This window comes from Pecten maximus, chromosome 15 (genome assembly GCF_902652985.1).
Source record: "Pecten maximus chromosome 15, xPecMax1.1, whole genome shotgun sequence".
Classification (NCBI taxonomy): domain Eukaryota; kingdom Metazoa; phylum Mollusca; class Bivalvia; order Pectinida; family Pectinidae; genus Pecten; species Pecten maximus.
Window position 1 is genome coordinate 32,745,838 of NC_047029.1, and position 257,847 is coordinate 33,003,684.

The 257,847-nt window shown below is 37.2% G+C and overlaps 7 protein-coding genes and 1 long non-coding RNA gene across 15 annotated transcripts; 6 read left to right on the forward strand and 2 right to left on the reverse strand.

Moving 5' to 3' along the window:
• The first annotated feature begins 37,925 nt into the window (after positions 1 to 37,925).
• LOC117344211 (mucolipin-3-like) lies at positions 37,926 to 56,489 on the forward strand. Its single transcript, XM_033906875.1, has 13 exons — positions 37,926 to 38,323; positions 40,448 to 40,639; positions 42,387 to 42,543; positions 42,721 to 42,808; positions 44,581 to 44,677; positions 45,148 to 45,244; positions 45,751 to 45,854; positions 46,218 to 46,373; positions 52,949 to 53,059; positions 54,226 to 54,348; positions 55,065 to 55,271; positions 55,814 to 55,917; positions 56,406 to 56,489. Exons 1-13 carry the CDS (start codon positions 37,934 to 37,936, stop codon positions 56,434 to 56,436), a joined length of 1,857 nt encoding a protein of 618 aa, XP_033762766.1. The 5' UTR covers positions 37,926 to 37,933; the 3' UTR covers positions 56,437 to 56,489.
• Positions 56,490 to 68,887: 12,398 nt separating this feature from the next.
• On the reverse strand, positions 68,888 to 185,921 carry LOC117344213 (fibrous sheath CABYR-binding protein-like). Of its 8 annotated transcripts, none has more exons than XM_033906876.1 (10): positions 185,713 to 185,915; positions 118,206 to 118,409; positions 112,713 to 112,956; positions 96,197 to 96,419; positions 85,132 to 85,289; positions 83,428 to 84,226; positions 81,483 to 81,656; positions 78,973 to 79,272; positions 73,542 to 73,673; positions 68,888 to 70,525 (listed from the first exon to the last, which is right to left on the reverse strand). In XM_033906876.1, the coding sequence occupies exons 1-10, from the start codon at positions 185,733 to 185,735 to the stop codon at positions 69,042 to 69,044; spliced, it is 3,741 nt and encodes a 1,246-aa protein (XP_033762767.1). In that variant the 5' UTR covers positions 185,736 to 185,915; the 3' UTR covers positions 68,888 to 69,041. The 8 variants fall into 8 exon arrangements, with proteins under 8 accessions (XP_033762767.1, XP_033762769.1, XP_033762768.1 ...); XM_033906878.1 differs by lacking the exon at positions 185,713 to 185,915 and adding an exon at positions 164,305 to 164,704; XM_033906877.1 differs by lacking the exon at positions 185,713 to 185,915 and adding an exon at positions 154,891 to 155,213.
• Positions 185,922 to 195,503: 9,582 nt separating this feature from the next.
• LOC117343132 (probable E3 ubiquitin-protein ligase MID2) lies at positions 195,504 to 196,638 on the forward strand. Its single transcript, XM_033905446.1, has one exon. It carries the CDS (start codon positions 195,515 to 195,517, stop codon positions 196,544 to 196,546), a length of 1,032 nt encoding a protein of 343 aa, XP_033761337.1. The 5' UTR covers positions 195,504 to 195,514; the 3' UTR covers positions 196,547 to 196,638.
• Positions 196,639 to 200,709: 4,071 nt separating this feature from the next.
• On the forward strand, positions 200,710 to 201,558 carry LOC117343393 (probable E3 ubiquitin-protein ligase MID2). Its single transcript, XM_033905735.1, has one exon. It carries the CDS (start codon positions 200,710 to 200,712, stop codon positions 201,556 to 201,558), a length of 849 nt encoding a protein of 282 aa, XP_033761626.1.
• An 18,522-nt stretch (positions 201,559 to 220,080) lies between these two features.
• On the forward strand, positions 220,081 to 220,887 carry LOC117343395. The gene has a single exon (XM_033905736.1). The coding sequence runs from the start codon at positions 220,081 to 220,083 to the stop codon at positions 220,885 to 220,887; it is 807 nt and encodes a 268-aa protein (XP_033761627.1).
• Positions 220,888 to 224,785: 3,898 nt separating this feature from the next.
• Positions 224,786 to 227,209, forward strand: LOC117344403 (probable E3 ubiquitin-protein ligase MID2). Its single transcript, XM_033907147.1, has one exon. It carries the CDS (start codon positions 224,794 to 224,796, stop codon positions 226,855 to 226,857), a length of 2,064 nt encoding a protein of 687 aa, XP_033763038.1. The 5' UTR covers positions 224,786 to 224,793; the 3' UTR covers positions 226,858 to 227,209.
• Positions 227,210 to 233,693: 6,484 nt separating this feature from the next.
• On the reverse strand, positions 233,694 to 238,799 carry LOC117343649. The gene is made up of 3 exons (XR_004536050.1): positions 238,667 to 238,799; positions 236,626 to 236,741; positions 233,694 to 234,127 (listed from the first exon to the last, which is right to left on the reverse strand). It is a non-coding gene; the product is annotated as an uncharacterized LOC117343649 (long non-coding RNA).
• Positions 238,800 to 240,307: 1,508 nt separating this feature from the next.
• LOC117343648 lies at positions 240,308 to 254,166 on the forward strand. Its single transcript, XM_033906097.1, has 3 exons — positions 240,308 to 240,439; positions 251,820 to 251,980; positions 253,867 to 254,166. The coding sequence occupies exons 2-3, from the start codon at positions 251,824 to 251,826 to the stop codon at positions 254,097 to 254,099; spliced, it is 390 nt and encodes a 129-aa protein (XP_033761988.1). The 5' UTR covers positions 240,308 to 240,439; positions 251,820 to 251,823; the 3' UTR covers positions 254,100 to 254,166.
• Positions 254,167 to 257,847: the final 3,681 nt, after the last annotated feature.

Here is a 257,847-nt window from a genome sequence, read left to right on the forward strand (position 1 = left end):
ATTTATTCAAGTATGGTTACATAACGGCGTTATAAACTGGTGTTAATTGAAGAAATGCCGATTAATTGACTACTTTTTAAGTAATTTTGACGATGTTTGTCGTTTTCGTAAGAATGTACAGCACTTTTCGTTGCTCTCATACAATTACCTTCACGCTCGTACCTATTTCATAAGTATTGATTTAGGGTAGTCGGGTGCTCTAGGACGATTCATAGAGCAAGTGTTAATGTTCATTCTCCAATATTGGAACTCTTCAATGTTTTAAGTATCGAAATCGGCATATAGAAACGAACAAACGTTAATAAACGAATGCAATGGATCGTAATTAATTCAATTAATTATTTACAGATGATTTCCAAAGACATAAGGTATAGTTAGAAGTTTTCGGTTGTACACATGCAAGTTTGTAAATTCGTCACTGTGATGAAACCACCGTCCTCGTCGTTGCCATGACAGCCGATCGAAGCTGCGATCACGAATGCACTGACAAAGTGAAAGTTGAAGTATTTTTCGCAACATGCGGTTTAAACTTAAAATTACAATCACACCTCATATTGATTGGGGTTGTTTAATCATACCTGATCAATTGAATTATCAGAAAACTAACAAAAACATTAAAAAACACAGTGAAGCCTTCGTGTCAGGCAGTGCAGACACAACGCGGGATCTGTAAACAATGTGACGTCATTGGAATGTACAAGTTGCAACAATGTACAACAATGTATATTTTACATGAATACACTAATGAGCAACAAAACGGGACGCAACATTAACCCACATGCGTTTTCTTTTCCACTTTTTCACACTTCCTTCAAAACATTCACTAACTATTTCTACCACAATAGGTGGGTCTAAATGCGCTTTGATTGGTTGACACGGTGACCTTTGACCGGGATTATGTTTTAATCACGTGGTTCAGTGCAATTTGATTGGCTATCACTTCATGGCCGCTTCACGATGTCCTGGAAATGATAACGCATAAGAAGTTTTTTGAATAGTTTTGTTATATTCTTGAAAATATTGATTTTTATCGAAGCGTTGCTTTGAAAGAATAAACCTTATAATTTTGTGATTTGTAATAAATTGTAATATTTTCATACATTTCCGAATTTGTCAGTTTTGCATATTAATTAGCGGCATTCTGAATCAGGTCATATCCTTACACCCAATGTAATTAAAATCTAGATGGTCATTCTCACTACGTTATGGGATGTTGTTAGATGTTCATGTAACGTAGTGATAATGACCATCTTGATTTTAATAAGATTGCCTTACACCACACCTGATATTGTGAAAAGAACACACGTTGACATAAAACAGGTCACACAAATTCGTAATTGTTGTTGATGGTAATTCATTTTAAGTTAAAGCTCGTGTTTTTGTAACTTTTATAAATAACTAACGAGAATAAAAGAAATATCATATACAACAACCACTCGTTGTGTAACCTCTATATAACACAATATAACGGGTGAAATCTGCAATTTTCAAAAGTCAAGATGGCTGCCTGTCGGTCCCAAAGTGCAATATGCATAGAAGGTAATAAAATAATGCCGCATGTTGTCTAATGATCTTGTATAGTCAATAGTATAATTTGCTGCAAATGAGGCGTTCAAATAATCCTAAAGACAAAAAATATTCCAATTAATTTTAAGGCACACTATTTAGGTCACCTGAGACGAATTCTCAGTTGACCTATTGCGATCGCCTTTTGTCCGGCGTCGTCCGTCGTAAACAATTTACATTTTCCACTTCTCAATTACCAACAGAGACCTGATATTGAGTATGTTGCATGCTGGGATAAAGGGGTTTGTTAAAATGGATGACCTTGACCTTCAATCAAAGGTCACGGGGGTCAAATATAAAATATTTTCCTCTTGATAACCAAAAGGCCCAGAGACCCAATGTTAGGTATGTTGCATGCTTGGATGAAGGGCTACCAAGTTTGCAATCTAATTTAAATCATCCCATAATGGTTCACGTTCTGATGACCTTTGAGATATGTGTATTTCACTTCTAGGTCAATTTGTCGATGTTATCGAAGCAAGCCATTTCGTCACACCATGCATCTGAAGCAAACCATTTCAGCACAAAATGATATACAATTGTACCTATATGCTTTGTGGGACGAAATGACTTAAATCAAATTGACAGATTATGCAAGCTATGCACTCTAGTCATGCTAATTCGGACAAATAAAATTCACTTCCAAGATTCTGGAAGTAGTCATTTGATTGGCTTATCCAAAATATCACCCTGACGAGACCCCTTATGGGATGTTGTTTGATGTTCATGTAACGGAGTGAGAAGTGAGAGTGAGAATCTAGATTTAATTAGATTGTCAAGTGTTTTTTTAAATGGATGACCTTGACCTTCATTCAAGGTCTCCTGCTTAGCATATTAGGAATGGGTAGACTGCTTTGCCCTTTGTCAGTATAATGTGAACGGTTGGGGAGTGCTGCTGGTTGTCTTCACCAGTATGCTTCAGTGAGGTAGCACTACAGTTGAGTGTAGACTAAAGGTTACATCCAAGTGCATTCCATTTGGACTTGGAGTGCACTCTGTTTGGACTCCAGGTAAACTTGGAGTGGACTCCGAGTCTACCTGGAGTCCTATAAGACACCGTGGTTGCCAAGGGTCTATAATCAGACTATATCATATATACATGTATTAATACTTTGATGCTTTTGATATGATTTATATATAAATAAATAGATTTTTACAAATTACTTCTGTTCTGTTAATAATGCCTACATGTTAAATTTATATTTTATAAAGATCCATAAAAGACATTTATACAATTTATGCTATAATCAGGTTTCTATGAAAGTTTATTGCTTATTATTTTATATTTTATTAAAATGTAATTAAATTGTATTTCATTTTATTAAGGAATTGAAAATTATTATTTCAATATTTATTTCTGTACATATATCATGATTTTAAAGGAAGTTTAGATAATGTATCATTATGTTATTGATTATTAATATTGAAAATTTACAGTGTTTAATGAATTATGTGTTATTTAATAAGACATTCTCTACATGAAATTGATTGATTGATTGATTGATTGATGGGGCTTAACCGATTATAACCGAGCCTAGGACATCTCTACATGAAAGGAAAATATAACTACATATATGTACTCAGTTCAGGAAAGTTATTATAAAATAAACATAATGTATATATTTTATATAGGTTTATATATTTTAATGTATCGTTAAAAAATACGAGCAGTACCTGGTTAAATTAATGTTCTGACATCAGAACAGTAAGAGTATCTCCTGACTTGAAGGAAAGGATTATAGCTCTCCATCTGAGAGGCCTTAATCAGACCAAAATTTTTTACGAAATACCGATGTAATTAAGGTGAAAATGTCAAAATATGCCGTAAAACCATTTACAAATTGGTTAACAAGTTTAAGAAGACCAACTCTATTGAAATGAATTCATTAAATCCATTCAGTACTTTCTGAGAAATGGCGATAACAAAATTCAATTGTCAAAATCCAAGATGGCTGCATGTCGGCCATGTTGTTTTCCGACTGGTCCCAAAATAAAATATGCATAACTAGGGACCAAGAAAAATCTACATATGAAATTTCAGAAAAATCCTTTAGGTTCTTTTTGAGAAATAGCGATAACAAGAATTGTTTACGGACGGACCACGGACGCAGGGCGATTGGAATAGCCAACCATGATGATAGTGGGGTAAAAACACACTCATCGCACACACGGGAGGCCGTCCTTAAATGACCTTAGCTGTTAATAGGACGTTTAACAAATGAAACCAAACCAAACCAAATTTGTTCAAATGGATAACATTGACCTTCATTTAAGTTCACAGAGGCCAAATATGCTAAAATATGTAAAAACTCCGAAGACCGTTAAGGCTCATGGGTCTCCTGTTTAGCTGTGTGATACACGCGTGATGGTTAATTTTGCACTTACATTTGAACCGAACAAAACATATTATTTTTAAATGAATACATCAATAAACGATTTCCTCACGATTTCTGTGTTTTCACAACCGAATTTCAACGTTTGGGATCAAATATCATTATCCGGATGTTTTCTTTGGTCGTCGTGCATTCGCATGGTCAAGTGACCGGCACCGACGACTTCATTAACACTTGGTCGGTAAATATGGCCAGATCGCCCTTTAAATTTCTGTTCAAATAACCGTGATACACTTGTTCATCGGATTAAGAAACTGGAGAAAATGCTGCACATTCATCTATTTATTTGCGTAGTTATTCAGCGGTGATAGGAACTGGCACTAATTAACGAAGTGCCAATTTGTTAACTACTTTAATAATTTAGACGATGTTTGACATTTTCATAAGAAGGTAAAGCACTTTTCGTTGTTCGCGTTCGCGTATATTGCCCTGCGTGTGTGTGGTGAGTGCGCATGTGTGTTTTGGGAGGCTGCGGTATATTCGTGTTAAGTCTCCTTGTGATAGGCCGGAACATTTGCCGATTTATAGTGCTACCTCACTGAAGCATACTGCCGAAGACGCCCAGCAGGACACCCCATCCGGTCACATTATACTGACAACGGGCGAACCAGTCGTCTGACTCCGAATATGCTGAGCGCTAAGCAGGAGTAGAGGAACATATTCGTCCTCAGACTCATGCGTGAGGTGAGTGCGTGTGTGTGTTTTACGAGGCTGTGGTATGTTCGTGTTAAGTCCCATGGTGGTAATCTGGAACATTTGTCGATGTATCGTGCTACCTCTCTGAACCATACAGCCGAAGAAACCCAGCAGGATACTCCACTATGTATACATGTATATACATTGTGTATAATCAAAGTGTATGAATGTGAATGTGTATGTTTGGGTTACCTCCCTTAAATGTTAGTTATACATGTATTTTTTTTTGATTTCATATTAAATTTATATATCTTTTTATGTTTATACGATCCACTTGCAACTGTAGGAGAGAATTGTTAAAGGCTTGGGCCTGTTATTTTGTCCTTTTGACTAATACCATCAAATGTCAATAAAATTTGTTAAAATGAAAACAGCCAATGCTTAATAACCTAAACATGTAATTGGTTAAAAAACCGAGAACAGTATTTAAAATCAACAATATATATATTGTAAACCGACAATGAGGCAAACAATGTCACATAATCTAATAGAACAGCAAATACTTTAACAGATAACGGTCAAAATGCTACAGCTATTTAGTTGAAACACACAGTTGACACCTGTGTGTAGAAATGCATTCGAATTATAAACAATTGATTTAGAATCACTAGTCGAGTTTTTGTCAATTTCAACAAATTGTATTGACATGGATGGAAAGTCAATAGGATTAGACATCAGGCATAGCCTATCTAAGTCTTCTCCTTAGAAACAACAGGTGGTAAGAAATACAGACAAATATAGTGTATATGTACACATTGATATATTAAAAATTGAATTAAGGGGAAGTAACTCCTTGAGGTTGATAGACTTATTTAATGTTGTTTAGGAGAGTAACCATTTTACTAAGGGTGCTTAATTTTAAATACTGGTTTATTATATTATCAGTGAATAATAGAAGGCAATAAAATATTTATATTAATATAAGTATACTGTTAAGCATAAATATTTGGTGATTTTGAATTTATCCCCTCAACAGATACAGGCCACACAGTCCATATGCATAACACACTGGCCATCCACTGATGAGGATCAAGAGCCAATTTCAACAAATAGATATTTATTTTTGAAATAGGGTTACACCAACTCTTGCAAATAATTTGATAATTTCTTAATCCGATTGAAAGGACTTACTTCATTTTGATGGTTATATCATAAAAAAAGAAAAAAAGAAAAAAAAACACAAAAGAGATAGAGAAAAAATAAAAGCAAGAAAAGAAAACATATTAATAACAAGTGTCAAATCTGCCCAAAACCATATCCATCCAGTAGATATTCCATAAGTGCTGTAATTAAATTTAATTTATCCAACATTTAACAAAACTGGAATTATGTGATTAACAGGTGGATAATCCAAGTATACTGTGTACTGCTATATCATTTAAGTAAAGTGCAACATGGGGTTGCCTAAGTGGATAGCATAATTCAATCTAGGAATTGATGGTAATATATATATAGCTTAGCAATGTAAAAATATATATATTATTATTATTTAATAACATAATTGTTAATATTAATGAAATCTATTTGATTGCGATATATAGCTTGATATTATGTGATAATATATTACAATTATTACAACCATGTAAAAGGACATTTATACATAGATGATTATGAGAATAATGATTTAACTTTTGTTGGAGAATCTGGCGGATATTATCATATTTGTTACATTCTGAAAAATAATGTAATGCAGTTTCAAAAGATTGGTTGCATTCACACATTGGAGATTCAATTAAATGATCTTTGAAACGATCATAGTTTAAATTACTAGCATTATTTCTTAACTGGCATAGAATAATATTTATGTCTCGATTTCCACAAAATTTGAAAACAGTTGATTCAGACTTTATAAATTGACTTTTATTTAGTAGCCTTTTAAGCTGTGGCGTAGACTGAATGTTACTAAAATCTGGATCAAGTCTATTAATTTCATTAAACATGGATGGAAAAGAGTCGAGTTTCACCCAATTGCCATTAAGTCTCCTTGTGATAGGCCGGAACTTTTGCCGATTTATAGTACTGCCGAAGACAACCAGCAGGACACCCCACCCGCTCACATTATACTGACAACTGGCGAACCAGTCGTCCCATTCCAAATATGCTGAGCGCTAACCAGGAGTAGCAACTACCATTTTTAAAGACTCTGGTATGTCTCGGTTAGGGGACAGAACCCAAAGTCTTCCTCACAGCGGCGAACGGTCAACTAAAGGCCAAAAGTGGGGCATTTTAAAGGGAAACACTAGGATGAAGAAAGTTGTACAGAAAGAAGACAAGAGATAACATCCCAAATTTAGTCGCCTCCTACGATCATGCAATGGGGGCAGCAGGTACAATTCTTACGTCCAATCTAATTAAAATATAGATGGTCAGTCTCACTACGTTACATGAACATCTAACAACATCCCATAGGGGGTCACGTCAGGGTGACCTTTTGGATTAACAAATCAAATGACTACTTCCAGAATTTTGGAATTTTATTTGTCCGAATTACCATGACTAGAGTTCATAGCTTGCATAGTCTGTCAATTTGTTTCAAGTCATTTGTCCCAGAAATCATATAGCTACATGTACAAAATGTATATACATGCTGTACCGAAATGATTTGCTTCAGATGCATACAGTGACGAAATGGTTTGCTTCGATGACATCGACAAATTGACGATTCGCCCTGAAAGTGAAATACATATCTCAAAGGTCAGCAGAACGTGACCCCGTATGGGATGTTGTCAGATGTTCATTTAACGTAGTGAAAATAACCATCTAGATTATAATTAGATTGACATGAGTGATGTACTTGATGTATTCTCACGCTATCAATGATCACGGGCTTATTGCTAATATATTGAGAAAACGTTATACATGGAGTGTGCATAAAGATATGGAAACTTTGCTTGTAAATTCTTTTGTTATTTTTAGCCCACCATCATCAGATGGTGGGCTATTCAAATCGCCCTGCGTCCGTGGTCCGTGGTCCGTCCGTCCCTCCGTCCCTCCGTCCGTCCGTCCGTCCCTCCGTCCGTAAACAATTCTTGTTATCACTATTTCTCAGAAAGTACTGAAGGGATCTTTCTCAAATTTCATATGTAGGTTCCCCTTGGTCCCTAGTTATGCATATTGCGTTTTGAGACCAATCGAAAAACAACATGGCCGACAGGCAGCCATCTTGGATTTTGACTGTTGAAGTTTGTTATCGCTATTTCTGAGAAAGTACTGGAGGGATCTTTCTCAAATTTCATATGAAGGTTCCCCTTGGTGCCTAGTTATGCATATTGCATTTTGAGACCAATCGGATAACAACATGGCCGACAGGCAGCCATCTTGGATTTTGACAATTGAAGTTTGTTATCGCTATTTCTGAGAAAGTACTGAAGGGATCTTTCTCAAATTTCATATGTAGGTTTCCCTTGGTGCCTAGTTATGCATATTGCGATTTGAGACTAATCGGAAAACAATATGGCCGACAGGCAGCCATCTTGGATTTTGACAGTTGAATTTGTTATCGCTATTTCTGAGAAAGTACTGAAGGGATCTTTCTCAAATTTCATATGAAGGTTCCCCTTAGGTGCCTAGTTATGCATATAGCGTTTTGAGACCAATCGGAAAGCAACATGGCCGACAGTCAGCCATCTTGGATTTTGACAATTGAAGTTTGTTATCGCTATTTCTGAGAAAGTCCTGAAGGGATCATTCTCAAATTTCATATGTAGGTTCCCCTTGGTGCCTTGTTATGCATATTGCCTTTTGAGACCAATCGGAAAACAACATGACCGACAGGCAGCCATCTTGGATTTTGATAATTGAAGTTTGTTATCGCTATTTCTGAGAAAGTACTGAAGGGATCTTTCTCAAATTTCATATGTAGGTTTCCCTTGGTGCCTAGTTATGCATATTGTGTTTTGAGACCAATCGGAAAACAACATGGCCGACAGGCAGCCATCTTGGATTTTGACAATTGAAGTTTGTTATCGCTATTTCTGAGAAAGTACTGACGGGATCTTTCTCAAATTTCATATGTAGGCCCCCTTGGTGCCTAGTTATGCATATTGCGTTTTGAGATCAATCGGAAAACAACATGGCCGACAGGCAGCCATCTTGGATTTTGACAATTGAAGATTGTTATCGCTATTTCTGAGAAAGTGCTGAAGGGATCTTTCTTAAATTTCATATGAAGGTTTCCCTTGGTGCCTAGTTATGCATATTGCATTTTGAGACCAATCGGAAAACAACATGGCCGACAGACCGCCATCTTGGATTTTGACAATTGAAGTTTGTTATCTCTATTTCTCAAAGTACTGAATGGATCTTTCTCAAATTTCATAAGTAGGTTCCCCTTGGTTCCTTGTATTGCATTTTTGGACCAGTCTTTCCTGAAAACAATTTGGCAAACAAACAGCCATTATCGTTAAATCTCAACTTTCTTATATAGCTAGGATTCCCTTGTTTGAAAAGTACTGGAGGGATGTCTCGATTTGCACAGATTAGTAAAATGAAGGGAAAAGTAGAGAAAAGATCAATCTGACATGGAACCTATGAAGATCATTCAATGGTGGGCGCCAAGATCCCTCTGGGATCTCTTGTTTATATTTGCAATACATCATTAATTTCTGGTATGTAATGCAGGAAGCTGTAATCCTGTTCCGGGCTGTAGTGGTACTAGATATGGTAATCAAATGGAAATCAAACGGCGCAGATTTAGGAGATTCGTTGGTCAAAAGAGAAGACGGGAATGGTGTCTAGATGAGACATCTGGGACATAGAAATCGTCTACTGGCTGTATACTGAACTGTGTTAAGATAAAGTCCACAATTTGGAACTCCTAAACATTCGTCATTGTTTGAACTATACAGTGAAACCAGATTTTACGACACTGCCAGTGTACTGGATATGACATGTTGTCGGTGAAATCAGCGTCGGCAATGACAATATACAATTGTAGCATATTGAAGAGGTCAAAACATTGATCTATCGACCAAAGAAAACAAATTTAAACAGAGAACGAAATCAGTGCACAAACCATGTATCGACCTCAATCAAAAGACAATCATTTGTTCCGACTCTCTGTCTGTCTGTCAGAGCTTACAATTACGAGATCCTAAAAATACACTCGTACAACAACCCTGTCTTTCGAATATCTCATATCTTAAAAAATGCAAAATAACATTTGGATTCCTAACCATGTCGGAACTGAAGGCAATGAACTTGTTGACCGGCAAGCAAAACATGCTTTAAATCTGCAAGAGACATAATATCAAAATACCATATACTGCCATTCGAAGTAAATGGCAGCAAAGCTGGTCAAGCGAGACCAGCAACAAACTTTTAAAAGTACATCAGAAATTTAAAACATCAATTTCAAGTCGGACAGATCGTAGAGAGGAGTCCTCTCTCAGCTCCGTACGGGGCACACATATCCTACGCATTCGTTCCTTTTAAAACGAGAAGATCCACCAATATAGCATGCATGTGGCACACAATTCACAGTAGAGCATATTGTAATAGAATTTTCCGATCTCAAGTACATTCTACTTAATACTTTCCGAGTCCCGGATTTGGAAGCTCTTTTCAATTCCGTGGATTCGAAAGCACTATTTAGATATTTGATAGAAATCGTTCTATTCAATAGACTTTGATGTCATTTTACCTTACTCTCTTTGAAGTTATAGATACATCACAAAGTTCACATAATATATTCGTTATAGACGAATACGAACAATACGAACCTTTTTTAAAATGTTTTTATCTGTTTTTAAACTCAAATGAAATAAATTAATAGTATTTTGTTTTGGCCCTAAATGACCATTGCTGTCGATGGGCCGTAACATCTAAACAAATCGTCTTGTTATATTTATACTCGTGTTTTTTAGCCCACCATCTTCAGATGGTGGGCTATTCAAATCGCGCTGCGTCCGTGGTCCGTCGTCCGTCCGTCCGTCCCTCCGTCCGTAAACAATTCTTGTTATCGCTATTTCTCAGAAAGTACTGTAGGGATCTTTCTCAAATTTCATATGAAGGTTCCCCTTGGTGCCTAGTTATGCATATTGCGTTTTGAGACCAATCGGAAAACAACACTTGTTATCGCTATTTCTCAGAAAGTACTGTAGGGATCTTTCTCAAATTTCATATGAAGGTTCCCCTTGGTGCCTAGTTATGCATATTGCGTTTTGAGACCAATCGGAAAACAACATGGCCGACAGGCAGCCATCTTGGATTTTGACAATTGAAGTTTGTTATCACTATTTCTGAGAAAGTACTTAATGGATCTTTCTGAAATTACATATGTAGGTTTCCCTTGGTGCCTAGTTATGCATATTGCGTTTTGAGACCAATCTGAAAACAACATGGCCGACAGGCAGCCATCTTGGATTTTGACAATTGAAGTTTGTTATCACTATTTCTGAGAAAGTTTTTAAGGGATCTTTCTCAAATTTCATATGCAAGTTTCCCTTGGTGCCTCGTTATGCATATTGCATTTTGAGACCAATCTGAAAATAACATGGCCGACAGGCAGCCATCTTGGATTTTGACAATTGAAGTTTGTTATCTCTATTTGTCAAAGTACTGAATGGATCTTTCTCAAATTTCATAAGTAGGTTCCTCTTGGTCCCTTGTATTGCATTTTTGGACCAGTCTGTCCTGAAAGCAACCTGGAAAACAAACAGCCATTATCGTTAAATCTCAAATTTCTTATATAACTAGGATTCCCTTGTTTGAAAAGTACTGGAGGGATGTCTCAATTTGCACAGATTAGTAAAATGAAGGGAAAAGTAGAGAAAAGATCAATCTGACATGGAACCTATGAAGATCATTCAATGGTGGGCGCCAAGATCCCTCTGGGATCTCTTGTTATACTGTGTTTTCGCCATAACAAAGAACCGTACAGTATCTATCTATATGTGGGCGTGTATGTTGGGTATTTATACCATTGATCACGACATGCCACATCTAGCCGGGTTTTACCTAACGCCAGCAGATGGTGTCGCATATATATTTGTAACCTGAACTATACCTAATCTCATCAATCGAATATACAATACGATAATTCAGCTAATGTTTGATGCATGCTGCTTAGTTATCGTTGTGGACAATTCCAAAGTGAAATGTCTTCAAACTCGACGGAGCTCATTTCTGTGAATAACACCGATTTACAGGAAAGCTGCCAAAATATACCCAATTATTCTGCACTTGTGGAAAATAACAATCAAAATAATGCTAGGAACAGCCAGGGAAAAACAAGGGACGATGACACGTTGACGTAAGTATCAGGTATTTAATGACATCCGACATATAGATCAGTCAATAATAACCTATGCATAATATATTAATTAAATATTAAGTGCCCTGATAAGACGTTGGCCTTTTCTCTTATCGGTATTAATTCTTAACAGGTCATTAGGGCGACGAATATGAGTAAAACGGACAAATAACCCGAAACATATGCAAATGCAAAAACACATCGGTACACTTACGTTGTTTCAAATAAAAATATATCTTGTGATACGGATATAGATCAACAGCTTTTAGTTCAAAATTTTGTTTGCAGTTCTGAAAAAAAAGTATTTCCAAACTTGTTATACTGTTGTAAAGATTTTGTCTAGTAGATCAATACAATCGTGCTCGTACTTCAGTAAGTTGGAATGTGCTATATTTGTGTGGCCTAGCCTACGAGCAACATCAGTGAGTGACGGAGGGTTTCTTCACCGTAACCTTTTCATCAACTGAAACTCTCTTTTTTCCAATTTCCAAGAAGGTTATTCTAAAACAAATAATTCTTTCCAAAAACAATAAGTGCTGGAGCAACCTCCCTGAACTTATTCGAAACAAATCATAAGTTGAATCTTTTTTAGAAACCCTATCACAACTCTCTACTCCAGCTTCAAATTCTTTATATATTTATGGTCTTTGGAAAGGGAAAATCAATCATTGAAGACTAAGAATGAGCCTAAGCGCATGAATAAAGATAGATTTTCATACCCATTAACACCAAATAAATTCTGTGACTTCTGCAGTTTCCCCTCAAGACGAAAAGCATTTCTTTTGACTTGTCCAATATATCACAACTTGCGTACTAAATTGTTTAGAACATCGTGTTAAGAATTGGCTGCAAATGTCAATCCCGATCTCTTTGTAAATCTTCTGCCTGATCTTGTAAAAAAAATTACATGGCTCCGACAACAATACCGATCCATCTAACAAAAACATTTTTGACTCTGTATTTGAATATATTATTAACTCAAAAAGGTTATAATTTCATCTTTTTACCCCCACCCTTATCCCCTTTCTATGCTGTACCCTTTCCTTCCACTTCCTTTCTTTATGTTATGAACTGCATGAGAGTGAGAGAGCGTGCGATGTAATTACGTCTTGTGCATGCTGTGTTGCTTCTATTTGTAGAGATTTCCAAGGATTCATGCTTCTCCTGCCATCGTATATTGGCATCGGATTTCTTGGACTTCCGTATATGGTAAAGCTTCTTGGTCTATGGGTAAGACATGCTACATATTATCTACATGCAAGATTGCAGTTCCCCTTTTTGTTCCTCCCCATTCAAAATGTCCTTCGTCGGGGATTATTATAGTTATTACTGTCCTTTTTTCAAATTTTTAAATCGTTATTCAATTCTCTGACATGGGGCAAGCAAAATGGCCGACAAGTTCATATATTGAAAACTGACAGTTGACGTTTGTTATTGCTCTCAGATAGTACACCAATGATTATCATATGTTAGTGCATCTGTGTCTCTAAGTGTGAACGGCCGATGAGCAACTATCTTTGGTTTTAACAATCTATTTTTTATCATTATTTCTCAAAAATGTGATGTAATATAGGTTCCCTTGGTCCTTAGTTGATGAACAGAGTTTAGCAATAAGATTGTTCGGAAAACTATTTCTCGGGTTTTGACAGTTGAAGTTGATAACAGTTATTTATTTCTTAGAAAGAGTTTTTAAGGCTCCTATTTGTCAATCAGGCGATGCATGTCATAAGAAGAGACTCTTAAAGACAAAAAGGCAATAGTCATAATATATCAATATAACACCTCATAAAAAAGAACAGGCCAAAAGTACCTGTATCAATCACCTGGATATTGCAGTGAATAATGGGAAACATTCCAAATTTCTACAGATGCCGGATTTTAAAGTCCACTATTTGGCTCAGGCCCTTGGGGAAAGACACAACGTTTATACCAAATTGGTTCCTCTTTACCAAGGGCTGCTTCGGACCAAATTAATTAACTCCTATAGAAGGATTACAAAGAATTCTGATACATTTCCAGAATTGGACCCCGCCTCTTAGGCTTGAGGGTAAGACACACCGTTTATACTAAATTGGTTCCCCTTCAACAAGGGATGCTTCAGACCAAATCAATATAATGCTAGAGAAGAAAGGATAACTAAAATTGTGTCGTCGTCTTTCTAATCGGCCCCTCTCCTCACCCCCCTGGAGCGGGCAGGCCCACAGTTTCCCCCTATTAGGCCCCACTCCTCAGTGGCAAGACATATGCACCGTTCCTACCAGATTGGTTCCCTTTCATCCAAAGATGATTCAGACCTTCCTGACTAATAGCGATTTTTAGGCAAAGATGACGGACGGGCGAACGACGGTGTCGACATAATTTCACTGGCCTCTCAAACCAGGTGAGCTAAAATAAGTGAAAACATTTTTACTAGTGTATAATGAAAGATGAATGCTACGGCAGTCATATTGAATTCTAATCTATTTATTTACAGTCGTTTAGATCCCTCAATATAAGTATTGATATACCCTTTTGAAACATATGTTACCATTCTGTAATGCATACTTGGTAGTATACTTCATTACAGTAACGGATATATTGGTGATTAATATAACCCGGATAGCGTGATCTGTATATTAAAAAATGATTTTTTACTGGGTGAAACCGTTTGACTTCTTCAAAAGCTTACTTAGCAATATTTTATTAAGTTACATATCTATATTTCATAAATCAATATATAGTATCAAACAGGTGAGGAGCTAGTTATTAGTTCTTAACGGCGATCAATACTGTTAATATTAAGGTTATTAAGGACAAACATGGTAAATACAAATTAGTTAAGTGATATATTGGTAATTAATATAACTCAAGACTGCGTGATCTGTAAATTAAAAATGATTATTTAACAGATATATTTGTAACTGGGTGAAACCATTTGACTTGTTCAAAGGTTTACTTAGCAATATTTTGTTATGTTACATATCTTTATTTCTTAAATCAATATATACATGCAACATCAAACAGATGAAAAGTTAGTTATTAGTTCTTAACGGCGATCAATACTATCAATATTAAGGTTATTAAGGACAAACATGGCGAGTACAAATTAGTTGAGTTTAAAAATGTTTGTACTTTTTGGTTAAAATAGCATGCAGTATACTGAATGTAAAGGATTGGTTTGGCTTATTAGTTTGGCTATAGTCATCGTGCTTCGTCCGTCGTCGTCCGCCGTGCGCCGTCCGTAAACTTTTTCTTTCAAAACGCTACTCCTCCTTAACGCTTGGGTGGATTACTTCCAAATTTGGTTTGAAGCATCATTGGGGGAGGGCAATCATATTTTATATAAATGAGGCTGGTCTGACCCCTGGGGCCAGAAGGGCGGGGCCCCAAAAAGGGAACTTGGGTGATTATTGCTATAAAATCCTACTCCTCCTTTACCCTTGGGTGGATTACAACTAAATTTGGTGTGAAACATCAAGTGGGGAGGGTGGTCACATTTTATATAAATGAAGTTGGTGTGACCCCTGGGGCCTGAGGGGCGGGGCCCCAAAAGGGGAACTTTGGTGAATTTTTGCTATAAATCCTACTTCTCTCTAACCCTTGGGTGGATTAATACGAAATATGGCGTGAAACATCCTTTGGGAAGGGTGGTCATATTTTATATAAACGAGGCTAGTGTGACCCCTTGGGCCTGCGGGGCAGGGCCCCAAAAGGGGAACTTTGGTGAATATTTGCTGTTAAATCCTAATCCTCCCTAACCTTTTGGTGGATTACAACCTAATTTGATGTGAAACATAAGGTGACGGCAATCATATTTTTAATGAGACAGGCCTGACCCCTGGGGAAAAAAAGATGGGGCAAATAAGCGCTTAGGTTAATCATTTCTTAAAAATGTAATTCCTCCTTAATGCCTTAATTGATTACAACCATATTTAGTATGAAACATCATTGGAGAAAGGCAATCCTAATTGATATGAGTCTTGTCTGACCCATTGGGACAGAGGGGCATGCCCCAAAAATGGGAACTTGGTTAAAATTTTGCTTTATGATGCTGCTCTTCCTGGACAAGCTAAATGGATAAAAACCAAATTTGATCTAAAACATAACTGGCTGCGATAAATAATTTATGGTAATAATGCTGGATTGAGGGGTGTGTCCCTGCTGTAAGTGTTTGTCAGATGACCGTTAAGGCCCATGGGCCTCTTGTAATTGTTTAACATCCCAATAACATCTAAGGTCATTTAAGGAAAGATGGGGCCGCGGGCCGAGTGGTTAAGGTGTTCCGACACTTTATCACTAGCCCCTACCTCTTGGTTGCAAGTTCGAAACCCACGCGAGGCAGTGACCATGTACTAGCCGTAGGTCAGTGTTTTTTCTCGGGGAAATCCGGCTTTCCTCCACCTTCAAAACCTGACACAGCTAAAATGACCTTGACTGTTAATAGGCTGTATAAAAAAATGAAAAAAGTTCTCCTGTTTACGAGATACATGCGTGTGGTGACAGTGTGTTTTAGGAGGTTAGCGGTATGTTCATGGTTTGTGCTGCCAAACAAGACACCCCACCCGATTGCATTATACTGATAACATGTGTCGGTACTCGCTAAAGCTCGTGTCTTTTCAAAATTAGAAAATTAACTAACTTGAGTTGGATAAAAATGAAAAACAATCTGCACTCTTTGGGGAACCTCTATAAACATTATGATTATTATGTTATCATTCTACTCTCCGAATGTTTGTGTGATATAACCATTGTTGCTTACATTCATTAATCTATTTCTCTTTATATACATACTTCACCGACTGTGATATTTATTTGTTATACTTTTTTAGTCTGTATAAATATTGTTCTTTTGAAGAGGACTTTTATAGGCTTGCCTGGTGTCCAATCCATGTTTTATAACAATGAAATTTGCTGAAATAAAATAAAAACGGCCTTGTCGATGACAGTAAAAACTGCAATATATATGTGTGTTTTGTATCAAGTTTCCTCAAAGACACCCTTGTTTCGAACGAGCTGTCTGAATAATATATTTAGGATGGAGTAAGTAAAAAAACGATTATCTTTGTTTTAGGGTGGGAGTATTGGTCTTCTTTTCTATGGATTTTTGAACGAATTGGGATCTTTGGTTTTAGCCGGAAGTGCCTCCAGTCTAACAGAAAGGTATGCTATCAAAGTACATCCAGTCTAACACATAAGTATAATATCAATCGCTTTAAACGTTGATACACAGACGCTTCACCACCTGCAAAATTAGAAAAATAACAGAATTCATGAAATAGATACATATATATTGGTAGCTAAATATATCTAAAATGTTAGCTTGGTTAAGATTCGCTTAACCTCTTATTTGGAGAGGAACCCATTTCACAATGCATATAGCATTCAGGGCTAGAACTTTATTTTCAAAACCACTAGTCAGTCAGGCTAGCCATTCAAATTTTTACTAGTCCAAATGTAAATTTCACTAGCCCAGTCGGGCTAGTAAAATTGAAAGTTGCTAGCCCGAAAAATATTGGAAATATAACAATGAATATCTATGTTAAATTGTGACATATTTATTATCATGTTCCTCATGATATTGTACATGTATGTGTCCTCATGTGTAACAGATCAGCAGTAACTAATCTGTTGTGATAATAATCAGGATATAAACTGTATTGATAACATCATAACTTAAATTAATAAAATAAATAAATAAGTTGTGGAATTTGGAGAAACGGCAGAATATGGTCGACCATGCTTTGCAACAGAAAACACTCAAAATAATGCATCGACCCTCTTTTGTACAGTAGGATTTAATTTTTGACCACGTTTGTCAGACATTGAACTGTCAATGCATGAACAGTTAGTGTGTCTATTCTCATATTAAAACAACCCTTAACAAAGGCACCCTTACGATAATTTATCTCTGGATAGGCTTTGCAAACCATGGACTGTCCTGAGGTGTCTATTAATTTTGACCCACGGACATTCTTGTTGCAGCTGTTCTTTGAACTTCCGTTCACGTTTGTGATCTTTTTCTCTTTTTTATTGCTTTCATGCTCATTATCATCAGAATTACGATCACCCACTTTCCGTTTCCTAAGACGTTGAATGTAGCGGTCCATATTCAGTTACTACGAGCGCTTTTACCATGTGTCAAAAATCGAGTTGTCAAAAACGAACCTGAATGAGCCGTTAATAATTATTTCGATACAAACGCGAACATGACCAAGAATTACCATGTGCTCAACATCGGAATCCTCGGACTTCATTATGATCGTAATGCTTTCGGAACTCTCGGACGTTTACTATTGTATACACACGGCAAACATGTCGAGTGAAAATGGAAAGTGGAGGATCGTTTTTCAGCGAACATACGAATAAATAATACACAAAGGTATGTGAGTTGTTCATTGAAATATTGTCGGGCATGTGACACTGTGATTTTTACTAGCCCGACATTTTTATCAAATAAAGTTATACAAGATTTCCACTAGTCAGTCGGGCTACCAGAATTTCAAACCACTAGTCCGGGTAGAAAATCTACTAGTCTAGGACTATCGGGCTACCTTTAAGTTCGAGCCCTGCAGCATCCTTGTCAAAAAACAGTGTGCCAATCTCGTTATAGGGGCATCACTATTTATGTATTATTGTATATAGGGTAATGGTAGCGCGTACACTTCTTACACCCTCTCAGCAGAGACAAGATATGGCGTACCAAATCTAGCCGGTTCGTACGAATCATTCAAAGCGGATAACTCAACAGTTAATATTTTTACGTAAAGATAGGTTATTCCGGATCGGAATACTGTACCATTGACATTCATTTGTCTCTGAAATTAAAATCAGAATTAAATGGAACGAATCATACTGAGAAATGTTATCTGTCAATAATATTTTAAGAGAGGATACAAACGACAGGAAGTGAAATGGGTATTGTATTATACAGAATGGTTTTTGTGTACGGCCGCTAATTCCGGACAGTCGAGTCGGCATATTTCCACAAGCACTGATATTGTATACAGGAAGGTATCTGAAGTAACGGTTTTGTCGAGAACAAAATATATACTTTTGTTTTTACCTCTGCTGAAACAGCCTTAATGTCTGATGCGAGCAATGACGATGAAGGATAAACAGCTGTTGTCTACCAAAACTTTGGCAAGAGACTCCACGAAAGCCTTCTTCCCTAAGTTACTCCGTCATCCCTGCTTTTCATTATTTACCAAACGGTCTTCGGATGGGGCATCAGCGGTGTTATGACAATACAACGTGCCCATTATCAGTGGATAGTTTACTGGTTTCAATATTAATTATGAATAATGTAGGCATCATCATCGTCATTCTCATTTTTCAAGCAAAAAATAAATATTCCTTTGAATCAAAGGTGTGCAAATTTACTTCGATTTTAGAACAGGTGAGAGGTTTAGCGACATCGGGAGAGTAGCGGAGATGAGTATGAAGTTTGGGCCTCCTTGTTTACAACCTCATGCTGGGAAGTTCAGGTAAGTGATAACTTCTACTTGATGGGCACAATGCCAAGAACTGGATCATTATCAGTTTCTGACATACCTTGCACAAACCCCTTTTTGAAAAAAAAATCATATTCAATGTATATATTATAAATATTTGTTTGATCTCTGCAAACAGTCGACGCGGCCAGTGGTGGGACACGAGGTGTCGTTCAATGAAATAAAAGGAAGGAAACACCGTATGTAAATACTTGTGAAATGATCGGTTATTAGTGATGATCGATGTATGTTGCTAATGTTTAAGTGACGGTTTTGTCCAACAAATTATTTTTGATAAAATGTCTGCCCCATGTTCTAATATCGATGAATATACATAAATCTACATAAGCTCACATTCTTTCCGAGTTGGTTAGCTAACGACAACTATTCATATATTGAAACTCTGGTCAATACATTGTTTATACAATACAATATGATTTTGTTTCAGATTAACTGTTGACTTATGCATATTTATGAGTTATGGCCTACTTTTACCAGATCTGATTTCAGCTATGAATCTGTTTGTAAAAGACGTAAGTACTTTCCTGTTTTTATTGATTACGAATTCAATTGAAACTATTAACCTTCTGATGTGTTTTAATTCACGTTCCGAAATGGATTTAAGATATCATATCCCATTGGCGTTTTCTTTTGGTATTTGAACGTCTAAATACCACAATAGTGTCCACTGTGTAGGAATGAATCCGGATATAGGTACCGGGCGAAGCGGAGATTGATAAAGCCGGACGAGGACAGGAGGGTAGTTTATGTAATATGTGTCATATTTAGATTTGTCGAATATATTGATGAGGAATCAATCTACCGGTAATGATTGAAGAGTATGTCATTATTGGCGCATTTTCCACACACTTTTTGGTGCTTTTAAAACACAATTAATCAGTAAGGTCATTTAAGTACGATGCCTCAAAACTAACTTTTTTCAGAAATGTTCCAATTGGTTTATGTGGGGAAAAAATCGAGGAAAGTTGATTCTCGAGTTCGTGTACAGCATACGATCCTTTAGGAAACTTGTTAAAATATTTGTTTTAACCATTATATTGGCGTATTTAGAGAATGCATGGTCAGTGTCTTAAAATATAAGCTGTATTTTGGCGAGGGTTAAGAAAGTTGCGAGCTTTTCGGATACTATTTAACCATCAATAACCATTTTTAAGTGAAAACATATCAACAATGCTTCAAATATGTTCGCCTTTTTTAAAGTTGTTTGTCAGCACTTGGTAAAAATGAAAAATACAGCTGGTTTTTTTTTGTTACTGCCGAATACAGCAGTAAGATATGGGACGGTGTATTTCGACAATGCAGATGCAGGAAGCAGTATAAAATCGTATAGCACATGCGAACTTCGCACTCACCACACGCATGCATGTCACACGCACGGGAGGCCGTCCTTAAATGACCTTAGCTGTTAAGCAAAACATACCAAACCAAACATGCGAATTGGAAGCAAGTCCATGGCGATCAACGGTATACGCAGCATAAGATGAGTTTCACTGGCTTTATAGTATATGTGTTTGGACTAACACACAACTTATATGTTTTGGAGGATTTAACATCCGCTTCCTGGTGAATTTAGCAATATCAATATATTTGAGTTGTTTATTCTGACAAGCGCAAGAAGGCAATATAACAAAAAGGAATTATCAATCGGTGAAAGGACAAAAAGGGTAACTACCTCCTAAACTGCTCATCCGCGAAGTCATTACTAGGACAAGTGACGGTATCATCACTTGTGCCCGTGTGTTGCGATGAGATGAGTGATTAAAGGGGAATGACGAAGTTATTTCACCTCCTTGATTACAACTGTATCCACCATTCTGAAATTGAAGGGGATAACAATCAAGCAATATGCGTAGCTTAAGTTTCGACTTGAATGACCTGACTTATTTTTAGGTCACCTGAGACGATGTCTCAAATGACCTATTCCAATCGCCTTTTGTCCGTCGTCCGTCGTGCGTCCGTAAAGAGTTAACATTTTCAATTTCTTTTCCAAAACCACTGAACCAAATTCTATGAAATTTGGCAGGGAGCCTCTATGGCTAAAGGTCAACTTAAATTATGAATTATATGGTCCCCACCCCAAGGGGCCTGACGGGCGAGGCCAAAAATGGTCAAATTAACTAAATCTTTACTCTCATATAAGGTGGAATCGAACAGTCTTCGTAGATGGAAGGATTTTATGACGCTTTACCAAAATTGTGAATTTCATGATCCTTGGGAGGGGATATAGTTTAAACTACATTTTGACTATTATTTGTTGGATTTCTATTGGACTTCATTTAAACTTGGTTAATATTATCAGCATAGGAGGACAGTTTGATGGTATGCACATGTTGGCCCTGACTGACCCCCAGGGGCTGATAGGTAGGGCTAAAAAGGGTCAATGAGACTGAAATTTCAAAAATCTTCTCTCAGATATGGTTAAATCATACACTCTTCATAAATGGAATGGTCTGAAGATGGTTTACCAAAATTGTGAATTTAATGAAATTTACTATAGTTTATATAGGGAAATCATTTTGACTACCATTTGTTTGTTTTCTATTGGAATTCATTCTAACATTGTTCATTTTATCAGCATGGGATGACAGCTTAAAAGTATACACATGTTGGCCCTGACTGACCCCTTAGACTGATGGGTCGGGCCAAAAAGGGTTAATTCAATTTTCTGAAATATTTCAAATCTCCGGTGACCGTTAAGGTCCATGTGTTTTAAAAGCACCAGTAAACTGCGTTTGGGTGTGTTGAACATAAAAGTGCCGAAAATTGTCGGTACAAGGTATCATGTTCACATGTGTCGATAACTAAATACCCCAATGATAACATATTGACTCATTGCCGGTAGATGGGTTCCTTATCAATATGATACATATTGCATAAACTAACCGACTATCATCGTCCGCTCTGTACAACTCCGTTTTGCGTACCTATATTCAGGGGGGCCGCGATGGCCGAGTGGTTAAGGTGTCCCGACACTTTATCGAGTTCGAAACCTACGTGGGGCAGTTGCCAGGTACTGACTGTGGGCCGGTGTTTTTTTTTCCAGGTTCTCCAGCTTTCCTCCACCTTCAAAACCTGGCACAATCTAATTAAAATCTAGATGGTCATTTTCACTACGTTTGTTCATGTGACGTAGTGAGAATGACCATCTAGATTTTAATTAGATTGTTGTAACGTAGTGAGAATGACCATCTAGATTTTAATTAGATTGAAACTGGCACGTCTTGAAATAACCCTGGCTCTATATTCAGATTCAGTATTTGTGAGGACGTAAAATTCTTAACTAAGAGCGTTTCTGCTGACATTTTAAAGTCCTCGTTTATTGTTACTGGGCGGGTGCCCTACTAGAGACATTGTCCAATGCTCCTTATAAATTTTCTCCGTATGTACAACACCAGAATTTGCCAGCGTTCTAGTGATTTCGTTGCGGTCCTTGAAAGGTTTTGATCAAGCTTCTTACAATTAAAAAAGAACAATGAGATATGCTTTACTTTTTATAATTACTCTTGTCATTATACTAAGATTACATGAAATGTGACATTTAGTATTTTTGTAATTTGTCTTAAATATATTTTTTTTCTCACTGCTGTTTCTTTATTGTTTTCTTTTGTAGGTGTTTCCTTGGTATCCGTCCTCGTATTGCTCTGGCCGTTGTGAGAATGTTTAACCGATAAAAATAATAAAAGTATAGAATTATGTTATGATAATTTGATTATAACGGAGTCCCATGAATGGGTGTTCCTGAAGGACTTTTTTATTGTGATATAAACCATAATCTCTAACACGATCTAACTCCCATTTTCACAGTTTCTTCAACAATACATCGATATCAACGATGCGCTGTCTATTGTTGGAATTTCGGTGTTGCTGTTGCCTGCCTACCTGACACGAAGAATGAAAATACTGTCATATTTAGCGACAGTTGGGAACATCATTCTCTTGGGGATAATTGTAATAGCCTTCAAGTATATCTGCCAAGATCTTCCGGATATTAAAACCAGACCATCATTCAAATTCAGCGATTACTTAGCAATAACATCTTTTGCCAATGATGTAATGTTTACATTCGACGGAATAGTTCTGGTAAGTTGTATGTGTGGTGAATGTGTATGGTTTGCTTGAAAGGCTGCTTTACATAACAGATATTTGGAAAAAGTGTAGCACGATTTTCATCAAATATACACAAAAAAAAGAATGCAAATAAAGCGGGTGATATTTCAAAATGTTCATGCTCATTTCGATTTTCATAACTTGCAATCTGTCCCCATTGCATGATCGACTAATTTTTATCTTTTGTCTTCTTGACAACTTTCTTCTTCCTAATGGCTCCCTTGACAGTGCCTCATTTTAGCCTTTACTTGAGCTGTTGCCTTTGTGAAGAAGACTTTGTGTTCTGTCTTCTGGCCGAGACACACCAGGGTCTTTGAAAATAGCATTTGGCATCCATGCGTGGTGCAAGTAATCAGTTTTGGATGTTTTTCTTGACGTATACGTGACACGCGCAGAGATGGGTATAATTATAATGCATATTTTGAAAACAAGGGATATTTTCTAAAACAGTGTAACATTTCCATTCGAAATTTAACACAAAAGATCATATCGGCCAATAAATGAATTCAATAAAGGTACTTAAACAACATCAAACTAGCGAAATATGTAAAACAAATTCTGTAAAAGTGGAAATATTCGTGGTGTGGAACTTTTCGCTTATTTCGCGAACATATAAACACGTGAAAATATTGACACGCGAATATTTCCAACAAATTTGCAAGTTCCGTGTCGGCTTTCAAGTGCCATGTCGTCCATGCTGTGATACGTTGTCATGGTCAGTTAAGTGTTTGAGAGACGACTATACTAATCTGAAAAGTGATAAGTGATGAGATTCCCCACTATAGATCTACAGAAAAGGAAACACGTATATATAAAAATGTGCAATATTTTAAAACAAATAAACTTTTCGTTAATTTATACAAAATTTCATATTGATGAATCAACTGTATAGTATTGCCCTGCAGGAGGCGACTAAATTTGGGACCTCCTCTTTTCTCTTTGTTCTACGCTGTCGTCTTCCTAATGTCTCCATTGACAATGCCTCACTTTTGGCCTTAAGTTGAGCGCTCGACCCTGCGAGGAAGGCTTTGGGTCATGTTCCCTGGCCGAGAAATATCAGAGTCTTTAAAAATGGTAGTTGCTACTCCTGTTTAGCGCTCAGCATATTCGGAGTGGGACGACTGGTTCGCCCGTTGTCAGTATAATGTGACCGGATGGGGTGTGCTGCTTGGTGTCTTCGGCAGTATGCTTCATTGAGGTAGCACTATAAATCGGCAAGGTTACAGCCTATCACAAGGAGACATAATACGAACATACCGCAGCCTCCCAGAACACAAATGCGCATTCACCACACACATGCATGTCGCACGCACGGCAGGCCGTCCTTGGATGACCTTGGCTGTTAATAGGACGTTAAACAAAATAAACCAAACTACGTACAGTAAAGAGCACAGAATAGGAAGATCTACTACAGAACACCACATTGTCCATGGGTACAGCGCATGCCAATGCAGGTAAAGGATTTTGCCATGAATTCCTTTTTTCAAATTTTCGATGCAGCGAATCAGCCAGTTTGCATGAAGGGGTTGCATGACGGACAATTTAAGACAAATGCCCGATACAGTTTCGTTTTTAGCAACACGCTTGGCTACTTGCTCCGAGTACCAAATCTGAAACTCCTTTTTCATGTCGTCCTTCAGTTTTTTGTCACCTCATTGTCAAGTTCCTCACCTAGCGTTTTAGGACGTCCCCCCTTTTTTTGATTACACTGCAGAAAGTCTGAGGTCTTTAATATAATTCCGAACCTCATTGTCAAGTTCCTCATCCAGCGTTTTAGGACATCCCCCCCCCCCCCCCCCCCCCCCCCCCCCCCCCAAGGGAAAAATATGCTGCTGCTCTAACTTGTCCATTGTCTTAGCGTATCTAGCCATTTTTATCCCCGCGAAACGTGTTTGCGGGGGATATTAAATTGGGCTCCGTCCGTGCGTCCGTCCGTCCGTTTTCGGTATTTTTTCTGTCACCATGGAAACTTAGTCAAAAATACCAAATTACTGTTTCCTTTTGTTTCCGGGCTATAACGCCATAAATGTTCAACGCAGCTCCTTGAAACTTTCTGTATATATCGGACTAGTGCCCTAGTTGTGCCTTTTGCTATTGCGGACCTTCCATTTTCAGTATTATTTCTGTCACCAACGAAACTTAAAAAAAAAATTACCAAATTACTGTTTCCTTAATAATTCTTACTTAGAGCTTGATATATACATGTATTTATGTATACATAAATATACGGGGCGCGGGGGATAAAGCCAAGCTTTGCGGCTCCTTGTTGCTTTCTGTTCTGGTGTATAATGAAAATAATCGCCACGCTTTCTTTTTCTGCCCGAGGAGTCGGGGGTTTTGGTGATCCGGGTACTGGAGATTTCCTCAACTCTACGTCACTTATTTCATTCAAATGTTCACATAATTTACCTTTTTTTCTGGAATTCTCGGATTACTAGGGTCCGGTAATCCTGGTTTAACCGGTGGGCCAGATTTCAACCAACGCTGTAGCATCCTTTAGTAGAACTATCTGTCTCCTTGAAGTTCAAACCTCTAACTGCTCGAATACTGTCCGAGTTTACGCACTAACACTATAACAATATGTAAGTACTACTTACGTTTTATACTAAGTACTTACCTTGACACCTGTCCAACTATTAGGACAAGGGAGATCACTCGTACTGAAATGTACCTACCCCATGATATCGCAGCGCGAAAATGTATTTTCAACATGTCTGACAGCGCGAAAATATCCACACCACGAACAGTTTGACGCTGACTAAGCGAAAATTTCAACGCGCAAATATATTCACTTTTGCAGTACTTGAAATATAAATGTTGTTATGGTAAGTCGTGTCATGTAGTAAAGACTGATGGGTTTCAGATAGTAAATAATTTTCCATTTGGAAATCATTACACAACTTAACAAGGAAGATATGTATACGAAACGGCAATCTCAGGTTCCCATCATTTATGTCTACAGAAGAATGTGAATTGAAATACTAAGTAATGGTGGCCGATGTCGTGGCAGTATCGCCAAATGAATTTTGAAATGTTTTCCTCATTCAGGTGTTACCAGTACGGCACAGGATGAGAAGTACGAAACACTTTGACGGCTGGAATGGTGTGCTTGGACTTGCTGTGGTGTTTGCGATTAGTTTTTATGTTGGCTGTGGTTTTTTTGGATACCTGAGATTTGGGGAAATGACCAAAGTCAATTTTATATTGAATTTGCCAGATCAATGGTAAGAGCTCAAGTAAAATAATGTTTTGAACGTTTTAAAATTATGTAAAAAGGCTTTCAGTGTAAAGAACATTTGTTTTCAAAATTAAGCAGGGTGGAAGCAGATTGTTTTTTATAACAAATTATGTAATTCAATTTTATTGAAGAAACCCGTTGTCAGTATAACGTGACCGGAGGGTGTGTTCTGATGGGCGTCTTCGGCAGTATGCTTCAGTGAGGTAGCACTATAAATCGGCAAAAGTTCCAGACTATCACAAGGAAACTACACGAACATACCGCAGCCTCCCAAAACAGGCATACGCACTCACAACATGCATCTATGCCGCACGCACGAGAGGCCGTTCTGAAATGGTCTGAGCTGTTAATAAGACGTTAAACAATTAAAACTAAAAATATCAAAATGTTTGCATAAAACTGACCGCATTACTACAAATCATATACTAGTTCACAGGTTTCAAGGTAGTGTACATTGGTGAAATTGATATAAAATGGGATCCCAGCGGAGAATATGCAATTTAGCAGAATTGTTTTAAGACTATCTAAGTTTTATCGAAAGTCTCTGTTAAAGAATTACGAGAATGATGACTATGCTTGCCAATTGCAACTAATGATTTTTTTTTCAGGATATACAAGTCTTTGAAGATACTTACCTTTTTCACCGTCTACCTTAAAATCGGGCCGACTGTTTTTGTCGTAGCAGAAATCATGTGGGCCTATCTTACGGACAAATTCAGCATGGAACTCGTTCAGAACTATGGAGAATACATGTGTCGGGTCATTCTGCTGATTCTTTCTTGTAGGTATACCAGTAAGAGTGGCAGACACTTTGATAGAGAAGAATGAGTTATGGACATTGCTGTTGATATATAATTGAAATATTAGATATATATATAGTTTTAATGTTTCAGTTTTGTCAGATCAGAATTTTTAGCCCACCATCATCAGATGGTGGGCTATTCAAATCGCCCTGCGTCCGTGGTCCGTCGTCCGTCCGTCCGTCCGTAAACAATTCTTGTTATCGCTATTTCTCAGAAAGTACTGAAGGGATCTTTCTGAAATTTCATATATAGGTTCCCCTTGGTGCCTAGTTATGCATATCGCATTTTGAGACCTATCGGAAAACAACATGGCCGATAGGCAGCCATCTTGGATTTTGACAATTGAAGTTTGTTATCGCTATTTCTGAGAAAGTACTGAAGGGATCTTTCTAAAATTTCATATGTAGGTTCCCCTCGAGGCCTAGTTATGCATATCGCATTTTGAGACCTATTGGAAAACAACATGGCCGACTGGCAGCCATCTTGGATTTTGACAATTGAAGTTTGTTATCGCTATTTCACAGAAAGTACTGAAGGGATCTTTCTCAAATGTCATATGTAGGCTCCCCTTGGTGCCTTGTTATGCATATCGCATTTTGAGACCAATAGCAAAACAACATGGCCGACAGGCAGCCATCTTGAATTTTGACAATTGTAGTTTGTTATCGCTATTTCTGAGAAAACAATGAAGGGATCTTTCTCAAATTTCATATGTAGGTTTCCCTCGATGCCAAGTTATGCATATTACATATTGAGACCAATCGGAAAACAACATGGCCGACAGGCAGCCATCTTGGATTTTGACAATTGAAGTTTGTTATCGCTATTTCTGAGAAAGTACTGAAGGGATCTTTCTGAAATTTCATATGTAGGTTCCCCTTGGTGCCTTGTTATGCATATCGCATTTTGAGACCAATCTGAAAACAACATGGCCGACAGGCAACCATCTTGGATTTTGACAATTGAAGTTTGTTATCGCTATTTCACAGAAAGTACTGAAGGGATCTTTCTCAAATGTCATATGTAGGCTCCCCTTGGTGCCTAGTTATGCATATCGCATTTTGAGACCAATAGCAAAACAATATGGACGACAGGCAGCCATCTTGAATTTTGACAATTGTAGTTTGTTATCGCTATTTCTGAGAAAACAATGCAGGGATCTTTCTCAAATTTCATATGTAGGTTCCCCTCGATGCCTAGTTATGCATATTACATATTGAGACCAATCGGAAAACAAACATGGCCGACAGGCAGCCATCTTGGATTTTGACAATTGAAGTTTGTTATCGCTATTTCTGAGGAAGTGCTGAAGGGATCTTTCTCAAATTTCATATGTAGGCTCCCCTTGGTGCCTAGTTATGCATATCGCATTTTGAGACCAATAGCAAAACAACATGGCCGACAGGCAGCCATCTTGAATTTTGACAATTGTAGTTTGTTATCGCTATTTCTGAGAAAACAATGAAGGGATCTTTCTCAAATTTCATATGTAGGTTTCCCTCGATGCCAAGTTATGCATATTACATATTGAGACCAATCGGAAAACAACATGGCCGACAGGCAGCCATCTTGGATTTTGACAATTGAAGTTTGTTATCGCTATTTCTGAGAAAGTACTGAAGGGATCTTTCTGAAATTTCATATGTAGGTTCCCCTTGGTGCCTTGTTATGCATATCGCATTTTGAGACCAATCTGAAAACAACATGGCCGACAGGCAACCATCTTGGATTTTGACAATTGAAGTTTGTTATCGCTATTTCACAGAAAGTACTGAAGGGATCTTTCTCAAATGTCATATGTAGGCTCCCCTTGGTGCCTAGTTATGCATATCGCATTTTGAGACCAATAGCAAAACAATATGGACGACAGGCAGCCATCTTGAATTTTGACAATTGTAGTTTGTTATCGCTATTTCTGAGAAAACAATGCAGGGATCTTTCTCAAATTTCATATGTAGGTTCCCCTCGATGCCTAGTTATGCATATTACATATTGAGACCAATCGGAAAACAAACATGGCCGACAGGCAGCCATCTTGGATTTTGACAATTGAAGTTTGTTATCGCTATTTCTGAGGAAGTGCTGAAGGGATCTTTCTCAAATTTCATATGTAGGCTCCCCTTGGTGCCTAGTTATGCATATCGCATTTTGAGACCAATAGCAAAACAACATGGCCGACAGGCAGCCATCTTGGATTTTGACAATTGAAGTTTGTTATCGCTATTTCTGAGAAAGCAATGAAGGGATCTTTCTCAAATTTCTTATGTAGGTTCCCCTCGATGCCTTGTTATGCATATTAAATATTGAGACCAATCGGAAAACAACATGGCCGACAGGCAGCCATCTTGGATTTTGACAATTTAAGTTTGTTATCGCTATTTCTCAGAAAGTACTGAAGGGATCTTTCTCAAACTTTTTTGTAAGTTCCCCTTGGTCTGTTGTTCTGCATGTTGCATCTTGGGACCAATAGGAAAACAACATGGCCGACTGGCAGCCATCTTGGATTTTGACAATTGAAGTGTGTTATAGCTATTTATCAGAAATTGCTGAAGGGATCTTTCTGAAATTTCATTTGTAGGTTGCCCTCTGTGCCTAGTTATGCATATTGGATTTTGAGACCAGTCAGAAAACAACCTGGCTGACAGGCAGCCATCTTGGATTTTGACAATTGAAGTTTGTTATCGCTATTTTACAGAAAGTACTGAAGGGATCTTTCTCAAATTTCATATGTAGGTTCCCCTTGGTCCCTGGTGTTGCATTTTGGGACCAATCCGAAAACAACATGGCCGACAGACAGCCATTATCGCTAAATCTTAAATTTTTATATATAGGTTCCCCTTGTTTGAAAAGTACTAGAGGGCTGTTTCTGAATTTACACAGATTAGTAAGACTTAGAGGAAGGGAAAAGTAGAGAAAAGATCAATCTGACATGGAACCTATAAAGATCATTCAATGGTGGGCGCCAAGATCCCTCTGGGATCTCTTGTTTCTTTTCGTCGTTTATATTTTATATGTTTATCAAATGTTTTGTCATCGACAAATCTACGTTGAAAACACAACTTCGTGTACAGTATGTATCGCCACTCTTAATGTCAGATTCGTCTCAAGGATGCCGATATAATAGAGAATATAAAAGTTTTTGAATAACGAGTGAGCATGAAATTAACAGTAACCATTTTCATTTGTGCAGCCTAATTGATATATTTTTTCTAAACATATCTATATTACGTAAAATTATGTGCACGGATTGAGGGAATGTTTCAGTGACTTAACTTTCTAAGATATTCAGAACAATCCCTTGCTGAATGTGCATACACTCGTGAACTGCGACAATACCTATTCTGAATTTGCTTTGCACGGTTTGGAACCGAGCCGTTGTCCCAATACCAACATCGATTTTTCGCCCTAAAACATATTACTGCTTAAAAGCGACATTATCGTGCGATTTTGAGTTGCGGTAATCATAATCTACAGATATGTAATACAGATACATTTGAAAAAAATGCTAGCATGCATAGCGAATTCAGTATATATGTATATATGACGCTGTGTATCAGGGAATTGCACTGAACGTTCTCTCCAACCGTGCATATCATTTTAAGTAAAATAGGTATGTTGGTCACCTTGCCGTTTTGGTGCCGATTTCCCATATCTCACAATACTGCATGCATGGCTTATTGTGAGGCTGCACGCGGTGATTTTAATATTTAAGATTAAGTGTTTTTAGAGGATATGAATGACAAATCTTATGGCAAAAATGTTGCTTCCCTACCTAATCATCACTCTTTTATACCATAACAGCGATATCCGGATACAATGTACGTAACTTATATGTTCTTTTAATTTTCATATATTGAAATAGAATTTTTACATATCTTTCTTTTTCCTTTCAAGGTACACTCACAATAATTATCCCAGAATTTGAACTATTGATTTCGTTGTCGGGATGCTTCGGAGCAGTTTTTGTAACACTTCTGATACCTTTTGTCATCAAACTGTTGACGCTATATGCCGAGGAGGAACCAACATCACTCATTGACAAATTGCAAAGAAAATCGACACAGATATGTTATGTAATAATAGTAATATTTGGGATATACTCCGTGGTTGCAGGGATCGGCGTCGCTGTGTACATGACAATGTTTCATATTGTACTGTAAGTTTAGCTTGATGCAGTTTAAATTCTGATTTTTTAATTATAGTTTTTATGTAAATGAAATATAAATGCCATTCAGATATGTTTTAAGCTCACCTGACCCGAGGAGTCCTAGTCCTTAACACTTGAATGTTTTTTTGATAAAATTTGGTCTGCAGCATCACTGAACAAAGGAGATGATATCATTTGTATAAACGGAGTATGTTGCTTTCTTGGGGCCGTAAGGGTGGGGCCCAATAAGGAAAATTTAGGTAAATCTTTTAAATCGCTTTTAGTCCTTAACGACTAAATGTATTTTGATGATATTTGTTCCTGAACATTATTGAGTAATGGTGTTCCAATGTTGTATACATAGAGGGAGTAGGGGCTCATGATGCTAGAGGGGTAGGGCACGATAGGTGAAAAATCTGTACTTCTGAACAGGTTTATCAATACGAAACGCAAAATAATGTAAGATGAGAAAGGACAAGTGATAATATCTTTTTAATTAAACTTTGTATTTAATGAAAAATGCAATTTATTTTAGGAAAATAATCATCTATTTTGAACCCTACTTGGCACGAAAACTTCCTTGAGTACCTTTTTTGGTAGCAATGACGGTTCCCTGCAATTAAGGAATTTTTGCATGTCTAAGTCATCTCCTAATGCGTTTGAAACGGAAGGGAAGTTCCAAAACATTTCAGAGAGCTCCTGAGATAGCAAAGGTGATAGAGGTAGCCATTTTGTGTTACAAAATGCATACAGTTGTGCCAACAATATGCAATATGACTCATATATTACGTTTGAAATAATGTATTATTTGATGTGATACATTGTTATTTCTTCTGAAATCCTACCCTTTACTCAAAACATGTCGCACAGACTAAGCGGGTACCACGGTTTTTCAGATTGTCTTTCAGCTTTGAATAGATAAAACAGGGATCGTTAGTATAGCCAGCGAGTATGCTGCCAGATGCTGCCAGGCTAGCATAAATTATGTAAAGTTTGTGGAATACATCCATATCGACTTCATCGTTGGCGTTTTCCCATGTCATGTTTACTATAGTTGTTTTTCCCGACGTGGTGGTGAATACCTTGTACCTTTGATTGCACACTTGTCAAATGTATCACATGATTGGAACTAATCCACAAAAGGGTTAAGGAGGAGTAGGATTGTAAAGCACAATTTCATCAAAGTTCCCCTTTTTGGACCCCGCCCCTCTGGCCCTAGGGGTTGGACAGCCTCATTTATATAAAATATGATCGCCCTCCCCAATGATGTTTCACATCAAATTTGGTTGTAATCTAACAAAGGGATAAGATGGAGTAGGGTTTTAAAGCAAAAGTTCCCCTTTTGGGGCCCCGCCGAACTGGCCCCAGGGCTCACACCAGCCTCATTTATGTAATATACGATTGCCCTCCCCAATGATGTTTCATACCAAATTTAGTTGTAATCCACCAAAGGGTCAATGAAGAGTAGGATTTTCTAGCAAATATTCACCAAAGTTCCCCTTTTGGGGACCCGCCCCTCGGGCTTCAGGGGTCACACAAGCCTCATTTATATAACATACGATTGCCCTCCCCCGACGATGTTTCACGCCAAATTTGGAAGTAATCCACCAAAGGGTAAAGGTGAAGTAGGGTTTTATAGCAAAAATTTACCAAAGTTCCCTATTTGAGGTCCTGCCCCTCTGGCCCCAGCGCTCACACCAGCCTCATTTATATAAAATACGATTACCCTCCCCCAATGATGTTTCGCACCAAATTTAGCTGTAATCCACTAAAGGGTAAAAGAGGAGTAGGATTTTATAGCAAAATTTCACCAAAGTTCCCTATTTGGGGCCCCGCCCCTCTGGCCCCAGGGCTCACACCAGCCTCATTTATATAACATACGATTGCCCTCCCCCGACGATGTTTCACGCCAAATTTGGAAGTAATCCACCCAAGGGTAAAGGAGGAGTAGGATTTTATAGCAAATATTCACCAAATTTCCCCTTTTGGGGCCCCGCCCTTCGGGCCTCAGGGGTCAGACCAGCCTCATTTATATAAAATATTATTTCCCTCTCCCAATGATGCTTCAAACCAGATTTAGTTGTAATCCACCCAAGGGTAAAGGAGGAGTAGGATTTTATAGCAAATATTCACTAAAGTTCCCCTTTTGGGGCCTCCCCAATGATGCTTCAAACCAATCTTGGAAGTAATCCACCTAAGGGTTAAGGAGTAGAGTTTTGAAAGATAAAGTCTTAGGCACGGCGAACGGACGGAACACGATGGCAATAGGTCATCCTGACCCTTTGGGTCAGATGACCAAAAAATGCAATCTTTAATAACAGCAAGGTACTCGGTTATTTCATACAGACAGTATTTTGACAGTGTTCTGCTTTCCCGATTTTGTTTTTAAATTTGTGCATCTAGAGTTATATTTTATCACAGTACGGTATAGGCGTACACGTTTCAGCTATAACAGTATCGTTGAGACTACCAGGAAGCAGAACGCCATGCATGACGTTCGGGGAAATGTGTTCGCATACCGTGAAATTTACTATATAACCTCGCATACAACTAGACCCAGTGTTAGTAACGCTGCAAGACCTACAGAGATTACCCAATTCAGTCAATCCAGATCGACAACAACAAACAATATACAGCTCCAGGTAAGCGTATAACGTAGGTTTATGTTCAGGTAGCACCGTCCTCTAATCACAATACCGGATCTTGAGATTTATATTTTGACACTGGTTTACGTTAGTCAACATTCATGTTAAAAGTGAAAAGAATTAGTGCGACAGGTCAAGCCGACCTTGACCTAAAACCAGTATGTACCATAATTCAGCTACATGTAGCACAAATACACTAATTTAACTTAGCATTGTGCAGTATTCAGGTAATGCACTGTTAATATACCTGGTGCTCTGTTGTGTAAATCGATAAACAAATGTTGACGCTGTTTCTATCACACATAACTCAGTGTTTCCTTTACACATCAATATGTACATAACAAGGCGTTTGTCTAGAGGGGGCCGTGCGGAATATAACCCTTTCCATTCCCAAGAGTCGCTGAATTTTACATACAACAGCGTTTCGTGTTTTTTTGGTATTTACTAAAATGTGTTGCCTTGTACGACATTTTCCGGTTTGAACTTAAAATGTATAGTATATCAAACATTCATTATGTCTGTGTGCAATGAACCATTTACCGTTCAACACATTTTATTGGATTGTGTTAATTTTCATCGTAAAATATATACATTCAATCACAGCATAACACGAAAACAGTTTCTGTTCGAAACGTCGTTAAGCATATACAAGACCTTGAACTAAATAAAAGCTGTTGAGACTATCACCAGATAAGACTAACCGGATCAAAATTTATCTTTTTGACGCGGTATGCCAATACTTTTTACATACGTTTTAAATATTCCATTTGTTTGATCTTTATTCGTTTTATACCTTTGTTTTGTCCCTAAACACCTTCACAGTGTTGGGTATGGGGAGATTGCGATTTTTTATAGACAGAAGTATCCGTTTTATTTCATTATTTTATAATATACTGTTTTATTTAACCTTCAATTATCTGCAAAGGTCGTGTAAAAACATCTTCCCCTTTGTACTAGATGCATGTTTGTAGTGAGAGTCTGTGTTTTTGGAAACCACTGAAAATTCGTGTTGGTGATAGCGTGGGACTGGTGCAGAATTTAGAGTGCTACTTCACAGAAATTGTCATTTTTACATTAAACCAAGAATCAATCATCATTTTCCGTCGAAAATTGGTCTCCGCAAAGTATGCAGCAGAGAGAACATTGTGTTTGTATTCACGTCAAGCCGATGTTTATGGAACTTTATTTTTAGACTCTTGAATTCCATGTATATCTGTTTACCTGCCGATTTCTCTGACAAGGGTGTTTGATGTGACCGAGGGGTTTTCAGGGTATATGAACATTTTGAGAAGTTAAGTTTGTTTTTTTGCATTGTTTAATGACAGTTGTAGTTATTGAAGGACAGCTTCCCCATTGTGTAAACGTACAGGTTTGGTGACTGTGTGTGTATGTTTGAGAAGTAATATAGTCAACCTGGAGCGCATGTGGGAGTCAGTCAGGCGTACATGTACAATATGTATATGACTTGCATTGGTATGCGTTGTATTTCCTTTGCTACTTAATTCCTTTTTGTGGAATAATATCTCAAACAATGCAATAAAGGCTAATTAAATGTCACGTGCCTAATGACATAACAATGCAAAATATTGTATGTGACAATAATTGCCAGAAATACGTACAACCGTTAACATGCGTAATCGTTATAGTCCAATGTTCATGCAATACTTTGAACTTAACATAACGCTTAATCGTCGAGAATGATTTGTCCTCTCTTGTTTCCACGTTGGCCATCCATATAACACCCAGTTATGTTTTGCGATTCCTGTGACCAACCTTTTGTAAAGCATTTTATGACCGAGAACATTGAATTCAAACAGACTCGTGACATGTTTTAACGGAACGTTAATGAAATGTTTATTTGATACTAGGTATGCCTCGCTTATAATTGGTTATTGATGTATAACAGAAATATACAATAAAATATGTTATAACCATTTGATATTGGTGATTTTTATATTAGTTTTACCTTTGAACATTTTAGTAAGTGTTTTCTTTCTGTGTCCTTTTCATCCGGTGTTTTTGTTTTGTTGTCCTAAATGACTCAAATTGCTCATTGGCCGTAAAACAATACAATACGCTAAATCGCATTATTAGTTCTCTTCGAGCAAGTGAGCCAACAATGTATATATCCATTTCACTTTCAATTGCTTCTCGTCAACAGTTGTTCGTTTTAAGCTTGCGGCCGATAGGAGTGGACGTTTGACCACCATATGTCTTTGTAGAGTATTTATATTATAATTGGTATTGTATTTACATACTACAGCGGATGGTAATTCACCGTTAACTTCCATTGTCTGTGTAGAGTATTTATATTATAATGGGTACTGTATTTACATACTACAGCGGAAGGTAATTCACCGTTAACTTCCATTGTCTGTGTAGAGTATTTATATTATAATGGGTACTGTATTTACATACTATAGCGGAAGGTAATTCACCGTTTACATGCGTTGAGGTGATGTACTCTGCTAGTGGATGCAAGTCCCCATCGTTTACCGTCACCTGCTTATCGCATTTAAATTAATAAATAATACATGGATTTTCTTCCGTGTCTTCTCCCCATGGGACATTAAAGAGTCCAAAATAGATCTGCCCTTGAGATCCTACATCTGTCCTTGTATGAGTCTGGTTATTGCGGATGTTAAAACCCTAACCACAAACAAAACAAACACAATGCATATAATTTAAGTTTCTTAAAGTATTGCGAATTATGACGTTATTGAATCATGGAGCTTTTGCACGTACCCATCCAGATTTTGATATTTCTTTGGCCTTGTTTGAGCTTTTTGTCTCCTCCCTTAGCATTAATGACGAATCCTAAAAGGACGGTACGTTAAACTCGGTGCGGCTTTAGAGTGTCTCACTCCGGACTCCTTTTGTCTTTGTTTTCTTACTGTAGGTGTATTCTTGACACTAGTCGTCATATATCCCATGCCCTTTTCATAGGCATTATGCCCCTTAAAATAAAATGAGCAACATATCTACGTTCATATCCTTCAATAGCCTATGTCATATTGTAACGTTTTTGATTTTGAAGCAGCATTTTGAATATGCTGTTATATAATTTTAAATTTGAAGACTCCCCATATGTGATATGTAAATAAACAACACATGATATCAATAAAAATAGAATTACATACATACGGTGAGTAGAAAAAAATATCGGAGTTGGATGGAATAGCCGATCATTATTTCTTAATATTTTCAGGGTCATACTTTCTGATAGGTGGTGTTGTAGACGCGCAGAGCAGGTGTTGAATTTGACTGTCGTGTCATTCAACTTTAGTCGGCCTTTATTATTAGCTATTTAATTTTTTTATAATTGTTATTAATTGGAAATATTAGATAAATTGTGAATATCTGACGGGTTCGATAGTAATGTATTTGGAAAAGTAGAGTTTGTAAGTGTATTACAATGTATTATATTGTAATGCATTGTGTAACTATCGGCGATAATACGCTCCATACAATGAATATATAATATTTTGTTATCCTGGTGTTGTGCTTACCGTCACAAATTGTGGTATCAAAGAAAAATATGCTTTGCTTTATTAGGAGTATTTTCACATGCGTCCAAGCCAGGCCAAGAAAAAACTATGAATGAAGAACAGGAACAGCAGGAGGATACACCAGTCAGACCTACAAGACAGAAATACAGTAGTGCTGCTGGTGTAAATGATGTTTCTGTTGACCTTAAAGAGACCGCTGGTGTAACAGAAGATTCCAGTCTCCGCCAACAGGGCGTGAACGTCCATGAAGCAAGTTCTGGTATCAAAGAGAGACATGCTAGCGTAGAGCGAACAACCAACGAAGAAAACGCTTCCCCTTGTGTTGATTACGACAAAACAGAAGAGAAATTGAGAGGCCAACTTAGACAACACTTCAGTCATACCATAGCACGTTGTTGGAGGAACAAAAATGTTGTTAAGAAAATCCCGTTCAAGATGCTACTACTCCTGTTTAATTTGATATTTGTCACTCTTCAGGTAAAGTAACAATACTTTTTCTATATTTCATTTCCCCTACATTGATAATAGATAGATGATAGTGATCAGTGTATTTAGCAATCAACATATTTCACAAGCGTGGCTTATGTTCTCCAGTATCTTCCATGAGTGTGCAGCACAGTCATTTCTATCCATCTGCCCTGCAGGTAGGGCGTAAGAATTGTACCTGCTGCCCCCATTGCATGATCGTAAGAGGCGACTAAATTTGGGATCTTATCTTTTCTCTTCTTTCTTAACTTTTTTCTTACTAATGTCTCCCTTGACAATTCCTCACTTTTGGCCTTTATTTGAGCGTTCGCCCCTGTGAGGAAGGCTTTGGGTTCTGTCCCCTGGCCGAGATATACCAGAGTCTTTAAAAATGGTAGTTGCTACTCCTGCTTAGCGCTCAGCATATTTGGAGTGGAACGACTGGTTCGCCCGTTGTCAGTATAATGTGACCGGGTGGGGTATGCTGCTGGGTGTCTTCGGCAGTATGCTTCAGTGAGATAGCACTTTAAATCGGCAAAAGTTCCGGCCTATCACAAGGAGACATAACACCAACATACTGCAGACTCCCAAAACACACATACGCACTCGCCACACGCATACATGTCGCACGCACGGGAGGCCGTCCTTAAATGACCTTAGATGTTAATAGGACGTTAAACAAAATAAACCAAACCAAATTTATATCCATAAATAGACAACATTTAACGAATGCTTTGAAAATGTAACTTTGCATCGTGGTTCCTGAATATTCAGGCTGTAGTCCTTGCGTTTATTGGGTTAGGATTAGGGTTCTTTATGTTGTTACTCAGTGCAGTCGCAAACAACATTAATCATTATAACCCAACAATGGTACTGGAACTTGGTACTTGGGAACCAAATTCAATGAAACTATACATTAATATTAATGTCTAAATGACCATATACATATTTACGTTGGTAATCTGCTCAGGGGTCACCATATAATCTTGTGTAGAGAACGAAACCTCATCATGTAGATAATTTTTATTCGAAACCATGTCAAATAGTGTTATTTATCGAAGTCAGTTGACACATAATGTGTTTCAAAATCAGTTACTTAAATGACCAAAACTTACACAATTCATTGTAGAAGAATCTGATAAGTACAACTAGAGATATGTCCCGGTTAATCGCAACATCGGTATAAGAGGGTTTTGAGAGAAGATAGACACAATGGTACCAATTTTCCTATAACTGGAAAAGTCTTGTCGTCCTGACTACGTCTCCTTTCATTGGGGAACCGATTTCAATGAAGTTATTAAGGAATTTTAATGACCTGATTCAGATGTGGTGTGTACTTGGCAAAAGTTTGGTTGAAATGGTAAATTTGTCACCATACAGGTTTTTGTGCAAAGATCCACATCTCATAAGCCCTTAGATAAATGACAACAATACTAAACATTATATGGGGATCAAAATCATAACTTGTCAAGTTGCTGACCCCTTAAAATGTTATCTACTTTTGCTAACAACAACAAAACGTAGTCGTCAACATTGATAACTTGTTATCGTAGGGTTGATAAATGGAAGTTTTCAGTAGTTGATTTAAAGCAAAATAGACATGATTCTAAACTAAGTCACAGTGACCAACATTTCCCCCCCCCCCCATTCTTTTTGACATTTTCCCAACTGCATACACTTTTCACTTTGATATCGAATTTGTATGAACTTTAAAAAGTTCACTTTTTAACCACTGGCCCTCCAATTTGTACAGCTCCACAAAAATTCTGATGCTTTGAATACCATACCATATGCCGTGATGAGGTATCATACTGCAAAAATAAAATGCTCGTCACGGAGAGGCAGCAAAATTGCTGAAAATGGCAGCCCTCATTTGGCCTGAAGGTTTTATTAATGTACACCATTCAATCGTAAAATACCACTCTGGATCACAGGCATTAGTGGATTGTCCAGGCTTGTATCACTTATATAAAAGTCCTTATATATGAATTCAGCTTCACAGTTGGTGTCATTACGTTGGACTGTGCTATATCGAAGTGGCGTTTAGGCCAGGTTAGACTGTATAACTAAACATATGGCATTATCGTCCTGCTTGTCGAATAATGCATGATGTATTCTTCGTTATTTTTATACCAGCTCGTGATATTCGCCAACGAACGCTCCCAATTCGCTACTTTCCTTAACCGAAACGAAATTGCCTTGAGACATCTACTCCTGAAGGACTGGTCCAAGGATTACGAGACCATGCCATACCCGCCTACAACTGGCACATATGCAGTCTACACCATTGATGAACTTAAGGAACATGTTCACCATGTTGTGCAGGGGGTAAGTAATTGCTCAGAGAGCAAACTCAACAAGTGATTGGTCATACTTTGACGACAGGTAGCATGTCAAACAAAGGTAGTGTTCGAGTATGTATCAAGTACGAGCACACAGTCGAAAAGTCATTAAGCCAAAATTGCTGTCGACAAAGACATCACCAAATAAACAAAAAATAAGAAAAGTTACTTTAGTACTACCACATGAAGACAGATAGGAAATCTTGATAAGACTAACGTACTTCAAATAGTCAAGAATTTCTTTGTTTTCAACAGTTTTACTTTTAAATATAAATTTGTTATTTATATAATAATTTCATGATGGTAGAAGGTCAATGTAGTACGCTAAAAGGTAACGTAAATGGCACATCACATCATATATACCGAGGCTGGTATTTCGTGCTTAAATTAAAATTTCATGATGTTTGAATGGCCCATCCAGAGATGATAGCGTGTAGTTTGTTTTCCCAATCTAATCAAAATCTAGATGGTCATTCTCACTACGTTACATGAACATCTAACAACATCCCATAAGGGGTCACGTCATGGTGACCTCTGAGATGTGTGTATTTTCCTTTTCAGGACGAATTGGCAATTTATCGATGTCATCGAAGCAAAACATTTCGTCACAGCATGCATTTGAAGCAAACCATTTAGGCACAGTATATAGCTATATGCTTTCTGGGACGAAATGACTTGAAACAAATTGACAGATTATACAAGCTTTGCACTCTAGTCATGCTTATTCGGACATATAAAATGCACTTCAAAGATTCTGGAAGTAGTCATTTCATTGGCTAATCCAAAAAGTCACCCTGACGTGACCCCTTATGGAATGTTGTTAGATGTTCATGTAACGTAGTGAGAAAGGCCATCTAGATTTTAATTAGATTGTTTGTATTCTTTGCCAATCTATGTTTTTCTTCTATTTCAATTGGGCTTTTTTTTTTTATATAAAATGTAAACCCATGTAGGCGCGGGGAAAGAATATGGCTACACGGCCAGGTGGCTTTTCCTTTGTCTTATGTTCAGGGGCCATTTGAGACCCGTAAATAAGGCCCGCAGTTGGTATTTTTTACCTTCATCACTGTTTTCCCCTACTTTTTCTCTTACTTTAGGTGTTTCTTGACACCCGCCCTCAAATGCTCCCTGCTGAGAGACACCACCCCCGATCCTGCAGAAAGACCAACAGTTATTTGCCTTTTATGACATCCAGTGAGATACATTCGGAATATTATTTCCCCTTTACTTCACGGGTTGATATTTCCATGATAAAGCATCTCTTACTAGATCCCATTCACGATGGCAAAGTCTTTTAGTGACTTTATTGCGTTCACATAACGTTGAACATCACTAACCAAGCACAACAACAAACAATCCATTCGTGTTTTGGGTTTTAGTACCTATTTCATATTGGATGATGTTTGATGTCGGTTGGTGCTGTGGTAACACATTCGCCTTTGATTTGGGAAGCCGCTGTTCGATTTCCCGATCGGACATAGAACGACGGATCACCTGACCAACCACGTGTTTTTCTAGAGTGTTTTCTCTAGTTAATCCAGTTGATTCTCTCGACATTTAAACCCCACGCTCTGTTCCATCCAAGGTAACAAGGATGATAGTATAAGTTGTTAGAACATATTTCGCAATTATTGTGAAATAACTAAAATCTACATATTATTTACTTTACATTTTTTTTTTATTTCCATATGGGGTCATATTGGTTAATTTTCTCATATTTGTTTTATATTCAGATACACTCTTTACCTGTTACGGCAGTTGGATCGTTTTTTCTAAATAATAACAACGTTACCAGTCCGCTAGTTATGTGTGTAACCTATTTCAAATATGGCATCTTCAACAGAACAACTCGACCTTCGGTCATATCAATCGATCGTACTCGGGAAACACGTGAGTATACCCTCCTGTTGGTGATGGTGTTAACATAAAAGATATTATGATTTCGAAATTATAAAAAAGTCAAATAAGGAAAGATAACACTGAAATTGACTGAATCCAGTAAACATAGCCTTTTAGATTTTATAAAATCTATGGCATAATAACAAAGAAATCATTGTTTTTATTCAGAGTGTAAAGATATCGACAATACCACAGACTATGGCCTTGACCCCAGCCTCGACGACCTGATAAAGAGTGAAAATGGTGTTCTGGTAAGGTAGGTGGTGACTGATGGAGGCTAATTTGCCGAACTTAATATTGGTATTCCTACTTTTAAATCTACTCGATGATATCTAGTGTGAGAATAAGTATGTTAAAATCAATGTGAACAGGTATGAGTCACGCTACCGTAACCGGGTGTGGTGTCCTGATGGATGGCTTGTGCAGTATGCTTTCGTCTTGTACAAAGTACTTCAGCCTCATACAAGAAGGCAAATACGAACATAAGCACCCATCCAAAACACGCATACACTCACCACACGTAAGTAGCTTGCATACAGGGATACCATAGCTGTCGACGGACATTAAACTGTACGAAACCAAGCATTAGGTCAGTGGCTCACAGACCAAACCCATATTGTTACCTATTTTGTCTACTCGGTTATATTGCTCATAGGTCGACCGACGGCGAGTTCTCCGTCTCCCTTTGTCCCTACCGAGGGGTTGGTACATGTAGTTCTAGCTGCACATGAAAGTTAATGTTGCGACCCTTCAGTTGCTCATGTATTCAATTAAAATATACATTGTTGTACTTGGTGGAAACTTCAATATTCCGATGACGACACATCGGTTACAGGTTATGCGTTGTGTCTGCACTGCATGACAGAAGGCTGCATTTGGTATTTTTCCGTGTTTTTGTTGAAGAGATATAGTACAATATCAAATAATGTCAGCTTTGAATAAAGTTTTCCGAAAAACGGCAAGTTACACATAAGTCATCTACTTTCACTTTTCACCGCATTCCTGATCGCAGCCGGGAACGGAAACCATGAAGGCCGTGGTTTAACCAAAGTGTTTAATCTATCTATTGTACGTACTTAGCTGTTAATATGACGTTAAACTTGATAAACCAAACCAAACCAATTGTACGTACTACTACGTATAACTGGAAAAATGCTACACTATACTTTATATCTTTGGAACTTATCTGCAAACGTTTGTTTTAAGAAATTACGATTTGTGTATCGATATTTGTTGGTTTCTATGCCGCCGTTCGATACTAAAACACCGTGTTCCAGTGTCGGGATATGAACATTAACAGCAATCGATTTTTTTTTTTTTTGTCAAAAGTGCAACCTTGTATCCAGCATTAAAATGATGACTTTCTGAATTGGGAATTCTTAAATATAGATTTAGCTGTGCACAGGAATGATTTCCGTGACAAAAAGGGAAAGTTCTTTCACTTCAAGGGTGTATTGAGTACATACAGCTTTTTTAACTTGGAAACAAAAACAAGAAACTACCAGTGTTGTATTTAGGCTGCTTAAAGGATGTGGGACAACATTAACAGTGATTGGCGTCGTCTGCTTTATAACTTGGTCACCGAAGTAGTTGAACGTGGCTCACGAGGGAGGATTTCAGCGATTCAAAAAACAGTTCGCTGTGACCGGGGAACCTTTTTTGACTGTTTCATCTTCATCTCTACAGCCGAAATTAGACAAAAAGCCAGAGAGCCAAAATGTCTATCATTTATTTAGAATTTTCGGTAATAACTAAGGATGTATGCACGGAAGCAAACCATTGGACGGACAAACCGACAATTTTAATTCTGCATATTCCATCGTTTTCAAATGAAGGTGTACATACCTTACATGAAGAGTAAAATGGTTTTATCATGAATATAAAAGTAAAGGCTTCATACCAACAAGCAATCTCCATTTTAACATGTTTCAAGTGTAGAATATTAAAAAAACCCAAATGTAACTGTTATGATAATATGGGGAAATTACTTCAAATCAGCTTAATAATTAAGGTTTTGCTTTTATGTAGACTTCTTGAGCTGACGTTGGACTTCAGCGTATCATCAGTTCACGTAGACATGAGACGGGAGGAAAAGCTTCCGGAGTGTTTTGAAATCATCGGCAGGGTAAGTTTACTACAATTAACAGCAGCGATTCGAAAAGTCATTTTCCCCATAGCCATTTTTATCAACCACGTTCCTGTAACGCGGGAAGTATATAGCATTAAATGATATATTATGTTGGACGACGTCAACATTATCTGCCCCCTTACCCTATGCAGCGTGGTAGAAAGTTACTAGTTTGAAATAGACAAGGAAAAGTTAAGGGGAGACATAACGAGACTCTGTATTAAAGTTTGCCACGGCTTCGACATCAAGTTTAAAAACAAAATTTAAGAAATTTTAAGTAAGTAGAAATGTCTAGTTTTAATAATTTGCAGAAGCGAGTGCCAAAATATACAAAACACATTTGATGAATAACAAAACTTTTTTACGGGTTTTAACTACCTACATACTACCTTATATTGAGCACTATTATACATTTTCTTAGTTATATAGTTTGAATACAAATGTTTTGATAAGAATGTTATACTCAGGTGTCATTCGATAACTACGACATCCATGGGCAGATTCCAGTTACCTTGACGACGTCCATCAAAGGTTTTGAGTGTGAAGGAGATTTTATGAGCGAAAGTAAGCATTTTATCGATTTTAAGTGAGAATTACAATTTCGTTATATTGTCAATCTTGAATATTTACAACAGATCAGAACGAACTCCCTATAATAAAGGGGTCGGACAGGTGTGGGCAGCGCATTTGTGTTACCAGTCCCGGCAATGCTAACTTCCGGTTCCAACCCTTTTAGTGTAAAAATGTTTGAAATATGGGCTTATATATCATCATAAGCAATAACAGGCGATAGAGAAAAGTCCAAACGGACCCAAACCGACGAACAGAGAATGCCAAAGCGGGTGTAGACAATTTTTACTCTGATCGATCGCTTCGTTTCCTTAGCCATACAGAGGGTCAGTTCCCATTTTTAGAAATTATTAAAGTTACATGACTATTTGATCCAGTTTTATTTAGAATCATTGTTTCGTTAACGTCATTTGTAACTCTTGATGTGTCTATCATACCTCTATTCCCTGTTGCCCTGCAAAGAGAATCAGAGTTTTTATCTTTCTTTACCAAAACAACAGCAGGCGCCGTGGATATCCCATTGCTCATTGTGGTATTCGCACTGAATATTTGCAGCATCATAGGGAGTGTCCGTTCCTTTGTAACATCTGTAATACTGTGGCTAGTGAGTATGACGTATGATTCATAATTACTTAGTAACTATTATATCAGTCTATGTATATACATTCGTTATATATTAATTATATTAATGATGAATGAACTCCTCTTCACGCCATATTAGAAAGGATATTAGAATAGAATGTGGACTGAATTTTCAAATTTGGAGACTCTTATTTTGTAAGGAAAAAAAGGCAATCTAATTAAATGTAATGTTCATGTAACGTATTGAGAATGACCATCTAGATTTTAATTAGATTGATAAAAAGGTGAATATTTTGAATAAGAAATCAAGCTTACAAATGGACCGAAATTTACTGGTATATACATCGATGACAGCTAAAAGCGAACTAAACATGTACATTTTCAGGAGGTGAAACACTTTTTTCTGCACAAATATAAAGACCATAAGCCATTGTCGAGAAGAGGAAGTTGGGAAATCCTACGATTCCGTGACGTCATGATTACTGTCAGTGGTCTTTTGACCATCATTGGTTCGTGCATCAAAATACGTTTTGACGTCGGGGTAAGTACATTGTAGCTGTGCTTTCTGTTTAGTTCAAACGGTCATTGTGACATTATTATATTTAGTCGGAATCAGTTCCGCGTTATCACAATGACACAAAAACTAACATACCGCAGTCTCCCAATTCACACGCATATTCACCGCACGCATGTATCTCACACACAAGGAAGGTGGTTCTTAAACGACTGGGAGTTAAACAATGCAAAACCAACACTATTAAATATATGCTTCCGTATGTATGTAGTTTTTTTTTTATTATTCATTTACATAAGTATAATTACTATTTATGCATAAGTCCTAGATAAGCTTAAGGAATTACGATATAAGTAAATCTTAAGCATAGCTCTCAGAAAGGGTTTTGGCACTAAGCATCATTGGTGAGCCCTAGAAGTCCCATAATGAAGAAACAGCTGCACGGTACAGTTCAATATTCGTTATTCGGCTTACGATGTATATTATTCCGTATTACAAAGTATTTTTCACTTGTGTTCTTTGTAAACTAAGTGAGGTGCTCAGACATTCGTTTTGTGATATTCCTAGCTCGAAGTTGCATACCAATATCTGTTATAGAAAATAATATTATTATTTCTCCCTCATTACATTCATCCCAACAAAAAATAATTAAATTAAAATTAATAACAAACTCATAAATGTGATAACAGCTCGTTGCTCATTTATTCACATAAAACAACAATGCCAACACCCTCTTGCTCAGAACAAAAACAAACCTATAACCCTGCTAACCGGCATATTTCCTACGGCTATAATTACTTAATTTTCGAGCAAAAATGACGGAATATCTTTAAAGAAGAAAATATCTACGTAACAATAAATCAATGTACGTGGTTATGTGGTGAGCATCGAACTCGTAAGAGCGCACTATCGTGTCTTATATAACCTTACACCACGTGACACCCACCCCGATGTCCACACAGGTGCTCTATGCACACGAATACTTTCGGAAACAACCGAATTTAATTTCATTTATGTTCTCCCTCATTACATTCATTCGAACATAAAATAATTGAATTCAAATGAATAACAAAAACATAAATGGGATAACAGCTCGTTGCTCATTCAAAAAAACAAAGGTGTGTGTAACTATACATTGACCTAGTGTATGTTCAAACTCAAAGATACCGCCAACTGGGTATTTAATGGATCCTTTATGTATCCATCCTTACTTATATCAGACCTCCATCGGCCATGGGCCTTTAAAAGACGACCTGTTGATTTTTGGTGACCTCAATCGCACCACCGCTCCTCAAACTATGTAAACCAAATTTCTTTCTGTCTAAACCTTTGGCCGAAAAGCGTCAGTAATATCAAATTCGCCGGAAAGCTCCAAATGTATACCTATTCACAATACTGGACAAGTTACCTCCCCTGTCCTAGCAATAACAAATTTATTCCCTCTCCTATATATGTCCGTTTTGCTACGTTCAATGGAAATACTCATATAATCCTTGAAAAATATGTATATGTTTAACCTTCAACTGCGCGAGTTCACTAAACCTTAGAAAACCTGCGAATCCTATCAAAAACATATTACAGTCTTAAATTGACAAGATTAGTAAGGTCCGATCCATATTTGTCAATTATCTTCTTGATAATGTCTGAAGAAATGGGTTCCTTCTTTCGAATTTCCCTACACACTATACGCCTCGCTCCTTCCATTAACATTAGAAGTAATTTATCCTCACACGGATTAAATGATTAAATAACAAATTCACATCGTGATATGTCTTGCTACAACAATAATACGCAATATTTCAATTTCTACTCAAGTTGGACTCAATGAAACTACCAAACTTGATCTGTTTCATTTGCTCATGAATTTGACCAGATTAACACTGATCAGTGCGTATGAATACATGGTTAAAATCCTTCCGCGGGACGATTTCACTTTTTCTACATTGTTGTTATAAACATGGAATAATTATTATAATTATCAAATTTTATAATGTATTCTTGTATTTTATGAAAGACCAGATATGCTAAATTCTTCTATTTTGACAAAATAATGCTTTTTTAATCCTAATATTGCGGACTATTTTACTCGATTGACTAGACATGCACAATCCGGAACTCCTCGGGCTTTTCCGCATTTGGACTTACACAAGCTTCGAGACATTGATATCTAGACCGACTTTTTTATTCGAAAAAAAAATCAATTGAAATATAAACTCAATTCATGACCCCATGTATCGACCAAATCAAGATTCAATCCTTAATTGATGACGGACTCCGATACGTTCATTTGAACCTGCGCGCTGATAAAGACTGCTACTGTAGAAACTGCAGCAGGTAAATAACTCAAACCTTTAGATACACACCAGTTCCTGAAAATCCTGAAATAAGTGTCATACTGGAATTTGGTCCGCGGCTGATTTGAATGATGAATCGTCCGACGTCCGAATCGACCGTATTACGCTCCCCATATCCTGACCGTCCGTAACCGTAGACTATCCATATAATATATGATCTCATTATACTGGAAACGGGCGAACCAGTCGTCCCACTCCTAATATGCTGAGCGCTAAGCTACCATTTTTAAAGACTCTGGTATGTCTCGGCTAGGGGACAGAACCCAAAGCCTTCCTCACAGGGGCGAACGCTCAACTAAAGGCCAAAAGTGAGGCATTGTTAAGGGAGACATTAGGAAGAAGAAAGATGGTGCTGCTGGGTGTCTTCGGCAGTATGCTTCAGTGAGGTAGCACTATAAATCGGCAAAAGTTCCGGTCTATCACAAGGAGGCTTTACACGAACATACCGCAGCCTCCAAAAACACACCTACGCACTCGCCACACGCATGCATGTCGCACACACGGGAGGCCGTCCTTGAATGACCTTAGCTGTTAGTAGAAACTGGCCTCCTCATGGAGAAATTCAATCTTAAAGTTAAACCATTACTCTCAATTCTTTTCTTTTGTGAAAATACTATTCACGTCAGAGCCGGGGACAAAGAAATTTGACGGCTTGACAAATTCTATATGATCTTTTATGAACATGTGAAAACGAGAACCCACTTCGGAACTATCAAAATACCCCTGGCTTCACAAATGTGACAATGTGCCAGAACTCTGGGGATTAAATACGGAGGTGGAACAAGCCAATTTGTGTCAACAGACCAATCATAAGGAAACGCATCAACACCTGCTGTACATTGTACCCAAAATTTTGAATAGAATGTGTCAAGTTTCTTATTATTACAATCAGCAAACCTGTCGCAAGTGCAGGGCCCCCATTTGTTGTTTAATAAAGTAAAAACACTGTCGGACACCGACCAGTCATCAAAATCGAACATTTTACTGTACATATCTGCCTCAACATTGAGTTCTCTAGGTACCAATTTCACCTCGATCTTGATACTAAATTTTATGCACAACTTAAAAATATTCAAAGCTAATTTTTGCAACACTTTACTTACTATTACTATTTCCACGACAAAATACTGTCCAATGAAAGAAGAACGATCTCTACAGTTCTTAACTCTCTACACGTAGAACTTCATAACTTCTCCTCACTCCACATGAGATGAACCACATTCTTGTCTGACCCTACCATAAAACCGGCCCCAGCGAAACCACTCGCATCTGTAAACACTATACGTTCCTGTATATTTTGCACTTTTGCCCGGAATATCCTCCAAACTATCTAACTATCAGACCGAACTATTAGTTCCTTAATAGCATCGGTTGATACGAAAATTGATCTATCCCAAGAATCCCTTTGACATACAAGCATAGACAAATGTCTGGTCATTAACTGACATATACTGCCCAATGCCGGTTTAAAGGATACTACTTTTCCTACAACCAAAGCTAAGTCCCTTGCCGTTAAACGAATTTTTTATTTTTGAAACTTTCAATCATTTTTAGAATAGAAACTATGTATTTATAGGTTCCCAGTTTCCAAATTCCAGAAGAAACCCAACCAAATAATCTGCTGAGTTGGGTTGAACTTTGATTTTTCAAAGTTTGGCAAAAATCCTAATCCTAATAAAGAATCTTTAACAAACTTAGACATAGATGTACACTCGACTTTTTCCGCGCACCACCAGCCATCGTCTAAATAGACCACAATAGGAACTCCATGCATACGCCAATATTTAACGAGTACGCGCACAACTTTTGTAAAAATGTGACCAGCAGAACTAAGCCGGAAAGGAAGAACGGTAAACTCAAAAAAACTTTATTAGTTCTCACTTTTGGAGATCAAAACACATACATTGTATAGTCACCTTGCTTTGCATAATGTAAAGCCTCATTTACATCCTCAAATTTGACCTTCACTTTTTCAACGTACTGATTTATGTGTCTCGAATCAAGAACTGGTCTCTTTTTTCCCGGACGCACGGGTGGCCGTCCTTAAATGATCTTAGCTGTTAATAGGGCGTTAAACAAAATAAACCAAACCAAACCAAAAAGTTAATAGGAACCGCCAACGGATTGCAGACAAAGGAATGCTTTACTTGTTTTATACACCCAGCCTTTAACAATTCAGATATAACTTCAACTAAAAATTCAACGTTATTGACGGCTGATCGGTTATTCTTTAAATTTTTTGGACATGGATCACTTACAAAGGAATTCACTGTGTTCAATATAAAACTTGGATCTTTTAAGACATCTTGCCAATAAAAAACATGGTCTTTTAAACATTACTTTTTCGTACCGAGACTTTAATTTAACTCATAATCTCTACCTTCATTATACTCAGTTATCAGTGCCTACAGTAATAGCAGAGCATGTTTTTTGCCCTGTAACCATTCTGTCTATGTTGTTGTCCATATGCTTTGTTAAAGTCACGAAAACAGTCATTTGGCACAAAAGCTCCAGCTTGACCCAACTGTTGACCCCTGCCTGCTTGTTTCCTGTCTTAAGGTTTTCCGCGACCGACATTAGCTCGCTTCCTAACTGTCCTGTTAACGACAGCACGTAACTTGATCGCGTAGTCATTACCGTCAGTGAGAGGGTGATCCAAGTACTCATGAACAGTGTCCCACCCATGACGATCCGCAATTGTTTACAACTTATTAAAAGTGCTTTCCAAACTTGAAAGTCCCGCTAGCCTCTCTGTGTTGAAATTAAACTCTAGTTTATGACCTTCATGTTTGAACTCATAAGCATTTATTTCTGGCTTATTCACGGACTCGGTGGCGCACGTGCCCCGCACACTGTTAAGAATCTCCTGAGTTTGTTTTTGTACTACTTTTGTAAAGTTGTATTAAACAAGGATACGGCGTCCTCGTTACTTGCAATGTTCTCGTTAATCCCAGACTCGTCAACCACATGTACTTAGTTAGTGTCCTCATGGAGGGACAGCAACTCGTCGTCTTTTTTTGTCTCGATATCCGCCATACCAAGCTGTTGAAATCAATGTACAAATGTACGTGGTAATGTGTTGAGCAACGAACTCGAAAGAGCGCACTATCCACGTACGTGCCTTATATAGCCTTACACCGCGTGACATCCATCCTGATGTCCGCCCAGGTGCGCTATGCACACGAATACTTCCGGAAACAACCGAATTTCATTTCATAGAAAAGTAAACTGAAACCCTTCCAAGGTCAGATTACTGTTTTACTAGTACCGTATTAGTGGTATGATTGTTTCTTATTTCATGTTTTTCAATGCAACATTATAATGCATGTATGCGTGACCTTTATTACTAACTAAAATGTATTCACAGGTTTCTTATCTAAATCATTGATATTCTAATCATTTATCATATTTCTGATGTCTTCGGCAGTATGCTTCAGTGAGGTAGCACTATAAAGTCGACATCAGTTCTGCTCTATCCCAATTCAGTATAATGTGACCTGTTGGGGTGTCGTGCTGGGTATCTTCGGCAGTATGCTTCAGTGAGGAAGCACTACATACGCACACACCACACGCATGCATATCGCACAAACGGGAGGCCGTCCTTAAATGACCTTATCTGTTTATAGGACATTACACATATAAAACCAAACCAAACCAAACAAGTTCACAAACACAATTATACTGCAGCCTTCCAAGAACGACACGAATGAGTCTCGCACACGGTGACCAAAGGTTAAATAAGTGCGATTTTTACATTGATTTCTTGTCCGGGCCTTAATGTCAAATGCCAATTGAGTACTTATTTAGTGAAGATATTAAAACAAAGAATATTGATTGTCGCAATTAACAAGGAGCCAACTGAATGAATGACTTTCGTTTTACATGTGTATCTTATAATTTCACCCACCGGTTAAGGCACATTCAGTGACCCCACCTTACCTGTTGATACACATGTATCTATGTTGGGTTGTGGATTTTCATTTTCCGTGTATACTTTATATTGATTTAAATGTAAAACTGAATTAAAATAACTACATTTAAATGTTAATCTCCATTTGTGGTAAAACTAAAAAAAAGATGATGCACATATTTTAGTGCTAGTGAATTATTTAATTTACTTCAACATTTAAATAGTAAATGTTTTATACATATAGATCTATTACAAAAATATTCTCAATACTACAGCATATTTCCACGTCGGATGTAATGTTTTTTAAATGTAGATCTATTATATTCTCAATACTACAGCATATTTCCACGTCGGATGGATTGGATGCCTGTGGAATAATGCTGGGTCTGGGATGTATGCTGCTGTGGATGTTATCGCTCCACTACCTGGCCTTCAACAAGGTGTTCAGTGTAAGTTTTACAATCAGTTGTAGGGGTTTGGTCGTTTGTTTTAACATCACCAAACGTGATACGGAGAGAGAAGACTGTCGTACGGTACAAACGTGATACGGAGAGGACTGTCGTACGGTACAAACGTACAATAATGTTATATATGTAACCAGGAGTCACTTTAACGAATTTTGCTGAGGCAGTTATGATGCAGTTCTTTATACGTGTAGAGTTGGAGTTAGCAATAGCTGTTGATAGGACCTTAACAACAACATTAAAACAACTGTATTGCCCTAAATGACTTCACTAACAACAACATTAAAAACAAATATATTGCCCTAAATTACTTTAACTGTTGATGGGTCGTAAAACCTGGTCGACAAAGTGATTAAAGTGTTCTATCAGATGACACGATACAATCCGATAGATGTGTTAGTATATACATGTATCGATAGTCTCGTTTGTATATCGTGGTGTCTTATATCGTGTTACATCACATAAGATAGAAAAGGCCAATGGGCTTTTTAAGCTCACCTATTCTACAGCGAAATGAATTCAATATAACTTCTGTCTTTCACAGTACACATCTTTAATGTCATTTACTGTAAAAGTGGATATTTTCGCGTGTGGAAATTTTTGCTTAGCCAGCTTCCAAAGTGTTCGCGGTGTGGATATTTTCGCGCCGTCAAGATATTTTTGGGCTAACTTGTATCTTTTATATTTAGTATTTTTATGTGTTAATATATTCGCGTTTGAAAATTTTCGCGGAGAGTTACTGATAGCGAAATAAGCCACTTTTACAGTAACTGACGTTATTTCAGATATTGGTAATTTAATCTACGTAAACTTTGATATGGGTCAATATTTTTTTTTTTTTTTTTTTTTTTTTCAAACCGTTGTGCTTCATGCCGGGAATTATTCACCTAACCAAATGCTCAGTGGCTCAAGACATCTTGGTTATTGGCAATAAACAATAGATATATTAAGGAATACGTTCGGTCATGAGATATAACAAATACTCCATATCAATTAGAATTTGCTGGAAACTCCTAAAACCTTTATAACGGTCAAATCAAAATGTAAATTTCGAAACGATGTTAATTTGAGTAAAGAAAATAGACACTGTATTATTGAATACGTTTTTGCACCTTTGGCTTGAAAGGTAACTTTTATTTTATATTTTTCAGTTGTTGTTCCTGGTGTTGGACAGATCCGCTTCTTCTGTAGGGAGATTCCTGGTCTGTATTTTCGTAATGTACATAGGATTTGCCTTGTGTGGATGGGCAGTGCTTGGTCCTCACCATATCAAGGTAATATTGTTCCATAAGTCAAAATACCTTTAAATATCTTTCATCAAAATTGAATATATAATTTTGCACCAATAAGAAGCACACAAAATGGCTATGGCGGCCAGAACTCAAAATCTTTATAATCTAGATTTTGACAAATCAGAGGCCTCCATTTTACTACCATGGCAAGTTTGCATCCGACCTATTTGAAAATGTTGCCTAATACACCTACTTACTATATTTCATCAAAATCAGACAATTCAGCACTTTGATTGTTAAATCTTCCCACTGGATTACGCCAAGGCACTCGTAATGTGATAAAAGTATCGGAAACATTTACGGCGTAAAGCTGAGGAAGAAGAGAGAATGATCATATGATTCAGGGTAAAATCATTGTCTCGGAAAGACTTAATACGAAATATCTTTACACGGTTCAAATAAAAAGAATTTAGTACATTTAAAGTAAAGACAGTATTTATGGATGGCGCAATGGTAACAGTCGTGGGTATTTCTTGCTAGGCGATTTGATGCCTTATATCGAAGCAGGGTCGGAGTCAAACATAGTTTGTTTCTTATTATTCCCTTGATGAACAATTTTAACAAATCTATTACAAGTATAACGATATTTCTCTTTAATTAACCCACGTTGTACAAGATTCATGTCAGTCCCCGTGATACGACATGTACTTTATCTATTTTATTTGGATATTTACCTCAAACCATTTTCTTTCCTCCAGTTTTTATCCTTCACAGCAACATTCCAGAATCTCCTCGCGCTGATGAACGGTGACGAAGTGTATGTGACCATGACTGCGGTTAACGAAGCTAGCCAAATCGCCTACTGGTTCAATTTAGTGTTCATCACTCTCTTCATTTTTCTTTTCACCATTATTACACTGAATGTATTCATCGCAATATATAACACGGCGTACGAGGATATAAAGGTATGTATTCAAGCGAAGATTAATTGTGTGCAATCCTGTTTCGTATTATAGCACTATAACACAGAAAAGAATGTTGTTTAATGCTTATATTTATATTTTGTCATGTGTTTTAACACTGGTATTATCGTTTGGCAGTAACTTTTAAATTCAAAAGTAGAACAGCCGACGAAACTGCCCATGGAATTTTGTCATTTTGATATTGATGTCATTTCTAAAATAAAATCAGTCAATATTTGCAATTAACATTTCATGTTATTTTCTGTCATATGATGCGAAATGTTTGACCGCGCTTACTTAAAAAAACGTCAAAAAGTTTGTCTTATTACAAAAATATATTTTGCATCTTACTACGCCCGTGTTATGGCCTCATAACAAGGAACTTATTGTTGGTGGGACGTTAAACAAAATAAACCAAACCAAACCAAATTGTCGTGGTAGTGTTATATAGTGACACGGCAGAGCAAGCGTAAATATATGTATTAAATTTGATTTGTGTAACTAACGTGTTCTATATATATTTGATACAAATATGTATTTCGCAGGAGAACAAACACAAGAGTGATCTGATGGAATTTATCGGAGGCAGCTCTGAAGCACAAATTTACTCTCTCGACTGTGACGGGTGTGTCCAAGGAAAATGTAATGGGTGAGGGATCCACAATTAATTCTTCTTTTACCGATAGAAAAGTTTTGCATTAAAACAGATGTTTGTCTTATAGGCAATACAAGTGTCAGTTATTTTCTAGTAAGCATATATAGGAAATACTGTCGAGTGAGACAAAGTTCAATTCATGATAAACTTTCTACTTTCAGCGTATCCGTGAAAGATATTACTACTTTAATAAGTGGATATATCCACCATATTGACGTATCCTAAAGAATATGATTTATAAGATGAAATCTAGATTGCCATTCCTTTCAATCTCTTTGTAAAGTGTATAGTTAAGGACTCAACATTCTTATTTGATATAATTTTACATTGTTATGTCCTATATGTCCAAAGATGTTGATGGACCCTTAAACCTCTTATCTATCAATCAATCAATGCATGACGTAAAACTCTGTTTAAATATGTCCTATTATCAAACGATGTTGCTACGATCTATTTTTGAGGTTTTTTTTTCTATATTGCAGTTGCCATACCAACGTTTTGTGTTGCAAGTAATACGTATGACTTTCTGTCAGAAATACTCGAAAGGCGGCCTGGTGGCGGCGGCTAACTATACTATCGAATTTATAACAAACAATGAGGTTACGTTAAATTGATACCCCTTCCTGTTGTAGTTTACAGCTCTGGTTTTCGATAGTTTGTATATGTTCTTGTTCAGCTTATCCTTATAGATGATCTTGTTGACTATCACAAACATACTGTAGCCTCCCAAAACATCCACCACATACATGCATCTCACACAGGGGAGGTTGTCCTTAATTGGCCATAGCTGTGGACGTTCATTAATACTAAAACCAAATCATAGTGGCTGGTTTGTGTCATTTCTTACCTTTGCTATCTAAATATCAGAAACGAAGAAAAGAATAGAACCGATATCGGCAAGAAAATCAGGCCACATTGAAGTTTCCATTATTTGTCCAATATGTTTCAATTCTAATTTATACCTGGAAGTATTTCATGATTTCATTCAAAATCAATGTCGCAATGATAATTTGTGACCATGAAATCACAGAGCCAGGTTTGAGCAGACATTAATGGATTGAAGCATTGCCAGATATTTGCTGTTTCGTTCTACGCAAGATTAGTAGAAACTGGAAATGAAAACCAAATAGCATATCACATGCGGATAAATAAGATTTTTAATTTCATCAATTCGTGTTTGAGGTTTCAGGAAACATGGTATATTCAATGTTTTTGAATGCATCGAATGTTTATTGCTTTAAGTATCATTGATTTTCGTTTATGCCATTGTATAAAAATATGAAGTTTATCAGTGATTGGAGATGGCATGATTTTAAAAATGATATAGTCCTCCACCTCCCCACTATATGTTTGGAAAATCAAACTGGTACATGTAGATGCTGAAGTGTCTTTCTAGAATGATTTGTATTTCATGATAACAAGAATAGACTCATTTGTATTTGACTACAATGCCAAAAGCTAGATGTTCCACTCGCGAAAAAATGTGCTTCTCCTTTTTGTTTTAAGTTAAAAAGAAATAATTGCATTCCGAAAAAATGTACAGCAGGCCGCAAGGCATATTGCTTAAAATGTGTAAAACGCATAAACTACAATCTGAATAGATCTCCTGGGCTAGATGGAATAACATCAGAATTTTATAGAAAAAATTCTGGGATGAACTCAAAGACATTGTTACCCAATCACTCAACACAGGCTACACAAAAACAGAACTATCCATTTCCCAGAGACAAGGGGCTCTTACACTAATATACAAAAAAGGTGACCCAGAACTTTTAGAAAATTGGAGACCCATCACCCTACTAAATGCAGACTACAAAATTGCAGCACACGTATTAGCTAAACGTCTACAAAAGGTTCTCCCGTCTATAATTAGTATGGACCAACAAGGCTATCTAAAAAACAGATACATTGGTTACAACATTCGACAAATACAGGATATCATCGATTAAACAGAAAAACTTGATATTGAAGGAGCAATACTTTTCCTTGACTTTAAAAAAGCCTTTGACATCTGTGAATGGGAGTTCATGTTCGAAACACTACATACTTTTGGCTTTAACAAATCTTTTATTTCCTGGATAAAAACTTTATACACAAAATGTACTAGCTGTATGATGAACAATGGGTGGAAATCAAAAATTTTCAAATTAGAAAGAGGAATAAGGCAGGGATGTCCCGTATCAGCTTTGATTTTTGTCATAATTGTAGAAATCTTAGCCCTTAACATCAGAAATGATAATAACTTAAGTGGAATAAAAGTAAAAGGGTCTATGAAAGAACAAAAAATAAGTCAGCTAGCTGATGACACTACTTTATTTATAAGTTCACCAGAACACATACCTATAGCTCTGCAGATAATTTTAAAATTTGGGGAGGTATCAGGGTTGATACTAAACAAGAATAAAACTGACGGTCTTTGGATAGAGAAATTAAAAAATAGTAAACAAAAGATAGGTGGTATGAACTGGCCAGAAGATCCGATCAAAGCACTAGGTGTATACTTTGGTCACATGATCGTAAGAGGCGACTAAATTTGGGATCTTATCTTTTCTCTTCTTTCTTAACAACTTTCTTCTTCCTAACGTCTCCTTTGACACTGCCTCACTTTTGGCCTTTAGTTGAGCGTTCGCCCCCTGTGAGGAAGGCTTTGGGTTCTGTCCCCTGGCCGAGACATACCAGAGTTTTTAAAAATGGTAGTTGCTGCTTCTGCTTAGCGCTCAGCATACAAGGAGTGGGACGACTGGTTCGCCCGTTGTCAGTATAATGTGACCGGGTGGGGTGTCCTGCTGGGTGTCTTCGGCAGTATGCTTCAGTGAGGTAGCACTATAAATCGGCAAAAGTTCCGGCCTATCACAAGGAGACTTAACACGAACATACCGCAGCCTCCCAAAACACACATACGCACTCACCACACGCATGCATGCATGTCGCACGCACGGGAGGCCGTCCTTACATGACCTTAGATGTTAATAGGACGTTAAACAAAATAAACCAAACCAAACCAAACTTTGGTCACAACAAAAATCAATGTGAACAGTTAAATTGGAATGAAAAAATAGCTAAATGCACAAATTGCTTGTATTTGTGGAAAAGGAGAGACCTAACATTTATAGGTAAAACTATAATTATAAAAAGTATCATAATTCCAAAATTCACATATCTTGCACAAACTCTAATAATACCCAAACACATAATAAAGCAACTAGAAAAGATCATTTATGATTTCCTGTGGTCTGGGAAAAAGGAAAAAATTAAACGAAAAACTCTAATTGGTGATATCACAGCTGGGGGAATTAACTTCCCTGATCTAGAATCATACTTCACCAGTTTAAGGGTAAAATGGGTTAAAGCGTTGAAAGAAAACACCCCTGCTAACTGGAAAATTACACCAAACTTCTTTCTCAGAAAATATGGGAATGACTTTTGTATATTCAAAATGAATTTGGACAGCATTAAATCCTTACCCAAGCTCAAACAAATACCTACTTTTTATCACTAAGTTATAAAAGCATGGATCACTACAGGTGGGGAGCAAACTCTAAAACCAAGAAACCAACTTGAAATAAGAAAACAATTAATATGGGGAAACAAACACATCAAATTAAACAATAAAGTTATAATTTTCACTAATTGGATTGATTCGGGTATACTTTTAATTGATGATTTATTTGAAAATGGCCTATTCTCTCAAAGAAAGATTCTAGCACATTTGACGAACAAACGAGACTGGATGTCTGAAGAAACCCAATTAAAAAAGGCTATACCAAGAGAATGGGTGAATAAACTCAGACGTACACCATACCCAACTCTGCACTATGTAATTCAATTTGGAATTTTAAATAACACAACCGGTTCAATAATTCCCTTAAACATGTTGAATAATAAAATTGTATATGAAACATTAAAAATACAAAAATTTGTGAAACCTTTTGTGTATGACTCATGGAATAAAATACTAAACAAAACGATAAAGGAATCAACATGGACTGGAATCTCAGAATTTGTTTTTAAAAAAAATAAAGGATAATAGGATTGTTCAATTCAAATATAAGCTTATCAATCAAATAATCCCTACTCAGTTACAACTCGAGCAATGGAAAATTACAGACAACCATGCCTGCAAACATTGTGGAAAGTGTGAAGACTTGAAACACTACTTCATAGAATGTGCTTACTTAAAATCCTTCTGGAAAAATGTTCATTCAGCACTCTCTACATGTAAGATAAACACAAGTAGAATGTTTGAATTTATTGTGACAGGAAATAACATAAACAATCCTGTATATCACACACCTAATATTATTTATACACTAATTGGATACTCAATCTATAGGACCTACCATATTAGTGACTGTAAAACATCAGCAGTCAGTGTCTTAAAAATGTTCAAACAGGACCTTAATAACTACATATGGAAAACAAAATCAACTCACGAAAGGAAACAACTGAAACAGTTAAGTCACCATCTTAAGTCAGACGAGTGAAAAGAATGTACTGAATCAGTGAATGAATGAGGCATGCATGATGGTAATAATATATTCTATATTATATTGATAATTATTAATTAATTAACTCACCTTGTACATATTGTATCTATTACTATTTTTCCGTTGAACTCATATGCAATTTGTAATACTTACCATACTTTTTCATTGACCAGCTGTTCTGGGTTGACATTCACGCGTAGGTCTAAATATATAGCTGTGATCCCTGATCTAGCCCACTGACATGGAGTATGTGTGTTTTCGGACTCGATGAGATTAAATTGCTCGAATTAATATATATATATATAAAAAAAAACCAATCTGAACACAAATAATTAATGACAGATCAAGATAAGTTGCGAGGAGGGCCACCATTGCTCAGATCTCCAGTAAGGGAGACAAGGAAATTAGATTATGAGCAATCTAATTAAAATCTAGGTCCTCATTCTCGGTCCGTTACACGAACATGTTCATATAACGGAGTGAGAATGCGGATCTATATTTCAATTAGATTATATTATGAGAAGGAACGCAGAAAAGGTAGAATAAAAGATGGAGAAAGTAATATATGTGATCCTCCTTTTCGCATTCTCCATCTAATGGGGTGGTTTAATGCTTTACTGATTGCGTGAACATTTCATGAACATTTTATCTAGATTTTAATAACCTACCCATATCGTTACCGTAATATTGTCATTGTTTATTTTCATGTTTCTATGTCAGAAGAAAACCTTCAAGTATGCCAACATAGTTAATATTCATCAGAGTTTGATTTCTGATGACATTCATAAACTGCAATTTCAATTCGTGTGTCATTAATAAACTACAATTTCAATTTTTGTGTCATTAATAAACTACAATTTCAAGTTTTGTGTCATAAATAAACTACAATTTCAAGTTTCGTGTCATTAATAAACTACAATTTCAAGTTTTGTGCCATAAATAAACTACAATTTCAATTTTTGTGTCATTAATAAACTACAATTTCAAGTTTTGTGCCATAAATAAACTACAATTTCAATTCTTGTGTCATTAATAAACTACAATTTCAATTCTTGTGTCATTAATAAACTACAATTTCAAGTTTTGTGTCATTAATAAACTATCATTTCAACAACAGTTCTATGTTATGTCAATCTATTTAAAATCTAGATGGTCATTTTCACTACCTTACATGAACTACATCCCATATGGGGTCACGTTCTGGTGACCTTTGAGATATGTATTTCACTGTCAATTTGTCGATGTCATCGAAGCAAACCATTTCGTCACAGAATGCATCAGAAGCAAACCATTTCGGCACAGCAGGTATAAATATGTAGCTATATGCTTTCTGGGACGAAATGACTTGAAAGCAAATTGACAGATTATGCAACCTATGCACTCTAAGTCATTCTAATTCGGACAAATAAAATTCACTTCCAAGATTCTGGAAGTAGTCATTTGATTGGCTAATCCAAAAGGTCACCCCGACGTGACCCCGTAATGGATGTTGTTAGATGTTCATATATATAACGTAGTAAGAATGACCATCTATATTTTAAGTAGATTCGACACAAGATAGCCATCCTTGATTCCTGATAAATGGCCTTTCACTGCCATTGCTAGGTCTCAGAAAAGGATATGCAAGTTTATCTCAAATTGTGTTCCTGTATCTTACTGTTGTGCCGTCCATGTATATGAAAAATATCACTATAACCGTTAGTGGTCGTCTTTTACTTCATTGTCAAAACTTGACTAAGGTTGCTATGGTCGTAGTTTTTGTTAGTACAAAATTTCCAGCACTTTTTGTCAGTTTTCCAAGTGAATTTTTTGTCCAAACTTGTAGGCAACATGATCAAAATATCAAAATAGCATTACCATTAACATTGCTGTACTCATTATCTTTACCAGGATCAGATATAGACATCTGTTTGATTAGCTTTAATTGAAATATAATGACGTGATCACATTCCTTTACTCTACATCACCTTACCACCATACTATAACCAGTGCGGCAAAAATATATTAGGACGTACGAAGAAAACGTCGCCTATATAGCTACTAGCCACAATAAGCATCATGACAATGCGGTTGTGTCAAACGGCTGAAGTACATGTGATGTCAATACCCCGTAAATATGAAATGTTCGATACATTTAAATATCTAATTTACATTCCTTATCATCGATGTCCTAACCGTACAATAGACTAGAACAACAGGCAGTCCCTACCGTTGAATTATAGCAGATATGTTGTCATTCCCAACCGTTCACAGTAAATCATTTCCCATCTGGACAAATTCAGGTCATGTTATGAAATCAAATATTTTAGCTTATTTTACATCATATATTAAAGTCAGTATTGATTGAATTAATATTTAGTAGCTAAGCAACTTACACGTGAACTATCCACAGTCACAAGGACTTGAGAATTTGTTACAGGCTACGTGTATATGGACAGGGGTTCGTTATTTTTCAATCTTGCCCCCAAAACGTCTGAACATTAGTTATGCACACTAGGGAAGGTCCCTGTGACCACAATACCATTTTCAGCCTGTTTTACGGTAATATTCGTTTCTATTTCAGATCACGGTTTTCTTGTCAGTTTTAAGACCCAGATTTGTAAAAACATCAAATATTGATGGTCTAATTTCGGCATTCTGCACTACTCCAATATCTTACAAATTGACTCCGACTTTCAAGGGTTAAATAGCGATGAAAATAAAATAGTCCAACATATTTGAGGTCACCTTCCGAGCCATTTGATCATGATATTATGAAGAATTGTCCGCAAGAACCAAAGAGTGTTGTAATTGGCTATTAAGTCAAGTTAATTTCTTCATCTAAGGGGACAGAACCGAAAAGCCTTCCTCACTGGCTAACCCTCAACAGAAGGTCAAAGGTGAGGAGTGTCAAGAGAGACATGACAAAGAAGAAAGTCTTTTTTAGAATGAGGAGAAAAGATAAGGATCAGTCCCCTACCGGTGAAAATAAAGGGACTACATGTATATATATATATAGGTTTCCTCCCTGTTCATCCACTCACACTTTTCTCGGTCATGCTTCAAGCGGATGAAAGTTGGTTTGTAACTTCAGTACCAGTGGCTACAGGTCACATTCAAGCTTCCAGAATTTTGGGTCAAGGTCAAGGTCACTTACTATTTCAAGCAGGGGCTGGTATGGGACATGTTTTGTTTTAGCAATACCGAGCATGCTTATTATCATTTAAGATTTTGTTTGTTAAATTAACATCTGCATAAGTAATGGAAGAAAAGCAATGAAAATCCAGGTTTTATGATGAAAGACAACAAGACTAAGTGTTATAGTTTATCTGGGGGTCTGTAACAAACCCACATATTTTAATAATAACCATAGGTGGATAGAATAATAGTTTTGTTACAATAACTGTATAAGTGTAAACATCTGTGTATATGTCTGGTACTTCAGGCACAGGATCAGGTCTGTAGGCTACACAGGCTGGGCAAGGACGTTACAGGCAAAACTAAACGATAACAGAACTATTACAGGTGACAACTGTTACAGGCAAAACTAAACGATAACTGAACTATTACAGGTGACAAGGACGTTACAGGCAAAACTAAACGATAACTGAACTATTACAGGTGACAAGGACATTACAGGCAAAACTAAGCGATAACTAAACTATTACAGGTGACAAGAACTGTCACATGCATAAACTACATTTTTGTTGGTTTTTGAGATTTCTTTTTACCTGCATTACCCAAATTTTATGGATCTAATGACCTTTTCTGTGTTGATGGGCTGTTAAGAGCAGTGTAATAATAAAAAAATGCATTAAAAAATAGAATGTAGGTAATCATAAGCTGAAGACACTTGTGTTTTTGCTCCATGCATTGCATATGTAACAAATCTCCAGTTAAGTTTAAGTGAAATTGCAAATTTTCAACAGATTTATTAATCCAAAAAAGATGCAGGATGACTATAAAACCCTAATTAAGAAAATAATCTTGAGAAATGTTTTATCAGAAATGACCAGAATTGTAACAGTTCACTCCAAAGCCTGTGATACTAAATCTGATCCTGTGCCTTCCTTAGTGATACCATGATTTCATTCCCTGCTATATATATTACTGCTCAATGAACTAGTCACAAAACATGTAAACTTTGAAATACATGTTGGAATGTATTATAATTATATACATATACTTTATACAATTTGGTAGACATAGACTACAGAATCTTTGTAAATTTCCTGTCAATTCCAACAATCCCTTCAGTCTTTTATAAAGGCATAAAAAGCTTGACAAATATATGTTACACAACAGGTTTGAGAATTTGTTCTGTTAACATTGGTAAAAGTTGATTGTATTCTATGTATGCATAGTGCTTAACAATGGCTGTCAAAATTCATTGTTGATAAATCAAATTAGTTGCATTGAACTTCCTTGCATAGCTTCAAGATAAGCCCCTGCTGCTTCCTGGCAAAATTTAATAAAACATAAAATTTGTAAAACATTATGAGATGCTTTGAATGTTCTAAACAAAGTACCAAACAATGTCTAATTTAAAAGACAATGCATGATGGAATCCTAAAAATTGTCTTTCAACAAAGCAGAATAATTCCGAAACATCCTAATGAAATTTCAAAATTGAACTATTTTACTTTTTAGTCGATAACATGAAGGAGAGTATGATATTATTGTGTAAAAATACCAAAAAATAGCAGGAATTTATCTGCAACAAAATTTACTGTGGGTAGAAAAGCTGCAACATTTATTACAATGTAATTATCCGTCTGGCAAATTATGTGCTAATTAAGAAAAATTATTTTTCATAAACATGTAATCACCAGATATATCTAGCAACAATCCTGGAAAAACAACACAAAATTTCCTGTTCTTCTATTTATATCTATTTCTAGTCTTACAGCCTATATTAAATTTTGTTAATTAGCATTTGCCTGGTAATAAGCCCATCCCTATCTAATTTTGGTATCCTGTTATCACCACACTCCCAGCTAATTAATTGTTAATTAATAAATCAATTACATTTACTACAGAGACACTTGTATAATTTCTGCCAAATTAAAAAAAAAAAAAATCCACGTCTTGAGAACAATTTACAGGGAATAAGTTAGTGAGTGAAAAAGACTGTAAACGGTGTAAATATATATCTTAAATGTCAAATTAGCATATCATATGGATATGAATGTATATAAACTTGATATTATCATGTATGGGAAGACAATGACTTCTATGTACAGAATAAAATAACTCGTAACTTACATTACAACAAAACTCTTCATGTTTAAATGTTGGGGCATAAACATTGTATGTACAAAACAATATATAAACATTTGTATGAAATAAACATTGCACTTGCTAAGTAATAACATGTGATAGGTTGCATGATATGTGTGTAATGGTATCCATGGCAACAACACCAAACACCTCCAAATTTGCCGTCTGCCAACTCTGGAAAAAGCTGTTTGATTTTCAATGACAAATTTTGAAAATATTGACAATTGTTTTCCTAGAGATTATATATTTAAATCAATCTAGTTTTAACTTGGATGCTTGATTTCTGCACAGAATTCATAGAAATATTCATTCAACATTCCAATTGTTACTGACATCTCTCTCAAGACAATCCTTAGATTTAAAGATTAATCTAAGAGAAGCATGCAAGTCTGATTTGGTAAAAAAAAAGTTGAATATATTTTTACTCATTCTGTAGACTTAAAAGCATCAATCAACTTAACTATTTTATACAAATATTAATTTTCTTAGAAAAATAGCACTTTACCATATACAAAATCTACATGTATATCTATGACTTATAATTCAATATAGCTATATCACAAAATACTGGCTCTTCACGTCGGGATCTGACCTTTTCTGATCCAAACAGGAAAATATCATTTTATCTTCACACCCATCCATAACTCAAATTGGAATGGTCAACATTTCAAAGAAAATGATCCATTGACCACTGAAGGGTGGTAATTTGTTTACACTACCTACAGAAAAAAAATATATATAGTAACAAATAAATCTGTTGTAAGTCGCTGTGGCAATTAGTTCATCATGCATGCATTCGAAACGGAAATTAATCATATTTGTGACAGATTTTTTTCCCATTTTTATGCTATCTTTTAATCTTTAAAGAAATACAATAGGTCCAGCCTATATTATCTAAAAATATTGTGGAAAAGATATGCTTAGATTAAGAAATAAATTTAATAAAGGGACATAACTCACAGTCTTTGATTCCTTGAACAGGGTATTTTAAATACATGTATATATGGACATAATTGTCTCATTTATTTGAAAATAAATTCTGTACATTCTCATATTTATGAAGCAAAAACTGCTACTAAAAATAAACTTCATGCAGGTACCTGAAAATTATCCTGATAATCAAGAACCCCAAAATTAATTAATTTTAATCAATTTCAAGTTGGTTCTTTCAGTTGCTAAAAATGTGAAAACTTCAGTGAGTTATCTCCCCTGCATCCACTTTTCAACATGAGAACTTTTCCCCAACATTAAGATATGATATACAAATATCATTGTGTATTTGGCACTTGTCATGACAAACAAAAACTTATCAAATTTGTATGATTCTGTGAAATATTTGTCAAAAAACCCTTGATTATTCATTTGATATGGTAAATTTAAAATCAGCCACAATTACTGGGAAAAAATATAGAGTAATGATTTAACTGCTGACTGTAACCTATAGTTTAAATATTAATTTCTTGTGAGGAAATTACAGACATTTAAATTCTGTTACTGTAATCTTCTCTAATATCTAAGATATTCGTTTTGCATCGATATAAAAATTCATGATCAATTATTTTTCACAAGGTAATTACTCACAAAGGAGAAATCACCAGGAGGTCAACAAACTCACAATGGGGAAATCACATTGCTAAGTACACTTGTAATATTGCATCTTATTATCAACATTTATATAAAAATTATCAAAGTACTAGAATTCACAACATTTCTCAAACTATAACATCATTGATTTAAATCTCTGTCAGCTAAGAATCCTACGATGTATCCTCAGATCTCAATATTTGTATGATTTAAGCTCTGGAAATCTGAAGACTGAGGTGAATGTATTGTTATAAACAACTATTGGAAAAGTACCCCAGACTTGAACACATTGGCCTGAAAATGTGTTATTCTGAACACAATACAATGTACTACTATGACAGCTTGCTTAGAAGCAGGCCATATAGGCCTTTAAGATAAGCAAGATTTAAATAACAGGTCTAAATCAAATCAAACCCATATTGAAATTAAATACGAAAGTTGTGCATAAAAGCATGCTTTCACTGTCCAAATTAATTTACCTTAACTCTAACGAAAAAATATCTTGCATGAACATTTCTATGTCATACTAAGTAGACAATTTTAATAGCTATGGCGTTATTTTCAATCTTCCTCAGTCTATTAAAATATATCTTGTTTCTAATATGCTATCACCATCACATCCAAGTCATGTGATATAGATATAATGGTCACTGTGGGTCATGTGACACATGTGTCCATATCATGTGATACCATCATCTTGATCAAGTGATATCCATATCCAGGTCCCATGACATTTTTATCCAGGTCATGTGACATCCATTTCTCGGTCATGTGACATCCACATCCAATGATCATAGCCACATGAAGACCATATCCAGTTCACTTGAACTGAACAACCTCAGGTGTAGTTGCCAACCTCTTCACATTAACTGGATATTCTTGTACCCAAGGGAATGATATGCCCTTATAAAGGCATATGCTCAGATATATAGATCTGGCCAATCAAAACCTTTATAACATACAGTCCTGTTCAATGTAGTGCTTTGTGCCACTTTGTCTTCTTAACTGGAACCTGTTACAAGAGAAATAAAAGTAAGGTCTTTCATTTATATAACAAGAAAAATTTGTTTTTTTTTCCTATCGCTGAATTCAATCTCTTCATATTAAACCTTTTAAATTGCTGTTGACATACAAAATCTCAAGTTCAAATTTCAATGTCACTATACTGCAAAATGTCAAGGTCACTAAATTTAGCCAATGATAAGGCCAAACCAAATGTCAAGGTCACTTTATATATATCTAATGGCAATATCATCATTTCAAGGTAGCCATAGCAAAACTCCCAATATGTTCAAATCTCAGGTCATTATACAAAATGTCATTATGCAAAATCTGAAGGTTATTTATCAAATGTCAAGGTCACTATATATATACCAATGGCTTTGTCATTATACCAAATGTTCATGTCACCATACCAAATATGAGTTCATCACACCAAATTTTTAAGTTGTTGCACTATTGATGTTCATGTGTTGTGGATCAGTAATCTATTTTCACAAAAATAAAAGGATTTTTTTCTTCAAGAAACAGGAATAATTCTATAAATTACAGTTGCTATCTCAGAATGAATCATAAATTTATATTGGACATAGAAGATTCTAGACTACGCAATGTAAATACCCCTGGATACTTGCCTGTTTCAGTGAATGCATGCCATTAGAATTACGGATAGCGATCATGAGTTCTTCTCTAGGGTCAAGCTTGGGAGGTTCAATAATCCTTCGTCCCTTGCCCTTAGGTTTCACAGCCACCGAGGATGCTGGTTTTGTATCATTAGATGGTAGTGCCTTACCACCAGTCTTTACACTGCCATTTTGGGGCAGAGACGGGGCGGGGAGGAGGAGCAGGGGGCGCTGCTGGGATAGAAGCTGGAGCCGCTGATTGCTTGTAGGGTTCCGGTTCAACTTTGACAGCCGGAACTGGTGATTCTTGTTCACCCTTTTGCTGTAATGCAAGGAGTTGCATACTTTGTTGCATTTGCATCATCATCTCCTGCTGGGCCTGGAGTTGAGCCTGGAGTTGGGCTTGAAGTTGAGCAGCATTATCATCCGTACTTAGATTATCAGTTGAGGACAACAAAGCCTGATTCTGACGGAGCTGTTGCTGCCATTGCGTTAACTGGTTCTCAAGTTGTTGTTGATTATTAACATCCTCAATTTCCTCCTCATTCACTTCAGATCCATTCATATCCATATCAAGACCGGAATCATTCACACTCACTTTATGTTGGGGCCGGTCATTTGATGGTTCCTTAAATAAAGCACGCGCCGAAAAGGATTTCTGATCCTTGGAGGTTTTAATAACTTCCTCCTCTTGTACAGCAGTTGGCTGCCGTTTAGCTGGGAGGTTGATCATGGATATAGATTTCTCCTCAAGGACGTGTTCTTGTTCGCCCTCAGAACTAGGAGAGAAGGACAGTTCAGTGCATCGGTCTTTGACACTTATCTCCCCCCGATCCTCCATCTGCAGACTTTCAATGTCTATGACAGGGTTACTAAAGCCCTCATTGTCCTCCGTATACACACGACGTACCACAACCTCTTCTTCCCCTTCATCTAACCGGATCACCTCTTTACTGACCAACCCAGAAGTCTGCTTTACCTTCTCCTCCCGGGGTGGGGGCACCGATCTGACCTCTCTCCTTCGAGCACCAGAGAAATTGACATTTTGCAAGTCATCCAGAGTGAACACAAGAGCCTCTGGCTGTTTGTCTTTTGGAGGAGATGGAGGTCGTTTGATCAAAACCTCGTTTGTAGGTGGAGGAGGTTCAGCCACTGAAATAACCTCACTAGTCCTTGGAGATTCTGGACTTTTACGGTCCTCCATGTTGAACACTAAAACTTCCTTTTGTTCTACCTCCTCCTCCTCCTGGGAATGTCCATCATGAGGACTTGTAGACCTCATATATTCAAAAGGTGAAATTACTTCAATTGATTCTGTTACCTCCTCTTCATCATCATTATCATCGAAATTGACCACAACCTCATTAACAGGTTCACTGGTCTGGAATTCTGGAGGCACACTATCAATTGTAACATCGTAAGTGATCTCCGACACCTCATAGTCCTCTGACTTACTGCGCCTTTTCTCTTCTTTTGACATACCATCTGCTTCATCTGAAGGCTTGGTCTCTGTATGAGGTGGAGTACTTTCCTCGGCAACAACCATCTCCTTAGAGATAACGTCCTCCTTGGGGATGGTATCCTCCTCCTGACTCATTTTTTTCATACCCTTGACAAATTTGGATACTTCTTCCTTGTATTTCTTTCCATCTAAAAAGAAAATATCAAGTTCTGAGAGACATGTTGAAAAAGGTTGTTTTTTATTTTTCAAAAAAGGTAAGAAAATTTAGAAAGTACAGGATTGATAGCTATGCAGAATATGGTAAAGTGCCAACATTTTTTCTTGTGACAAGACATTTGTTTTTCATGCACATAATATCTCAAGATCAGTAACATTATTGCAAGATAGAAAAGGTAATTTGTTTTCCATCAGCTTGTATAGTGATAATATAGATGGAATAAAATCTCTACCTTCGAGACATAGACATGCAAAACTATATGCTATTCTAGATGTACATGATGATACCTTACTGTGACATGAAGACTTAAGGATGTATGCTACCTTACTGTGACATGGAGACTTAAGGGTGTATGTTACTTACTCAGTGACATGGAGACTTAAGGATGTATGTTAGCTAACTGTAACATGGAGACTTAGGGATGTGTATTACCTTACCATGAAATGGAGACTTAAGGGAGCATGTTACCTTACTGTGACATGGAGACTTAAGGGAGTATGTTACCTTACTGTGTAACATGGAGACTTAAGGGTGAATGTTACCTTACTGTGTGACATGGAGACTTAAGGGAGTATGTTACCTTACTGTGACATGGAGACTTAAGGGTGTATGTTACCTTACTGTGACATGGAGACTTAAGGGTGTATGTTACCTTACCGTGACATGGAGTCTTAAGGATGTATGTAACCTTACGGTGTGACATGGAGACTTAAGGGTTATGTTACCTTACTGTGACATGGTGACTTAGGGTGTATGTTACCTTACTGTGTGATATTGAGACTTAAGGGAGTATGTTACCTTACTGTGACATGGAGACTTAAGTGTGTATGTTACCTTACTGTAACATGGAGACTTAAGGGTGTATGTTACCTTACTGTGTGACATGGAGACTTAAGGGAGTATGTTACCTTACTGTGACATGGAGACTTAAGGCTGTATATTACCTTACTGTAACATGGAGACTTAAGGGTGTATGTTACCTTACTGTGTGACATGGAGACTTAAGGGTGTATGTTACCTTACTGTATGACATGGAGACTTAAAGGTGTATGTTACCTTACTGTATGACATTGAGACTTAAGGGTGTATGTTACCTTACTGTGACATGGAGACTTAAGGGTGTATGTAACCTTACTGTGTGACATGGAGACTTAAGGTTGTATGTTACTTAACTGTGACATGGAGACTTAAGGGTGTATATATGTTACCTTACTGTAACATGGAGACTTAAGGGTGTATGTTACCTTACTGTGTGACATGGAGACTTAAGGGAGTATGTTACCTTACTGTGACATGGAGACTTAAGGGTGTATGTTACCTTACTGTGACATGGAGTCTTAAGGATGTATGTAACCTTACGGTGTGACATGGAGACTTAAGGGTGTATGTTACCTTACTGTGACATGGAGACTTAAGGGTGTATGTTACCTTACTGTGACATGGTGACTTAAGGGTGTATGTTACCTTACTGTGACATTGAAACTTAAGGGTGTATATTACCTTACTATGTGACATGGAGACTTAAGGGTGTATGTTACCTTACTGTGACATGGAGACTTAAGGGAGTATGTTACCTTACTGTGACATTGAAACTTAAGGGTGTATGTTACCTTACTGTGTGACATGGAGACTTAAAGGTGTATGTTACCTTACTGTGACATGGAGACTTAAGGATGTATGTTACCTTACTGTGTGACATGGAGACTTAAGGGTGTATGTTACCTTACTGTGTAACATGGAAACTTAAGGATGTATGTTACCTTACTGTGACATGGAGTCTTAAGGATGAATGTTACGTACCGTACGGTGACATGGAGACTTAAGGATGTATGTTACCTTACTGTGACATGGAGACTTAAGGATGTATGTTACCTTACTGTGTGACATGGAGACTTAAGGATGTATGTTACCTTACTGTGACATGGAGACTTAAGGATGAATGTTACCTTACTGTGACATGGAGACTTAAGGATGTATACTACATTACTGTGACATGGAGACTTAAGGCTGTATACTACCTTACTGTGATCTGGAGACTTAAGGATGTATACTACCTTACTGTGACATGGAGACTTAAGGATGTATACTACCTTACTGTGACATGGAGACTTAAGGATGTATACTACATTACTGTGACATGGAGACTTAAGGATGTATACTACCTTACTGTGACATGGATACTTAAGGATATATACTACCTTACTGTGAAGCATACAAACTTGATAATAAGATACAAACTTGATGATGGTAGTAGATTAATTAAAACAGTGCATACGCACATTTTCCTGTTCTTATTACCCTTAATTACTTAGCTTCTCAATTAAAATGGCTCGGAGGTATCATTCTGGAGTTTTATAAGTCAATGAGGACAACAAATGTATACCATGATATACTGATAAGGATTATAATCATTTTTAATTGTAGGATGGGGTAAAAATTGTTTCTTAACTGTGTATAACAAATAAAATTTAATTCCATAGCATCCACTGATTGGGTAAGCTTTGAAGTACTACTGGTGAGAAGGGATCATCATTTTGTGATAGCATTGTTTTTTCAGGCGATTTTGATGGATATTTTTCCTTTTATTTGCATTCTTTTTTTGTTGTTGTTGTTGTTTCTGAAAAGATCATTAGACATTTAATTGCTCTTTTTCAAGACATTTATTTAAGAAGCTTCGCTAAATTAGGAGATTTTAATGAATTCAAATTTTAATATCAGACATTGTAGTGATACAAGTAAGTTTGGTGATGAAATACATTTTGGTATTTTTAGAGTACTTGATCCCCATTATTTTCTGTCAGATATTAATTCTATAAGTTAGGCAATTTTGATGAATAAATTAGAATTACAATTTTGGTTATGAGATATCACTGATGTAAAGCATTTCAACAAATTTTCTGGTACTTTGATGAATACGGTATGATATTTTTTATATACGATATGACAATTTTAGCGACTAGTTGATGAAACAGGTTTCCTAGCTGTACCTTGATCCTCGTTATCGGTTTCATCCATCATGGCCTGCTCTGCCGCTGCGATCGTGAGCTCAAAGGCCATATTTATGTCGTCAATAGTATTTACAGAGCTTAAGCTGTTGCGACTCTCAGGTCGACTGTGGACTGCAGACAAACAAGGGGAGGTAAGCGTGGTCACAAGCATAGCTATACCAACCATAAAAGGTCAAGGTTACGGGAATGTATATATATACATAGATATTTTCTACAACACAGGCACAGAAAAGTTGATAAAACAGAAATAATTCTGTCTGTTTAACACTTCTCTCTAAAAAATCACATGAATATTATTAATGACAGCGGATCACATGGTAACCCACACCCACACTGAGCACTGAAGGCTAGTTAAGATAAATTAATGCCCAATGTATATTTCTGAGCATATGCTGCTTTAAATTTTGTACAAAACTATTCATCAATGAGTTTCTAATTCATCATGAGAAACTTGATTACTTTGACAAACTTTTAAGCAGGTCCAAGGAATGTATTTATTGAACTCAGTGCCTGCTGAAAATGCTGTCAAATTAATCTCAGCTTGTATGTTGAATTGAAGAACCACCAATCACTGTCATGGTTGTATGCAGAATGTCTTAACAGCACATGCTCTGTACTAATATATGGGCACTATACCCTGAATGTAGCCTGTTTTTAGTGCTCGGGTGTCACCATTTTATAATTAATTATTTTCATCATCTATACTGACCATGTGATCCTTAAATGTTTTTTCACATGCATATCAAACAAAATTTCCTCCACTAATGATTTCATACTTTTACAACTTTTGCAGCTGTACTTTATTTTCTGCCAAAAAATAATTTTGAAATAAAGTTATGTAGATCATCCAAGAATTGTGATTATTATATTTTTAATTGTGCCATCTGATTTCCTGTGTTGTAGAAAGGATTGAACATGCATGCAAACCAATATGCAAAATATATATAGCATATTGGGTAAATAAACTTCAATATATATATATATATGTATTGTTATCCATAGGATGCAGTGCTGAGATTAACATCAATCTTCATCAAATTAATTGATAATCATAAATAAAATGAAAAAAAAAAATTGTCTCCCGGGAAAATAATTTTTTTTTCATTTTTCATTTTTTTTCTTCATTTTTTTTTCCAAATTTATTTATGGTTTTCAATTTTAAAATATTGTGTGAATCTCAGCAACAAGCCATCAATGATCATTTGGACAATCCTCATAGCCAGTAACATGTCACCCATTACCTGGTAACATGTTGTCCCATACTACAACATGCCAGAGTAGAGGTGACTGGCTATTTGGATATATTTTGCTTTTAGCATTGTCAGCTTAATTTACATTTTGCCTTCATCAAAATTTAACATAAAATCTTTGATCCATATATTAAAAACAATTCCCTTAAGACCTGTATCGTTTTTTTGTTTAAAGAACAATTTTGAATGCAAACACTTCAGTTTAACGTCTTTAACATTTTGTTATCATTTTCTACCAAAAGTACTTTTCAAGCCAACAATGCATTGCCACATCACAGTAGAACTGTTCAATACCTGAAACTTACCAACACACTGGATGGAAGTTTTTTTTTCAAATGAGCTATTAACATTATGGAAAAATTCTGAGAAAATACTTTTATTTTAAATTTTGTTTTATTTTTTTTGTTTTTTTGCTCTCTCTTTTTTTTTTTTTAATTTAAAACTTTTTTTGAAAAATGGGGTTAATTTTTTTCCAAAGGAGTAATAGATTTTCTGTAACCAGTTTGTTTTACAGAAATTGTCAGGAGTACCTAATGCTATTCCAGTGGGGAACAGAGTATTTCACAAGTTACTACTGTGTGTACCAACAGAAAATATATTTTTGCCAATGTATGTATTGAATAACAAAAGATAATACCAAGTTTTCTAAATATAAATTTCAGGTTCTAAAACTGACCATTAAAACAAAACTCATATAACTTAAGTGATGTTTTCTGGCCAGCTTTGACATGGAAGGTAAATGCTCAATTTTAACAAATTATGAAAACAGAAGGGAGGTAACTCCTTCAGTCTTCAACACTTTAAAATTGACATCTGGCACATATTTTTCATCATGCAGTTACAAATTGAATATGTCACATGCAGTTAAAATGTTAAAGGTGGATAATCAAATACAACGGATTCATGTTAGTCCAGACAATAAATTCCAAATTCCAAAATGTCCAAATTGAAATATTTCACTACAGTCGCACCTGTCTATAGAAGCCACTCAAGGGATCTGATAAAACATACTTTTTTAGGTCTGTATACAGTCACACATGTTATAAATGTCACCCAAAGGAACAGACAAAACATGTTTTTTATAGGTCTGTATACAATCACACCTGTATATAGAGGTCACCCAAGGGATCAGATAATAGGTCTGTATACAATCACACCTGTATATAGAGGTCACCCAAGGGATCAGATAAGAGGTCTGTATACAGTCACATCTGTCTATAAAGGTTAATCAAGGGATATAGGTCTATATATACAGTCATACCTGTCTATAAAGGTAAATCAAGGGATCAGATAAAAATATCCTTTTTATAAAGGTCTATATACAGTCACACCTGTCTATAGAGGTCACTAAAAGGATTAAAATAAGTGGCTCTTACATGCAGGTGGCCTTCATATAAAGAGGTTCATATCATTAATTACGTATTAAAATGACCTTTATAGACAGGTTGTTGTTACCTAAACATATCGGTTAGGAAATCGTAATTTTGGACAGTCTGGATAACTGTTCCATTGTATTTTCAAATCCAGCAAATAGAATCATTTTTAAGTAAAACTTAAACAAATTTCATAATCAACAAATATCACAGAATTTGAAGGATGTTACAAAGGATTAATGTATCATGTCCAAAATGCAGATAGAATATTTAAAGTTCTAAAAAAGTTCAATTAAAAAAAAAAAAATTAATTCATTATTAATACACAGAGAACAGATAAAGAAAAACTAAAAAAGTTTCAGTTCTTTTGTCCATTTGTTAAAAAAATGAAATAATTAAAACTAATAATCTATACAGCATTAAACTCTTTAAATGAGAACTAAAAATTTTAAGTGAAAAAGATTCAAAATAAAATGAATGCTTCAGAAGACATTACCTGACTAGAGATGATAAAATGTTAATACACATTAAATATTGGTGTTAACGTGTTGTATTGTGTTAACAGTATTAATCAATGTTAATAATGGTTAAATTAATTGTGATCAGCTTTCTCTGCATCACTGTATGCCAAAATTTTGGAAATTTTCTCAAAATATTTCAAATTTTACTTTTTCTCAGAATTGGCATTTTGTCAAAATACTTTAGGTTTCATCAAATCTTTTTGGATTTTTATTACAAATATTAACTAAATTTTATTTCAAAGGTATTTCTGTGTTCACACATAAAGTATTAATCACCTGCTTCAGAGAAAATGTCTCAGTCAAATTCATGAAGACTTTTAAAATCTAACTTTTGGTATGACATAGTTGTAAAATAAAAAACAAGGTGTTAAATGCATTATTACCTAGCTCTGGCAATTTGTGATAGAGGTGTCAGTGATTCTGACTATAAATCTAGGTTAGTACCAATGATGCAGAGAATTGGTGATGAATGTCCTCACTGAGATAATATGACAGATCTTTGAGGTCATGCAGTGCGTTTGTTAATGTTGTTCAGTACAAAAGCCAGGCAAGGTGGAAGGGCTAAAAGTGAATGAGAGGCAGCATTCTGAAGGGGCTGAAGGAGCTGTATTCAGGGGCTGAAGGAGTCACATTCCAAAGGACCGATAGGACCACATTCTTAGGGGCTGATAGGGCCACATTTGTATGGGCCGATAGGGCCACATTCCAAGGGGATGAAAGGACCACATTATAAGGGGCTGATAGGACCACATTCTAAGGGGATGATAGGACCACATTCTAAGGGGCCTTGAATGTGGGCATGGAAAACTGTTTCGTAGCTATGAAGTGACTTTTATCAAAATATTCAGTTTTCTCAGACAAATCAAATCTATGAAGTTTTTACAAAACTGAGAGGACGGGCAAAAGGGATTGGGGTGGGGAGTCGATCACATGTTGAGAGAGCAGGAAATGGAAATACCTTTGAAAAGTAATAACCTTGTAATAATCGCCACATGATTTAGTGAAATCCGGGTTAAAACCTCTTAAATTTCGTAATAACTTAGTTCAGTTTATAAGATTGATTAATCTAATTTTTATAAGCAAATGTATTTAATTTCTTTTTTCTCTTCAAAAATCCTCAAATTTTGTCAAAAGTATTTTGATGATTATAATCATTTCAAGCTTTGAAATCCATATAACCCAGATCTAACAGTTCCAATGAATTTTAACAAAATAAAGATACTGCGTGGTTATAATTTCTGGGTTAAAAATAAAGATTTTGTGAAAACTCTCTTTTGATATAGGGGCACTAACGGAAAAAAAATCTGATGTACAGAATTTATCAAACGTGCTAGACATGCTAATTTATGCAGGATTAAACGGTCCGATGACTCAATAGTTGCAAGTCTATACGGTCCACTGAATTTCACACATCGGTCCTGCGACCTCGCTTTGCACACATGGTTCAGCATATCCCACGGCAAAGAGACAGTTTTGAAAACTTCAAACATCACACAAGTCAAAAAGAAGTGTTTATATTGAGAAACACACAATTTAGTTGTTAAAGTCACACCAATTTAACATGAAAATGTGGAAATAAAAATGAAACGAAGATTGAGCGAGAAATTCTGTGCTGTCAATCTGAACAAAAAGAAAGCAGATCTATCAAGAAAAAACTTCAGCACGTTCTCCACGCGTGAACGACATTTAATCGCTCCTGAAATACCTGACAGGCAGATGTATGTCACAAGTTATTGTATCCAGGTTTATTCGTTCAAGCAAGGAACTAGTGTTTGTTAATATTGTGTGGTTTTCACTAAACTATGAAGTGTATAGTAGAATGAACTCTAATGGAACAAAATCTACAGCATATTTTAAGAAAAACTCTATATTTATACTATGATAGTTAATATCTACTGGGAATATTTTTTTTTATTGATTCTCAGATAATAAAATTATGTGATAAAAATTTTGGATATTTTCAGCTCAGATTCTTTCTAAATGAAAAAGATTCAAAATGGATTCAAGTAAAATGGAACGCCAAATTATTAAAAATTTGAAAGGCGGTAAAAAAAAAAATCTTATATATGTCTCTACATTTGACGTCATTGAAACTAAATCCTTTGGTTGCTTTGATGTCGTAACCCTTAAGGAAATCCCATAAAACACACCAATTATATTGTGTAATGTATCAAATTCCTAATGCGACTTGAAAATATTTGTTTTTTTTCATAAAAAATAGAATGTTTGTAGTTTTAGAAATCAAAGAGGAAGTAACGATACTCACTGCTAACAGGAGAGCTCTCTGGGCCTTCGGAACCACTGTCGTCACTCGTCTCGACACCAACGTCAACCATGTCAACCCGCGAAAGTACACTGTAGTCTACCCTTTCGGAGTCCTCAGGTGGGGGTTCCATCGGAGGGGGAGGAGCTACAAATGAACATGGACGCTGGTTTTTGATTGGCTGCTCTAATTCAATGTCCTCTGTTTTAATGGAATCGTTTTCCACCATCATCATTCTCGGACTTTCAAGGCCGCGGTCAAACTCTGCCATCACTTCTGCAACGGCCAGAGCATCCTCATCATCTGTAAATAAAAACGAAATAAATAGATAAAAATAACATTACATGACCTATTGAAATTTATATAAAAAAACATGATTATGTTCATTAAGAAGTCATTGATATACTAATTTTCATTGTTGTAGTCCATTTATATACCAAAATGCCCTGTCACGTCAGTCAATGTGGGCAGTTGGATTACATTGATTTTCAGGTATGAGCAGATGTTTAACGATCAGGTGTATTGAGTGACATCAACCTGCCTGAGGATGAGGTAACTGTTTCACCTGTAATTTGACCTAGGTGATCATTCTGTTAGAGCGACTATTCTACAGTTGTACCTACGGCATGTACAGCCATATGAATATCAAGTCACCTGAAATAAATATGGCAATACATAAATGTAGTACAATATTAGGTGTTCTGCTGCATTGCATATTTAAAACATTTTTCATTATGATTGAACTGAACATTTGTTTTTTAGAATTGCAAAAGATCTGCTGTAACCATGGTTATTTTCGCAGGGCATTAATTTCACGATTTCGATATGTAAACTATACGGATGGGGTATAATTTTTGCGATCAATGCACCTATTTGTATTTCTAGATTAGGTAAAATTGATATAGAAAATAACTTGTATTGTGGAAATTTTCGCGATCAAAAGGACTCCACATAATTAGCGTAAATTTCCCCCTCGGGTAAATGTCCACGTTTACAGTATTAGAAACAGATGAAAGACTTCTTGCTAACTCTACAGCTCCGCAGACCAGAACAGAGTACCTAGCATTTATTATAATTGACACAACACAAAACTGAAATTTAAAAGTCAAGCTCAGATATCGCTCCACGCAGTTAAGTTTTGCGCATATAAGTCATATATAATGGTGCATAAAGCTAATCACAACAAATACGAGTTGGCATATAGGTCAGCTAGGCTAGATCAGGCTATGTCTCAATCTCCCGTGGAATGTAACAGACAGGCCAGGTAAGCTTACAGCAACCTAAAGCAGCCTACAAGTGCTGCAGAATATCAATAAATATCAATCACGCAACCGTCAGGTGGTGGGTCTTAACTGAATCACATTGTTATGTCAAAGAGACTTGTGAAAGTCCAGTTTACCGTATTCAACTAAATAAACAAACATCATGAAAACTACATCCAACCAACAATATTTAAAGGTTTTTCTAATTTTACAAATATGGGGCTTGTGCAAGTCTGAACTTTTAATGTCTTCTACCTGGAAATTTCATTGATATAAACTCTTTAAAACTTGTTTTATTGACAGGATGTTTTTGATCAAATTGCAAAAATTTAACATATTTAACTTTCCATTAAAACATCACGATTATAGTTTTAAGCAATAAATCCATCGAACATCATTTTATAGATCCATCCATCAAAACATCATTAATAGTTTTGTCGATTAAAACGTCATTTAATAGTTTTATCCATTAAAACATCATTAATAGTTTTACCCATTAAAACATCATTAAAAGTTTTATCCATTAAAACATCCTTAAGTTTTATCCATCAAACCACCATTAAGTTTTGTTCATTCAAGAATCACAATGAATAGTTTTATCAATTGAAACTTCACTTAATAGTTTTATCCATTCAAGAATCATATCTAATAGTTTTATCCATCAAAACATCATTAATAGTTTTATCCATCAAAACATCATTAAAAGTTTTACCCATTAAAACACCATTAAAAGTTTTATCCATTAAAACATCCTTAATAGTTTTACCCATTAAAACGTCATTAAAAGTTTTATCCATTAAAACATCCTTAAGTTTTATCCATCGAAATTTCATTAATAGTTTTACCCATTAAAACATCCTTAATAGTTTTACCCATTAAAACATCATTAATAGTTTTACCCATTAAAACATCATTAAAAGTTTTATCCATTAAAACACCCTTAAGTTTTATCCATCAAAACATCATTAAAAGTTTTATCCATCAAAACATCATTAAAAGTTTTATCCATTAAAACATTATTAAAAGCTTTATCCATCAAAACTTCATTAATAGTTTTATCCATCAAAACATCATTTAATATTTTAATCCATCAAAAATATCATTAAAAGTTTTATCCATCAAAACATCATTAAAAGTTTTATCCATTAAAACTTCGCTTAATATTTTTTTCCATCAAAGCATAATTTATAGTTTAGACGTGATTCACATTCCACACTTTTTAAAAAGTTTATTGACCCCGGAATTGCTTACCTGCGGTGAGTTCTTGATCATTGCTGCGTGGTGACCCAGAGGTCGGTTCTGTTGGAGGAGGACTGGGATGGGAAGGGTCAGAGGTCACGGTGATGGCCACCGCTGGCTGAGGATGTGCTGTTTGGGAGTTTACTGCGGGTGAGAGGTGATCAGAGGAAGATGGAGGGATGGCAGCTGTTATGTTGTAAGCAAAGAAAAAGGTGCAGTCAAATCCTGCTAGCAAATTCACACAATCAAGCATAATATCTGGTTAATATAGACTACAACTATTTATCTTACTATAATAGAAAATCATTAACATTTCAGTGGATGTGTTTTATTACATGTTCATGTTGGTTAAATATTCATGGATTTACCAAATAATCACAGCATCTTCAGGTAATTCAAAAGGATACATTTTTCACAAAAATTGCATAAAGGACCAGACTTTCTCTTTTTCTATATTTTATTTAAGGTTATAATTTTTTGAGATAAAAATGAGGACATATCAACTTGTATGATGAAACACATGGAAGTTTAATTAGAGATTATAATGGTCATATCACACACTAGAATCTTCTGTTAATCTACATACATTACAGATTGTTTTCCTCAATTATCCATTTACAAATATATAAGGGATAAATACATGTTTTTGTGGAAGAGAAATTTTCTCAATATTTACTCCAATGATTTAGAACAATGACCAAATGTTTCATCAATGATCGCTTTTTATCTTTTTACTATAGAAATGAATTGACCCAGTATGAACTCAAATTGCATTAGGGACGAATTTAAAATAATTAATTACTGAAAATTCCACCTGCATTGTTTCCATATACATCCTATGTCTATCACTACGAACCTAGCCTGTAGCTACAAGTATTCAGCAAAAATACCCTGAAACTCTCACCTCATAAAACATCAATTTTACTCTGAAACCCATCTACTATAGTCACACTTACAGCCTCGTAAAATGTACAGCCACTTTACGTTGGTAGCCTGTGGCCAATTGTTAAAGCTTGTTAAAGGTGACATTTTACAACAAAAGTACACACACAACAGTCGGAATTCTAACCCGAGGAATTTATAATCAGTCAATATGTCCTACAGGCCATGATAACATTTTAAACTTTAAAAAAAAAAAAAAATTTTTAACTTTACGAGAAAAACTATTTTGAGCAATTCAGAGTCTTCAATTAGAATAAACAAAGGGCAATAACATTGTTTATCTTCGGGAATAACAACCTATTTCAGATTTTCAAATGTCTTGTTACAAGGAACATGTGTCGAATATGAAAGCTCTATCTCATACGGTCAACATACTGTGGCCAAGGTTAAAGGTCAAAGGACATAGTCAAGCTAAACAGGTTTTAATATGTATTACCAAAGAAAAGATCTTGTCACAAGGAAGACACATGTGAAATCCCTCAGCTAAAACCCCATTAGTATTGACACAACACTGTTTTATAAAAACTTTAATCTAGCAGTTTACAGATGCTAACAACTCTTGTTCCAGCAAGCTAAAAACATGACGATGGTTTGGCCTAGTCATAATTAATATTAACAATAATTATTTTACAGAAAACTTAATATGAACATCCAAGTCATTAAGCTAGCAATAATCAGTGTTCAAGAAGCTTTCTATTATACTTGATACTGTACAACTATAAAGGCAAGCAAGTATATAAGTATGCGAAAAGGATCACATGGTTTCTGTATATATAGGGCATGGAGTTAAGAAATGTTGTGCATCATATTTCTAAGTTAAGGTAGTACTATGTTATCTGTGCAAATACATAAAATTGGACATGATGAAATTGTTGTACACAAGGGGAGATAACTCTTGTAAGCAAGGGATATAACTCTTCTATGCATGGTGAATAACTCTTGTAAGCAAGGGGGCTAACTCTGGGAACAGAGTAACCTTTATTTTACTACTATATGATACACGTACACTTCATACCTGTTTGAGGTGGCGGAGGAGCAGCTTTTCGTTTCTTCCCGGCAGCTTTTTTCTTTGGTTCATCACGTTCAAGAGACCTAGTGCGAGGGGGCCCCTTTTTATTTTCCTTTTGTAATGGCAGTGTCTGGCTTGCCCCAATGTCCATGGCCTGAGCTGGATGTGGTTTTCTCCGAGGTGGTGATATATCTCGTATTCCACTATCCCCATTCATTTGTTCCCCACTATCTATTGATGCAGTGTCTATAATTATTTGTAAGTTTTCGTCTATACGTCCCGCGTCAGGCGATTCGGCCCCACTTAATGTTAATTCATGATAGCCACTTGAATCTGAACTATTCCGTGAATGTAATTTTTGTGCTAATTGTTCTGTGCGATTTTTGTCAGATGTTGCTGACACTGATGTTGTTGCCATATTTTCACTGACGCTAGGCAACCTCTCCGACACCACAGCCTCTTTCTCAATATTTTGTTTCTCAACACTGATTTCTACCTGAACAGTTTTTGGGGGAGGCTGAGCCTGAGGAGGTGGAGGTGGTGCTGGTGCTTTCCGTTTTTTCGTTCGTGGTGGTGGAATTACATTTTCTTTTATTGTCTGATTTTTTGTCTTTGGTTCTGGTAAAACCTCAGTCTGAGAAACCATCACAGACTTCGGACGTATCTCCTTGTCAATGGCAGTGGTTGAGGTATACATGGTGCGTGGCCGAGCCACCTGTTGGTCAGACTTTCTGCGTAGAGGAGGGCTGCCCCCTGATATCTGAGTTGGGGGTGGGCCCCGATCTACCTCCATTTGCGCAGACTGCTGCAAAAGGGAACATCACAGGATGATGATTCGTTCTTTATTGTCAAGATAAATATTTAGTCACAGTGGTAATAAAAAAAAACATGAAATATGGAAAAACAATTCACTACAGATAGATTTCTGTAGAATCCTTTAGAAAAGTTCAAACAGAGCAAGACAATTTGCTCCAGGGTAAGTACCTTCTACTTCACTGAACCGATATGTTTAAACTACAAATGTATCTTCAATTAGATTCATCAGTTTGGGAATATGTGTTATCAAAATGAGTTTTGCTTTCTACACAAACATAATGTACATTGTATGTTAAACATTTCAAGGAGGACTTCCATTATAAAGGTGAGTGATTTGTATTGTTTACCTGGACAAAAATTAATATGTTCATGTCACATTACCAAGGACAGTTTGCCTATCCATAGAGAGTGTATACAACACTGAATCCTACAGCAATCAAAACCAGGAAAACCAGGAACAGAAATGTCACATTGTTGTACACTTAAACATTCATACATGTCGCTCACTCAGTCATAGCTTGACAAAAGAACCAGTCCATCTTGAAATGTTACGTTTAACGGCAACATTGTTTATGTAGAATGTAATATTCATTTTGATAGGATAATTGTAATCAAACAACACCTATGATTTAATTGATAAGATATCACTAAAGTTTTGTAAACGTTGGAAACATTTTTATGGAAACATTGTGAAGATCCCTTCTGTAGCCACCATATAGTAATACAGTCCGAGTCAAACCATAGACTGTATGAAGGGCTCAGGAGTAAGGTTCTACTGATCAAAACTTAATTGTCATATCGATTCAACTTCAGCTCTGATATATCTTAATGATGTACACAGTGCCATTTCAAGGATACGTTATGAATTTTAACATGGAAAAACAAAACATTTACCAAATTAAACTTTTTGTCTTTCTTGAGGAATGAGAAGAACCCTTTCTTTTTCTTGCCCTCGCCAGCCATTGGCATATACGCTGCGGAAGGGTCAACTCTGACTGATTGGCTTCGATTGACAGACAAATCCGGCATCGACTTGGCACTGTCCATTGTCACTGTAAAACAAAAGGTTTCAGTTTAATATACAATAGCCTATTCAGTTATAAATAGTTCTTGATACAGTTTACCATATGTAGATACGCAGGATTTAGATATTTTACCTGAGGTTGTCAAAAGAATCTATAGCAGAATTAACTCTGGGTTTGTCATTGACACGAACCAAAATTTTACCCAAGGTTATTGACATTGATATGAACGTGAGGGTATTATTTATCCAGACTAGACATACATTGTGTATAACGTACGATCAACTCTTCCTCCCAGTCCCTCACCCCAAAACTGTGTTAAACTGACACTGATATCTACACATACCAACAACAATTTAAGATCATATATTATAGATCATATTTGGAAAGGGCAGAAAATTTATAGTATGCAATATGGTATACTTCAAATTTTCAGAAACATGAAAGACATAAAAAGATGTTGATGTTCAAGTTCATGAGAATGCTTGGAGATCGAGCCTCATTAACACAACCATGTATGTGGCACAGGGATTTGTAGACAGAAAGCTTGGGGCTGGACGTTATGACCAGGGTTGTTGAGTTTGTTGCCAGGGACAAGAGGACAACTCGGTGACACAGAGATCTCTTGTTTGTCCGTACAGCCAACACACGGTGGCGAGTTATCTCTGACAATGACGTCACCGACATAGACAAATTAGGGATACCTATCTTCAGGTCATTGGTGGAAGCACCAACAGCTGAAAAAGCAGTGATATGCCCTACTTTCTCGGCAGGGACATCAAAGTATCAAAGTTACATGGAGGATCCAAAATTATATCAAGTGATTGACAAGATTTAAAATTTGATAACATGTCTTGAAATTGTATCTTGAGGGACTTCAAAGCTTTATCTCACTGTCAAAAACATTGTACAAACTCGGATTACTGATACATCCTTATGCAAACACCTAAAATGGGCTTTATCAAAAAATTAATTCCATATGTCTCTGGTCTAAGGCATGAGCATGCCGATAATGCCTCTTGTGTGACTAAAAAAAGAGCTAGAAACAAATAAGTGATTAGAAATTATAATGATACATATATACAGTGTATACCCCATCTAAAACCATAGCAGGTACTGTTCAAACTGATACAGGGCTTCTCTTGGCCTTTTATTTTGTTTCATTTCGTTTCAGAGAACAAGTCACTTCCTGCATGTATGTATTGCAGACCTATACCAAATATCTTAACGCTAATTATTTCAAACAAACCTGATACCAAAGAAATGCTTTTTAATCTGCAGACTACTGAAATATTCTTCTTAACTCAATGTGTTTTATGCTAAAAATGATGTAATAAAAACAGAGAAATTCTCCCCGAACAACATCAAATCGCTTGGAACATTCAAGCTGCCGAACACATGTTTTGTTTGTACAAGGTAATATTACTAGGTAAAGAGAGGAACATTAGTGAAAGCCTTTGGTCGACTCATCAAACCGAACATCAAACACAATATTCCTGTATAACAATCAATCTGCCTCACCGAGATCCATACACAACAAAACAGCAGATTACTTTAACGAGCTCTCAAGCACACGAGTTCCTGGAGATTGCACTAAATACAACCAGGTCCTGTAGAAAACATTGCACTACACTCGACTGGAGAAGATTTTTAGACGTTACATGTTTATCAGAGAGGAAATACCTGTAACTGGGATACCTCCAAACCTGTTAATACTTTTTTGTTCCTGTCCCTTCATCCTCAAAAATATTTTCTACAAATTTGTAGGCAAGCAAGAATTTCTTAAATGTTATATCTAAGTGAAAGGATTTTTTTTCCATGTGAAGATTTTCATAGATGTTTTGATATAATTACAGAGGTGTTCAACAATTTTTTTTTTATCTACATCTTAAACACTTTGAGTGCATGCAGGATTTGGAAGTGTCCAAATACATCTGTAAATAACTATGTATATAAATCAATGTGTACTCATCTAATATAAATTATATATATAGAAATATCTACATGTACAACCTATAACTATCATCTAATATAAATTATATATATAGAAATATCTACATGTACAACCTATAACTATCATTTCAAAACTTCAATCTCTTGAATATGTCCGATTAATTTCAAAATTCAGGGGGAGATAACCTCGAAGAATACTGCTAAGAAATCTTGACCAGTCTATAATATACCAGAACACCTGTGATTAAAGCCCCTGATCAGAATGAAGTCGCCCCAACACTGGGACAATCATCATAGATTTCATTGTTTGTGTTATTGAAATGTTACATAAAATTTGACGCAATGAAGGGCTTAATAGAGGGATACATCTGAGCCGTTCCTAACAAAGCCTAAAGGATTAGCAATTTGGAGATTTTCACAAGTAATAAGACATTATTTAATATACTGTAGGAGTATATAAACAATCCGTAAAAAGTGACATATTGCATGACTCAACATACTTTCTAGTTTTCCAAGTGTCACATTTTTATTCATTGTCCAACAGGAAAACAATTCATTATACCAGAAAAGAGATGCTTATTTTGTAAGTAATCTATTTTCTACCTGTATTTCATGTGTAATAAGTATCTTAATACCTTTGTCTAGAGTATAGGTCTCTCTTGAGTCTTCACTGCAGTATACATGTCTATACTTACATTATAAGGTCCCTGAGGGTCAAGGTCACTCAGGAATCTTCAGGGCAATTTACATGTATACCAGTATTGTAAAGTCCCTGAGGGTAAAGGTCATTTCAGAATCTTCAGGGGAAATATATAAAGGTTTATCAGTATTTCGAAGTCCATGAACGTCAAGGTCAATTCAGAATCTTCAGGGATATATACATGTATATATCTGTATTGTAAAAGCCCCTGAAGGTCAAGGTCATTTCAGAATCTTCAAGTCAATTACTGTATATGCACCTCAAGTTCACCTCGGAGTATACTGTATATATACACAACAAGGTTACTTAGGAATTTTCGAGTTTGCAACTTTTATATGCACTTCAAGGTCAAGGTCAAAGTCACTTCAGAATCTCCAGGTTTATGCATCTAAAGTATCATCAATCCATTTTGCTGTGTATATCATACCTGTTAATTTATAATGAAAGTATAAGGTCAGATTGACATATGTTTCATAGAAAATATAATCAATACTTTCTCTAAAGACATTAAGTCTTATTTTTTTCCTGCTTAATTAAGATAATATAATGTCATGACTGATCATCAAGGTGTTCATTTCATTAAAAGACAGAAGATTTTTCTTTATGACTCATTTGATTTGGAACCTTTTCTCTAACATTGTAGACATCTATTAGAATGACCATTACCTTATAGGCCGGGGGACAGTGGATTACTACCTTATAGGGGCACAGTGGACCACTACCTTATAGGGGGACAGTGGACCACTACCTTATAGGGACACAGTGGACCACTACCTTATAGGGACACAGTGGACCACTACCTTATAGGGACACAGTGGACCACTACCTTATAGGGGGACAGTGGACTACTACCTTATAGGGACACAGTGGACCATTACCTTATAGGGGGACTGTGGACCACTACCTTATAAGGGGACAGTGGACCACTACCTTATAGGGACACGGTGGACCACTACCTTATAGGGGGACAGTGGACCACTACCTTATAGGGGGACAGTGGACCACTACCTTATAGGGGGACAGTGGACCACTACCTTATAGAGAGACAGTGGACCACTACCTTATAGAGAGACAGTGGACCACTACCTTATAGGGACACAGTGGACCACTACCTTATAGGGGGACAGTGGACCACTACCTTATAGGGACACAGTGGACCACTACCTTATAGGGACACAGTGGACCACTACCTTATAGGGAGACAGTGGACTACTACCTTATAGGGACACAGTGGACCATTACCTTATAGGGGGACTGTGGACCACTACCTTATAGGGGGACAGTGGACCACTACCTTATAAGGGGACAGTGGACCACTACCTTATAGGGACACGGTGGACCACTACCTTATAGGGGGACAGTGGACCACTACCTTATAGGGGGACAGTGGACCACTACCTTATAGGGGGACAGTGGACCACTACCTTATAGAGAGACAGTGGACCACTACCTTATAGAGAGACAGTGGACCACTACCTTATAGGGACACAGTGGACCACTACCTTATAGGGGGACAGTGGACCACTACCTTATAGGGACACAGTGGACCACTACCTTATAGGGACACAGTGGACCACTACCTTATAGGGAGACAGTGGACCACTTCCTTATAGGGACACAGTGGACCACTACCTTATAGGGACACAGTGGACCACTACCTTATAGGGACACAGTGGACCACTACCTTATAGGGACACAGTGGACCACTACCTTATAGGGACACAGTGGACCACTACCTTATAGGGACACAGTGGACCACTACCTTATAGGGAGACAGTGGACCACTACCTTATAGGGGGACAGTGGACCACTACCTTATAGGGACACAGTGGACCACTACCTTATAGGGAGACAGTGGACCACTACCTTATAGGGGGACAGTGGACCACTACCTTATAGGGAGACAGTGGACCACTACCTTATAGGGACACAGTGGACCACTACCTTATAGGGGGACAGTGGACCACTACCTTATAGGGACACAGTGGACCACTACCTTATAGGGACACAGTGGACCACTACCTTATAGGGACACAGTGGACCACTACCTTATAGGGACACAGTGGACCACTACCTTATAGTGACACAGTGGACCACTACCTTATAGGGGGACAGTGGACCACTACCTTATAGTGACACAGTGGACCACTACCTTATAGGGGGACAATGGACCACTACCTTATAGTGACACAGTGGACCACTACCTTATAGGGGGACAGTGGACCACTACCTTATAGGGACACAGTGGACCACTACCTTATAGAGAGACAGTGGACCACTACCTTATAGGGACACAGTGGACCACTACCTTATAGGGGGACAGTGGACCACTACCTTATAGGGGGACAGTGGACCACTACCTTATAGGGACACAGTGGACCACTACCTTATAGAGAGACAGTGGACCACTACCTTATAGGGACACAGTGGACCACTACCTTATAGGGGGACAGTGGACCACTACCTTATAGAGAGACAGTGGACCACTACCTTATAGGGACACAGTGGACCACTACCTTATAGGGAGACAGTGGACCACTACCTTATAGGGGGACATTGGACCACTACCTTATAAGGAGACAGTGGACCACTACCTTATAGGGACACAGTGGACCACTACCTTATAGGGAGACAGTGGACCACTACCTTATAGGGACACAGTGGACCACTACCTTATAGAGACAGTGGATCACTACCTTATAGGGGGACAGTGGACCACTACCTTATAGGGGGACAGTGGACCACTACCTTATAGGGGGACAGTGGACCACTACCTTATAGGGAGATATTGGACCACTACCTTATAGGGACACAGTGGACCACTACCTTATAGGGGCACAGTGGACCACTACCTTATAGGGACACAGTGGACCACTACCTTATAGGGGGACAGTGGACCACTACCTTATAGGGACACAGTGGACCACTACCTTATAGGGACACAGTGGACCACTACCTTATAGGGGGACAGTGGACCACTACCTTATAGGGACACAGTGGACCACTACCTTATAGGGACACAGTGGACCACTACCTTATAGGGGGATAGTGGACCATTACCTTATAGGGGGACAGTGGACCACTACCTTATAGGGGCACAGTGGACCACTACCTTATAGGGACACAGTGGACCATTACCTTATAGGGAGACAGTGGACCACTACCTTATAGGGAGACAGTGGACCACTACCTTATAGGGGGACAGTGGACCACTACCTTATAGGGACACAGTGGACCACTACATTATAAGGAGACAGTTGACCACTACCTTATAGGGACACAGTGGACCACTACCTTATAGGGACACAGTGGACCACTACCTTATAGGGACACAGTGGACCACTACCTTATAGGGACACAGTGGACCGCTACCTTATAGAGAGACAGTGGACCACTACCTTATAGGGGGACAGTGGACCACTACCTTATAGGGACACAGTGGACCACTACCTTATAGGGACACAGTGGACCGCTACCTTATAGAGAGACAGTGGACCACTACCTTATAGGGGGACAGTGGACCACTACCTTATAGGGACACAGTGGACCACTACCTTATAGGGACACTGTGGATCACTACCTTATAGGGACACAGTGGACCACTACCTTATAGGGGGACAGTGGACCACTACCTTATAGGGAGATATTGGACCACTACCTTATAGGGACACAGTGGACCACTACCTTATAGGGGGACAGTGGACCACTACCTTATAGGGGGACAGTGGACCACTACCTTATAGGGACACAGTGGACCACTACCTTATAGGGACACAGTGGACCACTACCTTATAGGGGGACAGTGGACCACTACCTTATAGGGACACAGTGGACCACTACCTTATAGGGGGACAGTGGACCACTACCTTATAGGGGCACAGTGGACCACTACCTTATAGGGGCACAGTGGACCACTACCTTATAGGGACACAGTGGACCACTACCTTATAGGGACACAGTGGATCACTACCTTATAGGGACACAGTGGACCACTACCTTATAGGGGGACAGTGGACCACTACCTTATAGGGAGACAGTGGACCACTACCTTATAGGGACACAGTGGACCACTACCTTATAGGGACACAGTGGACCACTACCTTATAGGGACATAGTGGACCACTACCTTATAGGGACACAGTGGACCACTACCTTATAGGGACACAGTGGACCACTACCTTATAGGGACACAGTGGACCACTACCTTATAGGGACACAGTGGACCACTACCTTATAGGGACACAGTGGACCACTACCTTATAGGGGGACAGTGAACCACTACCTTATAGGGGGACAGTGGACCACTACCTTATAGGGACACAGTGGACCACTACCTTATAGGGACACAGTGGACCACTACCTTATAGGGAGACTGTGGACCACTACCTTATAGGGACACAGTGGACCACTACCTTATAGGGACACAGTGACCACTACCTTATAGAGACAGTGGACCACTACCTTATAGGGACACAGTGGACCGCTACCTTATAGGGACACAGTGGACCACTACCTTATAGGGACACAGTGGACCACTACCTTATAGGGGGACAGTGGACTGCTACCTTATAGGGACACAGTGACCACTACCTTATAGGGACACAGTGGACCACTACCTTATAGGGGGACAGTGGACCACTACCTTATAGGGACACAGTGGACCACTACCTTATAGGGGGACAGTGGACCACTACCTTATAGGGGGACAGTGGACCACTACCTTATAGGGGGACAGTGGACCACTACCTTATAGGGGGACAGTGGACCACTACCTTATAGGGACACAGTGGACCACTACCTTATAGGGACACAGTGGACCACTACCTTATAGAGAGACAGTGGACCACTACCTTATAGGGGGACAGTGGACCACTACCTTATAGGGAGACAGTGGACCACTACCTTATAGGGACACAGTGGACCACTACCTTATAGGGAGACATTGGACTGCTACCTGATAGGGAGATGGAGTGATGACTATACTGACAGGTTATCACTATACTAACACCTGTTAATTAAGATATCAATAGAGTCAACAATCTTGGTAATTCAAGCTGATAAAAGCTTTATGATGGACTAATATCTTTCTAATGTCGCCCCCCTCGGGACAAAAGTCTTGACCATCCTTCAGATAAGGTATAGGTACAAATTGTTAACAATGGCTGGCGACAGTGATAGTGACAAGAGCTGTAGGCAACTTGTACATAAAATCTTATCTCTATACAGATACATGGTATATATATTCAATAACTTCTGGAGCCCAAAATTACAACAACAAAATTAGTTCATTTTCAATCTTTAAAATTACATTTATTTCACTTTTAAAAAAATATTTTAATACTTTAATTCAATTATCTTTAAATATTAAAAGAGTATACATTCATATCTTGTTGTGCTGCATGTTGAACAAGACAATTTTCCTCAACTGTATATATATATATATATAGTCTATCCAAGATTTAAAACAGCTAGGTACCAGATTTCAGACGACACCTGTTATAGTCAATATTAGTCAATATAAATGTTATGCTGTACAATTTCCCTACACTGTGCCATCTAGTCTACCCAGTTGTAAAAATTGGTTACAGATTTTTGGGAAGTAAGTGCTAGATGAATTACAGATTGATGCCCGAGTTCATTCATGCAAATACTTTATATGAAGGGAGGTGATGGAGAGTTCTGACATGCATATAATTTATTTAGAATTATATGTACTGGACACTGAAGGAAACTCCCGGACTGACCACTGACCATCTGTTACCAGACTCAGCAGACTGGTCATGATCAAAGTATTGAAAAATGCATACTCATGATACGCCTGTAAACCTTGGACATAGTTCAGAGTCCGTGATCCTGTATGGTCAAAGTGTGTCCTCAAAGTGACTGATGGACTAGGTTCAGTCACATCAAAGGTGTCTGTATGAATTAATTATCATACAAATAAAAACAGAATCTTTGTAATGTCGGGTTAAAGGTTACAAATTATGGTAATTCACTATCTTTTGTGGCAGATTAGCTTTGGCATTATCTTGTAACAATAGTATACAATATTAAATTATCTGAAAATAAATAAATTCCATGAAAAATTGCTATTATAATGTCAAAATAGTGCCCTGATCAAATTATTTTATCGTTCCTGAATGAAATCTATATCGGGAATTATAGCTTATGAAATATTCAGAGATTATTCATAGGCTGTAATGCACTGATGACATCACCTTTCATTTGATTTTATGAAAATATCACCATTATCAATAGATACATGTGTGTATGTATAGCAAGGTGTTATCAATGTCTGGTAGCAGTTATTTCCATTTGGTAATATTTCCTACATGAAATCTTCGACAATATTCCTACAATACCTAACAGTTGTTTGTACACCAACTTCTAATACCAAAGTAATGGAAATGAAAATCTTGAAATGATACAACAATTATTTGCCAAACATTTAACTACCTAAAAACTCTTTAGAACAAGTTACGATTTTATAATCCTTGATGAAAAAATAGTATTATTAATATGTATGAAGATCTTGACATAACTGAAATTCAACAGTCACCATAAATTTTCTTTTTCAATATAATCAAGAAAAAACAAATGACATCTGAATATTTATAAAGTAAGGAATGTTTTTAAAAGCTTGTGTCAACATATATGTCTATAGGGTAAATGTTAGCCGTCGAAATCAATGCCTTCAGCTGTTTACAAACAACAGAACCATAACAACCCTTTCATTATAAATAAATGGTCTGGTATATTTAAGTAAGTACTGATATAGGCTAATTTTTCGTTAAAAACATTTTGAGAGCACCTAAAAACTCTAGTTAGATAGAAGGGACCGTATATCATATATAGTAAGTAATTGTTACAAACACCTCAAGGTCAAGACAGCTATCATGACATGTAGACAGAAGATCCTTACCTTTCGTTACACATACCCTTTTGGTGAACACATACACCCGCGTGTATAGATGTACATAAGTAAGTATTTAAGTTTATCTCTATATCTAAAACCTGACCTAGATTTGTCTGTTGTATATAGTGAAAAGGTATATATATACTGTACACCTAAGATTTTTAATGACGATTGAATTCTGTTCATGACAGATCACATACAATCATACTCATCTTCATATGTAATAATGTTCAAACGCATCAAATATACTTTTTCCAAGGTATCATATACAATTGTTTGCATAAGAGTATAATTACATAGATGTAAAATTCGAGGCCTTCTGTCTAAACTAAACAAACTTATATCAGTTTTATAAAAAGTACTTGCATACCTTGGAAATCTCGTTAATCCACCTGAAATTCCGTACTAAAGTTGGATTTCCTTAATGCGCGTTTAATCCATGTTAGTAAACGGTCAGTTTTGTATAAAAGGGAGACCTCGTCTGAGCATAAGGAGGGGTGTGTCCCACAAGATGTAACTGAGCCACACCTACCAACATCAGGTAAGTACTGTCAGTCGGAGATAAGGAATGTGTACAGGTATCAAAATCAGACACCAGTCAGGCGTGACAAATCACCCAGGTGTAGCTATAGATATATATATATAGGTAAAATACTCCTTCACCTGCAGGAGGTCAGTGCTATTTAAGTCCCTCTGGGCACCCCGGGGACAAATCTCGCACTCCATTACACTTGTACCTGACACAGGTAAACACTTTTCTTAACGGTGGACATGTTAGACCAAAAATGTTACATAACGATACCAGGTAAACATGGCCGAGGACACTTGTCACCTAATCGTCATGGTGAGGTAATGAATTAATAACATTACACCTGTACAGGTAGATTGGGTCATAACGATGTTACATAAGGAGCCAGTCACATGCTTGTTATGTCTAGAAGTCAGTAAAATGAAATTCCCTTGCTTGAGGAATAATATGAAGTGTGAAAGAAATAGAGCCGATCAAGCTTCATGCCAAGAATAGTTCTATCGTGAGTCAAATACACTAGAAGTATGTATACCCATAACAATGCAACTGAATGGATGACCATGCAGTGCTACACATAAAATATTTTGAAAAATATATATTTTTTCATTGGGGGTGTTTTTTTTACATAAAAGTACACATGTAAATTAAAAAGGTGGGAGGGATAGAATAGCCATTTCCAATTGAAGAAATTTACTTTTAGACAACAGGGAAAACTAATATGTATACAGCACTATATATACGGCATAGCTTGTTTTTTTTAATTTGGTCAATTCCTATATGTTACGATTTTTAGGAATTAAAAGAAAGATGAAGCCGACTCTACATGATTAAGAACTTACTCCTGGCGATAAGGTTGATTTCATTGCTTCCCAGCTCCCCGACCGTCCTAGACATGTCCACCATGCCCTGTGGGTCCCCAGGGAGCTGAAATATGTAGCGCATGGGGTCTAGTCGTTTCTCCACGCAGATTTGACGATGGACAGTATCTAGGGGTGTCGTCTGACTGATCCGTAGGACCTTTTTCTGGCTTTGGGGAAGATTCACTGTAAACCGGTACGTCATCTGTAAAGACAGGGGGAAATAGAAATTAATAAAACTCATACATCTACTGACTATGTCTTTAGCCTTTGGCAATGCTTGAATTTTTGTTGATGCAAAACACCATGCATGCCTATAAGGAAACAGAACTTTCTTTTTTAAAAGTTTTATCATTTCTTTTAAGAAATGAAATAATAAAATCATATTTTTACAGACCCAAATTCAAATGTTGGTCTATATATTTCCTGTAAAGTAAAACATTCTTTGAATTTCAATGACATGAAGTTGCAATTGACCAAAGCAAAATGAAAACTTCCTACAGCATGCTATCATGATTTATGGCCACAGTGGACTGAATGAGCCTCTAAAAGTTAATTCTTACCAAATTATTTCTCTACTGGATTTAAAAAGCAATTAATGAACTGATTTTTAAACATTGTTTATAGTACAATTATATCATAATTATATTCAAATGAGGTTGGCATCATTTCAAGATCGTAATGAAATAGGTAAATGAACTCTTAGCACTGCAACATCGTACTAGGCGTCCTTGGCATGGCTGTATTGATAATCATCTTGATGAACTATAAAGAGAAAATCCAATTTCCGTTCCAAGATGTGAAGGATCCCCTGCAGTGACAGGATTCCATACAATGACAGGTTCCCCCCCTCCCCCCCACCCCCAACCCAACCCAACCCAACCCAAGGTGGGCTTATGGGCAAGGACTTATATTTACAATTATCTGATTATCAAGTTAGTGCAAGTTCATAACAATACAGGCTATAATCACTTAACACTACTAGATTAAATAAAATGATCTAAAATTTCAGTACAACAGCTATTCAATAGTATTATAGCCAAATTATGTATTCATATTATTGAGTCTGCAATTTCTTAAAATATGAAAAAAATATCAACAATATATTAAATTTGAATGATTAAAGACAAAAATAAAAGAATCAATACACAGTATATCTGACAGTGTCAATCTAGGTACCTAGCAAATAACAAGACTACAGATGAGTTGGCTTTAAGGCTTTAATCCTTCATTGTAATCAAAGAATCCAACCGAGGGTCCTCTAATGGAGAGCCAGGTGCACCAGAAGTGCAGTAGACATGGATAAAGAGGAACATTATCAGTCTAACATAACACACATGTAGACACATACCACAGACCAGAACTGATAATGTCGGATATAGAATAGATATAGACTGTTTAGATAACATCCTCCCACACACAACATTACCTTCTATAGGTGTCCCTGACACATAATATCTCCCCTCCCCCACCCTCAGTGTCAATATCTACCCTACCCATCCGCCTACACACAGCCTCCCCCACCCTCAGTGTCAATGTCTACCCTACCCATCCCCCTACACACAGCCTCCCCCACCCTCAGTGTCAATATCTACCCCCTCCAGCCTCCCCCACCCTCAATGTCAATATCTACCCTCCCCATCCCCCTACACACAGCCTCCCCCACCCTCAATGTCAATATCTACCCTCCCCATCCCCTACACACAGCCTCCCCCACCCTCAGTGTCAATATCTACCCTCCCCATCCCCCTACACACAGCCTCCCCCACCCTCAATGTCAATATCTACCCTCCCCATCCCCTACACACAGCCTCCCCCACCCTCAGTGTCAATATCTACCCTCCCAATCCTCCCACACACAACCTCCCCCACCTTCAATGTCAATATCTACCCTCCCAATCCTCCCACACACAACCTCCCCCACCCTCAATGTCAATATCTACCCTCCCCATCCCCCTACACACAACCTCCCCCACCCTCAGTGTCAATATCTACCCTCCCAATCCTCCTACACACAGCCTCCCCCACCCTCAATGTCAATATCTACCCTCCCCATCCCCCTACACACAGCCTCCCCCACCCTCAATGTCAATATCTACCCTCCCAATCCTCCTACACACAGCCTCCCCCACCCTCAATGTCAATATCTACCCTCCCCATCCCCCTACACACAGCCTCCCCCACCCTCAATGTCAATATCTACCCTCCCAATCCCCCACACACAGCCTCCCCCACCCTCAATGTCAATATCTACCCTCCCCATCCCCCTACACACAGCCTCCCCCACCCTCAATGTCAATATCTACCCTCCCCATCCCCTACACACAGCCTCCCCCACCCTCAATGTCAATATCTACCCTCCCCATCCCCCTACACACAGCCTCCCCCACCCTCAATGTCAATATCTACCCTCCCCACCCCCTACACACAGCCTCCCCCACCCTCAGTGTCAATTATATCTACCCTCCCCATCCCCCTACACACAGCCTCCCCCACCCTCCAATGTCAATATCTACCCTCCCCATCCCCCTACACACAGCCTCCCCCACCCTCAGTGTCAATATCTACCCTCCCCATCCCCCTACACACAGCCTCCCCCACCCTCAATGTCAATATCTACCCTCCCCATCCCCCTACACACAGCCTCCCCCACCCTCAATGTCAATATCTACCCTCCCCATCCCCCTACACACAGCCTCCCCCACCCTCAATGTCAATATCTACCCTCCCCATCCCCCTACACACAGCCTCCCCCACCCTCAATGTCAATATCTACCCTCCCCATCCCCCCACACACAGCCTCCCCCACCCTCAATGTCAATATCTACCCTCCCCATCCCCCTACACACAGCCTCCCCCACCCTCAATGTCAATATCTACCCTCCCCATCCCCCTACACACAGCCTCCCCCACCCTCAATGTCAATATCTACCCTCCCAATCCCCCCACACACAGCCTCCCCCACCCTCAATGTCAATATCTACCCTCCCCATCCCCCTACACACAGCCTCCCCCACCCTCAATGTTAATATCTACCCTCCCCATCCCCCCACACACAGCCTCCCCCACCCTCAATGTCAATATCTACCCTCCCCATCCCCTACACACAGCCTCCCCCACCCTCAATGTCAATATCTACCCTCCCAATCCTCCCACACACATCATCCTCTTTCACATTGAGGGCTTTTTCTACCCTCTCTCTATCCTCCTTCCCCACCTTGAGGACTATATATACCCTCTCCAACGCTATCCTCCTTCCCCACCTTGAGGACTATTTCTACCCTCCTCAAACAGTATCCCCCTTCCCCACCTTGAGGACTATTTCTACCCTCTCTCTATCCTCCTTCCCCACCTTGAGGACTATATATACCCTCTCCAACGCTATCCTCCTTCCCCACCTTGAGGACTATTTCTACCCTCCTGAACAGCATCCCCCTTCCCCACCTTGAGGGCTATTTATACCCTCCCAAACAGCATTCCCCCTCCCCACCTTGAGGGCTATTTATACCCTCCCCCACACTATCCCCCTTGCCCACCTTGAGGGCTATTTATACCCTCCCAAACAGCATTCCCCCTCCCCACCTTGAAGACTATTTCTATCCTCCCCACAACACCCCCTCCCCAGGGCCCATTTTTTCCCTCTCCCATCATCTTTCTGATACATTCCCTCCTTCACCCCCAGGGCCACCTCTGTCCTTAATAGCTGTTACCATTGTGGACCTGACACCAATCTTCCCACACCTCTGCCCCTGTTAACACCCCCTCAGTCTCTCTAATAATACCATCAGATCTGGATCTATCCAAGCTTCCCCCACTTTCACTATCTACTGACTTTCCTCTAACTGTTTCTATCACAAAAACCTATCCACACTTTGCAGTATTAGTGAGACCACATATCTTAAAATACCATTTTCTCTAATTCCTATCTCATACTGGGTACCAGTATTTATACTATATAAAAAGATGCAAGATATCGAAAATATAAATCATAAACTCTGTGCACAAACACCCCTTGTGGTTAGGGTCTCTCATAATACACCGTAACTATACGGAAAAATGCCAAAAAATATTGTAAAAAAATGTTCTAAAATCATCAATCCATGGGTCCCTATATTCATGTAGGCTTTGTATTTTTCTGCTTGTAAAGAGAGAATAATTTTGTTTAAACTTTGAAATTACCAATGGTGTTCAGAATTGCCCATTCATCTAAAACATAGTAGATTTTTAAAATGGTTTAGTAAACATTCAGCTCACTCAATTTGAAATCTTTAGGTCAGCATAATATTTGACGATTCAGAGCTGGGGAATACACAACCGCTCTAGAGTGTTTTCAAAACACCATACAAAGGAACCTTACAATAGAAACGAAGAAACTAGACCTGTTAAACTTTTATCAATGGACAATGTAAGTATGTTAAATGTTGGGAGGACCTCTATAGGCTTCTCAGGTAGTTCTATATATAGACTAACTGTACAATATATATATAAAATATGGTATAATACATAAGCTACTGAATAGGTTGTGAAAATACGACCAGGGCATAACTGAGTTCTAATATCACACACACAAAGGCTTAAAGACCATACGTATTGGGGATTTTAACCCAATGACTGATAATGACTGATTGTCTTGTTGATAGTGAGAATATACTCCTGGCAATTTAGACATTTCACAGTTAATTAATAAATAATTTAATTAGTTTAATCAATCTGAAAAAAAATCAAAAGAAGGAAAATGACTCTGAAAGATCTGATGCAATTTTCGAAATACATTGTATTAATATATATACATATGTATAACATATATAGATCCCTATTCTAGGTCAATGCGATGTATTTAAATTTCAAAGGGACATGTTATTTTAAATAATGGAGACAGTTTTTGACAATTCTCGGTCAATATAAACATTTAAATCAACATAGTTCAGGAACATATTTAAATAATTTTAAGAAGTAAGAAAGTCTACAATATTCTGAGACTGTTGTGACTTCACCGAATGTCATGTTTGTCTCACCTGCTGACCTATATATCAAGCAGGTGGCACATATGAAACTTCAACCGAGAAATTTTCCGAAGATTGAATTATTTTTAATCTACTGATGTTAACCACAAAGAAGATTACCGTACAAATACCTGTGACATATGACCTAGATGTAACATCACTAGATCAGTACACAGGTGATTATAGGCTGTCTTACCCCGATCAATCTTCACACCTGCCCGACAATGATACCTACTAGCTATTACACTTTCTCTGACCTCATCCTACCTGAGTTTACTCCAGCCTGCCCAGGTATGCTGTTTCATACCCGTAATCAGAAGAATATCTGTCAAGTTCAGTTTCAACAAATTTTTCAAAATGGATAAAAACTAATTAAATGGTGAAACCTTCCCTACTTACCAACATTAATTGGCTAAACAAAAGGCATCCTACAATAAACCATAGGACTTCTTAAGTAAAATGAAACCTGTCTTCACCACCATCTATATATTGACCCCTGTCTAAATCTAGTAAATCCAATGATCTATTAGGAAAAAGAATAGTATATACTCCCAAAAAGAAATAGGAGATCTGATTGAAAAGTTACCTTGGGTATTCAAATTCTTTTTAGCACAGTGAAATAGTCTTAGACACTGTCCCTAAAGGAAGGTGTCTCTACAGGAAGGTGTCTCTAAGATAAGGCTGTCCCTAAAGGAAGGTGTCTCTACAGGAAGGTGTCTCTAAGATAAGGCTGTCCCTAAAGGAAGGTTTCTCTACAGGAAGGTGTCTCTATGTCAATAAGAAAAGGTGTCTGAAGAAAAGCTGTCTCTAAATGAAGACGTCTCGACTAGATTAAGAAACATTGTCCCTTAAGGAAGGCGTCTCAAAAGGAAAGTGTCTCTCTAATTGAAGGTGTCTGTAGATTAAGAAAGGTTGTCTCTAAAGGAAAGTGTCTCTAAAGGAAAGTGTCTCTAAAGGAAAGTGTCTCTAAAGGAAAGTATCTCTAAAGGAAAGTGTCTCTAAAGAAAAGCTATCTAATGGAAGGTACCTCTAAAAATAGAAAAGATGTCTCTATATAAAGATGGTTTCTGAAAAAGGTGGCCTCTAATATAAAGGTGATATCTTAAAAGAAGGGTGTATTTCCTTTAAGATAACAAAGCCAAACACACCCATTCAAACTGCAGGTTTAAGATTGGTGTCACAAGGATTTCTCATTCATTTTGTCATCATTGTCCCCATTTCCCCCTCCCAAAGCAGCTAGTATCCTCTTGGCAGATTCCTTTAATACTGTTCAATAGCTACCATAAACTTCTTAAACTACAACATATTTCTGAGCTTCGATCTAATACACATTGAGTTCAGATATCTATTATCATACCTAGTATATACTGTCATACTCAGGCGTTACAATATATGTCCATATACACATTTGGTTTCCTGTTCTTATTCAAACAAGTTATATACATATATAGTCGATTAGACACAAAACTAGAGATGGTCCAAGGTTATTGTAGGACTATATTACACCATATACATGAAACCTGATTCCCCCACAGGTACTCGTGATCTACATTACCTGGACGTCCGAAGCTAAACCATCTAGACAACATATACTGCACATGTTGGTAGGCTACCGTCCTCCCGATACAGGTGAAATAAACACAGGTAGCTAAAACCACCAAACACTAGAGGTATGTCAACCTTTCGCCAAACAGGTCAACATTTTAAACTCTTCATGTTTATCTGACGTAATGAAATCCGCTAGAATTCAGTCCAAGGGAAAACCTGTGAACGTTACACGGTCGCTGGCCAAGATCGTTGATCAGGGCCGTGGTATATAGAATTACTGGTTTGGAACATTGACTATAGCCTATACTAGGAATGCATATATATTGTCTTGTACAACTAAATATTTCTCAACAATCCTGATATACCTGAACGAAAGATCAAAGAGTCTCATATCAAGGTCAGAATTAAGGCATAATAAAAAAAAAATACTTAAATAAGTATGTAATACATATCAGGTAAACAATGTTTATAGCCATATCTATATATAGCACTTCTACCCTTCCACTAGCAATGCTATAAATAACATTTATCATAATCCCACCACTCAATTTAATTTAATGCCTCATTCATTTCACAAATGTTAAAATGATCAATGAAACAGGTCATAAAATTGTCGAATTGGTATGGCAAGAGGTCCAACAGGTCCATGCTAACTTATGTTTAATGAAAAGAGGTATATTGGGCCTGCAGTTTAAGCTTGAATAAATATGGGTGGGTTAATTGGGGTGGACATTATCTAATTGGACTTTACAGTGTATCCAGGAATATCTTAAGTTTTATGAATATAATTTCTTCTTTTTAGGGCTTATAAAGGTACTCGATAGTCATATGATATACAAATGTATAAAAAGACCCCAAAAAAGCTGTATTATCTCTATAAGAGCTAGCTGCAGTGTTTCAATGGGTTAAGTCTTGTGTCTGTTGTGCACCCATGCATGTAACCATGTCCATGATGAGCCAACTATTAAGCGCTGCCTTTATTTATTTCAGATGCCTTGAAAATGTTACAAATTATTTTAATTTTTAATGGAGCTGGATAAAGCATGTAATAAAATGACATCTGCACCTCAAGATTAGAAATCAATTACAAAACATGCCAACTGGTTAATATTGTATGACCAGAATCCTAGAAATGTTGATCTATCAAATCTCTCAGGAGCTTTTAACATCCTATACACAACGTGTTAAGATGTTATAATGGGGTATGTACGTGCACTAAACCATAGAGAGTATGCAGCATAGACAGACAACAGTGCAGATACAAACGTCATATACTGTACTACATGTATAGCTACATTCTATATATCTCTCATAGCCACAACATTTTAGTGAGTTTCAACAAAAAATAAACCTTAAACAGAATCAATTTCCTATGTATAAACAGTGTATATATTTTGAGATATGAAAGAATTTTCAAATCTTTATGTAACTTTAAAAACTGCATAAAAAATCAAAAGTTCATTCCAATTCAGGTTAACAAATCTCTAATCGCACAAATTTTGCGAAATTGTGGAAGATTTTTTTGAAAAGATATGATATTTTCGAAATTGTAATAAATCAATCAAAATCCAATGAGAAATCTACCCTTACTTCATAGCAGTCATAACAAAAGTGAGGTGTTTGTAAATATATACACATACTATGTATGTAATACTAGATTGACAGTTCGACGCTTTATAAAATTAAAAGAAAGATGCCAAGTTGATCGTTGAGGAAACATTTTACAAAGAGTTTTAAACATCAGACTAATAAAGACAGTCAGTTTTTTACCTGGCAGAGTTGACCAAGAAACGACATCCTGGTGTAAATCGGATTTACAGGGAGTAAACAAATCTGACATCACACTTAAAATGACCAGGAAATACAGTAATCCTTCCCAGCTTCAACTTCCCATAATAAAGCCCTTGTATGTATGTACATGTCCTTGTGTATGTGTGTTACACATGTATCCCCTGTATGTGTATTGAATGTCTGAACATGCATTTATTACCACAAAGGAAGATGGTAATTAACATTGTAAATGTCAATGAGCTTCGAAGGCTTTAATTTTAAAAGTCAACTTGCAGTTTTATAAAATCAACTAAAAATGTATCATCTCTTCAATAATTAGTTATCAACTGGAATTTTTCTAAAAACTTTATAATTTTAATTCAATCTTAAGTATTAAAATTGGATAGAAAAATATCTAGCAACAAATCACCATCAACTTATCAAAATAACAAGAAATTAAGAATAAAATAAAACAACAGAAATCTGAAATATTTCTAATAAATTGATAATATCATAAAAATATATTAGATAAGATACTTTCAAATTTTAATTTTAGCCTTCATAATTTCAGAATATTTACTTAGCAGAAATAAGAAGCATTTATATGTAATATGTAATCTAGTCCTGCCTGTGAGATGGGATAAACACAGCTCACAGACAGATGGTGAGACAGGGCTTACCACTATACATATGTTGGGAGTCAAAATCTTCTTCAAGTGAAAACATTTGTTTTTCATTTACGATCTCATAAAACACTGTTACATATGTTCCAGACAAGACTCAGGTAAGCAGTGCTTTTTAGTGACTGCGATATAATAGACCAGTAATGCACACAGGCTCCTAAAAAAAATCTTTAAAAAAATCCTTTCGTAATATACTATAACGAGTACAACAGTATATGGGACGTCCTATCCATGTTAACTTTATCTGCGTATGAAAATGCGACGTTTCACGTTTTTCACTCCCTACTGAGATTTTGTGTTAATTATTAAGAGTCTGTATATCAAATAATTGTTCCCAAATGCTAACCCAATCTCATAATTAAAAACGTATTAGAAAATTACAAGCATGAGTTTACTTATGTAGGTTAATTGTTTTATTTATCATTACCATCAGACTTGGATTAATTCTACGACTCGTAGTTACGGCCCTGTCAACTGTCAGGAAATGCACGTGGAAAACATTTCATCATTTATATGCATCATATTATATACCTTCACCGTAGAGTTCTGTGTTTGCACTAATTGATCCGATGGAGGCATAGCTGTGAGCTTGAATGTCTGGAATTGTTTATTACTTGTAATCAGGTCTCAGTTCTGAGTCTGATGAACAAGCTATCTAATAATACCTAACCAGAAAAAAAGACTAATGTACATAATTGTTGCATTATTAGATTGGCCACCAGTTTTTTTTTATAAAGAATTACTAAGCTGATTTCTAACACTAGATTATCTCCCCCTTGTTTGAATTTGACATTTCATAAAGCCCAAAATTATCCAGCTCAGTGTTATTAATATTTTTAATAGTTTAGACAGGGCCAGTCTAATACATTAAAGGGGGTTTTAACTATAATTTTCCCTCATATCTGATGACACTAGTTTTCTTTAATTTCTAATACTAGTAAACCTTTCAGGAAATTTTCCATTTTCTATTTAGATATACAGAAAACTATGTAATGGGTTATAAATTTACTGTATTTATCCAGCAGCAAGTCCAGCCTGGTAAAAAGAGCACAAATTGTCTATTGTTGTTCTGTAAAAATACTAATAAATATTGTTTCATTGTCCTAATATATATATTAGCCATTTATATTTGAGTTATTTCAGATATTTTTAAAAGAAATACAGTCATTAAAATGAAAATGATTTGGGGAATTATGAAAATACTTGGATCAACTTCGATTAATCATCATGAAGTTCAAAGGATGGTACAAAGACAAGATATTAGGTAACCTTTAGATACATGTGCAATTCAGTTAAGAATAGGATAAGTTAAATAATGAATTACTAACTGGATCATACAGTAATTTCTGACTTCTAGGACTTAATTGTTACAGTGACACCATGGGCCATCCCAGGCATGTATTTTCCGAGGATTCTGAGGATTCTGAACTTTCTCCGAGCTTTCTCAGTGGATTCCGAGCTTTCTCCCAGGATTCCGAGCTTTCTCCGAGGATAATCCTCGGAATCCTCGGAAAATACATGCTTGGGTTTGTTTTGATACCTATGAGGTACCAAGGACCTACGTTTTGATACCTATGAGGTATCAAGGGCCTACATTTAGATATAAAATCACACATTCAGCTAAGCCAGTGAAACGACACAAGCTGCTATAACCAGAGAAACAACACATACCGCTATGGGCCAGATAAACAATACACACTGCTATAGGCCAGTGAAACGTCACATTCTGCTATAACCAGAGAAACAACACCTGCTGCTATGGGCCAGTGAAACGACACATGCTGCTATGGGCCAGTGAAACGACACATGCTGCTATGGGCCAGTGAAAGGTCACATGCTGCTATGGGCCAGTGGAACAACACCTGCTGCTATGGGCCAGTGAAACGACACATGCTGCTATGGGCCAGTGAAACAACACATGCTGCTATGGGCCAGATAAACAATACACACTGCTATAGGCCAGTGAAACGTCACATTCTGCTATAACCAGAGAAACAACACCTGCTGCTATGGGCCAGTGAAACGACACATGCTGCTATGGGCCAGTGAAACGACACATGCTGCTATGGGCCAGTGAAAGGTCACATGCTGCTATGGGCCAGTGGAACAACACCTGCTGCTATGGGCCAGTGAAACGACACATGCTGCTATGGGCCAGTGAAACAACACATGCTGCTATGGGCCAGATAAACAATACACACTGCTATAGGCCAGTGAAACGTCACATTCTGCTATAACCAGAGAAACAACACCTGCTGCTATGGGCCAGTGAAACGACACATGCTGCTATGGGCCAGTGAAACGACACAAGCTGCTATGGGCCAGTGAAACGACACATGCTGCTATGGGCCAGTGAACCGTCACATGCTGCTATGGGCCAGTGAAACGTCACAAGCTGCTATGGGCCAGTGAAACGACACATGCTGCTATAGGCCAGTGGAACAACACCTGCTGCTATGGGCCAGTGAAACGACACCTGCTGCTATGGGCCAGTGAAACGACACATTCTGCTATGGGCCAGTGAAACGACACATGCTGCTATGGGCCAGATAAACAATACACACTGCTATGGGCCAGTGAAACGACACATACTGCTATGGGCCAGTGGAACAACACCTGCTGCTATGGGCCAGTGAAACGACACATGCTGCTATGGGCCAGTGAAACGACACATACTGCTATGGGCCAGTGAACCGTCACATGCTGCTATGCGCCAGTGAAACGACACATGCTGCTATGCGCCAGTTAAAAACGACACCTGCTGCTATGGGCCAGTGAAAGGTCACATGCTGCTATGCGCCAGTGAAACGACACATGCTGCTATGCGCCAGTTAAAAACGACACATGCTGCTATGGGCCAGTGAAACGACACATGCTGCTATGGGCCAGTTAAAAACGACACATGCTGCTATGGGCCAGTGAAATGACACATGCTGCTATGGGCCAGTGAAACGACACATACAGCTGAGACAGCTATTAGACAATGATGGGAGTACAAGAGTCTTTGATAACCTGGCTGGTGGAAAACATAAATATTTAACACCAATTTCCTGTCCACATTCATTGCCCAGGGTACATCAGTGCTCCAAATTATATCTTATAAATATTCACAAGACTGTCTTTTCCAGATTCGTCCCTATGAATATTCATGGAGTGGATTTTTTTAATTGTTCATTATCATTGTTCATGAGGTGGCATTCTTTGTTTCATCAATTGTCTTACACTCATACAGTAAAGTTCATATAGAATTGTACAATGTAGTTTTAAAATTTCATTTTGAATGTATTTTTCATCACACAACTTTGAAATAAAAAATCAAGATTTCCTTCTGGTAGTACATTCATCTCAATCTGATAATCATTTCACATCCATATTAATAGTTTTAAAATATCCAATTCAGTTTTTTTTTAAGAAGCAAAAAATATATACAAATTGATTTAAATTATCATCAAGGTGTTCTGAAATAATCTGATAAAAATCACCATGTAAGGTTGAAAATTTTGACACAATCGTTAATAAGGAAAGCTATATAGGATAGGTATTGTGTTTCTAAGGAAATGCGTAAGAATTTAACCGTCTTAAATCAAATAGCTGAAATGTTGACAGGGCAATGAGGTGTACTTCCAGGTAGTGACAAATAGGCTGACTAGTGTATAGAGTTAAAACTATGACTTCTAGGCATGCTAATGTCAACACAATATAATAATGTATATCTGTGTATAGGTGGTGATACAGGGGTAATGGGAGAGGGACAATGGGGAGGGGGTAATTAGTGGGGAGGGGGAATAATTAGTGGGAGGGAAATAATTAGTGGGGAGGGGGAGTAATTAGTGGGGAGGGGGTATAATTAGTGGGGAGGGGGTAATTAGTGGGGAGGGGGGATAATTAGTGGGGAGGGGGAATAATTAGTGGGGAGGGGGAATAATTAGTGGGGAGGGGGGATAATTAGTGGGGAGGGGGAATAATTAGTGGGGAGGGGGTATAATTAGTGGGGAGGGGTAATTAGTGGGGAGGGGGATATTATTGGGGAGGGGGAATTATTAGTGGGGAGGGAAATAATTAGTGGGGAGGGGGAATAATTAGTGGGGAGGGGAGTAATTAGTGGGGGGGGGGGGGGTATAATTAGTGGGGAGGGGGAAATAATGAGTTGGGCGGGGAGGGAATACTTAGTTGTGGAGGGGGGGGATAATTAGTGGGGAGGGTATAATTAGTGGGGAGGGGGAGTAAGTAGGAGTAATTAGTGGGGGGACTGGGGGTATAATTAGTGGGGAGGGGGTGTAATTAGTGGGGAGGGGAATAATTAGTGGGGAGGTGGTATAATTAGTGGGGAGGGGGAGTAATTAGTGGGGAGGGGGAGTAATTAGTGGGGGGGAGGGGGAGTAATTAGTGGGGAGGGGTATAATTAGTGGGGAGGGGGATTAATTAATGGGGAGGGGGTATAATTAGTGGGGAGGGGGAGTAATTAATGGGGAGGGGGAATAATTAGTGGGGAGAGGGAATAATTAGTGGGGAGGGAGATGGTTGGTTGGGGACATCATTTATAGGGAGGGATAGATAGTCCAGGTCCACACCATTAGAGGGGAGGGGGATAATTGAGGGAGATATACAGTTGCTTGATAGGGTAGATAGATGGGGTAAGCAGATACAGTTGGAGGAGGGGAGATAGATGGGGGGGAGGGGAGATACAGCTGTTGGGGAGTGAGGGATAGTTGATGGAGAGGTTACAGTTGCTAGGGAGGGGGAAAGTTTGGGGTGGTGGCTATTGATGAGGGAGATACAGAGTTGTTGGGGAGGGAGATAGGGTTGTTGAGGAGGAAAGAGTTCATGGAGAGGGATATGCAGTTGTTGGGGAGGGGGAAGGGAGATATAGTTATGGGTGAGGGAAACATATTTGTGGGAGGGAGATACAGTTGATGGGGAGAGAGATACAGTTGTTGGGGAGGGAGATACAGTTGTTGGGGAGGGAGATAAAGTTGTTGGGGAGGGAGATACAGTTGTTGTGGAGAGAGATACAGTTGTTGGGGAGGGGGATTGTTGATGGAGAGGGAGATACAGTTGTTGGGGAGGGAGATACAGTTGTTGGGGAGGGAGATACAGTTGTTGGGGAAGGAGATACAGTTGTTGGGGAGGGAGATACAGTTGTTGGGGAGGGGGATTGTTGATGGAGAGGGAGATACAGTTGTTGGGGAGGGGGATAGTTCATGGAGAGGGAGATACAGTTGTTGGAGAGGGAGATACAGTTGTTGGGGAGGGAGATACAGGTATTGGGGAGGGAGATACAGTTGTTGGGGAGGGAGATACAGTTGTTGGAGAGGGAGATACAGTTATTGGGGAGGGAGATACAGTTGTTGTGGAGGGAGATACAGTTGTTGGGGAGGGAGATACAGTTGTTGGGGAATGAGATACAGTTGTTGGGGAGGGAGATACAGTTGTTGGGGAGGGAGATACAGTTGTTGGGGAGGGAGATACAGTTGTTGTGGAGAGAGATACAGTTGTTGGGGAGGGAGATACAGTTGTTGGGGAGGGAGATACAGTTGTTGGGGAGGGAGATACAGGTGTTGGGGAGGGAGATACAGTTGTTGGAGAGGGAGATACAGTTGTTGGGGAGGGAGATACAGTTGTTGGAGAGGGAGATACAGTTGTTGGGGAGGGAGATACAGTTGTTGGGGAGGGAGATACAGGTGTTGGAGAGGGAGATACAGTTGTTGGCGAGGGAGATACAGTTGTTGGGGAGGGAGATACAGTTGTTGGAGAGGGAGATACAGTTGTTGGAGAGGGAGATACAGTTGTTGGGGAGGGAGATACAGTTGCTGGGGAGGGAGATACAGTTGTTGAGGAGGGAGATACAGGTGTTGGGGAGGGAGATACAGTTGTTGGGGAGGGGGATAGTTCATGGAGAGGGAGATACAGTTGTTGGGGAGGGGGATTGTTCATGGAGAGGGAGATACAGTTGTTGGGGAGGGGGATTGTTCATGGAGAGGGAGATACAGTTGTTGGAGAGGGAGATAGTTGTTGGGGAGGGAGATACAGTTGTTGGAGAGGGAGATACAGTTGTTGGGGAGGGAGATACAGTTGCTGGGGAGGGAGATACAGTTGTTGAGGAGGGAGATACAGGTGTTGGGGAGGGAGATACAGTTGTTGGAGAGGGAGATACAGTTGTTGGGGAGGGAGATACAGTTGCTGGGGAGGGAGATACAGTTGTTGAGGAGGGAGATACAGTTGCTGGGGAGGGAGATACAGTTGTTGGGGTGGGAGATACAGTTGTTGGGGAGGGAGATACAGTTGTTGGGGAAGGGGATACAGTTGTTGGAGAGGGAGATACAGTTGTTGGGGAGGGAGATACAGTTGTTGGGGAGGGGGATACAGTTGTTGGAGAGGGAGATACAGGTGTTGGGGAGGGAGATACAGTTGTTGGGGAGGGGGATACAGTTGTTGGTGAGGGAGATAAGGTTGTTGGGGAGGGAGATACAGTTGTTGGGGAGGGAGATACAGTTGTTGGGGAGGGAGATACAGTTGTTGGGGAGGGGGATACAGTTGTTGGTGAGGGAGATAAGGTTGTTGGGGAAGGAGATACAGTTGTTGGGGAGGGGGATAGTTCATGGAGAGGGAGATACAGTTGTTGGGGAGGGAGATACAGTTGTTGGAGAGGGGGATACAGTTGTTGGGGAGGGGGATTGTTGATGGAGAGGGGGATACAGTTGTTTGGGAGGGGGATTGTTGATGGAGAGGGGGATACAGTTGTTTGGGAGGGGGAGCTGGGATAGATTAGTGGACTCCACTGATTAGAGGAGGAGATACTTTTTCTGGGAAGGAGAGATTTCAGGGAGGGAGATAGTTGATGAGGGGTTGGAAATTGGTTGATGCAGGGAGAGAATTAAGGAAAGGGTATTCAGGTGTTATGTTATGTTGCATTGTCAATAGATAGGGGAAGAGATTCAAAGGACGGAAGGGAAATCATAGGCTCTTGATGGACTCCAGGTCAATTAGTTATATGTAAGCCTAACACAATATCAGACTTCAAATTTGATACATCCTTCCTAGTTCACTATGAGATATCTGTGTATTGTAAGTACTATAGTGTTAGTCTATAGCCAAACATTACAGGCCTTCAGTTCAATATACACAGAGAAAATTTCTGTCCACACAAATGACCCATCCCACACACAAGAATCCGTTTGTTAACCTAATTCATTTATGCATCAATTTTAAGATACATTATTTATATTATACTGGTTGGACAGTGGATTGATGTGACTTGTATTTCGTCAGATTTTATAGTGTTTTTATAATATTATAATATATTGTTATACATATTGTTAGTGAACGTTTACCTGTAAAATACCTGCATACATTTCTAATACACCATGTACAGGTATTATACTAGTTTCACCTGTCGCCAGTCATTCTTCATTAAATCTGACCTCGTGAAATTAAACTCTGTCCAGAACAGGTAGATGTTTAACAATAACACAGATGTGAGAAAAAACACCTTACCTCGAAAGGTTGGGACTGTTTACTCGACGATTTCTTGTCCGACTTTTTGGACTTTAACTCTAGAGTAGCATGTTTTCCACGATTAGAACTTTCACTGCTTTTAACACATAAAGATCCAATGGTTTGATTTGGTTTGTAATCACGGGCTTTTCCTGTCTCCTCTGACAGAAGTATGATGGTATATCCTGTTGGATTCAGTCGACTGGACGCTGCTAAATTGACCAGGAGGTCTAACATAGGTATGCTGAAATGTGAGAGATAAATAAAAGAAATTTAATAAGAGTGACTTATAACAATGACATACCTGGCCTACTGTATCGTTAGTCCCATTCCCTACACCTGTCATATGCACCTGCTTCTTTTTCCGCCTGAACATGATTTCTGTTTTCAGAATTCACCACACAGATTTCACATTAAGACTTGTGTGGCCTAAAATGGGACCCTAGGGGTCAGAGAGGGTCCCTGGTGGGTCCGTTTCAGCCCCTAAATGTTGATCATGCACCTTTGACAGCCCTACAGGTAATGTGAGGGAGTGAGGCAGAGTAACATTACTGTTGTACAGTATACACACACTAAGTCACATGACCAGCTTGTGTGTAGTATAGATTACCACTGTCTGGGAGACTATACGTCTTTGTTTATACTGTAGGGGATCCTTGACATTTCTAGGAGGGCTCCGTAAATCATCCACTCTCCACACAATAATCGTATTCATAAAGAATAAGCCTCACAATGTCTATAGCTGTTAGAAAAAAATTATCACCAAATGCAAAATTTCACTGTTCAGAAATGAGTCAACCCTTTTCTACTGCATTTCAATAAAATATTACTACCTAAGTAATTTCATTGTCCTATGCCAGAGGTTAAGTGTCTGTCCATTGCAAAGCAGGAAAGATATCTAGCTAAGTCAAACAAAAGAAAATTAATTATATCGGTTCTGACTTCATCCCTGTACATCTGCAAAATCCAAGGGTTCCCAAAAAATGTTTCTAGTGGGTTAAGAACATGTAGCTTTTTAATCTCTAAAACTTAGGATGCCATTGGATGAACTTTAATTTAATGTAGGATTGGGTTTACTGCAGACTAATGAAATACTATTTGTTTGCTTTTTACTGTAGAACACCATGTATTGTGTATTACCAGGCATGGACAGATTCAAACGAAGTTTAATAAGTACAAACAGGGAACTTTTAGCCCAATATGTTGGGTGTTACATAACATAATAAATTCATCTGAGTGCACTGACGAATAATTTCTAAAAATATTTCCAGCAATTGAATTGCACATGACCTTGACCCAACAATTCTTAAAGTCAAATACATGTAGTCATATATATTATGGTCATTCATAAGTATGTGTAGTTTGATCAAAATCCCTAAAACAATTAGGCCATTAGAGTGCTGTGAAATAATTTCTTAAAAAAGCAACCATGACCTTGACCTTTGACCCTAAAAACTATCCGAGATATAAGGTCATTCTCAATCATATGCATGTGTAGCTTGATGAAAATCCTTAAAAGAATGAGGCCAATTAAAGTGCTTAGAAATAATTTCTTAAAATATTTATCATCACCTTGACCCTACAAAATTGTCATTCTCAACTATAAGTGTTTGCAGTTTAATCAATTTCCCTTCAAGAAAGTCACCATAGTACACAAGAACCCCCTCCGACTTAAATGAAATAGATGAAATACCTGTATCAAAACAAGTAGAAACCTATAAAGGAAATATTTCTGTTTCTATATACATACACTTTTATCTATATTTGAAAAAAATAGTTATAGTCTGTTTCAGAGAAGCCAAAAATGCACCTGTCATTGAATTAATAGACACATGAATTTTTAACAGCCTTCTGTGTGAGTAAGCGTATACGGTACAATTGTTTGGTGAATAGTTGAAGCCCACACAGGTTTATTGTCAACTATGCTTGTGACAATCCTAATCAATACCTGTGAACAGGTCTCATTGGTATGGCTAGTTGTCAACAAACAAAAAAGATGTCAATCTTAAATCTTTAGTCAAAAGAGTTGAGAATTAAATCTCAATTTAACTTTTTTTTAATTGACAAATGTTTATTTTTATTTATTTATTTTTTTTTTTTCTGTAAAAATTGAAAAATTATATTAATGTTGGGAGAAAAAAATCAAGATTTGGAATCATTATTTTCATTTCAATTTAATCCTTTTTTTGAAACATTGATATTATTAATTGATATTGATATTTTGGAAAAGAAATATGCTCACTTAATACTTCATCTTCCTTCCATCACAGAATTTCTGTCTAATTCCTTTCCAAAGATAATTTTATAATGGAGTTTTAGACTGATTTTTGTGTACAATACAGCACACAAATGTTGACAAGTGATACAATATAAGGCTGACATTCCTGTGGTGAATGGGTGTGTGTGAAATTGGGCAGTGTAGAACTTGTGGACTGGACTACAAAGGAAAACTTAAACTGATCCCTTATATAACTCATTAAAACATGGATCATTGAACCAGGCACAGATATGTGACCTAAGTTGATGTGAGTTTTTACTGAAACAGACATTAAAAACAGTCAAACATCTACAGGATGAGAGGATACAGTTTGTTATATCCTCTCACTGGACTAGAGGGAACACTCTGTAATATGCAGAATACATTTTTGGTTTAGAAATAGCTACTTCTAAATTCATAACACGCCTATTTGTCTTAAGAAATTTTACTGTATTGTCTTGACTTTATGAATAGCTGACTTAAACCCAGGCAACAATACAATTATTTGTCAAGTTAGTCAGAAATGCTAGTTATATTTCAACATTTTGGTACTAATAACTTTTAATTTCATATAACAGCAAGTCTACAATGACAAACATTTCAAGAGCTGGATTAACACATATACAATTTCATTTTTACATTAAAATGCTTTACACAACAGATTAATAACACCATTTGAAATTCACAAAAATGAATCTGTAAAAAAACTTCAAAAGAATTTGATGTTAATCTGATTTAAATCATATCATGATTTGTACTCCCATTCAGTAAACTGATAAATTGATTTAGTTTATGAATACAAGATTTTAATTAGATTTATTTGGATTTGACAGGGAGACACATCTTTAATTGGCCAGTCCAGATTTTCTATATATCCACCAGATGTATAAAACACCACAATGAAGTAAGTAATACTCTCTTGTCCCTGTAGACACGCCCCAGTCTCAGTAACACCTAACCTATGTCACGAACACTGATTATCTTTCCTTCTAATAGGCCACATCTGGGTAGCATCATAGGACCGTAAATGACACGTGAGAAAAAAAACCTTTACTTATCCAGAAGATAGAAAATTACTCCAGAAACAAATGTTTTTTAAGAATTGTATTTAAGATCAAATTACTTCATCAGACCTATTTTAAATGAACAAAGCTTTTATGACTTTCAAATTTCAGCAAGGTAATATCATTTGGAAATTATATTATTAAATTCCTGAATATATTGATAAAGCAAAATATGAATGAATTAATGAACAGATACTTTTTGGTTTAATATTTTTTTTTTTTTTTTTGAGGTTTTAATTTTGGCTACTAAACCAACCAGAATACAAAACAAAACATTTAAAATGTTAAAATTAAAGTTGATTTGTTCTGCTTATTATACCTAATAGGTAAGCTAGTTTATATTGAGTTTTTTATTATTATTATTGTTGTTAAAATATGTCTATAACAACCATTTTCATGTGTCAGAATTAAATGGTCAATAAAAACCATTTGGAATTGATTTTCTTTGATAAGAGAACTACTCAGCTGAAGGCTGGAGGAGTTATCTCCCTTTAGAGATGTAATGCGATATTCTCCTGGAAAACAGCTTGAAAATGTTTCCCATTTCAAATGATTATGAATATATCAAAGTTTAAGCTAAAAATAGATCTTAAAAAAAAATTGTTTCATGGGAGTTTTGAATTTAATAATAATTTAAGTTTAAACAGGATTTATTTCTATCATCATCTGTAGTAAGTGACCACATGTTTGTGTGTTACAATCTCATCCATTCTTACGTATATATACACTTCTTGTTAGAGTCTGTGACCAATTTCAATTCAATGCATAATTAAAACATTTAATTTTTACAATAATTTGCATAAAGTAATTTATATTCATAGTATAGTAAAGAAAAATTCAGTGTTCCAGTTAGCAGAAGATTCCTGATTTATAAGGTTTGTAAACACATACAATCTTCAAATCTATTGACGTCAGTGGTACTATATTTATGCTGAAAATCTTTTCTTTAAAAGAATCAAAAAAATATTTTAATATTCATAAATACAAAAACATAATCACTTCACGTTGTAGACATTAAATAATTTTTTTGCTTGGGTTTATAACATGTTAAACAACATTTGTTTGCCTATCCTGGGTAAATATCAAACCTAAACTAGAACTTGAAATTTCAGCATCACACCTGATCATGCATGTACAACACAGTTTTATTCAGCTTGGCCTTATACTGAAATGAAAGCAACAAAAAATCACACCCAGTCGGTTGTGATAGCAACAGTAACATATTGTTATACAAAACAGAAAGCTTTCATTTCCACTGGAAAAACTCCCACTCAACATATGGCCAAATGTTACATACACTGCCTGATTGATGAGCAAAACAGATTCCAGCTAGAAAGTTTAGTCAGTTTTCTTACTCACAAATTTGCATGTGTAAGCTGTCAATGCTTTGCACTTGATGTACTTGACCACATGGATAGCAGCTGTAGAGTGTGTAGCAGGTATGTTTACTCAGCTTAACCTAGCTATACATACTATTTTGTAAGTATTTATGTTGTAAATGAAGGATCCGCATTTCACTAGATATACATGTTTAATAAAGGTTATGTATACTATGTAGTTATGAGGGTGAATGTTTATGTAGCTTTATTTTTAACAGCTGTGTATAAGACTTGCCCCTGTCCTATACCTGTATATCCCTCCACTAAGAGATTCGGAGGCTGGTCTGTGGTATAAATCACCTGTAGTGGTCTAATACACTCTGTATTACCCTCTAATTTAGGTCCCGGATCACCAGGGGGTGGAATCTGTTCTAGTGGTTATAGGTGATGAAAGGAACATGATAACAATGACCAGGCTTTAAGTGGGCGGCTAATTAGTTATCAAGTTTCCCAATTAGGAGTATAGTGATTTAACATGAGATCTACACATAGTTAACACCAGTATATAGTATACATCAGTTATAGAAATATAGCTCCTAAAAACTATACAAACTTATATATTTCACAAACATAATTAATACATACAAACATATCAGTTACAGATAAATAGTTCCTATAAACTTTTATCATAGAGATACAAAATGAATATATTGCATGTACAAAATTATATACAGATCCTTATTTTTCTTAATCATAGCCTTAAACTACCCTTACACTGGACTAATACATACTTTTCTATCATTTTAGATAATTCAGCTGATAAAAATAATGTAAATGGTCTGTATAGACTTACTTTGAGTTAACTGTAACATGCTTGACACGTCCGTCTGGCATAATGACAGCCAGGTCAACGTCATCGCTGACGATCTCGTTCATGTTCTCGTCATCCGGTGGTTCAGAAGGATATGTGATAGACACATTGCCGTTGTTCTGAGGCTGTTTCATGAACTGCTTTGGACTGAACTCCTTCCTGTTAGTCTTGGCACTCATGGCCCTGCTGTAATATAAAACAACCTGTCAGTGTAAAGAGTAACCTCCCTTAGTCTACAATGTGTACAAGTACAGAATGAATGAATTGAGTCACTGGGAAAATATCTTTATGTAATATGTATGGAACTATTTTTTTATAAAGTGATTCCAGAAATGGTATATATTTGTAACTCTCAATTCACAATTTCAAAGTTAAAGATTTAAAAGTTGTAACATTTTGTAATATTTAAAAAAAAAAAAAAAAAAAAATCAACATTATTAAAATTCCATGTAAAAAATTCTGACATACAATATCAGAAATATATAACTACTGGTAGTCCATTTCTGAATATAACGTGAACTACTGAAAAGTTATTCCCCTTGATTTTCCCAGGTAACTTAACAGATTAAGATATTTCTAAAACAAAGGTAAACAAGATACTTCAGGAAGCATTACTGAAGCACACACTTCCTAGATAAGAGGAAATAGTGTTAATTTAAACACCCTAACGATAAAACACCAGCATTTAACTATAACACTCAACTTCAACTATAAAACAACGTACCGGACATCTGACTTAATGCCCAACTTCAAACAAAAAAACCATGCTTGGAACATAATCCTCAATATTTTCAAATGTGTGACAATTCTATGCTTTTATCATAGTACCATATTTATCTGAAAATAAGGATCATCTACAAATGTAAGCCGAAGGGCTTTTAAAATTTTTCAGAATTTTCAATTTTAAAATAGAATGCCTTCTCTAACTTAACTTCACAGCTGAAATGTTGCCCCTCTGGAGGGGGCTGATTTGATAATAAATATTCTAACTATAATTACTTATGAACTGGTCACCATGTACCCAGGTATCCATTATATCTATAAAATCTATAGCAAGCTGATCATCCCTTCAGATAAAGTACACACAAGCACTTCCACTTCAATGGGAGGATGTCAAACGTAAGCCTTAAGAAGTTTGTATACAAAACTCCACGCAATAGTTTACATATTAAATCCTAGGTCCTTCAAGATTTGCTCCTTACCATAGTCATCCTGTACGATGACCAGGGGGTCAAAGCTTCGCCTCATAGTAAGGGTACGGAATTATTGCTTAAAGTTCACTGAACTGCAGCTAGTAGACATGGTGGGTGGGTGGGTTTATTACCAGGTATGGGCTTTAATTTAATTGGTAGATAACAATGGTATTGGTATCATATAAGTATGTAGATACATTTATTTTTAGTGCTAAATATCAAATTTTTGTCCTCTTACACATCAAATTTATCTCTTCCCCCTCCAAGTTAAAATTCAAATGTGCAAATTCAAATTCAAATGTGCAATGAATTTACATAAAGTTACCTAATCTTAATTTTATGGTTCAGATTTTTGAATGGATACCAGACATCTGAATTATTTTGAACATTACTTTCTCTTTCATTTAAATTCCCATGATATTGTGTGAACGAAACGCCACAATTACCACAAACATTTGGAAGTAACACAAAAATTTAAAAAGACTTTAACTGAAATGTTTAACGACAATTTTCATATTATCTAATGATGCTGTGAAATTGACGGGCATCAAATACATTAAAACAAGGTAATTAAACACTATATTGCCACCATTACCTTTTAGCAATGATCATAATATTGGTTTCATTATAATTAATAAATATCAAATTTGAATACCTGAGAGATATTTCAATTATCATAACTAGAAACAAATCAAATTTGTTCCTGGATTCAAATGAAATAACACTGCCCCTAATTTTTAATGTACTTATATTTGAGTTGCCCTCACTTTGTTGTCAACATTTCTGCAGGTGTGCATTTTTATTTATAAAATGTATACATAGAGGTAAGTTCTGTCCTAATGTACAGCTTCAACAGAAAACATTTATTTACTTAACTAATCTTGTATAACAGTGCTGACATTTATCAGCTGATAGGTACGTTTGATAAAATACCATCCAGTTTTACCTACCGAGCCATGTGGAAGGATCGCGAGGCCACAAAACAGTCTCTAATGGAGTGATAAACGCTATTACAATGGCAATGATCTCCGGTGCTGGTGATAAGTTTTCCTAGCCGTTTCAGAGTCAATAACACTGTGTCACCTATCTGTTATACAGAAAACCTTATACCTTGCATTAGGCTAGAGTACCACACCCAGCTGTAACAGGGATGAGAATTAAGACCATTCGGTCACACATACATATATATATTGAGGGGTACAATTTAATCACCTGACTATTTGACAGAAGACTTCACATCTGGATGACATTGAGTGACCTTCAGAGATCACTGTTAATTACAGGTAGATAGTAGGACTCCTTAGTAAAGACAATAAAAACATCAGGATTGACATTGTATTTAAAACAACATCTCAACAGATGTTTCCCCACTTGTCATCACACAATGTTAAACAAACAGATGGCCTATTACATAGTGAATAATTTTCAATTCCTGAATATAAATACAGTAAGCAAATTTTACTATGATGATTTTTTTATAATTCAAATTTCTCCTAGTTAACACTTTAAATAATTATATAAGTATTTAGCTCTCAACAGGTAAATCTAAAAAAAAAAAAAAGAAAAAAAGCACTGTGTAATTATTTTCAGAAAAGGAATACCATAATTATCCTGGATAAAATCCCCAACGTTTTTCAGTACAAATGTTCATAGATATATGCACACATTTTCACTCCCCTGCAATATTGCACCCTCTACTTCCAGTACTCCACCAGGCTTTTATTATTATCATTATAGGAGATATATTTTTGGATTACTTCATAGATGCAAGACCATTTTAATTAACTTGAGTTATTTATAAAAGGACTCGCTGAGATATTTTGTAACTCTAAAAAAAAAAAAAAAATCAGAGTGGAATGAATTAAACTGCATGTAATCTCAAAATGGATATGTGATCAGGACATTTCTATTTCTCTACACTTTTTCTGTTTAAGTACCAATTAAAATGATTAAAGCTGACAAAATGAATTAAGTATTGATACAAAGCTTTAAAAGCAATTCATTACATAGCGTACAGGTACATATAGGTTTAACCTGTATGATGTAACAAGTGTACATGCAGGTACATTTTTTTTTTCTGTATGATTTATCAGATGATTGATCAAACTGCATCTCCATGTAACATAAACTTCACAACATCACAAATAGTGCTCATTGGTATTTAAGTCTGAATCCACACAAAGGTAGATTATATATACAGATATAACACTAGTACTCCATATCAAACTTCACCCCAATATCACATAACATCCGTATCAAACTTACATCACTTTATATGAAAAAACCAAAATGCATCCCCAAAGGCCTGAACTGACATTCGTTGCAATGCCATTTCAGTAATTCAGAAATCCATCAATATCCAAAAAATATTCCTAATTCATTCCGAATATTTATCTTATAGAATATGTCAGAAAAAATCAATAATCTAAATGTTGTTACATAGATCATTCTACAGTAATTCACAACTATTTTCTTACATATCCTGAGAAACGGGCTAGTCTGTGTTGTCGTGTTTGAGTCCATGGGCAAGACACTTTCCCTAACTGCTCTGGATGGGATGTGACGGGCTTCCTGTATATTGGTATAGTCACAAACTACTACAAGCAAATCGCCACCTCAAAATGACCATAGCTGTTCACTGAGCTGAGTGACAAACCAGCTAAAAAGTCCTAGATATCATATCAGGTTTAAAGAAACTCAGAATTTGGTATGTTTTCCTGTTAAAGAATTTCCTTATTGTTCATGTAAATCTATATTCATATTTCCAGACATAAAACTCTTGGCTGAGTCAATCAGGACTTCCTCGTAGTAAATTCTTTCTTTTGAAGATGTGATGTAGAATGTATTCCTAGCTTTACTGTGTGAGGGGTATACTGACAGACAGTCCTGTTATATTACCCCCCTAACTTTACTGTGTGAGGGGTATACTGACAGACAGTCCTGTTATATTACCCCCCTAACTTTACTGTGTGAGGGGTATACTGACAGACAGTCCTGTTATATTACCCCCTACTGTGTGAGGGGTATACTGACAGACAGTCCTGTTATATTACCCCCTACCTTTACTGTGTGGGGGGTATACTGACAGACAGTCCTGTTATATTACCCCCTACTGTGTGAGGGGTATACTGACAGACAGTCCTGTTATATTACCCCCCAACTTTACTGTGGGGGGGGTATACTGACAGACAGTCCTGTTATATTACCCCCTACTGTGTGGGGGGTATACTGACAGACAGTCCTGTTATATTACCCCCTAACTTTACTGTGAGGGGTATACTGACAGACAGTCCTGTTATATTACCCCCTAACTTTACTGTGTGAGGGGTAAACTGACAGACAGTCCTGTTATATTACCCCCTAACTTTACTGTGTGTGAGGGGTAAACTGACAGACAGTCCTGTTATATTACCCCCTAACTTTACTGTGTGGGGGGTATACTGACAGACAGTCCTGTTATATTACCCCCTAACTTTACTGTGTGGGGGGTATACTGACAGACAGTCCTGTTATATTACCCCCTAACTTTACTGTGTGAGGGGTATAGTGACAGACAGTCCTGTTATATTACCCCCTAACTTTACTGTGTGAGGGGTAAACTGACAGACAGTCCTGTTATATTACCCCCTAACTTTACTGTGTGTGGGGTATACTGACAGACATTCCTGTTATATTACCCCCTAACTTTACTGTGTGGGGGTATACTGACAGACAGTCCTGTTATATTACCCCCTAACTTTACTGTGTGAGGGGTATACTGACAGACAGTCCTGTTATATTACCCCCTAACTTTACTGTGTGGGGGGTATACTGACAGACAGTCCTGTTATATTACCCCCTAACTTTACTGTGTGTGGGGGGTATACTGACAGACAGTCCTGTTATATTACCCCCTAACTTTACTGTGTGAGGGGTAGACTGACAGCCAGTCCTGTTATATTACCCCCTAACTTTACTGTGTGAGGGGTATACTGACAGACAGGCCTGTTATATTATCCCCTAACTTTACTGTGTGAGGGGTATACTGACAGTCCTGTTATATTACCCCCTAACTTTACTGTGTGGGGGGTATACTGACAGACAGGCCTGTTATATTATCCCCTAACTTTATTGTGTGAGGGGTATACTGACAGACAGGCCTGTTATATTATCCCCTAACTTTACTGTGTGAGGGGTATACTGACAGACAGTCCTGTTATATTACCCCCTAACTTTACTGTGTGAGGGGTATACTGACACACAGTCCTGTTATATTACCCCCTAACTTTACTGTGTTAGGGGTATACTGAGAGACAGTCCTGTTATATTACCCCCTACTGTGTGAGGGGTATACTGACAGACAGTCCTGTTATATTACCCCCTAACTTTACTGTGTGAGGGGTATAACTGACAGACAGTCCTGTTATATTACCCCCTAACTTTACTGTGTGAGGGGTATACTGACAGACAGTCCTGTTATATTACCCCCTAATTTTATTGTGTGAGGGGTATAACTGACAGACAGTCCTGTTATATTACCCCCTAACTTTACTGTGTAAGGGGTATACTGACAGACAGGCCTGTTATATTACCCCCTAACTTTACTGTGTGAGGGGTATACTGACAGACAGTCCTGTTATATTACCCCCTAACTTTATTGTGTGAGGGGTATAACTGACAGACAGTCCTGTTATATTACCCCCTAACTTTACTGTGCGAGGGGTATACTGACAGACAGTCCAGTTATATTACCCCCTAACTTTACTGTGTGGGGGGTATACTGACACACAGTCCTGTTATATTACCCCCGAACTTTACTGTGTGTGGGGTATACTGACAGACAGTCCTGTTATATTACCCCCTAACTTTACTGTGTGAGGGGTATACTGACAGACAGTCCTGTTATATTACCCCCTAACTTTACTGTGTGAGGGGTATACTGACAGACAGTCCAGTTATATTACCCCCTAACTTTACTGTGTGGGGGGTATACTGACACACAGTCCTGTTATATTACCCCCGAACTTTACTGTGTGTGGGGTATACTGACAGACAGTCCTGTTATATTACCCCCTACTGTGTGAGGGGTATACTGACAGACAGTCCTGTTATATTACCCCCTAACTTTACTGTGTGAGGGGTATACTGACAGACAGTCCTGTTATATTACCCCCTAACTTTATTGTGTGAGGGGTATAACTGACAGACAGTCCTGTTATATTACCCCCTAACTTTACTGTGAGGGGTATACTGACAGACAGTCCTGTTATATTACCCCCGAACTTTACTGTGTGTGGGGTATACTGACAGACAGTCCTGTTATATTACCCCCTACTGTGTGAGGGGTATACTGACAGACAGTCCTGTTATATTACCCCCTAACTTTACTGTGTGAGGGGTATACTGACAGACAGTCCTGTTATATTACCCCCTAACTTTATTGTGTGAGGGGTATAACTGACAGACAGTCCTGTTATATTACCCCCTAACTTTACTGTGTGAGGGGTATACTGACAGACAGTCCTGTTATATTACCCCCTAACTTTACTGTGTGAGGGGTATACTGACAGACAGTCCTGTTATATTACCCCCGAACTTTACTATGTGAGGGGTATACTGACAGACAGTCCTGTTATATTACCCCCTAACTTTACTGTGTGAGGGGTATACTGACAGACAGTCCTGTTATATTACCCCCTAACTTTACTGTGTGTGTGGGGTATACTGACAGACAGTCCTGTTATATTACCCCCTAACTTTACTGTGTGAGGGGTAGACTGACAGACAGTCCTGTTATATTACCCCCTAACTTTACTGTGTGAGGGGTAGACTGACAGCCAGTCCTGTTATATTACCCCCTAACTTTACTGTGTGAGGGGTATACTGACAGACAGGCCTGTTATATTATCCCCTAACTTTACTGTGTGAGGGGTATACTGACAGTCCTGTTATATTACCCCCTAACTTTACTGTGTGGGGGGTATACTGACAGACAGGCCTGTTATATTATCCCCTAACTTTATTGTGTGAGGGGTATACTGACAGACAGGCCTGTTATATTATCCCCTAACTTTACTGTGTGAGGGGTATACTGACAGACAGTCCTGTTATATTACCCCCTAACTTTACTGTGTGAGGGGTATACTGACACACAGTCCTGTTATATTACCCCCTAACTTTACTGTGTTAGGGGTATACTGAGAGACAGTCCTGTTATATTACCCCCTACTGTGTGAGGGGTATACTGACAGACAGTCCTGTTATATTACCCCCTAACTTTACTGTGTGAGGGGTATACTGACAGACAGTCCTGTTATATTACCCCCTAACTTTACTGTGTGGGGGGTATACTGACAGACAGTCCTGTTATATTACCCCCTAACTTTACTGTGTGTGTGGGGTATACTGACAGACAGTCCTGTTATATTACCCCCTAACTTTACTGTGTGAGGGGTAGACTGACAGCCAGTCCTGTTATATTACCCCCTAACTTTACTGTGTGAGGGGTATACTGACAGACAGGCCTGTTATATTATCCCCTAACTTTACTGTGTGAGGGGTATACTGACAGTCCTGTTATATTACCCCCTAACTTTACTGTGTGGGGGGTATACTGACAGACAGGCCTGTTATATTATCCCCTAACTTTATTGTGTGAGGGGTATACTGACAGACAGGCCTGTTATATTATCCCCTAACTTTACTGTGTGAGGGGTATACTGACAGACAGTCCTGTTATATTACCCCCTAACTTTACTGTGTGAGGGGTATAACTGACAGACAGTCCTGTTATATTACCCCCTAACTTTACTGTGTGAGGGGTATACTGACAGACAGTCCTGTTATATTACCCCCTAATTTTATTGTGTGAGGGGTATAACTGACAGACAGTCCTGTTATATTACCCCCTAACTTTACTGTGTGAGGGGTATACTGACAGACAGTCCTGTTATATTACCCCCTAACTTTATTGTGTGAGGGGTATAACTGACAGACAGTCCTGTTATATTACCCCCTAACTTTACTGTGCGAGGGGTATACTGACAGACAGTCCAGTTATATTACCCCCTAACTTTACTGTGTGGGGGGTATACTGACACACAGTCCTGTTATATTACCCCCGAACTTTACTGTGTGTGGGGTATACTGACAGACAGTCCTGTTATATTACCCCCTAACTTTACTGTGTGAGGGGTATACTGACAGACAGTCCTGTTATATTACCCCCTAACTTTACTGTGTGAGGGGTATACTGACAGACAGTCCTGTTATATTGCCCCCTACTGTGTAAGGGGTATACTGACAGACAGTCCTGTTATATTACCCGCTAACTTTACTGTGTGTGAGGGGTATACTGACAGACAGTCCTGTTATATTACCCCCTAACTTTACTGTGTTAGGGGTATACTGAGAGACAGTCCTGTTATATTACCCCCTAACTTTACTGTGTGAGGGGTATACTGACAGACAGTCCTGTTATATTACCCCCTAACTTTACTGTGTTAGGGGTATACTGACAGACAGTCCTGTTATATTACCCCCTAACTTTACTGTGTGAGGGGTATACTGACAGACAGTCCTGTTATATTGCCCCCTACTGTGTAAGGGGTATACTGACAGACAGTCCTGTTATATTACCCCCTAACTTTACTGTGTGTGAGGGGTATACTGACAGACAGTCCTGTTATATTACCCCCTAACTTTACTGTGTGAGGGGTATACTGACAGACAGTCCTGTTATATTACCCCCTAACTTTACTGTGTGAGGGGTATACTGAGAGACAGTCCTGTTATATTACCCCCTAACTTTACTGTGTGAGGGGTATACTGACAGCCAGTCCTGTTATATTACCCCCTAACTTTACTGTGTTAGGGGTATACTGAGATACAGTCCTGTTATATTACCCCCTAACTTTACTGTGTGAGGGGTATACTGACAGACAGTCCTGTTATATTACCCCCTAACTTTACTGTGTTAGGGGTATACTGACAGACAGTCCTGTTATATTACCCCCTAACTTTACTGTGTGAGGGGTATACTGACAGACAGTCCTGTTATATTGCCCCCTACTGTGTAAGGGGTATACTGACAGACAGTCCTGTTATATTACCCCCTAACTTTACTGTGTGTGAGGGGTATACTGACAGACAGTCCTGTTATATTACCCCCTAACTTTACTGTGTGAGGGGTATACTGACAGACAGTCCTGTTATATTACCCCCTAACTTTACTGTGTGAGGGGTATACTGAGAGACAGTCCTGTTATATTACCCCCTAACTTTACTGTGTGAGGGGTATACTGACAGCCAGTCCTGTTATATTACCCCCTAACTTTACTGTGTGAGGGGTATACTGAGAGACAGTCCTGTTATATTACCCCCTAACTTTACTGTGTGAGGGGTATACTGACAGACAGTCCTGTTATATTACCCCCTAACTTTACTGTGTGAGGGGTATACTGACAGACAGTCCTGTTATATTACCCCCTAACTTTACTGTGTGAGGGGTATACTGACAGCCAGTCCTGTTATAATACCCCCTAACTTTACTGTGTGAGGGGTAGACTGACAGACAGTCCTGTTATATTGCCCCCTACTGTGTAAGGGGTATACTGACAGACAGTCCTGTTATATTGCCCCCTACTGTGTAAGGGGTAAACTGACAGACAGTCCTGTTATATTACCCCCTAACTTTACTGTGTGTGGTATACTGACAGACAGTCCTGTTATATTGCCCCCTACTGTGTAAGGGGTAAACTGACAGACAGTCCTGTTATATTACCCCCTAACTTTACTGTGTGAGGGGTATACTGACAGACAGTCCTATTATATTACCCCCTAACTTTACTGTGTAAGGGGTATACTGACAGACAGTCCTGTTATATTACCCCCTAACTTTACTGTGTGAGGGGTATACTGACAGACAGTCCTGTTATATTACCCTCTAACTTTACTGTGTGAGGGGTATACTGACAGACAGTCCTGTTATATTACCCCCTAACTTTACTGTGTAAGGGGTATACTGACAGACAGTCCTGTTATATTACCCCCTAACTTTACTGTGTGAGGGGTATACTGACAGACAGTCCTGTTATATTACCCCCTAACTTTACTGTGTAAGGGGTATACTGACAGACAGTCCTGTTATATTACCCTCTAACTTTACTGTGTGAGGGGTATACTGACAGACAGTCCTGTTATATTACCCCCTAACTTTACTGTGTGAGGGGTATACTGACAGACAGTCCTGTTATATTACCCTCTAACTTTACTGTGTGAGGGGTATACTGACAGACAGTCCTGTTATATTACCCCCTAACTTTACTGTGTAAGGGGTATACTGACAGACAGTCCTGTTATATTACCCCCTAACTTTACTGTGTGAGGGGTATACTGACAGACAGTCCTGTTATATTACCCCCTAACTTTACTGTGTAAGGGGTATACTGACAGACAGTCCTGTTATATTACCCCCTAACTTTACTGTGTGGGGGGTATACTGACAGACAGTCCTGTTATATTACCCCCTAACTTTACTGTGTAAGGGGTATACTGACAGACAGTCCTGTTATATTACCCCCTAACTTTACTGTGTGAGGGGTATACTGACAGACAGTCCTGTTATATTACCCCCTAACTTTACTGTGTAAGGGGTATACTGACAGACAGTCCTGTTATATTACCCCCTAACTTTACTGTGTGAGGGGTATACTGACAGACAGTCCTGTTATATTACCCCCTAACTTTACTGTGAGGGGTATACTGACAGACAGTCCTGTTATATTACCCCCTAACTTTACTGTGTGAGGGGTAAACTGACAGACAGTCCTGTTATATTACCCCCTAACATTACTGTGTGAGGGGTATACTGACAGACAGTCCTGTTAACGTTATATTACCCCCTAACTTTACTGTGTGAGGGGTAGACTGCCCACTACATGAGTACAGTATTAGAATATATCTGGTACAGCCTAAAGGCACAAAGTCTAATACATTGTTTATACATTATAGATGGAGATTGATTTTGTATGTAGTTAGCTATAGGTCACCCCATACCTGGTTTATGGAGTGAACTAGTTAGACCAGACAAGGTCCATAAACTCATAATCATCCCAACTGATTTCATTACCACACAAATCAGCTTCCATACTTTTAGCATTCATAATCAGATCAACTTCAAAAGTAGGCCAGAGTTTTCAAGGATAGCTATCACATACAACCATACAACCAGGGTATAATAATAATATTTACACACGACTAAATACGGTACTTTATTACATTAATATATGTTATAATCAATACATTGTCCTTTACATCTAGGTACAGTATGTAATTTTGATATAGTAGACAATTTCCTGTAGCAGTTAAATAACTGTGAAATAGATACAAATTCTCCGAAATCAACAAAAGTTGAAACTAACCCTCCTTAAACAACAGTAAAATAAAAATTCTCCTAAAGTAATCATAATCAAAACATAATTTGTTATCAACTGAAAACAATGATAATTTCACACATACCTTCCTTCCCTCGCAGTAAGACTTGACTGTAATACTGAGATGCAGGTATTGTTTGGTTATAACAATTATCTACCTTGGTAGTAGTGTATATATATTGTCACTTTGTACAGATACACATTATCCGTCTACCTGTAACATACTACAGCACTTACCTGTGCCAGTAATGCCTTAATTACATGTTCTTAATTAGTACGGTAGCACATTCCACTCTAGGTCAATCACTTATATAGCTCCTTAACGAGTTATTCACAGGTATGGTCAATTTACCTGTTCAAATAATTTCCCTACTGACGGCGAAGCGGATTGGTAAACTAGATTATGACTTCAGTGAAGATGATATATATATATACCTACAAGTGTTATCACAGTCTCACTTAGATTGTCTGTAAATAGCCAGAAGGACTAACAGACTGCGGCAAATTCACACATATCCAAACGGAAATTGAAATTTCAGCAACATTCCATAAATAACAACCAATCTTCCAATGTGTGCAGGAAGAATTGTACAATCCATAGAGACCCTCTAAAAACCTCCGCATGAACTTTTACATACATACATGTACATGCATAAAGGATGTTAGTTCTTGGAGATTTTTCTCTATTCAGCTTAAATCCAAGGTAAATTCACAAAGGTATGCAAACCAACATCTAACTTCAGCAGCATCAACATACCTCATATGTGTGTGTGCAGAACACAATCAGGAAGACAGAAATCCATATAATGTATCTCAGTTGATTATTATATATATAGGTATAGGAGGAACAGTGATTTCTCTCCTGACGACCCATATACACCTCGACGGAATGATCACGTTTATTTATCTGCTGTATAAACAGAAAATAAGACTGATCAAACAAGTCCCTGTTGGCTCTGTGTGATTACATAGTAGAAACCAGTACTGTAGGTATATAATGAGTGATAGGACCAGGACTCCAGCCATGGGTAGGACCAGTCTGGAGTTAAGATACAGGGAATAGCAGGTCCCCTATATTGGTGTCAGGGATGATTGGTCTGTCATAAAGCCAGGGGATGACAGCTCCCTGATTAAGATACAGGCACAAATAATTTTGGTAGTCAGAGGGACAAAAGTGGCAAAGCCAGAGGGATAAAAGGTCTTTAGCAGAGAAGGACAAATGGTCTTTAGCAAAATCAGAGGGACAGATTGTCCTTGGCAAAGCCAGAGGGACAAATGGTCTATGGCAAAGCCAGAGGGACAAAAGGTTCATGGCAAAAACCAGGACAAATGGTTCATGGCAACGCCAGGACAAATGGTCCTTAGCAAAGCCAAAGGGACAAATGGTCTATGGCAAAGCCAGAGGGACAAATGGTCCTTAGCAAAGCCAAAGGGACAAATGGTCTATGGCAAAGACAGAGGGACAAAAGGTCTGTGGCAAAGCCAGCAGGACAAATGGTTCATGGCAAAGCCAGTAGGACAAAAGGTCTGTGGCAAAGCCAGCAGGACAAATGGTTCATGGCAAAGCCAGAAGGACAAAAGGTCTTTGGCAAAGCCAGCAGGACAAATGGTTCATGGCTTGAGCCAGAAGGACAAAAGGTCTTTGGCAAAGCCAGCAGGACAAATGGTTCATGGCAAAGACAGAGGGACAAAAGATCGGTGGCAATGCCAGAGAGACAACAGGTCCTTGGCAAAGGGACAATTGATTGCCCTAATCGGTAAAGCCAGATGGTCAAAAGGTCCCTACCACACAGAAAAAAGGGCTTCTGTAAACATTCTAGGAACATCTGCATGTGACTATTATACATGATAAAACTAATTCCATTGTATTGTAATTATTACTGTAGTTCTGTGATATATATTGATCTCCTCCAACAGTTAAAATTTGTATTCTTACTAAAGGAGATTTCCTCTTTATAATTGACTTTTTCATTTACATGTGCAGCTTTTAATCTTTGTGATTCAAAATATTAGTTAATGTGACCAAAATAACATCATATAAAGTCACTTTAACTTCCCCATGAAAAAACATATGTAAAAATACCATGGCATTACTTAAGCCTATAAAGATGTTTTGCTCATTTACCACAAAAACAAAACAATAACAATTTAAAATCACATCCATCTGAGAATCTCACAGTTTATAAAGCCAACAGTATGTCACATCAGATGTATAGAACTCATCAAATCTGCAGAATTTGATTTGACTAAGTTTGCCACTTCTAATTTAAAATTTAAAAAGCACAAAAAGTTCACAAGTGCATCACAACAAGCATGTCTGGACTGTGTGTTATCAATCACATAAAAGTGGCACCTAGATTTCACACTTTACATACCGGAGACACACAATGTCTTGTGATAAATTTGTCTAGGAATCAAACTTCGATATCTGATCGGTCCCCATCAGTTCTGACTGAATGCGTCTGTCGATGGAAGGTCACCTAGTACAGACTAATACACACCTGTCCTACAGATAGTTTGTATACGGCCTTAAACGTCCGCTGAGAATCTTATTTTGATAAATTTGACAGATCTGGAGAGTCCTCATTGTGTAAAGAATTGACATAAACTACTTATATGTAAAATATGTAAAAAAAAATTATGAAACTGCATCTCAAAATACCACATCTTGGTAGTAATTTAGTGTAATATTTCCAAATAATGTTTGTGTTTATAATGGATTTAATGGAATGTCAATATCAAAATTAAGTAATAATTGAACAGGTGTCCATGCAGCCATTACTTTACAATTCATCAAGACAGGTATAACTCATGCAGCTGTCACCTGAATCCCATGCACCATTAGCAATCAAATGTTGCATTTGTTTACAAACATTTTTAAATACATACATATTGTTTTCCTGTAATAAATCCTTGATAAGTCAATAATACATACATAGATAAGCTTAGCCTTCACAGAAAAGGGTTGGATTTCTGTCAATACAACATTCGGTACAGCATTTAAACTGGTCCACAATAACCATGAGTGGGTTGAATTATTACCAAACATGGGCTTTTTGCAGATATATTTAGAGACAAAAATGTGTGTACAAACCACAGATAATATCAAATGATGCAATATATTCTGAATGAGGCTGTCAAATATTCAACAAATTTGTAAACAAAATATAATGACATAAAACTTTGAGAATGTGTAAACTCATATTTACCTGTCAGACAAAAAATATGTTACTTCCGAAAGCACACCTGTAAGATGTTAGTCACAGAGAAAATGCATTCGCCATAGCTATCCTACGCAAATTTTCATATAAACACCACGAGATGGTAGCCTATTCATTTTGTTAGTCGCGATCTATCCGGGCGACGCCCACCTGAGACTAATCAATACAACGCCTCATATCTCCCCAACCAGAAATATTTCCATTCATGGAAATCTTCAATCAACCCTTTATACAAGCCCAACCACTAAGGGGGAGATTGACGATACACACAGAATTTGGCCAGCACAGCCGTCACTCATCGGACACTTCAATTCAATTTCACCAAGTGTCAATTGCATACGTATTACCAGTACGTTTGTATCGTACACATTACCAGTATGTTTGTATCATACATATTACCAGTATGTTTGTATCATACGCATTACCAGTACGTTTTTATCATACGCATTACCAGTACGTTTGTATCATATGCATTACCAGTACGTTTGTATCATACACATTACCAGTACGTTTGTATCATATACATTACCAGTACGTTTGTATCGTACGCATTACCAGTATGTTTGTATCGTACGTATTACCAGTACATTTTTATCATATGCTTCACTTTATCTGAGATTTTCCCTGTTCTGTTAATATGTATACCATATCATAATAACCTATAAATCACACAAGATGGATGCACCGTGTCAGTCCACTTGGGGGATGTTTCAATCAATCTTTAATATTCCCTTATAAAAAATACAGTTAAGAAAATAGCTAATCAAACTAACATATTCTAAGTAATTTTTCAAAATATCCTTATGAAAAAGAAAACCATTCCCACTGAATGAAGACAATTTTCTTGACTAACAGCTTTACTGATCTATGTTTGTATATAAATACATGATGTTTATACAGTTGTATAAGTTCATCAATGCATGGCCACAGAGATTCATACCCCAAAGTGGTGCAAAGATGTTTAACATTTAAATTTTAAACTGATACTCATATTACTGAATTCTATGGCATGATAATCAATTAATGCACACTCAATATTCTGTACAAATACTGGGTGTTTAGGACCGACCCCAAAGGTCAAGGTCAGCTTTATGTAGGTCAAAGGCTCCAAGGCTTTGCCATTTCTTCCAATTAATGAAAACAGTTTTCAGTTTGTTTGTTGGAAATGATTGACAGCTGTTATCGTGGGCCTGTAGAGCTGTGTAATGTAGCTCAGTTAGATCAACAAGCTTGCGTGGAGGAACCAATCTGAGTGAAGAGTCAATATCATCCCATTCTGGCTTTCCTTGTTCGATTGACCTCCATATTATAAGTTTCCGCTTAAACAAGACTTAGGTATAATTGCAGACAAATCTTGTCGGAACAACTCCTGCTCAGTTGCAACTTCATCTAAACGACAATAACCTAGAAGGGCCTTCATCTAAACGACAATAACCTAGAAGGGCCTTCATCTAAACGACAATAACCTAGAAGAGCCTTCATCTAAACGACAATAACCTAGAAGGGCCTTCATCTAAACGACAATAACCTAGAAGGGCCTTCATCTAAACGACAATAACCTAGAAGGGCCTTCATCTAAACGACAATAACCTAGAAGAGCCTTCATCTAAACGACAATAACCTAGAAGGGCCTTCATCTAAACGACAATAACCTAGAAGAGCCTTCATCTAAACGACAATAACCTAGAAGGGCCTTCATCTAAACGACAATAACCTAGAAGAGCCTTCAGATAAAAGTTAAAGCCATGAAGTCTATCTAAACGACAATAACCTAGAAGGGCCTTCAGATAAAAGTTAAAGCCATGAAGTCTATCTAAACGACAATAACCTAGAAGAGCCTTCAGATTAAAGTTAAAGCCATGAAGTCTTCTTGAGATTCTAGAATTAAAAAATGGTCAAAAGTCTTTTTGAGACTGATCAATAGACATACTTAGCTATAGTCATGAATTAAAAGGTTCTTCATGGCCAACATATACAGTAAAACACGGTTATAACGAATCCCAGGGGACCAACTGAATCAGTTCGTTATATCGATAGTTCGTATTACGTGTATTACGAATTTTATAGTGTTTTTCTTAAAAACTTCGCTGTATGAAAATATTAAAATAAAATTACAAGCAAGTACAAATTAAAAAGCGATTCAATTATTTTATGTCAGTTATAATTTTCTGCCGAAACTTTTCGTGTGAGGCAAGTGTGTACAAACAGACACATATATATGTCTCTGGTACAAAGTACTAAAAACATCTGACATATCATTTTGGGAATCCAGAAAATGGCTTATCTCGTGTAAATAATCACTCGCCGTAACACCACTGATTACGGAATGTTCCTCCTCTGTCTCTATTTTCTCCTCGTCTTCACTGTCCAAAACGTTCTCAATACTGACGAAATCGGTCGCGGTGACCTTTACCCCGGAAGTCTCGTTTTCACTAGCTCTCAATCGCTTGACGATAAAGCCATTGTGAAACATACCTGTACTGTGTACAAACTAATTAGACATCTAAGAATGGATTAACAACTTGACATAAACATCGACAAACAACTCACTTTATTCAGAGGTCATCGAAAACATAACTCACCGATTCAATAGCCGTACAAATATATACCCTGAAACGTGCCCTCGGGTGCCTATCGAAAACACCGTCGTGATCACCAGGGCATGACTCCGACTTCGGAGATGGGTTCGTACTATAGTGTTAAAACAACATGGAATTTCAGCCGACGGGACCGCTAAATTGGTTCGTTATAGACAATATTTCGCTATGTGAAATTCGTAATATAATTACAGAATTACATAGAAGTAAGAGGGAGAATAGCTGGGGAATCGGGATCAGTTCGCAATATACATAAAATCGCTATAAGCGTGTTCGTACTAAACGTGTTTTACTGTACCGGGTAACTGCTTATCATATCATTGGCTCCAAACTTTGATGAAAGCTCTATTTGACGCTGATCAATTTTGCCTGATAGTTGTAATGCTTGAAATCATTTTTAGGCACGATTCCTATTCAAATAATGCCAACCCTCACGCAGATTAAGGCTAAATGTTGTAGGTGTGGGGATATGTGCACTAAAAATGTTTTACAGTTAATTCATGTATGAATTAATTTATGGCCCTCAAATTCCCTTTCAATTACATTTGACAATAGCAGCCACCAAATCACTAAGATGTAAATTGGGGAATTTGATTTAGACGGCTGACCATGCAGGTACATAGCTATAGCTGATCGCATGTATACAGTGAATTTGAGGCCAAGACAGCTAGTTTACCACGAAACACTTTTGTATCGGCTAAACTTTTGATTTACATTGAATTATTGTAATTAAATAAATTTCAATGAAATAATATTTCTTGATGAAAACTGATAGAGGATTTTTCTAAATAATGACAATTTGAAGATCTTTATGACTGAATACAGTGATTGATTATCAAGCAGAAGAGACGAGGTCACCTTAAGCTGGACAGAAAATGGATTGAGGGCCAGTTCTGTCATAAATTCTATAACGTTGCCATCAAAAACAGATAAATGTGGATTTTAAATTAAAGATATACATAAATACTAATGTTTTACATCTAAGATATAGACTTATCTCCCCTTGATCTGGGCTGTAATGACCAACCCACACAACACTGACCTCGAAGCCTAGGGCAGCTTGACCAGTGCTTGACCAGAGCTTGACCACATTGGGATTTAATCAATATCGTAATTGTCATTTTCACTATCTATCATCGTGCCATCAACTACTGCCTCAATGACTTCAACACTAAAAGAAATCACTCAAACGGAAATAATTAGTCGGTAAGCTTTTGAGAACTATATCAGCAGTGCCCGTAATATATAGGTATTTAATTCCTCGTGACAGGAGGGATAGAAAAGGTCCTGACAGTAGTACCAGCAATTTAGGTCGGCAATAGAAGACTGTCATTTACAACATCAGGGACATTTATTTTGTGATAAGGAACAATGGTTTTGTGTTTGTTTATGATACATCGTTCTTGCTTCAGTGGCCGATCTAGGTAGAAATGAACGTCATTCCTCCGTTTAAAACTGTATAACAGTAAGCTAAAACAGATAGTCACACATTGACCAACATCTGAGGGCTCATTTCAAGTAATTTTGTGATATTTTAGTTACTGCTTCTACAATATATCACATTAATATAAGCATAGTGAGCCATTAATATATAGGAACTTCTAGTCCACAAATATCAGATTTAGTTGATTCAGGTATGATCTAAGTTTCACCCGAAATATCTTCAATGGTTTAGAATATATGACCCTGACAAGAAATTGTTGGATAACTTGCACCTATTTGACCTTTGATTTTGAGGTCAAGGTCAGTGTGACCTAACGGCAGAGCACTGCACATCAGCTTTAGATGCAAGCTACATTAGCATATCCTCAATGGTTCAGAAGTCTCCCATTCATTCGAGATGGAGACATAAATATGATACAGGTGGTTCCAGCATTAATCAACTTGCCCGCAGTTTCCACAAAGAATTATTCCAAACAATTATATAAAATATATGTTAACAAAATATCATCATTTTTCACAATAATATGAACAGGTTACATATATGGTGATGTCCAGTTGACCTGATAAAATCATGTGAGATTGCGATAATGGATCTATAATTATTTGGCCTGTAGATAATGATATACTGTCTCTGTTCCCTTTTGTCCTGACAAGACATATGTACATCACTATGACATTGGTATACGATTCAAACATTTGAAGAGGTCAATGTATTCTTATTCCCCGACCTCCTGGTCACCGACACTGAATCTCGCCACACGTGTCACAGTAAAAGGACTGGTTATAATGGTTGCTCACAAAGAAATTTAAGTTACCTTATTTACCCTGTAATAAGCCCAGGGCCTTTCCAGCATGTCAATTACAATTAAAGGAGAATATCAGCTTATATTACAGGACACTGATTTTGTTAGTGTTTTTACTGAACTGTATTAGCTGTGGGTGGGCTTATTACTTAGCATGGGCTTAATGCCTGAAACAATATACACTGTACAGTAAATCATGAAAGCTCATAAAGAGATACCAAAGAATTCAGGACTTATAATTATAAACCTTCACAAAAAATGAGAAATCAACAAGTCTGACAAATCCCTATAACCTCACCAATATTTCAAATCCACTTGGTCAGCTATATGTGTTTTCTATTTTTTTTTTTTATTGGGATGGGGTAGTCAGCGAATCAGCCAAAATAATACAAAAATTTCAAAACCGGGAACCAGTGGTGTCACGGCTGATGTTAAGTATTTTGTTAATTAAAGTATGCAGCATATTTAATTAGAAGTTTGGGCTGCAGATCCCTGATGAAGATTGAGAATGTACATGTCTAGAATATCAAATATTTCTCAAGCGAACTGCTGAAATGAACACATATGTAAGAGGATGAGACATGAAAAGAACGGATTAAGGTCAGACTGAGGTTGTCTACTTAATCCTACCATCACTGACACAGCTGGAGAATCTAGACCTGCTTAGATACGTCACTAGAAATCATCATATTTTAATGTCTTCTTACTAGAATACATATTTATATACTGTACAATCTAGTTATATATATATACAGCTGTATATATATGGTATCCAGATTCTACATCAGTTTATTTGTTCATCGTTAACCTGTATGACTACAATTATTACATGTATATACCTTTTCATTATCCAGATTGAAGACCAAACCTCGCCACAAATAGCAGAGTCACTGGAGCCCATTGATGTAGGCTTAGTCAAAAGAACATTGACTATAGTTGGTGAGACAAATCCTAGCAAACAGCAGAGCCATTAAAAGATTGACACCTTCGATGCCATATATCTTTTCATTTCTAAGTATGCCACCTGTGACCTGCAACATATACCTGTATGGCTCCAAGATTGGCAAATATGACATAACTTTTCCCAGAAAGCCAACATAACTTTATATTTCCCAGAAAGCCAACATATCTTTATAAATCCCAGTTTCCCAGATTGACACCAAGCTGACCAACACACTGTATAACTCCTAGATTGACAGTTGTAACAATTTCCTGTTTTTTTCCCAGATTGACAGTTGTGACAATTTACTGTATATTTCCCAGATTGACACCTGTGTATACCTGTACTTTACCCAGATTGACACTTGCTATAACATACCTGTACATTTCCCAGTTTGACACTTCTGTGACATACCTGTACATTTCCCAGATTGACACTTGCTATAACATACCTGTACATGTCCCAGATTGACACTTGCTATGACATACCTGTACATTTCCCAGACTGACACTAGTTATGACATACCTGTACATTTCCCAGATTGACACTAGCTATGACATACCTGTACATTAACCAGATTGACACTAGCTATGACATACCTGTACATTTCCCAGTTTGACACTAGCTGTGACATACCTGTACATGTCCCAGATTGACACTAGCTGTGACATACCTGTACATTAACCAGATTGACACTAGCTATGACATACCTGTACATTTCCTAGATTGACACTAGCTATGACATACCTGTACATTTCCCAGGTTGAAACTAGCTATGACATACCTGTACATTTCCCAGACTGACACTAGCTGTGACATACCTGTACATTAACCAGATTGACACTCGCTGTGACATACCTGTACATTTCCCAGATTGACACTAGCTGTGACATACCTGTACATTAACCAGATTGACACTTCTGTGACATACATGTACATTTCCCAGATTGACACTCGCTATGACATTACCTGTACATTTCCCAGTTTGACACTTGCTATGACATACCTGTACATTAACCAGATTGACACTCGCTGTGACATACCTGTACATTTCCCAGATTGACACTAGCTGTGACATACCTGTACATTTCCTAGATTGACACTTCTGTGACATACCTGTACATTTCCCAGATTGACACTAGCTATGACATACCTGTACATTTCCCAGTTTGACACTTGCTATGACATACCTATACATTTCCCAGATTGACACTTGCTGTGACATACCTGTACATTTCCCAGATTGACACTAGCTATGACATACCTGTATATTTCCCAGTTTGACACTAGCTATGACATACCTGTACATTTCCCAGATTGATACTTGCTATGACATACCTGTACATTTCCTAGATTGACACTTGCTGTGACATACCTGTACATTAACCAGATTGACACTAGCTGTGACATACCTGTATATTTCCCAGTTTGACACTAGCTGTGACATACCTGTACATTTCCCAGACTGACACTAGCTGTGACATACCTGTACATTTCCCAGATTGACACTAGCTGTGACATACCTGTACATTTCCCAGATTGACACTAGCTGTGACATACCTGTACATTTCCCTGGTTGACACTAGCTGTGACATACCTGTACATTTCCCAGATTGACAATAACTGTGACATACCTGTACATTTCCCAGATTGACAATAACTGTGACATACCTGTAAATTTCCCTGATTGACAATAGCTATGACATACCTGTACATTTCCCTGGTTGACACCTGCAACATTATTACCGTGACATGCGATGTACACCTGTATTGCTCAATTGATACCTTCAATACACTTTTTACCTGAGATATGTACTTGTAATAGATTGTACCTAATTGTACCTGTCTATTTCCCGAACATATACCTGTAATTAAGGTGTGAAGGAGTCAGCGTGATGAGGTAACCAGGAGTCAGCGTGATGAGGTAACCAGGTATACAATTTGTCATACTCTATAAACACCACATCCCATCTGATTGGATTTTCACCTCAATTAAACCACAATTACTTGACTATGTATATTGTATACATATTTCTGTGTTCTATTTCCACATCATCTGAGGAAACCACAACCTTAAATCAGCAATGAAAACAAAATAACTCAATATAATTGTATCTAAATGACCATCTTCCTTCAAACATAAGAAAATGTTCTCTATACAATGAAGTCAGGAACAATCCGGAGAATCCAGCTGTCGTAACATATATTTCACACTATCATGTTTCATAAGATACTAATGAAAAATTATGCAGATTATCTATGACAAAGTATGTCTACATTTTATAAATGATATTGGTGGGAAAATTGATATTGGTGGTAAAATTTGTTTCACAAATTATGATATGTGATATTTAAGTGAAGAATATTTCAGGTAGTGGGGAAAAGCCTCTGGTAAACTTCTGCTACTCATGAGACCTTTGTAATGGCATAAACATTAATCAAATGTGTTGTAGATCCTGTGGTTTCTATATATAAAGCTTTAAAGAAAACTAATGCATGGTCACTGCAGTTGTCCTACTATCGTAATCCATTTGTCCCTCAATCCGATCACCATCCGATACAATTGTCCTATTATCATAGTGTGACAAAACTAATCCAATTGTCCTGTTATTGCAATTAAGGCACCACAATAGTGTCCAGTTTTCCTTTCAACACAGGGAACCACTAATCCAGTTTTCCTTTCAATACAGGGAACCACTAATCCAGTTTTCCTTTCAATACAGGGAACCACTAATCCAGTTTTCCTTTCAATACAGGGAACCACTAATCCAGTTGTCCTTTTAACACAGGGCACTACTAATCCAGATTTCCTATAAACAAGGTTCTGAGTCTTAAGTAGGAAGTATGCTTAATTACTGCAGGACAATGAAAGAGCATTAGATCTTTAGCATTCTTAAGAACATCCAATAAAAATGGGTTGGCTTATTACCAGGCATGGGGTTTATTACCCTAATATCTGACATTTCTCACTATCTTATAGCAATCATTAGGGATGCATGAATAGATGACGATGAATATTTTAAACACTAACAAATGTTTTTCTATCATTCTCAATGATTTATAGTATACCAGGGTATATCATTTTAAACAACAGGAAAGTAATCTTTAGATATCAGAAAAATAAAATATCTTTTAAAGATATCACAAATTAAGTTTTGAAACTGAATACCTGTATTCAGACTCGATATATATGACTTGATATACAAAACATCTATTCTGACATATGATGAAGAGGGTGTGAATCAGTTGACCAATTGTTATTCTTTTTTATTATTGTCATAATTCCAAGATCAAGCAATGATACCGTATTGAATATAGCTCCCAGGAGACAGGTCATTATTAGGAGAATGATAAGTATATATATATATAGTATTGATCACAAGAAGCTTGACTCGGTACCTAACCCAATATTAGGAGTATGATAAGTACATATAGTATAATTGATCACAAGAAGCTTGACTCGGTACCTAACCCAATACCTGTAAGTCTATAATAGGATTCAGAGGCTGGCCATAATTCCTCATATCACACACCTGCCAGATGCAGATAGGAAACAGATTGTACCTACCTGTAACGATCAGATAGGAAAGCTTACTGATGAAAAATTTGAAAAGGATTTTTTTTTGTCTTGGACAACCATGAAGTCTAGGCAACCATTCAGCAGCAAGCAATATTTAACATTTTCGTTTCTGAAAAATCTGTTACAAACAAACAGAAAACTTAAGATTTTTTGTACCCTCAAAACAACACCATACATTTCAAGTACAGTTATTACACATTGTATTCTACAGTGAAGATGAAAATATAATTTCATCCCTTATTGTTAAACTTCAAACTTCCATAAAATCTGTTTTGTTTTGAACCTCTAAACTTGTATGAATATGTAGTATATGTCAGAGCTACGAACTAAAGATTCATCATATTTAGAAATCCTAAGGCATACCCGACATTTGTGACCTACATAACTTAGGATTTTCAACAAAAGGGATCTGACCTTCCTTTGTAGATTTTTCACCTGATATACATCTAAGATTTGCTGTAAATCCCAAAAATTCCAGGTATTTTATGTGAGTACAATATAAATTTCAGTTGGTAATATGCAATACATCCCTCCAAATTCCAAAAATCCCTGTACCCACCCTCCATTAAATTTGCAGTTCAGTAAATTTCTAACATATGCTAACCCAATTTGTCCTGCTAAATATCAAGCCAATTAATGCATCTTGCTTTGAATCAAAAGTTTTGTTGTTGGCCCCCTAAGCTGTAAACATGAATTCAAAATTTTGGAGTTTTTTTTTTGTGTGTGTTGCTGGATGCAAGTATTTAAATCAAATCATTTCAGTTTATCAGACCAATGTTGAAATGTTAATTTACAACATGTTCAAAAGGCAATCCATGAAAAGAATAGCAAGGTCAAAAGGTCAAGGTCACCACTAATGATACCGACTGAATTAAAACTTCCTGTCAAGAAATTACAATACCTTAATTAACCACGTACTAACACATGATGTTTCCCTGAATTCTCAAATTCTTCTGTGATCTGTAAAATCAACATAGTCACAACTAATGACCTCTGGTCCACAATGAGTATAATATGTGGGTCTTGTACTCATGGTACTGACTGACCACACAAACTATATACACAGCAAACTGACCAATGGTCACTCTGAAGCTTTACAAACCTACAGATCCTTGATTTAAATGTAAGTAAGGGAGATATGGCCATCTTTGTATTGTGTATTAAATCTGACCTTTATGTTACTAATTCACAGTGCAAGATTAAGATCCTCAAACCAAACTTATAGTGTTGTCTTATAGCATACCCCAGATTCATGCTAATAATTAACCTATATACCTGTATGTACCTGACCATGAGATCACTACAGATACAAAAATCTGCCAGGTTTATCCGACTGTAAGTCCATGTCTGGTAATAAGCCCATCCATGTCGATATGTTGCATTTCATTACAAATACACACAAATAAGAATGTCAATGTCATATAAGCCTGCATGCCCCTAAGAGTCAAAGGTTGGCTTTCTCAAGGCTTATTAGAGGATAAATACGGCACTGGTATATTTCTTGAATTGATATACATGGACTGTGTATCTACCCAAGATTGTACCTATTAAAGATCTATCAATCATAAACACAAGTCACTTCTCCTTTTTTTAAATACCTTTATTATGTTCTATAGATTTATTTACCTTATAAGTGAGTAACCTTGGCCGTTTAAAGTCGCTCTTATATTTCATGGTCTGACTGGAAAATATTCAGCCGCAAGGCATATGTGTAGTTTTTTTTTCATTCATACCTACCAGTTTTAGCAAGGTGCGGTTGTCGATATCAAATTCCAAGTCTAGATAATGAAATCACATACGTATACCTTTCAGCAGAAACAACATGGACAATACCCTAGTATATTCTGATAAGATTCAATAGTGAATTATGAATCTACATTTCTGGAAAACCGGGTAACCACAAGTTATTTACTTAATATCAATGTGGTTTTATCTTCAACAACAACAGAGGCCGCGAACATGTGGCCACAATATATTACATTTGTGCTACTACATGTCTATTATTTTTAAATGATTCTAGACTGTTTGAAACACGGTGCATCAGGTATTCCAGCTTGACAGATGTCAAATACTCTATAAACTTTTGTCAAAGTGAGACTGCAAGATTTCTTACAAAACCTTAATTGATATAAACTTTTGTCGAAAACTCTGAAGCTTAAGGTTCAATTAATACAAAGTTCTTTAAAAGCTCATTGAACTTTTTATAAAACAATATGATATTATTAATATTTTAGCGCTTAAATTTTTATTGACAATAATATCTGATACTTCATTACCAAAAGCTCAAAAATTTGTTGAAAGCTCACCAAGATAGTGTTTTGTATGAAATGTCTTTACATTAAATACAGAGTAAAGCTCTTTATAACTATGAGCCTAATATGAAACTTTAAAAGCTTTTTGAACTTGTTACTTGACTATATCTTAAATTTTTAATGACGGTTGACTATAAAAACCTGCTGAAAATGAATCACTAAAATCAATTTACACCTAAACTATATATATAAGCCTTTATCAATTAACACTTCAGTATATCAAAGTTCTAAAGAACATGTAATGTAATACATGTTTGTGATAGTGCCAACATGTATCGATAAACCTGCAGGAAAACACCTGTCTGAATACCTAAGTTTAATAATACTGCAAAATTCAATATGTCTGACCAAAACACAGACAACTTTGTTAAAAGTCTAAAGCTCTTTCAGATGTGAAATTTTACCAGGACAGCCATTGATTTTCAATATACTGCCAGCTTTTGCCAATAGCCCCAAGGATACTAACCAGTAACAGAGGAAAGGAATCAATCGAAAATTGTCAAACAAAATAAATACTATTTGTTAAAACAATTTTCAAATATTGAGCCCCACTAGATATAATACAACTGTTGTAGGTGTATTTGTGTTCTAATTCAGTGTCAAGTTTTATTATCATGTAGCTATATATAGACGTTTAATTATTCTCGTCTTTCAAGGACATTTAACAAATTTTAACACAGAATCAACAGGGAATTCTTGGCAAGACTAAGAGTGGATCTTTCAATTATAGACTTTCTATAAAAGACACATATATAACCTGTCTATAGAGAATGCTTGGCAATTGAAGAGACCTCTATATAGATATTTCCTATCTATTGTAGGTGATCCAACTAGATGTCTTGCTGATGTAAGATTCATGATTCAAGATTTTTATTAGCACTCAGGCACACTTTTATGTGCGACAAGAGGTCAACAAAAACTACAACAGCATAATATACAATATATAATTTTGTAAGACTGTCAAGCTGTCCAATTACTGGAGTGCATGGTCATAATGGACATATATAACACCTTTACAAAAAGATTAATTACCATCTTTATCTCATAATTAGCCCAGGTAGAAGGATAAAACATTAACTTAAAGTAGGAGGTGGCTTATTGAAAACTACAAACTTTTAAAGGAACTGTTGACGAAGCTGTTGCCACCAGAAAAGTAATACTATAGTCGCACTTTGCAACTTTTTCGCAGGCGAGACAAAAATTATATCAATATTGAACTTAACCTAGTATAGATTGTATACAGGTGTATAAAGTACCTACCAGAACAATATTACTGTCTTCTTTTGTAACAATACAAAAACAGTCCCTTTAAGGGTCACAAATCAATACATTTCATTTCAAATATGACTGCAAATAGCAAGTACTTACCTCAATTATTGAAAATTACCACAAAAGCTCGGCTCAAATTTGCCTGTAACTAATCCAATTTTCTGATCACCTCTCAGACAGTACACAATATTGATTGTTATAAATTGTACACCTATTATATCGGGAGTGTAAAACCTTTTACAATAGTTCCAACAGGACAATTGCCACTCGACACATATGCAGTTTCCATTATCGTAGTAACTCGTGTACATACATAAAGGTACGACATTCCAGTCCAATAGGTAATTTGAAGTTAAATTACGGCCATATTTAGATAGTGACTGCTATCAACATAAGTATATACAGCCTCTGGCTAGCTGTACATGTAGGTATCTAGTCCGACCATATCACAAACTGTTTATTATAAACACACTGGCCGAATGAAGTTATGTATATATACCTGTCACCATCCTCGTGTGTAAATATTCTCATCTACCTGAGCGAAACAATTATAATCCAAATGAAAACCAGGAAATTCCTTTTTCAATCTACCTGGTGTCATGTTTAAGTTGATGAGTTCATTTGAAATTCATCCCTATACACCTGACGCTGGGTAACGCCTGTGGTGTCACTCAATACATACATCTACCTGGTCCAGGAGACTGAATGAGGTCGTTGTGGAGACCGACGGAAAATGTTTCACGCCTGTTTGATTCCTCATTTCAATACATTAGAATTCTCCTCTGAATGGAGGTGAAAACACTATACAAAGATCATACATTCACTTTCTTCAGTTATATCCCACCACAAACACCAAAAAAAACCTCTCCATATATGGACGGACTATTGGTATTACTGTATATTTGTATCTGTGATTTTATTTGTATAATCACATTTGGATAAGAAAATCTCATAGCAGTAAATTAGTGCCGTAGATAATTGTTTTTTTCTACAATCTGACGGAACTTCACACCTTAGATGATCTATTGATTGAAATGAGCAGACATAGAAATTCCCCACTAAAATATACCACATCTAGTCAACTTCTTATTGGGCACCTAACCCCTAAAGCTCAGGTCTCCAATATCAGCAACTGAACATCTTTATAATGTCATGTGTGCATGAATATAGATAAATAAGAAATGTGATATATATTTTAATAGATAAATAAGAAATGTGATATATATTTTAGAGTTTGGGAACCATTTCCACAACATGCACCGTTTTAAATATTCTATCTGCTATATGTAAATGTGTTATAAAGACACCCCTCCCCACCTCCTCCTCACCGACAACCTCCAACAAATAGATACAAGTTTTTTTATTATAATGGAATTCTGATGGCCATAACTGATATTTGATACTGACCAACCAATAATAATAGGGTTTCACCATACAATAATAATCTTGACTGACCAAAGGCGGTCACTTGACACATTCCTTCCTAAAGAAATCTGGTCGGATTAACACCATTTGTGGATTATACACCCTTTCATCCATTGTCCACAGGATACCTCCTTCCTGGCCAGGCAGAGCATTCAATGGAATTCAATGTTTTCGTTCTATTTTATATAGTTATATCTCATGTAAAATTAGAGTTGTAGTATGTCCCCGATTCCTTGACAGAATGGAGCTATTAACATAAAATTTAACCAAATAAATTAATTCAAGATTTTATTGCCAAAAGTTGAAAAAAAAAAATCACATTTCCTAGTTTTACGGCAAACTGTACTGATGTTTGATACTAAAATAACTCATGATAAAAATATCAGCATCTTTATTTGTGGAATGATAAACTCAGCAAAACTCTCGTAAGAAAATTTGTGGCGCAGACACAATTGGCTGCATGATGATCGGAAACACTCACTGGTACATTTCTGAGCGGGTCTGACCACGTCATGGCTCATATAAATGTTATTTAAACCAGGGAACTTTGAAATATGTCAACAGTAAGCAAATTAGCATTATGATAAACCTCCTCTCAGAGTTCAAACAAACTTAAACAAATAGTTTGTTTGTCAAGGGTTTTTACATCAATCCTTATACCACAATTAACGTCATATAACGAGAGTGTCCAGTGATGGAGGATTAACGCGAGGGCTACCAGGTACTTTTAGAAGTGTACGGTCACTGGAAATGTAATAACTTGGACACAGTAGCACGATACTCCACTCAGGCTCACTGTACCTTGAGCTATCCAAAGGTGACTGGTGGGACTACATCACAAGTAACTAACAGAACAGGAAAGTGTTACAAATGCAATTAAACAGCAGATTACAGCCACTTAATTCACCTTCTACACAAGAATCGGTCATAAAGATTTGTAGCTAGTTCTACATTAGTCGCCTCAGGAATACAATCATGTTGTGGGTAAATAGCAGGCAATCTAATAGTGGTGAGTGTCTCATACAAAGTCAACTGCTATACTGGCATTGAAATATCTAAATTACTCAAAAGTCCTGAATCGTATCTCTCCTTCTAACTCTCTATCCACATTGTATATATATTAAAGTATATTAATTGTACCACATACTATTTGAGATGCTAATTGCCTTTTTATAAGATAAGACATAACATGCACTGTAACATTATTGCGGAATCGTAATTACTCTATCAGCTTTGATAGTGAAAAATGTGTCCTTCCGTCAATCATCGCTATTTCATGGAGTTAATAAAATTTAAATTATAGGAACAGATTTTTTCGGTATTTATTAGAAAGCACAAGGTTGACCTTGAAAATGAAGTACAATTATGAAGAGGCCAAATAAATTAACCACCGACATTTAAGCTAGATACATCTGTAGGTAGAATTATGTCTATATATGCATGTTTACCTGTATCATAAGTAAATTATACCAGATTATCTGCCCTTAGAGTAATGAGATCAGACACTGCGGAAAAGTATTGTTAACTTATCCGTTACAAAAATTAAAAGTTCAGAATCATTTTTCTGTACTTTCTATTAAACCTTGTATCTAAAATTTTTAAATTTATCAGAATTCAATTATAATCCAAACAAAAAGTTTCAATTTAGAAATATAAACCTATTCGAAAATGTTGGTTAAAAATCCAGAGGAAGCTAGTTATCAAGTCTTAAATGGACACAGGTGTACTGAACGACCTTGATGGTGATGCACTTAAGCTGCAGAGGTCACATGTACATGGAAGTTGATAAGGTCAGACAGCCACACCCTCTACCAGTAGCCAATGTATGTGGCATGTCCCTATATAATATTTCTACGAACTGTCTAAAAATTATAAATAACATCACTTAATACGGTCAAGTTTAATTAGTTGGTTGAAAGCATATCTTAGAATAAGTTTATTCAATATTTTATGTTATTTTGCAATATGAATATGTAATACAGAACATCATCTTTCAATATTTTATACGAAAATAGTTAAGCTCATAATTATCTGTACAAATTTGTCACAAAACCAAATATAAATCTGTTAATGCTCCAAGCAGTTTCAAGCTATAAAAATAGTCATACATATGATAATTACTTTTTTATGATTCAACATACCATACAGTTAATTCTAAGAATATAAATCATCCACATGTGTATACATATATATACTAAATCTATTATACACACAAGCTACAAATAGTAAGTGTAGACCAACATAAAAAAGACAAATGACAGGTCTTAATTTTTACAATGATTAATAACATTTTTGTGTGGTATCTTTGTTTCAATTGTATGTACATTTACATACCTTATTTAAACTAATAAACACACATCTAAAATGATAAGCACTGCTATCCTTATATAACGTATTCCAGTAATTAGCCTGTGTCTTTACGAATGTCAATAGTCTGATAATGTTGGTGAAAAGAGATTCCAGAGAGTATATATATATATATATATAGACAATCTATTTCAGTTCCAAACCCTCATTTCACAGAGGGTGCATGTATATGGTGAGGATGTTGAATAATCTTCAGAGTGAACGACTATATCATTCTGCTACAGTGATAAGGACATTGTTTATCACATTAATTTCTTATTGACTTTCATATCATTTTGGTAATAAGCCCATATCTTGTAATAAGCCCACCTCCTATCTATTAAGTCGAAGTATATACGTTGGCTATATTATAGTACATCTTATTACAGGATAGATACGGTAGTTAATGTTCGTCATAGTAGGCCACAAACAAAAGCTTATTTCATCTCCCTTTTCAAAGAACTTTTTAAGAATAAAGGCAGTTTTGCAGAAGACATCTATCAGACTGTTATTTATTTCACATTAAAATACTAGTTTGATGTGGAAAATCAATACGTTTAATAGATAAAAGGCAGATATGAAATAAACAAGTTACATTTATTTTCAGATCTCGTTTCAACATCACCACGCAAGTTGCCCTGGCCTCTTGTTGTCAAGATTCAATACCATCACAGCAGACATAATGCTTGGAGAGTAATGATGTTTATGGAAAGATTATAGATGAAAAATATTCATGATGCATCAAGAATAGATATAGATAACTTTTTCGTAATTTCAATTAACACCCAGACTATGTCAGTATAGTACAGTGTCAGGTGTACCATAGGGACAGTGTCAGTTGTACCATGAAGACAGTATTAGGTGTACCATGGAGACAGTGTCAGTTGTACCATGGAGACAGTGTCATGTGTACCATGAAGACAGTATTAGGTGTACCATGGAGACAGTGTCAGGTGTACCATGGAGACAGTGTCAGGTGTACCATGGAGACAGTATTAGGTGTACCATGGAGACACTGTCAGGTGTACCATGGAGACAGTGTCAGTTGTACCATGGAGACACTGTCAGGTGTATCATGGAGACAGTGTCAGGTGTACCATGGAGACAGTGTCAGGTGTACCATGGAGACAGTGTCATGTGTACCATGGAGACAGTGTCAGGTGTACCATGGAGACAGTGTCATGTGTACCATGGAGACAGTGTCAGGTGTACCATGGAGACAGTATAAGGTGTACCATGGAGACGGTATTAGGTGTACCATGGAGACAGAGTCAGGTGTACCATGGAGACAGTATCAGGTGTACCATGGAGACAGTGTCAGGTATACGATGGAGACAGTATTAGGTGTACCATGGAGACAGTGTCAGGTGTACCATGGAGACAGTATTAGGTGTACCATGGAGACAGTATTAGGTGTACCATGGAGACAGTGTCAGGTGTACCATGGAGAGAGTATAAGGTGTACCATGGAGACAGTATTAGGTGTACCATGGAGACAGTGTCAGTTGTACCATGGAGACAGTGTCAGGTGTACCATGGAGACAGTATCAGGTGTACCATGGAGACAGTGTCAGGTGTACCATGGAGACAGTATTAGGTGTACCATGGTGACATGGTGACAGTGGCAGGTGTACCATGGAGACAGTGTCAGTTGTACCATGGAGACAGTATCAGGTGTACCATGGTGACAGTGTCAGGTGTACCATGGAGACATTATTAGGTGTACCATGGAGACAGTATCAGGTGTACCATGGAGACAGTGTCAGTTGTACCACGGAGACAGTGTCAGTTGTACCATGGAGACAGTGTCAGGTGTACCATGGAGACAGTGTCAGGTGTACCATGGTGACAGTGTCATGTGTACCATGGAGACAGTGTCATGTGTACCATGGAGACACTGTCAGGTGTACCATGGAGACAGTATAAGGTGCATCATGGAGACAGTGTCAGTTGTACCATGGAGACAGTATTAGGTGTACCATGGAGACAGTGTCAGGTGTACCATGGAGACAGTGTCAGGTGTACCATGGTGACAGTATCAGGTGTACTATGGTGACAGTATCAGGTGTACCATGGACACAGTATTAGGTGTACCATGGAGACAGTGTCAGGTGTACCATGGTGACAGTGTCAGGTGTACCATGGAGACAGTGTCATGTGTACCATGGAGACAGTGTCAGTTGTACCATGGAAACAGTGTCAGGTGTACCATGGAGACAACGTCAGGTGTACCATGGAGACAGTGTCATGTGTACCATGGAGACAGCATCATGTGTACCATGGAGACAGTGTCATGTGCACCATGGAGACAGTGTCAGGTGTACCATGGTGACAGTGTCAGGTGTACCATGTTGACAGTGCCAGTTTTGGGCACAGAGCCTGTGTAAATTGTATCATAAGGACAGTGTCACTTGTATGAAGGATACAGTGTCAGTTGTACCATTATACTTAGACACTGTCAGTCAATTTACCATCACATGGAGACAATGTTAGTTGTACCATCACATGGAGACACTGTCAGTAGTACCGTCACATGGAGACACTGTCAGTTGTACCATCACATGGAGACACTGTCAGTTGTACCATCACATGGAGACACTGTCAGTTGTACCATCACATAGAGACACTGTCAGTTGTACCATCACACAGAGACACTGTCAGTTGTACCATCACATGGAGATACTGTCAGTTGTACCATCACACAGACACTGTCAGTTGTACCACCACACAGAGACACTGTCAGTTGTACCATCACATGGAGACACTGTCAGGTGTACCATCACACAGACACTGTCAGTTGTACCATCACATGGAGACACTGTCAGTTGTACCATCACATGGAGACACTGTCAGTTGTACCATCACATGGAGACACTGTCAGTTGTACCATCACATGGAGACACAGTCAGTTGTACCATCACATGGAGACACTGTCAGTTGTACCGTCACATGGAGACACTGTCAGTTGTACCATCACATGGAGACACTGTCAGTTGTACCGTCACATGGAGACACAGTCAGTTGTACCATCACATGGAGACATTGTCAGTTGTACCATCACATGGAGACATTGTCAGTTGTACCATCACATGGAGACACTGTCAGTTGTACCATCACATGGAGACACTGTCAGTTGTACCATCACATGGAGACACAGTCAGTTGTACCATCACATGGAGACATTGTCAGTTGTACTATCACATGGAGACATTGTCAGTTGTACCATCACATGGAGACACTGTCAGTTGTACCATCACATGGAGACACTGTCAGTTGTACCATCACATGGAGACATTGTCAGTTGTACCATCACATGGAGACATTGTCAGTTGTACCATCACATGGAGACAATGTTAGTTGTACCTTCACATGGAGACACTGTCAGTTGTACCATCACATGGAGACAATATTAGTTGTACCATCACATGGAGACATTGTCAGTTGTACCATCACATGGAGACAGTCAGTTGTACCATCACATGGAGACACTGTCAGTTGTACCATCACAGGGAGACACTGTCAGTTGTACCATCACATGGAGACAGTCAGTTGTACCATCACATGGAGACAGTCAGTTGTACCATCACATGGAGACATTGTCAGTTGTACCGTCACAGAGACATTGTCAGTTGTACCATCACATGGAGACATTGTCAGTTGTACCATCACATGGAGACACTGTCAGTTGTACCATCACATGGAGACACAGTCAGTTGTACCATCACATGGAGACATTGTCAGTTGTACCATCACATGGAGACACTGTCAGTTGTACCGTCACATGGAGACACTGTCAGTTGTACCGTCACATGGAGACATTGTCAGTTGTACAATCACATGGAGACACTGTCAGTTGTACCGTCACACAGAGACACTGTCAGGTGTACCACCACATAGACACTGTCAATTGTACAACCATATGGAGACATTGTCAGTTGTACCGTCACATGGAGACACTGTCAGTTATACCATCACATGGAGACACTGTCAGTTGTACCGTCACATGGAGACATTGTCAGGTGTACCATCACATGGAGACAATGTCAGTTGTACCATCACACCGAGACACTGTCAGTTGTACCATCACATGGAGACATTGTCAGTTGTACCATCACATGGAGACATTGTCAGTTGTACCATCACATGGAGACACTGTCAGTTGTACCATCACATGGAGACACTGTCAGTTGTACCATCTCATGGAGACATTGTCAGTTGTACCATCACATAGAGACACTGACAGTTGTACCATCACATGGAGACACTGTCAGGTGTACCATCACATGGAGACACTGTCAGTTGTACCGTCACATAGAGACACTGACAGTTGTACCGTCACATGGAGACACTGTCAGTTGTACCAACACATGGAGATACTTGTCAGTTGTACCATCCATCGATACACTGTCATTTGTACCATCCATGGAGATAGTTATACAATCAACATTAAAACTAGATAAAAGTACATCCAAATCTGTCTTTGTAGGAGGTCTGAACTCAATCAACAAATGAATCCACTTTCTGTCAGCGTCTTTGATCATAAAACTGTGCCTCTCGTGGATGTCGAAGTATCAACTTACATTTGATAGTTACTCAGGTGAAAACGACATCGGATAAAAACAGGTATGATGTTACACCGTGGAGAGGTGACAGACGACCTTTGACAGTTTGCTTATTTGAGTAATTTTTGTACATTTCACATAAAAACATAAATTGTAGGTATTTGTACATAGGCCTATAATTTTAAAACTCTCACTCAAAAAATACAATTCTGAAAAGATTAAGTGTTTAATGTTACTGAGGTAAAAATAACAGGTAGACAACAAATGCAGCTACACATAAACAACATTGTACATGGTGTCCTTTGTGTCTGATAAACAAGTGTGTATATCGGGTTAACATCTCCAGATATATTGTCATGACTCAATGGATTGTCATATTCATTTGATACTTATATAACGAGTTTTTTTTTTTTTATTTGATTCAATAAAATACCACTTGAATTTACCCTTAACACAGTTTACTGGAGATAATTAGTCCAGAAACGTGTTAATATTGGTTTTTTTTTTCTTCATTCGTAGATATTTGCTTACCTATATACCTGTGTGTTATAAGTATAATCTTACCTTTTGATTGTATTCTCGTATCTCCGAAGTACTACACACAGGTGTATACCATCCTGATAACTGAAGGCGTTTTCCCCTTCAAAATGCTGGCCGGGTCTAGAAACTCTGTTCAGGTTTCACACCCATTAATAATCCTCAGATTCGAAATTCTACCTGAACAGGTATGCACTCCAATCCAACTCTCTGATCTAACTAGCTACTTCACCCACACACCTATATATATACTGCTATCTGTCTGATTATTCTAACACCTTGCTGTGTGAATCACAGGTAAAATGGTCCAAAGTCGGGTAGCAATGATCAGTAACAAGCTAGGGCAACAAAAGCATGAAGTACATAAACAGTCTGCTTTATGTGTGCGAACTAGTCCTTGTTTGTTGGTCATGGATGAACGACTCTATTATTCAAACTCACTTCCATTCACTTTGACAAAGTCCTCCTGGTTTGGTTTGTTTGAAAATCCCTGCTATCAGCACAGACTAGTAGAGATTATATACAGGTACCTCAAGATAAGTGTGTCTACCTGTATATAGTCACACTGATTGGTTTTACTTTATCAGGAAATACACAGATAATACAGCATATATATCTGTACTTCTCTACAATTACCTACACCAACTAAAATTAAATTATCATTCATAGGGTAAAACATTTATGGAACTGGAAAATACCTATGATACACATATCTATATATATATACATCAATGATATATATGTGAAGTTCTGGGTTCAGGTTCTCACCTGAATTATTTAATCACAAACTGTTCTCAACTATTCACTTGACAAGTACATTGTACCTATGTATACACAGGTAAATATCTTAATGGTGTTATTTATGTAACTATAATCATATTACCGTGGAGATTAATTAGAAATATTTGTATTACCTGTACGTTCAGCTAATCTGTCCTATTGTCATTATACAGTGTAATTTCCATTGTTCACAGCAAAAATACTTATAACAATGCAGTACCTTCTTACTTCATACCTAAAAAACATCCTGGGAAATCCTACCCAATCAAACCATCTACCTGTATACAGGTAAACATTTAATCTTTCTACATTGTCATTTAGATATAAAAATATATATCAAATATAAAGCTGTAGACTATAATGATCGACATTGATCATCTCTACTTATAATACCTTTGTCTAAAGGTCGTAATGGTTTTTTTTAGTAAATACCATCAGGAAATAATCAATTCCATAGCTAGTAGTCTCCACGGAAATATGAAAATAACTGGAATGTACTACCGTATGTTGTGTACTTTTGAATACTACCACACCAGGTATATATGCCAGCCCATGCATAAACCTACATAATAAAATACAGTAAGGACTTTACGTCACCTATACATTGGCTTTTACGTGTGAAGTATACACAGACATTTATAAATAATTACAGAATGTGAGTCAGTTTAATCAATATACCTAAATAATCGATGAAAATGTCATTCAAGCATTAAAACACTGTCCAATAGCAATATGTATATTATTTTTTTAGTGAAGGATAAATTATTGAAAGGGTGGTTCATATAAAATTATCATATCAATTAAAGACCGTTTAAACATTCTTAAGAATCAATGACTATAGTACTTATAACTAGTTTAGGTAAACAGATACTTTTATGGATATGGTTAAAAGTTTTTAGCTAAATCTTAAAATCTAGTGTTAAATGGCATAACACAGCAGCTGATTTAGTGTTGTTAATGATCATCAATAATTAGATTTTTTTTAAATTTTATCAAAACATAAATAATTGTTGGGAATCTATAGAATATATAAACACACACACATCAACAGATGTACACCTTCCAATCACATTGATATGGGTAAAAATAGCTTAATATCCCATTATATGGCCATTGATAAGATTGTTTGCCGAGAGTCATTACATAGATATAGTACGAATGAATGTAATTACATGTAGGATTCTCAACAACACAGGTATGCTGCTCAAAGTTCAAAGGTCACCAATCACTAAGCTATTGGAATAGATGATATCTTAAATTCTTTTTAATAACCTAGAATTTATTATTTTTTTATTGAATAGTTTGACCTTGATTTAAACTTTTATATACCTACATATGTATAAATTGACACATAACATATATGCATTTGCACCTTGATTCTGTCTGATTTCATTTTTTTCTACTCTATTACTGTACATATAATTTACAAACGTTGACATGACCCAGAGAAGAACCAGTTTGATACTGATATACCTAGATTTGAAGCTGTTCATTACCCAAAATACTCCATACATCTCAATTTCAGGTATAGGCACCTTCCACAAGAGGCAAAAAGTGCCTGTATCACTCACTTGGTATTCATTGCTTTGTCAATCTTACAGGCCTTAAGTGTTAATAAAGTTGAATCCTGTAACCTTGAGTATAGGTCAAGGTCATTTCCTTTTGTAAACAACAATTAAGCCCAATATCATGACACTGTGGCGTTTCAATTAATCAGAACAGCTGGTTGAGTGCTTTAATTAATTTAACTCTTGTCACCTTGAATATGGACCCTGCATTAATGTACTGATCATTAAAATATCATGAGCTTAATCATAATTCATTTGACAAATTGTTTTGACAAAGCCGATCCATAGCTGTGACCTTGAAAATAGTTAGGTCAAGGTAATAACTTTTCACTAGCTGTCTCAGGGCATCACCCCAGGAACCTTATAGCCACTCAAATATCATAGTTCTAGTCCTAGTTAATCAGCAGGAGTTATTTTAACCTTGAATATGGGTCAAGGTCATTTTGTGGCAAACTTTGTTGGACTTCATCCCCGATAGCTTTTTAACTGAAAATGTTGGTGCTGGACATGCAGACAAATAACATGCTGTACCATGGTAAAAGCTCACTGATCTAAGATGCCTTGTTTGCGTGGAAACTTGAGAGTGAGTGTCAAGGGGTGCGAGGTTGCATGGGTGCTTCCGATAGAAATATTCTCTGAAGAGAAAAAAAAATCAAATTACTGGAATTGTGCAGTTAATGACCGCAACCATCCCACTCTATCTGCTCTCTACACTGATTAGGTTTGGACAGTCAAATCTCACATGTATGTAGAATTGTACTTGTATATCACCTCAGGTATTAGCGATAAAACACTTCATGGTTTTAAATTCTCTGGTTGTTGTTAGCAGTGAAGGCAGGTCAAAAGAGGATGTATTTGAGGTAATCATCTAGTGCTTATTTCTACTTCTCTCGATGAACATCTTAGTAACCAGACTTGTCAGGGTCAATCTAAAGGTCAAATGTAGACCATATATGGCATACTGATGGTGCTGGGGTACTCTGGTGTATGAGGTCATTAGGTAAGTTAAACTACAGTCCATGGTAGAGGGGTGACAAAGTGGACCTTGGAAGTGTTTATGGTAGAGGGGTCAGTGTGTCTTAAAGGTGTTTATGGTAGAGAGGTCAGTGGACCTTGAAAGTGTTTATGGTAGAGGGGTCAGTGTGTCTTAAGAGTGTTTATGGTAGAGGGGTCAGTGTGCCTTGAAAGTGTTTATGGTAGAGGGGTCAGTGTGTCTTGAAATTGTTTATGGTAGAGGGGTCAGTGGACCTTGAAAGTGTTTATGGTAGAGGGGTCAGTGTGCCTTGAAAGTATTTATGGTAGAGAGGTCAGTGGACCTTGAAAGTGTTTATGGTAGAGGGGTCAGTGTGTCTTGAAAGTGTTTATGGTAGAGGGGTCAGTGGACCTTGAAAGTGTTTATGGTAGAGGGGTCAGTGTGCCTTGAAAGTATTTATGGTAGAGAGGTCAGTGGACCTTGAAAGTGTTTATGGTAGAGGGGTCAGTGTGTCTTGAAAGTGTTTATGGTAGAGGGGTCAGTGTGTCTTGAAAGTGTTTATGGTAGAGGGGTCAGTGGACCTTGAAAGTGGTTATGGTAGAGGGGTCAGTGTGTCTTGAAAGTGTTTATGGTAGAGGGGTCAGTGTGTCTTGAAAGTGTTTATGGTAGAGGGGTCAGTGGGCCTTGAAAGTGGTTATGGTAGAGGGGTCAGTGTGTCTTGAAAGTGTTTATGGTAGAGGGGTCAGTGTGTCTTGAAAGTGTTTATGGTAGAGGGGTCAGTGTGTCTTGAAAGTGTTTATGGTAGAGGGGTCAGTGAGCCTTGAAAGTGTTTATGGTAGAGGGGTCAGTGGACCTTGAAAGTGTTTATGGTAGAGGGGTCAGTGGACCTTGAAAGTGTTTATGGTAGAGGGGTCAGTGTGTCTTGAAAGTGGTTATGGTAGAGGGGTCAGTGTGTCTTAAAAGTGTTTATGGTAGAGGGGTCAGTGTGTCTTGAAAGTGTTTATGGTAGAGGGGTCAGTGTGTCTTGAAAGTGTTTATGGTAGAGGGGTCAGTGTGTCTTGAAAGTGTTTATGGTAGAGGGGTCAGTGTGTCTTGAAAGTGTTTATGGTAGAGGGGTCAGTGTGTCTTGAAAGTGGTTATTGTAGAGGGGTCAGTGGACCTTGAAAGTGTTTATGGTAGAGGGGTCAGTGTGTCTTGAAAGTGTTTATGGTAGAGGGGTCAGTGTGTCTTAAAAGTGTTTATGGTAGAGGGGTCAGTGTGTCTTGAAAGTGGTTATTGTAGAGGGGTCAGTGTGTCTTGAAAGTGTTTATGGTAGAGGGGTCAGTGTGTCTTGAAAGTGTTTATGGTAGAGGGGTCAGTGTGTCTTGAAAGTGGTTATTGTAGAGGGGTCAGAGGACCTTGAAAGTGGTTATTGTAGAGGGGTCAGTGTGTCTTGAAAGTGGTTATTGTAGAGGGGTCAGTGGACCTTGAAAGTGTTTATGGTAGAGGGGTGACAAAGTGGACCTTGAAAGTGTTTATGGTAGAGGGGTCAGTGTGTCTTGAAAGTGTTTATGGTAGAGGGGTCAGTGGACCTTGAAAGTGTTCATGGTAGAGGGGTCAGTGTGTCTTGAAAGTGTTTATGGTAGAGGGGTCAGTGTGTCTTGAAAGTGTTTATGGTAGAGGGGTCAGTGGACCTTGAAAGTGTTGATGGTAGAGGGGTCAGTGTGTCTTGAAAGTGTTTATGGTAGAGGGGTCAGTGTGTCTTGAAAGTGTTTATGGTAGAGGGGTCAGTGGGCATTGAAAGTGTTTATGGTAGAAGGGTCAGTGTGTCTTGAAAGTGTTTATGGTAGAGGGGTCAGTGTGTCTTGAAAGTGTTTATGGTAGAGGGGTCAGTGGGCGTTGAAAGTGTTTATGGTAGAGGGGTCAGTGGACCTAGAAAGTGTTTATGGTAGAGGGGTCAGTGGGCATTGAAAGTGTTTATGGTAGAGGGGTCAGTGTGTCTTGAAAGTGTTTATGGTAGAGGGGTCAGTGGACCTAGAAAGTGTTTATGGTAGAGGGGTCAGTGGGCATTGAAAGTGTTTATGGTAGAGGGGTCAGTGTGTCTTGAAAGTGTTTATGGTAGAGGGGTCAGTGGGCCTAGAAAGTGTTTATGGTAGAAGGGTCAGTGGACCTTGAAAGTGTTTATGGTAGAGGGGTCAGTGGGCATTGAAAGTGTTTATGGTAGAGGGGTCAGTGTGTCTTGAAAGTGTTTATGGTAGAGGGGTCAGTGGGCATTGAAAGTGTTTATGGTAGAGGGGTCAGTGGACCTTGAAAGTGTTTATGGTAGAGGGGTCAGTGGGCATTGAAAGTGTTTATGGTAGAGGGGTCAGTGGACCTTGAAAGTGTTTATGGTAGAGGGGTCAGTGTGTCTTGAAAGTGTTTATGGTAGAGGGGTCAGTGGGCATTGAAAGTGTTTATGGTAGAGGGGTCAGTGTGTCTTGAAAGTGTTTATGGTAGAGGGGTCAGTGTGTCTTGAAAGTGTTTATGGTAGAGGGGTCAGTGGACCTTGAAAGTGTTGATGGTAGAGGGGTCAGTGTGTCTTGAAAGTGTTTATGGTAGAGGGGTCAGTGGGCATTGAAAGTGTTTATGGTAGAGGGGTCAGTGTGTCTTGAAAGTGTTTATGGTAGAGGGGTCAGTGTGTCTTGAAAGTGTTTATGGTAGAGGGGTCAGTGGACCTTGAAAGTGTTTATGGTAGAGGGGTCAGTGTGTCTTGAAAGTGTTTATGGTAGAGGGGTCAGTGGACCTTGAAAAGTGCTTATTGTAGAGGGGTCAGTGGACCTTGAAAGTGTTTATGGTAGAGGGGTCAGTGTGTCTTGAAAGTGTTTATGGTAGAGGGGTCAGTTTATCTTGAAAGTGTTTATGGTAGAGGGGTCAGTGTGTCTTGAAAGTGTTTATGGTAGAGGGGTCAGTGGGCCTTAAAAAGTGTTTATGGTAGAGGGGTCAGTGGGCCTTGAAAAGTGTTTATGGTAGAGGGGTCAGTGGACCTTGAAAGTGTTTATGGTAGAGGGGTCAGTGTGTCTTAAAAGTGTTTCAAGTTTCAAGTTTTTTATTTACCAAATGTCATATAACATATAGGTATATATCAATACATAATACAAGAATCATAATAATAGAATGTCCCAAGATGGCGGAGGATAATTCCTTATACATGTACAAAATTAATATTAATACTCATTACCATTAATATCATTAAAATAATGAAGTACAATATAGCACTATAGACGATACCGCATAGGTTCATAAATTCATCAGATTGTTTCTTAGATCTGTTGCATGCACCAAATATTTACCCAAATTACGTAATGTTTTAATATTTTTATATGAAAATAATTCTATTAGCTTGAATACACTAGGATGTTTGTAATAGTACTTCTTTAAAAATTTAATTCTTAATTCTACATACGCAGGACATAATAAAATAAAATGCATTTCGTCTTCAATATCATTGTTGTTACACACAGTGCAAATTCGCTCACCTCTCGGAACTGCATTATAGCGTCCGGACTCAATATGAAGAGAGTGTGCCTGCATACGATATTTACTTAAAATCTGTTTAGTTTTAGAATTAAGAGATTTCGTCAGGTAATATTGAAGTTCAAAGTCATTCGCAAGATATTTATAAATTTGACACTTAGAAGAATTATTAAAGGAACTATGTAAATCTTGTATAAATATGTCATGCAAGCGTTGCGTATACAATTCTAAAAAGTGTTTTTCATTGTTAACATTTTGAGCAATCCAAACGTAATTAAAGCCATGTCTACATAAATCATCTTTTATCTCATAGACCCAGTTTAATTTACAATTAGGCTTTTTAATATTGAGCTCTAGCAGTGCCACATAGCATGACTTCAATATACAATTATTTGTCTTTAACAACTTTAACCAATACTTCATGATCATTATTTTTCGTTGTACATGTAAACTATATCTACCAGTCTCAAAATACACCATGGAGCTATTGACTGTTTTCTTCACGTTTAGTAATCCTTTAAGGAATAAAAGATGTACAGCTTCAATCTTAGGTGCTGGGTGATGTCCCCATACGTACTTCACAACAATAATTAAGTATACATGACACATATGTATCGAATAGTGATAATTTAGTTTCGGCATTAAGCATATAATTTTTAATTCTACTTTTAAGAAGATAATAAGCTTTCCTTCCCTGCGATGCTAATGTATTGTGTGCGACAGTAAATCTTCCATTATAATTAAAAACTAATCCCAAATAACAAAAAGTATCAACTACATCTATATCCTTCCTTAGTGTTTATGGTAGAGGGGTCAGTGGACCTTGAAAAGTGTTTATGGTAGAGGGGTCAGTGGACCTTGAAAGTGTTTATGGTAGAGGGGTCAGTGTGTCTTAAAAGTGTTTATGGTAGAGAGGTCAGTGGGCCTTGAAAGTGTTTATGGTAGAGAGGTCAGTGGACCTTGAAAAGTGTTTATGGTAGAGGGGTCAGTGGACCTTGAAAGTGTTTATGGTAGAGGGGTCAGTGTGTCTTGAAAATGTTTATGGTAGAGGGGTCAGTGGACCTTGACAAGTGTTTATGGTAGAGGGGTCAGTGGGCCTCCAAAGGGTCCATGTAGAGCGGTCAGCATGCCTTGGATGTGTACCTGGTAGAGGGGTCAGTGTGTCTCTCATCACTTTTTAAGTGACAGTTATTGTGACACTAGACTGACCAACAGCCCACTCTGGTCATCATTAAGACCAGTTTTTATGGCTACAAACAAGATGACCACACTATATATACCTGGTCATCATTATATGGTGATAATTATAAAGGCATTAGGCCTAAATTGACCGGAGTAAGGACCATAGATACATATGTGGATTTACTTCTGACATGATGAGGTCAATGCTTCTCTGCCACAATTTACCATTCAAAGCAAGCACAACAATCATTTCAATCTGAAATTAAATGCTCTCAAACATCATTCAAGTTTGCGAAGAACCAAAAAATCTAGAGTCATGGTCAGGATCTTAACTGACTGGACGTCTGAATGACCCATAGTCAGTCACTATCAGCTCCAAAGTGACCCATACCTATCATCACAGCATGGACACACTCATCATACATTATAAATTAGCAGGTACACCTAGCGTTGAAGCTATGTTTGTTGATAAACAGTCACGGGGCCAAACAAAAGACACGCACCATGAACCAGTATTAAAATTTAGCCCCTGTTATACTGGTATCCCTTAACTTGCTAAAATGTCTCCCGAAAGGACCCAATAACGAGACTTAGATTTACTATCAATCTCCTTGTACAGACTTCCTACATCAATATTACCATATTTACCGTAGGTATCCCCATATACCCTATCTTCTAGTGTAAAAGTTTAGAGTTACATTTTGGGGAGGGTTTAATTTCTGAACCACTTTTTGTATCATTTTCAAAATTGATGATTAAGCAAAAAATGATGAATGGGGCTTTAATATTTGCCATAAATATTTTTCCTGTTACAGACCAGGGCACCAACATGCACATACCCTCTGTCTCAAAATTAAGATAGTGCTTGGGCATTAATTACAGGACAGTGAAATAGCAGTTGTAACCAGTAATTTTACTCATCAGCAATATAGTACAATTAAGGTACAACTACTTTGCCTTAAGCAGGTATAATGGCTTAAAATGGATATTCATGGTTTGATTATGTTGACTTTAAAAGGCATAGGCTTACAATGGAATGATGTGGTACAATTATATAACTATACCAGGCCTGGACTTAAAATGGAAAGGTGGTGTACAATATTTACGCTTATCAAACGCTTATTATCAGGTATGGACCTAAAACTGGATAAATTATATGGTACAATATATATATATGTAAGGCTTAGAAATGTGATGGTAAAATATCCATGATTACTACCAGTAACCGGAATCTGCTGTAGTAAATCAATTCTTGAATCCATCAATCTGCTTATTGCATTTTACATTTATTGCCATGCATATCAGAATTCCAACAATACTGATATATATGATAAAACATTGATATCAATTCTTATCGACATTATGATTGGTAGGTGTATTGATGATGTACCTGTCCTATTTACACCTGTATACTCGTTAAAACTAACCGAACATAAGTCCACCTACCTTTGCTGATAATCCTCACAGTATAAATCCAAACAAAAACATATGTAATCCCCTTTTTCTTCTAAATCTTGAATGAAGAAAATGTCTTTAGTGTTGTCTAAACGTCCTTAAGTGAAATCTTCCAAAACACAATCAGAGTTTAACACAGACTTGTCCGCAGATAACGTTATTCTGGACCATGGACTATAAACTCACAAATCAGATAGATAGGAATTATACACACGATGAAGGAGTGTTACGAAGCCTGTATCTGTGTGAATTGTAATGTATACTCATAGTCATATCTCTGTTACACAAGACTGCAGGGTATAAAGACGAAATATCCTGATACAATATTATACTGCACTGTAACGCACAGGAATCCATTTTATAACTATCATGAATGTTTCTCCTGTGATTTCGTTCATGAAGATAAATTATAATTACTAACTCTATTTCCGGTGTACATCAAAAGAAAAAAATATGACCAGTATGAACTATATACCTGGACAGGTAGAAGCGAGATTACCTGTTGGACAGGTAAAATTGACCAAGAGGAAGTGTCTAAAATATGAGTCTATGTGCTTGATTAGGCTGTTAGGTGTATTACAGGGAGCCCTCTGGTCATCTTAGATCACAACACATCCGTCAATGTAAACATTAAGTGGGCGGTGGTCATTTAGCTAGTATACAAGCATAGTTTCCCTGTTGGTCACTAACTGACCACAAGCCTGACTACATGTTCTTCCTGTATCTACTGGTCAGAGAACTACAATTCATACAAAAACCCTGATAACTAATACATTTCAACAAATAAGCCATCGATCTTCTTCAATATTTCAAAATTATCAATTTTAAGATAATATGTTATAAGTGATTCATAATTAAGGAGGCCATTGCCAAACTTTATACCACTAAACTTTTACACTGTAGGAGACTGAGTTGCTTATTTGAGGATAAATACGGTACTTAACTCGTTTAAACTAGGGGAAGGGACTTACCCCACTTGAGGATATTGAGGATATATATATGTTTTATATACATCATCCATTTATTAAAAATCAATTATTCACAGAAGAATGTTTACACTTTACCACTAGCCCTCTACCTCTGGGTTGCGAGTTTGAAACCTTATACGTGGGGCAGTTGCCAGGTACTGACTGTAGGACGGTGGTTTTTCTCCGGGTACTCCGGCTTTCCTCCACCTCCAAAAACCTGGCATGTCCTTAAATGACCCTGGCTGTTAATAGGACGTTAAACAAAAACAAACCAAACCAAAGGTAGGTGGTTCCCACTCCCTTACCCATAGTGGTGTGGTTCTCTGAGGAAGCTGAAAAATAGACCATCTGTGTTCCACAGTTGTGGCTATGTCCTATCAGGGCTAAAATTTGCTCACTGGTTTGGGAAAGGGCTTTTTGGTATCATTTTGGGAAGAAAATTGGCGAATTGGGAAAGATTTTTTCAGGAGTAAATTGTAAATTTCGGGAATTTGGCTTAAATATGAAATAATTTCAATGGGGAAAGGGGCCCATTAACGGCCCCAAAAAGCCCCCAGAAAAAGGCCTGCCTATAGACAATATCACTAACAATATCACCTTAACTGCTTGGGACAGAATGCCGATGGGCCTACGTTATTTAATGAGAAAGCCACCAACTACTACACGGAGACCCTGTTTCAAAATGTACCTGTCTGTTCATGGGTAGATACACCCAGAAATCAAACAAATTATTTCAGTAGACAGATGGCCCATTTTAACGGATGTAGAATTATTTTACAGTGTTTAAGGATGAAGGAAGTGTATTACGCACCCTTAAGGCATTCACGTAATGTTATCTCTAATCTGTACGATTAAGCCTTTGAAATTTGCAATTCAAAACAATATCCGATAGAGGAAATTAAAGGACAAGTTTAAGTCTTAACCACCAGGGTTTTCATCTGTATACATGAGTGAACTTCACCGTGTATCTGTCATAGCAAAATTATTTAACCGAGAGCTATTAAACAGAAATATGAAAACCTCTTTCTACGATGATGACTTCACTGAAAGGGCTAACTCCTTTGATTGAAGGTAGATAAGCTATACTGTATGGCTATAGACATAAGAAACGATGAAAACCCTTTTTTATACTGTTCGGATTGGCGGATCCTGTTCTGCATTTCTTCTTGCTAAGTCATTTGATATTAAGCAAGTATTTGAATCAAGTCTGAATTACCTTAAAACAGAATGCCTGATATATATTCTCACTCCAGGTATTTATCCTGTTATAAGCCAAGTACGTGGGTCCAACACCTGAATTTAGCTTTAAACAATAATTTGAAGAGGGTAGGTATACAAAGAGGGCGAGTATTATGACAAAGAGGGTGGGTATACAAAGAGGGTGGGTATACAAAGAGGGTGGGTATACAAAGAGGGTGGGTATACAAAGAGGGTGGGTATACAAAGAGGGTGGGTTTACAAAGAGGGTGGGTTTACAAAGAGGTTGGGTATACAAAGAGGGTAGGTATATAAAGAGGTTGGGTATACAAAGAGGGTAGGTATATAAAGAGGGTAGGTATACAAAGAGGGTGGGTTTACAAAGAGGGTGGGTTTACAAAGAGGGTGGGTATACAAGGAGGGTAGCTATACAAAGAGGGTGGGTATACAAAGAGGGTAGGGATACAAAGAGGGTGGGTTTACAAAGAGGTTGGGTATACAAAGAGGGTGGGTATACAAAGAGGGTGGGTATACAAAGAGGTTGGGTATATAAAGAGGGTGGGTATACAAAGAGGGTGGGTATATAAAGAGGGTGGGTATACAAAGAGGGTGGGGATACAAAGAGGGTGGGTATACAAAGAGGGTGGGTATACAAAGAGGTTGGGTATACAAAGAGGGTGGGTATACAAAGAGGGTGGGTATACAAAGAGGTTTGGTATACAATGAGGTTGGGTATACAAAGAGGGTGGGTTTACAAAGAGGTTGGGTATACAAAGAGGGTGGGGATACAAAGAGGGTAGGTATACAAAGAGGGTGGGTATACAAAGAGGGTGGGTATACAAAGAGGGTGGGTTTACAAAGAGGGTGGGTATACAAAGAGGGTGGGTATACAAAGAGAGTGGGTTTACAAAGAGGGTGGGTATACAAAGAGGGTGGGGATACAAAGAGGGTAGGTATACAAAGAGGGTGGGTATACAAAGAGGGTGGGTATACAAAGAGGGTAGGTTTACAAAGAGAGGAGGTACATGTATACAAAGAGGATGGATTTACAAAGAGGGTGGGTATATTAAGAGGGTTTATCAACAAAAAGATGGGTATGAAAAAAGAGGGCAGGTGTATAAAAAAGGTGGGTTTCCAAGTAGATTGGGTATACAAATTAAAGAGGGCAGATTTACAAAGAGGGCGGGTTTACAAGGAGGGCGAGTATACAAAGAGGGCAGGTTTATGAGGAGGGCAGTTTAACAAAGATGACAGGTATACAAAGGGCAGGTGGACAAGGAGGGCGAGTATACAAAGAGGGCAGGAGGGCAGGTATACAAAGAGGGTGGGTATACAAAGAGGGTGGGTATACAAAGAGGGTGGGTATACAAAGAGGGTGGGTATACAAAGAGGGTAGGTATACAAAGAGGGTGGGTATACAAAGAGGGTGGGTATACAAAGAGGGTGGGTTTACAAAGAGGGTGGGTTTACAAAGAGGTTGGGTATACAAAGAGGGTAGGTATATAAAGAGGTTGGGTATACAAAGAGGGTAGGTATATAAAGAGGGTAGGTATACAAAGAGGGTGGGTTTACAAAGAGGGTGGGTTTACAAAGAGGGTGGGTATACAAGGAGGGTAGCTATACAAAGAGGGTGGGTATACAAAGAGGGTAGGGATACAAAGAGGGTGGGTTTACAAAGAGGTTGGGTATACAAAGAGGGTGGGTATACAAAGAGGTTGGGTATATAAAGAGGGTGGGTATACAAAGAGGGTGGGTATATAAAGAGGGTGGGTATACAAAGAGGGTGGGGATACAAAGAGGGTGGGTATACAAAGAGGGTGGGTATACAAAGAGGTTGGGTATACAAAGAGGGTGGGTATACAAAGAGGGTGGGTATACAAAGAGGTTTGGTATACAATGAGGTTGGGTATACAAAGAGGGTGGGTTTACAAAGAGGTTGGGTATACAAAGAGGGTGGGGATACAAAGAGGGTAGGTATACAAAGAGGGTGGGTATACAAAGAGGGTGGGTATACAAAGAGGGTGGGTTTACAAAGAGGGTGGGTATACAAAGAGGGTGGGGATACAAAGAGGGTAGGTATACAAAGAGGGTGGGTATACAAAGAGGGTGGGTATACAAAGAGGGTGGGTTTACAAAGAGGGTGGGTATACAAAGAGGGTGGGGATACAAAGAGGGTAGGTATACAAAGAGGGTGGGTATACAAAGAGGGGAGGGTGGGTATACAAAGAGGGTGGGTATACAAAGAGGGTAGGTTTACAAAGAGAGGAGGTACATGTATACAAAGAGGATGGATTTACAAAGAGGGTGGGTATATTAAGAGGGTTTATCAACAAAAAGATGGGTATGAAAAAAGAGGGCAGGTGTATAAAAAAAGGTGGGTTTCCAAGTAGATTGGGTATACAAATTAAAGAGGGCAGATTTACAAAGAGGGCGGGTTTACAAGGAGGGCGAGTATACAAAGAGGGCAGGTTTATGAGGAGGGCAGTTTAACAAAGATGACAGGTATACAAAGGGCAGGTGGATAAGGAGGGCGAGTATACAAAGAGGGCAGGAGGGCAGGTATACAAAGAGGGCAGGTGGACAAGGAGGGCGAGTATACAAAGAGGGTGGTTGTACAAAGAGGGTGGGTTTACTGCAGTTAAAGATCACGAGCCTGACAGCATATTCATTTTCTAATTAAAGTTTGCTGTGATGAGTATTGTCAATTAGTATTTGTTGTAATTCTGAAAGTACAAAACAAGTGAAATAAATTTAACACATGCTAAAACCTCATAGCCCAGTTTGTGAATGGAGTTAATTGCTTCAAGAAAGTAAGCATTCATTAGCGGTCCATCATTTTGTTTCCTTATACAGACATTTTCTGTCACTACATGGAGGTATATCCGTTTGACCAGAGAGTGTTGTGGTTAACATAGGACCATAAATGTCGTTCTGATATTACCCTAGTTATGACAAGTCTGATTTCTCATACAATAAATCACAATGACATCGTATATGATGATAGTTTTAGTCTAGACTCGATCCATAGGTTAATCAAGTTAATACATTGGTCAGACATATAGTAAGTTCATGGCTAGGCAAAAAAATCAGATTGATATTTCATAATGAAGGCCATCAATAAACTGTAGATTCAATAATTAAGCTAACAATTCGTATAACATATCAATTATCAATCATTTTCCAAAACAATTAGGTATTTTACTGGTATACGTAGCTAGTAACGATTGATATTATAAAATATTTGAGAAACTAAGACCACAAAATTATCCAGCTACTGGCCATGGTGTGTTAATAAAAGAACCACAAATTTAGAGTACCCGGTAGATTTATAATTAGACAGAATAGATTTAATTCACAGGCCTCTAATGTTTAATGTCTCTAAGGCATTGTAAACACCTGCAAAACATTAGGTACCAAATCCATCAACACTTGTCCCAAGTTTTTTGTACAACATTGAAAATGATTGTCCACAGGGCAAATTAGTCTGGTAACAACATGCATCCATTATATACTGTCACAATTGCATATTTTACCCCCATGGTTTAGGTCTTTACAATAGTATAACTTGAGGGTTTTACCCTCATGGTTTAGGTCTTTACAATGGTATAACTTGAGGGTTTTACCCTCATGGTTTAGGTCTTTACAATCGTATAACTTGAGGGTTTTACCCTCATGGTTTAGGTCTTTACAATCGTATAACTTGAGGGTTTTACCCTCATGGTTTAGGTCTTTACAATGGTATAACTTGAGGGTTTTACCCCCATGGTTTAGGTCTTTACAATAGTATAACTTGATGGTTTTACCCCCATGGTTTAGGTCTTTACAATGGTATAACTTGAGGGTTTTACCCTCATGGTTTAGGTCTTTACAAAACTTATGTAAATCTTTACACCAAATATTCTTAAAATACAAAATATTTTACTGAAATTCCTTCAATGACCACAAAACCGTACTTCGGCAAAATAACTAGAATTCTTACGTGTGAAAGACGAACGAACAGCTTAAGAGCCTTAATGGTCCGACCAGACCCACCTGATCAATCAGAAACAGATCTACAAGGACATTTTGTACCTTATTATGGATGTAATGTCCTACTGAAGATGTTTAAGCACTTGTAAATGTTACCATGACAACAGCTTTCATCCATATCCGTGGACAATTACACCTGGAGTAGGCGAGTCGTAAGTTTAAACTACCTGGAGGCAAAAACAAAATATTTATTGTACTTCAGAATTCAGCTATTTACGTGTAATACGAAAACATATCAGATGGTGACTGTGAAAGTTTCAGTGACAGAATTTAAAAATTGTCCGAGTTTGAGACTGTACCACCCAACCCCACCCACCCTCCCCACATGTGAACCTCATTTTAACCATTCCAATTACCCCCCCCTCCCCACCCAATACCTGAAACCTAATTATATCACTCCCATTCAATTTTCCAATAATTTATTGTTCTGTAATATTTTCACCTAAATTTTAATTTTAGATTTAATTTCATTATAAGAAGTTAAACAAGTTAACTGAAATTAATGATTATATTATCTGTGTTCGGGAAGCAATTTCCCCAAATTAACTTGTTAGTCTTTAGTTTCGCCCTCAGCTACTTTAGACTTAATTGAAGAGTTCTGGAGGCCCTATAATCATTAAGATGAATGCTTCAGAGAATGTTAGCCTGTCTAATCTAATCAATCCTGTTCTAAATACAGGAAAATAATTGACAGTTATGTCATTGAAAACTAATTAACCAATTAACATCAACAGTTAATTACCAATCCCTCTAACATCACCTACAGCTACAAGTTTCAAGTTAAATTCAAACCTTAGGCCATTGGCCCATCAGTACAACTGCACTCATTTCAGGTATTCCTGGTAATTGACCAATATGTGAAGTTATAAGTATCAAACCTGCTGTGGAAAGAAGTCATTAGAGAGATGACAAAGAGATTTTCTACAATCAATACCTGTATCTGCGACCTTGACAATGACCTAATTATATATAATGGCATCCTGAAACATAATCACCTCATTTGTGGTTTTCCCAGGATCATAAAGGTTTCATCAAATTCTAAAGCAATGACAAGATTTTCTATGGATCAGATTTGACCTTGACATTGACCTTAACATTGATAAAGGTGAACTTGGTCAGCTGGTATTTCCATTGATTGCTCCATGCATGCAGACTTAATTAATCCAGACTTTTCTTGATTGATACAAATCCAGACTTTTCTTGATTGATACAAATCCAGATTTCCTTGACAGCAAGTCTAGAGTAGTCCAGTAGATTCAGTAATTGATAACTTTAGTAAAATACACCAGTGCATAATTAAGTTCTTTTTGAGTTCTTTGTGTTTAAGTTCATGACATATTGCTTAAAACTGATCCAACAAGGTGCAGCAACTTTGCTGAAAAATACATAACTGGATTTGGACCAATTTCAGGTAAATTTCAGCAACTGTGCTAAACTAGTGTTCAGCTTTTGATTAGCAAAGTGTTCAGAAAAAATCATTAAAAGGTTCCACAAAACTTTAAGATTATTTTATGGAGGATGTACCAGTTCACATTGTATCTATGAGGTGGTGACAAAATGTGAACATGTGTACGCGACAATGCTCTTTACACCTACAGATTACGGAGCACATTCACCCAAAATGTGAACATGTGTACGCAACATTGCACTTTATACCTACGGACTACGGAGCACATTCACCCAAAATGTGAACATCTGTATGCAACATTGCACTTTATAACTACAGACTACGGAACACATTCACCTAAAATGCAGATACTGAGGGGGAGAAATTAAAAAATTACCAACTTTCAATCTAAAGTCTACCAAGTATCAAAGCTTACATAATGGTTAAAAAATGAAAAGGAGCTTTACAATCAGCTGTTTATGCTGGACAGACAGACAAACAGACACAGACAGACAGATAGACAGACATACAACACCATTGGGGTGCATATCAATAGAATTGAAACTTCGTACAACAACAGGTAGGTACTGTAAATCACTTATATTTCGCGTGGGATATATTTTCGCATTAATTTGCGAGGAGAGTCAAACGCGAATTCAAATCCCTCGCGAATATTTGTATAAGAATAACAAAAATACTAAGTAGCGTCCATTTTGAATCAACCGTAATCTTTAGTTGGTGAGCAAACATCACCGTTAAAGTAATGATAGAGTGATAGATTATATACTTATATCAGAGTGTGTTTTCATATCACAAAACACCAAAATTTCACACACAAAAAACCCACTGAACACTGATATTGTGGTTGAACTAGGACTTAATTAACTTCTAGACGACGTTTTACATGTAGTTAATTTAAGTACAATAGGTACGGTCCCGAGGATCCCGGATGGTCACCCGGAATACGTCGTACTTTATTACCCACGCTGTTGTAAGTTATGTAAGGTTTCATGTATATACAGCACTTCACATCGCTTGATTCTCGAAAAGATATTGACCATAACAAAGTTGAAATCAAACAAATTATTTATTTAATTCAAACATTCAGAGCAAATGATCGCCTGGAGTATAAATCATTCGCAATAGACTGTCCGGGGAACTGTTCATCGGTATCACTGTATACACACGTACGTTAATTACAATGTGTGTTAACTCACAACATATTGTAGTCCCGTCATCTTCCAGGCATTTTTAATGAGCCGTGGGTTTTGTTCAATGCCTGACACCGCCTTTGTAAGCCATTTAGCATGTATACAGGTACAGTAAATACAATTCAGTATGTCCAGACGCCGATATCACATGATTGAATCACATGACTTTTCTTTTACTGTCACATGACTATCATCAACAAAATGGCTACCAACATGGAAATATCGCCGACCTGTTAACGTCATTCGCGAATTTAAAGTCATTTTGAGATCAGAATTCGCGAAATTATGTATTCACGGATAAGTCAAATTAGGTGAGTTCGCTAAATTAAGTACTCGCGAAATATAAGTGATTTACAGTACACAAAACAATACCACAATCAGACATACTTTAACGAGCATGTGCTTTAACAGCCTGGTTCAATTTGAGGCATGGTTTCCTTGTAGTAGCTAGTGTCTACCTCACTGAACAACATATTAGAGGTCCATCGCATGCCATCCAGAGCATTAAGGGTAAAGTGTCTTGCCAAAGGACACAACCACAACAACACAGACCAGCCCCCTCCTCAGCTTCCCGAAAACGCAAACCGACTCAGGTAAGATGCATCAAACCACACACCTGAGGTTACGTGGCCATGCAGCACTCTATCTAACAAGCTAACGTGGCTTTTTCTTATGACCAAGTGCCTCCTTTTAACCTTAAAGATATTTACATATCATTAAATAGTGAACAATACATCAAACTGAATTGCATGGTCAATGACTACGAAAGACGTCCAGAGGTCAAGGAATCCAAGTAGCCTTGGGTCAATTTGAGGCATCAGAGAAAAACACAGGATGAAAACTGAATAAGTGGTCAGGATATCATATTGATACAGACTAGGGCCTTACAGTGTTACCTCTAGTTTGTGGCCTGGTGAAGTGTCCTTTGCTTGAATATCAATATTGTACAATTTACATATATATTTATATCAGTTGTTATGTTTAGTGACCTGTGGGTGGAGAATTTTGTTTGACAATCGGCCTCATGGTCAAACATTCTATGTATATTTTGTTACTACACTGTCCTATCATCCGTCTTCGTCCAGTTTAATTAATGTATATTAACATTCTACACTAGTTTTACCATATAACACTGCCTCATCAGGAATCCTACTAATAAAATGGATCCTAAAACAGCCATCAATGAAGAGAAAAAACACCACCAACTCCGTGCGACAATAATAGCAAAAAAAAAATTGGCGGATGAAAAAGTGCTGGTCTGGACATCCAGCAACTCATCACCTGAAAGCATTCTCGATGTATGGGCCAGCGACTAGATTATATCGCTACTCTATTTCCCCGTTTAGTGCTCATCTTCCGCTGGAGCTCTGATAGCACCAGTCAACAGTGAATGCATTGCAGTGATAATCAATGCTTTATCAGACACAGGGATCTGGTAGATTTTACCACAAAACAGATGTATAAATGCATTATAACACAAAGGTACTGTGCCTAGTCCCTGTGATATCAGATAGAGTGTAGGCCTGAATAAGTGTGGATTTCTGTAGGAGTCTAATATCAGAATCAGATAATATATCTGGACTATTAACTAGACTTACTATTTCCTCCCAATCATTTAAAACCCACTATCCTCTACTTACTAATGTTTGCTCGCTATCAAGTATCAAAAAAAAAACATGCTTGTAATGGCATGCATTAGACTCCATGTACAACTTTTCAACCACCAAGTTTCTCGTCCAAATGTTGTTTTATCAACATTTTCATATTGGTCAGGTGTCAATCAAAGTCAAACTGAAATAAAACAAGAGGCCCATGGGTCTTAACAGTTATCTGAGTTGTACTGTTGGCAATGGCAGCCATCTTGGATTTTGGACCAAAACGAAAAATGAAAACACTTGGGCAGGATCGTTGTGTAGCCAAGGTTGAGTTGAATGCCACTGGTGAAACTTGAGAAGTTTGAAATACCATGGGGGTAGGTGTTGTTCAGGAAAACCATGATTATGCAATCATGTTGCAAAATGGCCGCCATGTTAAAGCTTTTAAGAGGCCGAAAAATAACAACACTTTGTTAGGTCCCCTTCCCTAACATCCTTATCAGTTTCTAGCTCGATGGAACCTGTGGAACTGGAGAAGTTTAAAATGTGTTTTTGATAATGGCTGCTATGGTGGCCATCTTGGATTTTGGACCAGCCCAAAAAATAACAACACTTGGACCAGACCATCTTAGCTCAATCCCACCAGTGGAACTTGAGAAAAAGTTTGAAATGTGAAAAGTTTACGCAAGGTGCACAGCGCACAGCGAACGACAACAAACATTGCACAACGACTATAGGTCATCATTACCCTTCAAAATATCAAAATAATTTAATAACCTTCCCCAAACTCAATGTTCTTCCTTATAGAATTCACATTTCAGGGGTAATAACCATTTAAATGTGTACAAGTAGATCTTGTTTTAACAATTTTTTTTTCAAATATTCAAAACTTCCTCATTTTTGTTTTGATTTTGCTTTTCTGTTTTTTTGATGATAAATGATAACAAAGTTAAGGAAGTTTTATCATATTCCAGTTTGTCAGAAAATGTAACAAAGGTTTCAAAAGTATGGTCTTTAGCACGCTCTTTAGTCTCTTTTCATATTTTGCTATGTTCCTTATTTTCCTTATACAATTAATGTGATTATAATTAATCATCACTAAAGAATTATTGAGGATAGCTTTTATGAGTTGTTATATCTTGTGCCCAATCCATTTGTTTATTGCAATAAGATATCAATACATTTAAATCAATCAACTTTTAACCTAATGACTACGTGTTTAACACCTATGGTTCGTGTATATTAAAGCATGTATTTGTCCACACTATAAGAACTAATACAAGTAAAAGCCAAGACACCTTGATGATTTTACTGTTTTGTTGCTGGTACCATATATTTCCTGTAAAACTCCCACGGAGCCGGATTCGGAACACATACATGTAACATTTTGAATCAAGAAAGGGGTGGGCTTATTATAGCTAATCTGGGTTTATTGCCCAATGAACCACCAGGGTCATTTTGAGGCAAGCTCACCTTGTAGTAGCTAGTGTCTACCTCAATGAAAAACATAATGTGATCGGGTGGGGTGAGCTGCTGAGTGTCTTCGCAGTATGCTTCAGTGAGGTAGCACTATAAATCGGCAAAAGTTCCGGCCTATCACAAGGAGACTTAACACGAACATACCGCAGCCTCCCAAAAAACACATACGCTCTCACCACACGCATGCATATCGCACGCATGGGAGGCCGTCCTTAAATGACCTTGGCTGTTGATACGACGTTAAACAAAACCAAACCAAACCAGAGCAATTAAGGACACAACCACGACTGTACAGATCGGCCTTTTTCTCAGCTTCCCAAGCAACACAAAGCATCGAAGTATACACACTTCAGTTCTTCACCTGAGGTTACACGGATGGCGAATGAGTTGTCAGAGCACCTGCTAAGCTATGAAACTACACCTATTAGCATTTGAACAACAACACAATACATTTTGGTGGGCCTATCATCAGGCATGGGTTTACAGCCATTTAAATATTGTATATATTTTTTGTCATTAGAAATTCTTTTTGAAAAGATACATGGTAGAAACTTAACAAATGAAAGAAATACTGGTACCTCCAAGCAAAGAGATAAAACAACTTGTCCAAAATAAAACCATCAAATCAGAATCTCCGAGAACGTACCTGATATTTTTCAGAACAGATTAGTAAGCAAACTTTCCCAGCTGGACAGTCCGAATGTTGGCTATTGCAGACGAGAATCCCCTCTCTGAATGGGAAGCATTCTGTCAATTTCACCGGAAATATAGGATTGGACAGCTTGTCCGTCTGAAAACCATTACTCTAAACACTGTAACGAAGGACTATTTGGAGGTTAGCTTAGCTGGCCAATGTGTCGGTTCCATCCTATTGGGGTGTATTGATTCGGACCACATGATCAATCTTGCAGAGAAAGCTGGTGTATTCACAGTAGTGATTTGGATGATTAGAAGCGACTTGTTTACAGGAAATCACACAGACTCCTATACGGTTCCCAGTACACCCTAGTTAAAGTACAGTCATATCATGTTCCTGATTCACTTTGATATCCTGATTCAAGAATATCAAACAAGATTATTTTATTTTAAATCACAGAGAAACTACACCAGTTATTTTACTTATTTCATGTTTTTTTCTTTTTAATTTTACAGGCTTATATGGTCATTATTTCTTTGTGTGGAACCTTGGCACAGTATATATATATATATATATAGTTTTAATTATCATACATTACATGTGTCCAGACGATTAACATTTAAGTTTTTCCAAAATACATGTAATATCTTAGAGACAATACAAATATATTGATTTAATCGAGTTTCAAATGTCAAATTTAAATGTAACATTGAACTATTGGTATAATACCATGCAAACAGCTTGACACCAAACATTGTAGATCTTGAAGTCTGTATTAGATCTTCAGCATCCAATGAGCTTATGATGAAGAAAGTGATCTGATTATAATATATATTCAACTACACCAATTCAGCCACAAATCTCAGTCTCTCTGTTTCAATAAAGTCCATGAAGATATGATTGACAGTTATCAATCATTAATGTCGAAGTGACCCAGGGATCCAATTAAACATGTACTGATTTTACTATTATTGACTATTTTATCGAGAAAGCTCTTCAATGTAAAGTACAGTAAAGCAGGGCTTAACATAACACCTTAAGTCGGGGATGTGTTGTTGTCATGACAGTATTATAACACGGCTCGACATGCTTGAAATGAAACCTCAATATAAGGCACCCCTTATTTATATCTAAACCTCAACATAGACCCTTTAGGTATGATACTGCCCTGGACTTCAAATGTATGAAATATTGATGTGATTGAATGGTTAATATGATGTCATTATCTTAATTGTTGTCATGATGTCATACACTTGTCATGCATGATGTCATACACTTGTCATGATAATCGTCCAGAGAAGGAAAAAGTAATTGTATAATTTTGCAGGGAAAAAGAATAATTTATTGTAATAAGGAAGCTCTATATTGTTCCAACGAGAGTTATCAGAAGACAACATATTAGCTCGCTGAGTGGGTTGAAATTCATAATTAAGAGTTTTAAATGTAGATCAAGGGTTAGGGTCAAGGCCTGAGTAGATCTGGAACTGTCGCACCAATGACCAATATGGAAAGGTTTTCTTACAAGGAACATCTGTCATTTACCCAAGGTGTATCATTAAGGTATCATTGACACTACACTGTTTTATTTAAACTTTAGTGACTGTCAATATATAGCCCAGGTTTCCTCTGGCCCTGACACCATGGCCGAAGTGAGGGTCTATACAGGCGGAATATAACACTGATATGGGACTAAATGGGTATTTTCGGGTAAATAAATATCTCATTTATCTATATATTATGTAAGGTAGGTGTTATGTCAAGCCCGATTTTATTGTGTTTGCACCAAAATCTTAGCAACACAAAACGGTGTCGGAGAATTCCATGTTTTCATTGTGGCTCGATCTACACCAGACATGGGTGTCAGGGTCAGAGGAAACTCAGACTAGTCAATATTTAGATGCCGCCAGGTGAGCTGAAAACACACTGGTCAGTGTGCAATTACATTAAAGTTGCATTTTACAGGAGTTTAAAAGTGACACAATGTATTTATGATATTATTGTGATTATTTTGGCTATCAATCAAACATCTTAATAACCTTACAAATTCAAGTTATGTGGACCTTTGTTCAAGGTATAATGTCATTCTGGTCTAATATCTTAACCACATTTCTTATAATTATACCGACTCAATGCAGGCACTACATAATCTTATAAATCCCATGACCAGTTCACAGATCTAAACGATGAAGGCGCCTGGGGTTCGATTCATCCTAACACGTGAATTACATGTAAGGTATATGTGTCACCTGTAACCACCCAAGATTTGTCCTGGTTTCCTCAAAACAGACCCAAAAATGCACTTTCATCCCAGACAAAAGCGAAATGTGAAATAAATTAAACTTTAAACAATTAAATGAGCTGACAATAAATTACTGCATAATACACTCCTTCACCAGATGTAATACTTTTTAAACAACATTCTACAAAAACTTTTTTTGAAATCGATCTTTTGTAAAACATCTATAATTCCAAATTAATGTACACCTGTATACTCGTTAAACTAACTAAGCAGAGGTCGACCTACTATTGCTGATAATCCTCGTAGCATAAATTCAAACAAAGTGTACTCGATCCTGTTGAAATAATGGTATTTTATAGCTAATTCAGCAGACACATTCCTTTAAAATATGCAAACAATTTATCATTTACAAAGTTCTGAGACCGATTCTTTGAAAGTTTTCTTGAATGAATTGAAAACACAACAATCTGTAATAATACATTACCCATGTAAAGAAAAAAGTACCCAGTATCAATTGTGACAAATTTGGTTGTCGTACTTTGTACATACCGTATTTTACCAAATTAAAAAGATATTTCATCAAACTGACTATAAGTTCATAAAAGCAAAAAAATCTTTTAGTTTCATTTTTTTTGGACAAGCAAACTTTCCAGGACTATTTCAGATGAAGGATTAAGGGTTAACACAATTTTGTTATTTCAAATACATGTATCCATCAACAAACAGCTGGGCATTAAAATAAAATTGACTTTTGATTTAAAACGAAAAATACTCTGTAAATCTGGCTTAGGAACCTCCTATAAACTATGGCCCATAGTTTGTTATGTTATAGGTAATTGTTGTGGGATAATCCACCTCGGGTGAGGTTAGGTCATTTTTACCGAGACTTAATACCGTATTATCCTGTAATAATACCCAGGGGGCCAACACCTAAACTTTATGTCAAAGAAGAATGAGGGCTATTGTTATATTTCAGGACAATGAAATCATCTTTGCTAGTTTTTTTTCAAGACCAGCTGCAAGAGAAAAGGGTGGGCTTATTTGACCAAGGCAAAAGTTTGTTGCTGGATTATACGGTAACACACACCATATTTCTTCTCAAATAAGCTCCCCTCCCCTAATATTAAAAAAAAATGAGTTGGCTAATTACCAGGCAAGAGTTTGATGCTGGAAAACATGGTAATACACACTGTCTTTATCCTAAAATAAGCCCCTCCCCACCGTAAGTTTTGTATTAAGGTTTTAGGAGCTGGGCTTATTTGTGAACTTCCTTTGAAGCTTATATGCTATTTTAAAATTTACTATTCTGTAATATGAACAGGGCTTATTTGTTGGTGAGGGTTTATGTGTGGATAATTACGGTAATTATCTGTATAACTTGCAATATAGATATGGACACAATTCCAAAGGAGTCTTAGAGATGTATACATGATGTAATTTGTGAAAACTTTCAAACATCAACAGTGGTCGAGTGTCTGTGAAAATCTTACCTATACAAATCACTTGACCCTCAGTTTTACTGGTTAATCGGCCTAAATCATCTTTACATTCACAGCGGATGCCACAGTAGGTAGCGACCGTTTCTTCACTAAATGGTCAGGTAACAAACTATATCTTTTCAACGATAAACGTAAATGTATTTTACTGTAGCTTCGTCAATCCTTAGACTATACTTAACAATTTGAAGAAAACTTTAAAACATATGTTACCTCTAAGCTGTGTTTCTGTAGTGATACTTGTATGTCCCATGTCATGGATCTACAGGATGATCACTAAAATCCAGAATCCAAACTCTAATCTCCGATAAGTACCTCATTATCCCTTTCAGAGCTCCCTGATCTGTAAATGTTCTATATACCTACACAGAAATATCCACGTAAACATTCACCACAAATCTCAAAATTACCAATTGAACAACAAAACTTTGGTAAATCCCCTGTGTTCATTTTGTTGTTCGACTATTTTTTTTACAAAAGCCTTTCTCCTCTTTTTATTGTCCATCTTAAAGTATAATGGAAGTTTTATTGTCAATTACATGGTTTAGGTGGCTGGAAATCTAGTCTGGCCCATAAGTTCCTGGCTAAATTTCACATCATTCACACAATTTTCCATACCTCTGTATCTTTTGAAGGATTCATGCCATAAATTTAAGTTGGATAGAATTATATACTGCGGTATATATGTTTTTTTAATTTTGAAACAATGACCTTGAAAATTGGTAAAAACCTCCCACATAAATAGTGATACAGGTAAATTAGGACAGATGCTTCACAATTTTTTCCACAAAGAATCAATTTATTACATAAATATATACATAAGGTGTACATTGTTGAACTTCGTAGTATACATAATACCAAAATTACAAAACAAAGAGAGGTAACTCTTGCATCAAAACTTAGCTAATTTCTTTTTGTAATGCAGTGGTCTTGAAAAGTTCTTGAATGATATTTTCTCCACATACATACAATGGCAGCTATTTCAGCATTTTACTAAGAAGGGTGTGACATGCGGATTCAAAATTTACATCAAGGCCAAATGCATGATTTAAGATTAATTATGATTAAAGGTTGAACTTTGACCCAAGATTTTGCCAAGAGGTCAAAGATATTGCCAAGGTGTTAAACTTTGAACCACTATTTTGCCAAGAGGTGTTCAACTATTTTGACCCACTATTTTGCCCTATTTATAACCCAGAGTAACATTCAACTTTCAACCAATATTTAGCCAAGAAGAGTATACAACTTCTGCCAGAAGGGACTGGAGTAAACTTTGGGAATACAATGTGATTTATCTTCAGTTAAACTTTGCTGCCTGTTACGTTAATATTTCAAGGACTCTAGCTGTACATCACTGTCGGTTTCCTTTATCATGCAGTGAGTTCAAGGTACTGTTAAAACTCGTGTAATTTGCACAGTTTTTTTGTACTTAACCAAAGTTTAAAGTTGGGGGTGTGCAAATTATACAGGTAGAGACATTTTCAAATGTTTTTTAACAGAAAAAACATTGTCAATTCTCCATGTCCGCCATCTTGGAAAACAACAGAAATTCCTGTTAGAAACTTCAAGACTGTTAAACATACACAGCAATTTATTCTTATTAAATATATCAGATAATGAAGTGATATTGTATAGCTACCTACTATATATGTTGATACTTGAGTTAATTAGTATGGGTATTCAAATAAATACAGTACTTCAAATACCCTGGTAAGTTATTTTGATTTTTTATCATCAACACAATATATTAAACAGATCATTATATACAGTCTACAAATGGTCAGTCAAAAGTTAGTATTAAACAAAACAACATCACTTCCCTTCTTTAAAATGTCTTACATCAAGTCTTATTAAGTGGTGGAACAACCAAGTTTTACACAAAAAAATGTTAACGAGACCTTGAATCCTTCACCTAGCTGCTATCTTTCTGCTGGCCTTCTCACCACCAGACTGTGTGTTGTTCATTCATATGAAAACATGTTTAAAGAGTACAAAAATGTACAAACTTACACACATTACCCCAAATCTATTGTCACAAAATAATGTCTTTTTAAAAGCTTTGCATCATACAAATTTGGAGGAAATTTGAAACTTCCGGAACATGTACACATACTACCTGTTCTCAGTATATAAATTACTAAACAGACTAAAGTGATTTTAATTTAATTCACAACTTTACAATTATAAATAGATTTTGTAAACTTGGAGAACATCAGAGTGAATGGAAGTTTATTTTCTGTAAATAACACCTGGTATAACCAGTTTATCAACAGTAGATTTTTAGAAGCTGATTCAGTGTTGTTGTCTGTGTCTGATTCAACCGTCGTTAAAATATCTACAGGTATATACGTGTATATGAGTCACCATATTAAAGCTAATAAATGCACCTGCTATTATGCACGACTCTCTGTGGGTTTTTTGTCTTGGAAAAAATAAGGGGAAGGTTATATTAAGATTGTCAAATAGCATCCTCAATACTGCGGAAGTTCATCATACTGCTGGGTGTCTTCAGCGAGGTACTGCTGTAAAGTCAACAACGTTAAAACTTATGAAAATAATAATTTCATATACTACTATATCACAGCAACATAGCCATCTCAAAGTGGTTCACAAATTATTATCCAGGTTATAGGACCTTCAGCAACCAGCCAATGTCTTTCTCAACTCCCTAGGGAGCATACAGCCGGAGCTGCCATTTCGACCCCAACACTTTACACAATGACAATTTCTTACACTGCCCTAGGGCGTACTCATTTACAGATGAGCCAATCAAAACACAAGGGGGTAGAGTATCTTGTTTAACGATACAACACAATTCATTGGGATTCGAACCAGAGACCCTTTGGTTACATAGCCATGGACTGTGTCCTACCAATACACCACTGTAGTGCCTCACGCTTTCACAAGTAAACCACAAAACAAAGTCATGGACCTGGAGGCGGTGAATCATGGCCAGTTACTAACTAAAGCACATATTGGGACAAGAGGGTCTGTATTAGGACTCAAATATACAGGCAGGAAATGACTGGACTGCATTGATATTCCTTTAGATATTTCAAGATAACCAATTAAGGTATCAATTGGTGTACCTAAGAGGTATAGAAGATACAATTTACAACAATTAACAATTGGTTGTCAGTGAAGTAAATTTAGCATAACTGAAAGAAGTCAGTGATGCAGATCCATGACTTGGTGCATTCTTGACCTATGAAATCACTCTTCTACAGCTAGGGTTGTCAAATCTCATCGCAGAAAATGTATATGGCTTTCTAAACAATGCCAAACATCATTCTAAGGTTTAAAACTTACTTCCCTCATATATGTAACAATACCGGTTTATACATCTGGACAGACTTGAACAATCAAAAACAAATGTCTTAAGATCTTTTAACCAACAGAGCATCAAATATATTCCAAAAAGTATTGTTAATCATTGTTTTTGTATGTGTTTCAAGCTTAAATAGAACTTTGAGAGTATGTTTTTGACTCCCAAAAATTATATTTGACTCCTGGGATTGAAGGAGCATATGTCTGTTTGACATACATTTTGATATTTTGACCCCTCAGATTTCTGCAAAAAAAGTTATTTAATTCTGAAATTGCTAAAATCAAGAGTAATCTAGATGCCAGAAGCCCTGTGGTTACAATTCATACATTGTATTAAATCAAGATGTTTCCAAAAATAGATATGTGGAACTCTTTTGCATTTCACAAAAAGACAGTCACCCTACAAATCTTTTTACAAAATATTGATGTTTATGTATTTGGGTAAATGCGCTTTACAGAACAAAACCTTTTGTTTGTAGTGATTATGAATTATTGATGACATAGAAATCAATATATTTCCAGCTAGTGTACTGACAAATAGTTAGCATTAGGTCGTACCAATAGGATTTTTGAGCTTTCAGATTTTAAGAGTATGTCAGTTGAGATTTCATATATTGGCTTGCAATTCAAAGAAGCACATATTTTAAAATCTTCCTTACAACCTCAATTTTAAAATTTTTAGCTTACTGTAGATTCTTAAAGTGTGTGATATGTCTAATAACAAAGCCATTAATTCAAACTTGGATCGATTAAACAAGTGCAAAATTTTGGAAAATTATCAATGTGCATGGAGACTTCTGGAAAAGTACCAGGATATTTGGACCAGGTGTCCAGGAGGAGCAAGCGTCCTCATCCATGTCACCCACCGTGTATTAATCTAGGTCACACTCTCAAATGAGAGTGACAGGGTGTTGACAATGGAACCCCTGCGCAAATCAACAAGCATCAAACATATACATATGTATGTAACAGATTGCAGGATTAAATTAATTTATCATGCGCTCATATTGTTTCAGGCAATCTAGAACATCTATTTTTAAATGAGATCATGATGTTTGGTCTTCACAACGTGTATCGCTCAAAACCTTCAATATATTGACATCTGTCATGGAACTCATGACAGCGGGAACAACTCAGATCCTTAAACATTGAATCAACTGTGACAAGTAAACAGTGTTGGTTGGGGATGCAGGCATGCTGCTATCTATCAAGGGAAACTTAACAATTTGGATAATGGAATCATCATCCTTATTATGCAGCTTAGTTGTAAGTTATCCTGTTGGCCACATTTTAAGTACAAATCAAGGTAAAAATGGTCCCTGTTGATGAGTCTGTATATGTATAGTGTCCTTGATTTCAAGTTCAATTAGAAACTCTAATTACTATATATATAGTGCTTGTAAACTATATATATATATATATACAAATTATTGTCATTGATCAATCAAATGTTGTGTTAAAGAATTAATGATTGTATCCTATTTAGGTAAAAATGTAAGCTAGCAATAGTACAAATACCAGTTTAGTTTGATCTTATACATATCTATATGGTCTATTGAATAGATATATATGTTTTCATTACAGATTTTACTGACTCGAGTTCAGTTATAACGGACGATAAAACATTATCTTAACATAAAACATTCTCGTGCTTACATTTTAGGATCCCTTGGCTGTATCATACAAAGTTTAAGTGATTACTGCGCGAGACGAAACCTTCCTAAAAATATACTAAATGGAAGTTGTGACACATATCACGATCATGTACATGTAGCGAGAACACATGTCTTGAAAGTCTCTACCAAAACCTGACAAACTGGTCCAAAAAACTTACCGGCGCCGTACCCACTTCAACATCACGAGAACCGATGTCCGTAATCGTCTGCAGTACCTTGGGAACTCTACGCGAACATGTCAGGATGTCGAAAGTCCTATGGAACGACTTCCTCAACTGTTTCCCCCATTCCACGTTGTTGTATATACGAAACACAATCCAGTTAAATGCCCTGTTAAAATAGACTGCCCGAGAAAAGGTACTGCTACCCTGTTGCCTTTTGTGTTCTGCGGTATGTGACCTTCAAGCAATGACCCGTGACGCGACTTTGAGCACACACCCGTGTCAATAGCATCGCGCGCGGGCTTGGTTTTCCGTGGATAATTGCTCTAAAACGATACCTTGTTGAAAATACAGTAATTCATACGTATTGCTATATACCTTTCGTGTATAACGAGCTTACTTGTACATATTTAAGCTAGCTCTAGATCTACAACATTTCGTTTACAAACCAGACTGGCAATCGGATAGATTTTAAAGATAATGGCTCTGTAACAAAAACGTATGATAGATTACATAATATGTCTGTATTTTTAAGCGGTTATTGATAACAGCTAGATGCCAATCTATTCGTCTATTGTCTTATCGCTTAAGTACACAAGTAACGTATACGTACTTGAGTACGTAAGCACTGCTAAACTAGCGAGCAAAACATATTACTATTGGTCGAGAGTTCGAAACCCACTTAGGGCAGTTGCCTGGTACTCTTTCAAGGGGAAATTTCACCACCAATTTTGTATTCCACGGATGATAATGATTGTTTTATTTTGAAATGTACTTTTTAAAAGAAGGATGTCCATCGTTAAAAATAAATATGATAAATATATTTCTTTTGATGTATGCAGACGACATGGTCTTATTTGCAGAATCGCCAAATAAATTACAAAGAATGTTGGATAAATTGAAGAAATATAATACGAGTATAAACTAACGTTAAATACGGAAAAGACAAAAATAACGGATTTAAGAAATGGCGGTGATATTAGAAACAATGAGATATGGTATTGTGATGATATAAAACTAGAAATTGTAAATCAATTTAATTATATTGGTATACTATTCAACTTCAATGGTAAATTTAATGTAACCCAAAAACATGTGGCGGATCAAGGGGAAAAGGCATATAACTCTCTCAAAAGCAAGTTAAAAAATCATAAATTTAATATTCAAGAAGAAAGGGTAGCATCTAATGACACCTTGGTATTGACAGAGACCTATATAGTATATAGGTCTCTGGTATTGAATATTCAGGCTGTGAACAAAATAGGATAAAGTTATTTATGGAATTCTGATTGTAGCGAGAAAAATAGCTTTTAATGTGATTAAACAAAGATTTTATGATATGTTTATCAACAGGAGCTTCTATATAATATTAGTGATATTTCTAAAGGTAAACTATAGAATGATAAATTCTCTTTACAGTTCTACTTGCACTAGCGAATCCGCGGGGGGGGGGGTCCAATTAATAACAATATATATTTACATTTGCCTGGCACTGTCACTATATAGTCTGTTTGAGAGCAGCTCTGGCATTGATGTACGTTTAAATGCCATCCATCACGCGCTACAATTATCAGCGTATTAATACAACATAAACCGGAACTACACTATCCAGGATAATCAAGTTTAACGACTAATTATTTTGTCTACATTATTTGTTATAAAAAATATGCCATTTCCGCATTACGTTGATAATAAAATGATTAACAAAATAGAGTTTGAAAAAAAATCCATGTACTATTTTGTTTGCCAAAAAGCACACGACCATGTTCCGGCTGTTCCAACGACTGACAAAAAATGTGCTGACTGTCGGCTGTCGGTAAGGTCGGACTTATGAGTTGATGAATTTTAGATATGAATTATAGCATTGAAAACATAAACAAGTAAAAGGAATGTAAATATAAGCGTTGAACTGTTTTTGTATGGTATTTATGATCTATTTGAATGCCAGAGTTTTGCAAGCAAACAACATTATGATTTGTTTGCTTACAAAACTCTGGCATTCAAATCCATCATAAATACCATACAAAAACAGTTCAATGTTTAAGTATATTCATTTCTAATACGACAACTTACGTTCAAGATAATGAACGAAATCATCTACAAGAAAAGTACTGGCATACAAATCAGACTGGAGATCGTCTGTGATCATTCCCATTTCTCGATGAACTAAGTAATAGATACAATGTTGACCACACACTAGAGAGTTCAAATGCTGTACTGCAAAGGGTTATGACTCCATGTTTTGCATTGCCTATCTAAAAATCGATAAAATCTAAATGAAAGGGAGACAATCCATAAGGATCATAATATTCTCCATGTCCTTTCTTCATCTATATAGATAGCAATCCAATGTTGGCCTTGTTTAGTATATGTGTCAGTATTATAAACCATGAAACTAGGAACACTTAAAGGACATGTAGGTAATGTATTTCTGGCATACACTCCTGCTAAATGTGGAGAAACAGCTTGTAGGATCAGCTCTATTTCTAATGTAACATGCACTATAATCAAAAAGAATTTGCCTGTTACGATCTATTTTTTTTTTATAATGTTGTCGAATTCAGCACACACTACAACGTTGATGGTGTTGGGTAGAGCTGTCCCAAAATGCACTTCCAAAGACATGTTTCCCCTCTGATGAAATGTGCCCACTTCTGAAAGAATGGTGTCATATCAAAACCAAACAACGTAAAACCAGTGCCATACTCGTCTCTCGAAATATTATTTCCTTCATCGTGATGTATTTTACCAGTTGTCGTAAATAGACCCATGTACCTTCTTATGTTATGTTTAACCGTGAAATTGGGCTGCAAAGGCTTGGTGGGCCTCTTGCCATCCACGTTCAAGACAACAAAATCATTATAAAAATCTTTAAAATGAAAAGGATTCTTGGTGATGAGTCCACTATAGGCATCACTGTCCACACATCCGATGACCAATCTCTTAGGCACTTGTCCTAGAAACAGATTATCCTTTACAAAATTGTGATTTCCCCTTGGAACAGAAAATACTTTCATTTCGATTCTTCTGATTTGGTATTTGACAGGTGATAGTTCCAAAGCTTTTGCATGGGCTAGTCTCACCGATGGACTCCATTTTATCTAAATATTCGTTATTACTTATCCAGCTCTGCGGGACATTTACATTCCTGAGAGCTGTTAGAAAGGTATTCATACCATGTGGATTGACATGTTTCAGAGACCTTTGACGTGTAGCGTTGCCCACTAAATCCACCAAATTTGAACCTGGGATCACTGTTTGGCCTTTATATCCGAATTCCACCCTGTCGTTCCAATCTACGACCTGTTTTAACCAATCCATCAGCATTTCTGTTTTAGAGTGAGCAGTTTTTTGGCACACTTTGTAAAACAATTTGACGTGTGACATCCTCTTTGGGGGTATCGATCTTTTCAGTTGTATTCACGATCCTGTGTGGAACACCATCTTTTTCTAATTGCTGATATCTTAACATGTACGTTTCTAAATTTTGATTGTATTTTTTAATCCACAGGAACATACTCACATTGTAATGTATTTGTCATTTCTTCATTTATATCGGGCATAGATTTTACCAAGGAGTCTAAAGGAGGCTTAGGTTTGACGTTCGTCTTCTTCTTCTTCTTTTGAATAGACTGGATAGGACTTGTGTTGCCAAGGGAAGTAGGTTGGGAGCGATGGCCAGTAAACAAAACCTTTGTTAAATGATACGTTTGTTTAGTTTTTAATGATGATTTCAGCAATTGACGAGACTTGTTTCTTTAATGGGACAATTGTTTCTTTTGATTTGGTGTTAAAGGCAAATGACCCTGTAGAATGTTTTGTATGCATTTACATATACAGTAAATGAAACACTTATCAGCTTTCTCGACAATGGCTTTGTGTATGGAAGGCTTGGCATGGCAAAAATAGACAATTTTCAGAATGTTTTTCACAGATATGAAGACATCTTCGTCAAACGCCATCTACCTTCTAGAAAACTTCCTTTTATAAGTTTTAAGGGGACATACACAAACTGATACTCAAGAAATATACGTATACGTTATCTGAGATCTGAAGGAGTGTCTTGTTTTTAATCGATTAGCAGATATCCATGAGGCTGTCAAGTAACGTAAGCGTCCTTGTAGGTTTCCATCAGTAGCGTCCTTCCTGGAAACATCTGCTGAGACAAACATCTGACCTGTGTTGAATCTCTAGGATTTTTCATCAAAACAATGTAATGAGTATTTAAACTGATGTCTATATAGGTTTTTTACTCTAACAAAATAAATTATGAACTATGTACATGACGCTGATGTTGTAATGATGACTCTTCTTAGTGAATATTGACGCTACGTCAGAGTTAACTTCAGACATCAAATCATCTATCACTATCAAATTATTCACAGACGTGTCTAGTTCCATTAGATCAGGCAAACCTTCTTGGAAATCTACTTTGTCAATGAAACCATAGATTGTTTGATATTCTCCATAACACCACAGTATCTTATCGGATATGGGAGTCATCATCTGTTGAATGTTGTCTATAAACCTCTTCACAAACGTTATTTTTCCACTTCCTGTGGGACCTGCTATTATGCACGTAAATGGATGTTTCCATGGAAGAAAATATCCTCTCGTACTGGAGGTAAAGTACTTACCGGTATATTTTCAATACCAAATTCCTCCTGAAAGGTTACTTTGCCAGATGATGAGCACTATATTTTACGTAGATCTTTAAAATGTTTTCTTCTGATCTGTTGATCTAGAGAGTTTTTCAACGTGTACGTTTTAGAGCAAAATTGACATACGTAAGCCATGATTTTCTTTATTTTCATGGTTTCCGTTTCTTTAATATATCTTTCTTTGGTGATTCAATGTCTTCATGATTTATCCAGGAATTGAATTTCTTTGGCCATCCTAACAATCTAACTAAAGCTTATTTCTTTCCTTTTGCTTTCTTAACTTTTCAGACTTATTGTATTTTCCATTTCGTTTCTTTTGATTATATGACTTTCATATCTTGGACTTTGTAAACAGGGATACTTCCTTTATAATAACTGTGGGAGATTATGAATATTTCGTCGGTCCACTTCTGTTGCCATCCTCGACGAAACTCACGTAGCTTATATCTTAATTTCACTTGATCTCCCTTTTAAATTGGTGTGGCATCTTCTTCATGGAAGGTTTATACTCTCTTTTGAAAAAGATGGTGTTTTGTGTGTCTTCGTTCATATCTTTTGGTGCTAATCACTATAGGCTACAGTGTGCTCTACTGTTGTAACTTCTAATGGTATCAGGTAACACATCGATAAAGGTAAAAGTCTTATTGGAATGCAAGTATCTATACAAAATATTTTTCAACTTCCCTATAAACGATTCAGCAAATGCAGCTTTATGAGCACTGTGACATGCAATGTGGGTGACCCCAATGGCTTTGCAATGTTCATGAAATGCATTGTTTGAGAACGTTTTTCCATGGTGTGATCTGATGATGATGATGATGGGTTGACGTTCTGCAAATTTGTTTTTGAAAACCTCCAACACTGTGTTGGCCTTCTTGTTCTTCAGAGGTAGTACCCAAGCATAACGTGAAAAATGATCCACAACAACTAGTAAGAAAGTGATGCCATCATTATAGTCATTGATATTGGAGACATCTGCTAAATCAGCATGCCACATGTAATCCACACTCACCAAAGGAGTTTTGACATTTGGTGTTTTGTGTCTAACTTGTCTTCTTACACTAAAAAGATCTTGATTCTGCAACCAAGCAGTGACCTGTGATAGACTTTTCTTCAATTTGCCTTTCTTTTTTATAATCTCATACAACCTCTTGGGGCCAGTGAATTACGTGTTTTGGGTCATACAATATCCCGTTGAGAAAATCTGTGCTTTTTTGACAACATACTTTTGCATTTACTACAACTCACAATCAGTTCTTTTTAGACACTTTTATGTGCTACTAACAGTTCGAATTGTTTAAGAAATGAATCGGTTCTTTGCACTTCACATAAATCGTTGGTAAATATTTCATAAACTAATGTTCCACGTAAACTTGTACGGTATACATCATTTATCACTTCCCAATAATCTTTTTTTTAAATGCTCATTATCACTGATATCCAGCTTTTGCTTTTTCAAAGTTTCCACCTCAGGTAAAGATTGGAGACTGTATGATTTTTAACATGGTTTATGCTGAATTTCATAACATCATAGAAATGATACATATTTCCCTAAGAGGATTCCTTTTATACACTTGTTGGCCACTTTTTCCTTGGAACAGAGGACTCATTTTAATTGTCTTTATTCCAAAAATAGATTTGACCAAATTTACATGTATATCTTTTCAAAACATCAGGGTAATTTAATGTGAATTCTGTTATTTTTTCAACTAGAGTTCTATTGAATTGGTTCCAATGTTTGTTTGGTGTTTATATTTTTGAATTGCATGTACCGTTAGTAAAAGAATCCAGCGTGTACCTTTTTTATAAACGACAACTATTTCCACAATAAGTGATTTACACATTACTTTGTGATTATATATCATGTAATGAGTCGACCCCCTAACTCTGGAGTGGACCAGGGGAGATAACTCGCATAAAATACCGGTCAGGACACTAAATGGGCCAAGACCGCCTGGCAATGTAATGCCTTGTACCTTTTGGTATAGGGTACTTTTACCAGTCTAAATTAAAACTATATACGGATTAACTATTCCTGTGGCAGAGGAAGTAGTCAAGTAACTTTATTTTATTTATCACTTTCACTGACTAGCTGGTAATATTTTAAACCAAATTTCAACTCTACTTCACTTCCCAATTAAAACCATCATCATCGTATTTCTCTCTTTTATTTTTTTTGGTAAACTCCCACGTTTTGGCCAGGACACTAAAGGATACAGTCCACCTGGCAACTATTACATATTTGTTCAGTAAATCAGTACAGACAACTATTCCTGTGGCAGAGGAATTAGTTGATTTTTTTTTCTTTTCTTTTAAAATTTTTTAACATATAAATTTAATACGTAGTTAATACGTAACTTGTTAAAATAAGCTGGGAACATTAGCCCTCACATATAAATTACTTATATACTAGTAATTACATATATAATTACTTTTATAAGTATAAGACAACTACTGATTTTTTTCTCCTCCCTTTCAATTTAAATCCTCTGTCTTTTTGTGAATCGTCTACTTTTTCCGCATTGTATTATTTTACTTATATACTATTATTATTATCCACGCTTACACCCGCACGCCATATTTTTTGTAAAGATAACTGACATACATATAAAGATAAATTTTCGATATAATTATAAAGTTAGCCTCTTGGCTCCCTTCGGTCGCCCTCCCACGACAAGAAAACTATAACTTGGAAATATTTCTACACCACTATAAAGCGATTGGCGTACTATATGGAAGGATCGGGAGGAGAAAGAATCCAACTGGAACATGTCAAGAACGAAAAGGACATTGGTGTCACCATAGATGAGGATTTAAACTTCAAAACGCACATAGAGTTCTACAGTTAATTGTCAAAAAAGCTAACAGTATAGTTGGACTGATAAGAAGATCTTTCGTGTATCTGGACGAACTCATGTTCAAAATGCTATTTAAAGCTCTAGTTAGACCCCACCTTGAGTATGCTGCAAGTGTTTGGAACCCATCATAAGTAAAAGATATAGAACTCATTGAAAATGTGCAGAGAAGGGCAACAAAACTGATCCCTGGATTTAAAAATATATCGTACCCGGAACGGCTACAACGGTTAAATCTCCCAACGCTACAACACCGTAGGACCAGAGGAGATATGATTATACGATAGTAGAATAACAAAAAACTTTTTCCAAATGGACAATATGAGTAGAACCAGAGGTCACGATAAGAAAATATTCAAAAAGCGATGTCGTCTTGATGAAAGGAAACATTTTTTCAGTTACCGAGTTATTGATTTATGGAATAGCTTGCCACAAATTGTTGTCAATTCTGATTCTGTCATAAAATTTGAAATAATGTTAGATGATCATTGGAAAAATAACCGTTTTTATTCATGAATGTACAGGAACTAATATAAAGCCATTAATTACATAGGAAATATTCATATTATACTATGTATTGATATTGATATGGATATAGAGGCTACAAGCCTGCGTCCATTATTTATGCTAATAAATGCTAATAAATAAGCTGAAAGGCCGAAATGGCAGATCCGAATGTATGTTCGCCAGGGAGTTGAGAAAGACATTGGCTGGTTGTTAAAATCCAAATAACCACGGAAAATAATCTGTGAAACACTTTAAGGCGGTTATGTTGCTGTGATATAACTGTATATACAATTTCAAGCTATTATCATTACATGTATTACATATTCCCATTGAACTCTTCTGTTGGTTCATTTTGTTCTCTGTGGTTTATTCATCTTCATTTGGGATTAAGATTTTGTTTTTCACATCGGGTTTCTCTTAATATATCATAGGAGAGGTCAGAAATAATTAAAAATTATCTAATTAATTTCTTAAGGCATTTCGAAGAGCCTCAATTATATGAAATATCGGCACTTTTCCTTACACTTTCGTTTTGGCTTGCAGTAACACAAATAATATAATTTTTAGTTGAAAGCATTTGTTGAAATTCAATCCTCTATTTTTGATTGGAACATATTTACTTCGTGTTGTCTCCCTTAGCACTGAAACGAGGTACACAAAGTCCAGAGTAGGTGTATACACAATCTGGAACGGTGTAAGTATCCATATATAGGCATTTTTCAGCATAATAGATGTTGGATGTCTTCTTTTGTTTTTATATATTGTGTAAGAAACCCAAATTGTAAGATTATATGTGTAATCAACAACAGCATAAACTGAACGTGTTTTATTTTATATGTCGTCTTAGATAAGATTAAAACATTTCCTTTGTGATGTACTTGTATGTGTACCGTTGTTGAACAGGTGTCTGTACCGAAAGTGGATACCACACAAGGGCAATATGCTATTCATGAAGATGAATCATTATATCAATGGTGTAAGAGAAGATTGAGGGAGGAAGGGTATCAAAGTGCCATGATTGATTATTACTTATTAAATGAGTGAATCTTTAAACGTCTGTTGTTTTTCGATGTACAATCCTGTTATACGTATATGGAAATCGAAAGTACAGACAAGGGTTTCCCGTGTAAATTTATTGTTTTTTTATTGATATTCAACAACGATTAGTTGTTGGATATCAGACCTATGTTTCACTTAAGTTTAAACAATTTATGGCTATTTTAACCACAGAATAAGCAAAATCTACACGTTTACACAGGCAAATGTTTCCCAGATACCAAGTTTACAAAATTATGTCCCACCAGTTACAAGCCAACTCCGACCTCAAAATAACTAATTTTACTCCTAAGCAATAACGAATTCATTTTTGTTTTAAATACTTTGAAAAGGTAATATGGTTATAATGGCAACATACATTTTATTATGTTTTCTAAAGAAACAGGAAGGAAACCTACAAACGCTAATATTCTAGAGTACATATACATACTGTTGACAGATATTTTCATACAAAACCCCAAACAATATAATAATTCAATTATTTGACTTGTCAATATCCTATCTTCAAGCAATTTGTCTATATTTTGTAACACCACTAAACGTTATATCTTACACTTAATTATAAAGTAATCGTTCTGTGGTCTTTGATCAAACTTGTCGTTGTCAAGTTTATGGCATATTGTAAAACATGATATTTATAATTAATCAATAGAAATTATAATACACTCGTGAAATGATTTATGTTTTCGATTTTTACTTGCAGATACAACAACAATAGTCATGGCGGAGGCTCTTATAGACAATCAAACCTTCAAATGTCTGATATGTCTCCAGGAATGTAACATACCCCGACAGCTACCATGTTTTCACACGTTCTGTACGGGTTGTCTGAACACCTATATCAATTCTGAATACGTCACAGAAGATAACAGGACGTACTTCCCCTGTCCGGTATGCGAAAGTCCGTGTTACCCTCACGACAAGGATGCTCCCGTTAGTTCTTGGGCCGGTTCGTTTCCTCGGAACCAGCTGTTCGCTTCATCAACGTATAAAGAGACAGAATCAGGTCAGACATTCTGCCACGGATGTCTAACTGACGACGAAGAGAACTTTGCTTCCTTCTGGTGTAAAGCATGCTCGGAAGCCTTGTGTCAGCCATGTCGCATTGCACACCGACGAAGCAAATTACTTTCAACGCACAAAGTCATAGCCATAGACGAGGTTTCTAAGACAGATATACGCATGCCTGTATCCATTGACAACACGTGTCCTCGTCATACGGGGAAGACGATCGAAGTATACTGCCACGACCACAACGCCTTATGCTGTGTTCTGTGCGTGACACTGTCACATAGAAGGTGTACGAATGTTAGTAGCCTTGGAGATACTACAAAGATGTTCTCACTTGATGTCATCGAATGTGAGTTAGGCAAGATGAAGGACCAGTCAAAAACGATTGTTGAAGAGGACGAAAACAAACTGACCACTCTCGAAGACGATTACCAGAAAATGACCAGAAATGTGGCCATGATGATCAAGAAAGCGAAAGATAAGCTGGATGATCTTCACAAACGTTTTCAAACCGGGTTAGACGTAACATACCGACGTCATCGAGAAAGTCTACATGAACGCTTACGCACCAATAGGATATTTCAGGCAAACATTGAAAACACCAACCAACTGATGAGGGTGGTAAAAGGAAAAAGTCCTGACGTTGATACATTTATTGTAACGGAACAATCCAAGACACAACTTCTAAGTCACGTGCGGACGTTTACAGCAGAGGACTGGAGACAAGCACAATACATTTGAATTGAAGATGGGGTATGACGACGTATTAGAGAAGGTCATCAACGTGATGACAACTGTGGGAAGATAAGAAGTCTCCTCTTCATTGTCATCGTCATCACAATGACTCCCTCACATCTATCAGACAAATCATTGACACACTCCAGGCAACATCGTCCGTGACATCGTTTTCCGAATCAACGTCCTCCTCGGACATGGTGAGTGATGTAGGACACGTGGCAGTTCCATCTTCATCAGTAGCGCCTCGTATTGACGTGTGGACTGGGTCTTTATCTCTGGTCAAGTCTGTACATAAAGGTGCCATCGGTGGGTCAATGACTCCATGGCTGACAGGAGGGATATTTATTGAAGGAGAAGGTCTACTCACAACAGACTACAAAAACAGAAAACTTTTACTGTTTGATGATAGTTATGAGTATATCAGGCATTATGGTGTGGCTGATCGTCCTATTGATATCACACGTGGATTTCAACCGAATGAGTTACTAATAACACAAATTGATAGGTCAGTCATTAGGTGTACATTTCGGGATGGTGTCCTAACCACTGTCGACAGTATAAGAAGTTATCCAAATCAATGGGGTATAGATACTCTGGGAGATAAGATACTGATCGGGACTGAGAGTTCTGTCCAGATTTTAACATCAGACTTTAAACAGGTATCGTCCATACCTAAACGCGGTTACAACATATACGTGCCCGCATCACCGAAAGGACTATTTTACCACAGAGATGAAGACGTCATCGTATGTCGGTCACATGATGGGAAGGAAGTGTTCCGGCATATGTGTAAAGGTATCAAAGAGCTACGAGGAATTGTTGTTGACCAGGATGGTAATGTATACGTGTGTGGAATGAAATCGGGAGACATACACCTGATATCACATGACGGCTTCAAGGATCGAATCCTTCTCCCAAGAATATGTTGGAATCAGCTCGACCGTACGCCTGTAGTTCTCCATCCAACAAGACAGGAGATCATTGTGACATCATGGCGGGAAAACGTGGCGTTTGAAGTGTACAAGTTTTGTGACCAGTGATTGGTGTTACTACACTGACTATCGAAATGCTTTCTGTGATTTCTATAATGGGTGTTTTACGAGAAATAAATACAATTCAAGTCACTGCATTCTACTTCATATAAGTACGGAAATTGTTTTGTGCTCTGGTATTAATAATTTTTTCTTCATCGACTATTCAGTGTGTAATAGGCAATAAAATGCATAAAGCTTGAGTATAAATATATGTCATGTAGGAATGACGAAATTAAAATAAGTTTCTACTAACATCTTATTTGTTTCAAATTATTCATCCGATTGTTAACGTGACGAAATGATTTTTTTCTCTCACATGTAATGGGAAACGTAATAAAAGTTGTACAGGATATCACTTTCTGTGTGTGCTTCTATGACTTATCATTTATCTGTATCAACATAGAAAAGGTCTGTCTTCAGAGAAGTCAGCATTAACCCGTAAATATAACTTGAACTTCTATTACATATTTGGTTTGGGTTTTAAATTTCGACAGCTATGGTCATTGACTTGTATATGAGGGATACATGCGTGTAGTAACTGTTTGTGTGTTTGGCGGAGACTACAGTATGTCCGTGCGTGTCTCTTTGTGATAGCGGGGAATTTATCTCTGATTTAATTTTTGATCTCAAAATATATTATTGTTAACATAACAAGGATAATGCAAATAGGTATAACATAGAAAATATATAGAATATATATAGAAAATAAATCAGTACAGACAACTATTCCTGTGGCAGAGGAATTAGTTGAAAACAAAATTCTTTTCTTTTTTTTTATTTTTTTTAACATATAAATTTAATACGTAGTTAATACGTAAATAAGCTGGTAAGATTATCCCCCTCACATATAAATTACTTATATGATTACATATATTACATATATAATTACTTTTATAAGTATCAGAAAGCTACTGATTTTTTTCTCTTCCCTTTCAAATTAAATCCTGTCTTTTTGTGAATCGTCTACTGCCGCTTTTTGCCGCATTGTTTTATTTTACTTATATACTATTATTATCCACGCATACAGCCGCACGCACCATATGGACTCCCCGGACCATATATACATCCAGCCAAGCCCGGCAAAAACATTAAGTACTGTACCTTACAGAAGCAGTGACGTCCTGGTCTGTCGGGTGTAACTGGTGGTCTTAGACCCGGGGTCCATAACAGACAAAATATATACCGCCCCTATTTGACCACCAATCTACAAACAATAATTTCGCTTTTGAACATACATACATATATACCCATATTTTTTTGTAAAGATAACTAACATACATATAAAGATAAGTTTTTATTTACATGTAATTATAAAGTTAGCCTCTTGGCTCCCTTCGGTCGCCCTCCCACGACAAGAAAACTATAACTTGGAAATATTTCTGCACCCCAATAGAGCGACTGGCGTACATGGGCTTGCCCAAGACGCTACACCCCATGATTTGTTCTATAAACGTTTGCAGGAGTTCGATTATCATTTTCAGTCGATACCAGCAACACAATTGGCAGTAATCCATGAAATGAGTAAGTGGTAGGACAATGCTAGAAATGTCGTATGTATAAGCTGAAACGCCGAAATGGCAGCTCCGAATGTATGTTCGCCAGGGAGTTGAGAAAGACATTGACTGGTTGTTAAAATCCAAATAACCACTGAAAATAATTTGTGAAACACTTTAAGGCGGTTATGTTGCTGTGATATAACTGTATATAAAATTTCAAGCTATTATCATTATAAATTCACCTATTGAAATCTTCTGTTGATTCATTTTGTTTTCATCTTCATTTGAGATTAAGATTTTGTTTTTCACATCGGGTTTCTCTTAATATATCATAGGAGAGGTCAGAAATAATTAAAAATTATCTAATTAGTTTCTTAAGGCATTTCAAAGAGCCTCAATTATATGAAATATCGGCACTTTTCTTTACACTTTCGTCTTGGCTTGTAGTAACACAGGTAATATAATTTTTAGTTGAAAGCAATTGTTGAAATTCAATCATCGATTTTTGATGGGAACATATTTACTCCGTGTTGTCTCCCTTAGCACGGAAACGAGGCGCACAAAGTGTCATGCAGACGTCTGTTCTTAGGAAAAACGGTGTAAGTATATCCATATGTAGGCATTTATTCAACACAATAGATGTTGGTTGTTTGTTCTTCTTTTGTTTTATATACAGTAATGTGTAAGATTATAAGATTGTCTGTGTAGTCAACAGCATAAACTGAAAATACATTAATTCTCACGGTTTCTACTGAGGACCAAAATCGCGTTTGTTTGCACACCCATGTACAACGTGTTTTGTTTTATATGACGTCTTAGATAAGATTAAAACATTTCAATTAATTGTGATGTATGTGTTTGTATACCGTTGTGGAACAGGTGTCTGTACCGGAAGTGGAGTGAATCTTTAAACGTCTGTTGTTTTTTAATGTACAATCCTGTTATACGTATATGGAAATCGAAAGTACAGACAAGGGTTTCCCGTGTAAATTTATTGTTTTTTATTGATGCTCAACAACGCTTAGTTGTTGGATATCAATCCTATGTTTCACTTAAGTTTGAACAATTTATGGCTATTTTAACCACAGAATAAGCAAAATCTACACGTTTACACAGGCAAATGTTTGCCAGATACCAATGTTTACAAAAATATGTCCCAACAGTTACCAGCCAACTCCGACCTCAAAATAACTAATGTTATTCCTAAGCAATAACGAATTCATTTTTGTTTTTAAATACTTTAAAAGGGTAATATGGTTATAATGGCAACATACATTTTTATTATGTTTTCTAAAGAAACTGGAACAAAAGCTACAAACGATAATATTCTAGAGTACATATACATATTGTTGGCAGATATTTTCATACAAAACCGCAACAATATAATAATTCAATTATTTGACTTGTCAATATCCTATCTTCAAGCAATTTGTTTATATTTTATTACACCACTAAACGTTATATCTTACACTTAATTATAAAGTAATCGTTCTGTGGTTTTTGATCAAACTTGTCGTTGTCAAGTTTATGGCATATTGTAAAACATGATATTTATAATTAATCAGTAGAAATTATAAAACACTCGTGAAATGATTTATGTTTTCGATTTTTACTTGCAGATACAACAACAATAGTCATGGCGGAGGCTCTTATAGACAATCAAACCTTCAAATGTCTGATATGTCTCCAGGAATGTAACATACCCCGACAGCTACCATGTTTTCACACGTTTTGCACGGGTTGTTTAAACACCTATATTAATTCCGAATACGTCACAGAAGATAACAGGACGTACTTCCCCTGTCCGGTATGCGAAAGTCCGTGTTACCCTCACAACAAGGATGCTCCCGTTAGTTCTTGGGCCGGTTCGTTTCCTCGGAACCAGCTGTTCGCTTCATCAACGTATAACGAGACAGAATCAGGTCAGACATTCTGCCACGGATGTCTAACTGACGACGAAGAGAACGTTGCTTCCTTCTGGTGTAAAGCATGCTCGGAAGCCTTGTGTCAGCCATGTCGCATTGCACACCGACGAAGCAAATTACTTTCAACACACAAAGTCATTGCCATAGCCGAGGTTTCTAAGACAGATATACGCATGCCTGTATCCATTGACAACACGTGTCCTCGTCATACGGGGAAGAAGATCGAAGTATACTGCCACGACCACAACGCCTTATGCTGTGTTCTGTGCGTGACACTGTCACATAGAAGGTGTACGAATGTCAACAGCCTTGAAGATAATACAAAGATGTTCTCACTTGATGTCATCGAATGTGAGTTAGGCAAGATGAAGGACGAGTCAAAAACAATTGTTGAAGAGGACGAAAACAAATTGACCACTCTCGAAGACGATTACCAGAAAATGACCAGAAATGTGGCCATGATGATCAAGAGAGCGATAGGTAAGCTGGATGATCTCCTACCAACGTTTTCAAACCGGTTTAGATGTAACATACCGACGTCATCGAGAACGTCTACATGAACGCTTACGCACTAATAGAATATTTCAAGCAAACATTGAAAACACCAACCAACTGATGAGGGTGGTAAAAGGAAAAAGTCCTGTCGTTGATACATTTATTGTAACGGAACAATCCAAGACACAACTTCTGAGACACGTCCGGCGTTTACAGCAGAGGACTGGAGACAAACACAATACATTTCAATTGAAGATGATATATGACGACGTATTAGAGAAGGTCGTCAACGTGATGACAACTGTGGGAAGATTAGAAGTCTCATCTTCATTGTCATCGTCATCACATGACTCCCTCACATCTATTAGACAAATCATTGACAAACTCCATGCCACATCGTCCATGACATCGTTTTCCGAATCAACGTCCTCCTCGGACATGTTGAGAGATGTAGGACACGTGGCAGTTCCATCTTCGTCAATAGCGCCTCGTATTGACGTATGGACTGGGTCTTTATCTCTGGTTAAGTCTGTACATAAAGGTTCCATCGGTGGGTCAATGACTCCATGGCTGACAGGAGGGGTATTTATTGAAGGAGGTCTACTCGCTACAGACTATAATAATAAGAAACTATTACTATTTGATGATAGCTATGAGTATATAAGGCATTATGATGTGGAGAACAGTCCTATTGATATCACACGTGGATTCGAACCGAATGAGTTACTAATTACCCATATCGATAGGTCTGTCAATAGCTGTATATTTCAGAATCGTGTCCGTACTGGTTCGACCTCTATCGGCAGGAAAGATTGTGTTGGAATGGTTTTGGGTATTGATACTCTGGGAGATAACATACTGATCGGGACTGATTATTCTGTCGAGATTTCAACATCTGATTTTAAACAGGTATCATCCATACCTAAACGCGGTTACAACATATACGTGGCCGCATCACCGGAAGGACTATTTTACCACAGAGATGAATACGTCATCGTTTGTCGGTTACGTGACGGGAATGAAGAGTTCCGACATATGTGCAAAGGTATCAAAGAGCCACGAGGAACTGTTGTTGATCAGGATGGTAATGTATACGTGTGTGGAATGGAGTCGAGAGACATACACCTGATATCACATGACGGCTCCAAGGATCGAATCCTTCTCCCAAGAATGTCTGGAATCACCCGACCGTACGCAATACTTCTCCATCCAACAAGACAGGAGATCATTGTGACGTCATGGCAGGAAAACGTGGTCTTTGAAGTATTCAAGTTTTGTGACCAGTGATTGGTGTTACTACACTGACTATCGAAATGTTTCATATGATTTCTACAATGGGTATTTTACGAGAAATAAATACAATTCAAGTCACTGCATACTACTTCATATAAGTACGGAAATTGTTTTGTGCTCTGTTATTAATCATGTTATCTAAATCGACTAATCAGTGTTTAATAGGCAATCACATGCATACAGCTTGAGTATAAATATATGTCATGTAGGAATGAAGAGATCAAACACTGTTGATCAAAATAAGTATATACTAACATCTTATTTGTTTCTAATTATTCATCCGATTGTTAACGTGACGAAATCTTTTTCCCCTCACATATATTGTGAAACGTAATTCTTATAGGACATCTATTTCTGCGTGTACTTCTACGTCTTATTATTTACCTGTATCAACATAGAAAAGGTCTTACTCCAGAGAAGTCAAAATTAACCGTAAATATACCCTCGAACATATTTGGTTTTGGTTTTGAGCTTCAACGGCTATGGTCATGAACCTGTATATAAAATATAACTATACCACTATAAGGTTAGTAGGACCAACAAATGATCAGTAAAATCAGAATTAGCAAACGAAACATGATAACATGTTAATACATATTGTTTCACTCATGTTAAAATACATAATGGCTATGTTAACTGAAATCTTGTGATAAAGACTAACTGATCTCAAATAATTGAAAATTGTGTATATGCTAACAATTTTGAAAAGAACCTTTAGACTTGCTTTGTTGTAAAAACTCTCTCTTATATGTTGTAGATCAATGTAATCCAATAAAAACGTTTAACGGGAAATGGTTCATTGCATGATGATTATACAGCTACAAAATAAAGTATTGTTGGTGTATGGTATTATATTATATTTTTTCAGATACGGAACCTCTTAATTTCCTCCGCAGCCTCAAAAACACACACTACAGCATTTACACGCATGTATCTTGCACATAGGAGAAGCCGTACTGAAATGACATTATCTGTTCAAAGCAAACAATTTTATCTTACCATGAAAAAAAACACACAAGTGGGGGAAATGGCTATAACTGTGCTGTATAGCAGTTTTGTGTTTCTAGTACTCACCTGTGGTATTGATGGTCACCATTGTTATAGAAATCAAATTCAGAGTAAACAATTATTAAATAATAAGGGACAACTGTTTAAATACTCAAATATGTTGTTCATCTGTTCTCTATGATTAATATATCTTTATGTAACCGGGTTGCCTAGACAGGATCCTTTGTAGTGAAAAACCAGAAGACAACCGGGTCGGGTTCGAGTTCTTTATTGATGAATATGAGGAATTGATGAATCAACGAATTTATTGACCCTCGACTATGGGTTGAGGGTCACCAATATAATTTTACATATAGTGTACACAGGATCAATGGTTTTGATACATTTCAATTGTAGCTGGAAATATGAAAAGTTTCCTAGAATCAGGAAAACCTCCAGCTGTCACCACAGCTCCTTTAATTCTGGCTAATACAAATATTTGACAAAGAACTTTCCCTCCAAAATATCTTAGCCAATAAAATTTAAGGTCAACTAAAAGGTCAGGTCAAGATAATACTGGACATTATATACATATATCATGTGCACAGGACATGGACAGTGCACCACTGGACAACACAAAGATAGACTTATCACATGACTGTGCATACATACCACACGTACAGGTAAAATCTATTTATAGCTTACAGACTCACAGGTAGTGTGAGTGAGCACTATATAGAGTATGTGTATACCTGCATGCAGAGTACCTACCAACTCTGCAACGCACACAGTAATATTGGATACATTAACTTGACCTGTAATAACAATACTTATAAAAATAGATAGCATTAAAACAAGCATATCATAGAATGTATAAAATCTTAATTGTAGCAATACTGAAATAGTTCACCTGGTCACATACACTCCCTCCTTTTGGAAGACGTCCTCGTCTGCATCCTTTTTCATCCATACACGGTTTTCCCCCAATTATGACGCTTAGTAACGCATCAGCTACCCTGTTTGATGCCGAGTCAAAAGTGCCTTCCTGTGCTAGGGACTTTATAAAATTGGCTCGGATCAACCAATCTGGCTCTGCTCTGGTACCTGCCATGACATATTCTCCAGTTCTCTGCCATGCAGGTGCCTGTCTGTGTTGACTGGACCTCCTGGTCTGAACTGCTTCCCTGAGCTCTATGGCAACCGGAACTTCCTCGTCCGTATCGCTGTCCGCGTGCGACGTTTCTGGTTGTCGTTTTCTTGGAGGGTTCCTTCTCGGCATTTTCCGTGGCAGTGGTTTGGGTGCTCTTGGTTCCTGTGATACCTGTGGGGGAAGTGAACCAATAGGGAGCAGGATGTTCCGGTGAAGTGTCTTGATCCGGCCTTCTCCATTATCCTGCTGTACGTCATATACTGGAATGTCCTGGTTAGGTTGCTTGAGGACGATATAAACATTGTCTTCCCAGCGCTTTGCAATTTTATGCTTGCCGTCCCATGCTACCACTTTTACCAGGACTCGGTCTCCCTCCTGTATTACAGCACCTCTTGTTTTCCTGTCATAGTACTTCTTCTGTTTCTCTTGTGCTTTCTGGTTGTACTCAGAGGCTATCCTGTATGCTTCCTTCAATCTTGCACGTAGTTCCCTTCCATAGCCTGATAAGGTGTTGGATTGCTGCTTAGTATCCACCCCAAAAACCAGGTCAATCGGCAGTCGTGGTTCCCTCCCAAACATCAAAAAGAATGGGGATTGGTTCGTTGTTTCATGGCGGGTACAATTGTAGGAATGTACCATATGTCCAACAAACTTCTTCCAATCGGCCTTCTCTATATTGGTCAGGGTTCGAAGCATGTCGAAAAGTGTCCTGTTAAATCTCTCGCACTGGCCATTACCCATCGGGTGGTATGGGGTGGTTCTGGATTTGGTGATCCCAGTTAATTGGCAAAGTTCATGGATGAGCTTTCCTTCAAAGTTAGCACCTTGGTCACTATGTATGCGTTTAGGCATCCCATAGTGCATGATGAAGTGATTAAATATGACGTCAGCTGTCGTCTTAGCTGTCATGTTTCTAGTTGGGATGGCCTGTGCATACTTGGTAAAATGGTCTGTAATGACCAAGATGTGTTGGAATCCTCCCTTAGATGTTTCAAGAGTAGTGAAGTCCACACATACCAACTCGAGTGGCTGGCTGGTCTTAATGTTCACAAGTGGGGCTACCTGCTTAGTATGGGCTTTTCTCGTAAGGCACCGACTACACCTGTTGCCAGATTCTTCTATGTCCAGGTACATGTTTGGCCAATAGAATCGGTCTCTCACTAATGAGATGGTCTGGTCACGAGCAGGATGTCCTATTTCATCATGAAGTCCTTGCAATACCTCTAGCTTCAATGCCTTAGGTATAACCAGTCTATAGGAAGGTCCTCCATCTCCTATTACCTCCTTATAGAGCATTCCCTCTCTAAGCTTCAGTTTCCCTCAGGCCTTATAGAGTGCGGCTTCTGTCCTAGGAACATCTTTCCACTTGGGCTTCACCCCTTTTCGAACATGCTCAATCCATGTGCCTAAAACAGGGTCCTCCAACTGTGTGGTCTTCAGTTCCGAGGCTGTCATCTTAGAGAAACTCAGACCTGGCGTATCCGCATCCTCAGCAGACTCTGGTAATGTGTGTGCCAAACACAAACTCTCCACATAGGGGTAATGACGTATAGCTTCACAGACTGCTCTCACTGCATCCGTCGATATGGTTTCCGGTAGCCTTGATAGCCCATCTACATCTGCATTGCTAGACCCTGGTCGGTATACAATGCTGAAATTGTAGTTTGCTAGGGCCGCTATCCATCTATGTCCTGTGGCATCGAGTTTTGCTGAGGGTAAGACATAGGTGAGAGGATTGTTGTCGGTCATTACTGTGACTGTGAAAGTTTGTCCATACAAGTAGTCGTGGAACTTTTCGCTGATTGCCCATTTAAGGGCGAGGAATTCCAGTGTGTGGGCTGGGTAGTTCCTCTCTGACTTACTCAAGCCTCTACTGGCATAGGCTATGACCCTCTTCCTCCCCTCCTGCTCTTGATAAAGCACAGCACTAGTGATGCATCTGTGTGGACCTCGAAGGGTTTCTGGAAGTTGGGATAGCCAAGGATTGGTGGGGACACTAAGGCTTTCTTGAGTGCTGTGAATGCATTCTCCTGCTCCACTTCCCATCTCCATTCCTTTACCGCTCCTACTTGCTTGGACTTCCCTTTCGGTGTCTTCCTAGGTGTAGGCATGAGGTCGGTAAGAGGTCTGGCAACTTTAGAGAAATCCTTTATGAATTTTCTATAATACCCAATGAAACCAAGGAACTGCCTCACTTCTTCTGGGGAGGTTGGGCGTGGCCATGACTTCACCTTCTCCACTTTTTCTGGGTCTGGTTCAACTGCGTCTGCGGAGACTATGTGGCCTACGTATTTGATCTTCTGCATGAAAAAGGCGCACTTACTGGGCGAAAGCTTGAGGCTAGACTCACGTAGTCGCTGTAGAACTTTCTCCATCCTCTCTAAATGTTCCTCATAGGTGTCCGAAAAGAATATGAGATCATCAAGATAGATAAAACAATATTTGAGGTGAAGGTCTCCTAAACACTCTTCCATGAGCCGCTGGTATGTCTATTGAACTCGTAGAAACCAAGTGCTCCAACGGTAAAAGCTGTTCTGGCCTTGTGTTGCTCATCTATCTCCAACTGGTGATATCCTGACTTCATGTCCAGCACGGTGAAATACTTATTTCCAGCTAAGGAGTCCAGGATATCGTCAATCCTTGGGACAGCATATGCATCCTTGATTGTTCGCTGGTTAAGCTGCCTGTAATCCACACACATGAGGAGTTTTCCATCTTTCTTTCTGCATAAGACAACATTGGAGGTCCAAGGAGAGTGCGACTTGCGGATAATCCCTGCAGCAAGTAACTGTTGGAGATGGCTCCTGACCTCATCAATCATCGAGGGTGGTATCCTTCGGTGTCGTTGCCTGAAAGGTATACCATCTGTTGCCTCAATCCGATGCTTGACGAGACGGGAATGCCCAATATCAAGATCGTCCTTTGAGAAGATGTCATCAAACTTACAGATGAGTTCTCTCCCCTTCAGCAGCTGCTCGGCCGTCAAGTCTTCTGTACTGATACTTACCGGTATATCATTAAGTTCTCCCAAATCCTTGTATTCCTCAGAGGTGGCCCTGATCGTCTCCACTGTAACTGGCTGGAGCTCACAAAGGAGTGCTTTTGACGATATGGTCACTGTCCGAGTACTAACATTGGAGATCTGAACTGGTATAAATCCGGTGGCATCCTGGTTGTATGGTATCAATGTGGGTGTAATGTCCAGGTCCTCCATAACTACTGCATTTGGTGTTGGTTGTAGGATTGCACAAACAGGTAAATATGGCAGCTTCTTATCCATGTATGCCTGTATGGTCATTGTAATGTTAGGCATGACAGTGATCCGTTTGGCCTCTGCTGACCTCACTAGCGCTAGTCGGTTGTCATTCCACTCCAGTTGCCTATCCCTTAGTAGGATACAACGGAATACCAAGTACCATGGGGTCCTCAGACTGGCTGTCTGTAAAAATCTCCTTCCAAGATGTTCCTGTAAATCATCCATGATAGCATTTAAAACGTTAGTATCTAGCAGTATAGGTACCGACGAGTTGTACCTACTATCCGGCACTACTAGAAATAAACAATGGTAATTGCTTTCCTTACCTGCGAGTAACGGGGTAATGCTAGCTTCTATGTACCCGAGGTACGGCAATGCTTCTCCATCTGTGCATTCCACATGTAGAACCATTCTCCAATGGTGTTATGGGCATATCCTTAAAATACATATTATAAAAAAAACTGTGGCTCAATGTCGATACGGCAGATCCTGTGTCCAAAAGGGCTCTCGTCTCTGTCCCTTCTACAACCAATGTTACCTCGTTCGGGTGTCCAATTAGGCCCCCAGTATCGCTGTGGCCTCTATCTTGCTCTGCCTTCTTGGTGTTTCCTTGTCTCCTTTCATTCTTTCTCCCTCCATCGTTATAGTTGTCCTGCCAGGCTCTAACCTTTGACACTTCTGTGCTTAACTGGTTGATCATGGCCTTCAGCTCCTGCATCTCTGATGCCTGGTCAGGGTTGTTGGAAGAGGTGTTGGCCATCTTGGCGACTGCTTTCCTGGATGACTTTGTCTACCCTTCGAACAGACGCTATAAGTTCATCGAAATCCTGAATGGTGTCATACTTGTGAGCGGTGAGCTGTCGAAGTTGTTTTCGTAGACCTTTCCAATAAATCTTTCTGAGTAACATATTGGCCTTTGATGGAACCACATACTCACCTTGCCTCATGGCTTTGGTGAAGAGCTGCTCTAGTCTACATCCCAATCTGGTGGCATCTTCATCCTCCTTCTGCTGTGCAGTGTAGACTATCTGCATCAAGTCGTCACACTTTGTTCGTCGGTCTTGTATATCCCATCAAGTTTGTCCAGGACTTCTGATAATGTGGCGTCATATCCAACTGTCATGGCTACTTGTCCTGCCTCTCCTTTCAAAGAGCGTATGACTGGCTGAAGGATCGTAGGCCTGGAATGCTGCCTATCCCGTAAATAGCCGTCGACCTCATAGCGCCATTGCTCGTAGGTAATATCCGTCTTACCTTTCTCGCCAGAGAATGTGGACAGGCGTGGCATCTGTTGATGGACTGTTACGGTCTGTGACGTCATTGGTATAGGCTCTGTCCTATGTTTATCAGGCTGCTGTCTGTCCAATAACTCTAACTTTTGTCTGGCGTATTCCAACATCCATAGTTCCAGATCAGCAGGAGAGTCAAACTTAGGTTTAACACCTAATCTAGAGAATGTGTCCAGTAGAGATGCCCCTTCCTCTGTGTGCTCCCTATCCTCCTCCTGCTGCTCCTCTGTCTTCTCAACAAGATCCGACATATCTAGGTACTTAGGATGTAGCAAGACTGACGCCAATAATAGTACTAGACAATAAAATTCTACAATGTGAACCCGAATCATAAACACACAAGTTCAAAGTCTGATAATGCCTGAATATTCAAGAAACGCAAATATATTTCACTGAAATAAAATGTTCAATTAGTATTAAAGAGGCACAGTAAAGTTCTAATCCAACAATGAGACAAGATGAAACAAGGGAGATAATTCAGTAAACCACGTCAAATTCTGAGTGACTGAAACAACCAATCTACATAACAACCTAGTCTGCGAAGGAACATTTAAATTAACATTTGACACAGAAAACCAAACATATAACACATGTAAACATAGCATGCATCATACATACACATAGTATAACACAGATATTAGTACAGTATCCGTACCAGTCGGGTCCTGTCAATAGCAAAGTCTCAACCTTTCCCAAAACTATCCCAAAGAATCCAATCCTCTATTCCTATCCAAAAACATAGAGCAGAAATAATAAAAAAAAAACAAAAATAGAAAAATAAAGTATAAAAAAAATAAAGTATGACAAAAAATATATATAGGCCTGCATAAAAATGCAGTTATAACTTCGTGGACCTCTAATCACTGAGCCCAAAAAACCAAGTCTAAACCGACCTAATATAATCTACATGCTTCTATAAAGTAGATGAGAAAATTCAAAAATCTAACAATCTACAATGTTAGAATGAGCAATAGAATAATAAAAAAAAATCTACAAAAGACTTTTTAAACACAGACACATACAGTAATAGGGCCGTTCAAAACATGATGGATAACTTGTCACATAAATGTCCAGTTCCACAAGTTCTTGCAGGTTGAACTCACAAACTCCCAACTTAATCACATGTAAGCAAAATTAGAAGAGTACCTTTGAACCGGAAGTGCATCATGGGGTCAAGGTAACATCCGGTACAAGTCAATCAACAACGTAGCATTACTTTGCAGATAAAGTTTTTTATCAAAGACGTCAATGTCAACCAATTCCACCTACCGTGTGTTGTATCTCATTGTCTTTGACGGCACGAATCAAGCGGCTCCTCCGAGGTCCATCATATGACACAAGTGATAAACCATGCACACTGCACTACTTCTCCTTTCGAAAATATAATTCCTATTACAGAATTCACAATGTAACACTCCGGTCACATCACAGGTGGTGTGCTAGTCCTACACAGATGGTGTGTTAGTCCTACACACAGGTGGTGTGCTAGTCCTACACACACAGGTGGTGTGCTAGTCCTACACACAGGTGGTGTGCTAGTCCTATACAGGAGGTGGTGTGCTAGTCCTACACACAGATGGTGTGTTAGTCCTACACACATAGGTGGTACTTGTGTGCTCCTCCCGGGTCCTCTCACTTGGAAGCCGAGTAACCTCGATCCGTTCGGTACCTACATGGGCGCCAATTTGTAACCAGGTTGCCTAGACAGGATCCGTTGTAGTGAAAAACCAGAAGACAACCGGGTCGGGTTCGAGTTCTTTATTGATGAATATGATAATTGATGAATTTATTGACCCTCGACTATGGGTTGAGGGTCACCAATATAATTTTACATATAGTGTACACAGGATCAATGTTTTTGATACATTTCAACTGTAGCTGGAAATATGAAAAGTTTCCAAGAATCAGGAAAACCTCCAGCTGTCACCACAGCTCCTTTACTTCTGGCTTATACAAATATTTGACAAAGAACTTTCCCTCCAAAATATCTTAGCCAATAAAATTTAAGGTCAACTAAAAGGTCAGGTCAAGGTCAAGTTAATACTGGATATTACATACATATATCATGTGCACAGGACATGGACAGTACATGCACCACTGGACAACACAAAGATAGACTAGTCACATGACTGTACATAAAATAATGTACATACCACCCGTACAGGTAAAATCTATTTATAGATTACATACTCACAGGTAGTGTGAGTGAGCACTATATAGAGTATGTGTATACCTGCATGCAGAGTACCTACCAATTCTGCAACGCACACAGTAATATTGGATACATTAACTTGACCTGTAATAACAATACTTATAAAAATATTAAAACAAGCATATCACAGAATGTTTAACACCTTAATTGTAGCAATACTGAAATAGTTCACCTGGTCACATTTACATAGGATTTAGATTTTATTTTCACATCGGGTTTTTATTCATAGTTCATAGGAGAGTTCAGAGGTCATTTAAACGTGATCTTTTTAATTTGTTAAGGATTTTCAAAGACTCAAATATATGAAATGGCGACACTTTTCGAAAAACTTTTGTCATGGCTTGCAGTAACATAAATAATCTTACTTTAGTTGACAGCATTTGTCAAAGTTTTATTTTTTATATGAACATATCAACCTAGTTGTCCCCCTTAACATGGAAACGAGCCAAACGATGTCCGTGTGTTGTGTACAGATGTAAAAACCAGGGAGAGCATTATCTTATTTCATCGGTTCGGAGGCTAAAATGTGTAAGTATATCCATATATTGACCTATATTAAACATTTTGGATGTTGGATTCTATTTTTTTCAACATTTAGTTTGGGAGAAGATTAAGAGAGGAAAGGTATGGAAGTTTCAGAAGTAATTATTACATATTAAATGAGTAAATCTTTAAATATCATTTTTCATAACTTACAATCCCATTATGGGTATATGGAAATCGAAAGTAGATTATTTTGTTAAAGTTGATGTTCAACAACGAAAAGTGGCTGGATATTATATATTTGCCTAAGTATAAGCAAACTATGCCTACTTTTACCACGGACTAAGCAATAGGTATGTTGTGTTTTTACACATTTACACATTAACATGTAAAGATTTTTCCAAAATATGTCCCAGCAGATATTAGTCATTTCCGACCCCAATATAACTAATTTTCTTCCGAAGCAATAATGAACCCATCTTCGATAAGATAAAGAAACTGGAAAGAATTCTACAGGAATTGATATAGAGTACATGTACTAACTGTAAGCAGATATTTTTCCAAAAAGGTGTAATTATTTGACTTGTCAATGTTCTGTCTTCAATTAATTTGTCTATATTTAGTAATATCGCTACTTAAAAAAGTGTAATTATCAAGCAACAGCTCTGTGGTCTATGATCAACCTTTTCATTATCAATTTTATGGTACAGTGTACATTGTATAAGATTATATTTAGAATTAAAAAATCTGTTACATGCATTGTAACTTCATATCAAGTACTGTGCATTGTAATTAATCAGTGTCATCTAAACACCTAATAAAAAAAAAACACGTATTAATGTGAATGAGCATATGAATGTACATGCACTTGATTTCTCCCGGAGTACTGCTTGAAATAATGTGTATATCTACATGATTTTTTTAAGAAAATAAGTATACTTATTATAATAAGCTTGTTTTGTACTTTCCACACAAAGGCAGGTCCTAGGTTGATGGTAATATTTAAAAAAATAATATGACGCAATGTTTGCATCTCCACCTTTATAATCAGAGATGTAAAATTGTAGATCCAAATTATACACGTGTATACGTACGTGTCTCGTATATATACATGTACATACTATACCTCTTCTCCATATGAATAATACTTGTAGCAATATATATATGAAATGACACTCATATTGTATACCTCATCGCGTTTCCTGGGGTTTCTTATTAATTATTTTCTTTTTAATGTATTCCAAAAGTAAATGATAGTTTAATATATCCAATGTAAATCCACGTGCACACTCAGTGTTACAAATCGGCGTGCCTGCTTTTATGCGTATGGCTATCATACTACTCTTATGAAAGTGCACACCTCTCAACTGAATATGATTACACTTAGTTATGTATATAGTCTCTCAAATGTAAGTTTAATTATTTATGTCATGTATTCATTATTGCTAATCTCTTTACTCAAAAGGAATTATCTGACCCATTGTTTGATACTTTGAAAATAATACAATCTAACTGTACTGAACAGTAAATGGTAAGCAAACTGAAACTTAGTTAAGCGTTTGAGAGACTATGATGATACTATATGATCGTGATCACTAGAGTGCTTTCACGTGGTCTGTATATAAATAGTTGTACGTTTTGTTTACAGTTTTGAAGATGTCCATCCATGTAAATAGCGGAATGTCTTCTATGATTTTTCATCCATGTATGGTAATTACTTGTATATATGTATTACTTTTGTGGACTTTGCCCACAAATCGCTTATTTTTTCACATTTTGTTTTATTATAACAATTTTAAGACTTGCCAATGTATCTCAATGTATACATTTTCACTCGTACAGGTACACACAAATACCAGCTGTATCACATGCCCTATCAAATATATTATATTTACATTCTGTGTTGCATTTGCCTATATATCGTTAGTAAACCAAATTGTATTCATGAGACTGTATACTACAATTTACAGTGATTCGGTCAGAGTAGGAATACAGCCCCAGGTGTTGCTGGTCAAAACAATGGCCGCCAGTTACTTTCGGCCTGGGGAGATTTCGAATGCTAGCATTTATTATCCACAACACAAAAAATAAGCAACTTCACAAGTTATGAGAATAATATTGTATAATTAAAACAAAATGTAGTCAACACAAAATAACTATAAGCGCCGTTCTTGATCTAAGAATTATCAAATTGTCAATGTCGTCACACTCACCGGGGCTCGTTTCCGAATTTTCAGAAATGTGAGACACGATAACATTAAAAGTCTAGTATTTATAAAAAATAATAAAATAAAAATCTTGTGAAAAATCGGGAGCATCGACATGGTTTCCGGTCGTGTATGTATATTAGATTTTAGTTTTGTGGTTATTCACTAATGTTAAAGGCCTACCTTACAAAATTGAGCCCCTGTGAAGTTGAAAAGTCGTCTGCTAAGATGCGACTGGTTAGACTTGAATCTGTTTCGAACGAAATATCTTTGGAATCGTTTTCATCTACTGTCAAGACGACTTTCATTTAGAATTTAAGAACTGATATTCTTCTGAAAATAATGTAAATCCAGTCGATAGAAACTGAAGTATTTCCGAGGAATCGAGTCTGTCCTGTGCAATACCCGTTCAAAGCCGCATCACTTCTAATTGTTAACCGTATAGCATTGCGCTGAAAAACGGCTTGGATTTTAAACAATCAGAAATTATGCAATTGTGAATAATTTGACGATATCTACAAACGTATATGAAATAGAAAATAAAGCCAAATTTGTGCAAAACCAATGTATGTGTTTGGTATTAATAACGACATGAGGGACTATATTAATCCTTCTGGAAGTTTCGGCTGTTCCGGTATTTGAACCTGATGACGTCAGTGATAGGGGGACCGGCAAATTTAAACGCGTCTTAAGCTACAGTAAATAAAAAAATTATGAATGTAAATATAAGCATTGAACTGTTACCAAATGGTAGTATACAGTCGATATGAATACAATTTGGGTGACAGATAAATATTTCATGTCGCCCTAACGGGCGACATTCTATTTATCTGTACTAAATCCAGGTCCCTTACACAACCTTGATATTTCCCACCTAAACATAAGATCACTAAGACATAAAATAGATATTATTGAAGCTGAATTATATGATAGTGACATTATCTGTCTAACTGAAACACATCTCACTCCTGAAATACATGATTCTGAACTAATGATTCAATCTTATTCTGAAAATATTCACAGACTAGACAGGAAAACTAGCCCCGGTGGTGGAGTTTTAATATATCATAAAGATATTATTGTTACTAAAAGAAGACATGATCTTGAACAAGATGAAGTTGAAATGTTATGGGTAGAGGTCCACATGGAATCTCGAAAATTTTTATTGGCTTGTTTATATCGACCGGAATCAGCAGTTAGATATTGGGACATTCTGGACACCATCATTGAAAAAACCATTAACACAAATCTTGACATAGTGATAACTGGTGATATCAATGTCAACATGCTTAATCGTCAACCTCATTCAAATCTGGCTAGAATGATGGCTAAATTTAACCTTCAAATCTCATAAAGGACCCTACTCGTATCACCCCAACTTCATCAACTTCAATTGATATTGTTTTTACTAATAATACAAGTCTGATTAAAATGCATCCGTACTTCCTCCAATATGTAGTGACCATTCACTGGTTCAATTCACTATCTCCTATTCAGTTTTCAAAAAACAATCTTATCGTAAAAAAATCTTTATATATCAAGATGATGATTTTGATAAGATGAACAGACATATTTTAGAGAAGGATTGGGATAATTTAATCAATATACATGATACGAATGAATTTAATAATATTTTATGTAATACTGTAAATGATTTAATCAGTGAATGTGTACCAAGTAAATATGTTACAGTTAGACCAAATGATAAGAAATGGATGACTAATGATATCAGATTACTTATAAGACAAAGAAATAGAGTTCATAGGAAAGCAAAAACTACTAATTCCATGCACCATTGGGAAAATTATAGAATTAAGAGAAATGAAATTATTACTAAGATAAGAGAAGCAAAAAACACATATATTGAAAATTTACAAAAGCCACTTTCTGATAAATCTATTCCCCCCAATAAATGGTGGAAAATTGCAAGAAATGTTCTTAATATTAATAATAAATCTACATCTATTCCCCCACTATTACACAACAACACTTTTATACAACATCCATTTGACAAAGCTGAGTGTTTAAATAAATATTTTGTTTCCATATCAACAACATCAGCAAATACTGGTCCAATTCCAGAAATTATCCAGAATTCCCCCAATTCCATTGACAACATTATTATAACACAGCAGGATGTAAAAGATCAGTTATTCCTCTTAAATAGTAACAAACCTGCTGGACCAGACAATATGATTCCTAAAGTCATAAAAAATCTACTATCATCTATATATGTACCTCTTACTCTTTTATTCAACAAAACTCTTGAAACAGGTGTAATCCCACTTAGCTGGAAAATGGCAAATATTAATGCTATCTTTAAAGGTAAAGGATTAGTCAATGAGGTATCTAACTATAGACCAATTTCTGTAACATCATGTTTTAGTAAAATGTTAGAAAAGATTATTTTTAAATACTTATATAATTACCTCACCACTTATAAAATTATCACTAAACATCAGTCTGGCTTTACACCCAATGACTCTACTGTAAATCAATTATTGTCTATCTACCATACCATTGTTAAATGTCTTGATCAAAACAAAGAAATTAGATACATATTTTGCGATATGGGTAAGGCATTTGACAGGGTTTGGCATGATGGTCTGCTTTACAAGCTGGAGTTATATGGTATTAAAGGTAATCTTTTAAACTGGTTTAAAAAAAATTATTACACAGAAAACAGAAAGTTCAAACTGAAGATTTTGTATCGACATTTGACCCTGTTCAAACTGGGGTTCCTCAAGGCTCAGTCCTCGGACCACTGATGTTTTTAATCTATATTAATGATATTGTTGACTGTGTTTCTAATAAGATAAAACTATTTGCAGATCACACCTCTCTGTATGGTATATGTGATAATAACCCCATTGAAATAGCTTAAAGTCTCACTAATGATTTAATTAATATCAAACAATGGGCTAATAAATGGGATATTAAATTTAATCCTGCTAAGACAGAATCAGTTATATTTTCTAGAAAAAATAATAAAGATCACCCTGCTGTAAATTTTTATCATGAACCAGTTACTGCAAATAAATTACATACACACCTTGGTCTAACACTCAGTGATGATGCCAAGTGGAACCAACACATTTCTAATATATATGATAAAGCTTCAAAAAGAATAAACATTTTAAGATTATTAAAAACTAGAATTGATAGGAAGTCTCTAACAACCATATATACATCCTACATTAGGCCAATTATTGAATATGCCGATGTTGTTTGGGATAACTGTTCACAAATACAAAAAAATCTCTTAGAATCAATTCAATTAGATGCTGCTAGATTAATTACTGGTTTACGCAAAGGTACTTCACATGAAAAACTATATGCAGAATTAGGGTGGGAATCATTGAGTTGCAGAAGGCAAAAACACCAACTTATCTTAATGTTCAAAATATTAAATAATGAAACCCCAGATTACTTAAGAGAAATTATTGAACCATATATTCATGAATAAACCTTGGTTAGATATCCACTCCGTACAGTTCGATTATTTGACCCCCCTTTATGTCGTACAGTAACTTATTTAGAAAGTTTTTTCCCATCCATGTTAAATGAAATGAATAGACTCGCTCCTGAAATCAGTAATATTCACTCTACTAATCAATTTAAAAAACTTTTAAATAACAATCACCATATTATATCCACTACAACTGATGTATTTAAATATTCTGGCCGGCGTGATATAAACATTATTCTATGCCAATTAAGAAACAACGTAAGTAATCTAAATTACGACCGTTTTAATTATCATCTAATTGAATCTCCAATGTGTCAATGCAATCAATCTGTGGAAACTATATCACATTATTTCTTTGAATGTAATTTATATCAAAATTATATTTAAATCATCCACATCATAATAATTTATGTACCAATGTCATTGTCAATGGATGTACTCTTTGTAATAATATTCAAAATTTTAGCATCTTGACACATGTCTCAAATTTCATCCTGCAATCAAAGAGATTTTGAAATCATGTCTGATGTATAATGATCTAATATTTTTAATATTTCTTTTTAACCCCTGGTGACTCCAATTATACAGCAATATAATTAAATAGACATCTAAATACATGTTTAGAATATGTAATATGAAATTGAGTGAACAATGTCTATTTATTCTTGATTACCAAATATACCAATCTAATTAAAATCTAGATGGTCATTCTCACTACGTTACATGAACATCTAACAACATCCCATTAGGGGTTACGTCAGGGTGACCTTTTGGATTAGCCAATCAAATGACTACTTCCAGAATCTTGGAAGTGATTTTTATGTCCGAATTAGCATGACTACCTAGAGTGCATAGCTTGTATTATCTGTCAATTTGTTTCAAGTCATTTCGTCCCATAAAGCATATTGCTTTATACTGTGTCGAAATAGTTTGCTTCAGATGTATGCTGTGACGAAATGTTTTGCTTCGACAAAATGCCAATTCGCCCTGAAATTGAAATACACCCATCTCAGAGGTCATCAGAACGTGACCCCTTATGGGATGTTGTTAGATGTTCATGTAACGTAGTAATAATGACCATCTAGATTTTAATTAGATTGCAAATATACTTGATTAATGTAATAATGAACTCTGGGCAGTCTATTAACAATTTATCTTCTGTTAATCTATTTTATCTATAACCTTATTTGTTTGTGCTTATATGTAAAGTAAGTGAGGTAATTCCTATAAAGGTCTTTTTGAAACAATCATTTTATTTTCAAGAGTTGGTGTAACTCTACTAACTTAATATGTTTCTATAGGATGAAATTGAATTTTGATCCTCTTCAGTGGATGGCTTGTGTGTTAAACATATGGACTTTATGGCCTGTATCTGTTTGGGGAATAAACTCAATATCATCATATATATACACCTACTTTACAAAATACACTACGTTTAATATTCATTTAGTAAATAATAAATCAATTAGCTAAACTAAATATCCTAAGGGTTACTATTTAATGTTAAAATTAATAAATCCTTGTAATTATTAAGGAATTACCTCCCCTGATACCCTCACCAACCTTCCATATATGTATATAGGTCTATGTTTGTTTACCATCTGTTAATTATAAGGAAAGGACTAAGATAGGCTATGCCTGATGTCCAATCCTATTGACTTAACATCATGTCAATAAAATATGTTGAATTGAAAAAAAAAAATAAAAAATCTGTGGCACTGATGAAAGACTCTTGAAATGATTTTAAGTTTTCGTTCTTAACTTGCAGATACACCAAAAATAGTCATGGAGGAGGCTCATATAGACATTCGATCCTTCAAATGTCTGCTATTTCTCCAGGAATGTAACACACCCCGACAGCTACCATGCTTTCATACGTTTTGTACGGTTTGTTTAAACACCTTTATAAATTCTGAATACGTCACAGAAGATAACAGGTCGTACTTCCCCTGTCCGGTATGCGAAAGTCCGTGTTACCCTCACGACAAGGATGCTCCCGTTAGTTCTTGGGGCCGTTCGTTTTCTGGCAATCAGCTGTTCGCTTCCGCAATGTACTAGGAGACGGTAACTGGTGATATATTCTGCCACGGATGTCTAACTGACGACGAAGAGAACTTTGCTTCCTTCTGGTGTAAAACTTGTTCGGAAACTTAGTGTCAGCCATGTCGCGTTGCACACCGACGAAGCAAATTACTTTCGACGAACAAAGTCATTGCCATAGACGAGGTTTCTAAGACGGATATGCGCATGCCTGTATTCATTGACAACACGTGTCCTCGTCATACGGGGAAGACGATCGAAGTATACTGCCACGACCACAACGCCTTATGCTGTGTTCTGTGCTTGACACTGTCACATAGAAGGTGTACGCAGGTCAGTAGCCTTGAAGATACTACAAAGATGTTCTCACTTGATGTCATCGAATGTGAGTTAGGCAAGATGAAGGACGAGTCAAAAACGATTGTTGAAGAGGACGAAAACAAACTGACCACTCTCGAGGCTGACTACGAGAAAATGACCAGTAACGTGGCCAGGATGATAAAGAAAGCTCAGGATAAGCTGGATGGTCTCCACAAACGTTTTCAAACCGGTTTAGATGTAACATACCGACGTCATCGAGAAAGTCTACATGAACGCTTACGCACTAATATGATATTTCAAGCAAACATTGAAAACACTAACCAACTGATGAGGGTGGTAAAAGGAAAAAGTCCTGACACTGGAACATTTATTGTAACGGAACAATCCAAGACACAACTCCTAAGTCACGTGTGGCGTTTACAGCAGAGGACTGGAGACAAACACAATACTTTTGAATTGAAGATCGGGTATGACGACGTATTAGAGAAGGTCGTCAACGTGATGTCAACTGTGGGAAGATTAGAAGTCTCCTCTTCATTGTCATCGTCATCACAAGACTCCCTCAAATCCATCAGACAAACCATTGACACACTCCAGGCAACATCGTCCGTGACATCGTTTTCCGAATCAACGTCCTCCTCGGACATGCTGAGTGATGTAGGACGCGGGCAGTTCCATCTTCATTAGTAGCGCCCCGTTTTGGCGCGTGGACTGGGTCTTTATCTCTGGTCAAGTCTGTACATAAAGGTTCCATCGGTGGCCCAATGAATCCATGGCTGACAGGAGGGGTATTTATTGAAGGAAAGGGTCTACTCGTTATAAACTTCCAAAACAAACAACTTTTACTGTTTGATGATAGTTATGAGTATATCAGGCATTTTGATGTGGATAACCTTCCTATTGATATCAAACATGGATTTGAACCGAATGAGTTACTAATAACACTGATGGGTAGGTCAGTCATTAGGTGTACATTTCGGGATGGTGTCCTTACCACTGTCGACAGGATAAGAAGTTATCCAAGTCAATGGGGTATAGATACTCTGGGAGATAACATATTGCTCGGGGCTTTAGGTTCTGTAAAGATTTCAACATCTGACTTTAAGCAGGTAGCCTCTATACCTTATTGCGGTAACAATACCTTCGTCGCCGCATCACCGAATGGACTATTTTACCACAGAGATGAAGACGTCATCGTGTCTCGGTCACATTAAGGGACGGAGGTGTTCCGGCATATGTGCAAAGGTATCAAAGAGCCACGAGGAATTGTTGTTGATCAGGATGGTAATGTATACGTGTGTGGAATGAAATCGGGAGACATACACTTGATATCACATGACGGCTTCAAGGATCGAATCCTTCTCCCAAGAATATGTGGAATCACTCAACCGTACGCTGTAGTTCTCCATCCAACAAGACAGGAGATCATTGTGACATCATGGCGGGAAAACGTGGCGTTTGAAGTGTACAAGTTTTGTGACCAGTGATTGGTGTTACTACACTGACTATCGAAATGTTTCATATGATTTCTATAATGGGTGTTTTACGAGAAATAAATACAATTCAAGTCACTGCATTCTACTTCATATAAGTTACGGACATTGTTTTGTGCTGTGGTATCAATAATTTTTTCTTCATCGACTATTCAGTGTGTAATAGGCAATCAAATGCATAAAGCTTGAGTATAAATATATGTCATGTAGGATTGACGAAATTAAAATAAGTTTCTACTAACATCTTATTTGTTTCAAATTATTCATCCGATTGTTAACGTGACGAAATAATTTTTCCCTCACCTGTAATGGGAAACGTAATAATAGTTTTACAGAATATCACTTTCTGTGTGTACTTGTATGACTTATCATTTATCTGTATCAACATAGAAAAGGTCTGTCTCCAGAGAAGTCAGAATTAACCTTTAAATATAACTTGAACTTCTATTACATATTTGGTTTGGGTTTTGAATTTCGACAGCTATGGTCTTTGACTCGTATGTGAGGGATACATGCGTGTAGTAACTGTTTGTGTGTTTGGCGGAGACTACAGTATGTCCGTGCGTGTCTCTTTGTGATAGCGGGGAATTTATCTCTGATTTAATTTTTGATCTCAAAATGTATTATTGTTAACATAACAAGGATAATGCAAATAGGTATAACATAGAAAATAAATCAGTACAGACAACTATTCCTGTGGCAGAGGAATTAGTTGAAATTTTTTTTTTTTTTTTTTTTAAATCTTAAATTTTTTTTAACATGTAAATTTAATACGTAGTTAATACGTAACTTGTTAAAATAAGCTGGTCAGATTATCCCCCTCACATATAAATTGCTTATATGATTACATATATTACATATATAATTACTTTTATAAGTATAAGACAGCTACTGATTTTTTTCTCCTCCCTTTCAATTTAAATCCTCTGTCTTTTTGTGAATCGTCTACTGGCGCTTTTTTCCGCATTGTTTTATTTTACTTATATACTATTATTATCCACGCATACAGCCTCAAGCACCATATGGACTCCCCGGACCATATATACATCCAGCCAAGCCCGGCAAAATCATTAAGTACTGTACCTTACGGCAGCAGTGACGTCCTGGACTGTCGGGTGTAACTGGTGGTCTTAGACCCGGGGTCCATAACAGACAAAATATATACCGCCCCTATTTGACCACCAATCTACAAACAATAATTTCGCTTTTGAACATACATACATATATACCCATATTTTTTTGTAAAGATAACTAACATACATATAAAGATAACTTTTTATTTAATTATAAAGTTAGCCTCTTGGCTCCCTTCGGTCGCCCTCCCACGACAAGAAAACTATAACTTGGAAATATTTCTGCACCACAATAGAGCGACTGGCGTACATGGGCTTGCCCAAAACGCTACACCCCATTATTTGTTCTATAAACGTTTACAGGAGTTCGATTATAATTATCAGTCGATACCACAACACAATTGGCAGTAATCCATGAAATGAGTAAGTGGTAGGACAATGCAAGAAATATCGTATGTATAAGCTGAAACGCCGAAATGGCAGCTCCGAATGTATGTTCGCCAGGGAGTTGAGAAAGACATTGGCCGGAAAAGAATTTGTGAAACACTTTAAGGCGGTTATGTTGCTGTGATATAACTGTATATAAAATTTCAAGCTATTATCATCATTATAAATGCACCTATTGAAATCTTCTGTTGATTCATTTTGTTTTCATCTTCATTTGAGATTAAGATTTTGTTTTTCACATCGGGTTTCTCTTAATATATCATAGGAGAGGTCAGAAATAATTAAAAAATATCTAATTAGTTTCTTAAGGCATTTCAAAGAGCCTCAATTATATGAAATATCGGCACTTTTCACTTTTCGTTACACATTCGTCTTGGCTTGTAGTAACACAGGTAATATAATTTTTAGTTGAAAGCATTTGTTGAAATTCAATCATCGATTTTTGATTGGAACATATTTACTCCGTGTTGTCTCCCTTAGCACGGAAACGAGGCGCACAAAGTGTCATGCAGACGTCTGTTCTTAGGAAAAACGGTGTAAGTATATCCATATATAGGCATTTATTCAACACAATAGATGTTGGTTGTTTGTTCTTCTTTTGTTTTATATACAGTAATGTGTAAGATTATAAGATTGTCTGTGTAGTCAACAGCATCAACTGAAAATACATTAATTCTCACGGTTTCTACTGAGGACCAAAATCGCGTTTGTTTGCACACCCATGTACAACGTGTTTTGTTTTATATGACGTCTTAGATAAGATTAAAACATTTCAATTAATTGTGATGTATGTGTTTGTATACCGTTGTGGAACAGGTGTCTGTACCGGAAGTGGAGTGAATCTTTAAACGTCTGTTGTTTTTTAATGTACAATCCTGTTATACGTATATGGAAATCGAAAGTACAGACAAGGGTTTCCCGTGTAAATTTATTGTTTTTTATTGATGATCAACAACGATTAGTTGTTGGATATCAGACCTATGTTTCACTTAAGTTTAAACAATTTATGGCTATTTTAACCACAGAATAAGCAAAATCTACTCGTTTACACAGGCAAATGTTTGCCAGATACCAATGTTTACAAAAATATGTCCCAACAGTTACCAGCCAACTCCGACCTCAAAATAACTAATTACACTCCTAAGCAATAACGAATTCATATTTGTTTTAAATACAAATGTACTTTAAAAAGGTAATATGGTTATAATGGCAACATACATTTCTATTATGTTTTCTAAAGAAACTGGAAGGAAACCTACAAACGCTAATATTCTAGAGTACATATACATACTGTTGGCAGATATTTTCATACAAAACCCCAACAATATAATAATTCAATTATTTGACTTGTCAATGTCCTATCTTCAAGCGATTTGTCTATATTTTGCAACACCACTAAACGTTATATCTTACACTTAATTATAAAGTAATCGTTCTGTGGTCTTTGATCAAACTTGTCGTTGTTAAGTTTATGGCATATTGTAAAACATGATATTTATAATTAATCAGTAGAAATTATAAAACACTCGTGAAATGATTTATGTTTTCGATTTTTACTTGCAGACACAACAACAATTGTCATGGCGGAGGCTCGTATAGACAATCAAACCTTCAAATGTCTGATATGTCTCCAGGAATGTAACATACCCCGACAGCTACCATGTTTTCACACGTTTTGCACGGGTTGTTTGGACACCTATATAAATTCTGAATACGTCACAGAAGATAACAGGACGTACTTCCCCTGTCCGGTATGCGAAAGTCCGTGTTACCCTCAAAACAAGGATGCTCCCGTTAGTTCTTGGGCCGGTTCGTTTCTTCGGAACCAGCTGTTCGCTTCATCAACGTATAAAGAGACAGAATCAGGTCAGACATTCTGCCACGGATGTCTAGCTGACGACGAAGAGAACATTGCTTCCTTCTGGTGTAAAACATGCTCGGAAGCCTTGTGTCAGCCATGTCGCGTTGCACACCGACGAAGCAAATTACTTTCGACTCACAAAGTCATTGCCATAGACGAGGTTTCTAAGACAGATATACGCATGCCTGTATCCATTGACAACACGTGTCCTCGTCATACGGGGAAGACGATCGAAGTATACTGCCACGACCACAACGCCTTATGCTGTGTTCTGTGCGTGACACTGTCACATAGAAGGTGTACGAATGTCAGCAGCCTTGAAGATACTACAAAGATGTTCTCACTTGATGTCATCGAATGTGAGTTAGGCAAGATGAAGGACGAGTCAAAAACGATTGTTGAAGAGGACGAAAACAAACTGACCACTCTCGAAGACGATTACCAGAAAATGACCAGAAATGTGGCCATGATGATCAAGAAAGCGAAAGATAAGCTGGATGATCTTCACAAACGTTTTCAAACCGGGTTAGACGTAACATACCGACGTCATCGAGAAAGTCTACATGAACGCTTACGCACCAATAGGATATTTCAGGCAAACATTGAAAACACCAACCAACTGATGAGGGTGGTAAAAGAAAAAAGTCCTGACGTTGGTACATTTATTGTAACGGAACAATCCAAGACACAACTTCTAAGTCACGTGCGGCGTTTACAGCAGAGGACTGGAGACAAGCACAATACTTTTGAATTGAAGATGATATATGACGACGTATTAGAGAAGGTCATCAACGTGATGACAACTGTGGGAAGATTAGAAGTCTCCTCTTCATTGTCATCATCATCACAAGACTCCCTCACATCTATCAGACAAATCATTGACACACTCCAGGCAACATCGTCCGTGACATCGTTTTCCGAATCAACGTCCTCCTCGGACATGGTGAGTGATGTAGGACACGTGGCAGTTCCATCTTCATCAGTAGCGCCTCGTATTGACGTGTGGACTGGGTCTTTATCTCTGGTCAAGTCTGTACATAAAGGTGCCATCGGTGGGTCAATGACTCCATGGCTGACAGGAGGGGTATTTATTGAAGGAGAAGGTCTACTCACTACAGACTACAAAAACAGAAAACTTTTACTGTTTGATGATAGTTATGAGTATATCAGGCATTATGGTGTGGCTAATCGTCCTATTGATATCACACGTGGATTTCAACCGAATGAGTTACTAATAACACAAATTGATAGGTCAGTCATTAGGTGTACATTTCGGGATGGTGTCCTTACCACTGTCGACAGTATAAGTAGTTATCCAAATCAATGGGGTATAGATACTCTGGGAGATAAGATACTGATCGGGACTGAAAGTTCTGTCGAGATTTTAACTTCAGACTTTAAACAGGTGTCGTCCATACCTAAACGCGGTTACAACATATACGTGCCCGCATCACCGAAAGGACTATTTTACCACAGAGATAAAGACGTCATCGTATGTCGGTCACATGATGGGAAGGAAGTGTTCCGGCATATGTGTAAAGGTATCAAAGAGCTACGAGGAATTGTTGTTGACCAGGATGGTAATGTATACGTGTGTGGAATGAAATCGGGAGACATACACCTGATATCACATGACGGCTCAAAGGATCGAATCCTTCTCCCAAGAATGTTTGGAATCGCTCGACCGTACGCCATACTTCACCATCCAACAAGACAGGAGATCATTGTGACATCATGTCGGGAAAACGTGGCGTTTAAAGTGTACAAGTTTTGTGACCAGTGATTGGTGTTACTACACTGACTATCGAAATGCTTTCTGTGATTTCTATAATGGGTGTTTTACGAGAAATAAATACAATTCAAGTCACTGCATTCTACTTCATATAAGTTACGGAAATTGTTTTGTGCTCTGGTATTAATAATTTTTTCTTCATCGACTATTCAGTGTGTAATAGGCAATCAAATGCATACAGCTTGAGTATAAATATATGTCATGTAGAAATGACGAAATTAAAATAAGTTTCTACTAACATCTTATTTGTTTCAAATTATTCATCCGATTGTTAACGTGACGAAATAATTTTCCCTCACATGTAATGGGAAACGTAATAAAAGTTTTACAGAATATCACTTTCTGTGTGTGCTTCTATGACTTAAAATATAACTTGAACTTCTATTACATATTTGGTTTGGGTTTTGAATTTCGACAGCTATGGTCATTGACTTGTATGTGAGGGATACATGCGTGTAGTAACTGTTTGTGTGTTTGGCGGAGACTACAGTATGTCCGTGCGTGTCTCTTTGTGATAGCAGGGAATTAATCTCTGATTTAATTTTTGATCTCAAAATATATTATTGTTAACATAACAAGTATAATGCAAATAGGTAAAACATAGAAAATATAAGTTATGTATTGACTAAAGGGATTATACAACAGACTAAGACTATACAAGACTTTTCCTATAAGTTCCTATAGAATCGATTCCGGATTTATAGTGTTACCTGATTGAAATACACTGCCGAGGACATGTTGGAGACTCCATGGCTAACAGGAGGGACATTTATTAAAGGCGACAGTCTTCTTACAGACTTTAACAACAAAAGACCGTTCGATGATAACTATGATTATATCAGACAGTATGATGTAGAAAGTGTCGCTATTGATATTACATGTAGAACTAGAACAACCTATATAACACGTTATGCTGTTCTATGCTTTGATAGTTTTGATGTGTTCTTACAGTTTCCAAATTATGCAAATTATCTAATCTTTGAAAGAGGATTAAAATACCGTTGTTGAAGAGCAATGTACATAACAGATGCAGTATAAGGTATTCCATTCAAGAATTCACTATTCGATATCCAGGACAAGTCACGGGGCTCAAGCATTTACCAAAGTAACTTTTTCTCGGCGTGCAGACATAAATAGTTGGACACACTATGTGAAGTAATTTTTGAAAAATAGGGAAAAAATGGGTGATAGATACCTCTCATTTTATTTCGCCACAAAACTTCCCTCAGCTGCACAATTTTACATAAACATAAAGTTAAATATTCCGCTAAATTATTAAGATTTTGAATGGTGCATAGCTCGACATATGACAATTAACATTTAGAATTATTCAGATTTATAATAAACAATCAGAACATGAATTTTGAGTAGCTCGTTTTGCGACATTCAACATCCAGAATCATTCAAAATTTAAATGTTGTGAATCTCGCCTCTTTTTGAGCATCGTAATAAGTATGAGACACATTATCTTACTCCTCTATGCCAGTAACACCAGTCGATTCACCCGCGTTGATGACTAAAAAAAATAGAACTACACAGCACAAAATGCAAATAAAATAATACTTGGAAGGGGTTTATTCGGATAGCATTGATACTGTAAAACACATCACACATACTGTTGTGCTTCCGTCAATTCGAACGACACGTGCTTGTATAACGGATATCAAGGTAGGCGCTTGTCATATTTTGAAATTTCCTTTCTTGTAACTGGCAATGTATGGCAAAATCGTACAGCTTATATCTTTTTCAAAATAATTAAATGTTGTAAAATCTTCCATTGTCTTCCTTTTGTGCTTCAGTTATTACAAAACGTAATAAATCGTACCTTTCGCCGCCGTAACTAAGTAGACATTCATTGAGTGTCGTGTAACATACGTGGGATAAATACCTCTAATGGTCTAGGACTAGGCTCTGATAACTCGACTACTCCATGTTCCTCGAACTATTGAGTTGGTTACCTTTTCAGAAAGTTTCTTAAGTTAAGAATTTTAAACATGTACGAAATTTTGTAAGTGATGGAGCTTGAAGGGAACCCGTGGTACATAACATTTCGAATTAGCGGACATTGTAGGTCACAGTGACCTTGTTTAGCACCTGGTTTATTTTGATATCAAATACTTGATGTACATTCAATTAATTAACCCTCTAACTGTATACATTGGCCGTTGTTTAATTATATTTACTATTTAAAAACTGCTCGCCTCTTCAAAAAGTAATATGTGTTTCCTCTGTCTCTCTGGCTATATAGCTATACTTAATCAGCGTCTAATGCATATGTAAGTGATAAGGTATAATACATTCACGTGATGTTAAAATGTTTCGTTTATAAAGTATGAACAACAATTGTATTAATTAAGATCAACAGTTGTAAAAGCATTTGATATTTATTTATAACATCAGGTTGAACATATTCTAAATAAATAATAGCAGAAAATCCAATTGAATTTTGTTGATGACAGGTTGAGCTTCAGGATATTAACTTTTGGATGTCAGTATTTTGTGTGGGTTCCAAAAGAAATAAAAATATATTTCATCGATTTTGTTGGTATATTAAGACAGTTACGCCAAAATCATGATTAAGCTGTACAAAGGGGTGTCAATATCAGGTTACACGGAGCGACGCACTGCGCAGGGTTTGCAATCAGCCGACATCTCACACATTCCGGAATGTTTTGTGGACTTGCCAAATTTTCCTGGGTACAAATCGCTGTTACCAGGTCGATAGCTCCTTTGTTTTCGTTGTTACTCTTTCCCTGTTCGACTCCCTTACGATAAAAGTAGAAGTTAATCAATCCTGAAATGATAATATCAGTTCAAATTGGCGCAAAGTATGAAAAGTATGTGATCATATTAATCATTAACACGTTTTAAGTAAGTAACTGTTAACTATATCATTTGAATATGTATACTAAAGTATCTAAATGTCTTAACTATATCATATATATGTGCTTACTACATTATCTCAAGGTGTTAACTAAATTATCTAAATGTGTTAACTATATTATTTGAAAGTGTTAACTATATTATTTCAATTGGTTAACTACATTATTTGAATATTTTACCTACATTGTTTAAATATGTTTAAAATGATAACTTATTCATATCCTGTGATAAAGTGTATATTTTGCGTCCACGAACGTGATCGCTCGCGCATGTGGGTTAATGTTGCATTTATAATTAAAAAGAACAAAAAACGTCATGTTTTAACATAAATTCAATATTTAATGATTTCCCGGTTAGTTCTGTTTGTTTTCTTGATCGGATTTTAATGTTAGGTGTCCAACGTCTTTATCGGGATGTTTTCGTCGTTCCTCGTGTTCTCGCGTGGTCACGTGACCGGCACGAAGGACTACATTAACACTTGGTCGGTAAATATGGCCAGAGCACCCGACCAACGTATTTTGTCGTACAAACAAATATGATACACTTATTCATCGTGCTAAGAAACCGAGAAAAAGTGCTGTACATTCTATTTATTCAAGTATGGTTACATAACGGCGTTATAAACTGGTGTTAATTGAAGAAGTGCCGATTAATTGACTACTTTTTAAGTAATTTTGACGATGTTTGTCATTTTCGTAAGAATGTACAGCACTTTTCGTTGTTCTCATACAATTACCTTCACGCTCTTACCTGTTTCATAAGTATTGATTTAGGGTAGTCGGGTGCTCTAGGACGATTCTCCAATATTGGAACTCTTCAGTGTTTTAAGTATCGAAATCGGCATATAGAAACGAACAAACGTTAATAAACGAATGCAATGGATCGTAATTAATTCAATTAATTATTTACAGATGATTTCCAAAGACATAAGGTATAGTTAGAAGTTTTCGGCTGTACACATGCAAGTTTGTAAATTCGTCAGTGATGAAACCACCGTCCTCGTCGTTGCCATGACAGCCGATCGAAGCTGCGATCACGAATGCACTGACAAAGTGAAAGTTGAAGTATTTTTCGCAACATGCGGTTTAAACTTAAAATTACATTCCCACCTCATATTGATTGGGGTTGTTTAATTATACCTGATCAATTGAATTATCAGAAAACTAACAAAAACACTAAAAAAACACAGAATGAAGCCTTCGTGTCAGGCAGTGCAGACACAACGCGGGATCTGTAAACAATATGACGTCATTGGAATGTACAAGTTGCAACCATGTACAACAATGTATATTTTACATGAATACACTAATGAGCAACAAAACGGGACGCAACATTAACCCACATGCGCGCTTTTTCACTAGCATTTTAAGAAACTTGTTCGCATTAGGTAGTTTGCGCCTTCATTGTGGCATCATCGTTCGCTGAAAATATTACATAAAACCTATTCACAAAGGTTAATAAGATACTTTTCATAAGTAACAACAGAGTATACAATGAACAATTAACTCTGTCATACAGTTATTTTAGCCTATTCCACTTTTTTTTGTTTCTTTCTTGTTGTTTTTTTGTATTTTTTACGATACACATATTTTATTCACCCAACATTTCGTTCTGGTGAAAAAGGTGTGGATTTAAAGGGAAGCTACCCAACCTGTCTTAACCTACGACGTTATATGCGTCATAACTAATATTTACTGCCGCGAACGGCATCAATATTTACATGTTCATCATTTTCGTTCTCTTCGAACAGTGAAGTGGTGTGAACTATTCATAAGGATCAAATACAGATAATTGATACGAAATTAAAATAAGTTTCTACTAACATCTTATTTGTTTCAAATTATTCATCCGATTGTTAACGTGACGAAATAATTTTCCCTCACATGTAATGGGAAACGTAATAAAAGTTTTACAGAATATCACTTTCTGTGTGTGCTTCTATGACTTAAAATATAACTTGAACTTCTATTACATATTTGGTTTGGGTTTTGAATTTCGACAGCTATGGTCATTGACTTGTATGTGAGGGATACATGCGTGTAGTAACTGTTTGTGTGTTTGGCGGAGACTACAGTATGTCCGTGCGTGTCTCTTTGTGATAGCAGGGAATTAATCTCTGATTTAATTTTTGATCTCAAAATATATTATTGTTAACATAACAAGTATAATGCAAATAGGTAAAACATAGAAAATATAAGTTATGTATTGACTAAAGGGATTATACAACAGACTAAGACTATACAAGACTTTTCCTATAAGTTCCTATAGAATCGATTCCGGATTTATAGTGTTACCTGATTGAAATACACTGCCGAGGACATGTTGGAGACTCCATGGCTAACAGGAGGGACATTTATTAAAGGCGACAGTCTTCTTACAGACTTTAACAACAAAAGACCGTTCGATGATAACTATGATTATATCAGACAGTATGATGTAGAAAGTGTCGCTATTGATATTACATGTAGAACTAGAACAACCTATATAACACGTTATGCTGTTCTATGCTTTGATAGTTTTGATGTGTTCTTACAGTTTCCAAATTATGCAAATTATCTAATCTTTGAAAGAGGATTAAAATACCGTTGTTGAAGAGCAATGTACATAACAGATGCAGTATAAGGTATTCCATTCAAGAATTCACTATTCGATATCCAGGACAAGTCACGGGGCTCAAGCATTTACCAAAGTAACTTTTTCTCGGCGTGCAGACATAAATAGTTGGACACACTATGTGAAGTAATTTTTGAAAAATAGGGAAAAAATGGGTGATAGATACCTCTCATTTTATTTCGCCACAAAACTTCCCTCAGCTGCACAATTTTACATAAACATAAAGTTAAATATTCCGCTAAATTATTAAGATTTTGAATGGTGCATAGCTCGACATATGACAATTAACATTTAGAATTATTCAGATTTATAATAAACAATCAGAACATGAATTTTGAGTAGCTCGTTTTGCGACATTCAACATCCAGAATCATTCAAAATTTAAATGTTGTGAATCTCGCCTCTTTTTGAGCATCGTAATAAGTATGAGACACATTATCTTACTCCTCTATGCCAGTAACACCAGTCGATTCACCCGCGTTGATGACTAAAAAAAATAGAACTACACAGCACAAAATGCAAATAAAATAATACTTGGAAGGGGTTTATTCGGATAGCATTGATACTGTAAAACACATCACACATACTGTTGTGCTTCCGTCAATTCGAACGACACGTGCTTGTATAACGGATATCAAGGTAGGCGCTTGTCATATTTTGAAATTTCCTTTCTTGTAACTGGCAATGTATGGCAAAATCGTACAGCTTATATCTTTTTCAAAATAATTAAATGTTGTAAAATCTTCCATTGTCTTCCTTTTGTGCTTCAGTTATTACAAAACGTAATAAATCGTACCTTTCGCCGCCGTAACTAAGTAGACATTCATTGAGTGTCGTGTAACATACGTGGGATAAATACCTCTAATGGTCTAGGACTAGGCTCTGATAACTCGACTACTCCATGTTCCTCGAACTATTGAGTTGGTTACCTTTTCAGAAAGTTTCTTAAGTTAAGAATTTTAAACATGTACGAAATTTTGTAAGTGATGGAGCTTGAAGGGAACCCGTGGTACATAACATTTCGAATTAGCGGACATTGTAGGTCACAGTGACCTTGTTTAGCACCTGGTTTATTTTGATATCAAATACTTGATGTACATTCAATTAATTAACCCTCTAACTGTATACATTGGCCGTTGTTTAATTATATTTACTATTTAAAAACTGCTCGCCTCTTCAAAAAGTAATATGTGTTTCCTCTGTCTCTCTGGCTATATAGCTATACTTAATCAGCGTCTAATGCATATGTAAGTGATAAGGTATAATACATTCACGTGATGTTAAAATGTTTCGTTTATAAAGTATGAACAACAATTGTATTAATTAAGATCAACAGTTGTAAAAGCATTTGATATTTATTTATAACATCAGGTTGAACATATTCTAAATAAATAATAGCAGAAAATCCAATTGAATTTTGTTGATGACAGGTTGAGCTTCAGGATATTAACTTTTGGATGTCAGTATTTTGTGTGGGTTCCAAAAGAAATAAAAATATATTTCATCGATTTTGTTGGTATATTAAGACAGTTACGCCAAAATCATGATTAAGCTGTACAAAGGGGTGTCAATATCAGGTTACACGGAGCGACGCACTGCGCAGGGTTTGCAATCAGCCGACATCTCACACATTCCGGAATGTTTTGTGGACTTGCCAAATTTTCCTGGGTACAAATCGCTGTTACCAGGTCGATAGCTCCTTTGTTTTCGTTGTTACTCTTTCCCTGTTCGACTCCCTTACGATAAAAGTAGAAGTTAATCAATCCTGAAATGATAATATCAGTTCAAATTGGCGCAAAGTATGAAAAGTATGTGATCATATTAATCATTAACACGTTTTAAGTAAGTAACTGTTAACTATATCATTTGAATATGTATACTAAAGTATCTAAATGTCTTAACTATATCATATATATGTGCTTACTACATTATCTCAAGGTGTTAACTAAATTATCTAAATGTGTTAACTATATTATTTGAAAGTGTTAACTATATTATTTCAATTGGTTAACTACATTATTTGAATAGTTTACCTACATTGTTTAAATATGTTAAAAATGATAACTTATTCATATCCTGTGATAAAGCGTATATTTTGCGTCCACGAACATGATCGCTCGCGCATGTGGGTTAATGTTGCATTTATAATTAAAAAGAACAAAAAACGTCATGTTTTAACATAAATTCAATATTTAATGATTTCCCGGTTAGTTCTGTTTGTTTTCTTGATCGGATTTTAATGTTAGGTGTCCAACGTCTTTATCGGGATGTTTTCGTCGTTCCTCGTGTTCTCGCGTGGTCACGTGACCGGCACGAAGGACTACATTAACACTTGGTCGGTAAATATGGCCAGAGCACCCGACCAACGTATTTTGTCGTACAAACAAATATGATACACTTATTCATCGTGCTAAGAAACCGAGAAAAAGTGCTGTACATTCTATTTATTCAAGTATGGTTACATAACGGCGTTATAAACTGGTGTTAATTGAAGAAGTGCCGATTAATTGACTACTTTTTAAGTAATTTTGACGATGTTTGTCATTTTCGTAAGAATGTACAGCACTTTTCGTTGTTCTCATACAATTACCTTCACGCTCTTACCTGTTTCATAAGTATTGATTTAGGGTAGTCGGGTGCTCTAGGACGATTCTCCAATATTGGAACTCTTCAGTGTTTTAAGTATCGAAATCGGCATATAGAAACGAACAAACGTTAATAAACGAATGCAATGGATCGTAATTAATTCAATTAATTATTTACAGATGATTTCCAAAGACATAAGGTATAGTTAGAAGTTTTCGGCTGTACACATGCAAGTTTGTAAATTCGTCAGTGATGAAACCACCGTCCTCGTCGTTGCCATGACAGCCGATCGAAGCTGCGATCACGAATGCACTGACAAAGTGAAAGTTGAAGTATTTTTCGCAACATGCGGTTTAAACTTAAAATTACATTCCCACCTCATATTGATTGGGGTTGTTTAATTATACCTGATCAATTGAATTATCAGAAAACTAACAAAAACACTAAAAAAACACAGAATGAAGCCTTCGTGTCAGGCAGTGCAGACACAACGCGGGATCTGTAAACAATATGACGTCATTGGAATGTACAAGTTGCAACCATGTACAACAATGTATATTTTACATGAATACACTAATGAGCAACAAAACGGGACGCAACATTAACCCACATGCGCGCTTTTTCACTAGCATTTTAAGAAACTTGTTCGCATTAGGTAGTTTGCGCCTTCATTGTGGCATCATCGTTCGCTGAAAATATTACATAAAACCTATTCACAAAGGTTAATAAGATACTTTTCATAAGTAACAACAGAGTATACAATGAACAATTAACTCTGTTATACAGTTATTTTAGCCTATTCCACTTTTTTTGTTTCTTTCTTGATTTTTTTGTGTGTGTATTTTACCATACACATATTTTATTCACCCAACATTTCGTTCTGGTGAAAAAGGTGTGGATTTAAAGGGAAGCTACCCAACCTGTCTTAACCTACGACGTTATATGCGTCATAACTAATATTTACTGCCGCGAACGGCATCAATATTTACATGTTCATCATTTTCGTTCTCTTCGAACAGTGAAGTGGTGTGAAACTATTCATAAGGATCAAAATAAGTATATAGCTATGTGTTAAGTGTACAACATACAGGAAAACAAAAACATGTACAATAACCTAACTACAAAAACCTGTAAGATGATAAATGCATATAAGATACTCTAAGAATTATATGAAATAATATTCGCAGACACAAGCCCCTTTCATTACATTTGAATGAGATTTAGATAGAGTAGAGCTTAAAACTAAATCAAGCTACATCATGCAGCTGTTCCGTCCTTCTAGGACTCGTCAGTGATGTAAGAGACATCATACAGCTGTTTCTTCCTCCTAGGACTCGTTAGTGATGTTAGAGAATTATATAGTTGCTCCGTCCTTCTAGCACTCGTCAGTGATGTAGGAGACACCATACAGCTGTTTTGTCATTCTAGGACTTGTTAATTATGTATATAATAACCTCATAGTACAATAAATTTAATAATTTTCAATACCTTTACTCTGAACTATTCAAATGAATAAAATCTTGAAATACAGGTTAAACTAAACACAGGAATTGAAAGATGAAAAAAAAACCTAATATATCAAAGATAATCAAAACATAAATATCATGACATTATCTAAACAAAAATAGAGGTTGTAAGATAATCTACAAGACTAAATTCATTGTATGAGGTCTTTACCACATCCAAGGAGGGCGCCGTCATCGATATCTGCCACCACTGGCCGTAGCTGGACAATGGTCAGTGCTAGTATCACGGACAGGTGATACAACAGCTGTAGACGTCGCATCACGATACTGCAACACCAAAAGAAATTAAATACAAAACAAATAAAATAAAACAGTGCATTATTATTGTAAATCGATAGTATTGGTCCATGGTCATAAGGCAAAACACACTGTGAACTCGTTTGTGAAATATACTTGATACAGGGAGACCTAAACCAAAATAACCATAACTTTGTATGAATCTGCCCGTCGCCGTGGCGTCTAATGCAATAGTTTATTTGTAAATTATAGTTGGACAGCGATTCTAAAAAATTAACAACCGATGGAAACATTTAAAGGTGACATGGTGCTCTCTATTACCAAGGAGTTTCAGGTGAAGGTCAGAGGAGCAGACCCTTTTGTGATCGTCGTTACGGGTACAGAAAGAGAAGGATCAGGTAATAAGGGGGTAAATGTCTATAATATATAAGAATCTCTAAAACAAGATCAAATTGTTCAGAACAAAGCATGCATAAAAGTAGTAACATATATAAGTAATAAAGTCTGTAACTGAACACGAGAACAATAAAATAACGTTTGACGCATGGGGACACTCTTCTGCGTTGAATTTCAACATCATTTTCTTCGTTCGTCGAATTTTCAATGCAAACCAATCATAAAGTTTTGATTGGATTGCAAGAGAGTTTTGTAATGTGAGTTATTTTATTTTGTAAATAAACATAATATATTAATTCGCATGCTTTCCTGCCTAATTATTATGCAATATTTCCCTCGTTTGTGAACGAATATTCGTTTGAATCATGTACTGTTTCATAGCGTTACAAGTGTAACATATCATCACTACTACAGCGAATAGATTAAGCGTCCAAGGATATCTAACTCTGATGAGTTAACACATTGATAAGTGTCAAACCAGATACTTCCTTGGTGGTGTCACAGGATAACTGGATCTCCAACGAGGTCAAATTATGTTCGCAAAACACACACATGTATATACCAGGTATATGGTGATGTGTATATTAGAAGTGGATTCAGGATTTTGCCAGGGGTGTGTTTACCTTTGCCTAGGCATGTACGGGTATATAAATTCTGTTTCGATAAAGGGGGACAATTTAGTTTATATCCCCACCTTCCACCCACAGGATTCGCCACTGTCGATACCCGACTACTGCCAAACCAGACACGATTTTTGCATGCATCAAAATAGTTCAATTCTTTCATTACTGAAATATATTTCTGTAAAAAATATTTAGAAAAATAATTTATATCGCAATATCCATGTAGTTAAATGTGCATTGTTTCAGTTGTTCTATAACGTAAGTACATCTATATCAGTGAGTACTACAGTTTGTATACATTTAAACGAAATGTTATCAATAAATATGAATGTCAATATGAAGGCCACTCCAATATTCAACCCGACCATCCCGTACTGTTTATGTGCTTGAGTATCTCAAAACAATGTTATTTAAACAGAAATAACATTTAATTGAACTTAAATTAGAAACCAAATGAATATGGATATGATAAGGACAGCTTAATACAATTCATGTTTACTTTCAACCCTTGGTAACCCTTTCCAAATATTACTCAAAATTTCATCTCGTTAGTGTCCCCAGAGACTTATATACTAATTAATATAGGTCTCTGGTCTCCCAAACTGAATATTGAGAAAATGTATTTCTATGTTTGGTTGTGTAATAAATAGACATTAATATATATATTAAAACATATAAACTTAGAACTCTGAGGTCAAGAGGACAAAATGATCATATCTAATAACGTTGCATGCATAGACATTTATAATAATTATCACACTAAAACCAACACCTGATGCTATCTAATGAAAACACTAGCCATAAATCTACAATGTAGAATATTACTCGATATGTCCTAAAACAGCGTTTATATATGATAAACCATCGTACTGACTATAGTTTTACAGTAATTGACCGATGGCTGTAAGCTTTGACACGGGTCATCAGATAACTTACCTAAGCTGGTTATCAGGATTCCAACGGCAACCACAGGTGAGGAAACGGTGCTCTCCTTAACGGAGGGAGTTCAGTGGATCAGCCGTTCTAAAAGGTTTGCATATGACATACCCCCCTTTCCATGTCAGTTAACACTGGCAGATGATTTATGGCGTGAATATGTTTAAATCCTGAGATCCAACACACACGGTAATTTATTTCCCGGGTTGAAATGCGTAATTCTTTTTTTTTAAACGGGCTACACCTACATTTGATAAATGAGTTAAATGAAAACTGACATTGTTGTTGTTCGTTAATGTAGCAATAATGTTAATTTTTATCTAAGTATGCATAAAATATTCAGGGAAAGGATAAGATCATTTTGTTCAGTTGTTTCGCTGATACTAACATTTATTTTGATGATAACATCATTTTTGTTATGATTGAACATTTGTTTTGCTTATATCAACATTTTGCCTAAATACGAACACATGTTTTGGTAATATCAACACTTGGTTAGATGAAATAAAGTACTAAAGTCCTATTTTTTTCTGAAATAAACACTATAGTTTTGCCGAAATATACACGTATATAAATACTTGTGTTGTGATATAACACCTGTGTTCTAAGCATTCGGTGTTGTTCCTATTGTCTGTGATGCCCATGTTTAACTGATAGCAACACGTTTCAACACGTGCTTTGAACTATTGACCAACATCAGCACCAACACCGATGCAAGCCTAAGTAAGATTTGTAAATAGTTTCATTGATTTCATTAAATACTGTAAATGTATAATTATATTTTAGGGGTAGTATTATTTTAGCGCTGTGTTGAGAGCTTTCCCTACTGATTAAAACTTGAGTGGACTGAAATAGGTAGATATGCTGTAACAACTCCCATTTATTGAAAGATTTGATGGAGTTTATATTTGAATCGTTTTCATGGATTAATTTTTTATCACTAAAAGATATAAAACGACTTACGAAATATAAATCTAGTAAAGGAATGACATTATGTGCCCGCCATGAAATAGACGAGAATAAAATATCCAAGCGTGATGTATTGTTCTGGAATGGTTACGTTTGTTTAAGGAAAACAAACGGTATAAAAGCAGTCCATAACTTTATGCTGGATTCCCCTCTTTTATTTTTTATAAAAAAAAAACCTTTTTTATTCAGATAAAACATATTTCCAACATTACAAGCATTGTTCTCTCGCAGAAGTTCTTTCGCCATTCATCTATCTCCACATTCATTTCACTTTCATGCATCATAGTTTTATATTCCGTATATAACATTGATATTATTATTGTTTTCATCATATTCAACTACGATGGTATTTATTTCAATTTTCGTCACTCTCATTCGTTTTCTTTCATCTGAAAGAATGAATTTGAATTAAAGAGAAAGAAAACGGTATGCTAGTTCATAATAAACAGAAAAACAATGAAAACATGACAATGCATTTTTCTTCGCTGCACTGATCGAGTCAGCAGTACAGTACGACATTGTAATTATGTGGAAATGATTTATACCTTGCTCTATAACGAACAGTGTCACGCTAACAGGTATTCACGACAAATTGAAGAGAAACATTTTACCATAAATCTTGAATTTGTATATTCTGCCAGAGGAACGAATTGGATGTGATACCATCAATCATTTCACAAGTGACAAAAAGTACATCCTGGTATAATGATACAGCTCATCTGTCTACAGACGTCTAACAATCCCGCGGGGCAACTACAGGTAAATCTAGAGGTGTGCCCCGTCGACAGGAGACTCAAGTCACAGGTAAGTGGTCAGGGTGGACATTAGTCTATAATATAACACCTCATGTTTTCACCTGGACACAGTTGATCATGTTAAAGCGAAACTAACAACACTACATTGTAATACTGCATTTAGGTATATTGTACAGTAAAACTAAGAATACTAAATACAAAAATACTGGGATGTTCACATACGTATTTCTGTCAGAATCTGTTTATCATTAATTCTGTATATGGAAGTTAGTAGGAATCGAGGTGAAGGCATTTGGAATATTTATTTATTTCCACCAAATATAAACGGCATACGCAATCAAACCCGTGGTAGTAAACAAAAGTGATATACCATACAAACATATTGGACAAGAGGCCCAGAGGTCCCGAATCGCTCACTTGGCCAATTAGAAATTATGGCAAAATAACTACATCTGTATTTCCAATTTTCCTGCTGACTGTAATATGGTAGCGATGTTTTAGGTAATGATTTCTAATATCCCTAACAGACATTTTTAAAAAAAAAAAATTTTATATTTCTTTTATTTTTTTTAAACATTTTGCATGATAAACATCAAACAGGTTACATTTCACAAGTACAATTATATAATTACTCGCTCACAAATTTTCTTCATTTTCTCATTTGAACACTTTAGATCCAACCCACCTTACATTCACACTCGCATACAACATGAAGACATATAGAATCGGACAAAACACAAAGAAACAGCAGAACAAAAACATAGCACATATAACGAAGCTATAGTAAAGAAAGAGACAGAAAAGAGGGGGGGGGGGGGGGGGGGGGTTGATGGTGATGGAAAAGATAGGAAAGAGAGGGGGGATATTAGGGTGAGAGGTGGTCAGACTTTCGGTTTATATATAAAAAATATTAAATTTAACGTTTTTGATCAGGCAAGTTCAACAAGTTTTAACCATTTTTTCCTTTCGTTATTTAAAACATTGAGGCACTGTTCACCTTTTCCCTGAGCAATGTACTTTTGGACTTTGTAATAATCTTTTATCAAATTTACCAATGCCATAACATTTAATGATTTATGAGCGCACCTGGTTTGGTACAGATATTGTTTAAAAATAAAAATAATTTCATTATCAACTTTATTATGAATGCCTATATGTTCAAATAATCCAAAAATCATAGCTTGTTTATTAATTGCAAAAGGAATAGTAATGATCTCTAAAAGTGATTCAAAATTGAACAAAAATTGTTGAACTTCATTACATTCCCATAAAATATGGGTGATTGTCTCCCTGTCACCATCACAGAATGTACAGTTAGGATTATTTGTTAGGCCAATCTTGTAAATAAAAGCATTAGTGGTTAATATGTGATGATTTATTCTAAACTGTAGCCATTGTAGTTTTGTATTTTTTGTTATTCTAAATGGGAGAGAATATATCTTTTTCCATGCATCATTATTAAAATCAAATATATTTTCCCACTTATTTTGAGCTAAAACAATGTTTTCTTGTTTTATACGTAGTTTGTAAAAATCTTGAGACCCCTTTTTCTGTTTAAAAATAATTTCTAAATCTAAAGGGATGATCGGGTATTGTGGGGTTCTATTTAGGATAGGATAGTTATTAAGGAACTCTTTTATGCTTCTAATTACTCCATGATATTGGAAATAATTAGCTATGTTCCCATATATATTGCAAAATTCTTCAAATGAAAAGAAAGAACCATCACTTTTATCCTTAATTAGATCATTAATTATTATTATTCCTTTCTTAAACCAGTTTGGAAAAAAGATTACTTATTTACCCACAATCTCTAACAGACATGATATGATTGGTTAATCACAATGAAGGGTTTTGCATAGGTATATTGTCCAAGTCGGTTGAATGTATTGAAATATTAATCATCTCTGTTGGTGTTTTTGTTAAATCAAGATAGGGATCTGCTTGCCAGAACATCAGCCCCCTGTTCCTTCTGGAATTTGAGAGAAGATTATTTGACCCTGTGTCCTTTATCACTGTGTACTAGGTACCTGCTGTCAACAAATCTTCTGGAATTTGAGAGAAGATTATTTGACCCTGTGTCCTTTACCACTGTGTACTAGGTACCTGCTGTCAACAAATCTTCTGGAATTTGAGAGATTATTTGACCCTGTGACCTTTACCACTGTGTACTAGGTACCTGCTGTCAACAAATCTTCTGGAATTTGAGAGAAGATTATTTGACCCTGTGTCCCTTACCACTGTGTACTAGGTACCTGCTGTCAACAAATCTTCTGGAATTTGAGAGAAGATTATTTGACCCTGTGTCCTTTACCACTGTGTACTAGGTACCTGCTGTCAACAAATCTTCTGGAATTTGAGAGAAGATTATTTGACCCTGTGACCTTTACCACTGTGTACTAGGTACCTGCTGTCAACAAATCTTCTGGAATTTGAGAGATTATTTGACCCTGTGTCCTTTACCACTGTGTACTAGGTACCTGCTGTCAACAAATCTTCTGGAATTTGAGAGAAGATTATTTGACCCTGTGTCCTTTACCACTGTGTACTAGGTACCTGCTGTCAACAAATCTTCTGGAATTTGAGAGAAGATTATTTGACCCTGTGTCCTTTACCACTGTGTACTAGGTACCTGCTATCAACAAATCTTCTGGAATTTGAGAGAAGATTATTTGACCCTGTGTCCTTTACCACTGTGTACTAGGTACCTGCTATCAACAAATCTTCTGGAATTTGAGAGAAGATTATTTGACCCTGTGTCCTTTACCACTGTGTACTAGGTACCTGCTGTCAACAAATCTTCTGGAATTTGAGAGAAGATTATTTGACCCTGTGTCCTTTACCACTGTGTACTAGGTACCTGCTGTCAACAAATCTTCTGGATTTTCAGAAACTGGAGAAGATTCCTGAAGTCTCCAACATATTAAAACATTGTGACCTTGAAAATAAGTCAAGGTCAATTTTACGAGGAAATTCCATAGCACTTCATAGCAGAACCTACTGGGAAGATTAGAATTTGAGAAGATTCACAAATTAGTTTTATCTATTTTACCTGTGTGACCTTGAAAATAGGTCAAAGTCATTTATATGAGGAAACCTTATAACACTCTGTCCTAGGTATCTACGATCAAAATATCAGCTCTTTGGGCCTTCTGGAGCTTTTAAAAACGTTTTAGCATATCTGACCACGTTGACCTTGAAAATAGGTCAAGGTTATTTATACGAGAAACTTTTCTACCACTGTGTACTAGGTAGCGACCTGAAACATATCAGGCTTCTGGAGCGGGAGAAGAGTATTCTAAACATATTTGGGCACTGTGACCTTGAAAATAAGTCAAGGTTATTTGTACGAGGATATTCCATAGCACTTCACAGCAGAAGCCTGCTGACTAAGGATGGATGCCCTGGTTTTTTTTAGAATTTGATCTGATGATAGCGTCGATGTTTATAATAACGATACCATCTAATGATAGCATCGATGTATACAAAGTCTGGCGATAGCATAGATGACAATGTCTATGATAACGTCGATGTTTAACACAACGATAGCACTGATATTTACAACATCTGATGATATCGTCGGTGTTTAAAAATCTGATGATAGCGTCGATGTTTACATTGACAATAGCGTTGATATTTCGATGTCTGACGATGACGTTAGTGTTCACAAAGTCTAACGATAGCTTTGAAGTATTTCACGCCAAAAAGGGTTAATGTTTTTTTTAAATGTTTGATGAAAATATTGAGGACAACAAAGTCTTAGGATGGTTATTGTATCTGATGATAGAGTTAGTGTTTACAAAGACGGTGTTGATGTTTACAAAAATAATGGCAAATGAAAAACGTTGATCTCCATAATGACGATAGCGTTGATGTTAACATTGACAGTAGTGTTGATATATACAATGTCTGGTGATGGCGCTGGTGTTAACAATGTCTGGTGATGGCGCTGGTGTTAACAATGTCTGGTGATGGCGCTGGTGTTTACAATGTCTGGTGATGGCGCTGGTGTTAACAATGTCTGGTGATGGCGCTGGTGTTAACAATGTCTGGTGATGGCGCTGGTGTTAACAATGTCTGGTGATGGCGCTGGTGTTAACAATGTCTGGTGATGGCCCTGGTGTTTACAATGTCTGACAATGGCGCTGGTGTTTACAATGTCTGACGATGGCGCTGGTGTTAAAAATGTCTGGTGATGGCGCTGGTGTTAACAATGTCTGGTGATGGCGCTGGTGTTAACAATGTCTGGTGATAGCGCTGGTGTTTACAATGTCTGGTGATGGCGCTGGTGTTTATAGTATCTGGTGATGGCGCTGGTGTTTACAATGTCTGGTGATAGCGCTGGTGTTTACAATGTCTGGTGATGGCGCTGGTGTTTACAATGTCTGGTGATGACGCTGGTGTTAACAATGTCTGGTGATGGCGCTGGTGTTAACAATGTCTGGTGATGGCGCTGGTGTTAACAATGTCTGGTGATGGCGCTGGTGTTTACAATGTCTGGTGATGGCGCTGGTGTTAACAATGTCTGGTGATGGCGCTGGTGTTAACAATGTCTGACGATGGCGCTGGTGTTTACAATGTCTGGTGATGGCGCTGGTGTTAACAATGTCTGGTGATGGCGCTGGTGTTAACAATGTCTGGTGATGGCGCTGGTGTTTACAATGTCTGGTGATGGCGCTGGTGTTAACAATGTCTGGTGATGGCGCTGGTGTTAACAATGTCTGGTGATGGCGCTGGTGTTAACAATGTCTGGTGATGGCGCTGGTGTTTACAATGTCTGGTGATAGCGCTGGTGTTTACAATATCTGACTATGACGTTTGTGTTTACAATGTCTGGTGATGGCGCTGGTGTTAACAATGTCTGGTGATGGCGCTGGTGTATACAATGTCTGACGATGGCGCTGGTGTTTACAATGTCTGGTGATGGCCCTGGTGTTTACAATGTCTGGTGATGGCGCTGGTGTTAACAATGTCTGGTGATGGCGCTGGTGTTTACAATGTCTGGTGATGGCGCTGGTGTTTACGATGTCTGGTGATGGCGCTGGTGTTTACAATGTCTGGTGATGGCGCTGGTGTTAACAATGTCTGGTGATGGCGCTGGTGTTTACAATGTCTGGTGATGGCGCTGGTGTTTACAATGTCTGGTTATGGCGCTGGTGTTTACAATATCTGACGATGATGGTTGTGTTAACAATGTCTGGTGATGGCGCTGGTGTTAACAATGTCTGGTGATGGCGCTGGTGTTTACAATGTCTGGTGATGGCGCTGGTGTTTACAATGTCTGGTGATGGCGCTGGTGTTAACAATGTCTGGTGATGGCGCTGGTGTTTACAATGTCTGGTGATGGCGCTGGTGTTAACAATGTCTGGTGATGGCGCTGGTGTTAACAATGTCTGGTGATGGCGCTGGTGTTTACAGTATCTGACGATGACGTTTGTGTTTATAAAGTCATGTGGTATCGTTGTACATTGACAATAGTATTGATATTTCGATGTCTGGCGATAGCAGTGGTGTTAGGCAATGTCTGACGACGGCGTTAATGTTCAAAATGTCTGATTTTAACGTTGGTGTTAGGCAATGTCTGACGACGGCGTTAATGTTCAAAATGTCTGATTTTAACGTTGGTGTTAGGCAATGTCTGAAGACGGCGTTAATGTTCAAAATGTCTGATTTTAACGTTGGTGTTTACAATGTCTGACGACGGCGTTAATGTTCAAAATGTCTGATTTTAACGTTGGTGTTAGGCAATGTCTGAAGACGGCGTTAATGTTCAAAATGTCTGATTTTAACGTTGGTGTTAGGCAATGTCTGACGACGGCGTTAATGTTCAAAATGTCTGATTTTAACGTTGGTGTTAGGCAATGTCTGAAGACGGCGTTAATGTTCAAAATGTCTGATTTTAACGTTGGTGTTAGGCAATGTCTGAAGACGGCGTTAATGTTCAAAATGTCTGATTTTAACGTTGGTGTTAGGCAATGTCTGACGACGGCGTTAATGTTCAAAATGTCTGATTTTAACGTTGGTGTTAGGCAATGTCTGACGACGGCGTTAATGTTCAAAATGTCTGATTTTAACGTTGGTGTTAGGCAATGTCTGAAGACGGCGTTAATGTTCAAAATGTCTGATTTTAACGTTGGTGTTAGGCAATGTCTGAAGACGGCGTTAATGTTCAAAATGTCTGATTTTAACGTTGGTGTTAGGCAATGTCTGACGACGGCGTTAATGTTCAAAATGTCTGATTTTAACGTTGGTGTTAGGCAATGTCTGACGACGGCGTTAATGTTCAAAATGTCTGATTTTAACGTTGGTGTTAGGCAATGTCTGAAGACGGCGTTAATGTTCAAAATGTCTGATTTTAACGTTGGTGTTAGGCAATGTCTGAAGACGGCGTTAATGTTCAAAATGTCTGATTTTAACGTTGGTGTTAGGCAATGTCTGAAGACGGCGTTAATGTTCAAAATGTCTGATTTTAACGTTGGTGTTAGGCAATGTCTGACGACGGCGTTAATGTTCAAATTGTCTGATTCTAACGTTGGTGTTAGGCAATGTCTGAAGACGGCGTTAATGTTCAAAATGTCTGATTTTAACGTTGGTGTTAGGCAATGTCTGACGACGGCGTTAATGTTCAAAATGTCTGATTTTAACGTTGGTGTTAGGCAATGTCTGAAGACGGCGTTAATGTTCAAAATGTCTGATTTTAACGTTGGTGTTAGGCAATGTCTGACGACGGCGTTAATGTCAATGACAATGGCGTTGGTGTTTACAATATCTAACGATAACTTTGGTGTTTACAATATCTGACGATAACTTTGGTGTTTACTATATCTGACGATGGCGTTGGTGTTTACAATATCTGACGATAACTTTGGTGTTTACTATATCTGACGATGGCGTTGGTGTTTACAATATCTGACGATAGCGTTGGTGTTTACAATATCTGACGATAACTTTGGTGTTTACTATATCTGACGATGGCGTTGGTGTTTACAATATCTGACGATAACTTTGGTGTTTACTATATCTGACGATGGCGTTGGTGTTTACAATATCTGACGATAGCGTTGGTGTTTACAATATCTGACGATAACTTTGGTGTTTACTATATCTGACAATGGCGTTGGTGTTTACAATATCTGACGATAGCGTTGGTGTTTACAATATCTGACGATAACTTTGGTGTTTACTATATCTGACGATGGCGTTGGTGTTTACAATATCTGACGATAACTTTGGTGTTTACAATATCTGACGATAACTTTGGTGTTTACTATATCTGACGATAACTTTGGTGTTTACTATATCTGACGATGGCGTTGGTGTTTACTATATCTGACGATGGCGTTGGTGTTTACAATATCTGACGATAGCGTTGGTGTTTACAATATCTGACGATAACTTTGGTGTTTACTATATCTGACAATGGCGTTGATGATTACAATATCTGACGATAACTTTGGTGTTTACTATATCTGACGATAACTTTGGTGTTTACTATATCTGACGATAACTTTGGTGTTTACTATATCTGACGATGGCGTTGGTGTTTACTATATCTGACAATGGCGTTGGTGTTTACAATATGTGACGATAACTTTGGTGTTTACTATATCTGACGATAACTTTGGTGTTTACTATATCTGACGATGGCGTTGGTGTTTACAATATCTGACGATAACTTTGGTGTTTACTATATCTGACGATAACTTTGGTGTTTACTATATCTGACAATGGCGTTGGTGTTTACAATATCAGACGATAACTTTGGTGTTTACTATATCTGACGATGGCGTTGGTGTTTACAATATCTGACGATAACTTTGGTGTTTACTATATCTGACGATGGCGTTGGTGTTTATAATATCTGACGATAACTTTGGTGTTTACTATATCTGACGATGGCGTTGGTGTTTACAATATCTGACGATAACTTTGGTGTTTACAATATCTGACGATAACTTTGGTGTTTACAATATCTGACGATAACTTTGGTATTTACAATATCTGACGATAACTTTGGTGTATACTATAACTGACAATGGCGTTGGTGTTTACAATATCTGACGATAACTTTGGTGTTTACTATACCTGACAATAGCGTTGGTGTTTACAATATCTGACGACAACTTTGGTGTTTACAATATCTGACGATAACGTTGGTGTTTACAATATCTGACGATAACTTTGGTGTTTACTATACCTGACAATGGCGTTGGTGTTTACAATATCTGACGATAACTTTGGTGTTTACTATAACTGACAATGGCGTTGGTGATTACAATATCTGACGATAACTTTGGTGTTTACAATATCTGACGATAACTTTGGTGTTTACTATAACTGACAATGGCGTTGGTGTTTACAATATCTGACGATAACTTTGGTGTTTACTATATCTGACGATGGCGTTGGTGTTTACAATATCTGACGATAACTTTGGTGTTTACAATATCTGACGATAACTTTGGTGTTTACAATATCTGACGATAACTTTGGTATTTACAATATCTGACGATAACTTTGGTGTTTACAATATCTGACAATGGCGTTGGTGTTTACAATATCTGACGATAACTTTGGTGTTTACTATATCTGACGATAACTTTGGTGTTTACAATATCTGACAATGGCGTTGGTGTTTACAATATCTGACGATAACTTTGGTGTTTACTATATCTGACGATAACTTTGGTGTTTACTATATCTGACGATAACTTTGGTGTTTACAATATCTGACAATGGCGTTGGTGTTTACAATATCTGACGATAACTTTGGTGTTTACAATATCTGACGATGGCGTTGGTGTTTACAATATCTGACGATAACTTTGGTGTTTACAATATCTGACGATAACTTTGGTGTTTACAATATCTGACGATAACTTTGGTGTTTACTATATCTGACGATAACTTTGGTGTTTACTATATCTGACGATGGCGTTGGTGTTTACAATATCTGACGATAACTTTGGTGTTTACTATATCTGACGATAACTTTGGTGTTTACTATATCTGACAATGGCGTTGGTGTTTACAATATCAGACGATAACTTTGGTGTTTACTATATCTGACGATGGCGTTGGTGTTTACAATATCTGACGATAACTTTGGTGTTTACTATATCTGACGATGGCGTTGGTGTTTACTATATCTGACGATAACTTTGGTGTTTACTATATCTGACGATAACTTTGGTGTTTACAATATCTGACGATAACTTTGGTGTTTACAATATCTGACAATGGCGTTGGTGTTTACAATATCTGACGATAACTTTGGTGTTTACAATATCTGACAATGGCGTTGGTGTTTACAATATCTGACGATAACTTTGGTGTTTACAATATCTGAGGATAACTTTGGTGTTTACTATATCTGACAATGGCGTTGGTGTTTACTATATCTGACGATAACTTTGGTGTTTACAATATCTGACGATGGCGTTGGTGTTTACAATATCTGACGATAACTTTGGTGTTTACTATATCTGACAAAGGCGTTGGTGATTACAATATCTGACGATAACTTTGGTGTTTACAATATCTGACGATAACTTTGGTGTTTACTATATCTGACGATGGCGTTGGTGTTTACAATATCTGACGATAACTTTGGTGTTTACTATATCTGACGATGGCGTTGGTGTTTACAATATCTGACGATAACTTTGGTGTTTACTATATCTGACAATAGCGTTGGTGTTTACAATATCTGACGATAACTTTGGTGTTTACTATACCTGACAATGGCGTTGGTGTTTACAATATCTGACGATAACTTTGGTGTTTACTATATCTGACAATAGCGTTGGTGTTTACAATATCTGACGATAACTTTGGTGTTTACTATACCTGACAATGGCGTTGGTGTTTACAATATCTGACGATAACTTTGGTGTTTACAATATCTGACGATAACGTTGGTGTTTACAATATCTGACGATAACTTTGGTGTTTACTATACCTGACAATGGCGTTGGTGTTTACAATATCTGACGATAACTTTGGTGTTTACTATAACTGACAATGGCGTTGGTGATTACAATATCTGACGATAACGTTGGTGTTTACAATATCTGACGATAACTTTGGTGTTTACTATACCTGACAATGGCGTTGGTGTTTACAATATCTGACGATAACTTTGGTGTTTACTATAACTGACAATGGCGTTGATGTTTACAATATCTGACGATATCTTTGGTGTTTACAATATCTGACGATAACTTTGGTGTTTACTATAGCTGACAATAACTTTGGTGTTTACAATATCTGACGATAACTTTGGTGTTTACTATATCTGACGATGGCGTTGGTGTTTACAATATCTGACGATGGCGTTGGTGTTTACAATATCTGACGATAACTTTGGTGTTTACTATATCTGACGATGGCGTTGGTGTTTACAATATCTGACGATAACTTTGGTGTTTACTATACCTGACAATGGCGTTGGTGATTACAATATCTGACGATAACTTTGGTGTTTACTATATCTGACAATAGCGTTGGTGTTTACAATATCTGACGATAACTTTGGTGTTTACTATACCTGACAATGGCGTTGGTGTTTACAATATCTGACGATAACTTTGGTGTTTACTATATCTGACAATGGCGTTGGTGTTTACAATATCTGACGATAACTTTGGTGTTTACTATATCTGACAATGGCGTTGGTGTTTACTATATCTGACGATAACTTTGATGTTTACAATATCTGACGATAACTTTGGTGTTTACTATATCTGACGATAACTTTGGTGTTTACTATATCTGACGATAACTTTGGTGTTTACAATATCTGACGATAACTTTGGTGTTTACAATATCTGACGATAACTTTGATGTTTACAATATCTGACGATAACTTTGGTGTTTACTATATCTGACGATAACTTTGATGTTTACAATATCTGACGATAACTTTGGTGTTTACAATATCTGACGATAACTTTGGTGTTTACTATATCTGACAATGGCGTTGGTGTTAACAATATCTGACGATAACTTTGGTGTTTACTATATCTGACGATAACTTTGGTGTTTACTATATCTGACGATGGCGTTGGTGTTTACAATATCTGACGATAACTTTGGTGTTTACAATATCTGACAATGGCGTTGGTGTTTACTATATCTGACGATATCTTTGGTGTTTACAATATCTGACGATAGCGCAGATGTTAACACTGACAAAAGCGTTCATATTTATGTCTGGTCTGACGATGGCGTTGCTGTTAACAATGTATGATGATAGCGCTGGTGTTTTCAATATCTAACGAAGGCGTTAATGTCTGTTGATAGTACTGATTTTTACAATATCTAACGATGGCGCCGATGTTTACAATATCTGACGATGGCGCAGATGTTTACAATATCTAATAATTGATGTTTACAATGTCTAATGATTGATGTTTACATGTTTACAGGACGATGTATCCGTCTACAAGCTCCATTGTTGTGGTCCTGTTGATTATAGTCCAGGTGTTGATCACTTCCGCCCAACTACAAACCGGTAACTGGGCCCAGCCTTATTACCGTGGATATGATGATGATGACGACTCAACTATCGCTAATATCGGCTGGTGCCGTAAGTATACACTTTAATACATACTAATAGTATCTGGTGATTTAAAGTCCCTGTATATTTTTGCAAAAACATAACATAGATAATGACAAAATTACAAAAACATATTAATGTTAGAATATAAACCCAAATAATTTTATATTGTGAGAATCAATACCATAGTTTTTTTTTAAATTGCAAATAAATCCAGGAAACTACCCACTGATTACTGGGGATTTCTAACGCGGCTCAATCTAATTGAAATCTAGATCCAATTTCTCACTCCGTTACATGAACGAAGTGAGGATATAGATTTTAATTAAATTAAACGCGGCTATGGCGGATGTCGCCGTCACGAGATTTGTATGCGGGTGTCGCCGTGATCTAGATTTGTATAGCGGGTGTCGCCGTTACCTAGATTTGTATGGCAGGTGTTGTCGATGAAGCAGAAGACGCATATCCTTCCTGGACACCTGGTCTGATTCATCTGATTCCAGAATCCCCATACTAATCTATATCGCTATCGTATTTCCCCTCGTTTTATCGACTTTTATCTAGAATAAAAATGTTTTCCCAACTCTTGTATTTCTGTTTATTACTGTGATTGGAAATACAAATTCAACAAATGATCTTCCTAAAACCCGATAAAACAAAATATATGTACACCGTTTGTATCAATGTTTGTATAAATTGATATTTATTCTGAAGTTTTTATAACTTCTTTTTTGAAAATTTTACTTTTAAAACCAATGGCCCGCAACTATTCTTAGACGTTTAATTATACGTTTTAATAATAACAAAGTATTATAATCTTGAATCAATATTTTTGAAACAGTAGTATTCTGAATGACTTTTAATTATACTGAAATAGCAATTTGGTTGTCCGTTTTCATACTTTGAATTGTACGCAAACGTCGACGGAAAAATCAACGGTTGTATATAATATTGCTTAACATCATATCAACAGGTTTGGCCATTTGAAGCCTGTATATGTTTCGTTAAAAAATATAAAACTTTATTAAGTTAAACTTTATAATCCCTTATTGGTTGATCTTTATTTAATGTAAACTTTATTTTATTCATTCATTGGTAACACATGAAAAGTAGACACAATCAGAAAAAAATACAGTATGAAATGGATTCAGAAACAAGTTTTTTAAAACTTATATGAATCCGTCTCCGTGATCTTTATTTACATATAATGTGTGGAGCACCGCATGAGATATTCTCTGTAACCATTGGGTAGTTTGCAGGTTTTATTTGCAACAATTAATATTTACGGTACTGATTCCTCATTTTATCATCATTAAGGTTACTCTCTATCATTCGGCAAATTTTATAAATGTTGTCATAATTAATTTTAAATGTTATGAAAGCACTGAGGGCCATCGGTGTGAGAGACGCATGGTTGTGGTGAGTGGATGTCTGTTGTTTGAGGCTGTGGTATGACCGTGTTTGTCTCCTTGAGATAGCGCGAGATTGATGCCCACTTAATAGTGCTACCTCACTGAAGCACTGCCGAAGATATCTAGCAGGACACCCCACCCGCTCACATTATACTGACAAAGGGCAATCAGTTGCCCACTCCAAATGTCGCGCATTAAGCAGGAGTAGCAACTACCAATTTACATAGACTCGGGTATATCTCAGGCCTCATACGATCGAACACTCACCTAAAGGCCAAAAGTGAGGCATCGTCAAGGGAAACAATTGAAATGAGGTTATTTAGAAAGAAGTGAAAAGGAAAGATCCCAAATTTAGTCGCCTTTTACGATAATGTCATGAGGGCAGCGGAGAAGTAACAGATTAGTCTCGCTAAAACAGGACAAAGACAACCATCAAATTGATTATTAATTCATGAATTACCATGTATTGTAAAAATTGTTAAAAATGTTTTCTTTTATTCTAAGTAATAAGTCCCGGCCTAGCATACAAGATTGGAGTGATTCGAGGCGAGAAACAGAACGAAAATGATGGAGCCGCCGCATACAGTGTACGGGAGTGTGCTCTAAGGGCAGATCCGTGTGGGGGTGTCGCCAACACGGACTGCGTTAACTGTTTTCTAATAGAAAACTTAGCCTCCTGTACCAGTATCAACGGCTGTTCTGCTGAAGTAGGCTTTTGTGCATTCTCGTGTCCATAACCTGCTGTCAATAAAGTTTCTGTTTATTTAATACATTAATACAGCATTCAAATGATTGTATTGTAAACAAGAGATTTAAAGAGTTTTTTTTTAATCCATGAGAATTTAAAGAACATTTACGCTATTTTTTCTGTATTTTATTAAAACTCCCATTAGAGTTCGATAGGGCCAATTTTGGTCATACTATTTTGTGAAAATAATTGACAATTGCAGTGACCTAATCAGAACTTGGTCTGTATATTACCATTATACAAACTACATACAAATTTACCAATTATTTTTACGCTACATAGAAACAATGATAAGTGTATCATCACATAGTGGAAGTTTATATCTGAATCAGTTATTGAGTAAATGGGCGGGTAAGAAAGTATGGCAGAATGATAGAAAGGCAAAAACTGTATGTCCGACCATGGAATGGAATGGTCGAGGGATAGACATTGTTGAATAAATTGAAAATTGTGTTTATATGCAACACTGGTAAATACTAGTCGCAATATACCGCTCGGCTAGAGAGATCTTCTTTTTCTACCGCAAAAAAGGACTTACCTCAATTTCCTTTGTTGGGCCCTGCCCCTCAAGCCCCAGGGGAGCCATGCCCTCCGTTTATACAACGTTGGATCTCATTTGCCCCGTAATGCGTCAAGCAAAATTTCATCAAAATCAATTCAGGCGTTGAGGAATAGTAGGGATTTACCTCAACCTCCAGCCCTGGAGCCACACCTCCGATATACAATTATTCTCCTCTATCGGCCAACACCTCAGCCCCGGAATGCACACTCGTTATACAAGACGTTATATCTATCTATTGGCAACCTCCGCCGGGAAGCAACCCTGCCGTATATAAACGGTAATAACTCTCTATTGGCCAACCCTCACCTGGAAGCAACGTCCGTAGATACAACGTTATATTCTATTGCAACCTCCAAGCCTGGAAGCACACCTCGTTATCAAGTTATATCAACTACTGGCAACCCCTCCAGCCCCTGGGAAGCCACACCCTCCGTATATACAACGTTATATCTCCTCTATCTGGCCCAACCCCTCCAGCCCCTGGGAAGCCACACCCTCCGTTTATACAACGTTATATCTCCTCTATCTGGCCCAACCCCTCCAGCCCCTGGGAAGCCACACCCTCCGTATATACAACGTTATATCTCCTCTATCTGGCCCAACCCCTCCAGCCCCTGGGAAGCCACACCCTCCGTTTATACAACGTTATATCTCCTCTATCTGGCCCAACCCCTCCAGCCCCTGGGAAGCCACACCCTCCGTATATACAACGTTATATCTCCTCTATCTGGCCCAACCCCTCCAGCCCCTGGGAAGCCACACCCTCCGTATATACAACGTTATATCTCCTCTATCTGGCCCAACCCCTCCAGCCCCTGGGAAGCCACACCCTCCGTTTATACAACGTTATATCTCCTCTATCTGGCCCAACCCCTCCAGCCCCTGGGAAGCCACACCCTCCGTTTATACAACGTTATATCTCCTCTATCTGGCCCAACCCCTCCAGCCCCTGGGAAGCCACACCCTCCGTATATACAACGTTATATCTCCTCTATCTGGCCCAACCCCTCCAGCCCCTGGGAAGCCACACCCTCCGTATATACAACGTTATATCTCCTCTATCTGGCCCAACCCCTCCAGCCCCTGGGAAGCCACACCCTCCGTATATACAACGTTATATCTCCTCTATCTGGCCCAACCCCTCCAGCCCCTGGGAAGCCACACCCTCCGTATATACAACGTTATATCTCCTCTATCTGGCCCAACCCCTCCAGCCCCTGGGAAGCCACACCCTCCGTATATACAACGTTATATCTCCTCTATCTGGCCCAACCCCTCCAGCCCCTGGGAAGCCACACCCTCCGTATATACAACGTTATATCTCCTCTATCTGGCCCAACCCCTCCAGCCCCTGGGAAGCCACACCCTCCGTATATACAACGTTATATCTCCTCTATCTGGCCCAACCCCTCCAGCCCCTGGGAAGCCACACCCTCCGTTATACAACGTTATATCTCCTCTATCTGGCCCAACCCCTCCAGCCCCTGGGAAGCCACACCCTCCGTATATACAACGTTATATCTCCTCTATCTGGCCCAACCCCTCCAGCCCCTGGGAAGCCACACCCTCCGTATATACAACGTTATATCTCCTTTGTCCAATAGGCGCTCCAGACCAAACTAAAACAAACATTCAGGCATTATATAGGTCTCTGGGACTAGTAAGGATGTAAACAATCTAATTAAAATATAGATGGTCGTTCTCACTATGTTATATGAACCGTAGTGAGAATGGCCGTCTAGATTTTAATTAGATCGGGATTTGAACGAAATGTTGACAGATGACGGATGCTGCACCACGCCATCAGCTTACTAGCCCTACGGGCCAGGTAAGCTAAAAATCCAATAATCATTATCTGACAAAAATCTATCTAAAGAAAACATCAACAGCCAGGTCATTTTAAGGAGGATGGGACACAACAGAAGAAAACAAGCCCCGAATGTAGACAGGGGAAAATGTAAATGATTTGAAGTGTTGCAGCAGTGAAAGTAGAAGTGGCACCTTTGAGACTGCAGGTTAATCCCTGGTGAAGATCCGAGGTGTGTGGTTCGATGCTTCCTACCCATGATAGTTTGTGCTTCTTGGGAAGCCGAGAAATAGGCCAGTCCGTGGACAAGACACTAAACCCTTACTGCTCTGGATGGCTTGTAACGTGCCTCCTATACTTTGTTCAGTGAAGTAGTCACCAACTACAAGGAGATCCCTCCACATAACCTCTGGCTGTTCATGGGGTGATAAACCCAGCTGTTGTTAGACGTCACTTTTAGTGGAGTTTAGTCCCAAGGTTTAGATGAAACCTGTATGTGGTGTTTTCATTTGAACAGTGACATGGTTTCAAAATATGAACATCTACCTGTGATACTTCGAAATCAGTATTGAAAATAAGGATATACATATCATCAATTGTGTCACTAAATTTTAGTTCCTTGGTGTCAACACTTTAGGCACTTAGCATCATTGAAGAGTCCTAGAAAGACAAAACAGCTGTGTGATGTCATTAGCATCACTGACTAGTCCTAGAAGGACAAAACAGTTATATGGTGTCCGCAGCATCACTGACGAGCCCTAGACGGACTAAACAGTTATATGGTGTCCCTAACATCACAGACAAGTCCTAGGACAAAACAGCTGTATAGAGTCCCTAGCATGACTGTCTAGTCCTAGACAGATCAAACAGCTCTATGATGTCCCTAACATCACTGACGAGTCCTAGAAGGACAAAACATTTATATTGTATCCCTAACATCACTGACTATAGTCCTAAAAGGACTTAACATCTGTATGATGTCCCTGGCATCACTGTCCGAGTCTTAGACGGACGAAACAGCTGTATGATGTCCCTAACCTCACTGACGAGTCCTAGAAGAACAAAACAGCTGTATCATGTCCCTAGCATCACTGACGAGTCCTAGACGGACTAATCAGCTGTACGATGCCACTAGTATAACTTGACTAGTCCTCGAAGGACTAAACAGCTGTATAGTGTCCCTAGCATCACTGACGAGTCCTAGACGGACTAAACAGCTTTATGATGTCCCTAACATTACTGACTAGTCCTAGAAGGACAAAACAGTTATATGGTGTCCCTAGCATCACTGAATAGTCCTAGGACAAAACAGCTGTATGGTGACCCTAACATCACTTACGAGTTCCAGAAGACGCAACAGCTGTATGA

Bases quoted from the DNA above. Each gene is read 5' to 3' on its own strand.
- LOC117344211 (XM_033906875.1), top strand. From the start codon at position 37,934: ATGAATGAAGAACAGGAACAGCAGGAGGATACACCAGTCAGACCTACA. The intron at 42,544-42,720 runs GTGAGTATACCC...GTTTTTATTCAG, and splicing joins CGATCGTACTCGGGAAACAC to AGTGTAAAGATATCGACAAT. The intron at 55,272-55,813 runs GTATGTATTCAA...TGTATTTCGCAG, and splicing joins CGGCGTACGAGGATATAAAG to GAGAACAAACACAAGAGTGA.
- LOC117344213 (XM_033906876.1), bottom strand. From the start codon at position 185,735: ATGTTGAAGTGGGTACGGCGCCG. The intron at 85,290-96,196 runs GTAAGTTCTTAA...TTTGTTTTACAG, and splicing joins AATCAACCTTATCGCCAGGA to TGACAATGGACAGTGCCAAG. The intron at 70,526-73,541 runs GTACAGCTAGGA...TTTTCTTTTTAG, and splicing joins AACCGATAACGAGGATCAAG to ATGGAAAGAAATACAAGGAA.
- LOC117343132 (XM_033905446.1), top strand. From the start codon at position 195,515: ATGGCGGAGGCTCTTATAGACAATCAAACCTTCAAATGTCTGATATGT.
- LOC117343393 (XM_033905735.1), top strand. From the start codon at position 200,710: ATGGCGGAGGCTCTTATAGACAATCAAACCTTCAAATGTCTGATATGT.
- LOC117343395 (XM_033905736.1), top strand. From the start codon at position 220,081: ATGCGCATGCCTGTATTCATTGACAACACGTGTCCTCGTCATACGGGG.
- LOC117344403 (XM_033907147.1), top strand. From the start codon at position 224,794: ATGGCGGAGGCTCGTATAGACAATCAAACCTTCAAATGTCTGATATGT.
- LOC117343648 (XM_033906097.1), top strand. From the start codon at position 251,824: ATGTATCCGTCTACAAGCTCCATTGTTGTGGTCCTGTTGATTATAGTC. The intron at 251,981-253,866 runs GTAAGTATACAC...TTTTATTCTAAG, and splicing joins CGCTAATATCGGCTGGTGCC to TAATAAGTCCCGGCCTAGCA.